This window comes from Pleurodeles waltl, chromosome 4_1 (genome assembly GCF_031143425.1).
Source record: "Pleurodeles waltl isolate 20211129_DDA chromosome 4_1, aPleWal1.hap1.20221129, whole genome shotgun sequence".
Taxonomy (NCBI): Eukaryota; Metazoa; Chordata; class Amphibia; order Caudata; family Salamandridae; genus Pleurodeles; species Pleurodeles waltl.
This window is the reverse complement of record NC_090442.1, coordinates 845,761,859-846,050,216: the sequence shown is the minus strand read 5'-3', so window position 1 is coordinate 846,050,216 and position 288,358 is coordinate 845,761,859.

Here is a 288,358-nt window from a genome sequence, read left to right as displayed (position 1 = left end):
ATGTCACAATAGATTTATGGAGAGAACCAACCCAGCAGCCAACGCGTTTCGCCCTATACACTTGGGCTTCTTCAGGGCGAGTAGTAAGTTCCAATACAGGGTCAAGGGTCGTTTGTGAAATAAGTGTAAAACGCGAACGAAGGTTCAAAGAACGTAAATTGTAAGCTGGGGGTCGCGTAACTATCCCATCCCACCATCTTGACAGTTCCTGTTTTTTCAATTTTTCTAGTTTTTGAAATTTAACTTTTAGACTGTCAGTCTGCCGTGAAGTTGTGTTGGTTGTGCTTGAGCCTGTTGGATGTGTGAAAAGATCCCTTGCCAGTTCCTCACGGTTATCCTTGAATCGTGACATGTTGAAATTGAATAGGGAGTGCGTATGTGCCTTAAGAATATCTCAATCAAAACCAAGTGCAGTAAGCCCAAAAGAGGAACGCATCAATCCCTAGTAGTTTCTGAGTGTTCACAATGTACATAGATGACACATAATACAATAGAGTATAGTGTGCACTACCAACAAAGTTCCTACTGCACAAAGGAACCAAAGGGGTGAGATAAAACACCCCAAATATTAAAGAACAATGAAGTCGGTTGTGCACCACCATCAATAAAAATATAAATAATAATTCAGAAGAGTCCCAGTTTGTTGAAAATATAAGAACGTAGATTTTCGTAGATTTCTTCCAGAAAATTTATTTGGTCAGAGATACTTGATGTCACAATAGATTTATGGAGAGAACCAACCCAGCAGCCAACGCGTTTCGCCCTATACACTTGGGCTTCTTCAGGGCGAGTAGTAAGTTCCAATATAGGGTCAAGGGTCGTTTGTGAAATAAGTGTAAAACGCGAACGAAGGTTCAAAGAACGTAAATTGTAAGCTGGGGGTCACGTAACTATCCCATCCCACCATCTTGAGAGTTCCTGTTTTTTCAATTTTTCTAGTTTTTGAAATTTAACTTTTAGACTGTCAGTCTGCCGTGAAGTTGTGTTGGTTGTGCTTGAGCCTGTTGGATGTGTTAAAAGATCCCTTGCCAGTTCCTCACGGTTATCCTTGAATCGTGACATGTTGAAATTGAATAGGGAGTGCGTATGGGCCTTAAGAATATCTCAATCAAAACCAAGTGCAGTAAGCCCAAAAGAGGAACGCATCAATCCCTAGTAGTTTCTGAGTGTTCACAATGTACATAGATGACACATAATACAATAGAGTATAGTGTGCACTACCAACAAAGTTCCTACTGCACAAAGGAACCAAAGGGGTGAGATAAAACACCCCAAATATTAAAGAACAATGAAGTCGGTTGTGCACCACCATCAATAAAAATATAAATAATAATTCAGAAGAGTCCCAGTTTGTTGAAAATATAATAACGTAGATTTTCGTAGATTTCTTCCAGAAAATGTATTTGGTCAGAGATACTTGATGTCACAATAGATTTATGGAGAGAACCAACCCAGCAGCCAACGCGTTTCGCCCTATACACTTGGGCTTCTTCAGGGCGAGTAGTAAGTTCCAATACAGGGTCAAGGGTCGTTTGTGAAATAAGTGTAAAACGCGAACGAAGGTTCAAAGAACGTAAATTGTAAGCTGGGGGTCGCGTAATTATCCCATCCCATCCCACCATCTTGACAGTTCCTGTTTTTTCAATTTTTCTAGTTTTTGAAATTTAACTTTTAGACTGTCAGTCTGCCGTGAAGTTGTGTTGGTTGTGCTTGAGCCTGTTGGATGTGTGAAAAGATCCCTTGCCAGTTCCTCACGGTTATCCTTGAATCGTGACATGTTGAAATTGAATAGGGAGTGTGTATGGGCCTTAAGAATATCTCAATCAAAACCAAGTGCAGTAAGCCCAAAAGAGGAACGCATCAATCCCTAGTAGTTTCTGAGTGTTCACAATGTACATAGATGACACATAATACAATAGAGTATAGTGTGCACTACCAACAAAGTTCCTACTGCACAAAGGAACCAAAGGGGTGAGATAAAACACCCCAAATATTAAAGAACAATGAAGTCGGTTGTGCACCACCATCAATAAAAATATAAATAATAATTCAGAAGAGTCCCAGTTTGTTGAAAATATAAGAACGTAGATTTTCGTAGATTTCTTCCAGAAAATTTATTTGGTCAGAGATACTTGATGTCACAATAGATTTATGGAGAGAACCAACCCAGCAGCCAACGCGTTTCGCCCTATACACTTGGGCTTCTTCAGGGCGAGTAGTAAGTTCCAATATAGGGTCAAGGGTCGTTTGTGAAATAAGTGTAAAACGCGAACGAAGGTTCAAAGAACGTAAATTGTAAGCTGGGGGTCGCGTAACTATCCCATCCCACCATCTTGACAGTTCCTGTTTTTTCAATTTTTCTAGTTTTTGAAATTTAACTTTTAGACTGTCAGTCTGCCGTGAAGTTGTGTTGGTTGTGCTTGAGCCTGTTGGATGTGTGAAAAGATCCCTTGCCAGTTCCTCACGGTTATCCTTGAATCGTGACATGTTGAAATTGAATAGGGAGTGCGTATGGGCCTTAAGAATATCTCAATCAAAACCAAGTGCAGTAAGCCCAAAAGAGGAACGCATCAATCCCTAGTAGTTTCTGAGTGTTCACAATGTACATAGATGACACATAATACAATAGAGTATAGTGTGCACTACCAACAAAGTTCCTACTGCACAAAGGAACCAAAGGGGTGAGATAAAACACCCCAAATATTAAAGAACAATGAAGTCGGTTGTGCACCACCAGCAATAAAAATATAAATAATAATTCAGAAGAGTCCCAGTTTGTTGAAAATATAATAACGTAGATTTTCGTAGATTTCTTCCAGAAAATGTATTTGGTCAGAGATACTTGATGTCACAATAGATTTATGGAGAGAACCAACCCAGCAGCCAACGCGTTTCGCCCTATACACTTGGGCTTCTTCAGGGCGAGTAGTAAGTTCCAATACAGGGTCAAGGGTCGTTTGTGAAATAAGTGTAAAACGCGAACGAAGGTTCAAAGAACGTAAATTGTAAGCTGGGGGTCGCGTAACTATCCCATCCCACCATCTTGACAGTTCCTGTTTTTTCAATTTTTCTAGTTTTTGAAATTTAACTTTTAGACTGTCAGTCTGCCGTGAAGTTGTGTTGGTTGTGCTTGAGCCTGTTGGATGTGTGAAAAGATCCCTTGCCAGTTCCTCACGGTTATCCTTGAATCGTGACATGTTGAAATTGAATAGGGAGTGCGTATGGGCCTTAAGAATATCTCAATCAAAACCAAGTGCAATAAGCCCAAAAGAGGAACGCATCAATCCCTAGTAGTTTCTGAGTGTTCACAATGTACATAGATGACACATAATACAATAGAGTATAGTGTGCATTACCAACAAAGTTCCTACTGCACAAAGGAACCAAAGGGGTGAGATAAAACACCCCAAATATTAAAGAACAATGAAGTCGGTTGTGCACCACCATCAATAAAAATATAAATAATAATTCAGAAGAGTCCCAGTTTGTTGAAAATATAATAACGTAGATTTTCGTAGATTTCTTCCAGAAAATTTATTTGGTCAGAGATACTTGATGTCACAATAGATTTATGGAGAGAACCAACCCAGCAGCCAACGCGTTTCGCCCTATACACTTGGGCTTCTTCAGGGCGAGTAGTAAGTTCCAATACAGGGTCAAGGGTCGTTTGTGAAATAAGTGTAAAACGCGAACGAAGGTTCAAAGAACGTAAATTGTAAGCTGGGGGTCGCGTAACTATCCCATCCCACCATCTTGACAGTTCCTGTTTTTTCAATTTTTCTAGTTTTTGAAATTTAACTTTTAGACTGTCAGTCTGCCGTGAAGTTGTGTTGGTTGTGCTTGAGCCTGTTGGATGTGTGAAAAGATCCCTTGCCAGTTCCTCACGGTTATCCTTGAATCGTGACATGTTGAAATTGAATAGGGAGTGCGTATGGGCCTTAAGAATATCTCAATCAAAACCAAGTGCAGTAAGCCCAAAAGAGGAACGCATCAATCCCTAGTAGTTTCTGAGTGTTCACAATGTACATAGATGACACATAATACAATAGAGTATAGTGTGCACTACCAACAAAGTTCCTACTGCACAAAGGAACCAAAGGGGTGAGATAAAACACCCCAAATATTAAAGAACAATGAAGTCGGTTGTGCACCACCATCAATAAAAATATAAATAATAATTCAGAAGACTCCCAGTTTGTTGAAAATATAAGAACGTAGATTTTCGTAGATTTCTTCCAGAAAATTTATTTGGTCAGAGATACTTGATGTCACAATAGATTTATGGAGAGAACCAACCCAGCAGCCAACGCGTTTCGCCCTATACACTTGGGCTTCTTCAGGGCGAGTAGTAAGTTCCAATATAGGGTCAAGGGTCGTTTGTGAAATAAGTGTAAAACGCGAACGAAGGTTCAAAGAACGTAAATTGTAAGCTGGGGGTCACGTAACTATCCCATCCCACCATCTTGACAGTTCCTGTTTTTTCAATTTTTCTAGTTTTTGAAATTTAACTTTTAGACTGTCAGTCTGCCGTGAAGTTGTGTTGGTTGTGCTTGAGCCTGTTGGATGTGTTAAAAGATCCCTTGCCAGTTCCTCACGGTTATCCTTGAATCGTGACATGTTGAAATTGAATAGGGAGTGCGTATGGGCCTTAAGAATATCTCAATCAAAACCAAGTGCAGTAAGCCCAAAAGAGGAACGCATCAATCCCTAGTAGTTTCTGAGTGTTCACAATGTACATAGATGACACATAATACAATAGAGTATAGTGTGCACTACCAACAAAGTTCCTACTGCACAAAGGAACCAAAGGGGTGAGATAAAACACCCCAAATATTAAAGAACAATGAAGTCGGTTGTGCACCACCATCAATAAAAATATAAATAATAATTCAGAAGAGTCCCAGTTTGTTGAAAATATAATAACGTAGATTTTCGTAGATTTCTTCCAGAAAATGTATTTGGTCAGAGATACTTGATGTCACAATAGATTTATGGAGAGAACCAACCCAGCAGCCAACGCGTTTCGCCCTATACACTTGGGCTTCTTCAGGGCGAGTAGTAAGTTCCAATACAGGGTCAAGGGTCGTTTGTGAAATAAGTGTAAAACGCGAACGAAGGTTCAAAGAACGTAAATTGTAAGCTGGGGGTCGCGTAATTATCCCATCCCATCCCACCATCTTGACAGTTCCTGTTTTTTCAATTTTTCTAGTTTTTGAAATTTAACTTTTAGACTGTCAGTCTGCCGTGAAGTTGTGTTGGTTGTGCTTGAGCCTGTTGGATGTGTGAAAAGATCCCTTGCCAGTTCCTCACGGTTATCCTTGAATCGTGACATGTTGAAATTGAATAGGGAGTGTGTATGGGCCTTAAGAATATCTCAATCAAAACCAAGTGCAGTAAGCCCAAAAGAGGAACGCATCAATCCCTAGTAGTTTCTGAGTGTTCACAATGTACATAGATGACACATAATACAATAGAGTATAGTGTGCACTACCAACAAAGTTCCTACTGCACAAAGGAACCAAAGGGGTGAGATAAAACACCCCAAATATTAAAGAACAATGAAGTCGGTTGTGCACCACCATCAATAAAAATATAAATAATAATTCAGAAGAGTCCCAGTTTGTTGAAAATATAAGAACGTAGATTTTCGTAGATTTCTTCCAGAAAATTTATTTGGTCAGAGATACTTGATGTCACAATAGATTTATGGAGAGAACCAACCCAGCAGCCAACGCGTTTCGCCCTATACACTTGGGCTTCTTCAGGGCGAGTAGTAAGTTCCAATATAGGGTCAAGGGTCGTTTGTGAAATAAGTGTAAAACGCGAACGAAGGTTCAAAGAACATAAATTGTAAGCTGGGGGTCGCGTAACTATCCCATCCCACCATCTTGACAGTTCCTGTTTTTTCAATTTTTCTAGTTTTTGAAATTTAACTTTTAGACTGTCAGTCTGCCGTGAAGTTGTGTTGGTTGTGCTTGAGCCTGTTGGATGTGTGAAAAGATCCCTTGCCAGTTCCTCACGGTTATCCTTGAATCGTGACATGTTGAAATTGAATAGGGAGTGCGTATGGGCCTTAAGAATATCTCAATCAAAACCAAGTGCAGTAAGCCCAAAAGAGGAACGCATCAATCCCTAGTAGTTTCTGAGTGTTCACAATGTACATAGATGACACATAATACAATAGAGTATAGTGTGCACTACCAACAAAGTTCCTACTGCACAAAGGAACCAAAGGGGTGAGATAAAACACCCCAAATATTAAAGAACAATGAAGTCGGTTGTGCACCACCAGCAATAAAAATATAAATAATAATTCAGAAGAGTCCCAGTTTGTTGAAAATATAATAACGTAGATTTTCGTAGATTTCTTCCAGAAAATGTATTTGGTCAGAGATACTTGATGTCACAATAGATTTATGGAGAGAACCAACCCAGCAGCCAACGCGTTTCGCCCTATACACTTGGGCTTCTTCAGGGCGAGTAGTAAGTTCCAATACAGGGTCAAGGGTCGTTTGTGAAATAAGTGTAAAACGCGAACGAAGGTTCAAAGAACGTAAATTGTAAGCTGGGGGTCGCGTAACTATCCCATCCCACCATCTTGACAGTTCCTGTTTTTTCAATTTTTCTAGTTTTTGAAATTTAACTTTTAGACTGTCAGTCTGCCGTGAAGTTGTGTTGGTTGTGCTTGAGCCTGTTGGATGTGTGAAAAGATCCCTTGCCAGTTCCTCACGGTTATCCTTGAATCGTGACATGTTGAAATTGAATAGGGAGTGCGTATGGGCCTTAAGAATATCTCAATCAAAACCAAGTGCAATAAGCCCAAAAGAGGAACGCATCAATCCCTAGTAGTTTCTGAGTGTTCACAATGTACATAGATGACACATAATACAATAGAGTATAGTGTGCATTACCAACAAAGTTCCTACTGCACAAAGGAACCAAAGGGGTGAGATAAAACACCCCAAATATTAAAGAACAATGAAGTCGGTTGTGCACCACCATCAATAAAAATATAAATAATAATTCAGAAGAGTCCCAGTTTGTTGAAAATATAATAACGTAGATTTTCGTAGATTTCTTCCAGAAAATTTATTTGGTCAGAGATACTTGATGTCACAATAGATTTATGGAGAGAATCAACCCAGCAGCCAACGCGTTTCGCCCTATACACTTGGGCTTCTTCAGGGCGAGTAGTAAGTTCCAATATAGGGTCAAGGGTCGTTTGTGAAATAAGTGTAAAACGCGAACGAAGGTTCAAAGAACGTAAATTGTAAGCTGGGGGTCGCGTAACTATCCCATCCCACCATCTTGACAGTTCCTGTTTTTTCAATTTTTCTAGTTTTTGAAATTTAACTTTTAGACTGTCAGTCTGCCGTGAAGTTGTGTTGGTTGTGCTTGAGCCTGTTGGATGTGTGAAAAGATCCCTTGCCAGTTCCTCACGGTTATCCTTGAATCGTGACATGTTGAAATTGAATAGGGAGTGCGTATGGGCCTTAAGAATATCTCAATCAAAACCAAGTGCAGTAAGCCCAAAAGAGGAACGCATCAATCCCTAGTAGTTTCTGAGTGTTCACAATGTACATAGATGACACATAATACAATAGAGTATAGTGTGCACTACCAACAAAGTTCCTGCTGCACAAAGGAACCAAAGGGGTGAGATAAAACACCTCAAATATTAAAGAACAATGAAGTCGGTTGTGCACCACCATCAATAAAAATATAAATAATAATTCAGAAGAGTCCCAGTTTGTTGAAAATATAATAACGTAGATTTTCGTAGATTTCTTCCAGAAAATGTATTTGGTCAGAGATACTTGATGTCACAATAGATTTATGGAGAGAACCAACCCAGCAGCCAACGCGTTTCGCCCTATACACTTGGGCTTCTTCAGGGCGAGTAGTAAGTTCCAATACAGGGTCAAGGGTCGTTTGTGAAATAAGTGTAAAACGCGAACGAAGGTTCAAAGAACGTAAATTGTAAGCTGGGGGTCGCGTAACTATCCCATCCCACCATCTTGACAGTTCCTGTTTTTTCAATTTTTCTAGTTTTTGAAATTTAACTTTTAGACTGTCAGTCTGCCGTGAAGTTGTGTTGGTTGTGCTTGAGCCTGTTGGATGTGTGAAAAGATCCCTTGCCAGTTCCTCACGGTTATCCTTGAATCGTGACATGTTGAAATTGAATAGGGAGTGTGTATGGGCCTTAAGAATATCTCAATCAAAACCAAGTGCAGTAAGCCCAAAAGAGGAACGCATCAATCCCTAGTAGTTTCTGAGTGTTCACAATGTACATAGATGACACATAATACAATAGAGTATAGTGTGCACTACCAACAAAGTTCCTACTGCACAAAGGAACCAAAGGGGTGAGATAAAACACCCCAAATATTAAAGAACAATGAAGTCGGTTGTGCACCACCATCAATAAAAATATAAATAATAATTCAGAAGAGTCCCAGTTTGTTGAAAATATAATAACGTCGATTTTCGTAGATTTCTTCCAGAAAATTTATTTGGTCAGAGATACTTGATGTCACAATAGATTTATGGAGAGAACCAACCCAGCAGCCAACGCGTTTCGCCCTATACACTTGGGCTTCTTCAGGGCGAGTAGTAAGTTCCAATATAGGGTCAAGGGTCGTTTGTGAAATAAGTGTAAAACGCGAACGAAGGTTCAAAGAACGTAAATTGTAAGCTGGGGGTCACGTAACTATCCCATCCCACCATCTTGACAGTTCCTGTTTTTTCAATTTTTCTAGTTTTTGAAATTTAACTTTTAGACTGTCAGTCTGCCGTGAAGTTGTGTTGGTTGTGCTTGAGCCTGTTGGATGTGTGAAAAGATCCCTTGCCAGTTCCTCACGGTTATCCTTGAATCGTGACATGTTGAAATTGAATAGGGAGTGCGTATGGGCCTTAAGAATATCTCAATCAAAACCAAGTGCAGTAAGCCCAAAAGAGGAACGCATCAATCCCTAGTAGTTTCTGAGTGTTCACAATGTACATAGATGACACATAATACAATAGAGTATAGTGTGCACTACCAACAAAGTTCCTACTGCACAAAGGAACCAAAGGGGTGAGATAAAACACCCCAAATATTAAAGAACAATGAAGTCGGTTGTGCACCACCATCAATAAAAATATAAATAATAATTCAGAAGAGTCCCAGTTTGTTGAAAATATAAGAACGTAGATTTTCGTATATTTCTTCCAGAAAATTTATTTGGTCAGAGATACTTGATGTCACAATAGATTTATGGAGAGAATCAACCCACCAGCCAACGCGTTTCGCCCTATACACTTGGGCTTCTTCAGGGCGAGTAGTAAGTTCCAATATAGGGTCAAGGGTCGTTTGTGAAATAAGTGTAAAACGCGAACGAAGGTTCAAAGAACGTAAATTGTAAGCTGGGGGTCGCGTAACTATCCCATCCCACCATCTTGACAGTTCCTGTTTTTTCAATTTTTCTAGTTTTTGAAATTTAACTTTTAGACTGTCAGTCTGCCGTGAAGTTGTGTTGGTTGTGCTTGAGCCTGTTGGATGTGTGAAAAGATCCCTTGCCAGTTCCTCACGGTTATCCTTGAATCGTGACATGTTGAAATTGAATAGGGAGTGCGTATGGGCCTTAAGAATATCTCAATCAAAACCAAGTGCAGTAAGCCCAAAAGAGGAACGCATCAATCCCTAGTAGTTTCTGAGTGTTCACAATGTACATAGATGACACATAATACAATAGAGTATAGTGTGCACTACCAACAAAGTTCCTACTGCACAAAGGAACCAAAGGGGTGAGATAAAACACCCCAAATATTAAAGAACAATGAAGTCGGTTGTGCACCACCATCAATAAAAATATAAATAATAATTCAGAAGAGTCCCAGTTTGTTGAAAATATAATAACGTAGATTTTCGTAGATTTCTTCCAGAAAATGTATTTGGTCAGAGATACTTGATGTCACAATAGATTTATGGAGAGAACCAACCCAGCAGCCAATGCGTTTCGCCCTATACACTTGGGCTTCTTCAGGGCGAGTAGTAAGTTCCAATACAGGGTCAGGGGTCGTTTGTGAAATAAGTGTAAAACGCGAACGAAGGTTCAAAGAACGTAAATTGTAAGCTGGGGGTCGCGTAACTATCCCATCCCACCATCTTGACAGTTCCTGTTTTTTCAATTTTTCTAGTTTTTGAAATTTAACTTTTAGACTGTCAGTCTGCCGTGAAGTTGTGTTGGTTGTGCTTGAGCCTGTTGGATGTGTGAAAAGATCCCTTGCCAGTTCCTCACGGTTATCCTTGAATCGTGACATGTTGAAATTGAATAGGGAGTGCGTATGGGCCTTAAGAATATCTCAATCAAAACCAAGTGCAGTAAGCCCAAAAGAGGAACGCATCAATCCCTAGTAGTTTCTGAGTGTTCACAATGTACATAGATGACACATAATACAATAGAGTATAGTGTGCACTACCAACAAAGTTCCTACTGCACAAAGGAACCAAAGGGGTGAGATAAAACACCCCAAATATTAAAGAACAATGAAGTCGGTTGTGCACCACCAGCAATAAAAATATAAATAATAATTCAGAAGAGTCCCAGTTTGTTGAAAATATAATAACGTAGATTTTCGTAGATTTCTTCCAGAAAATGTATTTGGTCAGAGATACTTGATGTCACAATAGATTTATGGAGAGAACCAACCCAGCAGCCAACGCGTTTCGCCCTATACACTTGGGCTTCTTCAGGGCGAGTAGTAAGTTCCAATACAGGGTCAAGGGTCGTTTGTGAAATAAGTGTAAAACGCGAACGAAGGTTCAAAGAACGTAAATTGTAAGCTGGGGGTCGCGTAACTATCCCATCCCACCATCTTGACAGTTCCTGTTTTTTCAATTTTTCTAGTTTTTGAAATTTAACTTTTAGACTGTCAGTCTGCCGTGAAGTTGTGTTGGTTGTGCTTGAGCCTGTTGGATGTGTGAAAAGATCCCTTGCCAGTTCCTCACGGTTATCCTTGAATCGTGACATGTTGAAATTGAATAGGGAGTGCGTATGGGCCTTAAGAATATCTCAATCAAAACCAAGTGCAGTAAGCCCAAAAGAGGAACGCATCAATCCCTAGTAGTTTCTGAGTGTTCACAATGTACATAGATGACACATAATACAATAGAGTATAGTGTGCATTACCAACAAAGTTCCTACTGCACAAAGGAACCAAAGGGGTGAGATAAAACACCCCAAATATTAAAGAACAATGAAGTCGGTTGTGCACCACCATCAATAAAAATATAAATAATAATTCAGAAGAGTCCCAGTTTGTTGAAAATATAATAACGTAGATTTTCGTAGATTTCTTCCAGAAAATTTATTTGGTCAGAGATACTTGATGTCACAATAGATTTATGGAGAGAATCAACCCAGCAGCCAACGCGTTTCGCCCTATACACTTGGGCTTCTTCAGGGCGAGTAGTAAGTTCCAATATAGGGTCAAGGGTCGTTTGTGAAATAAGTGTAAAACGCGAACGAAGGTTCAAAGAACGTAAATTGTAAGCTGGGGGTCGCGTAACTATCCCATCCCACCATCTTGACAGTTCCTGTTTTTTCAATTTTTCTAGTTTTTGAAATTTAACTTTTAGACTGTCAGTCTGCCGTGAACTTGTGTTGGTTGTGCTTGAGCCTGTTGGATGTGTGAAAAGATCCCTTGCCAGTTCCTCACGGTTATCCTTGAATCGTGACATGTTGAAATTGAATAGGGAGTGCGTATGGGCCTTAAGAATATCTCAATCAAAACCAAGTGCAGTAAGCCCAAAAGAGGAACGCATCAATCCCTAGTAGTTTCTGAGTGTTCACAATGTACATAGATGACACATAATACAATAGAGTATAGTGTGCACTACCAACAAAGTTCCTACTGCACAAAGGAACCAAAGGGGTGAGATAAAACACCCCAAATATTAAAGAACAATGAAGTCGGTTGTGCACCACCATCAATAAAAATATAAATAATAATTCAGAAGAGTCCCAGTTTGTTGAAAATATAATAACGTAGATTTTCGTAGATTTCTTCCAGAAAATGTATTTGGTCAGAGATACTTGATGTCACAATAGATTTATGGAGAGAACCAACCCAGCAGCCAACGCGTTTCGCCCTATACACTTGGGCTTCTTCAGGGCGAGTAGTAAGTTCCAATACAGGGTCAAGGGTCGTTTGTGAAATAAGTGTAAAACGCGAACGAAGGTTCAAAGAACGTAAATTGTAAGCTGGGGGTCGCGTAACTATCCCATCCCACCATCTTGACAGTTCCTGTTTTTTCAATTTTTCTAGTTTTTGAAATTTAACTTTTAGACTGTCAGTCTGCCGTGAAGTTGTGTTGGTTGTGCTTGAGCCTGTTGGATGTGTGAAAAGATCCCTTGCCAGTTCCTCACGGTTATCCTTGAATCGTGACATGTTGAAATTGAATAGGGAGTGTGTATGGGCCTTAAGAATATCTCAATCAAAACCAAGTGCAGTAAGCCCAAAAGAGGAACGCATCAATCCCTAGTAGTTTCTGAGTGTTCACAATGTACATAGATGACACATAATACAATAGAGTATAGTGTGCACTACCAACAAAGTTCCTACTGCACAAAGGAACCAAAGGGGTGAGATAAAACACCCCAAATATTAAAGAACAATGAAGTCGGTTGTGCACCACCATCAATAAAAATATAAATAATAATTCAGAAGAGTCCCAGTTTGTTGAAAATATAATAACGTAGATTTTCGTAGATTTCTTCCAGAAAATTTATTTGGTCAGAGATACTTGATGTCACAATAGATTTATGGAGAGAACCAACCCAGCAGCCAACGCGTTTCGCCCTATACACTTGGGCTTCTTCAGGGCGAGTAGTAAGTTCCAATATAGGGTCAAGGGTCGTTTGTGAAATAAGTGTAAAACGCGAACGAAGGTTCAAAGAACGTAAATTGTAAGCTGGGGGTCACGTAACTATCCCATCCCACCATCTTGACAGTTCCTGTTTTTTCAATTTTTCTAGTTTTTGAAATTTAACTTTTAGACTGTCAGTCTGCCGTGAAGTTGTGTTGGTTGTGCTTGAGCCTGTTGGATGTGTGAAAAGATCCCTTGCCAGTTCCTCACGGTTATCCTTGAATCGTGACATGTTGAAATTGAATAGGGAGTGCGTATGGGCCTTAAGAATATCTCAATCAAAACCAAGTGCAGTAAGCCCAAAAGAGGAACGCATCAATCCCTAGTAGTTTCTGAGTGTTCATAATGTACATAGATGACACATAATACAATAGAGTATAGTGTGCACTACCAACAAAGTTCCTACTGCACAAAGGAACCAAAGGGGTGAGATAAAACACCCCAAATATTAAAGAACAATGAAGTCGGTTGTGCACCACCATCAATAAAAATATAAATAATAATTCAGAAGAGTCCCAGTTTGTTGAAAATATAAGAACGTAGATTTTCGTATATTTCTTCCAGAAAATTTATTTGGTCAGAGATACTTGATGTCACAATAGATTTATGGAGAGAATCAACCCACCAGCCAACGCGTTTCGCCCTATACACTTGGGCTTCTTCAGGGCGAGTAGTAAGTTCCAATATAGGGTCAAGGGTCGTTTGTGAAATAAGTGTAAAACGCGAACGAAGGTTCAAAGAACGTAAATTGTAAGCTGGGGGTCGCGTAACTATCCCATCCCACCATCTTGATAGTTCCTGTTTTTTCAATTTTTCTAGTTTTTGAAATTTAACTTTTAGACTGTCAGTCTGCCGTGAAGTTGTGTTGGTTGTGCTTGAGCCTGTTGGATGTGTGAAAAGATCCCTTGCCAGTTCCTCACGGTTATCCTTGAATCGTGACATGTTGAAATTGAATAGGGAGTGCGTATGGGCCTTAAGAATATCTCAATCAAAACCAAGTGCAGTAAGCCCAAAAGAGGAACGCATCAATCCCTAGTAGTTTCTGAGTGTTCACAATGTACATAGATGACACATAATACAATAGAGTATAGTGTGCACTACCAACAAAGTTCCTACTGCACAAAGGAACCAAAGGGGTGAGATAAAACACCCCAAATATTAAAGAACAATGAAGTCGGTTGTGCACCATCATCAATAAAAATATAAATAATAATTCAGAAGAGTCCCAGTTTGTTGAAAATATAATAACGTAGATTTTCGTAGATTTCTTCCAGAAAATGTATTTGGTCAGAGATACTTGATGTCACAATAGATTTATGGAGAGAACCAACCCAGCAGCCAACGCGTTTCGCCCTATACACTTGGGCTTCTTCAGGGCGAGTAGTAAGTTCCAATACAGGGTCAAGGGTCGTTTGTGAAATAAGTGTAAAACGCGAACGAAGGTTCAAAGAACGTAAATTGTAAGCTGGGGGTCGCGTAACTATCCCATCCCACCATCTTGACAGTTCCTGTTTTTTCAATTTTTCTAGTTTTTGAAATTTAACTTTTAGACTGTCAGTCTGCCGTGAAGTTGTGTTGGTTGTGCTTGAGCCTGTTGGATGTGTGAAAAGATCCCTTGCCAGTTCCTCACGGTTATCCTTGAATCGTGACATGTTGAAATTGAATAGGGAGTGCGTATGGGCCTTAAGAATATCTCAATCAAAACCAAGTGCAGTAAGCCCAAAAGAGGAACGCATCAATCCCTAGTAGTTTCTGAGTGTTCACAATGTACATAGATGACACATAATACAATAGAGTATAGTGTGCACTACCAACAAAGTTCCTACTGCACAAAGGAACCAAAGGGGTGAGATAAAACACCCCAAATATTAAAGAACAATGAAGTCGGTTGTGCACCACCATCAATAAAAATATAAATAATAATTCAGAAGAGTCCCAGTTTGTTGAAAATATAAGAACGTAGATTTTCGTAGATTTCTTCCAGAAAATTTATTTGGTCAGAGATACTTGATGTCACAATAGATTTATGGAGAGAACCAACCCAGCAGCCAACGCGTTTCGCCCTATACACTTGGGCTTCTTCAGGGCGAGTAGTAAGTTCCAATATAGGGTCAAGGGTCGTTTGTGAAATAAGTGTAAAACGCGAACGAAGGTTCAAAGAACGTAAATTGTAAGCTGGGGGTCACGTAACTATCCCATCCCACCATCTTGACAGTTCCTGTTTTTTCAATTTTTCTAGTTTTTGAAATTTAACTTTTAGACTGTCAGTCTGCCGTGAAGTTGTGTTGGTTGTGCTTGAGCCTGTTGGATGTGTTAAAAGATCCCTTGCCAGTTCCTCACGGTTATCCTTGAATCGTGACATGTTGAAATTGAATAGGGAGTGCGTATGGGCCTTAAGAATATCTCAATCAAAACCAAGTGCAGTAAGCCCAAAAGAGGAACGCATCAATCCCTAGTAGTTTCTGAGTGTTCACAATGTACATAGATGACACATAATACAATAGAGTATAGTGTGCACTACCAACAAAGTTCCTACTGCACAAAGGAACCAAAGGGGTGAGATAAAACACCCCAAATATTAAAGAACAATGAAGTCGGTTGTGCACCACCATCAATAAAAATATAAATAATAATTCAGAAGAGTCCCAGTTTGTTGAAAATATAAGAACGTAGATTTTCGTAGATTTCTTCCAGAAAATTTATTTGGTCAGAGATACTTGATGTCACAATAGATTTATGGAGAGAATCAACCCAGCAGCCAACGCGTTTCGCCCTATACACTTGGGCTTCTTCAGGGCGAGTAGTAAGTTCCAATATAGGGTCAAGGGTCGTTTGTGAAATAAGTGTAAAACGCGAACGAAGGTTCAAAGAACGTAAATTGTAAGCTGGGGGTCGCGTAACTATCCCATCCCACCATCTTGACAGTTCCTGTTTTTTCAATTTTTCTAGTTTTTGAAATTTAACTTTTAGACTGTCAGTCTGCCGTGAAGTTGTGTTGGTTGTGCTTGAGCCTGTTGGATGTGTGAAAAGATCCCTTGCCAGTTCCTCACGGTTATCCTTGAATCGTGACATGTTGAAATTGAATAGGGAGTGCGTATGGGCCTTAAGAATATCTCAATCAAAACCAAGTGCAGTAAGCCCAAAAGAGGAACGCATCAATCCCTAGTAGTTTCTGAGTGTTCACAATGTACATAGATGACACATAATACAATAGAGTATAGTGTGCACTACCAACAAAGTTCCTACTGCACAAAGGAACCAAAGGGGTGAGATAAAACACCCCAAATATTAAAGAACAATGAAGTCGGTTGTGCACCACCATCAATAAAAATATAAATAATAATTCAGAAGAGTCCCAGTTTGTTGAAAATATAAGAACGTAGATTTTCGTAGATTTCTTCCAGAAAATTTATTTGGTCAGAGATACTTGATGTCACAATAGATTTATGGAGAGAACCAACCCAGCAGCCAACGCGTTTCGCCCTATACACTTGGGCTTCTTCAGGGCGAGTAGTAAGTTCCAATATAGGGTCAAGGGTCATTTGTGAAATAAGTGTAAAACGCGAGCGAAGGTTCAAAGAACGTAAATTGTAAGCTGGGGGTCGCGTAACTATCCCATCCCACCATCTTGACAGTTCCTGTTTTTTCAATTTTTCTAGTTTTTGAAATTTAACTTTTAGACTGTCAGTCTGCCGTGAAGTTGTGTTGGTTGTGCTTGAGCCTGTTGGATGTGTGAAAAGATCCCTTGCCAGTTCCTCACGGTTATCCTTGAATCGTGACATGTTGAAATTGAATAGGGAGTGCGTATGGGCCTTAAGAATATCTCAATCAAAACCAAGTGCAGTAAGCCCAAAAGAGGAATGCATCAATCCCTAGTAGTTTCTGAGTGTTCACAATGTACATAGATGACACATAATACAATAGAGTATAGTGTGCACTACCAACAAAGTTCCTACTGCACAAAGGAACCAAAGGGGTGAGATAAAACACCCCAAATATTAAAGAACAATGAAGTCGGTTGTGCACCACCATCAATAAAAATATAAATAATAATTCAGAAGAGTCCCAGTTTGTTGAAAATATAAGAACGTAGATTTTCGTAGATTTCTTCCAGAAAATGTATTTGGTCAGAGATACTTGATGTCACAATAGATTTATGGAGAGAACCAACCCAGCAGCCAACGAGTTTCGCCCTATACACTTGGGCTTCTTCAGGGCGAGTAGTAAGTTCCAATATAGGGTCAAGGGTCGTTTGTGAAATAAGTGTAAAACGCGAACGAAGGTTCAAAGAACGTAAATTGTAAGCTGGGGGTCGCGTAACTATCCCATCCCACCATCTTGACAGTTCCTGTTTTTTCAATTTTTCTAGTTTTTGAAATTTAACTTTTAGACTGTCAGTCTGCCGTGAAGTTGTGTTGGTTGTGCTTGAGCCTGTTGGATGTGTGAAAAGATCCCTTGCCAGTTCCTCACGGTTATCCTTGAATCGTGACATGTTGAAATTGAATAGGGAGTGCGTATGGGCCTTAAGAATATCTCAATCAAAACCAAGTGCAGTAAGCCCAAAAGAGGAATGCATCAATCCCTAGTAGTTTCTGAGTGTTCACAATGTACATAGATGACGCATAATACAATAGAGTATAGTGTGCACTACCAACAAAGTTCCTACTGCACAAAGGAACCAAAGGGGTGAGATAAAACACCCCAAATATTAAAGAACAATGAAGTTGGTTGTACACCACCATCAATAAAAATATAAATAATAATTCAGAAGAGTCCCAGTTTGTTGAAAATATAATAACGTAGATTTTCGTAGATTTCTTCCAGAAAATGTATTTGGTCAGAGATACTTGATGTCACAATAGATTTATGGAGAGAACCAACCCAGCAGCCAACGCGTTTCGCCCTATACACTTGGGCTTCTTCAGGGCGAGTAGTAAGTTCCAATATAGGGTCAAGGGTCGTTTGTGAAATAAGTGTAAAACGCGAACGAATGTTCAAAGAACGTAAATTGTAAGCTGGGGGTTGCGTAACTATCACATCCCACCATCTTGACAGTTCCTGTTTTTTCAATTTTTCTAGTTTTTGAAATTTAACTTTTAGACTGTCAGTCTGCCGTGAAGTTGTGTTGGTTGTGCTTGAGCCTGTTGGATGTGTGAAAAGATCCCTTGCCAGTTCCTCACGGTTATCCTTGAATCGTGACATGTTGAAATTGAATAGGGAGTGCGTATGGGCCTTAAGAATATCTCAATCAAAACCAAGTGCAGTAAGCCCAAAAGAGGAACGCATCAATCCCTAGTAGTTTCTGAGTGTTCACAATGTACATAGATGACACATAATACAATAGAGTATAGTGTGCACTACCAACAAAGTTCCTACTGCACAAAGGAACCAAAGGGGTGAGATAAAACACCCCAAATATTAAAGAACAATGAAGTCGGTTGTGCACCACCATCAATAAAAATATAAATAATAATTCAGAAGAGTCCCAGTTTGTTGAAAATATAATAACGTAGATTTTCGTAGATTTCTTCCAGAAAATGTATTTGGTCAGAGATACTTGATGTCACAATAGATTTATGGAGAGAACCAACCCAGCAGCCAACGCGTTTCGCCCTATACACTTGGGCTTCTTCAGGGCGAGTAGTAAGTTCCAATACAGGGTCAAGGGTCGTTTGTGAAATAAGTGTAAAACGCGAACGAAGGTTCAAAGAACGTAAATTGTAAGCTGGGGGTCGCGTAACTATCCCATCCCACCATCTTGACAGTTCCTGTTTTTTCAATTTTTCTAGTTTTTGAAATTTAACTTTTAGACTGTCAGTCTGCCGTGAAGTTGTGTTGGTTGTGCTTGAGCCTGTTGGATGTGTGAAAAGATCCCTTGCCAGTTCCTCACGGTTATCCTTGAATCGTGACATGTTGAAATTGAATAGGGAGTGTGTATGGGCCTTAAGAATATCTCAATCAAAACCAAGTGCAGTAAGCCCAAAAGAGGAACGCATCAATCCCTAGTAGTTTCTGAGTGTTCACAATGTACATAGATGACACATAATACAATAGAGTATAGTGTGCACTACCAACAAAGTTCCTACTGCACAAAGGAACCAAAGGGGTGAGATAAAACACCCCAAATATTAAAGAACAATGAAGTCGGTTGTGCACCACCATCAATAAAAATATAAATAATAATTCAGAAGAGTCCCAGTTTGTTGAAAATATAATAACGTAGATTTTCGTAGATTTCTTCCAGAAAATTTATTTGGTCAGAGATACTTGATGTCACAATAGATTTATGGAGAGAACCAACCCAGCAGCCAACGCGTTTCGCCCTATACACTTGGGCTTCTTCAGGGCGAGTAGTAAGTTCCAATATAGGGTCAAGGGTCGTTTGTGAAATAAGTGTAAAACGCGAACGAAGGTTCAAAGAACGTAAATTGTAAGCTGGGGGTCACGTAACTATCCCATCCCACCATCTTGACAGTTCCTGTTTTTTCAATTTTTCTAGTTTTTGAAATTTAACTTTTAGACTGTCAGTCTGCCGTGAAGTTGTGTTGGTTGTGCTTGAGCCTGTTGGATGTGTGAAAAGATCCCTTGCCAGTTCCTCACGGTTATCCTTGAATCGTGACATGTTGAAATTGAATAGGGAGTGCGTATGGGCCTTAAGAATATCTCAATCAAAACCAAGTGCAGTAAGCCCAAAAGAGGAACGCATCAATCCCTAGTAGTTTCTGAGTGTTCATAATGTACATAGATGACACATAATACAATAGAGTATAGTGTGCACTACCAACAAAGTTCCTACTGCACAAAGGAACCAAAGGGGTGAGATAAAACACCCCAAATATTAAAGAACAATGAAGTCGGTTGTGCACCACCATCAATAAAAATATAAATAATAATTCAGAAGAGTCCCAGTTTGTTGAAAATATAAGAACGTAGATTTTCGTATATTTCTTCCAGAAAATTTATTTGGTCAGAGATACTTGATGTCACAATAGATTTATGGAGAGAATCAACCCACCAGCCAACGCGTTTCGCCCTATACACTTGGGCTTCTTCAGGGCGAGTAGTAAGTTCCAATATAGGGTCAAGGGTCGTTTGTGAAATAAGTGTAAAACGCGAACGAAGGTTCAAAGAACGTAAATTGTAAGCTGGGGGTCGCGTAACTATCCCATCCCACCATCTTGATAGTTCCTGTTTTTTCAATTTTTCTAGTTTTTGAAATTTAACTTTTAGACTGTCAGTCTGCCGTGAAGTTGTGTTGGTTGTGCTTGAGCCTGTTGGATGTGTGAAAAGATCCCTTGCCAGTTCCTCACGGTTATCCTTGAATCGTGACATGTTGAAATTGAATAGGGAGTGCGTATGGGCCTTAAGAATATCTCAATCAAAACCAAGTGCAGTAAGCCCAAAAGAGGAACGCATCAATCCCTAGTAGCTTCTGAGTGTTCACAATGTACATAGATGACACATAATACAATAGAGTATAGTGTGCACTACCAACAAAGTTCCTACTGCACAAAGGAACCAAAGGGGTGAGATAAAACACCCCAAATATTAAAGAACAATGAAGTCGGTTGTGCACCATCATCAATAAAAATATAAATAATAATTCAGAAGAGTCCCAGTTTGTTGAAAATATAATAACGTAGATTTTCGTAGATTTCTTCCAGAAAATGTATTTGGTCAGAGATACTTGATGTCACAATAGATTTATGGAGAGAACCAACCCAGCAGCCAACGCGTTTCGCCCTATACACTTGGGCTTCTTCAGGGCGAGTAGTAAGTTCCAATACAGGGTCAAGGGTCGTTTGTGAAATAAGTGTAAAACGCGAACGAAGGTTCAAAGAACGTAAATTGTAAGCTGGGGGTCGCGTAACTATCCCATCCCACCATCTTGACAGTTCCTGTTTTTTCAATTTTTCTAGTTTTTGAAATTTAACTTTTAGACTGTCAGTCTGCCGTGAAGTTGTGTTGGTTGTGCTTGAGCCTGTTGGATGTGTGAAAAGATCCCTTGCCAGTTCCTCACGGTTATCCTTGAATCGTGACATGTTGAAATTGAATAGGGAGTGCGTATGGGCCTTAAGAATATCTCAATCAAAACCAAGTGCAGTAAGCCCAAAAGAGGAACGCATCAATCCCTAGTAGTTTCTGAGTGTTCACAATGTACATAGATGACACATAATACAATAGAGTATAGTGTGCACTACCAACAAAGTTCCTACTGCACAAAGGAACCAAAGGGGTGAGATAAAACACCCCAAATATTAAAGAACAATGAAGTCGGTTGTGCACCACCATCAATAAAAATATAAATAATAATTCAGAAGAGTCCCAGTTTGTTGAAAATATAAGAACGTAGATTTTCGTAGATTTCTTCCAGAAAATTTATTTGGTCAGAGATACTTGATGTCACAATAGATTTATGGAGAGAACCAACCCAGCAGCCAACGCGTTTCGCCCTATACACTTGGGCTTCTTCAGGGCGAGTAGTAAGTTCCAATATAGGGTCAAGGGTCGTTTGTGAAATAAGTGTAAAACGCGAACGAAGGTTCAAAGAACGTAAATTGTAAGCTGGGGGTCACGTAACTATCCCATCCCACCATCTTGACAGTTCCTGTTTTTTCAATTTTTCTAGTTTTTGAAATTTAACTTTTAGACTGTCAGTCTGCCGTGAAGTTGTGTTGGTTGTGCTTGAGCCTGTTGGATGTGTTAAAAGATCCCTTGCCAGTTCCTCACGGTTATCCTTGAATCGTGACATGTTGAAATTGAATAGGGAGTGCGTATGGGCCTTAAGAATATCTCAATCAAAACCAAGTGCAGTAAGCCCAAAAGAGGAACGCATCAATCCCTAGTAGTTTCTGAGTGTTCACAATGTACATAGATGACACATAATACAATAGAGTATAGTGTGCACTACCAACAAAGTTCCTACTGCACAAAGGAACCAAAGGGGTGAGATAAAACACCCCAAATATTAAAGAACAATGAAGTCGGTTGTGCACCACCATCAATAAAAATATAAATAATAATTCAGAAGAGTCCCAGTTTGTTGAAAATATAAGAACGTAGATTTTCGTAGATTTCTTCCAGAAAATTTATTTGGTCAGAGATACTTGATGTCACAATAGATTTATGGAGAGAATCAACCCAGCAGCCAACGCGTTTCGCCCTATACACTTGGGCTTCTTCAGGGCGAGTAGTAAGTTCCAATATAGGGTCAAGGGTCGTTTGTGAAATAAGTGTAAAACGCGAACGAAGGTTCAAAGAACGTAAATTGTAAGCTGGGGGTCGCGTAACTATCCCATCCCACCATCTTGACAGTTCCTGTTTTTTCAATTTTTCTAGTTTTTGAAATTTAACTTTTAGACTGTCAGTCTGCCGTGAAGTTGTGTTGGTTGTGCTTGAGCCTGTTGGATGTGTGAAAAGATCCCTTGCCAGTTCCTCACGGTTATCCTTGAATCGTGACATGTTGAAATTGAATAGGGAGTGCGTATGGGCCTTAAGAATATCTCAATCAAAACCAAGTGCAGTAAGCCCAAAAGAGGAACGCATCAATCCCTAGTAGTTTCTGAGTGTTCACAATGTACATAGATGACACATAATACAATAGAGTATAGTGTGCACTACCAACAAAGTTCCTACTGCACAAAGGAACCAAAGGGGTGAGATAAAACACCCCAAATATTAAAGAACAATGAAGTCGGTTGTGCACCACCATCAATAAAAATATAAATAATAATTCAGAAGAGTCCCAGTTTGTTGAAAATATAAGAACGTAGATTTTCGTAGATTTCTTCCAGAACATTTATTTGGTTAGAGATACTTGATGTCACAATAGATTTATGGAGAGAACCAACCCAGCAGCCAACGCGTTTCGCCCTATACACTTGGGCTTCTTCAGGGCGAGTAGTAAGTTCCAATATAGGGTCAAGGGTCATTTGTGAAATAAGTGTAAAACGCGAGCGAAGGTTCAAAGAACGTAAATTGTAAGCTGGGGGTCGCGTAACTATCCCATCCCACCATCTTGACAGTTCCTGTTTTTTCAATTTTTCTAGTTTTTGAAATTTAACTTTTAGACTGTCAGTCTGCCGTGAAGTTGTGTTGGTTGTGCTTGAGCCTGTTGGATGTGTGAAAAGATCCCTTGCCAGTTCCTCACGGTTATCCTTGAATCGTGACATGTTGAAATTGAATAGGGAGTGCGTATGGGCCTTAAGAATATCTCAATCAAAACCAAGTGCAGTAAGCCCAAAAGAGGAATGCATCAATCCCTAGTAGTTTCTGAGTGTTCACAATGTACATAGATGACACATAATACAATAGAGTATAGTGTGCACTACCAACAAAGTTCCTACTGCACAAAGGAACCAAAGGGGTGAGATAAAACACCCCAAATATTAAAGAACAATGAAGTCGGTTGTGCACCACCATCAATAAAAATATAAATAATAATTCAGAAGAGTCCCAGTTTGTTGAAAATATAAGAACGTAGATTTTCGTAGATTTCTTCCAGAAAATGTATTTGGTCAGAGATACTTGATGTCACAATAGATTTATGGAGAGAACCAACCCAGCAGCCAACGAGTTTCGCCCTATACACTTGGGCTTCTTCAGGGCGAGTAGTAAGTTCCAATATAGGGTCAAGGGTCGTTTGTGAAATAAGTGTAAAACGCGAACGAAGGTTCAAAGAACGTAAATTGTAAGCTGGGGGTCGCGTAACTATCCCATCCCACCATCTTGACAGTTCCTGTTTTTTCAATTTTTCTAGTTTTTGAAATTTAACTTTTAGACTGTCAGTCTGCCGTGAAGTTGTGTTGGTTGTGCTTGAGCCTGTTGGATGTGTGAAAAGATCCCTTGCCAGTTCCTCACGGTTATCCTTGAATCGTGACATGTTGAAATTGAATAGGGAGTGCGTATGGGCCTTAAGAATATCTCAATCAAAACCAAGTGCAGTAAGCCCAAAAGAGGAATGCATCAATCCCTAGTAGTTTCTGAGTGTTCACAATGTACATAGATGACGCATAATACAATAGAGTATAGTGTGCACTACCAACAAAGTTCCTACTGCACAAAGGAACCAAAGGGGTGAGATAAAACACCCCAAATATTAAAGAACAATGAAGTTGGTTGTACACCACCATCAATAAAAATATAAATAATAATTCAGAAGAGTCCCAGTTTGTTGAAAATATAATAATGTAGATTTTCGTAGATTTCTTCCAGAAAATGTATTTGGTCAGAGATACTTGATGTCACAATAGATTTATGGAGAGAACCAACCCAGCAGCCAACGCGTTTCGCCCTATACACTTGGGCTTCTTCAGGGCGAGTAGTAAGTTCCAATATAGGGTCAAGGGTCGTTTGTGAAATAAGTGTAAAACGCGAACGAATGTTCAAAGAACGTAAATTGTAAGCTGGGGGTTGCGTAACTATCACATCCCACCATCTTGACAGTTCCTGTTTTTTCAATTTTTCTAGTTTTTGAAATTTAACTTTTAGACTGTCAGTCTGCCGTGAAGTTGTGTTGGTTGTGCTTGAGCCTGTTGGATGTGTGAAAAGATCCCTTGCCAGTTCCTCACGGTTATCCTTGAATCGTGACATGTTGAAATTGAATAGGGAGTGCGTATGGGCCTTAAGAATATCTCAATCAAAACCAAGTGCAGTAAGCCCAAAAGAGGAACGCATCAATCCCTAGTAGTTTCTGAGTGTTCACAATGTACATAGATGACACATAATACAATAGAGTATAGTGGGCACTACCAACAAAGTTCCTACTGCACAAAGGAACCAAAGGGGTGAGATAAAACACCCCAAATATTAAAGAACAATGGAGTCGGTTGTGCACCACCATCAATAAAAATATAAATAATAATTCAGAAGAGTCCCAGTTTGTTGAAAATATAATAACGTAGATTTTCGTAGATTTCTTCCAGAAAGTTTATTTGGTCAGAGATACTTGATGTCACAATAGATTTATGGAGAGAATCAACCCAGCAGCCAACGCGTTTCGCCCTATACACTTGGGCTTCTTCAGGGCGAGTAGTAAGTTCCAATATAGGGTCAAGGGTCGTTTGTGAAATAAGTGTAAAACGCGAACGAAGGTTCAAAGAACGTAAATTGTAAGCTGGGGGTCGCGTAACTATCCCATCCCACCATCTTGACAGTTCCTGTTTTTTCAATTTTTCTAGTTTTTGAAATTTAACTTTTAGACTGTCAGTCTGCCGTGAAGTTGTGTTGGTTGTGCTTGAGCCTGTTGGATGTGTGAAAAGATCCCTTGCCAGTTCCTCACGGTTATCCTTGAATCGTGACATGTTGAAATTGAATAGGGAGTGCGTATGGGCCTTAAGAATATCTCAATCAAAACCAAGTGCAGTAAGCCCAAAAGAGGAACGCATCAATCCCTAGTAGTTTCTGAGTGTTCACAATGTACATAGATGACACATAATACAATAGAGTATAGTGTGCACTACCAACAAAGTTCCTACTGCACAAAGGAACCAAAGGGGTGAGATAAAACAGCCCAAATATTAAAGAACAATGAAGTCGGTTGTGCACCACCATCAATAAAAATATAAATAATAATTCAGAAGAGTCCCAGTTTGTTGAAAATATAATAACGTAGATTTTCGTAGATTTCTTCCAGAAAATTTATTTGGTCAGAGATACTTGATGTCACAATAGATTTAGGGAGAGAACCAACCCAGCAGCCAACGCGTTTCGCCCTATACACTTGGGCTTCTTCAGGGCGAGTAGTAAGTTCCAATATAGGGTAAAGGGTCGTTTGTGAAATAAGTGTAAAACGCGAGCGAAGGTTCAAAGAACGTAAATTGTAAGCTGGGGGTCGCGTAACTATCCCATCCCACCATCTTGACAGTTCCTGTTTTTTCAATTTTTCTAGTTTTTGAAATTTAACTTTTAGACTGTCAGTCTGCCGTGAAGTTGTGTTGGTTGTGCTTGAGCCTGTTGGATGTGTGAAAAGATCCCTTGCCAGTTCCTCACGGTTATCCTTGAATCGTGACATGTTGAAATTGAATAGGGAGTGCGTATGGGCCTTAAGAATATCTCAATCAAAACCAAGTGCAGTAAGCCCAAAAGAGGAATGCATCAATCCCTAGTAGTTTCTGAGTGTTCACAATGTACATAGATGACACATAATACAATAGAGTATAGTGTGCACTACCAACAAAGTTCCTACTGCACAAAGGAACCAAAGGGGTGAGATAAAACACCCCAAATATTAAAGAACAATGAAGTCGGTTGTGCACCACCATCAATAAAAATATAAATAATAATTCAGAAGAGTCCCAGTTTGTTGAAAATATAAGAACGTAGATTTTCGTAGATTTCTTCCAGAAAATGTATTTGGTCAGAGATACTTGATGTCACAATAGATTTATGGAGAGAACCAACCCAGCAGCCAACGAGTTTCGCCCTATACACTTGGGCTTCTTCAGGGCGAGTAGTAAGTTCCAATATAGGGTCAAGGGTCGTTTGTGAAATAAGTGTAAAACGCGAACGAAGGTTCAAAGAACGTAAATTGTAAGCTGGGGGTCGCATAACTATCCCATCCCACCATCTTGACAGTTCCTGTTTTTTCAATTTTTCTAGTTTTTGAAATTTAACTTTTAGACTGTCAGTCTGCCGTGAAGTTGTGTTGGTTGTGCTTGAGCCTGTTGGATGTGTGAAAAGATCCCTTGCCAGTTCCTCACGGTTATCCTTGAATCGTGACATGTTGAAATTGAATAGGGAGTGCGTATGGGCCTTAAGAATATCTCAATCAAAACCAAGTGCAGTAAGCCCAAAAGAGGAACGCATCAATCCCTAGTAGTTTCTGAGTGTTCACAATGTACATAGATGACACATAATACAATAGAGTATAGTGTGCACTACCAACAAAGTTCCTACTGCACAAAGGAACCAAAGGGGTGAGATAAAACACCCCAAATATTAAAGAACAATGGAGTCGGTTGTGCACCACCATCAATAAAAATATAAATAATAATTCAGAAGAGTCCCAGTTTGTTGAAAATATAATAACGTAGATTTTCGTAGATTTCTTCCAGAAAGTTTATTTGGTCAGAGATACTTGATGTCACAATAGATTTATGGAGAGAATCAACCCAGCAGCCAACGCGTTTCGCCCTATACACTTGGGCTTCTTCAGGGCGAGTAGTAAGTTCCAATATAGGGTCAAGGGTCGTTTGTGAAATAAGTGTAAAACGCGAACGAAGGTTCAAAGAACGTAAATTGTAAGCTGGGGGTCGCGTAACTATCCCATCCCACCATCTTGACAGTTCCTGTTTTTTCAATTTTTCTAGTTTTTGAAATTTAACTTTTAGACTGTCAGTCTGCCGTGAAGTTGTGTTGGTTGTGCTTGAGCCTGTTGGATGTGTGAAAAGATCCCTTGCCAGTTCCTCACGGTTATCCTTGAATCGTGACATGTTGAAATTGAATAGGGAGTGCGTATGGGCCTTAAGAATATCTCAATCAAAACCAAGTGCAGTAAGCCCAAAAGAGGAACGCATCAATCCCTAGTAGTTTCTGAGTGTTCACAATGTACATAGATGACACATAATACAATAGAGTATAGTGTGCACTACCAACAAAGTTCCTACTGCACAAAGGAACCAAAGGGGTGAGATAAAACAGCCCAAATATTAAAGAACAATGAAGTCGGTTGTGCACCACCATCAATAAAAATATAAATAATAATTCAGAAGAGTCCCAGTTTGTTGAAAATATAATAACGTAGATTTTCGTAGATTTCTTCCAGAAAATTTATTTGGTCAGAGATACTTGATGTCACAATAGATTTAGGGAGAGAACCAACCCAGCAGCCAACGCGTTTCGCCCTATACACTTGGGCTTCTTCAGGGCGAGTAGTAAGTTCCAATATAGGGTAAAGGGTCGTTTGTGAAATAAGTGTAAAACGCGAGCGAAGGTTCAAAGAACGTAAATTGTAAGCTGGGGGTCGCGTAACTATCCCATCCCACCATCTTGACAGTTCCTGTTTTTTCAATTTTTCTAGTTTTTGAAATTTAACTTTTAGACTGTCAGTCTGCCGTGAAGTTGTGTTGGTTGTGCTTGAGCCTGTTGGATGTGTGAAAAGATCCCTTGCCAGTTCCTCACGGTTATCCTTGAATCGTGACATGTTGAAATTGAATAGGGAGTGCGTATGGGCCTTAAGAATATCTCAATCAAAACCAAGTGCAGTAAGCCCAAAAGAGGAATGCATCAATCCCTAGTAGTTTCTGAGTGTTCACAATGTACATAGATGACACATAATACAATAGAGTATAGTGTGCACTACCAACAAAGTTCCTACTGCACAAAGGAACCAAAGGGGTGAGATAAAACACCCCAAATATTAAAGAACAATGAAGTCGGTTGTGCACCACCATCAATAAAAATATAAATAATAATTCAGAAGAGTCCCAGTTTGTTGAAAATATAAGAACGTAGATTTTCGTAGATTTCTTCCAGAAAATGTATTTGGTCAGAGATACTTGATGTCACAATAGATTTATGGAGAGAACCAACCCAGCAGCCAACGAGTTTCGCCCTATACACTTGGGCTTCTTCAGGGCGAGTAGTAAGTTCCAATATAGGGTCAAGGGTCGTTTGTGAAATAAGTGTAAAACGCGAACGAAGGTTCAAAGAACGTAAATTGTAAGCTGGGGGTCGCATAACTATCCCATCCCACCATCTTGACAGTTCCTGTTTTTTCAATTTTTCTAGTTTTTGAAATTTAACTTTTAGACTGTCAGTCTGCCGTGAAGTTGTGTTGGTTGTGCTTGAGCCTGTTGGATGTGTGAAAAGATCCCTTGCCAGTTCCTCACGGTTATCCTTGAATCGTGACATGTTGAAATTGAATAGGGAGTGCGTATGGGCCTTAAGAATATCTCAATCAAAACCAAGTGCAGTAAGCCCAAAAGAGGAACGCATCAATCCCTAGTAGTTTCTGAGTGTTCACAATGTACATAGATGACGCATAATACAATAGAGTATAGTGTGCACTACCAACAAAGTTCCTACTGCACAAAGGAACCAAAGGGGTGAGATAAAACACCCCAAATATTAAAGAACAATGAAGTCGGTTGTACACCACCATCAATAAAAATATAAATAATAATTCAGAAGAGTCCCAGTTTGTTGAAAATATAATAACGTAGATTTTCGTAGATTTCTTCCAGAAAATTTATTTGGTCAGAGATACTTGATGTCACAATAGATTTATGGAGAGAACGAACCCAGCAGCCAACGCGTTTCGCCCTATACACTTGGGCTTCTTCAGGGCGAGTAGTAAGTTCCAATATAGGGTCAAGGGTCGTTTGTGAAATAAGTGTAAAACGCGAACGAATGTTCAAAGAACGTAAATTGTAAGCTGGGGGTTGCGTAACTATCCCATCCCACCATCTTGACAGTTCCTGTTTTTTCAATTTTTCTAGTTTTTGAAATTTAACTTTTAGACTGTCAGTCTGCCGTGAAGTTGTGTTGGTTGTGCTTGAGCCTGTTGGATGTGTGAAAAGATCCCTTGTCAGTTCCTCACGGTTATCCTTGAATCGTGACATGTTGAAATTGAATAGGGAGTGCGTATGGGCCTTAAGAATATCTCAATCAAAACCAAGTGCAGTAAGCCCAAAAGAGGAACGCATCAATCCCTAGTAGTTTCTGAGTGTTCACAATGTACATAGATGACACATAATACAATAGAGTATAGTGTGCACTACCAACAAAGTTCCTACTGCACAAAGGAACCAAAGGGGTGAGATAAAACACCCCAAATATTAAAGAACAATGAAGTCGGTTGTGCACCACCATCAATAAAAATATAAATAATAATTCAGAAGAGTCCCAGTTTGTTGAAAATATAAGAACGTAGATTTTCGTAGATTTCTTCCAGAAAATGTATTTGGTCAGAGATACTTGATGTCACAATAGATTTATGGAGAGAATCAACCCAGCAGCCAACGCGTTTCGCCCTATACACTTGGGCTTCTTCAGGGCGAGTAGTAAGTTCCAATATAGGGTCAAGGGTCGTTTGTGAAATAAGTGTAAAACGCGAACGAAGGTTCAAAGAACGTAAATTGTAAGCTGGGGGTCGCGTAACTATCCCATCCCACCATCTTGACAGTTCCTGTTTTTTCAATGTTTCTAGTTTTTGAAATTTAACTTTTAGACTGTCAGTCTGCCGTGAAGTTGTGTTGGTTGTGCTTGAGCCTGTTGGATGTGTGAAAAGATCCCTTGCCAGTTCCTCACGGTTATCCTTGAATCGTGACATGTTGAAATTGAATAGGGAGTGCGTATGGGCCTTAAGAATATCTCAATCAAAACCAAGTGCAGTAAGCCCAAAAGAGGAACGCATCAATCCCTAGTAGTTTCTGAGTGTTCACAATGTACATAGATGACACATAATACAATAGAGTATAGTGTGCACTACCAACAAAGTTCCTACTGCACAAAGGAACCAAAGGGGTGAGATAAAACACCCCAAATATTAAAGAACAATGAAGTCGGTTGTGCACCACCATCAATAAAAATATAAATAATAATTCAGAAGAGTCCCAGTTTGTTGAAAATATAATAACGTAGATTTTCGTAGATTTCTTCCAGAAAATGTATTTGGTCAGAGATACTTGATGTCACAATAGATTTATGGAGAGAACCAACCCAGCAGCCAACGCGTTTCGCCCTATACACTTAGGCTTCTTCAGGGCGAGTAGTAAGTTCCAATACAGGGTCAAGGGTCGTTTGTGAAATAAGTGTAAAACGCGAACGAAGGTTCAAAGAACGTAAATTGTAAGCTGGGGGTCGCGTAACTATCCCATCCCACCATCTTGACAGTTCCTGTTTTTTCAATTTTTCTAGTTTTTGAAATTTAACTTTTAGACTGTCAGTCTGCCGTGAAGTTGTGTTGGTTGTGCTTGAGCCTGTTGGATGTGTGAAAAGATCCCTTGCCAGTTCCTCACGGTTATCCTTGAATCGTGACATGTTGAAATTGAATAGGGAGTGTGTATGGGCCTTAAGAATATCTCAATCAAAACCAAGTGCAGTAAGCCCAAAAGAGAAACGCATCAATCCCTAGTAGTTTCTGAGTGTTCACAATGTACATAGATGACGCATAATACAATAGAGTATAGTGTGCACTACCAACAAAGTTCCTACTGCACAAAGGAACCAAAGGGGTGAGATAAAACACCCCAAATATTAAAGAACAATGAAGTCGGTTGTGCACCACCATCAATAAAAATATAAATAATAATTCAGAAGAGTCCCAGTTTGTTGAAAATATAAGAACGTAGATTTTCGTAGATTTCTTCCAGAAAATTTATTTGGTCAGAGATACTTGATGTCACAATAGATTTATGGAGAGAACCAACCCAGCAGCCAACGCGTTTCGCCCTATACACTTGGGCTTCTTCAGGGCGAGTAGTAAGTTCCAATATAGGGTCAAGGGTCGTTTGTGAAATAAGTGTAAAACGCGAGCGAAGGTTCAAAGAACGTAAATTGTAAGCTGGGGGTCGCGTAACTATCCCATCCCACCATCTTGACAGTTCCTGTTTTTTCAATTTTTCTAGTTTTTGAAATTAAACTTTTAGACTGTCAGTCTGCCGTGAAGTTGTGTTGGTTGTGCTTGAGCCTGTTGGATGTGTGAAAAGATCCCTTGCCAGTTCCTCACGGTTATCCTTGAATCGTGACATGTTGAAATTGAATAGGGAGTGCGTATGGGCCTTAAGAATATCTCAATCAAAACCAAGTGCAGTAAGCCCAAAAGAGGAATGCATCAATCCCTAGTAGTTTCTGAGTGTTCACAATGTACATAGATGACACATAATACAATAGAGTATAGTGTGCACTACCAACAAAGTTCCTACTGCACAAAGGAACCAAAGGGGTGAGATAAAACACCCCAAATATTAAAGAACAATGAAGTCGGTTGTGCACCACCATCAATAAAAATATAAATAATAATTCAGAAGAGTCCCAGTTTGTTGAAAATATAATAACGTAGATTTTCGTAGATTTCTTCCAGAAAATTTATTTGGTCAGAGATACTTGATGTCACAATAGATTTATGGAGAGAATCAACCCAGCAGCCAACGCGTTTCGCCCTATACACTTGGGCTTCTTCAGGGCGAGTAGTAAGTTCCAATATAGGGTCAAGGGTCGTTTGTGAAATAAGTGTAAAACGCGAGCGAAGGTTCAAAGAACGTAAATTGTAAGCTGGGGGTCGCGTAACTATCCCATCCCACCATCTTGACAGTTCCTGTTTTTTCAATTTTTCTAGTTTTTGAAATTTAACTTTTAGACTGTCAGTCTGCCGTGAAGTTGTGTTGGTTGTGCTTGAGCCTGTTGGATGTGTGAAAAGATCCCTTGCCAGTTCCTCACGGTTATCCTTGAATCGTGACATGTTGAAATTGAATAGGGAGTGCGTATGGGCCTTAAGAATATCTCAATCAAAACCAAGTGCAGTAAGCCCAAAAGAGGAATGCATCAATCCCTAGTAGTTTCTGAGTGTTCACAATGTACATAGATGACACATAATACAATAGAGTATAGTGTGCACTACCAACAAAGTTCCTACTGCACAAAGGAACCAAAGGGGTGAGATAAAACACCCCAAATATTAAAGAACAATGAAGTCGGTTGTGCACCACCATCAATAAAAATATAAATAATAATTCAGAAGAGTCCCAGTTTGTTGAAAATATAAGAACGTAGATTTTCGTAGATTTCTTCCAGAAAATGTATTTGGTCAGAGATACTTGATGTCACAATAGATTTATGGAGAGAACCAACCCAGCAGCCAACGAGTTTCGCCCTATACACTTGGGCTTCTTCAGGGCGAGTAGTAAGTTCCAATATAGGGTCAAGGGTCGTTTGTGAAATAAGTGTAAAACGCGAACGAAGGTTCAAAGAACGTAAATTGTAAGCTGGGGGTCGCGTAACTATCCCATCCCACCATCTTGACAGTTCCTGTTTTTTCAATTTTTCTAGTTTTTGAAATTTAACTTTTAGACTGTCAGTCTGCCGTGAAGTTGTGTTGGTTGTGCTTGAGCCTGTTGGATGTGTGAAAAGATCCCTTGCCAGTTCCTCACGGTTATCCTTGAATCGTGACATGTTGAAATTGAATAGGGAGTGCGTATGGGCCTTAAGAATATCTCAATCAAAACCAAGTGCAGTAAGCCCAAAAGAGGAACGCATCAATCCCTAGTAGTTTCTGAGTGTTCACAATGTACATAGATGACGCATAATACAATAGAGTATAGTGTGCACTACCAACAAAGTTCCTACTGCACAAAGGAACCAAAGGGGTGAGATAAAACACCCCAAATATTAAAGAACAATGAAGTCGGTTGTACACCACCATCAATAAAAATATAAATAATAATTCAGAAGAGTCCCAGTTTGTTGAAAATATAATAACGTAGATTTTCGTAGATTTCTTCCAGAAAATTTATTTGGTCAGAGATACTTGATGTCACAATAGATTTATGGAGAGAACCAACCCAGCAGCCAACGCGTTTCGCCCTATACACTTGGGCTTCTTCAGGGCGAGTAGTAAGTTCCAATATAGGGTCAAGGGTCGTTTGTGAAATAAGTGTAAAACGCGAACGAATGTTCAAAGAACGTAAATTGTAAGCTGGGGGTTGCGTAACTATCCCATCCCACCATCTTGACAGTTCCTGTTTTTTCAATTTTTCTAGTTTTTGAAATTTAACTTTTAGACTGTCAGTCTGCCGTGAAGTTGTGTTGGTTGTGCTTGAGCCTGTTGGATGTGTGAAAAGATCCCTTGCCAGTTCCTCACGGTTATCCTTGAATCGTGACATGTTGAAATTGAATAGGGAGTGCGTATGGGCCTTAAGAATATCTCAATCAAAACCAAGTGCAGTAAGCCCAAAAGAGGAACGCATCAATCCCTAGTAGTTTCTGAGTGTTCACAATGTACATAGATGACACATAATACAATAGAGTATAGTGTGCACTACCAACAAAGTTCCTACTGCACAAAGGAACCAAAGGGGTGAGATAAAACACCCCAAATATTAAAGAACAATGAAGTCGGTTGTGCACCACCATCAATAAAAATATAAATAATAATTCAGAAGAGTCCCAGTTTGTTGAAAATATAAGAACGTAGATTTTCGTAGATTTCTTCCAGAAAATGTATTTGGTCAGAGATACTTGATGTCACAATAGATTTATGGAGAGAATCAACCCAGCAGCCAACGCGTTTCGCCCTATACACTTGGGCTTCTTCAGGGCGAGTAGTAAGTTCCAATATAGGGTCAAGGGTCGTTTGTGAAATAAGTGTAAAACGCGAACGAAGGTTCAAAGAACGTAAATTGTAAGCTGGGGGTCGCGTAACTATCCCATCCCACCATCTTGACAGTTCCTGTTTTTTCAATTTTTCTAGTTTTTGAAATTTAACTTTTAGACTGTCAGTCTGCCGTGAAGTTGTGTTGGTTGTGCTTGAGCCTGTTGGATGTGTGAAAAGATCCCTTGCCAGTTCCTCACGGTTATCCTTGAATCGTGACATGTTGAAATTGAATAGGGAGTGCGTATGGGCCTTAAGAATATCTCAATCAAAACCAAGTGCAGTAAGCCCAAAAGAGGAACGCATCAATCCCTAGTAGTTTCTGAGTGTTCACAATGTACATAGATGACACATAATACAATAGAGTATAGTGTGCACTACCAACAAAGTTCCTACTGCACAAAGGAACCAAAGGGGTGAGATAAAACACCCCAAATATTAAAGAACAATGAAGTCGGTTGTGCACCACCATCAATAAAAATATAAATAATAATTCAGAAGAGTCCCAGTTTGTTGAAAATATAATAACGTAGATTTTCGTAGATTTCTTCCAGAAAATGTATTTGGTCAGAGATACTTGATGTCACAATAGATTTATGGAGAGAACCAACCCAGCAGCCAACGCGTTTCGCCCTATACACTTAGGCTTCTTCAGGGCGAGTAGTAAGTTCCAATACAGGGTCAAGGGTCGTTTGTGAAATAAGTGTAAAACGCGAACGAAGGTTCAAAGAACGTAAATTGTAAGCTGGGGGTCGCGTAACTATCCCATCCCACCATCTTGACAGTTCCTGTTTTTTCAATTTTTCTAGTTTTTGAAATTTAACTTTTAGACTGTCAGTCTGCCGTGAAGTTGTGTTGGTTGTGCTTGAGCCTGTTGGATGTGTGAAAAGATCCCTTGCCAGTTCCTCACGGTTATCCTTGAATCGTGACATGTTGAAATTGAATAGGGAGTGTGTATGGGCCTTAAGAATATCTCAATCAAAACCAAGTGCAGTAAGCCCAAAAGAGGAACGCATCAATCCCTAGTAGTTTCTGAGTGTTCACAATGTACATAGATGACGCATAATACAATAGAGTATAGTGTGCACTACCAACAAAGTTCCTACTGCACAAAGGAACCAAAGGGGTGAGATAAAACACCCCAAATATTAAAGAACAATGAAGTCGGTTGTGCACCACCATCAATAAAAATATAAATAATAATTCAGAAGAGTCCCAGTTTGTTGAAAATATAAGAACGTAGATTTTCGTAGATTTCTTCCAGAAAATTTATTTGGTCAGAGATACTTGATGTCACAATAGATTTATGGAGAGAACCAACCCAGCAGCCAACGCGTTTCGCCCTATACACTTGGGCTTCTTCAGGGCGAGTAGTAAGTTCCAATATAGGGTCAAGGGTCGTTTGTGAAATAAGTGTAAAACGCGAACGAAGGTTCAAAGAACGTAAATTGTAAGCTGGGGGTCACGTAACTATCCCATCCCACCATCTTGACAGTTCCTGTTTTTTCAATTTTTCTAGTTTTTGAAATTTAACTTTTAGACTGTCAGTCTGCCGTGAAGTTGTGTTGGTTGTGCTTGAGCCTGTTGGATGTGTTAAAAGATCCCTTGCCAGTTCCTCACGGTTATCCTTGAATCGTGACATGTTGAAATTGAATAGGGAGTGCGTATGGGCCTTAAGAATATCTCAATCAAAACCAAGTGCAGTAAGCCCAAAAGAGGAACGCATCAATCCCTAGTAGTTTCTGAGTGTTCACAATGTACATAGATGACACATAATACAATAGAGTATAGTGTGCACTACCAACAAAGTTCCTACTGCACAAAGGAACCAAAGGGGTGAGATAAAACACCCCAAATATTAAAGAACAATGAAGTCGGTTGTGCACCACCATCAATAAAAATATAAATAATAATTCAGAAGAGTCCCAGTTTGTTGAAAATATAAGAACGTAGATTTTCGTAGATTTCTTCCAGAAAATTTATTTGGTCAGAGATACTTGATGTCACAATAGATTTATGGAGAGAATCAACCCAGCAGCCAACGCGTTTCGCCCTATACACTTGGGCTTCTTCAGGGCGAGTAGTAAGTTCCAATATAGGGTCAAGGGTAGTTTGTGAAATAAGTGTAAAACGCGAACGAAGGTTCAAAGAACGTAAATTGTAAGCTGGGGGTCGCGTAACTATCCCATCCCACCATCTTGACAGTTCCTGTTTTTTCAATTTTTCTAGTTTTTGAAATTTAACTTTTAGACTGTCAGTCTGCCGTGAAGTTGTGTTGGTTGTGCTTGAGCCTGTTGGATGTGTGAAAAGATCCCTTGCCAGTTCCTCACGGTTATCCTTGAATCGTGACATGTTGAAATTGAATAGGGAGTGCGTATGGGCCTTAAGAATATCTCAATCAAAACCAAGTGCAGTAAGCCCAATAGAGGAACGCATCAATCCCTAGTAGTTTCTGAGTGTTCACAATGTACATAGATGACACATAATACAATAGAGTATAGTGTGCACTACCAACAAAGTTCCTACTGCACAAAGGAACCAAAGGGGTGAGATAAAACACCCCAAATATTAAAGAACAATGAAGTCGGTTGTGCACCACCATCAATAAAAATATAAATAATAATTCAGAAGAGTCCCAGTTTGTTGAAAATATAAGAACGTAGATTTTCGTAGATTTCTTCCAGAAAATTTATTTGGTCAGAGATACTTGATGTCACAATAGATTTATGGAGAGAACCAACCCAGCAGCCAACGCGTTTCGCCCTATACACTTGGGCTTCTTCAGGGCGAGTAGTAAGTTCCAATATAGGGTCAAGGGTCGTTTGTGAAATAAGTGTAAAACGCGAGCGAAGGTTCAAAGAACGTAAATTGTAAGCTGGGGGTCGTGTAACTATCCCATCCCACCATCTTGACAGTTCCTGTTTTTTCAATTTTTCTAGTTTTTGAAATTTAACTTTTAGACTGTCAGTCTGCCGTGAAGTTGTGTTGGTTGTGCTTGAGCCTGTTGGATGTGTGAAAAGATCCCTTGCCAGTTCCTCACGGTTATCCTTGAATCGTGACATGTTGAAATTGAATAGGGAGTGCGTATGGGCCTTAAGAATATCTCAATCAAAACCAAGTGCAGTAAGCCCAAAAGAGGAATGCATCAATCCCTAGTAGTTTCTGAGTGTTCACAATGTACATAGATGACACATAATACAATAGAGTATAGTGTGCACTACCAACAAAGTTCCTACTGCACAAAGGAACCAAAGGGGTGAGATAAAACACCCCAAATATTAAAGAACAATGAAGTCGGTTGTGCACCACCATCAATAAAAATATAAATAATAATTCAGAAGAGTCCCAGTTTGTTGAAAATATAAGAACGTAGATTTTCGTAGATTTCTTCCAGAAAATGTATTTGGTCAGAGATACTTGATGTCACAATAGATTTATGGAGAGAACCAACCCAGCAGCCAACGAGTTTCGCCCTATACACTTGGGCTTCTTCAGGGCGAGTAGTAAGTTCCAATATAGGGTCAAGGGTCGTTTGTGAAATAAGTGTAAAACGCGAACGAAGGTTCAAAGAACGTAAATTGTAAGCTGGGGGTCGCGTAACTATCCCATCCCACCATCTTGACAGTTCCTGTTTTTTCAATTTTTCTAGTTTTTGAAATTTAACTTTTAGACTGTCAGTCTGCCGTGAAGTTGTGTTGGTTGTGCTTGAGCCTGTTGGATGTGTGAAAAGATCCCTTGCCAGTTCCTCACGGTTATCCTTGAATCGTGACATGTTGAAATTGAATAGGGAGTGCGTATGGGCCTTAAGAATATCTCAATCAAAACCAAGTGCAGTAAGCCCAAAAGAGGAATGCATCAATCCCTAGTAGTTTCTGAGTGTTCACAATGTACATAGATGACGCATAATACAATAGAGTATAGTGTGCACTACCAACAAAGTTCCTACTGCACAAAGGAACCAAAGGGGTGAGATAAAACACCCCAAATATTAAAGAACAATGAAGTTGGTTGTACACCACCATCAATAAAAATATAAATAATAATTCAGAAGAGTCCCAGTTTGTTGAAAATATAATAACGTAGATTTTCGTAGATTTCTTCCAGAAAATGTATTTGGTCAGAGATACTTGATGTCACAATAGATTTATGGAGAGAACCAACCCAGCAGCCAACGCGTTTCGCCCTATACACTTGGGCTTCTTCAGGGCGAGTAGTAAGTTCCAATATAGGGTCAAGGGTCGTTTGTGAAATAAGTGTAAAACGCGAACGAATGTTCAAAGAACGTAAATTGTAAGCTGGGGGTTGCGTAACTATCACATCCCACCATCTTGACAGTTCCTGTTTTTTCAATTTTTCTAGTTTTTGAAATTTAACTTTTAGACTGTCAGTCTGCCGTGAAGTTGTGTTGGTTGTGCTTGAGCCTGTTGGATGTGTGAAAAGATCCCTTGCCAGTTCCTCACGGTTATCCTTGAATCGTGACATGTTGAAATTGAATAGGGAGTGCGTATGGGCCTTAAGAATATCTCAATCAAAACCAAGTGCAGTAAGCCCAAAAGAGGAACGCATCAATCCCTAGTAGTTTCTGAGTGTTCACAATGTACATAGATGACACATAATACAATAGAGTATAGTGTGCACTACCAACAAAGTTCCTACTGCACAAAGGAACCAAAGGGGTGAGATAAAACACCCCAAATATTAAAGAACAATGGAGTCGGTTGTGCACCACCATCAATAAAAATATAAATAATAATTCAGAAGAGTCCCAGTTTGTTGAAAATATAATAACGTAGATTTTCGTAGATTTCTTCCAGAAAGTTTATTTGGTCAGAGATACTTGATGTCACAATAGATTTATGGAGAGAATCAACCCAGCAGCCAACGCGTTTCGCCCTATACACTTGGGCTTCTTCAGGGCGAGTAGTAAGTTCCAATATAGGGTCAAGGGTCGTTTGTGAAATAAGTGTAAAACGCAAACGAAGGTTCAAAGAACGTAAATTGTAAGCTGGGGGTCGCGTAACTATCCCATCCCACCATCTTGACAGTTCCTGTTTTTTCAATTTTTCTAGTTTTTGAAATTTAACTTTTAGACTGTCAGTCTGCCGTGAAGTTGTGTTGGTTGTGCTTGAGCCTGTTGGATGTGTGAAAAGATCCCTTGCCAGTTCCTCACGGTTATCCTTGAATCGTGACATGTTGAAATTGAATAGGGAGTGCGTATGGGCCTTAAGAATATCTCAATCAAAACCAAGTGCAGTAAGCCCAAAAGAGGAACGCATCAATCCCTAGTAGTTTCTGAGTGTTCACAATGTACATAGATGACACATAATACAATAGAGTATAGTGTGCACTACCAACAAAGTTCCTACTGCACAAAGGAACCAAAGGGGTGAGATAAAACAGCCCAAATATTAAAGAACAATGAAGTCGGTTGTGCACCACCATCAATAAAAATATAAATAATAATTCAGAAGAGTCCCAGTTTGTTGAAAATATAATAACGTAGATTTTCGTAGATTTCTTCCAGAAAATGTATTTGGTCAGAGATACTTGATGTCACAATAGATTTAGGGAGAGAACCAACCCAGCAGCCAACGCGTTTCGCCCTATACACTTGGGCTTCTTCAGGGCGAGTAGTAAGTTCCAATATAGGGTAAAGGGTCGTTTGTGAAATAAGTGTAAAACGCGAGCGAAGGTTCAAAGAACGTAAATTGTAAGCTGGGGGTCGCGTAACTATCCCATCCCACCATCTTGACAGTTCCTGTTTTTTCAATTTTTCTAGTTTTTGAAATTTAACTTTTAGACTGTCAGTCTGCCGTGAAGTTGTGTTGGTTGTGCTTGAGCCTGTTGGATGTGTGAAAAGATCCCTTGCCAGTTCCTCACGGTTATCCTTGAATCGTGACATGTTGAAATTGAATAGGGAGTGCGTATGGGCCTTAAGAATATCTCAATCAAAACCAAGTGCAGTAAGCCCAAAAGAGGAACGCATCAATCCCTAGTAGTTTCTGAGTGTTCACAATGTACATAGATGACGCATAATACAATAGAGTATAGTGTGCACTACCAACAAAGTTCCTACTGCACAAAGGAACCAAAGGGGTGAGATAAAACACCCCAAATATTAAAGAACAATGAAGTCGGTTGTACACCACCATCAATAAAAATATAAATAATAATTCAGAAGAGTCCCAGTTTGTTGAAAATATAATAACGTAGATTTTCGTAGATTTCTTCCAGAAAATTTATTTGGTCAGAGATACTTGATGTCACAATAGATTTATGGAGAGAACCAACCCAGCAGCCAACGCGTTTCGCCCTATACACTTGGGCTTCTTCAGGGCGAGTAGTAAGTTCCAATATAGGGTCAAGGGTCGTTTGTGAAATAAGTGTAAAACGCGAACGAATGTTCAAAGAACGTAAATTGTAAGCTGGGGGTTGCGTAACTATCCCATCCCACCATCTTGACAGTTCCTGTTTTTTCAATTTTTCTAGTTTTTGAAATTTAACTTTTAGACTGTCAGTCTGCCGTGAAGTTTTGTTGGTTGTGCTTGAGCCTGTTGGATGTGTGAAAAGATCCCTTGCCAGTTCCTCACGGTTATCCTTGAATCGTGACATGTTGAAATTGAATAGGGAGTGCGTATGGGCCTTAAGAATATCTCAATCAAAACCAAGTGCAGTAAGCCCAAAAGAGGAACGCATCAATCCCTAGTAGTTTCTGAGTGTTCACAATGTACATAGATGACACATAATACAATAGAGTATAGTGTGCACTACCAACAAAGTTCCTACTGCACAAAGGAACCAAAGGGGTGAGATAAAACACCCCAAATATTAAAGAACAATGAAGTCGGTTGTGCACCACCATCAATAAAAATATAAATAATAATTCAGAAGAGTCCCAGTTTGTTGAAAATATAAGAACGTAGATTTTCGTAGATTTCTTCCAGAAAATGTATTTGGTCAGAGATACTTGATGTCACAATAGATTTATGGAGAGAATCAACCCAGCAGCCAACGCGTTTCGCCCTATACACTTGGGCTTCTTCAGGGCGAGTAGTAAGTTCCAATATAGGGTCAAGGGTCGTTTGTGAAATAAGTGTAAAACGCGAACGAAGGTTCAAAGAACGTAAATTGTAAGCTGGGGGTCGCGTAACTATCCCATCCCACCATCTTGACAGTTCCTGTTTTTTCAATTTTTCTAGTTTTTGAAATTTAACTTTTAGACTGTCAGTCTGCCGTGAAGTTGTGTTGGTTGTGCTTGAGCCTGTTGGATGTGTGAAAAGATCCCTTGCCAGTTCCTCACGGTTATCCTTGAATCGTGACATGTTGAAATTGAATAGGGAGTGCGTATGGGCCTTAAGAATATCTCAATCAAAACCAAGTGCAGTAAGCCCAAAAGAGGAACGCATCAATCCCTAGTAGTTTCTGAGTGTTCACAATGTACATAGATGACACATAATACAATAGAGTATAGTGTGCACTACCAACAAAGTTCCTACTGCACAAAGGAACCAAAGGGGTGAGATAAAACACCCCAAATATTAAAGAACAATGAAGTCGGTTGTGCACCACCATCAATAAAAATATAAATAATAATTCAGAAGAGTCCCAGTTTGTTGAAAATATAATAACGTAGATTTTCGTAGATTTCTTCCAGAAAATGTATTTGGTCAGAGATACTTGATGTCACAATAGATTTATGGAGAGAACCAACCCAGCAGCCAACGCGTTTCGCCCTATACACTTAGGCTTCTTCAGGGCGAGTAGTAAGTTCCAATACAGGGTCAAGGGTCGTTTGTGAAATAAGTGTAAAACGCGAACGAAGGTTCAAAGAACGTAAATTGTAAGCTGGGGGTCGCGTAACTATCCCATCCCACCATCTTGACAGTTCCTGTTTTTTCAATTTTTCTAGTTTTTGAAATTTAACTTTTAGACTGTCAGTCTGCCGTGAAGTTGTGTTGGTTGTGCTTGAGCCTGTTGGATGTGTGAAAAGATCCCTTGCCAGTTCCTCACGGTTATCCTTGAATCGTGACATGTTGAAATTGAATAGGGAGTGTGTATGGGCCTTAAGAATATCTCAATCAAAACCAAGTGCAGTAAGCCCAAAAGAGGAACGCATCAATCCCTAGTAGTTTCTGAGTGTTCACAATGTACATAGATGACGCATAATACAATAGAGTATAGTGTGCACTACCAACAAAGTTCCTACTGCACAAAGGAACCAAAGGGGTGAGATAAAACACCCCAAATATTAAAGAACAATGAAGTCGGTTGTGCACCACCATCAATAAAAATATAAATAATAATTCAGAAGAGTCCCAGTTTGTTGAAAATATAAGAACGTAGATTTTCGTAGATTTCTTCCAGAAAATTTATTTGGTCAGAGATACTTGATGTCACAATAGATTTATGGAGAGAACCAACCCAGCAGCCAACGCGTTTCGCCCTATACACTTGGGCTTCTTCAGGGCGAGTAGTAAGTTCCAATATAGGGTCAAGGGTCGTTTGTGAAATAAGTGTAAAACGCGAGCGAAGGTTCAAAGAACGTAAATTGTAAGCTGGGGGTCGCGTAACTATCCCATCCCACCATCTTGACAGTTCCTGTTTTTTCAATTTTTCTAGTTTTTGAAATTAAACTTTTAGACTGTCAGTCTGCCGTGAAGTTGTGTTGGTTGTGCTTGAGCCTGTTGGATGTGTGAAAAGATCCCTTGCCAGTTCCTCACGGTTATCCTTGAATCGTGACATGTTGAAATTGAATAGGGAGTGCGTATGGGCCTTAAGAATATCTCAATCAAAACCAAGTGCAGTAAGCCCAAAAGAGGAATGCATCAATCCCTAGTAGTTTCTGAGTGTTCACAATGTACATAGATGACACATAATACAATAGAGTATAGTGTGCACTACCAACAAAGTTCCTACTGCACAAAGGAACCAAAGGGGTGAGATAAAACACCCCAAATATTAAAGAACAATGAAGTCGGTTGTGCACCACCATCAATAAAAATATAAATAATAATTCAGAAGAGTCCCAGTTTGTTGAAAATATAATAACGTAGATTTTCGTAGATTTCTTCCAGAAAATTTATTTGGTCAGAGATACTTGATGTCACAATAGATTTATGGAGAGAATCAACCCAGCAGCCAACGCGTTTCGCCCTATACACTTGGGCTTCTTCAGGGCGAGTAGTAAGTTCCAATATAGGGTCAAGGGTCGTTTGTGAAATAAGTGTAAAACGCGAGCGAAGGTTCAAAGAACGTAAATTGTAAGCTGGGGGTCGCGTAACTATCCCATCCCACCATCTTGACAGTTCCTGTTTTTTCAATTTTTCTAGTTTTTGAAATTTAACTTTTAGACTTTCAGTCTGCCGTGAAGTTGTGTTGGTTGTGCTTGAGCCTGTTGGATGTGTGAAAAGATCCCTTGCCAGTTCCTCACGGTTATCCTTGAATCGTGACATGTTGAAATTGAATAGGGAGTGCGTATGGGCCTTAAGAATATCTCAATCAAAACCAAGTGCAGTAAGCCCAAAAGAGGAACGCATCAATCCCTAGTAGTTTCTGAGTGTTCACAATGTACATAGATGACGCATAATACAATAGAGTATAGTGTGCACTACCAACAAAGTTCCTACTGCACAAAGGAACCAAAGGGGTGAGATAAAACACCCCAAATATTAAAGAACAATGAAGTCGGTTGTGCACCACCATCAATAAAAATATAAATAATAATTCAGAAGAGTCCCAGTTTGTTGAAAATATAAGAACGTAGATTTTCGTAGATTTCTTCCAGAAAATTTATTTGGTCAGAGATACTTGATGTCACAATAGATTTATGGAGAGAACCAACCCAGCAGCCAACGCGTTTCGCCCTATACACTTGGGTTTCTTCAGGGCGAGTAGTAAGTTCCAATATAGGGTCAAGGGTCGTTTGTGAAATAAGTGTAAAACGCGAACGAATGTTCAAAGAACGTAAATTGTAAGCTGGGGGTTGCGTAACTATCCCATCCCACCATCTTGACAGTTCCTGTTTTTTCAATTTTTCTAGTTTTTGAAATTTAACTTTTAGACTGTCAGTCTGCCGTGAAGTTGTGTTGGTTGTGCTTGAGCCTGTTGGATGTGTGAAAAGATCCCTTGCCAGTTCCTCACGGTTATCCTTGAATCGTGACATGTTGAAATTGAATAGGGAGTGCGTATGGGCCTTAAGAATATCTCAATCAAAACCAAGTGCAGTAAGCCCAAAAGAGGAACGCATCAATCCCTAGTAGTTTCTGAGTGTTCACAATGTACATAGATGACACATAATACAATAGAGTATAGTGTGCACTACCAACAAAGTTCCTACTGCACAAAGGAACCAAAGGGGTGAGATAAAACACCCCAAATATTAAAGAACAATGAAGTCGGTTGTGCACCACCATCAATAAAAATATAAATAATAATTCAGAAGAGTCCCAGTTTGTTGAAAATATAAGAACGTAGATTTTCGTAGATTTCTTCCAGAAAATTTATTTGGTCAGAGATACTTGATGTCACAATAGATTTATGGAGAGAATCAACCCAGCAGCCAACGCGTTTCGCCCTATACACTTGGGCTTCTTCAGGGCGAGTAGTAAGTTCCAATATAGGGTCAAGGGTCGTTTGTGAAATAAGTGTAAAACGCGAACGAAGGTTCAAAGAACGTAAATTGTAAGCTGGGGGTCGCGTAACTATCCCATCCCACCATCTTGACAGTTCCTGTTTTTTCAATTTTTCTAGTTTTTGAAATTTAACTTTTAGACTGTCAGTCTGCCGTGAAGTTGTGTTGGTTGTGCTTGAGCCTGTTGGATGTGTGAAAAGATCCCTTGCCAGTTCCTCACGGTTATCCTTGAATCGTGACATGTTGAAATTGAATAGGGAGTGCGTATGGGCCTTAAGAATATCTCAATCAAAACCAAGTGCAGTAAGCCCAAAAGAGGAACGCATCAATCCCTAGTAGTTTCTGAGTGTTCACAATGTACATAGATGACACATAATACAATAGAGTATAGTGTGCACTACCAACAAAGTTCCTACTGCACAAAGGAACCAAAGGGGTGAGATAAAACACCCCAAATATTAAAGAACAATGAAGTCGGTTGTGCACCACCATCAATAAAAATATAAATAATAATTCAGAAGAGTCCCAGTTTGTTGAAAATATAATAACGTAGATTTTCGTAGATTTCTTCCAGAAAATGTATTTGGTCAGAGATACTTGATGTCACAATAGATTTATGGAGAGAACCAACCCAGCAGCCAACGCGTTTCGCCCTATACACTTAGGCTTCTTCAGGGCGAGTAGTAAGTTCCAATACAGGGTCAAGGGTCGTTTGTGAAATAAGTGTAAAACGCGAACGAAGGTTCAAAGAACGTAAATTGTAAGCTGGGGGTCGCGTAACTATCCCATCCCACCATCTTGACAGTTCCTGTTTTTTCAATTTTTCTAGTTTTTGAAATTTAACTTTTAGACTGTCAGTCTGCCGTGAAGTTGTGTTGGTTGTGCTTGAGCCTGTTGGATGTGTGAAAAGATCCCTTGCCAGTTCCTCACGGTTATCCTTGAATCGTGACATGTTGAAATTGAATAGGGAGTGTGTATGGGCCTTAAGAATATCTCAATCAAAACCAAGTGCAGTAAGCCCAAAAGAGGAACGCATCAATCCCTAGTAGTTTCTGAGTGTTCACAATGTACATAGATGACGCATAATACAATAGAGTATAGTGTGCACTACCAACAAAGTTCCTACTGCACAAAGGAACCAAAGGGGTGAGATAAAACACCCCAAATATTAAAGAACAATGAAGTCGGTTGTGCACCACCATCAATAAAAATATAAATAATAATTCAGAAGAGTCCCAGTTTGTTGAAAATATAAGAACGTAGATTTTCGTAGATTTCTTCCAGAAAATTTATTTGGTCAGAGATACTTGATGTCACAATAGATTTATGGAGAGAACCAACCCAGCAGCCAACGCGTTTCGCCCTATACACTTGGGCTTCTTCAGGGCGAGTAGTAAGTTCCAATATAGGGTCAAGGGTCGTTTGTGAAATAAGTGTAAAACGCGAGCGAAGGTTCAAAGAACGTAAATTGTAAGCTGGGGGTCGCGTAACTATCCCATCCCACCATCTTGACAGTTCCTGTTTTTTCAATTTTTCTAGTTTTTGAAATTAAACTTTTAGACTGTCAGTCTGCCGTGAAGTTGTGTTGGTTGTGCTTGAGCCTGTTGGATGTGTGAAAAGATCCCTTGCCAGTTCCTCACGGTTATCCTTGAATCGTGACATGTTGAAATTGAATAGGGAGTGCGTATGGGCCTTAAGAATATCTCAATCAAAACCAAGTGCAGTAAGCCCAAAAGAGGAATGCATCAATCCCTAGTAGTTTCTGAGTGTTCACAATGTACATAGATGACACATAATACAATAGAGTATAGTGTGCACTACCAACAAAGTTCCTACTGCACAAAGGAACCAAAGGGGTGAGATAAAACACCCCAAATATTAAAGAACAATGAAGTCGGTTGTGCACCACCATCAATAAAAATATAAATAATAATTCAGAAGAGTCCCAGTTTGTTGAAAATATAAGAACGTAGATTTTCGTAGATTTCTTCCAGAAAATGTATTTGGTCAGAGATACTTGATGTCACAATAGATTTATGGAGAGAACCAACCCAGCAGCCAACGAGTTTCGCCCTATACACTTGGGCTTCTTCAGGGCGAGTAGTAAGTTCCAATATAGGGTCAAGGGTCGTTTGTGAAATAAGTGTAAAACGCGAACGAAGGTTCAAAGAACGTAAATTGTAAGCTGGGGGTCGCGTAACTATCCCATCCCACCATCTTGACAGTTCCTGTTTTTTCAATTTTTCTAGTTTTTGAAATTTAACTTTTAGACTGTCAGTCTGCCGTGAAGTTGTGTTGGTTGTGCTTGAGCCTGTTGGATGTGTGAAAAGATCCCTTGCCAGTTCCTCACGGTTATCCTTGAATCGTGACATGTTGAAATTGAATAGGGAGTGCGTATGGGCCTTAAGAATATCTCAATCAAAACCAAGTGCAGTAAGCCCAAAAGAGGAACGCATCAATCCCTAGTAGTTTCTGAGTGTTCACAATGTACATAGATGACGCAGAATACAATAGAGTATAGTGTGCACTACCAACAAAGTTCCTACTGCACAAAGGAACCAAAGGGGTGAGATAAAACACCCCAAATATTAAAGAACAATGAAGTCGGTTGTACACCACCATCAATAAAAATATAAATAATAATTCAGAAGAGTCCCAGTTTGTTGAAAATATAATAACGTAGATTTTCGTAGATTTCTTCCAGAAAATTTATTTGGTCAGAGATACTTGATGTCACAATAGATTTATGGAGAGAACCAACCCAGCAGCCAACGCGTTTCGCCCTATACACTTGGGCTTCTTCAGGGCGAGTAGTAAGTTCCAATATAGGGTCAAGGGTAGTTTGTGAAATAAGTGTAAAATGCGAACGAATGTTCAAAGAACGTGAATTGTAAGCTGGGGGTTGCGTAACTATCCCATCCCACCATCTTGACAGTTCCTGTTTTTTCAATTTTTCTAGTTTTTGAAATTTAACTTTTAGACTGTCAGTCTGCCGTGAAGTTGTGTTGGTTGTGCTTGAGCCTGTTGGATGTGTGAAAAGATCCCTTGCCAGTTCCTCACGGTTATCCTTGAATCGTGACATGTTGAAATTGAATAGGGAGTGCGTATGGGCCTTAAGAATATCTCAATCAAAACCAAGTGCAGTAAGCCCAAAAGAGGAACGCATCAATCCCTAGTAGTTTCTGAGTGTTCACAATGTACATAGATGACACATAATACAATAGAGTATAGTGTGCACTACCAACAAAGTTCCTACTGCACAAAGGAACCAAAGGGGTGAGATAAAACACCCCAAATATTAAAGAACAATGAAGTCGGTTGTGCACCACCATCAATAAAAATATAAATAATAATTCAGAAGAGTCCCAGTTTGTTGAAAATATAATAACGTAGATTTTCGTAGATTTCTTCCAGAAAATTTATTTGGTCAGAGATACTTGATGTCACAATAGATTTATGGAGAGAATCAACCCAGCAGCCAACGCGTTTCTCCCTTTACACTTGGGCTTTTTCAGGGCGAGTAGTAAGTTCCAATATAGGGTCAAGGGTCGTTTGTGAAATAAGTGTAAAACGCGAACGAAGGTTCAAAGAACGTAAATTATAAGCTGGGGGTCGCGTAACTATCCCATCCCACCATCTTGACAGTTCCTGTTTTTTCAATTTTTCTAGTTTTTGAAATTTAACTTTTAGACTGTCAGTCTGCCGTGAAGTTGTGTTGGTTGTGCTTGAGCATGTTGGATGTGTGAAAAGATCCCTTGCCAGTTCCTCACGGTTATCCTTGAATCGTGACATGTTGAAATTGAATAGGGAGTGCGTTTGGGCCTTAAGAATATCTCAATCAAAACCAAGTGCAGTAAGCCCAAAAGAGGAACGCATCAATCCCTAGTAGTTTCTGAGTGTTCACAATGTACATAGATGACACATAATACAATAGAGTATAGTGTGCACTACCAACAAAGTTCCTACTGCACAAAGGAACAAAAGGGGTGAGATAAAACACCCCAAATATTAAAGAACAATGAAGTCGGTTGTGCACCACCATCAATAAAAATATAAATAATAATTCAGAAGAGTCCCAGTTTGTTGAAAATATAATAACGTAGATTTTCGTAGATTTCTTCCAGAAAATGTATTTGGTCAGAGATACTTGATGTCACATAGATTTATGGAGAGAACCAACCCAGCAGCCAACGCGTTTCGCCCTATACACTTGGGCTTCTTCAGGGCGAGTAGTAAGTTCCAATACAGGGTCAAGGGTCGTTTGTGAAATAAGTGTAAAACGCGAACGAAGGTTCAAAGAACGTAAATTGTAAGCTGGGGGTCGCGTAACTATCCCATCCCACCATCTTGACAGTTCCTGTTTTTTCAATTTTTCTAGTTTTTGAAATTTAACTTTTAGACTGTCAGTCTGCTGTGAAGTTGTGTTGGTTGTGCTTGAGCCTGTTGGATGTGTGAAAAGATCCCTTGCCAGTTCCTCACGGTTATCCTTGAATCGTGACATGTTGAAATTGAATAGGGAGTGTGTATGGGCCTTAAGAATATCTCAATCAAAACCAAGTGCAGTAAGCCCAAAAGAGGAACGCATCAATCCCTAGTAGTTTCTGAGTGTTCACAATGTACATAGATGACACATAATACAATAGAGTATAGTGTGCACTACCAACAAAGTTCCTACTGCACAAAGGAACCAAAGGGGTGAGATAAAACACCCCAAATATTAAAGAACAATGAAGTCGGTTGTGCACCACCATCAATAAAAATATAAATAATAATTCAGAAGAGTCCCAGTTTGTTGAAAATATAAGAACGTAGATTTTCGTAGATTTCTTCCAGAAAATTTATTTGGTCAGAGATACTTGATGTCACAATAGATTTATGGAGAGAACCACCCCAGCAGCCAACGCGTTTCGCCCTATACACTTGGGCTTCTTCAGGGCGAGTAGTAAGTTCCAATATAGGGTCAAGGGTCGTTTGTGAAATAAGTGTAAAACGCGAACGAAGGTTCAAAGAACGTAAATTGTAAGCTGGGGGTCACGTAACTATCCCATCCCACCATCTTGACAGTTCCTGTTTTTTCAATTTTTCTAGTTTTTGAAATTTAACTTTTACACTGTCAGTCTGCCGTGAAGTTGTGTTGGTTGTGCTTGAGCCTGTTGGATGTGTGAAAAGATCCCTTGCCAGTTCCTCACGGTTATCCTTGAATCGTGACATGTTGAAATTGAATAGGGAGTGCGTATGGGCCTTAAGAATATCTCAATCAAAACCAAGTGCAGTAAGCCCAAAAGAGGAACGCATCAATCCATAGTAGTTTCTGAGTGTTCACAATGTACATAGATGACACATAATACAATAGAGTATAGTGTGCACTACCAACAAAGTTCCTACTGCACAAAGGAACCAAAGGGGTGAGATAAAACACCCCAAATATTAAAGAACAATGAAGTCGGTTGTGCACCACCATCAATAAAAATATAAATAATAATTCAGAAGAGTCCCAGTTTGTTGAAAATATAAGAACGTAGATTTTCGTAGATTTCTTCCTGAAAATTTATTTGGTCAGAGATACTTGATGTCACAATAGATTTATGGAGAGAACCAACCCAGCAGCCAACGCGTTTCGCCCTATACACTTGGGCTTCTTCAGGGCGAGTAGTAAGTTCCAATATATGGTCAAGGGTCGTTTGTGAAATAAGTGTAAAACGCGAACGAAGGTTCAAAGAACATAAATTGTAAGCTGGGGGTCACGTAACTATCCCATCCCACCATCTTGACAGTTCCTGTTTTTTCAATTTTTCTAGTTTTTGAAATTTAACTTTTAGACTGTCAGTCTGCCGTGAAGTTGTTTTGGTTGTGCTTGAGCCTGTTGGATGTGTGAAAAGATCCCTTGCCAGTTCCTCACGGTTATCCCTGAATCGTGACATGTTGAAATTGAATAGGGAGTGCGTATGGGCCTTAAGAATATCTCAATCAAAACCAAGTGCAGTAAGCCCAAAAGAGGAACTCATCAATCCCTAGTAGTTTCTGAGTGTTCACAATGTACATATATGACACATAATACAATAGAGTATAGTGTGCACTACCAACAAAGTTCCTACTGCACAAAGGAACCAAAGGGGTGAGATAAAACACCCCAAATATTAAAGAACAATGAAGTCGGTTGTGCACCACCATCAATAAAAATATAAATAATAATTCAGAAGAGTCCCAGTTTGTTGAAAATATAAGAACGTAGATTTTCGTAGATTTCTTCCAGAAAATTTATTTGGTCAGAGATACTTGATGTCACAATAGATTTATGGAGAGAATCAACCCAGCAGCCAACGCGTTTCGCCCTATACACTTGGGCTTCTTCAGGGCGAGTAGTAAGTTCCAATATAGGGTCAAGGGTCGTTTGTGAAATAAGTGTAAAACGCGAACGAAGGTTCAAAGAACGTAAATTGTAAGCTGGGGGTCGCGTAACTATCCCATCCCACCATCTTGACAGTTCCTGTTTTTTCAATTCTTCTAGTTTTTGAAATTTAACTTTTAGACTGTCAGTCTGCCGTGAAGTTGTGTTGGTTGTGCTTGAGCCTGTTGGATGTGTGAAAAGATCCCTTGCCAGTTCCTCACGGTTATCCTTGAATCGTGACATGTTGAAATTGAATAGGGAGTGCGTATGGGCCTTAAGAATATCTCAATCAAAACCAAGTGCAGTAAGCCCAAAAGAGGAACGCATCAATCCCTAGTAGTTTCTGAGTGTTCACAATGTACATAGATGATACATAATACAATAGAGTATAGTGTGCACTACCAACAAAGTTCCTACTGCACAAAGGAACCAAAGGGGTGAGATAAAACACCCCAAATATTAAAGAACAATGAAGTCGGTTGTGCACCACCATCAATAAAAATATAAATAATAATTCAGAAGAGTCCCAGTTTGTTGAAAATATAATAACGTAGATTTTCGTAGATTTCTTCCAGAAAATGTATTTGGTCAGAGATACTTGATGTCACAATAGATTTATGGAGAGAACCAACCCAGCAGCCAACGCGTTTCGCCCTATACACTTGGGCTTCTTCAGGGCGAGTAGTAAGTTCCAATACAGGGTCAAGGGTCGTTTGTGAAATAAGTGTAAAACGCGAACGAAGGTTCAAAGAACGTAAATTGTAAGCTGGGGGTCGCGTAACTATCCCATCCCACCATCTTGACAGTTCCTGTTTTTTAAATTTTTCTAGTTTTTGAAATTTAACTTTTAGACTGTCAGTCTGCCGTGAAGTTGTGTTGGTTGTGCTTGAGCCTGTTGGATGTGTGAAAAGATCCCTTGCCAGTTCCTCACGGTTATCCTTGAATCGTGACATGTTGAAATTGAATAGGAAGTGTGTATGGGCCTTAAGAATATCTCAATCAAAACCAAGTGCAGTAAGCCCAAAAGAGGAACGCATCAATCCCTAGTAGTTTCTGAGTGTTCACAATGTACATAGATGACACATAATACAATAGAGTATAGTGTGCACTACCAACAAAGTTCCTACTGCACAAAGGAACCAAAGGGGTGAGATAAAACACCCCAAATATTAAAGAACAATGAAGTCGGTTGTGCACCACCATCAATAAAAATAGAAATAATAATTCAGAAGAGTCCCAGTTTGTTGAAAATATAAGAACGTAGATTTTCGTAGATTTCTTCCAGAAAATTTATTTGGTCAGAGATACTTGATGTCACAATAGATTTATGGAGAGAACCAACCCAGCAGCCAACGCGTTTCGCCCTATACACTTGGGCTTCTTCAGGGCGAGTAGTAAGTTCCAATATAGGGTCAAGGGTCGTTTGTGAAATAAGTGTAAAACGCGAGCGAAGGTTCAAAGAACGTAAATTGTAAGCTGGGGGTCGCGTAACTATCCCATCCCACCATCTTGACAGTTCCTGTTTTTTCAATTTTTCTAGTTTTTGAAATTTAACTTTTAGACTGTCAGTCTGCCGTGAAGTTGTGTTGGTTGTGCTTGAGCCTGTTGGATGTGTGAAAAGATCCCTTGCCAGTTCCTCACGGTTATCCTTGAATCGTGACATGTTGAAATTGAATAGGGAGTGCGTATGGGCCTTAAGAATATCTCAATCAAAACCAAGTGCAGTAAGCCCAAAAGAGGAATGCATCAATCCCTAGTAGTTTCTGAGTGTTCACAATGAACATAGATGACACATAATACAATAGAGTATAGTGTGCACTACCAACACAGTTCCTACTGCACAAAGGAACCAAAGGGGTGAGATAAAACACCCCAAATATTAAAGAACAATGAAGTCGGTTGTGCACCACCATCAATAAAAATATAAATAATAATTCAGAAGAGTCCCAGTTTGTTGAAAATATAAGAACGTAGATTTTCGTAGATTTCTTCCAGAAAATGTATTTGGTCAGAAATACTTGATGTCACAATAGATTTATGGAGAGAACCAACCCAGCAGCCAACGAGTTTCGCCCTATACACTTGGGCTTCTTCAGGCGAGTAGTAAGTTCCAATATAGGGTCAAGGGTCGTTTGTGAAATAAGTGTAAAACGCGAACGAAGGTTCAAAGAACGTAAATTGTAAGCTGGGGGTCGCGTAACTATCCCATCCCACCATCTTGACAGTTCCTGTTTTTTCAATTTTTCTAGTTTTTGAAATTTAACTTTTAGACTGTCAGTCTGCCGTGAAGTTGTGTTGGTTGTGCTTGAGCCTGTTGGATGTGTGAAAAGATCTCTTGCCAGTTCCTCACGGTTATCCTTGAATCGTGACATGTTGAAATTGAATAGGGAGTGCGTATGGACCTTAAGAATATCTCAATCAAAACCAAGTGCAGTAAGCCCAAAAGAGGAATGCATCAATCCCTAGTAGTTTCTGAGTGTTCACAATGTACATAGATGACGCATAATACAATAGAGTATAGTGTGCACTACCAACAAAGTTCCTACTGCACAAAGGAACCAAAGGGGTGAGATAAAACACCCCAAATATTAAAGAACAATGAAGTCGGTTGTACACCACCATCAATAAAAATATAAATAATAATTCAGAAGAGTCCCAGTTTGTTGAAAATATAATAACGTAGATTTTCGTAGATTTCTTCCAGAAAATTTATTTGGTCAGAGATACTTGATGTCACAATAGATTTATGGAGAGAACCAACCCAGCAGCCAACGCGTTTCGCCCTATACACTTGGGCTTCTTCAGGGCGAGTAGTAAGTTCCAATATAGGGTCAAGGGTCGTTTGTGAAATAAGTGTAAAACGCGAACGAATGTTCAAAGAACGTAAATTGTAAGCTGGGGGTTGCGTAACTATCACATCCCACCATCTTGACAGTTCCTGTTTTTTCAATTTTTCTAGTTTTTGAAATTTAACTTTTAGACTGTCAGTCTGCCGTGAAGTTGTGTTGGTTGTGCTTGAGCCTGTTGGATGTGTGAAAAGATCCCTTGCCAGTTCCTCACGGTTATCCTTGAACCATGAAATGTTGAAATTGAATAGGGAGTGCGTATGGGCCTTAAGAATATCTCAATCAAAACCAAGTGCAGTAAGCCCAGAAGAGGAACGCATCAATCCCTAGTAGTTTCTGAGTGTTCACAATGTACATAGATGACACATAATACAATAGAGTATAGTGTGCACTACCAACAAAGTTCCTACTGCACAAAGGAACCAAAGGGGTGAGATAAAACACCCCAAATATTAAAGAACAATGAAGTCGGTTGTGCACCACCATCAATAAAAATATAAATAATAATTCAGAAGAGTCCCAGTTTGTTGAAAATATAATAACGTAGATTTTCGTAGATTTCTTCCAGAAAATTTATTTGGTCAGAGATACTTGATGTCACAATAGATTTATGGAGAGAATCAACCCAGCAGCCAACGCGTTTCGCCCTATACACTTGGGCTTCTTCAGGGCGAGTAGTAAGTTCCAATATAGGGTCAAGGGTCGTTTGTGAAATAAGTGTAAAACGCGAACGAAGGTTCAAAGAACGTAAATTGTAAGCTGGGGGTCGCGTAACTATCCCATCCCACCATCTTGACAGTTCCTGTTTTTTCAATTTTTCTAGTTTTTGAAATTTAACTTTTAGACTGTCAGTCTGCCGTGAAGTTGTGTTGGTTGTGCTTGAGCCTGTTGGATGTGTGAAAAGATCCCTTGCCAGTTCCTCACGGTTATCCTTGAATCGTGACATGTTGAAATTGAATAGGGAGTGCGTATGGGCCTTAAGAATATCTCAATCAAAACCAAGTGCAGTAAGCCCAAAAGAGGAACGCATCAATCCCTAGTAGTTTCTGAGTGTTCACAATGTACATAGATGACACATAATACAATAGAGTATAGTGTGCACTACCAACAAAGTTCCTACTGCACAAAGGAACCAAAGGGGTGAGATAAAACACCCCAAATATTAAAGAACAATGAAGTCGGTTGTGCACCACCATCAATACAAATATAAATAATAATTCAGAAGAGTCCCAGTTTGTTGAAAATATAATAACGTAGATTTTCGTAGATTTCTTCCAGAAAATGTATTTGGTCAGAGATACTTGATGTCACAATAGATTTATGGAGAGAACCAACCCAGCAGCCAACGCGTTTCGCCCTATACACTTGGGCTTCTTCAGGGCGAGTAGTAAGTTCCAATACAGGGTCAAGGGTCGTTTGTGAAATAAGTGTAAAACGCGAACGAAGGTTCAAAGAACGTAAATTGTAAGCTGGGGGTCGCGTAACTATCCCATCCCACCATCTTGACAGTTCCTGTTTTTTCAATTTTTCTAGTTTTTGAAATTTAACTTTTAGACTGTCAGTCTGCCGTGAAGTTGTGTTGGTTGTGCTTGAGCCTGTTGGATGTGTGAAAAGATCCCTTGCCAGTTCCTCACGGTTATCCTTGAATCGTGACATGTTGAAATTGAATAGGGAGTGCGTATGGGCATTAAGAATATCTCAATCAAAACCAAGTGCAGTAAGCCCAAAAGAGGAATGCATCAATCCCTAGTAGTTTCTGAGTGTTCACAATGTACATAGATGACGCATAATACAATAGAGTATAGTGTGCACTACCAACAAAGTTCCTACTGCACAAAGGAACCAAAGGGGTGAGATAAAACACCCCAAATATTAAAGAACAATGAAGTCGGTTGTACACCACCATCAATAAAAATATAAATAATAATTCAGAAGAGTCCCAGTTTGTTGAAAATATAATAACGTAGATTTTCGTAGATTTCTTCCAGAAAATTTATTTGGTCAGAGATACTTGATGTCACAATAGATTTATGGAGAGAACCAACCCAGCAGCCAACGCGTTTCGCCCTATACACTTGGGCTTCTTCAGGGCGAGTAGTAAGTTCCAATATAGGGTCAAGGGTCGTTTGTGAAATAAGTGTAAAACGCGAACGAATGTTCAAAGAACGTAAATTGTAAGCTGGGGGTTGCGTAACTATCACATCCCACCATCTTGACAGTTCCTGTTTTTTCAATTTTTCTAGTTTTTGAAATTTAACTTTTAGACTGTCAGTCTGCCGTGAAGTTGTGTTGGTTGTGCTTGAGCCTGTTGGATGTGTGAAAAGATCCCTTGCCAGTTCCTCACGGTTATCCTTGAACCGTGAAATGTTGAAATTGAATAGGGAGTGCGTATGGGCCTTAAGAATATCTCAATCAAAACCAAGTGCAGTAAGCCCAGAAGAGGAACGCATCAATCCCTAGTAGTTTCTGAGTGTTCACAATGTACATAGATGACACATAATACAATAGAGTATAGTGTGCACTACCAACAAAGTTCCTACTGCACAAAGGAACCAAAGGGGTGAGATAAAACACCCCAAATATTAAAGAACAATGAAGTCGGTTGTGCACCACCATCAATAAAAATATAAATAATAATTCAGAAGAGTCCCAGTTTGTTGAAAATATAATAACGTAGATTTTCGTAGATTTCTTCCAGAAAATTTATTTGGTCAGAGATACTTGATGTCACAATAGATTTATGGAGAGAATCAACCCAGCAGCCAACGCGTTTCGCCCTATACACTTGGGCTTCTTCAGGGCGAGTAGTAAGTTCCAATATAGGGTCAAGGGTCGTTTGTGAAATAAGTGTAAAACGCGAACGAAGGTTCAAAGAACGTAAATTGTAAGCTGGGGGTCGCGTAACTATCCCATCCCACCATCTTGACAGTTCCTGTTTTTTCAATTTTTCTAGTTTTTGAAATTTAACTTTTAGACTGTCAGTCTGCCGTGAAGTTGTGTTGGTTGTGCTTGAGCCTGTTGGATGTGTGAAAAGATCCCTTGCCAGTTCCTCACGGTTATCCTTGAATCGTGACATGTTGAAATTGAATAGGGAGTGCGTATGGGCCTTAAGAATATCTCAATCAAAACCAAGTGCAGTAAGCCCAAAAGAGGAACGCATCAATCCCTAGTAGTTTCTGAGTGTTCACAATGTACATAGATGACACATAATACAATAGAGTATAGTGTGCACTACCAACAAAGTTCCTACTGCACAAAGGAACCAAAGGGGTGAGATAAAACACCCCAAATATTAAAGAACAATGAAGTCGGTTGTGCACCACCATCAATACAAATAAAAATAATAATTCAGAAGAGTCCCAGTTTGTTGAAAATATAATAACGTAGATTTTCGTAGATTTCTTCCAGAAAATTTATTTGGTCAGAGATACTTGATGTCACAATAGATTTATGGAGAGAACCAACCCAGCAGCCAACGCGTTTCGCCCTATACACTTGGGCTTCTTCAGGGCGAGTAGTAAGTTCCAATACAGGGTCAAGGGTCGTTTGTGAAATAAGTGTAAAACGCGAACGAAGGTTCAAAGAACGTAAATTGTAAGCTGGGGGTCGCGTAACTATCCCATCCCACCATCTTGACAGTTCCTGTTTTTTCAATTTTTCTAGTTTTTGAAATTTAACTTTTAGACTGTCAGTCTGCCGTGAAGTTGTGTTGGTTGTGCTTGAGCCTGTTGGATGTGTGAAAAGATCCCTTGCCAGTTCCTCACGGTTATCCTTGAATTGTGACATGTTGAAATTGAATAGGGAGTGTGTATGGGCCTTAAGAATATCTCAATCAAAACCAAGTGCAGTAAGCCCAAAAGAGGAACGCATCAATCCCTAGTAGTTTCTGAGTGTTCACAATGTACATAGATGACACATAATACAATAGAGTATAGTGTGCACTACCAACAAAGTTCCTACTGCACAAAGGAACCAAAGGGGTGAGATAAAACACCCCAAATATTAAAGAACAATGAAGTCGGTTGTGCACCACCATCAATAAAAATATAAATAATAATTCAGAAGAGTCCCAGTTTGTTGAAAATATAAGAACGTAGATTTTCGTAGATTTCTTCCAGAAAATTTATTTGGTCAGAGATACTTGATGTCACAATAGATTTATGGAGAGAACCAACCCAGCAGCCAACGCGTTTCGCCCTATACACTTGGGCTTCTTCAGGGCGAGTAGTAAGTTCCAATATAGGGTCAAGGGTCGTTTGTGAAATAAGTGTAAAACGCGAACGAAGGTTCAAAGAACGTAAATTGTAAGCTGGGGGTCGCGTAACTATCCCATCCCACCATCTTGACAGTTCCTGTTTTTTCAATTTTTCTAGTTTTTGAAATTTAACTTTTAGACTGTCAGTCTGCCGTGAAGTTGTGTTGGTTGTGCTTGAGCCTGTTGGATGTGTGAAAAGATCCCTTGCCAGTTCCTCACGGTTATCCTTGAATCGTGACATGTTGAAATTGAATAGGGAGTGCGTATGGGCCTTAAGAATATCTCAATCAAAACCAAGTGCAGTAAGCCCAAAAGAGGAACGCATCAATCCCTAGTAGTTTCTGAGTGTTCACAATGTACATAGATGACACATAATACAATAGAGTATAGTGTGCACTACCAACAAAGTTCCTACTGCACAAAGGAACCAAAGGGGTGAGATAAAACACCCCAAATATTAATGAACAATGAAGTCGGTTGTGCACCACCATCAATAAAAATATAAATAATAATTCAGAAGAGTCCCAGTTTGTTGAAAATATAAGAACGTAGATTTTCGTAGATTTCTTCCAGAAAATGTATTTGGTCAGAGATACTTGATGTCACAATAGATTTATGGAGAGAACCAACCCAGCAGCCAACGCGTTTCGCCCTATACACTTGGGCTTCTTCAGGGCGAGTAGTAAGTTCCAATATAGGGTCAAGGGTCGTTTGTGAAATAAGTGTAAAACGCGAACGAAGGTTCAAAGAACGTAAATTGTAAGCTGGGGGTCGCGTAACTATCCCATCCCACCATCTTGACAGTTCCTGTTTTTTCAATTTTTCAAGTTTTTGAAATTTAACTTTTAGACTGTCAGTCTGCCGTGAAGTTGTGTTGGTTGTGCTTGAGCCTGTTGGATGTGTGAAAAGATCCCTTGCCAGTTCCTCACGGTTATCCTTGAATCGTGACATGTTGAAATTGAATAGGGAGTGCGTATGGGCCTTAAGAATATCTCAATCAAAACCAAGTGCAGTAAGCCCAAAAGAGGAACGCATCAATCCCTAGTAGTTTCTGAGTGTTCACAATGTACATAGATGACACATAATACAATAGAGTATAGTGTGCACTACCAACAAAGTTCCTACTGCACAAAGGAACCAAAGGGGTGAGATAAAACACCCCACATATTAAAGAACAATGAAGTCGGTTGTGCACCACCATCAATAAAAATATAAATAATAATTCAGAAGAGTCCCAGTTTGTTGAAAATATAATAACGTAGATTTTCGTAGATTTCTTCCAGAAAATTTATTTGGTCAGAGATACTTGATGTCACAATAGATTTATGGAGAAAACCAACCCAGCAGCCAACGCGTTTCGCCCTATACACTTGGGCTTCTTCAGGGCGAGTAGTAAGTTCCAATATAGGGTCAAGGGTCGTTTGTGAAATAAGTGTAAAACGCGAACGAAGGTTCAAAGAACGTAAATTGTAAGCTGGGGGTCGCGTAACTATCCCATCCCACCATCTTGACAGTTCCTGTTTTTTCAATTTTTCTAGTTTTTGAAATTTAACTTTTAGACTGTCAGTCTGCCGTGAAGTTGTGTTGGTTGTGCTTGAGCCTGTTGGATGTGTGAAAAGATCCCTTGCCAGTTCCTCACGGTTATCCTTGAATCGTGACATGTTGAAATTGAATAGGGAGTGCGTATGGGCCTTAAGAATATCTCAATCAAAACCAAGTGCAGTAAGCCCAAAAGAGGAATGCATCAATCCCTAGTAGTTTCTGAGTGTTCACAATGTACATAGATGACACATAATACAATAGAGTATAGTGTGCACTACCAACAAAGTTCCTACTGCACAAAGGAACCAAAGGGGTGAGATAAAACACCCCAAATATTAAAGAACAATGAAGTCGGTTGTGCACCACCATCAATAAAAATATAAATAATAATTCAGAAGAGTCCCAGTTTGTTGAAAATATAATAACGTAAATTTTCGTAGATTTCTTCCAGAAAATTTATTTGGTCAGAGATACTTGATGTCACAATAGATTTATGGAGAAAACCAACCCAGCAGCCAACGCGTTTCGCCCTATACACTTGGGCTTCTTCAGGGCGAGTAGTAAGTTCCAATATAGGGTCAAGGGTCGTTTGTGAAATAAGTGTAAAACGCGAACGAAGGTTCAAAGAACGTAAATTGTAAGCTGGGGGTCGCGTAACTATCCCATCCCACCATCTTGACAGTTCCTGTTTTTTCAATTTTTCTAGTTTTTGAAATTTAACTTTTAGACTGTCAGTCTGCCGTGAAGTTGTGTTGGTTCTGCTTGAGCCTGTTGGATGTGTGAAAAGATCCCTTGCCAGTTCCTCACGGTTATCCTTGAATCGTGACATGTTGAAATTGAATAGGGAGTGCGTATGGGCCTTAAGAATATCTCAATCAAAACCAAGTGCAGTAAGCCCAAAAGAGGAACGCATCAATCCCTAGTAGTTTCTGAGTGTTCACAATGTACATAGATGACACATAATACAATAGAGTATAGTGTGCACTACCAACAAAGTTCCTACTGCACAAAGGAACCAAAGGGGTGAGATAAAACACCCCAAATATTAAAGAACAATGAAGTCGGTTGTGCACCACCATCAATAAAAATATAAATAATAATTCAGAAGAGTCCCAGTTTGTTGAAAATATAATAACGTAGATTTTCGTAGATTTCTTCCAGAAAATTTATGTGGTCAGAGATACTTGATGTCACAATAGATTTATGGAGAGAACCAACCGAGCAGCCAACGCGTTTCGCCCTATACACTTGGGCTTCTTCAGGGCGAGTAGTAAGTTCCAATATAGGGTCAAGGGTCGTTTGTGAAATAAGTGTAAAACGCGAACGAAGGTTCAAAGAACGTAAATTGTAAGCTGGGGGTCGCGTAACTATCCCATCCCACCATCTTGACAGTTCCTGTTTTTTCAATTTTTCTAGTTTTTGAAATTTAACTTTTAGACTGTCAGTCTGCCGTGAAGTTGTGTTGGTTGTGCTTGAGCCTGTTGGATGTGTGAAAAGATCCCTTGCCAGTTCCTCACGGTTATCCTTGAATCGTGACATGTTGAAATTGAATAGGGAGTGCGTATGGGCCTTAAGAATATCTCAATCAAAACCAAGTGCAGTAAGCCCAAAAGAGGAACGCATCAATCCCTAGTAGTTTCTGAGTGTTCACAATGTACATAGATGACACATAATACAATAGAGTATAGTGTGCACTACCAACAAAGTTCCTACTGCACAAAGGAACCAAAGGGGTGAGATAAAACACCCCAAATATTAAAGAACAATGAAGTCGGTTGTGCACCACCATCAATAAAAATATAAATAATAATTCAGAAGAGTCCCAGTTTGTTGAAAATATAATAACGTAGATTTTCGTAGATTTCTTCCAGAAAATGTATTTGGTCAGAGATACTTGATGTCACAATAGATTTATGGAGAAAACCAACCCAGCAGCCAACGCGTTTCGCCCTATACACTTGGGCTTCTTCAGGGCGAGTAGTAAGTTCCAATATAGGGTCAAGGGTCGTTTGTGAAATAAGTGTAAAACGCGAACGAAGGTTCAAAGAACGTAAATTGTAAGCTGGGGGTCGCGTAACTATCCCATCCCACCATCTTGACAGTTCCTGTTTTTTCAATTTTTCTAGTTTTTGAAATTTAACTTTTAGACTGTCAGTCTGCCGTGAAGTTGTGTTGGTTGTGCTTGAGCCTGTTGGATGTGTGAAAAGATCCCTTGCCAGTTCCTCACGGTTATCCTTGAATCGTGACATGTTGAAATTGAATAGGGAGTGCGTATGGGCCTTAAGAATATCTCAATCAAAACCAAGTGCAGTAAGCCCAAAAGAGGAACGCATCAATCCCTAGTAGTTTCTGAGTGTTCACAATGTACATAGATGACACATAATACAATAGAGTATAGTGTGCACTACCAACAAAGTTCCTACTGCACAAAGGAACCAAAGGGGTGAGATAAAACACCCCAAATATTAAAGAACAATGAAGTCGGTTGTGCACCACCATCAATAAAAATATAAATAATAATTCAGAAGAGTCCCAGTTTGTTGAAAATATAATAACGTAGATTTTCGTAGATTTCTTCCAGAAAATTTATGTGGTCAGAGATACTTGATGTCACAATAGATTTATGGAGAGAACCAACCGAGCAGCCAACGCGTTTCGCCCTATACACTTGGGCTTCTTCAGGGCGAGTAGTAAGTTCCAATATAGGGTCAAGGGTCGTTTGTGAAATAAGTGTAAAACGCGAACGAAGGTTCAAAGAACGTAAATTGTAAGCTGGGGGTCGCATAACTATCCCATCCCACCATCTTGACAGTTCCTGTTTTTTCAATTTTTCTAGTTTTTGAAATTTAACTTTTAGACTGTCAGTCTGCCGTGAAGTTGTGTTGGTTGTGCTTGAGCCTGTTGGATGTGTGAAAAGATCCCTTGCCAGTTCCTCACGGTTATCCTTGAATCGTGACATGTTGAAATTGAATAGGGTGTGCGTATGGGCCTTAAGAATATCTCAATCAAAACCAAGTGCAGTAAGCCCAAAAGAGTAACGCATCAATCCCTAGTAGTTTCTGAGTGTTCACAATGTACATAGATGACACATAATACAATAGAGTATAGTGTGCACTACCAACACAGTTCCTACTGCACAAAGGAACCAAAGGGGTGAGATAAAACACCCCAAATATTAAAGAACAATGAAGTCGGTTGTGCACCACCATCAATAAAAATATAAATAATAATTCAGAAGAGTCCCAGTTTGTTGAAAATATAAGAACGTAGATTTTCGTAGATTTCTTCCAGAAAATGTATTTGGTCAGAAATACTTGATGTCACAATAGATTTATGGAGAGAACCAACCCAGCAGCCAACGAGTTTCGCCCTATACACTTGGGCTTCTTCAGGGCGAGTAGTAAGTTCCAATATAGGGTCAAGGGTCGTTTGTGAAATAAGTGTAAAACGCGAACGAAGGTTCAAAGAACGTAAATTGTAAGCTGGGGGTCGCGTAACTATCCCATCCCACCATCTTGACAGTTCCTGTTTTTTCAATTTTTCTAGTTTTTGAAATTTAACTTTTAGACTGTCAGTCTGCCGTGAAGTTGTGTTGGTTGTGCTTGAGCCTGTTGGATGTGTGAAAAGATCCCTTGCCAGTTCCTCACGGTTATCCTTGAATCGTGACATGTTGAAATTGAATAGGGAGTGCGTATGGGCCTTAAGAATATCTCAATCAAAACCAAGTGCAGTAAGCCCAAAAGAGGAATGCATCAATCCCTAGTAGTTTCTGAGTGTTCACAATGTACATAGATGACGCATAATACAATAGAGTATAGTGTGCACTACCAACAAAGTTCCTACTGCACAAAGGAACCAAAGGGGTGAGATAAAACACCCCAAATATTAAAGAACAATGAAGTCGGTTGTACACCACCATCAATAAAAATATAAATAATAATTCAGAAGAGTCCCAGTTTGTTGAAAATATAAGAACGTAGATTTTCGTAGATTTCTTCCAGAAAATTTATTTGGTCAGAGATACTTGATGTCACAATAGATTTATGGATAGAACCAACCCAGCAGCCAACGCGTTTCGCCCTATACACTTGGGCTTCTTCAGGGCGAGTAGTAAGTTCCAATATAGGGTCAAGGGTCGTTTGTGAAATAAGTGTAAAACGCGAACGAAGGTTCAAAGAACGTAAATTGTAAGCTGGGGGTCACGTAACTATCCCATCCCACCATCTTGACAGTTCCTGTTTTTTCAATTTTTCTAGTTTTTGAAATTTAACTTTTAGACTGTCAGTCTGCCGTGAAGTTGTGTTGGTTGTGCTTGAGCCTGTTGGATGTGTGAAAAGATCCCTTGCCAGTTCCTCACGGTTATCCTTGAATCGTGACATGTTGAAATTGAATAGGGAGTGCGTATGGGCCTTAAGAATATCTCAATCAAAACCAAGTGCAGTAAGCCCAATAGAGGAACGCATCAATCCCTAGTAGTTTCTGAGTGTTCACAATGTACATAGATGACACATAATACAATAGAGTATAGTGTGCACTACCAACAAAGTTCCTACTGCACAAAGGAACCAAAGGGGTGAGATAAAACACCCCAAATATTAAAGAACAATGAAGTCGGTTGTGCACCACCATCAATAAAAATATAAATAATAATTCAGAAGAGTCCCAGTTTGTTGAAAATATAAGAACGTAGATTTTCGTAGATTTCTTCCAGAAAATGTATTTGGTCAGAGATACTTGATGTCACAATAGATTTATGGAGAGAACCAACCCAGCAGCCAACGCGTTTCGCCCTATACACTTGGGCTTCTTCAGGGCGAGTAGTAAGTTCCAATATAGGGTCAAGGGTCGTTTGTGAAATAAGTGTAAAACGCGAACGAAGGTTCAAAGAACGTAAATTGTAAGCTGGGGGTCGCGTAACTATCCCATCCCACCATCTTGACAGTTCCTGTTTTTTCAATTTTTCAAGTTTTTGAAATTTAACTTTTAGACTGTCAGTCTGCCGTGAAGTTGTGTTGGTTGTGCTTGAGCCTGTTGGATGTGTGAAAAGATCCCTTGCCAGTTCCTCACGGTTATCCTTGAATCGTGACATGTTGAAATTGAATAGGGAGTGCGTATGGGCCTTAAGAATATCTCAATCAAAACCAAGTGCAGTAAGCCCAAAAGAGGAACGCATCAATCCCTAGTAGTTTCTGAGTGTTCACAATGTACATAGATGACACATAATACAATAGAGTATAGTGTGCACTACCAACAAAGTTCCTACTGCACAAAGGAACCAAAGGGGTGAGATAAAACACCCCACATATTAAAGAACAATGAAGTCGGTTGTGCACCACCATCAATAAAAATATAAATAATAATTCAGAAGAGTCCCAGTTTGTTGAAAATATAATAACGTAGATTTTCGTAGATTTCTTCCAGAAAATTTATTTGGTCAGAGATACTTGATGTCACAATAGATTTATGGAGAAAACCAACCCAGCAGCCAACGCGTTTCGCCCTATACACTTGGGCTTCTTCAGGGCGAGTAGTAAGTTTCAATATAGGGTCAAGGGTCGTTTGTGAAATAAGTGTAAAACGCGAACGAAGGTTCAAAGAACGTAAATTGTAAGCTGGGGGTCGCGTAACTATCCCATCCCACCATCTTGACAGTTCCTGTTTTTTCAATTTTTCTAGTTTTTGAAATTTAACTTTTAGACTGTCAGTCTGCCGTGAAGTTGTGTTGGTTGTGCTTGAGCCTGTTGGATGTGTGAAAAGATCCCTTGCCAGTTCCTCACGGTTATCCTTGAATCGTGACATGTTGAAATTGAATAGGGAGTGCGTATGGGCCTTAAGAATATCTCAATCAAAACCAAGTGCAGTAAGCCCAAAAGAGGAATGCATCAATCCCTAGTAGTTTCTGAGTGTTCACAATGTACATAGATGACACATAATACAATAGAGTATAGTGTGCACTACCAACAAAGTTCCTACTGCACAAAGGAACCAAAGGGGTGAGATAAAACACCCCAAATATTAAAGAACAATGAAGTCGGTTGTGCACCACCATCAATAAAAATATAAATAATAATTCAGAAGAGTCCCAGTTTGTTGAAAATATAATAACGTAAATTTTCGTAGATTTCTTCCAGAAAATTTATTTGGTCAGAGATACTTGATGTCACAATAGATTTATGGAGAAAACCAACCCAGCAGCCAACGCGTTTCGCCCTATACACTTGGGCTTCTTCAGGGCGAGTAGTAAGTTCCAATATAGGGTCAAGGGTCGTTTGTGAAATAAGTGTAAAACGCGAACGAAGGTTCAAAGAACGTAAATTGTAAGCTGGGGGTCGCGTAACTATCCCATCCCACCATCTTGACAGTTCCTGTTTTTTCAATTTTTCTAGTTTTTGAAATTTAACTTTTAGACTGTCAGTCTGCCGTGAAGTTGTGTTGGTTGTGCTTGAGCCTGTTGGATGTGTGAAAAGATCCCTTGCCAGTTCCTCACGGTTATCCTTGAATCGTGACATGTTGAAATTGAATAGGGAGTGCGTATGGGCCTTAAGAATATCTCAATCAAAACCAAGTGCAGTAAGCCCAAAAGAGGAACGCATCAATCCCTAGTAGTTTCTGAGTGTTCACAATGTACATAGATGACACATAATACAATAGAGTATAGTGTGCACTACCAACAAAGTTCCTACTGCACAAAGGAACCAAAGGGGTGAGATAAAACACCCCAAATATTAAAGAACAATGAAGTCGGTTGTGCACCACCATCAATAAAAATATAAATAATAATTCAGAAGAGTCCCAGTTTGTTGAAAATATAATAACGTAGATTTTCGTAGATTTCTTCCAGAAAATTTATGTGGTCAGAGATACTTGATGTCACAATAGATTTATGGAGAGAACCAACCGAGCAGCCAACGCGTTTCGCCCTATACACTTGGGCTTCTTCAGGGCGAGTAGTAAGTTCCAATATAGGGTCAAGGGTCGTTTGTGAAATAAGTGTAAAACGCGAACGAAGGTTCAAAGAACGTAAATTGTAAGCTGGGGGTCGCGTAACTATCCCATCCCACCATCTTGACAGTTCCTGTTTTTTCAATTTTTCTAGTTTTTGAAATTTAACTTTTAGACTGTCAGTCTGCCGTGAAGTTGTGTTGGTTGTGCTTGAGCCTGTTGGATGTGTGAAAAGATCCCTTGCCAGTTCCTCACGGTTATCCTTGAATCGTGACATGTTGAAATTGAATAGGGAGTGCGTATGGGCCTTAAGAATATCTCAATCAAAACCAAGTGCAGTAAGCCCAAAAGAGGAACGCATCAATCCCTAGTAGTTTCTGAGTGTTCACAATGTACATAGATGACACATAATACAATAGAGTATAGTGTGCACTACCAACAAAGTTCCTACTGCACAAAGGAACCAAAGGGGTGAGATAAAACACCCCAAATATTAAAGAACAATGAAGTCGGTTGTGCACCACCATCAATAAAAATATAAATAATAATTCAGAAGAGTCCCAGTTTGTTGAAAATATAATAACGTAGATTTTCGTAGATTTCTTCCAGAAAATGTATTTGGTCAGAGATACTTGATGTCACAATAGATTTATGGAGAAAACCAACCCAGCAGCCAACGCGTTTCGCCCTATACACTTGGGCTTCTTCAGGGCGAGTAGTAAGTTCCAATATAGGGTCAAGGGTCGTTTGTGAAATAAGTGTAAAACGCGAACGAAGGTTCAAAGAACGTAAATTGTAAGCTGGGGGTCGCGTAACTATCCCATCCCACCATCTTGACAGTTCCTGTTTTTTCAATTTTTCTAGTTTTTGAAATTTAACTTTTAGACTGTCAGTCTGCCGTGAAGTTGTGTTGGTTGTGCTTGAGCCTGTTGGATGTGTGAAAAGATCCCTTGCCAGTTCCTCACGGTTATCCTTGAATCGTGACATGTTGAAATTGAATAGGGAGTGCGTATGGGCCTTAAGAATATCTCAATCAAAACCAAGTGCAGTAAGCCCAAAAGAGGAACGCATCAATCCCTAGTAGTTTCTGAGTGTTCACAATGTACATAGATGACACATAATACAATAGAGTATAGTGTGCACTACCAACAAAGTTCCTACTGCACAAAGGAACCAAAGGGGTGAGATAAAACACCCCAAATATTAAAGAACAATGAAGTCGGTTGTGCACCACCATCAATAAAAATATAAATAATAATTCAGAAGAGTCCCAGTTTGTTGAAAATATAATAACGTAGATTTTCGTAGATTTCTTCCAGAAAATTTATGTGGTCAGAGATACTTGATGTCACAATAGATTTATGGAGAGAACCAACCGAGCAGCCAACGCGTTTCGCCCTATACACTTGGGCTTCTTCAGGGCGAGTAGTAAGTTCCAATATAGGGTCAAGGGTCGTTTGTGAAATAAGTGTAAAACGCGAACGAAGGTTCAAAGAACGTAAATTGTAAGCTGGGGGTCGCATAACTATCCCATCCCACCATCTTGACAGTTCCTGTTTTTTCAATTTTTCTAGTTTTTGAAATTTAACTTTTAGACTGTCAGTCTGCCGTGAAGTTGTGTTGGTTGTGCTTGAGCCTGTTGGATGTGTGAAAAGATCCCTTGCCAGTTCCTCACGGTTATCCTTGAATCGTGACATGTTGAAATTGAATAGGGTGTGCGTATGGGCCTTAAGAATATCTCAATCAAAACCAAGTGCAGTAAGCCCAAAAGAGTAACGCATCAATCCCTAGTAGTTTCTGAGTGTTCACAATGTACATAGATGACACATAATACAATAGAGTATAGTGTGCACTACCAACACAGTTCCTACTGCACAAAGGAACCAAAGGGGTGAGATAAAACACCCCAAATATTAAAGAACAATGAAGTCGGTTGTGCACCACCATCAATAAAAATATAAATAATAATTCAGAAGAGTCCCAGTTTGTTGAAAATATAAGAACGTAGATTTTCGTAGATTTCTTCCAGAAAATGTATTTGGTCAGAAATACTTGATGTCACAATAGATTTATGGAGAGAACCAACCCAGCAGCCAACGAGTTTCGCCCTATACACTTGGGCTTCTTCAGGGCGAGTAGTAAGTTCCAATATAGGGTCAAGGGTCGTTTGTGAAATAAGTGTAAAACGCGAACGAAGGTTCAAAGAACGTAAATTGTAAGCTGGGGGTCGCGTAACTATCCCATCCCACCATCTTGACAGTTCCTGTTTTTTCAATTTTTCTAGTTTTTGAAATTTAACTTTTAGACTGTCAGTCTGCCGTGAAGTTGTGTTGGTTGTGCTTGAGCCTGTTGGATGTGTGAAAAGATCCCTTGCCAGTTCCTCACGGTTATCCTTGAATCGTGACATGTTGAAATTGAATAGGGAGTGCGTATGGGCCTTAAGAATATCTCAATCAAAACCAAGTGCAGTAAGCCCAAAAGAGGAATGCATCAATCCCTAGTAGTTTCTGAGTGTTCACAATGTACATAGATGACGCATAATACAATAGAGTATAGTGTGCACTACCAACAAAGTTCCTACTGCACAAAGGAACCAAAGGGGTGAGATAAAACACCCCAAATATTAAAGAACAATGAAGTCGGTTGTACAACACCATCAATAAAAATATAAATAATAATTCAGAAGAGTCCCAGTTTGTTGAAAATATAATAACGTAGATTTTCGTAGATTTCTTCCAGAAAATTTATTTGGTCAGAGATACTTGATGTCACAATAGATTTATGGAGAGAACCAACCCAGCAGCCAACGCGTTTCGCCCTATACACTTGGGCTTCTTCGGGGCGAGTAGTAAGTTCCAATATAGGGTCAAGGGTCGTTTGTGAAATAAGTGTAAAACGCGAACGAATGTTCAAAGAACGTAAATTGTAAGCTGGGGGTTGCGTAACTATCACATCCCACCATCTTGACAGTTCCTGTTTTTTCAATTTTTCTAGTTTTTGAAATTTAACTTTTAGACTGTCAGTCTGCCGTGAAGTTGTGTTGGTTGTGCTTGAGCCTGTTGGATGTGTGAAAAGATCCCTTGCCAGTTCCTCACGGTTATCCTTGAATCGTGAAATGTTGAAATTGAATAGGGAGTGCGTATGGGCCTTAAGAATATCTCAATCAAAACCAAGTGCAGTAAGCCCAGAAGAGGAACGCATCAATCCCTAGTAGTTTCTGAGTGTTCACAATGTACATAGATGACACATAATACAATAGAGTATAGTGTGCACTACCAACAAAGTTCCTACTGCACAAAGGAACCAAAGGGGTGAGATAAAACACCCCAAATATTAAAGAACAATGAAGTCGGTTGTGCACCACCATCAATAAAAATATAAATAATAATTCAGAAGAGTCCCAGTTTGTTGAAAATATAATAACGTAGATTTTCGTAGATTTCTTCCAGAAAATTTATTTGGTCAGAGATACTTGATGTCACAATAGATTTATGGAGAGAATCAACCCAGCAGCCAACGCGTTTCGCCCTATACACTTGGGCTTCTTCAGGGCGAGTAGTAAGTTCCAATATAGGGTCAAGGGTCGTTTGTGAATTAAGTGTAAAACGCGAACGAAGGTTCAAAGAACGTAAATTGTAAGCTGGGGGTCGCGTAACTATCCCATCCCACCATCTTGACAGTTCCTGTTTTTTCAATTTTTCTAGTTTTTGAAATTTAACTTTTAGACTGTCAGTCTGCCGTGAAGTTGTGTTGGTTGTGCTTGAGCCTGTTGGATGTGTGAAAAGATCCCTTGCCAGTTCCTCATGGTTATCCTTGAATCGTGACATGTTGAAATTGAATAGGGAGTGCGTATGGGCCTTAAGAATATCTCAATCAAAACCAAGTGCAGTAAGCCCAAAAGAGGAATGCATCAATCCCTAGTAGTTTCTGAGTGTTCACAATGTACATAGATGACGCATAATACAATAGAGTATAGTGTGCACTACCAACAAAGTTCCTACTGCACAAAGGAACCAAAGGGGTGAGATAAAACACCCCAAATATTAAAGAACAATGAAGTCGGTTGTACAACACCATCAATAAAAATATAAATAATAATTCAGAAGAGTCCCAGTTTGTTGAAAATATAATAACGTAGATTTTCGTAGATTTCTTCCAGAAAATTTATTTGGTCAGAGATACTTGATGTCACAATAGATTTATGGAGAGAACCAACCCAGCAGCCAACGCGTTTCGCCCTATACACTTGGGCTTCTTCGGGGCGAGTAGTAAGTTCCAATATAGGGTCAAGGGTCGTTTGTGAAATAAGTGTAAAACGCGAACGAATGTTCAAAGAACGTAAATTGTAAGCTGGGGGTTGCGTAACTATCACATCCCACCATCTTGACAGTTCCTGTTTTTTCAATTTTTCTAGTTTTTGAAATTTAACTTTTAGACTGTCAGTCTGCCGTGAAGTTGTGTTGGTTGTGCTTGAGCCTGTTGGATGTGTGAAAAGATCCCTTGCCAGTTCCTCACGGTTATCCTTGAATCGTGAAATGTTGAAATTGAATAGGGAGTGCGTATGGGCCTTAAGAATATCTCAATCAAAACCAAGTGCAGTAAGCCCAGAAGAGGAACGCATCAATCCCTAGTAGTTTCTGAGTGTTCACAATGTACATAGATGACACATAATACAATAGAGTATAGTGTGCACTACCAACAAAGTTCCTACTGCACAAAGGAACCAAAGGGGTGAGATAAAACACCCCAAATATTAAAGAACAATGAAGTCGGTTGTGCACCACCATCAATAAAAATATAAATAATAATTCAGAAGAGTCCCAGTTTGTTGAAAATATAATAACGTAGATTTTCGTAGATTTCTTCCAGAAAATTTATTTGGTCAGAGATACTTGATGTCACAATAGATTTATGGAGAGAATCAACCCAGCAGCCAACGCGTTTCGCCCTATACACTTGGGCTTCTTCAGGGCGAGTAGTAAGTTCCAATATAGGGTCAAGGGTCGTTTGTGAAATAAGTGTAAAACGCGAACGAAGGTTCAAAGAACGTAAATTGTAAGCTGGGGGTCGCGTAACTATCCCATCCCACCATCTTGACAGTTCCTGTTTTTTCAATTTTTCTAGTTTTTGAAATTTAACTTTTAGACTGTCAGTCTGCCGTGAAGTTGTGTTGGTTGTGCTTGAGCCTGTTGGATGTGTGAAAAGATCCCTTGCCAGTTCCTCACGGTTATCCTTGAATCGTGACATGTTGAAATTGAATAGGGAGTGCGTATGGGCCTTAAGAATATCTCAATCAAAACCAAGTGCAGTAAGCCCAAAAGAGGAATGCATCAATCCCTAGTAGTTTCTGAGTGTTCACAATGTACATAGATGACGCATAATACAATAGAGTATAGTGTGCACTACCAACAAAGTTCCTACTGCACAAAGGAACCAAAGGGGTGAGATAAAACACCCCAAATATTAAAGAACAATGAAGTCGGTTGTACAACACCATCAATAAAAATATAAATAATAATTCAGAAGAGTCCCAGTTTGTTGAAAATATAATAACGTAGATTTTCGTAGATTTCTTCCAGAAAATTTATTTGGTCAGAGATACTTGATGTCACAATAGATTTATGGAGAGAACCAACCCAGCAGCCAACGCGTTTCGCCCTATACACTTGGGCTTCTTCGGGGCGAGTAGTAAGTTCCAATATAGGGTCAAGGGTCGTTTGTGAAATAAGTGTAAAACGCGAACGAATGTTCAAAGAACGTAAATTGTAAGCTGGGGGTTGCGTAACTATCACATCCCACCATCTTGACAGTTCCTGTTTTTTCAATTTTTCTAGTTTTTGAAATTTAACTTTTAGACTGTCAGTCTGCCGTGAAGTTGTGTTGGTTGTGCTTGAGCCTGTTGGATGTGTGAAAAGATCCCTTGCCAGTTCCTCACGGTTATCCTTGAATCGTGAAATGTTGAAATTGAATAGGGAGTGCGTATGGGCCTTAAGAATATCTCAATCAAAACCAAGTGCAGTAAGCCCAGAAGAGGAACGCATCAATCCCTAGTAGTTTCTGAGTGTTCACAATGTACATAGATGACACATAATACAATAGAGTATAGTGTGCACTACCAACAAAGTTCCTACTGCACAAAGGAACCAAAGGGGTGAGATAAAACACCCCAAATATTAAAGAACAATGAAGTCGGTTGTGCACCACCATCAATAAAAATATAAATAATAATTCAGAAGAGTCCCAGTTTGTTGAAAATATAATAACGTAGATTTTCGTAGATTTCTTCCAGAAAATTTATTTGGTCAGAGATACTTGATGTCACAATAGATTTATGGAGAGAATCAACCCAGCAGCCAACGCGTTTCGCCCTATACACTTGGGCTTCTTCAGGGCGAGTAGTAAGTTCCAATATAGGGTCAAGGGTCGTTTGTGAAATAAGTGTAAAACGCGAACGAAGGTTCAAAGAACGTAAATTGTAAGCTGGGGGTCGCGTAACTATCCCATCCCACCATCTTGACAGTTCCTGTTTTTTCAATTTTTCTAGTTTTTGAAATTTAACTTTTAGACTGTCAGTCTGCCGTGAAGTTGTGTTGGTTGTGCTTGAGCCTGTTGGATGTGTGAAAAGATCCCTTGCCAGTTCCTCACGGTTATCCTTGAATCGTGACATGTTGAAATTGAATAGGGAGTGCGTATGGGCCTTAAGAATATCTCAATCAAAACCAAGTGCAGTAAGCCCAAAAGAGGAACGCATCAATCCCTAGTAGTTTCTGAGTGTTCACAATGTACATAGATGACACATAATACAATAGAGTATAGTGTGCACTACCAACAAAGTTCCTACTGCACAAAGGAACCAAAGGGGTGAGATAAAACACCCCAAATATTAAAGAACAATGAAGTCGGTTGTGCACCACCATCAATACAAATATAAATAATAATTCAGAAGAGTCCCAGTTTGTTGAAAATATAATAACGTAGATTTTCGTAGATTTCTTCCAGAAAATGTATTTGGTCAGAGATACTTGATGTCACAATAGATTTATGGAGAGAACCAACCCAGCAGCCAACGCATTTCGCCCTATACACTTGGGCTTCTTCAGGGCGAGTAGTAAGTTCCAATACAGGGTCAAGAGTCGTTTGTGAAATAAGTGTAAAACGCGAACAAAGGTTCAAAGAACGTAAATTGTAAGCTGGGGGTCGCGTAACTATCCCATCCCACCATCTTGACAGTTCCTGTTTTTTCAATTTTTCTAGTTTTTGAAATTTAACTTTTAGACTGTCAGTCTGCCGTGAAGTTGTGTTGGTTGTGCTTGAGCCTGTTGGATGTGTGAAAAGATCCCTTGCCAGTTCCTCACGGTTATCCTTGAATCGTGACATGTTGAAATTGAATAGGGAGTGTGTATGGGCCTTAAGAATATCTCAATCAAAACCAAGTGCAGTAAGCCCAAAAGAGGAACGCATCAATCCCTAGTAGTTTCTGAGTGTTCACAATGTACATAGATGACACATAATACAATAGAGTATAGTGTGCACTACCAACAAAGTTCCTACTGCACAAAGGAACCAAAGGGGTGAGATAAAACACCCCAAATATTAAAGAACAATGAAGTCGGTTGTGCACCACCATCAATAAAAATATAAATAATAATTCAGAAGAGTCCCAGTTTGTTGAAAATATAAGAACGTAGATTTTCGTAGATTTCTTCCAGAAAATTTATTTGGTCAGAGATACTTGATGTCACAATAGATTTATGGAGAGAACCAACCCAGCAGCCAACGCGTTTCGCCCTATACACTTGGGCTTCTTCAGGGCGAGTAGTAAGTTCCAATATAGAGTCAAGGGTCGTTTGTGAAATAAGTGTAAAACGCGAACGAAGGTTCAAAGAACGTAAATTGTAAGCTGGGGGTCGCGTAACTATCCCATCCCACCATCTTGACAGTTCCTGTTTTTTCAATTTTTCAAGTTTTTGAAATGTAACTTTTAGACTGTCAGTCTGCCGTGAAGTTGTGTTGGTTGTGCTTGAGCCTGTTGGATGTGTGAAAAGATCCCTTGCCAGTTCCTCACGGTTATCCTTGAATCGTGACATGTTGAAATTGAATAGGGAGTGCGTATGGGCCTTAAGAATGTCTCAATCAAAACCAAGTGCAGTAAGCCCAAAAGAGGAACGCATCAATCCCTAGTAGTTTCTGAGTGTTCACAATTTACATAGATGACACATAATACAATAGAGTATAGTGTGCACTACCAACAAAGTTCCTACTGCACAAAGGAACCAAAAGGGTGAGATAAAACACCCCAAATATTAAAGAACAATGAAGTCGGTTGTGCACCACCATCAATAAAAATATAAATAATAATTCAGAAGAGTCCCAGTTTGTTGAAAATATAATAACGTAGATTTTCGTAGATTTCTTCCAGAAAATTTATTTGGTCAGAGATACTTGATGTCACAATAGATTTATGGAGAAAACCAACCCAGCAGCGCACGCGTTTCGCCCTATACACTTGGGCTTCTTCAGTGCGAGTAGTAAGTTCCAATATAGGGTCAAGGGTCGTTTGTGAAATAAGTGTAAAACGCGAACGAAGGTTCAAAGAACGTAAATTGTAAGCTGTGGGTCGCATAACTATCCCATCCCACCATCTTGACAGTTCCTGTTTTTTCAATTTTTCTAGTTTTTGAAATTAAACTTTTAGACTGTCAGTCTGCCGTGAAGTTGTGTTGGTTGTGCTTGAGCCTGTTGGATGTGTGAAAAGATCCCTTGCCAGTTCCTCACGGTTATCCTTGAATCGTGACATGTTGAAATTGAATAGGGAGTGCGTATGGGCCTTAAGAATATCTCAATCAAAACCAAGTGCAGTAAGCCCAAAAGAGGAACGCATCAATCCCTAGTAGTTTCTGAGTGTTCACAATGTACATAGATGACACATAATACAATAGAGTATAGTGTGCACTACCAACAAAGTTCCTACTGCACAAAGGAACCAAAGGGGTGAGATAAAACACCCCAAATATTAAAGAACAATGAAGGCGGTTGTGCACCACCATCAATAAAAATATAAATAATAATTCAGAAGAGTCCCAGTTTGTTGAAAATATAATAACGTAGATTTTCGTAGATTTCTTCCAGAAAATTTATGTGGTCAGAGATACTTGATGTCACAATAGATTTATGGAGAGAACCAACCGAGCAGCCAACGCGTTTCGCCCTATACACTTGGGCTTCTTCAGGACGAGTAGTAAGTTCCAATATAGGGTCAAGGGTCGTTTGTGAAATAAGTGTAAAACGAGAACGAAGGTTCAAAGAACGTAAATTGTAAGCTGGGGGTCGCGTAACTATCCCATCCCACCATCTTGACAGTTCCTGTTTTTTCAATTTTTCTAGTTTTTGAAATTTAACTTTTAGACTGTCAGTCTGCCGTGAAGTTGTGTTGGTTGTGCTTGAGCCTGTTGGATGTGTGAAAAGATCCCTTGCCAGTTCCTCACGGTTATCCTTGAATCGTGACATGTTGAAATTGAATAGGGAGTGCGTATGGGCCTTAAGAATATCTCAATCAAAACCAAGTGCAGTAAGCCCAAAAGAGGAACGCATCAATCCCTAGTAGTTTCTGAGTGTTCACAATGTACATAGATGACACATAATACAATAAAGTATAGTGTGCACTACCAACAAAGTTCCTACTGCACAAAGGAACCAAAGGGGTGAGATAAAACACCCCAAATATTAAAGAACAATGAAGTCGGTTGTGCACCACCATCAATAAAAATATAAATAATAATTCAGAAGAGTCCCAGTTTGTTGAAATTATAATAACGTAGATTTTCGTAGATTTCTTCCAGAAAATGTATTTGGTCAGAGATACTTGATGTCACAATAGATTTATGGAGAAAACAACCCAGCGGCAAACGCGTTTCGCCCTATACACTTGGGCTTCCTCAGGGCGAGTAGTAAGTTCCATATAGGGTCAAGGTCGTTTGTGAAATAAGGTGTAAAACGCGAACGAAGGTTCAAATAACGTAAATTGTAAGCTGGGGGTCGCGTAACTTTCCCATCCCACCATCTTGACAGTTCCTGTTTTTTCAATTTTTCTAGTTTTTGAAATTTAAACTTTTAGACTGTCAGTCTGCCGTGAAGTTGTGTTGGTTGTGCTTGAGCCTGTTGGATGTGTGAAAAGATCCTTTGCCAGTCCTCACGGTTATCCTGAATCGTGACATGTTGAAATTGGAATAGGGGAGTGCGTATGGGCCTTAAGAATATCTCAATCAAACCAAGTGCCAGTAAGCCAAAAAGAGAACGCATCAATCCCTAGTAGTTTCTGTGTGTTCACAATGTACATAGATGACACATAATACAATAGAGTATAGTGTGCACTACCAACAAAGTTCATACTGCACAAAGGAACCAAAGGGGTGAGATAAAACACCCCAAATATTAAAGAACAATGAAGTCGGTTGTGCACCACCATCAATAAAATATTAAATAATAATTCAGAAGAGTCCCAGTTTGTTGAAAATATAATAACGTAGATTTTCGTAGATTTCTTCCTGAAAATTTAATGTGGTCAGAGATACTTGATGTCACATTGATTTATGAGACCAACCGAGCAGCCAACGCGTTTCGCCCTATACACTTGGGCTTCTTCAGGGCGAGTAGTAAGTTCCAATATAGGGTCAAGGGTCGTTTGTGAAATAAGTGTAAAACGCGAACGAAGGTTCAAAGAACGTAAATTGTTAGCTGGGGGTCGCGTAACTATCCCATCCCACCATCTTGACAGTTCCTGTTTTTTCAATTTTTCTAGTTTTTGAAATTTAACTTTTAGACTGTCAGGTCTGCCGTGAAGTTGTGTTGGTTGTGCTTGAGCCTGTTGGATGTGTGAAAAGATCCCTTGCCAGTTCCTCACGGTTATCCTTGAATCGTGACATGTTGAAATTGAATAGGGAGTGCGTATGGGCCTTAAGAATATCTCAATCAAAACCAAGTGCAGTAAGCCCAAAAGAGGAACGCATCAATCCCTAGTAGTTTCTGAGTGTTCACAATGTACATAGATGACACATAATACAATAGAGTATAGTGTGCACTACCAACAAAGTTCCTACTGCACAAAGGAACCAAAGGGGTGAGATAAAACACCCCAAATATTAAAGAACAATGAAGTCGGTTGTGCACCACCATCAATAAAAATATAAATAATAATTCAGAAGAGTCCCAGTTTGTTGAAAATATAATAACGTAGATTTTCGTAGATTTCTTCCAGAAAATTTATGTGGTCAGAGATACTTGATGTCACAATAGATTTATGGAGAGAACCAACCGAGCAGCCAACGCGTTTCGCCCTATACACTTGGGCTTCTTCAGGGCGAGTAGTAAGTTCCAATATAGGGTCAAGGGTCGTTTGTGAAATAAGTGTAAAACGCGAACAAAGGTTCAAAGAACGTAAATTGTAAGCTGGGGGTCGCGTAACTATCCCATCCCACCATCTTGACAGTTCCTGTTTTTTCAATTTTTCTAGTTTTTGAAATTTAACTTTTAGACTGTCAGTCTGCCGTGAAGTTGTGTTGGTTGTGCTTGAGCCTGTTGGATGTGTGAAAAGATCCCTTGCCAGTTCCTCACGGTTATCCTTGAATCGTGACATGTTGAAATTGAATAGGGAGTGCGTATGGGCCTTAAGAATATCTCAATCAAAACCAAGTGCAGTAAGCCCAAAAGAGGAACGCATCAATCCCTAGTAGTTTCTGAGTGTTCACAATTTACATAGATGACACATAATACAATAGAGTATAGTGTGCACTACCAACAAAGTTCCTACTGCACAAAGGAACCAAAAGGGTGAGATAAAACACCCCAAATATTAAAGAACAATGAAGTCGGTTGTGCACCACCATCAATAAAAATATAAATAATAATTCAGAAGAGTCCCAGTTTGTTGAAAATATAATAACGTAGATTTTCGTAGATTTCTTCCAGAAAATTTATTTGGTCAGAGATACTTGATGTCACAATAGATTTATGGAGAAAACCAACCTAGCAGCGCACGCGTTTCGCCCTATACACTTGGGCTTCTTCAGTGCGAGTAGTAAGTTCCAATATAGGGTCAAGGGTCGTTTGTGAAATAAGTGTAAAACGCGAACGAAGGTTCAAAGAACGTAAATTGTAAGCTGTGGGTCGCATAACTATCCCATCCCACCATCTTGACAGTTCCTGTTTTTTCAATTTTTCTAGTTTTTGAAATTAAACTTTTAGACTGTCAGTCTGCCGTGAAGTTGTGTTGGTTGTGCTTGAGCCTGTTGGATGTGTGAAAAGATCCCTTGCCAGTTCCTCACGGTTATCCTTGAATCGTGACATGTTGAAATTGAATAGGGAGTGCGTATGGGCCTTAAGAATATCTCAATCAAAACCAAGTGCATTAAGCCCAAAAGAGGAACGCATCAATCCCTAGTAGTTTCTGAGTGTTCACAATGTACATAGATGACACATAATACAATAGAGTATAGTGTGCACTACCAACAAAGTTCCTACTGCACAAAGGAACCAAAGGGGTGAGATAAAACACCCCAAATATTAAAGAACAATGAAGGCGGTTGTGCACCACCATCAATAAAAATATAAATAATAATTCAGAAGAGTCCCAGTTTGTTGAAAATATAATAACGTAGATTTTCGTAGATTTCTTCCAGAAAATTTATGTGGTCAGAGATACTTGATGTCACAATAGATTTATGGAGAGAACCAACCGAGCAGCCAACGCGTTTCGCCCTATACACTTGGGCTTCTTCAGGACGAGTAGTAAGTTCCAATATAGGGTCAAGGGTCGTTTGTGAAATAAGTGTAAAACGAGAACGAAGGTTCAAAGAACGTAAATTGTAAGCTGGGGGTCGCGTAACTATCCCATCCCACCATCTTGACAGTTCCTGTTTTTTCAATTTTTCTAGTTTTTGAAATTTAACTTTTAGACTGTCAGTCTGCCGTGAAGTTGTGTTGGTTGTGCTTGAGCCTGTTGGATGTGTGAAAAGATCCCTTGCCAGTTCCTCACGGTTATCCTTGAATCGTGACATGTTGAAATTGAATAGGGAGTGCGTATGGGCCTTAAGAATATCTCAATCAAAACCAAGTGCAGTAAGCCCAAAAGAGGAACGCATCAATCCCTAGTAGTTTCTGAGTGTTCACAATGTACATAGATGACACATAATACAATAAAGTATAGTGTGCACTACCAACAAAGTTCCTACTGCACAAAGGAACCAAAGGGGTGAGATAAAACACCCCAAATATTAAAGAACAATGAAGTCGGTTGTGCACCACCATCAATAAAAATATAAATAATAATTCAGAAGAGTCCCAGTTTGTTGAAAATATAATAACGTAGATTTTCGTAGATTTCTTCCAGAAAATGTATTTGGTCAGAGATACTTGATGTCACAATAGATTTATGGAGAAAACCAACCCAGCGGCCAACGCGTTTCGCCCTATACACTTGGGCTTCCTCAGGGCGAGTAGTAAGTTCCAATATAGGGTCAAGGGTCGTTTGTGAAATAAGTGTAAAACGCGAACGAAGGTTCAAATAACGTAAATTGTAAGCTGGGGGTCGCGTAACTATCCCATCCCACCATCTTGACAGTTCCTGTTTTTTCAATTTTTCTAGTTTTTGAAATTTAACTTTTAGACTGTCAGTCTGCCGTGAAGTTGTGTTGGTTGTGCTTGAGCCTGTTGGATGTGTGAAAAGATCCCTTGCCAGTTCCTCACGGTTATCCTTGAATCGTGACATGTTGAAATTGAATAGGGAGTGCGTATGGGCCTTAAGAATATCTCAATCAAAACCAAGTGCAGTAAGCCAAAAAGAGGAACGCATCAATCCCTAGTAGTTTCTGAGTGTTCACAATGTACATAGATGACACATAATACAATAGAGTATAGTGTGCACTACCAACAAAGTTCCTACTGCACAAAGGAACCAAAGGGGTGAGATAAAACACCCCAAATATTAAAGAACAATGAAGTCGGTTGTGCACCACCATCAATAAAAATATAAATAATAATTCAGAAGAGTCCCAGTTTGTTGAAAATATAATAACGTATATTTTCGTAGATTTCTTCCAGAAAATTTATGTGGTCAGAGATACTTGATGTCACAATAGATTTATGGAGAGAACCAACCGAGCAGCCAACGCGTTTCGCCCTATACACTTGGGCTTCTTCAGGGCGAGTAGTAAGTTCCAATATAGGGTCAAGGGTCGTTTGTGAAATAAGTGTAAAACGCGAACGAAGGTTCAAAGAACGTAAATTGTTAGCTGGGGGTCGCGTAACTATCCCATCCCACCATCTTGACAGTTCCTGTTTTTTCAATTTTTCTAGTTTTTGAAATTTAACTTTTAGACTGTCAGTCTGCCGTGAAGTTGTGTTGGTTGTGCTTGAGCCTGTTGGATGTGTGAAAAGATCCCTTGCCAGTTCCTCACGGTTATCCTTGAATCGTGACATGTTGAAATTGAATAGGGAGTGCGTATGGGCCTTAAGAATATCTCAATCAAAACCAAGTGCAGTAAGCCCAAAAGAGGAACGCATCAATCCCTAGTAGTTTCTGAGTGTTCACAATGTACATAGATGACACATAATACAATAGAGTATAGTGTGCACTACCAACAATGTTCCTACTGCACAAAGGAACCAAAGGGGTGAGATAAAACACCCCAAATATTAAAGAACAATGAAGTCGGTTGTGCACCACCATCAATAAAAATATAAATAATAATTCAGAAGAGTCCCAGTTTGTTGAAAATATAATAACGTAGATTTTCGTAGATTTCTTCCAGAAAATTTATTTGGTCAGAGATACTTGATGTCACAATAGATTTATGGAGAAAACCAACCCAGCAGCCAACGCGTTTCGCCCTATACACTTGGGCTTCTTCAGGGCGAGTAGTAAGTTCCAATATAGGGTCAAGGGTCGTTTGTGAAATAAGTGTAAAACGCGAACGAAGGTTCAAAGAACGTAAATTGTAAGCTGGGGGTCGCGTAACTATCCCATCCCACCATCTTGACAGTTCCTGTTTTTTCAATTTTTCTAGTTTTTGAAATTTAACTTTTAGACTGTCAGTCTGCCGTGAAGTTGTGTTGGTTGTGCCTGAGCCTGTTGGATGTGTGAAAAGATCCCTTGCCAGTTCCTCACGGTTATCCTTGAATCGTGACATGTTGAAATTGAATATGGAGTGCGTATGGGCCTTAAGAATATCTCAATCAAAACCAAGTGCAGTAAGCCCAAAAGAGGAACGCATCAATCCCTAGTAGTTTCTGAGTGTTCACAATGTACATAGATGACACATAATACAATAGAGTATAGTGTGCACTACCAACAAAGTTCCTACTGCACAAAGGAACCAAAGGGGTGAGATAAAACACCCCAAATATTAAAGAACAATGAAGTCGGTTGTGCACCACCATCAATAAAAATATAAATAATAATTCAGAAGAGTCCCAGTTTGTTGAAAATATAATAACGTAGATTTTCGTAGATTTCTTCCAGAAAATTTATGTGGTCAGAGATACTTGATGTCACAATAGATTTATGGAGAGAACCAACCGAGCAGCCAACGCGTTTCGCCCTATACACTTGGGCTTCTTCAGGGCGAGTAGTAAGTTCCAATATAGGGTCAAGGGTCGTTTGTGAAATAAGTGTAAAACGCGAACAAAGGTTCAAAGAACGTAAATTGTAAGCTGGGGGTCGCGTAACTATCCCATCCCACCATCTTGACAGTTCCTGTTTTTTCAATTTTTCTAGTTTTTGAAATTTAACTTTTAGACTGTCAGTCTGCCGTGAAGTTGTGTTGGTTGTGCTTGAGCCTGTTGGATGTGTGAAAAGATCCCTTGCCAGTTCCTCACGGTTATCCTTGAATCGTGACATGTTGAAATTGAATAGGGAGTGCGTATGGGCCTTAAGAATATCTCAATCAAAACCAAGTGCAGTAAGCCCAAAAGAGGAACGCATCAATCCCTAGTAGTTTCTGAGTGTTCACAATGTACATAGATGACACATAATACAATAGAGTATAGTGTGCACTACCAACAAAGTTCCTACTGCACAAAGGAACCAAAGGGGTGAGATAAAACACCCCAAATATTAAAGAACAATGAAGTCGGTTGTGCACCACCATCAATAAAAATATAAATAATAATTCAGAAGAGTCCCAGTTTGTTGAAAATATAATAACGTAGATTTTCGTAGATTTCTTCCAGAAAATGTATTTGGTCAGAGATACTTGATGTCACAATAGATTTATGGAGAAAACCAACCCAGCAGCCAACGCGTTTCGCCCTATACACTTGGGCTTCTTCAGGGCGAGTAGTAAGTTCCAATATAGGGTCAAGGGTCGTTTGTGAAATAAGTGTAAAACGCGAACGAAGGTTCAAAGAACGTAAATTGTAAGCTGGGGGTCGCGTAACTATCCCATCCCACCATCTTGACAGTTCCTGTTTTTTCAATTTTTCTAGTTTTTGAAATTTAACTTTTAGACTGTCAGTCTGCCGTGAAGTTGTGTTGGTTGTGCTTGAGCCTGTTGGATGTGTGAAAAGATCCCTTGCCAGTTCCTCACGGTTATCCTTGAATCGTGACATGTTGAAATTGAATAGGGAGTGCGTATGGGCCTTAAGAATATCTCAATCAAAACCAAGTGCAGTAAGCCCAAAATAGGAACGCATCAATCCCTAGTAGTTTCTGAGTGTTCACAATGTACATAGATGACACATAATACAATAGAGTATAGTGTGCACTACCAACAAAGTTCCTACTGCACAAAGGAACCAAAGGGGTGAGATAAAACACCCCAAATATTAAAGAACAATGAAGTTGGTTGTGCACCACCATCAATAAAAATATAAATAATAATTCAGAAGAGTCCCAGTTTGTTGAAAATATAATAACGTAGATTTTCGTAGATTTCTTCCAGAAAATTTATGTGGTCAGAGATACTTGATGTCACAATAGATTTATGGAGAGAACCAACCGAGCAGCCAACGCGTTTCGCCCTATACACTTGGGCTTCTTCAGGGCGAGTAGTAAGTTCCAATATAGGGTCAAGGGTCGTTTGTGAAATAAGTGTAAAACGCGAACGAAGGTTCAAAGAACGTAAATTGTAAGCTGGGGGTCGCGTAACTATCCCATCCCACCATCTTGACAGTTCCTGTTTTTTCAATTTTTCTAGTTTTTGAAATTTAACTTTTAGACTGTCAGTCTGCCGTGAAGTTGTGTTGGTTGTGCTTGAGCCTGTTGGATGTGTGAAAAGATCCCTTGCCAGTTCCTCACGGTTATCCTTGAATCGTGACATGTTGAAATTGAATAGGGAGTGCGTATGGGCCTTAAGAATATCTCAATCAAAACCAAGTGCAGTAAGCCCAAAAGAGGAACGCATCAATCCCTAGTAGTTTCTGAGTGTTCACAATGTACATAGATGACACATAATACAATAGAGTATAGTGTGCACTACCAACAAAGTTCCTACTGCACAAAGGAACCAAAGGGGTGAGATAAAACACCCCAAATATTAAAGAACAATGAAGTCGGTTGTGCACCACCATCAATAAAAATATAAATAATAATTCAGAAGAGTCCCAGTTTGTTGAAAATATAATAACGTAGATTTTCGTAGATTTCTTCCAGAAAATTTATTTGGTCAGAGATACTTGATGTCACAATAGATTTATGGAGAAAACCAACCCAGCGGCCAACGCGTTTCGCCCTATACACTTGGGCTTCCTCAGGGCGAGTAGTAAGTTCCAATATAGGGTCAAGGGTCGTTTGTGAAATAAGTGTAAAACGCGAACGAAGGTTCAAATAACGTAAATTGTAAGCTGGGGGTCGCGTAACTATCCCATCCCACCATCTTGACAGTTCCTGTTTTTTCAATTTTTCTAGTTTTTGAAATTTAACTTTTAGACTGTCAGTCTGCCGTGAAGTTGTGTTGGTTGTGCTTGAGCCTGTTGGATGTGTGAAAAGATCCCTTGCCAGTTCCTCACGGTCATCCTTGAATCGTGACATGTTGAAATTGAATAGGGAGTGCGTATGGGCCTTAAGAATATCTCAATCAAAACCAAGTGCAGTAAGCCAAAAAGAGGAACGCATCAATCCCTAGTAGTTTCTGAGTGTTCGCAATGTACATAGATGACACATAATACAATAGAGTATAGTGTGCACTACCAACAAAGTTCCTACTGCACAAAGGAACCAAAGGGGTGAGATAAAACACCCCAAATATTAAAGAACAATGAAGTCGGTTGTGCACCACCATCAATAAAAATATAAATAATAATTCAGAAGAGTCCCAGTTTGTTGAAAATATAATAACGTAGATTTTCGTAGATTTCTTCCAGAAAATTTATGTGGTCAGAGATACTTGATGTCACAATAGATTTATGGAGAGAACCAACCGAGCAGCCAACGCGTTTCGCCCTATACACTTGGGCTTCTTCAGGGCGAGTAGTAAGTTCCAATATAGGGTCAAGGGTCGTTTGTGAAATAAGTGTAAAACGCGAACGAAGGTTCAAAGAACGTAAATTGTAAGCTGGGGGTCGCGTAACTATCCCATCCCACCATCTTGACAGTTCCTGTTTTTTCAATTTTTCTAGTTTTTGAAATTTAACTTTTAGACTGTCAGTCTGCCGTGAAGTTGTGTTGGTTGTGCTTGAGCCTGTTGGATGTGTGAAAAGATCCCTTGCCAGTTCCTCACGGTTATCCTTGAATCGTGACATGTTGAAATTGAATAGGGAGTGCGTATGGGCCTTAAGAATATCTCAATCAAAACCAAGTGCAGTAAGCCCAAAAGAGGAACGCATCAATCCCTAGTAGTTTCTGAGTGTTCACAATGTACATAGATGACACATAATACAATAGAGTATAGTGTGCACTACCAACAAAGTTCCTACTGCACAAAGGAACCAAAGGGGTGAGATAAAACACCCCAAATATTAAAGAACAATGAAGTCGGTTGTGCACCACCATCAATAAAAATATAAATAATAATTCAGAAGAGTCCCAGTTTGTTGAAAATATAATAACGTAGATTTTCGTAGATTTCTTCCAGAAAATTTATGTGGTCAGAGATACTTGATGTCACAATAGATTTATGGAGAGAACCAACCGAGCAGCCAACGCGTTTCGCCCTATACACTTGGGCTTCTTCAGGGCGAGTAGTAAGTTCCAATATAGGGTCAAGGGTCGTTTGTGAAATAAGTGTAAAACGCGAACAAAGGTTCAAAGAACGTAAATTGTAAGCTGGGGGTCGCGTAACTATCCCATCCCACCATCTTGACAGTTCCTGTTTTTTCAATTTTTCTAGTTTTTGAAATTTAACTTTTAAACTGTCAGTCTGCCGTGAAGTTGTGTTGGTTGTGCTTGAGCCTGTTGGATGTGTGAAAAGATCCCTTGCCAGTTCCTCACGGTTATCCTTGAATCGTGACATGTTGAAATTGAATAGGGAGTGCGTATGGGCCTTAAGAATATCTCAATCAAAACCAAGTGCAGTAAGCCCAAAAGAGGAACGCATCAATCCCTAGTAGTTTCTGAGTGTTCACAATGTACATAGATGACACATAATACAATAGAGTATAGTGTGCACTACCAACAAAGTTCCTACTGCACAAAGGAACCAAAGGGGTGAGATAAAACACCCCAAATATTAAAGAACAATGAAGTCGGTTGTGCACCACCATCAATAAAAATATAAATAATAATTCAGAAGAGTCCCAGTTTGTTGAAAATATAATAACGTAGATTTTCGTAGATTTCTTCCAGAAAATGTATTTGGTCAGAGATACTTGATGTCACAATAGATTTATGGAGAAAACCAACCCAGCAGCCAACGCGTTTCGCCCTATACACTTGGGCTTCTTCAGGGCGAGTAGTAAGTTCCAATATAGGGTCAAGGGTCGTTTGTGAAATAAGTGTAAAACGCGAACGAAGGTTCAAAGAACGTAAATTGTAAGCTGGGGGTCGCGTAACTATCCCATCCCACCATCTTGACAGTTCCTGTTTTTTCAATTTTTCTAGTTTTTTAAATTTAACTTTTAGACTGTCAGTCTGCCGTGAAGTTGTGTTGGTTGTGCTTGAGCCTGTTGGATGTGTGAAAAGATCCCTTGCCAGTTCCTCATGGTTATCCTTGAATCGTGACATGTTGAAATTGAATAGGGAGTGCGTATGGGCCTTAAGAATATCTCAATCAAAACCAAGTGCAGTAAGCCCAAAATAGGAACGCATCAATCCCTAGTAGTTTCTGAGTGTTCACAATGTACATAGATGACACATAATACAATAGAGTATAGTGTGCACTACCAACAAAGTTCCTACTGCACAAAGGAACCAAAGGGGTGAGATAAAACACCCCAAATATTAAAGAACAATGAAGTCGGTTGTGCACCACCATCAATAAAAATATAAATAATAATTCAGAAGAGTCCCAGTTTGTTGAAAATATAATAACGTAGATTTTCGTAGATTTCTTCCAGAAAATTTATGTGGTCAGAGATACTTGATGTCACAATAGATTTATGGAGAGAACCAACCGAGCAGCCAACGCGTTTCGCCCTATACACTTGGGCTTCTTCAGGGCGAGTAGTAAGTTCCAATATAGGGTCAAGGGTCGTTTGTGAAATAAGTGTAAAACGCGAACGAAGGTTCAAAGAACGTAAATTGTAAGCTGGGGGTCGCGTAACTATCCCATCCCACCATCTTGACAGTTCCTGTTTTTTCAATTTTTCTAGTTTTTGAAATTTAACTTTTAGACTGTCAGTCTGCCGTGAAGTTGTGTTGGTTGTGCTTGAGCCTGTTGGATGTGTGAAAAGATCCCTTGCCAGTTCCTCACGGTTATCCTTGAATCGTGACATGTTGAAATTGAATAGGGAGTGCGTATGGGCCTTAAGAATATCTCAATCAAAACCAAGTGCAGTAAGCCCAAAAGAGGAACGCATCAATCCCTAGTAGTTTCTGAGTGTTCACAATGTACATAGATGACACATAATACAATAGAGTATAGTGTGCACTACCAACAAAGTTCCTACTGCACAAAGGAACCAAAGGGGTGAGATAAAACACCCCAAATATTAAAGAACAATGAAGTCGGTTGTGCACCACCATCAATAAAAATATAAATAATAATTCAGAAGAGTCCCAGTTTGTTGAAAATATAATAACGTAGATTTTCGTAGATTTCTTCCAGAAAATTTATTTGGTCAGAGATACTTGATGTCACAATAGATTTATGGAGAAAACCAACCCAGCGGCCAACGCGTTTCGCCCTATACACTTGGGCTTCCTCAGGGCGAGTAGTAAGTTCCAATATAGGGTCAAGGGTCGTTTGTGAAATAAGTGTAAAACGCGAACGAAGGTTCAAATAACGTAAATTGTAAGCTGGGGGTCGCGTAACTATCCCATCCCACCATCTTGACAGTTCCTGTTTTTTCAATTTTTCTAGTTTTTGAAATTTAACTTTTAGACTGTCAGTCTGCCGTGAAGTTGTGTTGGTTGTGCCTGAGCCTGTTGGATGTGTGAAAAGATCCCTTGCCAGTTCCTCACGGTTATCCTTGAATCGTGACATGTTGAAATTGAATAGGGAGTGCGTATGGGCCTTAAGAATATCTCAATCAAAACCAAGTGCAGTAAGCCCAAAAGAGGAACGCATCAATCCCTAGTAGTTTCTGAGTGTTCACAATGTACATAGATGACACATAATACAATAGAGTATAGTGTGCACTACCAACAAAGTTCCTACTGCACAAAGGAACCAAAGGGGTGAGATAAAACACCCCAAATATTAAAGAACAATGAAGTCGGTTGTGCACCACCATCAATAAAAATATAAATAATAATTCAGAAGAGTCCCAGTTTGTTGAAAATATAATAACGTAGATTTTCGTAGATTTCTTCCAGAAAATGTATTTGGTCAGAGATACTTGATGTCACAATAGATTTATGGAGAAAACCAACCCAGCAGCCAACGCGTTTCGCCCTATACACTTGGGCTTCTTCAGGGCGAGTAGTAAGTTCCAATATAGGGTCGCGTAACTATCCCATCCCACCATCTTGACAGTTCCTGTTTTTTCAATTTTTCTAGTTTTTGAAATTTAACTTTTAGACTGTCAGTCTGCCGTGAAGTTGTGTTGGTTGTGCTTGGATGTGTGAAAAGATCCCTTGCCAGTTCCTCACGGTTATCCTTGAATCGTGACATGTTGAAATTGAATAGGGAGTGCGTATGGGCCTTAAGAATATCTCAATCAAAACCAAGTGCAGTAAGCCCAAAAGAGGAACGCATCAATCCCTAGTAGTTTCTGAGTGTTCACAATGTACATAGATGACACATAATACAATAGAGTATAGTGTGCACTACCAACAAAGTTCCTACTGCACAAAGGAACCAAAGGGGTGAGATAAAACACCCCAAATATTAAAGAACAATGAAGTCGGTTGTGCACCACCATCAATAAAAATATAAATAATAATTCAGAAGAGTCCCAGTTTGTTGAAAATATAATAACGTAGATTTTCGTAGATTTCTTCCAGAAAATGTATTTGGTCAGAGATACTTGATGTCACAATAGATTTATGGAGAAAACCAACCCAGCAGCCAACGCGTTTCGCCCTATACACTTGGGCTTCTTCAGGGCGAGTAGTAAGTTCCAATATAGGGTCAAGGGTCGTTTGTGAAATAAGTGTAAAACGCGAACGAAGGTTCAAAGAACGTAAATTGTAAGCTGGGGGTCGCGTAACTATCCCATCCCACCATCTTGACAGTTCCTGTTTTTTCAATTTTTCTAGTTTTTGAAATTTAACTTTTAGACTGTCAGTCTGCCGTGAAGTTGTGTTGGTTGTGCTTGAGCCTGTTGGATGTGTGAAAAGATCCCTTGCCAGTTCCTCACGGTTATCCTTGAATCGTGACATGTTGAAATTGAATAGGGAGTGCGTATGGGCCTTAAGAATATCTCAATCAAAACCAAGTGCAGTAAGCCCAAAAGAGGAACGCATCAATCCCTAGTAGTTTCTGAGTGTTCACAATGTACATAGATGACACATAATACAATAGAGTATAGTGTGCACTACCAACAAAGTTCCTACTGCACAAAGGAACCAAAGGGGTGAGATAAAACACCCCAAATATTAAAGAACAATGAAGTCGGTTGTGCACCACCATCAATAAAAATATAAATATTAATTCAGAAGAGTCCCAGTTTGTTGAAAATATAATAACGTAGATTTTCGTAGATTTCTTCCAGAAAATTTATGTGGTCAGAGATACTTGATGTCACAATAGATTTATGGAGAGAACCAACCGAGCAGCCAACGCGTTTCGCCCTATACACTTGGGCTTCTTCAGGGCGAGTAGTAAGTTCCAATATAGGGTCAAGGGTCGTTTGTGAAATAAGTGTAAAACGCGAACGAAGGTTCAAAGAACGTAAATTGTAAGCTGGGGGTCGCGTAACTATCCCATCCCACCATCTTGACAGTTCCTGTTTTTTCAATTTTTCTAGTTTTTGAAATTTAACTTTTAGACTGTCAGTCTGCCGTGAAGTTGTGTTGGTTGTGCTTGAGCCTGTTGGATGTGTGAAAAGATCCCTTGCCAGTTCCTCACGGTTATCCTTGAATCGTGACATGTTGAAATTGAATAGGGAGTGCGTATGGGCCTTAAGAATATCTCAATCAAAACCAAGTGCAGTAAGCCCAAAAGAGGAACGCATCAATCCCTAGTAGTTTCTGAGTGTTCACAATGTACATAGATGACACATAATACAATAGAGTATAGTGTGCACTACCAACAAAGTTCCTACTGCACAAAGGAACCAAAGGGGTGAGATAAAACACCCCAAATATTAAAGAACAATGAAGTCGGTTGTGCACCACCATCAATAAAAATATAAATAATAATTCAGAAGAGTCCCAGTTTGTTGAAAATATAATAACGTAGATTTTCGTAGATTTCTTCCAGAAAATTTATTTGGTCAGAGATACTTGATGTCACAATAGATTTATGGAGAAAACCAACCCAGCAGCCAACGCGTTTCGCCCTATACACTTGGGCTTCTTCAGGGCGAGTAGTAAGTTCCAATATAGGGTCAAGGGTCGTTTGTGAAATAAGTGTAAAACGCGAACGAAGGTTCAAAGAACGTAAATTGTAAGCTGGGGGTCGCGTAACTATCCCATACCACCATCTTGACAGTTCCTGTTTTTTAAATTTTTCTAGTTTTTGAAATTTAACTTTTAGACTGTCAGTCTGCCGTGAAGTTGTGTTGGTTGTGCTTGAGCCTGTTGGATGTGTGAAAAGATCCCTTGCCAGTTCCTCACGGTTATCCTTGAATCGTGACATGTTGAAATTGAATAGGGAGTGCGTATGGGCCTTAAGAATATCTCAATCAAAACCAAGTGCAGTAAGCCCAAAAGAGGAACGCATCAATCCCTAGTAGTTTCTGAGTGTTCACAATGTACATAGATGACACATAATACAATAGAGTATAGTGTGCACTACCAACAAAGTTCCTACTGCACAAAGGAACCAAAGGGGTGAGATAAAACACCCCAAATATTAAAGAACAATGAAGTCGGTTGTGCACCACCATCAATAAAAATATAAATAATAATTCAGAAGAGTCCCAGTTTGTTGAAAATATAATAACGTAGATTTTCGTAGATTTCTTCCAGAAAATTTATTTGGTCAGAGATACTTGATGTCACAATAGATTTATGGAGAGAACCAACCCAGCAGCCAACGCGTTTCGCCCTATACACTTGGGCTTCTTCAGGGCGAGTAGTAAGTTCCAATATAGGGTCAAGGGTCGTTTGTGAAATAAGTGTAAAACGCGAACGAATGTTCAAAGAACGTAAATTGTAAGCTGGGGGTTGCGTAACTATCACATCCCACCATCTTGACAGTTCCTGTTTTTTCAATTTTTCTAGTTTTTGAAATTTAACTTTTAGACTGTCAGTCTGCCGTGAAGTTGTGTTGGTTGTGCTTGAGCCTGTTGGATGTGTGAAAAGATCCCTTGCCAGTTCCTCACGGTTATCCTTGAATCGTGAAATGTTGAAATTGAATAGGGAGTGCGTATGGGCCTTAAGAATATCTCAATCAAAACCAAGTGCAGTAAGCCCAAAAGAGGAACGCATCAATCCCTAGTAGTTTCTGAGTGTTCACAATGTACATAGATGACACATAATACAATAGAGTATAGTGTGCACTACCAACAAAGTTCCTACTGCACAAAGGAACCAAAGGGGTGAGATAAAACACCCCAAATATTAAAGAACAATGAAGTCGGTTGTGCACCACCATCAATAAAAATATAAATAATAATTCAGAAGAGTCCCAGTTTGTTGAAAATATAATAACGTAGATTTTCGTAGATTTCTTCCAGAAAATTTATTTGGTCAGAGATACTTGATGTCACAATAGATTTATGGAGAGAATCAACCCAGCAGCCAACGCGTTTCGCCCTATACACTTGGGCTTCTTCAGGGCGAGTAGTAAGTTCCAATATAGGGTCAAGGGTCGTTTGTGAAATAAGTGTAAAACGCGAACGAAGGTTCAAAGAACGTAAATTGTAAGCTGGGGGTCGCGTAACTATCCCATCCCACCATCTTGACAGTTCCTGTTTTTTCAATTTTTCTAGTTTTTGAAATTTAACTTTTAGACTGTCAGTCTGCCGTGAAGTTGTGTTGGTTGTGCTTGAGCCTGTTGGATGTGTGAAAAGATCCCTTGCCAGTTCCTCACGGTTATCCTTGAATCGTGACATGTTGAAATTGAATAGGGAGTGCATATGGGCCTTAAGAATATCTCAATCAAAACCAAGTGCAGTAAGCCCAAAAGAGGAACGCATCAATCCCTAGTAGTTTCTGAGTGTTCACAATGTACATAGATGACACATAATACAATAGAGTATAGTGTGCACTACCAACAAAGTTCCTACTGCACAAAGGAACCAAAGGGGTGAGATAAAACACCCCAAATATTAAAGAACAATGAAGTCGGTTGTGCACCACCATCAATACAAATATAAATAATAATTCAGAAGAGTCCCAGTTTGTTGAAAATATAATAACGTAGATTTTCGTAGATTTCTTCCAGAAAATGTATTTGGTCAGAGATACTTGATGTCACAATAGATTTATGGAGAGAACCAACCCAGCAGCCAACGCGTTTCGCCCTATACACTTGGGCTTCTTCAGGGCGAGTAGTAAGTTCCAATACAGGGTCAAGGGTCGTTTGTGAAATAAGTGTAAAACGCGAACGAAGGTTCAAAGAACGTAAATTGTAAGCTGGGGGTCGCGTAACTATCCCATCCCACCATCTTGACAGTTCCTGTTTTTTCAATTTTTCTAGTTTTTGAAATTTAACTTTTAGACTGTCAGTCTGCCGTGAAGTTGTGTTGGTTGTGCTTGAGCCTGTTGGATGTGTGAAAAGATCCCTTGCCAGTTCCTCACGGTTATCCTTGAATCGTGACATGTTGAAATTGAATAGGGAGTGTGTATGGGCCTTAAGAATATCTCAATCAAAACCAAGTGCAGTAAGCCCAAAAGAGGAACGCATCAATCCCTAGTAGTTTCTGAGTGTTCACAATGTACATAGATGACACATAATACAATAGAGTATAGTGTGCACTACCAACAAAGTTCCTACTGCACAAAGGAACCAAAGGGGTGAGATAAAACACCCCAAATATTAAAGAACAATGAAGGCGGTTGTGCACCACCATCAATAAAAATATAAATAATAATTCAGAAGAGTCCCAGTTTGTTGAAAATATAAGAACGTAGATTTTCGTAGATTTCTTCCAGAAAATTTATTTGGTCAGAGATACTTGATGTCACAATAGATTTATGGAGAGAACCAACCCAGCAGCCAACGCGTTTCGCCCTATACACTTGGGCTTCTTCAGGGCGAGTAGTAAGTTCCAATATAGGGTCAAGGGTCGTTTGTGAAATAAGTGTAAAACGCGAACGAAGGTTCAAAGAACGTAAATTGTAAGCTGGGGGTCACGTAACTATCCCATCCCACCATCTTGACAGTTCCTGTTTTTTCAATTTTTCTAGTTTTTGAAATTTAACTTTTAGACTGTCAGTCTGCCGTGAAGTTGTGTTGGTTGTGCTTGAGCCTGTTGGATGTGTGAAAAGATCCCTTGCCAGTTCCTCACGGTTATCCTTGAATCGTGACATGTTGAAATTGAATAGGGAGTGCGTATGGGCCTTAAGAATATCTCAATCAACACCAAGTGCAGTAAGCCCAAAAGAGGAACGCATCAATCCCTAGTAGTTTCTGAGTGTTCACAATGTACATAGATGACACATAATACAATAGAGTATAGTGTGCACTACCAACAAAGTTCCTACTGCACAAAGGAACCAAAGGGGTGAGATAAAACACCCCAAATATTAAAGAACAATGAAGTTGGTTGTGCACCACCATCAATAAAAATATAAATAATAATTCAGAAGAGTCCCAGTTTGTTGAAAATATAAGAATGTAGATTTTCGTAGATTTCTTCCAGAAAATTTATTTGGTCAGAGATACTTGATGTCACAATAGATTTATGGAGAGAACCAACCCAGCAGCCAACGCGTTTCGACCTATACACTTGGGCTTCTTCAGGGCGAGTAGTAAGTTCCAATATAGGGTCAAGGGTCGTTTGTGAAATAAGTGTAAAACGCGAACGAAGGTTCAAAGAACGTAAATTGTAAGCTGGGGGTCGCGTAACTATCCCATACCACCATCTTGACAGTTCCTGTTTTTTAAATTTTTCTAGTTTTTGAAATTTAACTTTTAGACTGTCAGTCTGCCGTGAAGTTGTGTTGGTTGTGCTTGAGCCTGTTGGATGTGTGAAAAGATCCCTTGCCAGTTCCTCACGGTTATCCTTGAATCGTGACATGTTGAAATTGAATAGGGAGTGCGTATGGGCCTTAAGAATATCTCAATCAAAACCAAGTGCAGTAAGCCCAAAAGAGGAACGCATCAATCCCTAGTAGTTTCTGAGTGTTCACAATGTACATAGATGACACATAATACAATAGAGTATAGTGTGCACTACCAACAAAGTTCCTACTGCACAAAGGAACCAAAGGGGTGAGATAAAACACCCCAAATATTAAAGAACAATGAAGTCGGTTGTGCACCACCATCAATACAAATATAAATAATAATTCAGAAGAGTCCCAGTTTGTTGAAAATATAATAACGTAGATTTTCGTATATTTCTTCCAGAAAATGTATTTGGTCAGAGATACTTGATGTCACAATAGATTTATGGAGAGAACCAACCCAGCAGCCAACGCGTTTCGCCCTATACACTTGGGCTTCTTCAGGGCGAGTAGTAAGTTCCAATACAGGGTCAAGGGTCGTTTGTGAAATAAGTGTAAAACGCGAACGAAGGTTCAAAGAACGTAAATTGTAAGCTGGGGGTCGCGTAACTATCCCATCCCACCATCTTGACAGTTCCTGTTTTTTCAATTTTTCTAGTTTTTGAAATTTAACTTTTAGACTGTCAGTCTGCCGTGAAGTTGTGTTGGTTGTGCTTGAGCCTGTTGGATGTGTGAAAAGATCCCTTGCCAGTTCCTCACGGTTATCCTTGAATCGTGACATGTTGAAATTGAATAGGGAGTGTGTATGGGCCTTAAGAATATCTCAATCAAAACCAAGTGCAGTAAGCCCAAAAGAGGAACGCATCAATCCCTAGTAGTTTCTGAGTGTTCACAATGTACATAGATGACACATAATACAATAGAGTATAGTGTGCACTACCAACAAAGTTCCTACTGCACAAAGGAACCAAAGGGGTGAGATAAAACACCCCAAATATTAAAGAACAATGAAGGCGGTTGTGCACCACCATCAATAAAAATATAAATAATAATTCAGAAGAGTCCCAGTTTGTTGAAAATATAAGAACGTAGATTTTCGTAGATTTCTTCCAGAAAATTTATTTGGTCAGAGATACTTGATGTCACAATAGATTTATGGAGAGAACCAACCCAGCAGCCAACGCGTTTCGCCCTATACACTTGGGCTTCTTCAGGGCGAGTAGTAAGTTCCAATATAGGGTCAAGGGTCGTTTGTGAAATAAGTGTAAAACGCGAACGAAGGTTCAAAGAACGTAAATTGTAAGCTGGGGGTCACGTAACTATCCCATCCCACCATCTTGACAGTTCCTGTTTTTTCAATTTTTCTAGTTTTTGAAATTTAACTTTTAGACTGTCAGTCTGCCGTGAAGTTGTGTTGGTTGTGCTTGAGCCTGTTGGATGTGTGAAAAGATCCCTTGCCAGTTCCTCACGGTTATCCTTGAATCGTGACATGTTGAAATTGAATAGGGAGTGCGTATGGGCCTTAAGAATATCTCAATCAAAACCAAGTGCAGTAAGCCCAAAAGAGGAACGCATCAATCCCTAGTAGTTTCTGAGTGTTCACAATGTACATAGATGACACATAATACAATAGAGTATAGTGTGCACTACCAACAAAGTTCCTACTGCACAAAGGAACCAAAGGGGTGAGATAAAACACCCCAAATATTAAAGAACAATGAAGTCGGTTGTGCACCACCATCAATAAAAATATAAATAATAATTCAGAAGAGTCCCAGTTTGTTGAAAATATAATAACGTAGATTTTCGTAGATTTCTTCCAGAAAATTTATTTGGTCAGAGATACTTGATGTCACAATAGATTTATGGAGAGAACCAACCCAGCAGCCAACGCGTTTCGCCCTATACACTTGGGCTTCTTCAGGGCGAGTAGTAAGTTCCAATATAGGGTCAAGGGTCGTTTGTGAAATAAGTGTAAAACGCGAACGAATGTTCAAAGAACGTAAATTGTAAGCTGGGGGTTGCGTAACTATCACATCCCACCATCTTGACAGTTCCTGTTTTTTCAATTTTTCTAGTTTTTGAAATTTAACTTTTAGACTGTCAGTCTGCCGTGAAGTTGTGTTGGTTGTGCTTGAGCCTGTTGGATGTGTGAAAAGATCCCTTGCCAGTTCCTCACGGTTATCCTTGAATCGTGAAATGTTGAAATTGAATAGGGAGTGCGTATGGGCCTTAAGAATATCTCAATCAAAACCAAGTGCAGTAAGCCCAAAAGAGGAACGCATCAATCCCTAGTAGTTTCTGAGTGTTCACAATGTACATAGATGACACATAATACAATAGAGTATAGTGTGCACTACCAACAAAGTTCCTACTGCACAAAGGAACCAAAGGGGTGAGATAAAACACCCCAAATATTAAAGAACAATGAAGTCGGTTGTGCACCACCATCAATAAAAATATAAATAATAATTCAGAAGAGTCCCAGTTTGTTGAAAATATAATAACGTAGATTTTCGTAGATTTCTTCCAGAAAATTTATTTGGTCAGAGATACTTGATGTCACAATAGATTTATGGAGAGAATCAACCCAGCAGCCAACGCGTTTCGCCCTATACACTTGGGCTTCTTCAGGGCGAGTAGTAAGTTCCAATATAGGGTCAAGGGTCGTTTGTGAAATAAGTGTAAAACGCGAACGAAGGTTCAAAGAACGTAAATTGTAAGCTGGGGGTCACGTAACTATCCCATCCCACCATCTTGACAGTTCCTGTTTTTTCAATTTTTCTAGTTTTTGAAATTTAACTTTTAGACTGTCAGTCTGCCGTGAAGTTGTGTTGGTTGTGCTTGAGCCTGTTGGATGTGTGAAAAGATCCCTTGCCAGTTCCTCACGGTTATCCTTGAATCGTGACATGTTGAAATTGAATAGGGAGTGCGTATGGGCCTTAAGAATATCTCAATCAACACCAAGTGCAGTAAGCCCAAAAGAGGAACGCATCAATCCCTAGTAGTTTCTGAGTGTTCACAATGTACATAGATGACACATAATACAATAGAGTATAGTGTGCACTACCAACAAAGTTCCTACTGCACAAAGGAACCAAAGGGGTGAGATAAAACACCCCAAATATTAAAGAACAATGAAGTTGGTTGTGCACCACCATCAATAAAAATATAAATAATAATTCAGAAGAGTCCCAGTTTGTTGAAAATATAAGAACGTAGATTTTCGTAGATTTCTTCCAGAAAATTTATTTGGTCAGAGATACTTGATGTCACAATAGATTTATGGAGAGAACCAACCCAGCAGCCAACGCGTTTCGACCTATACACTTGGGCTTCTTCAGGGCGAGTAGTAAGTTCCAATATAGGGTCAAGGGTCGTTTGTGAAATAAGTGTAAAACGCGAACGAAGGTTCAAAGAACGTAAATTGTAAGCTGGGGGTCGCGTAACTATCCCATACCACCATCTTGACAGTTCCTGTTTTTTAAATTTTTCTAGTTTTTGAAATTTAACTTTTAGACTGTCAGTCTGCCGTAAAGTTGTGTTGGTTGTGCTTGAGCCTGTTGGATGTGTGAAAAGATCCCTTGCCAGTTCCTCACGGTTATCCTTGAATCGTGACATGTTGAAATTGAATAGGGAGTGCGTATGGGCCTTAAGAATATCTCAATCAAAACCAAGTGCAGTAAGCCCAAAAGAGGAACGCATCAATCCCTAGTAGTTTCTGAGTGTTCACAATGTACATAGATGACACATAATACAATAGAGTATAGTGAGCACTACCAACAAAGTTCCTACTGCACAAAGGAACCAAAGGGGTGAGATAAAACACCCCAAATATTAAAGAACAATGAAGTCGGTTGTGCACCACCATCAATACAAATATAAATAATAATTCAGAAGAGTCCCAGTTTGTTGAAAATATAATAACGTAGATTTTCGTATATTTCTTCCAGAAAATGTATTTGGTCAGAGATACTTGATGTCACAATAGATTTATGGAGAGAACCAACCCAGCAGCCAACGCGTTTCGCCCTATACACTTGGGCTTCTTCAGGGCGAGTAGTAAGTTCCAATACAGGGTCAAGGGTCGTTTGTGAAATAAGTGTAAAACGCGAACGAAGGTTCAAAGAACGTAAATTGTAAGCTGGGGGTCGCGTAACTATCCCATCCCACCATCTTGACAGTTCCTGTTTTTTCAATTTTTCTAGTTTTTGAAATTTAACTTTTAGACTGTCAGTCTGCCGTGAAGTTGTGTTGGTTGTGCTTGAGCCTGTTGGATGTGTGAAAAGATCCCTTGCCAGTTCCTCACGGTTATCCTTGAATCGTGACATGTTGAAATTGAATAGGGAGTGTGTATGGGCCTTAAGAATATCTCAATCAAAACCAAGTGCAGTAAGCCCAAAAGAGGAACGCATCAATCCCTAGTAGTTTCTGAGTGTTCACAATGTACATAGATGACACATAATACAATAGAGTATAGTGTGCACTACCAACAAAGTTCCTACTGCACAAAGGAACCAAAGGGGTGAGATAAAACACCCCAAATATTAAAGAACAATGAAGGCGGTTGTGCACCACCATCAATAAAAATATAAATAATAATTCAGAAGAGTCCCAGTTTGTTGAAAATATAAGAACGTAGATTTTCGTAGATTTCTTCCAGAAAATTTATTTGGTCAGAGATACTTGATGTCACAATAGATTTATGGAGAGAACCAACCCAGCAGCCAACGCGTTTCGCCCTATACACTTGGGCTTCTTCAGGGCGAGTAGTAAGTTCCAATATAGGGTCAAGGGTCGTTTGTGAAATAAGTGTAAAACGCGAACGAAGGTTCAAAGAACGTAAATTGTAAGCTGGGGGTCACGTAACTATCCCATCCCACCATCTTGACAGTTCCTGTTTTTTCAATTTTTCTAGTTTTTGAAATTTAACTTTTAGACTGTCAGTCTGCCGTGAAGTTGTGTTGGTTGTGCTTGAGCCTGTTGGATGTGTGAAAAGATCCCTTGCCAGTTCCTCACGGTTATCCTTGAATCGTGACATGTTGAAATTGAATAGGGAGTGCGTATGGGCCTTAAGAATATCTCAATCAAAACCAAGTGCAGTAAGCCCAAAAGAGGAACGCATCAATCCCTAGTAGTTTCTGAGTGTTCACAATGTACATAGATGACACATAATACAATAGAGTATAGTGTGCACTACCAACAAAGTTCCTACTGCACAAAGGAACCAAAGGGGTGAGATAAAACACCCCAAATATTAAAGAACAATGAAGTCGGTTGTGCACCACCATCAATAAAAATATAAATAATAATTCAGAAGAGTCCCAGTTTGTTGAAAATATAATAACGTAGATTTTCGTAGATTTCTTCCAGAAAATTTATTTGGTCAGAGATACTTGATGTCACAATAGATTTATGGAGAAAACCAACCCAGCAGCCAACGCGTTTCGCCCTATACACTTGGGCTTCTTCAGGGCGAGTAGTAAGTTCCAATATAGGGTCAAGGGTCGTTTGTGAAATAAGTGTAAAACGCGAACGAAGGTTCAAAGAACATAAATTGTAAGCTGGGGGTCGCGTAACTATCCCATACCACCATCTTGACAGTTCCTGTTTTTTAAATTTTTCTAGTTTTTGAAATTTAACTTTTAGACTGTCAGTCTGCCGTGAAGTTGTGTTGGTTGTGCTTGAGCCTGTTGGATGTGTGAAAAGATCCCTTGCCAGTTCCTCACGGTTATCCTTGAATCGTGACATGTTGAAATTGAATAGGGAGTGCGTATGGGCCTTAAGAATATCTCAATCAAAACCAAGTGCAGTAAGCCCAAAAGAGGAACGCATCAATCCCTAGTAGTTTCTGAGTGTTCACAATGTACATAGATGACACATAATACAATAGAGTATAGTGTGCACTACCAACAAAGTTCCTACTGCACAAAGGAACCAAAGGGGTGAGATAAAACACCCCAAATATTAAAGAACAATGAAGTCGGTTGTGCACCACCATCAATAAAAATATAAATAATAATTCAGAAGAGTCCCAGTTTGTTGAAAATATAATAACGTAGATTTTCGTAGATTTCTTCCAGAAAATTTATTTGGTCAGAGATACTTGATGTCACAATAGATTTATGGAGAGAACCAACCCAGCAGCCAACGCGTTTCGCCCTATACACTTGGGCTTCTTCAGGGCGAGTAGTAAGTTCCAATATAGGGTCAAGGGTCGTTTGTGAAATAAGTGTAAAACGCGAACGAATGTTCAAAGAACGTAAATTGTAAGCTGGGGGTTGCGTAACTATCACATCCCACCATCTTGACAGTTCCTGTTTTTTCAATTTTTCTAGTTTTTGAAATTTAACTTTTAGACTGTCAGTCTGCCGTGAAGTTGTGTTGGTTGTGCTTGAGCCTGTTGGATGTGTGAAAAGATCCCTTGCCAGTTCCTCACGGTTATCCTTGAATCGTGAAATGTTGAAATTGAATATGGAGTGCGTATGGGCCTTAAGAATATCTCAATCAAAACCAAGTGCAGTAAGCCCAAAAGAGGAACGCATCAATCCCTAGTAGTTTCTGAGTGTTCACAATGTACATAGATGACACATAATACAATAGAGTATAGTGTGCACTACCAACAAAGTTCCTACTGCACAAAGGAACCAAAGGGGTGAGATAAAACACCCCAAATATTAAAGAACAATGAAGCCGGTTGTGCACCACCATCAATAAAAATATAAATAATAATTCAGAAGAGTCCCAGTTTGTTGAAAATATAATAACGTAGATTTTCGTAGATTTCTTCCAGAAAATTTATTTGGTCAGAGATACTTGATGTCACAATAGATTTATGGAGAGAATCAACCCAGCAGCCAACGCGTTTCGCCCTATACACTTGGGCTTCTTCAGGGCGAGTAGTAAGTTCCAATATAGGGTCAAGGGTCGTTTGTGAAATAAGTGTAAAACGCGAACGAAGGTTCAAAGAACGTAAATTGTAAGCTGGGGGTCGCGTAACTATCCCATCCCACCATCTTGACAGTTCCTGTTTTTTCAATTTTTCTAGTTTTTGAAATTTAACTTTTAGACTGTCAGTCTGCCGTGAAGTTGTGTTGGTTGTGCTTGAGCCTGTTGGATGTGTGAAAAGATCCCTTGCCAGTTCCTCACGGTTATCCTTGAATCGTGACATGTTGAAATTGAATAGGGAGTGCGTATGGGCCTTAAGAATATCTCAATCAAAACCAAGTGCAGTAAGCCCAAAAGAGGAACGCATCAATCCCTAGTAGTTTCTGAGTGTTCACAATGTACATAGATGACACATAATACAATAGAGTATAGTGTGCACTACCAACAAAGTTCCTACTGCACAAAGGAACCAAAGGGGTGAGATAAAACACCCCAAATATTAAAGAACAATGAAGTCGGTTGTGCACCACCATCAATACAAATATAAATAATAATTCAGAAGAGTCCCAGTTTGTTGAAAATATAATAACGTAGATTTTCGTAGATTTCTTCCAGAAAATGTATTTGGTCAGAGATACTTGATGTCACAATAGATTTATGGAGAGAACCAACCCAGCAGCCAACGCGTTTCGCCCTATACACTTGGGCTTCTTCAGGGCGAGTAGTAAGTTCCAATACAGGGTCAAGGGTCGTTTGTGAAATAAGTGTAAAACGCGAACGAAGGTTCAAAGAACGTAAATTGTAAGCTGGGGGTCGCGTAACTATCCCATCCCACCATCTTGACAGTTCCTGTTTTTTCAATTTTTCTAGTTTTTGAAATTTAACTTTTAGACTGTCAGTCTGCCGTGAAGTTGTGTTGGTTGTGCTTGAGCCTGTTGGATGTGTGAAAAGATCCCTTGCCAGTTCCTCACGGTTATCCTTGAATCGTGACATGTTGAAATTGAATAGGGAGTGTGTATGGGCCTTAAGAATATCTCAATCAAAACCAAGTGCAGTAAGCCCAAAAGAGGAACGCATCAATCCCTAGTAGTTTCTGAGTGTTCACAATGTACATAGATGACACATAATACAATAGAGTATAGTGTGCACTACCAACAAAGTTCCTACTGCACAAAGGAACCAAAGGGGTGAGATAAAACACCCCAAATATTAAAGAACAATGAAGGCGGTTGTGCACCACCATCAATAAAAATATAAATAATAATTCAGAAGAGTCCCAGTTTGTTGAAAATATAATAACGTAGATTTTCGTAGATTTCTTCCAGAAAATGTATTTGGTCAGAGATACTTGATGTCACAATAGATTTATGGAGAGAACCAACCCAGCAGCCAACGCGTTTCGCCCTATACACTTGGGCTTCTTCAGGGCGAGTAGTAAGTTCCAATACAGGGTCAAGGGTCGTTTGTGAAATAAGTGTAAAACGCGAACGAAGGTTCAAAGAACGTAAATTGTAAGCTGGGGGTCGCGTAACTATCCCATCCCACCATCTTGACAGTTCCTGTTTTTTCAATTTTTCTAGTTTTTGAAATTTAACTTTTAGACTGTCAGTCTGCCGTGAAGTTGTGTTGGTTGTGCTTGAGCCTGTTGGATGTGTGAAAAGATCCCTTGCCAGTTCCTCACGGTTATCCTTGAATCGTGACATGTTGAAATTGAATAGGGAGTGTGTATGGGCCTTAAGAATATCTCAATCAAAACCAAGTGCAGTAAGCCCAAAAGAGGAACGCATCAATCCCTAGTAGTTTCTGAGTGTTCACAATGTACATAGATGACACATAATACAATAGAGTATAGTGTGCACTACCAACAAAGTTCCTACTGCACAAAGGAACCAAAGGGGTGAGATAAAACACCCCAAATATTAAAGAACAATGAAGGCGGTTGTGCACCACCATCAATAAAAATATAAATAATAATTCAGAAGAGTCCCAGTTTGTTGAAAATATAAGAACGTAGATTTTCGTAGATTTCTTCCAGAAAATTTATTTGGTCAGAGATACTTGATGTCACAATAGATTTATGGAGAGAACCAACCCAGCAGCCAACGCGTTTCGCCCTATACACTTGGGCTTCTTCAGGGCGAGTAGTAAGTTCCAATATAGGGTCAAGGGTCGTTTGTGAAATAAGTGTAAAACGCGAACGAAGGTTCAAAGAACGTAAATTGTAAGCTGGGGGTCACGTAACTATCCCATCCCACCATCTTGACAGTTCCTGTTTTTTCAATTTTTCTAGTTTTTGAAATTTAACTTTTAGACTGTCAGTCTGCCGTGAAGTTGTGTTGGTTGTGCTTGAGCCTGTTGGATGTGTGAAAAGATCCCTTGCCAGTTCCTCACGGTTATCCTTGAATCGTGACATGTTGAAATTGAATAGGGAGTGCGTATGGGCCTTAAGAATATCTCAATCAAAACCAAGTGCAGTAAGCCCAAAAGAGGAACGCATCAATCCCTAGTAGTTTCTGAGTGTTCACAATGTACATAGATGACACATAATACAATAGAGTATAGTGTGCACTACCAACAAAGTTCCTACTGCACAAAGGAACCAAAGGGGTGAGATAAAACACCCCAAATATTAAAGAACAATGAAGTTGGTTGTGCACCACCATCAATAAAAATATAAATAATAATTCAGAAGAGTCCCAGTTTGTTGAAAATATAAGAACGTAGATTTTCGTAGATTTCTTCCAGAAAATTTATTTGGTCAGAGATACTTGATGTCACAATAGATTTATGGAGAGAACCAACCCAGCAGCCAACGCGTTTCGCCCTATACACTTGGGCTTCTTCAGGGCGAGTAGTAAGTTCCAATATAGGGTCAAGGGTCGTTTGTGAAATAAGTGTAAAACGCGAACGAAGGTTCAAAGAACGTAAATTGTAAGCTGGGGGTCGCGTAACTATCCCATACCACCATCTTGACAGTTCCTGTTTTTTAAATTTTTCTAGTTTTTGAAATTTAACTTTTAGACTGTCAGTCTGCCGTGAAGTTGTGTTGGTTGTGCTTGAGCCTGTTGGATGTGTGAAAAGATCCCTTGCCAGTTCCTCACGGTTATCCTTGAATCGTGACATGTTGAAATTGAATAGGGAGTGCGTATGGGCCTTAAGAATATCTCAATCAAAACCAAGTGCAGTAAGCCCAAAAGAGGAACGCATCAATCCCTAGTAGTTTCTGAGTGTTCACAATGTACATAGATGACACATAATACAATAGAGTATAGTGTGCACTACCAACAAAGTTCCTACTGCACAAAGGAACCAAAGGGGTGAGATAAAACACCCCAAATATTAAAGAACAATGAAGTCGGTTGTGCACCACCATCAATAAAAATATAAATAATAATTCAGAAGAGTCCCAGTTTGTTGAAAATATAATAACGTAGATTTTCGTAGATTTCTTCCAGAAAATTTATTTGGTCAGAGATACTTGATGTCACAATAGATTTATGGAGAAAACCAACCCAGCAGCCAACGCGTTTCGACCTATACACTTGGGCTTCTTCAGTGCGAGTAGTAAGTTCCAATATAGGGTCAAGGGTCGTTTGTGAAATAAGTGTAAAACGCGAACGAAGGTTCAAAGAACGTAAATTGTAAGCTGGGGGTCGCATAACTATCCCATCCCACCATCTTGACAGTTCCTGTTTTTTCAATTTTTCTAGTTTTTGAAATTTAACTTTTAGACTGTCAGTCTGCCGTGAAGTTGTGTTGGTTGTGCTTGAGCCTGTTGGATGTGTGAAAAGATCCCTTGCCAGTTCCTCACGGTTATCCTTGAATCGTGACATGTTGAAATTGAATAGGGAGTGCGTATGGGCCTTAAGAATATCTCAATCAAAACCAAGTGCAGTAAGCCCAAAAGAGGAACGCATCAATCCCTAGTAGTTTCTGAGTGTTCACAATGTACATAGATGACACATAGTACAATAGAGTATAGTGTGCACTACCAACAAAGTTCCTACTGCACAAAGGAACCAAAGGGGTGAGATAAAACACCCCAAATATTAAAGAACAATGAAGTCGGTTGTGCACCACCATCAATAAAAATATAAATAATAATTCAGAAGAGTCCCAGTTTGTTGAAAATATAAGAACGTAGATTTTCGTAGATTTCTTCCAGAAAATTTATTTGGTCAGAGATACTTGATGTCACAATAGATTTATGGAGAAAACCAACCCAGCAGCCAACGCGTTTCGCCCTATACACTTGGGCTTCTTCAGGGCGAGTAGTAAGTTCCAATATAGGGTCAAGGGTCGTTTGTGAAATAAGTGTAAAACGCGAACGAAGGTTCAAAGAACGTAAATTGTAAGCTGGGGGTCGCGTAACTATCCCATCCCACCATCTTGACAGTTCCTGTTTTTTCAATTTTTCTAGTTTTTGAAATTTAACTTTTAGACTGTCAGTCTGCCGTGAAGTTGTGTTGGTTGTGCTTGAGCCTGTTGGATGTGTGAAAAGATCCCTTGCCAGTTCCTCACGGTTATCCTTGAATCGTGACATGTTGAAATTGAATAGGGAGTGCGTATGGGCCTTAAGAATATCTCAATCAAAACCAAGTGCAGTAAGCCCAAAAGAGGAACGCATCAATCCCTAGTAGTTTCTGAGTGTTCACAATGTACATAGATGACACATAATACAATAGAGTATAGTGTGCACTACCAACAAAGTTCCTACTGCACAAAGGAACCAAAGGGGTGAGATAAAACACCCCAAATATTAAAGAACAATGAAGTCGGTTGTGCACCACCATCAATAAAAATATAAATAATAATTCAGAAGAGTCCCAGTTTGTTGAAAATATAATAACGTAGATTTTCGTAGATTTCTTCCAGAAAATTTATTTGGTCAGAGATACTTGATGTCACAATAGATTTATGGAGAAAACCAACCCAGCAGCCAACGCGTTTCGCCCTATACACTTGGGCTTCTTCAGGGCGAGTAGTAAGTTCCAATATAGGGTCAAGGGTCGTTTGTGAAATAAGTGTAAAACGCGAACGAAGGTTCAAAGAACGTAAATTGTAAGCTGGGGGTCGCGTAACTATCCCATCCCACCATCTTGACAGTTCCTGTTTTTTCAATTTTTCTAGTTTTTGAAATTTAACTTTTAGACTGTCAGTCTGCCGTGAAGTTGTGTTGGTTGTGCTTGAGCCTGTTGGATGTGTGAAAAGATCCCTTGCCAGTTCCTCACGGTTATCCTTGAATCGTGACATGTTGAAATTGAATAGGGAGTGCGTATGGGCCTTAAGAATATCTCAATCAAAACCAAGTGCAGTATGCCCAAAAGAGGAACGCATCAATCCCTAGTAGTTTCTGAGTGTTCACAATGTACATAGATGACACATAATACAATAGAGTATAGTGTGCACTACCAACAAAGTTCCTACTGCACAAAGGAACCAAAGGGGTGAGATAAAACACCCCAAATATTAAAGAACAATGAAGTCGGTTGTGCACCACCATCAATAAAAATATAAATAATAATTCAGAAGAGTCCCAGTTTGTTGAAAATATAATAACGTAGATTTTCGTAGATTTCTTCCAGAAAATTTATGTGGTCAGAGATACTTGATGTCACAATAGATTTATGGAGAGAACCAACCGAGCAGCCAACGCGTTTCGCCCTATACACTTGGGCTTCTTCAGGGCGAGTAGTAAGTTCCAATATAGGGTCAAGGGTCGTTTGTGAAATAAGTGTAAAACGCGAACGAAGGTTCAAAGAACGTAAATTGTAAGCTGGGGGTCGCGTAACTATCCCATCCCACCATCTTGACAGTTCCTGTTTTTTCAATTTTTCTAGTTTTTGAAATTTATCTTTTAGACTGTCAGTCTGCCGTGAAGTTGTGTTGGTTGTGCTTGAGCCTGTTGGATGTGTGAAAAGATCCCTTGCCAGTTCCTCACGGTTATCCTTGAATCGTGACATGTTGAAATTGAATAGGGAGTGCGTATGGGCCTTAAGAATATCTCATTCAAAACCAAGTGCAGTAAGCCCAAAAGAGGAACGCATCAATCCCTAGTAGTTTCTGAGTGCTCACAATGTACATAGATGACACATAATACAATAGAGTATAGTGTGCACTACCAACAAAGTTCCTACTGCACAAAGGAACCAAAGGGGTGAGATAAAACACCCCAAATATTAAAGAACAATGAAGTCGGTTGTGCACCACCATCAATAAAAATATAAATAATAATTCAGAAGAGTCCCAGTTTGTTGAAAATATAATAACGTAGATTTTCGTAGATTTCTTCCAGAAAATGTACTTGGTCAGAGATACTTGATGTCACAATAGATTTATGGAGAAAACCAACCCAGCAGCCAACGCGTTTCGCCCTATACACTTGGGCTTCTTCAGGGCGAGTAGTAAGTTCCAATATAGGGTCAAGGGTCGTTTGTGAAATAAGTGTAAAACGCGAACGAAGGTTCAAAGAACGTAAATTGTAAGCTGGGGGTCGCGTAACTATCCCATCCCACCATCTTGACAGTTCCTGTTTTTTCAATTTTTCTAGTTTTTGAAATTTAACTTTTAGACTGTCAGTCTGCCGTGAAGTTGTGTTGGTTGTGCTTGAGCCTGTTGGATGTGTGAAAAGATCCCTTGCCAGTTCCTCACGGTTATCCTTGAATCGTGACATATTGAAATTGAATAGGGAGTGCGTATGGGCCTTAAGAATATCTCAATCAAAACCAAGTGCAGTAAGCCCAAAAGAGGAACGCATCAATCCCTAGTAGTTTCTGAGTGTTCACAATGTACATAGATGACACATAATACAATAGAGTATAGTGTGCACTACCAACAAAGTTCCTACTGCACAAAGGAACCAAAGGGGTGAGATAAAACACCCCAAATATTAAAGAACAATGAAGTCGGTTGTGCACCACCATCAATAAAAATATAAATAATAATTCAGAAGAGTCCCAGTTTGTTGAAAATATAATAACGTAGATTTTCGTAGATTTCTTCCAGAAAATTTATGTGGTCAGAGATACTTGATGTCACAATAGATTTATGGAGAGAACCAACCGAGCAGCCAACGCGTTTCGCCCTATACACTTGGGCTTCTTCAGGGCGAGTAGTAAGTTCCAATATAGGGTCAAGGGTCGTTTGTGAAATAAGTGTAAAACGCGAACGAAGGTTCAAAGAACGTAAATTGTAAGCTGGGGGTCGCGTAACTATCCCATCCCACCATCTTGACAGTTCCTGTTTTTTAAATTTTTCTAGTTTTTGAAATTTAACTTTTAGACTGTCAGTCTGCCGTGAAGTTGTGTTGGTTGTGCTTGAGCCTGTTGGATGTGTGAAAAGATCCCTTGCCAGTTTCTCACGGTTATCCTTGAATCGTGACATGTTGAAATTGAATAGGGAGTGCGTATGGGCCTTAAGAATATCTCAATCAAAACCAAGTGCAGTAAGCCCAAAAGAGTAACGCATCAATCCCTAGTAGTTTCTGAGTGTTCACAATGTACATAGATGACACATAATACAATAGAGTATAGTGTGCACTACCAACAAAGTTCCTACTGCACAAAGGAACCAAAGGGGTGAGATAAAACACCCCAAATATTAAAGAACAATGAAGTTGGTTGTGCACCACCATCAATAAAAATATAAATAATAATTCAGAAGAGTCCCAGTTTGTTGAAAATATAATAACGTAGATTTTCGTAGATTTCTTCCAGAAAATTTATTTGGTCAGAGATACTTGATGTCACAATAGATTTATGGAGAGAACCAACCCAGCAGCCAACGCGTTTCGCCCTATACACTTGGGCTTCTTCAGGGGGAGTAGTAATTTCCAATATAGGGTCAAGGGTCGTTTGTGAAATAAGTGTAAAACGCGAACGAAGGTTCAAAGAACGTAAATTGTAAGCTGGGGGTTGCGTAACTATCCCATCCCACCATCTTGACAGTTCCTGTTTTTTCAATTTTTCTAGTTTTTGAAATTTAACTTTTAGACTGTCAGTCTCCCGTGAAGTTGTGTTGGTTGTGCTTGAGCCTGTTGGATGTGTGAAAAGATCCCTTGCCAGTTCCTCACGGTTATCCTTGAATCGTGACATGTTGAAATTGAATAGGGAGTGCGTATGGGCCTTAAGAATATCTCAATCAAAACCAAGTGCAGTAAGCCCAAAATAGGAACGCATCAATCCCTAGTAGTTTCTGAGTGTTCACAATGTACATAGATGACACATAATACAATAGAGTATAGTGTGCACTACCAACAAAGTTCCTACTGCACAAAGGAACCAAAGGGGTGAGATAAAACACCCCAAATATTAAAGAACAATGAAGTCGGTTGTGCACCACCATCAATAAAAATATAAATAATAATTCAGAAGAGTCCCAGTTTGTTGAAAATATAATAACGTAGATTTTCGTAGATTTCTTCCAGAAAATTTATTTGGTCAGAGATACTTGATGTCACAATAGATTTATGGAGAGAATCAACCCAGCAGCCAACGCGTTTCGCCCTATACACTTGGGCTTCTTCAGGGCGAGTAGTAAGTTCCAATATAGGGTCAAGGGTCGTTTGTGAAATAAGTGTAAAACGCGAACGAAGGTTCAAAGAACGTAAATTGTAAGCTGGGGGTCGCGTAACTATCCCATCCCACCATCTTGACAGTTCCTGTTTTTTCAATTTTTCTAGTTTTTGAAATTTAACTTTTAGACTGTCAGTCTGCCGTGAAGTTGTGTTGGTTGTGCTTGAGCCTGTTGGATGTGTGAAAAGATCCCTTGCCAGTTCCTCACGGTTATCCTTGAATCGTGACATGTTGAAATTGAATAGGGAGTGCGTATGGGCCTTAAGAATATCTCAATCAAAACCAAGTGCAGTAAGCCCAAAAGAGGAACGCATCAATCCCTAGTAGTTTCTGAGTGTTCACAATGTACATAGATGACACATAATACAATAGAGTATAGTGTGCACTACCAACAAAGTTCCTACTGCACAAAGGAACCAAAGGGGTGAGATAAAACACCCCAAATATTAAAGAACAATGAAGTCGGTTGTGCACCACCATCAATACAAATATAAATAATAATTCAGAAGAGTCCCAGTTTGTTGAAAATATAATAACGTAGATTTTCGTAGATTTCTTCCAGAAAATGTATTTGGTCAGAGATACTTGATGTCACAATAGATTTATGGAGAGAACCAACCCAGCAGCCAACGCGTTTCGCCCTATACACTTGGGCTTCTTCAGGGCGAGTAGTAAGTTCCAATACAGGGTCAAGGGTCGTTTGTGAAATAAGTGTAAAACGCGAACGAAGGTTCAAAGAACGTAAATTGTAAGCTGGGGGTCGCGTAACTATCCCATCCCACCATCTTGACAGTTCCTGTTTTTTCAATTTTTCTAGTTTTTGAAATTTAACTTTTAGACTGTCAGTCTGCCGTGAAGTTGTGTTGGTTGTGCTTGAGCCTGTTGGATGTGTGAAAAGATCCCTTGCCAGTTCCTCACGGTTATCCTTGAATCGTGACATGTTGAAATTGAATAGGGAGTGCGTATGGGCCTTAAGAATATCTCAATCAAAACCAAGTGCAGTAAGCCCAAAAGAGGAACGCATCAATCCCTAGTAGTTTCTGAGTGTTCACAATGTACATAGATGACACATAATACAATAGAGTATAGTGTGCACTACCAACAAAGTTCCTACTGCACAAAGGAACCAAAGGGGTGAGATAAAACACCCCAAATATTAAAGAACAATGAAGTCGGTTGTGCACCACCATCAATAAAAATATAAATAATAATTCAGAAGAGTCCCAGTTTGTTGAAAATATAATAACGTAGATTTTCGTAGATTTCTTCCAGAAAATGTATTTGGTCAGAGATACTTGATGTCACAATAGATTTATGGAGAAAACCAACCCAGCAGCCAACGCGTTTCGCCCTATACACTTGGGCTTCTTCAGGGCGAGTAGTAAGTTCCAATATAGGGTCAAGGGTCGTTTGTGAAATAAGTGTAAAACGCGAACGAAGGTTCAAAGAACGTAAATTGTAAGCTGGGGGTCGCGTAACTATCCCATCCCACCATCTTGACAGTTCCTGTTTTTTCAATTTTTCTAGTTTTTGAAATTTAACTTTTAGACTGTCAGTCTGCCGTGAAGTTGTGTTGGTTGTGCTTGAGCCTGTTGGATGTGTGAAAAGATCCCTTGCCAGTTCCTCACGGTTATCCTTGAATCGTGACATGTTGAAATTGAATAGGGAGTGCGTATGGGCCTTAAGAATATCTCAATCAAAACCAAGTGCAGTAAGCCCAAAAGAGGAACGCATCAATCCCTAGTAGTTTCTGAGTGTTCACAATGTACATAGATGACACATAATACAATAGAGTATAGTGTGCACTACCAACAAAGTTCCTACTGCACAAAGGAACCAAAGGGGTGAGATAAAACACCCCAAATATTAAAGAACAATGAAGTCGGTTGTGCACCACCATCAATAAAAATATAAATAATAATTCAGAAGAGTCCCAGTTTGTTGAAAATATAATAACGTAGATTTTCGTAGATTTCTTCCAGAAAATTTATTTGGTCAGAGATACTTGATGTCACAATAGATTTATGGAGAGAACCAACCCAGCAGCCAACGCGTTTCGCCCTATACACTTGGGCTTCTTCAGGGCGAGTAGTAAGTTCCAATATAGGGTCAAGGGTCGTTTGTGAAATAAGTGTAAAACGCGAACGAATGTTCAAAGAACGTAAATTGTAAGCTGGGGGTTGCGTAACTATCACATCCCACCATCTTGACAGTTCCTGTTTTTTCAATTTTTCTAGTTTTTGAAATTTAACTTTTAGACTGTCAGTCTGCCGTGAAGTTGTGTTGGTTGTGCTTGAGCCTGTTGGATGTGTGAAAAGATCCCTTGCCAGTTCCTCACGGTTATCCTTGAATCGTGAAATGTTGAAATTGAATAGGGAGTGCGTATGGGCCTTAAGAATATCTCAATCAAAACCAAGTGCAGTAAGCCCAAAAGAGGAACGCATCAATCCCTAGTAGTTTCTGAGTGTTCACAATGTACATAGATGACACATAATACAATAGAGTATAGTGTGCACTACCAACAAAGTTCCTACTGCACAAAGGAACCAAAGGGGTGAGATAAAACACCCCAAATATTAAAGAACAATGAAGTCGGTTGTGCACCACCATCAATAAAAATATAAATAATAATTCAGAAGAGTCCCAGTTTGTTGAAAATATAATAACGTAGATTTTCGTAGATTTCTTCCAGAAAATTTATTTGGTCAGAGATACTTGATGTCACAATAGATTTATGGAGAGAATCAACCCAGCAGCAAACGCGTTTCGCCCTATACACTTGGGCTTCTTCAGGGCGAGTAGTAAGTTCCAATATAGGGTCAAGGGTCGTTTGTGAAATAAGTGTAAAACGCGAACGAAGGTTCAAAGAACGTAAATTGTAAGCTGGGGGTCGCGTAACTATCCCATCCCACCATCTTGACAGTTCCTGTTTTTTCAATTTTTCTAGTTTTTGAAATTTAACTTTTAGACTGTCAGTCTGCCGTGAAGTTGTGTTGGTTGTGCTTGAGCCTGTTGGATGTGTGAAAAGATCCCTTGCCAGTTCCTCACGGTTATCCTTGAATCGTGACATGTTGAAATTGAATAGGGAGTGCGTATGGGCCTTAAGAATATCTCAATCAAAACCAAGTGCAGTAAGCCCAAAAGAGGAACGCATCAATCCCTAGTAGTTTCTGAGTGTTCACAATGTACATAGATGACACATAATACAATAGAGTATAGTGTGCACTACCAACAAAGTTCCTACTGCACAAAGGAACCAAAGGGGTGAGATAAAACACCCCAAATATTAAAGAACAATGAAGTCGGTTGTGCACCACCATCAATACAAATATAAATAATAATTCAGAAGAGTCCCAGTTTGTTGAAAATATAATAACGTAGATTTTCGTAGATTTCTTCCAGAAAATGTATTTGGTCAGAGATACTTGATGTCACAATAGATTTATGGAGAGAACCAACCCAGCAGCCAACGCGTTTCGCCCTATACACTTGGGCTTCTTCAGGGCGAGTAGTAAGTTCCAATACAGGGTCAAGGGTCGTTTGTGAAATAAGTGTAAAACGCGAACGAAGGTTCAAAGAACGTAAATTGTAAGCTGGGGGTCGCGTAACTATCCCATCCCACCATCTTGACAGTTCCTGTTTTTTCAATTTTTCTAGTTTTTGAAATTTAACTTTTAGACTGTCAGTCTGCCGTGAAGTTGTGTTGGTTGTGCTTGAGCCTGTTGGATGTGTGAAAAGATCCCTTGCCAGTTCCTCACGGTTATCCTTGAATCGTGACATGTTGAAATTGAATAGGGAGTGTGTATGGGCCTTAAGAATATCTCAATCAAAACCAAGTGCAGTAAGCCCAAAAGAGGAACGCATCAATCCCTAGTAGTTTCTGAGTGTTCACAATGTACATAGATGACACATAATACAATAGAGTATAGTGTGCACTACCAACAAAGTTCCTACTGCACAAAGGAACCAAAGGGGTGAGATAAAACACCCCAAATATTAAAGAACAATGAAGGCGGTTGTGCACCACCATCAATAAAAATATAAATAATAATTCAGAAGAGTCCCAGTTTGTTGAAAATATAAGAACGTAGATTTTCGTAGATTTCTTCCAGAAAATTTATTTGGTCAGAGATACTTGATGTCACAATAGATTTATGGAGAGAACCAACCCAGCAGCCAACGCGTTTCGCCCTATACACTTGGGCTTCTTCAGGGCGAGTAGTAAGTTCCAATATAGGGTCAAGGGTCGTTTGTGAAATAAGTGTAAAACGCGAACGAAGGTTCAAAGAACGTAAATTGTAAGCTGGGGGTCGCGTAACTATCCCATCCCACCATCTTGACAGTTCCTGTTTTTTCAATTTTTCTAGTTTTTGAAATTTAACTTTTAGACTGTCAGTCTGCCGTGAAGTTGTGTTGGTTGTGCTTGAGCCTGTTGGATGTGTGAAAAGATCCCTTGCCAGTTCCTCACGGTTATCCTTGAATCGTGACATGTTGAAATTGAATAGGGAGTGCGTATGGGCCTTAAGAATATCTCAATCAAAACCAAGTGCAGTAAGCCCAAAAGAGGAACGCATCAATCCCTAGTAGTTTCTGAGTGTTCACAATGTACATAGATGACACATAATACAATAGAGTATAGTGTGCACTACCAACAAAGTTCCTACTGCACAAAGGAACCAAAGGGGTGAGATAAAACACCCCAAATATTAAAGAACAATGAAGTCGGTTGTGCACCACCATCAATACAAATATAAATAATAATTCAGAAGAGTCCCAGTTTGTTGAAAATATAATAACGTAGATTTTCGTAGATTTCTTCCAGAAAATGTATTTGGTCAGAGATACTTGATGTCACAATAGATTTATGGAGAGAACCAACCCAGCAGCCAACGCGTTTCGCCCTATACACTTGGGCTTCTTCAGGGCGAGTAGTAAGTTCCAATACAGGGTCAAGGGTCGTTTGTGAAATAAGTGTAAAACGCGAACGAAGGTTCAAAGAACGTAAATTGTAAGCTGGGGGTCGCGTAACTATCCCATCCCACCATCTTGACAGTTCCTGTTTTTTCAATTTTTCTAGTTTTTGAAATTTAACTTTTAGACTGTCAGTCTGCCGTGAAGTTGTGTTGGTTGTGCTTGAGCCTGTTGGATGTGTGAAAAGATCCCTTGCCAGTTCCTCACGGTTATCCTTGAATCGTGACATGTTGAAATTGAATAGGGAGTGTGTATGGGCCTTAAGAATATCTCAATCAAAACCAAGTGCAGTAAGCCCAAAAGAGGAACGCATCAATCCCTAGTAGTTTCTGAGTGTTCACAATGTACATAGATGACACATAATACAATAGAGTATAGTGTGCACTACCAACAAAGTTCCTACTGCACAAAGGAACCAAAGGGGTGAGATAAAACACCCCAAATATTAAAGAACAATGAAGGCGGTTGTGCACCACCATCAATAAAAATATAAATAATAATTCAGAAGAGTCCCAGTTTGTTGAAAATATAAGAACGTAGATTTTCGTAGATTTCTTCCAGAAAATTTATTTGGTCAGAGATACTTGATGTCACAATAGATTTATGGAGAGAACCAACCCAGCAGCCAACGCGTTTCGCCCTATACACTTGGGCTTCTTCAGGGCGAGTAGTAAGTTCCAATATAGGGTCAAGGGTCGTTTGTGAAATAAGTGTAAAACGCGAACGAAGGTTCAAAGAACGTAAATTGTAAGCTGGGGGTCACGTAACTATCCCATCCCACCATCTTGACAGTTCCTGTTTTTTCAATTTTTCTAGTTTTTGAAATTTAACTTTTAGACTGTCAGTCTGCCGTGAAGTTGTGTTGGTTGTGCTTGAGCCTGTTGGATGTGTGAAAAGATCCCTTGCCAGTTCCTCACGGTTATCCTTGAATCGTGACATGTTGAAATTGAATAGGGAGTGCGTATGGGCCTTAAGAATATCTCAATCAAAACCAAGTGCAGTAAGCCCAAAAGAGGAACGCATCAATCCCTAGTAGTTTCTGAGTGTTCACAATGTACATAGATGACACATAATACAATAGAGTATAGTGTGCACTACCAACAAAGTTCCTACTGCACAAAGGAACCAAAGGGGTGAGATAAAACACCCCAAATATTAAAGAACAATGAAGTTGGTTGTGCACCACCATCAATAAAAATATAAATAATAATTCAGAAGAGTCCCAGTTTGTTGAAAATATAAGAACATAGATTTTCGTAGATTTCTTCCAGAAAATTTATTTGGTCAGAGATACTTGATGTCACAATAGATTTATGGAGAGAACCAACCCAGCAGCCAACGCGTTTCGCCCTATACACTTGGGCTTCTTCAGGGCGAGTAGTAAGTTCCAATATAGGGTCAAGGGTCGTTTGTGAAATAAGTGTAAAACGCGAACGAAGGTTCAAAGAACGTAAATTGTAAGCTGGGGGTCGCGTAACTATCCCATACCACCATCTTGACAGTTCCTGTTTTTTCAATTTTTCTAGTTTTTGAAATTTAACTTTTAGACTGTCAGTCTGCCGTGAAGTTGTGTTGGTTGTGCTTGAGCCTGTTGGATGTGTGAAAAGATCCCTTGCCAGTTCCTCACGGTTATCCTTGAATCGTGACATGTTGAAATTGAATAGGGAGTGCGTATGGGCCTTAAGAATATCTCAATCAAAACCAAGTGCAGTAAGCCCAAAAGAGGAACGCATCAATCCCTAGTAGTTTCTGAGTGTTCACAATGTACATAGATGACACATAATACAATAGAGTATAGTGTGCACTACCAACAAAGTTCCTACTGCACAAAGGAACCAAAGGGGTGAGATAAAACACCCCAAATATTAAAGAACAATGAAGTCGGTTGTGCACCACCATCAATAAAAATATAAATAATAATTCAGAAGAGTCCCAGTTTGTTGAAAATATAATAACGTAGATTTTCGTAGATTTCTTCCAGAAAATTTATTTGGTCAGAGATACTTGATGTCACAATAGATTTATGGAGAAAACCAACCCAGCAGCCAACGCGTTTCGCCCTATACACTTGGGCTTCTTCAGTGCGAGTAGTAAGTTCCAATATAGGGTCAAGGGTCGTTTGTGAAATAAGTGTAAAACGCGAACGAAGGTTCAAAGAACGTAAATTGTAAGCTGGGGGTCGCGTAACTATCCCATCCCACCATCTTGACAGTTCCTGTTTTTTCAATTTTTCTAGTTTTTGAAATTTAACTTTTAGACTGTCAGTCTGCCGTGAAGTTGTGTTGGTTGTGCTTGAGCCTGTTGGATGTGTGAAAAGATCCCTTGCCAGTTCCTCACGGTTATCCTTGAATCGTGACATGTTGAAATTGAATAGGGAGTGCGTATGGGCCTTAAGAATATCTCAATCAAAACCAAGTGCAGTAAGCCCAAAATAGGAACGCATCAATCCCTAGTAGTTTCTGAGTGTTCACAATGTACATAGATGACACATAATACAATAGAGTATAGTGTGCACTACCAACAAAGTTCCTACTGCACAAAGGAACCAAAGGGGTGAGATAAAACACCCCAAATATTAAAGAACAATGAAGTCGGTTGTGCACCACCATCAATAAAAATATAAATAATAATTCAGAAGAGTCCCAGTTTGTTGAAAATATAATAACGTAGATTTTCGTAGATTTCTTCCAGAAAATTTATTTGGTCAGAGATACTTGATGTCACAATAGATTTATGGAGAGAATCAACCCAGCAGCCAACGCGTTTCGCCCTATACACTTGGGCTTCTTCAGGGCGAGTAGTAAGTTCCAATATAGGGTCAAGGGTCGTTTGTGAAATAAGTGTAAAACGCGAACGAAGGTTCAAAGAACGTAAATTGTAAGCTGGGGGTCGCGTAACTATCCCATCCCACCATCTTGACAGTTCCTGTTTTTTCAATTTTTCTAGTTTTTGAAATTTAACTTTTAGACTGTCAGTCTGCCGTGAAGTTGTGTTGGTTGTGCTTGAGCCTGTTGGATGTGTGAAAAGATCCCTTGCCAGTTCCTCACGGTTATCCTTGAATCGTGACATGTTGAAATTGAATAGGGAGTGCGTATGGGCCTTAAGAATATCTCAATCAAAACCAAGTGCAGTAAGCCCAAAAGAGGAACGCATCAATCCCTAGTAGTTTCTGAGTGTTCACAATGTACATAGATGACACATAATACAATAGAGTATAGTGTGCACTACCAACAAAGTTCCTACTGCACAAAGGAACCAAAGGGGTGAGATAAAACACCCCAAATATTAAAGAACAATGAAGTCGGTTGTGCACCACCATCAATACAAATATAAATAATAATTCAGAAGAGTCCCAGTTTGTTGAAAATATAATAACGTAGATTTTCGTAGATTTCTTCCAGAAAATGTATTTGGTCAGAGATACTTGATGTCACAATAGATTTATGGAGAGAACCAACCCAGCAGCCAACGCGTTTCGCCCTATACACTTGGGCTTCTTCAGGGCGAGTAGTAAGTTCCAATACAGGGTCAAGGGTCGTTTGTGAAATAAGTGTAAAACGCGAACGAAGGTTCAAAGAACGTAAATTGTAAGCTGGGGGTCGCGTAACTATCCCATCCCACCATCTTGACAGTTCCTGTTTTTTCAATTTTTCTAGTTTTTGAAATTTAACTTTTAGACTGTCAGTCTGCCGTGAAGTTGTGTTGGTTGTGCTTGAGCCTGTTGGATGTGTGAAAAGATCCCTTGCCAGTTCCTCACGGTTATCCTTGAATCGTGACATGTTGAAATTGAATAGGGAGTGTGTATGGGCCTTAAGAATATCTCAATCAAAACCAAGTGCAGTAAGCCCAAAAGAGGAACGCATCAATCCCTAGTAGTTTCTGAGTGTTCACAATGTACATAGATGACACATAATACAATAGAGTATAGTGTGCACTACCAACAAAGTTCCTACTGCACAAAGGAACCAAAGGGGTGAGATAAAACACCCCAAATATTAAAGAACAATGAAGTCGGTTGTGCACCACCATCAATAAAAATATAAATAATAATTCAGAAGAGTCCCAGTTTGTTGAAAATATAAGAACGTAGATTTTCGTAGATTTCTTCCAGAAAATTTATTTGGTCAGAGATACTTGATGTCACAATAGATTTATGGAGAGAACCAACCCAGCAGCCAACGCGTTTCGCCCTATACACTTGGGCTTCTTCAGGGCGAGTAGTAAGTTCCAATATAGGGTCAAGGGTCGTTTGTGAAATAAGTGTAAAACGCGAACGAAGGTTCAAAGAACGTAAATTGTAAGCTGGGGGTCACGTAACTATCCCATCCCACCATCTTGACAGTTCCTGTTTTTTCAATTTTTCTAGTTTTTGAAATTTAACTTTTAGACTGTCAGTCTGCCGTGAAGTTGTGTTGGTTGTGCTTGAGCCTGTTGGATGCGTGAAAAGATCCCTTGCCAGTTCCTCACGGTTATCCTTGAATCGTGACATGTTGAAATTGAATAGGGAGTGCGTATGGGCCTTAAGAATATCTCAATCAAAACCAAGTGCAGTAAGCCCAAAAGAGGAACGCATCAATCCCTAGTAGTTTCTGAGTGTTCACAATGTACATAGATGACACATAATACAATAGAGTATAGTGTGCACTACCAACAAAGTTCCTACTGCACAAAGGAACCAAAGGGGTGAGATAAAACACCCCAAATATTAAAGAACAATGAAGTCGGTTGTGCACCACCATCAATAAAAATATAAATAATAATTCAGAAGAGTCCCAGTTTGTTGAAAATATAAGAACGTAGATTTTCGTAGATTTCTTCAAGAAAATTTATTTGGTCAGAGATACTTGATGTCACAATAGATTTATGGAGAGAACCAACCCAGCAGCCAACGCGTTTCGCCCTATACACTTGGGCTTCTTCAGGGCGAGTAGTAAGTTCCAATATAGGGTCAAGGGTCGTTTGTGAAATAAGTGTAAAACGCGAACGAAGGTTCAAAGAACGTAAATTGTAAGCTGGGGGTCGCGTAACTATCCCATCCCACCATCTTGACAGTTCCTGTTTTTTCAATTTTTCTAGTTTTTGAAATTTAACTTTTAGACTGTCAGTCTGCCGTGAAGTTGTGTTGGTTGTGCTTGAGCCTGTTGGATGTGTGAAAAGATCCCTTGCCAGTTCCTCACGGTTATCCTTGAATCGTGACATGTTGAAATTGAATAGGGAGTGCGTATGGGCCTTAAGAATATCTCATTCAAAACCAAGTGCAGTAAGCCCAAAAGAGGAACGCATCAATCCCTAGTAGTTTCTGAGTGCTCACAATGTACATAGATGACACATAATACAATAGAGTATAGTGTGCACTACCAACAAAGTTCCTACTGCACAAAGGAACCAAAGGGGTGAGATAAAACACCCCAAATATTAAAGAACAATGAAGTCGGTTGTGCACCACCATCAATAAAAATATAAATAATAATTCAGAAGAGTCCCAGTTTGTTGAAAATATAATAACGTAGATTTTCGTAGATTTCTTCCAGAAAATGTACTTGGTCAGAGATACTTGATGTCACAATAGATTTATGGAGAAAACCAACCCAGCAGCCAACGCGTTTCGCCCTATACACTTGGGCTTCTTCAGGGCGAGTAGTAAGTTCCAATATAGGGTCAAGGGTCGTTTGTGAAATAAGTGTAAAACGCGAACGAAGGTTCAAAGAACGTAAATTGTAAGCTGGGGGTCGCGTAACTATCCCATCCCACCATCTTGACAGTTCCTGTTTTTTCAATTTTTCTAGTTTTTGAAATTTAACTTTTAGACTGTCAGTCTGCCGTGAAGTTGTGTTGGTTGTGCTTGAGCCTGTTGGATGTGTGAAAAGATCCCTTGCCAGTTCCTCACGGTTATCCTTGAATCGTGACATATTGAAATTGAATAGGGAGTGCGTATGGGCCTTAAGAATATCTCAATCAAAACCAAGTGCAGTAAGCCCAAAAGAGGAACGCATCAATCCCTAGTAGTTTCTGAGTGTTCACAATGTACATAGATGACACATAATACAATAGAGTATAGTGTGCACTACCAACAAAGTTCCTACTGCACAAAGGAACCAAAGGGGTGAGATAAAACACCCCAAATATTAAAGAACAATGAAGTCGGTTGTGCACCACCATCAATAAAAATATAAATAATAATTCAGAAGAGTCCCAGTTTGTTGAAAATATAATAACGTAGATTTTCGTAGATTTCTTCCAGAAAATTTATGTGGTCAGAGATACTTGATGTCACAATAGATTTATGGAGAGAACCAACCGAGCAGCCAACGCGTTTCGCCCTATACACTTGGGCTTCTTCAGGGCGAGTAGTAAGTTCCAATATAGGGTCAAGGGTCGTTTGTGAAATAAGTGTAAAACGCGAACGAAGGTTCAAAGAACGTAAATTGTAAGCTGGGGGTCGCGTAACTATCCCATCCCACCATCTTGACAGTTCCTGTTTTTTAAATTTTTCTAGTTTTTGAAATTTAACTTTTAGACTGTCAGTCTGCCGTGAAGTTGTGTTGGTTGTGCTTGAGCCTGTTGGATGTGTGAAAAGATCCCTTGCCAGTTTCTCACGGTTATCCTTGAATCGTGACATGTTGAAATTGAATAGGGAGTGCGTATGGGCCTTAAGAATATCTCAATCAAAACCAAGTGCAGTAAGCCCAAAAGAGTAACGCATCAATCCCTAGTAGTTTCTGAGTGTTCACAATGTACATAGATGACACATAATACAATAGAGTATAGTGTGCACTACCAACAAAGTTCCTACTGCACAAAGGAACCAAAGGGGTGAGATAAAACACCCCAAATATTAAAGAACAATGAAGTTGGTTGTGCACCACCATCAATAAAAATATAAATAATAATTCAGAAGAGTCCCAGTTTGTTGAAAATATAATAACGTAGATTTTCGTAGATTTCTTCCAGAAAATTTATTTGGTCAGAGATACTTGATGTCACAATAGATTTATGGAGAGAACCAACCCAGCAGCCAACGCGTTTCGCCCTATACACTTGGGCTTCTTCAGGGGGAGTAGTAATTTCCAATATAGGGTCAAGGGTCGTTTGTGAAATAAGTGTAAAACGCGAACGAAGGTTCAAAGAACGTAAATTGTAAGCTGGGGGTTGCGTAACTATCCCATCCCACCATCTTGACAGTTCCTGTTTTTTCAATTTTTCTAGTTTTTGAAATTTAACTTTTAGACTGTCAGTCTCCCGTGAAGTTGTGTTGGTTGTGCTTGAGCCTGTTGGATGTGTGAAAAGATCCCTTGCCAGTTCCTCACGGTTATCCTTGAATCGTGACATGTTGAAATTGAATAGGGAGTGCGTATGGGCCTTAAGAATATCTCAATCAAAACCAAGTGCAGTAAGCCCAAAATAGGAACGCATCAATCCCTAGTAGTTTCTGAGTGTTCACAATGTACATAGATGACACATAATACAATAGAGTATAGTGTGCACTACCAACAAAGTTCCTACTGCACAAAGGAACCAAAGGGGTGAGATAAAACACCCCAAATATTAAAGAACAATGAAGTTGGTTGTGCACCACCATCAATAAAAATATAAATAATAATTCAGAAGAGTCCCAGTTTGTTGAAAATATAATAACGTAGATTTTCGTAGATTTCTTCCAGAAAATTTATTTGGTCAGAGATACTTGATGTCACAATAGATTTATGGAGAGAATCAACCCAGCAGCCAACGCGTTTCGCCCTATACACTTGGGCTTCTTCAGGGCGAGTAGTAAGTTCCAATATAGGGTCAAGGGTCGTTTGTGAAATAAGTGTAAAACGCGAACGAAGGTTCAAAGAACGTAAATTGTAAGCTGGGGGTCGCGTAACTATCCCATCCCACCATCTTGACAGTTCCTGTTTTTTCAATTTTTCTAGTTTTTGAAATTTAACTTTTAGACTGTCAGTCTGCCGTGAAGTTGTGTTGGTTGTGCTTGAGCCTGTTGGATGTGTGAAAAGATCCCTTGCCAGTTCCTCACGGTTATCCTTGAATCGTGACATGTTGAAATTGAATAGGGAGTGCGTATGGGCCTTAAGAATATCTCAATCAAAACCAAGTGCAGTAAGCCCAAAAGAGGAACGCATCAATCCCTAGTAGTTTCTGAGTGTTCACAATGTACATAGATGACACATAATACAATAGAGTATAGTGTGCACTACCAACAAAGTTCCTACTGCACAAAGGAACCAAAGGGGTGAGATAAAACACCCCAAATATTAAAGAACAATGAAGTCGGTTGTGCACCACCATCAATACAAATATAAATAATAATTCAGAAGAGTCCCAGTTTGTTGAAAATATAATAACGTAGATTTTCGTAGATTTCTTCCAGAAAATGTATTTGGTCAGAGATACTTGATGTCACAATAGATTTATGGAGAGAACCAACCCAGCAGCCAACGCGTTTCGCCCTATACACTTGGGCTTCTTCAGGGCGAGTAGTAAGTTCCAATACAGGGTCAAGGGTCGTTTGTGAAATAAGTGTAAAACGCGAACGAAGGTTCAAAGAACGTAAATTGTAAGCTGGGGGTCGCGTAACTATCCCATCCCACCATCTTGACAGTTCCTGTTTTTTCAATTTTTCTAGTTTTTGAAATTTAACTTTTAGACTGTCAGTCTGCCGTGAAGTTGTGTTGGTTGTGCTTGAGCCTGTTGGATGTGTGAAAAGATCCCTTGCCAGTTCCTCACGGTTATCCTTGAATCGTGACATGTTGAAATTGAATAGGGAGTGCGTATGGGCCTTAAGAATATCTCAATCAAAACCAAGTGCAGTAAGCCCAAAAGAGGAACGCATCAATCCCTAGTAGTTTCTGAGTGTTCACAATGTACATAGATGACACATAATACAATAGAGTATAGTGTGCACTACCAACAAAGTTCCTACTGCATAAAGGAACCAAAGGGGTGAGATAAAACACCCCAAATATTAAAGAACAATGAAGTCGGTTGTGCACCACCATCAATAAAAATATAAATAATAATTCAGAAGAGTCCCAGTTTGTTGAAAATATAATAACGTAGATTTTCGTAGATTTCTTCCAGAAAATGTATTTGGTCAGAGATACTTGATGTCACAATAGATTTATGGAGAAAACCAACCCAGCAGCCAACGCGTTTCGCCCTATACACTTGGGCTTCTTCAGGGCGAGTAGTAAGTTCCAATATAGGGTCAAGGGTCGTTTGTGAAATAAGTGTAAAACGCGAACGAAGGTTCAAAGAACGTAAATTGTAAGCTGGGGGTCGCGTAACTATCCCATCCCACCATCTTGACAGTTCCTGTTTTTTCAATTTTTCTAGTTTTTGAAATTTAACTTTTAGACTGTCAGTCTGCCGTGAAGTTGTGTTGGTTGTGCTTGAGCCTGTTGGATGTGTGAAAAGATCCCTTGCCAGTTCCTCACGGTTATCCTTGAATCGTGACATGTTGAAATTGAATAGGGAGTGCGTATGGGCCTTAAGAATATCTCAATCAAAACCAAGTGCAGTAAGCCCAAAAGAGGAACGCATCAATCCCTAGTAGTTTCTGAGTGTTCACAATGTACATAGATGACACATAATACAATAGAGTATAGTGTGCACTACCAACAAAGTTCCTACTGCACAAAGGAACCAAAGGGGTGAGATAAAACACCCCAAATATTAAAGAACAATGAAGTCGGTTGTGCACCACCATCAATAAAAATATAAATAATAATTCAGAAGAGTCCCAGTTTGTTGAAAATATAATAACGTAGATTTTCGTAGATTTCTTCCAGAAAATTTATTTGGTCAGAGATACTTGATGTCACAATAGATTTATGGAGAGAACCAACCCAGCAGCCAACGCGTTTCGCCCTATACACTTGGGCTTCTTCAGGGCGAGTAGTAAGTTCCAATATAGGGTCAAGGGTCGTTTGTGAAATAAGTGTAAAACGCGAACGAATGTTCAAAGAACGTAAATTGTAAGCTGGGGGTTGCGTAACTATCACATCCCACCATCTTGACAGTTCCTGTTTTTTCAATTTTTCTAGTTTTTGAAATTTAACTTTTAGACTGTCAGTCTGCCGTGAAGTTGTGTTGGTTGTGCTTGAGCCTGTTGGATGTGTGAAAAGATCCCTTGCCAGTTCCTCACGGTTATCCTTGAATCGTGAAATGTTGAAATTGAATAGGGAGTGCGTATGGGCCTTAAGAATATCTCAATCAAAACCAAGTGCAGTAAGCCCAAAAGAGGAACGCATCAATCCCTAGTAGTTTCTGAGTGTTCACAATGTACATAGATGACACATAATACAATAGAGTATAGTGTGCACTACCAACAAAGTTCCTACTGCACAAAGGAACCAAAGGGGTGAGATAAAACACCCCAAATATTAAAGAACAATGAAGTCGGTTGTGCACCACCATCAATAAAAATATAAATAATAATTCAGAAGAGTCCCAGTTTGTTGAAAATATAATAACGTAGATTTTCGTAGATTTCTTCCAGAAAATTTATTTGGTCAGAGATACTTGATGTCACAATAGATTTATGGAGAGAATCAACCCAGCAGCAAACGCGTTTCGCCCTATACACTTGGGCTTCTTCAGGGCGAGTAGTAAGTTCCAATATAGGGTCAAGGGTCGTTTGTGAAATAAGTGTAAAACGCGAACGAAGGTTCAAAGAACGTAAATTGTAAGCTGGGGGTCGCGTAACTATCCCATCCCACCATCTTGACAGTTCCTGTTTTTTCAATTTTTCTAGTTTTTGAAATTTAACTTTTAGACTGTCAGTCTGCCGTGAAGTTGTGTTGGTTGTGCTTGAGCCTGTTGGATGTGTGAAAAGATCCCTTGCCAGTTCCTCATGGTTATCCTTGAATCGTGACATGTTGAAATTGAATAGGGAGTGCGTATGGGCCTTAAGAATATCTCAATCAAAACCAAGTGCAGTAAGCCCAAAAGAGGAACGCATCAATCCCTAGTAGTTTCTGAGTGTTCACAATGTACATAGATGACACATAATACAATAGAGTATAGTGTGCACTACCAACAAAGTTCCTACTGCACAAAGGAACCAAAGGGGTGAGATAAAACACCCCAAATATTAAAGAACAATGAAGTCGGTTGTGCACCACCATCAATACAAATATAAATAATAATTCAGAAGAGTCCCAGTTTGTTGAAAATATAATAACGTAGATTTTCGTAGATTTCTTCCAGAAAATGTATTTGGTCAGAGATACTTGATGTCACAATAGATTTATGGAGAGAACCAACCCAGCAGCCAACGCGTTTCGCCCTATACACTTGGGCTTCTTCAGGGCGAGTAGTAAGTTCCAATACAGGGTCAAGGGTCGTTTGTGAAATAAGTGTAAAACGCGAACGAAGGTTCAAAGAACGTAAATTGTAAGCTGGGGGTCGCGTAACTATCCCATCCCACCATCTTGACAGTTCCTGTTTTTTCAATTTTTCTAGTTTTTGAAATTTAACTTTTAGACTGTCAGTCTGCCGTGAAGTTGTGTTGGTTGTGCTTGAGCCTGTTGGATGTGTGAAAAGATCCCTTGCCAGTTCCTCACGGTTATCCTTGAATCGTGACATGTTGAAATTGAATAGGGAGTGTGTATGGGCCTTAAGAATATCTCAATCAAAACCAAGTGCAGTAAGCCCAAAAGAGGAACGCATCAATCCCTAGTAGTTTCTGAGTGTTCACAATGTACATAGATGACACATAATACAATAGAGTATAGTGTGCACTACCAACAAAGTTCCTACTGCACAAAGGAACCAAAGGGGTGAGATAAAACACCCCAAATATTAAAGAACAATGAAGGCGGTTGTGCACCACCATCAATAAAAATATAAATAATAATTCAGAAGAGTCCCAGTTTGTTGAAAATATAAGAACGTAGATTTTCGTAGATTTCTTCCAGAAAATTTATTTGGTCAGAGATACTTGATGTCACAATAGATTTATGGAGAGAACCAACCCAGCAGCCAACGCGTTTCGCCCTATACACTTGGGCTTCTTCAGGGCGAGTAGTAAGTTCCAATATAGGGTCAAGGGTCGTTTGTGAAATAAGTGTAAAACGCGAACGAAGGTTCAAAGAACGTAAATTGTAAGCTGGGGGTCACGTAACTATCCCATCCCACCATCTTGACAGTTCCTGTTTTTTCAATTTTTCTAGTTTTTGAAATTTAACTTTTAGACTGTCAGTCTGCCGTGAAGTTGTGTTGGTTGTGCTTGAGCCTGTTGGATGTGTGAAAAGATCCCTTGCCAGTTCCTCACGGTTATCCTTGAATCGTGACATGTTGAAATTGAATAGGGAGTGCGTATGGGCCTTAAGAATATCTCAATCAAAACCAAGTGCAGTAAGCCCAAAAGAGGAACGCATCAATCCCTAGTAGTTTCTGAGTGTTCACAATGTACATAGATGACACATAATACAATAGAGTATAGTGTGCACTACCAACAAAGTTCCTACTGCACAAAGGAACCAAAGGGGTGAGATAAAACACCCCAAATATTAAAGAACAATGAAGTTGGTTGTGCACCACCATCAATAAAAATATAAATAATAATTCAGAAGAGTCCCAGTTTGTTGAAAATATAAGAACGTAGATTTTCGTAGATTTCTTCCAGAAAATTTATTTGGTCAGAGATACTTGATGTCACAATAGATTTATGGAGAGAACCAACCCAGCAGCCAACGCGTTTCGCCCTATACACTTGGGCTTCTTCAGGGCGAGTAGTAAGTTCCAATATAGGGTCAAGGGTCGTTTGTGAAATAAGTGTAAAACGCGAACGAAGGTTCAAAGAACGTAAATTGTAAGCTGGGGGTCGCGTAACTATCCCATCCCACCATCTTGACAGTTCCTGTTTTTTCAATTTTTCTAGTTTTTGAAATTTAACTTTTAGACTGTCAGTCTGCCGTGAAGTTGTGTTGGTTGTGCTTGAGCCTGTTGGATGTGTGAAAAGATCCCTTGCCAGTTCCTCACGGTTATCCTTGAATCGTGACATGTTGAAATTGAATAGGGAGTGCGTATGGGCCTTAAGAATATCTCAATCAAAACCAAGTGCAGTAAGCCCAAAAGAGGAACGCATCAATCCCTAGTAGTTTCTGAGTGTTCACAATGTACATAGATGACACATAATACAATAGAGTATAGTGTGCACTACCAACAAAGTTCCTACTGCACAAAGGAACCAAAGGGGTGAGATAAAACACCCCAAATATTAAAGAACAATGAAGTCGGTTGTGCACCACCATCAATACAAATATAAATAATAATTCAGAAGAGTCCCAGTTTGTTGAAAATATAATAACGTAGATTTTCGTAGATTTCTTCCAGAAAATGTATTTGGTCAGAGATACTTGATGTCACAATAGATTTATGGAGAGAACCAACCCAGCAGCCAACGCGTTTCGCCCTATACACTTGGGCTTCTTCAGGGCGAGTAGTAAGTTCCAATACAGGGTCAAGGGTCGTTTGTGAAATAAGTGTAAAACGCGAACGAAGGTTCAAAGAACGTAAATTGTAAGCTGGGGGTCGCGTAACTATCCCATCCCACCATCTTGACAGTTCCTGTTTTTTCAATTTTTCTAGTTTTTGAAATTTAACTTTTAGACTGTCAGTCTGCCGTGAAGTTGTGTTGGTTGTGCTTGAGCCTGTTGGATGTGTGAAAAGATCCCTTGCCAGTTCCTCACGGTTATCCTTGAATCGTGACATGTTGAAATTGAATAGGGAGTGTGTATGGGCCTTAAGAATATCTCAATCAAAACCAAGTGCAGTAAGCCCAAAAGAGGAACGCATCAATCCCTAGTAGTTTCTGAGTGTTCACAATGTACATAGATGACACATAATACAATAGAGTATAGTGTGCACTACCAACAAAGTTCCTACTGCACAAAGGAACCAAAGGGGTGAGATAAAACACCCCAAATATTAAAGAACAATGAAGGCGGTTGTGCACCACCATCAATAAAAATATAAATAATAATTCAGAAGAGTCCCAGTTTGTTGAAAATATAAGAACGTAGATTTTCGTAGATTTCTTCCAGAAAATTTATTTGGTCAGAGATACTTGATGTCACAATAGATTTATGGAGAGAACCAACCCAGCAGCCAACGCGTTTCGCCCTATACACTTGGGCTTCTTCAGGGCGAGTAGTAAGTTCCAATATAGGGTCAAGGGTCGTTTGTGAAATAAGTGTAAAACGCGAACGAAGGTTCAAAGAACGTAAATTGTAAGCTGGGGGTCACGTAACTATCCCATCCCACCATCTTGACAGTTCCTGTTTTTTCAATTTTTCTAGTTTTTGAAATTTAACTTTTAGACTGTCAGTCTGCCGTGAAGTTGTGTTGGTTGTGCTTGAGCCTGTTGGATGTGTGAAAAGATCCCTTGCCAGTTCCTCACGGTTATCCTTGAATCGTGACATGTTGAAATTGAATAGGGAGTGCGTATGGGCCTTAAGAATATCTCAATCAAAACCAAGTGCAGTAAGCCCAAAAGAGGAACGCATCAATCCCTAGTAGTTTCTGAGTGTTCACAATGTACATAGATGACACATAATACAATAGAGTATAGTGTGCACTACCAACAAAGTTCCTACTGCACAAAGGAACCAAAGGGGTGAGATAAAACACCCCAAATATTAAAGAACAATGAAGTTGGTTGTGCACCACCATCAATAAAAATATAAATAATAATTCAGAAGAGTCCCAGTTTGTTGAAAATATAAGAACATAGATTTTCGTAGATTTCTTCCAGAAAATTTATTTGGTCAGAGATACTTGATGTCACAATAGATTTATGGAGAGAACCAACCCAGCAGCCAACGCGTTTCGCCCTATACACTTGGGCTTCTTCAGGGCGAGTAGTAAGTTCCAATATAGGGTCAAGGGTCGTTTGTGAAATAAGTGTAAAACGCGAACGAAGGTTCAAAGAACGTAAATTGTAAGCTGGGGGTCGCGTAACTATCCCATACCACCATCTTGACAGTTCCTGTTTTTTCAATTTTTCTAGTTTTTGAAATTTAACTTTTAGACTGTCAGTCTGCCGTGAAGTTGTGTTGGTTGTGCTTGAGCCTGTTGGATGTGTGAAAAGATCCCTTGCCAGTTCCTCACGGTTATCCTTGAATCGTGACATGTTGAAATTGAATAGGGAGTGCGTATGGGCCTTAAGAATATCTCAATCAAAACCAAGTGCAGTAAGCCCAAAAGAGGAACGCATCAATCCCTAGTAGTTTCTGAGTGTTCACAATGTACATAGATGACACATAATACAATAGAGTATAGTGTGCACTACCAACAAAGTTCCTACTGCACAAAGGAACCAAAGGGGTGAGATAAAACACCCCAAATATTAAAGAACAATGAAGTCGGTTGTGCACCACCATCAATAAAAATATAAATAATAATTCAGAAGAGTCCCAGTTTGTTGAAAATATAATAACGTAGATTTTCGTAGATTTCTTCCAGAAAATTTATTTGGTCAGAGATACTTGATGTCACAATAGATTTATGGAGAAAACCAACCCAGCAGCCAACGCGTTTCGCCCTATACACTTGGGCTTCTTCAGTGCGAGTAGTAAGTTCCAATATAGGGTCAAGGGTCGTTTGTGAAATAAGTGTAAAACGCGAACGAAGGTTCAAAGAACGTAAATTGTAAGCTGGGGGTCGCGTAACTATCCCATCCCACCATCTTGACAGTTCCTGTTTTTTCAATTTTTCTAGTTTTTGAAATTTAACTTTTAGACTGTCAGTCTGCCGTGAAGTTGTGTTGGTTGTGCTTGAGCCTGTTGGATGTGTGAAAAGATCCCTTGCCAGTTCCTCACGGTTATCCTTGAATCGTGACATGTTGAAATTGAATAGGGAGTGCGTATGGGCCTTAAGAATATCTCAATCAAAACCAAGTGCAGTAAGCCCAAAATAGGAACGCATCAATCCCTAGTAGTTTCTGAGTGTTCACAATGTACATAGATGACACATAATACAATAGAGTATAGTGTGCACTACCAACAAAGTTCCTACTGCACAAAGGAACCAAAGGGGTGAGATAAAACACCCCAAATATTAAAGAACAATGAAGTCGGTTGTGCACCACCATCAATAAAAATATAAATAATAATTCAGAAGAGTCCCAGTTTGTTGAAAATATAATAACGTAGATTTTCGTAGATTTCTTCCAGAAAATTTATTTGGTCAGAGATACTTGATGTCACAATAGATTTATGGAGAGAATCAACCCAGCAGCCAACGCGTTTCGCCCTATACACTTGGGCTTCTTCAGGGCGAGTAGTAAGTTCCAATATAGGGTCAAGGGTCGTTTGTGAAATAAGTGTAAAACGCGAACGAAGGTTCAAAGAACGTAAATTGTAAGCTGGGGGTCGCGTAACTATCCCATCCCACCATCTTGACAGTTCCTGTTTTTTCAATTTTTCTAGTTTTTGAAATTTAACTTTTAGACTGTCAGTCTGCCGTGAAGTTGTGTTGGTTGTGCTTGAGCCTGTTGGATGTGTGAAAAGATCCCTTGCCAGTTCCTCACGGTTATCCTTGAATCGTGACATGTTGAAATTGAATAGGGAGTGCGTATGGGCCTTAAGAATATCTCAATCAAAACCAAGTGCAGTAAGCCCAAAAGAGGAACGCATCAATCCCTAGTAGTTTCTGAGTGTTCACAATGTACATAGATGACACATAATACAATAGAGTATAGTGTGCACTACCAACAAAGTTCCTACTGCACAAAGGAACCAAAGGGGTGAGATAAAACACCCCAAATATTAAAGAACAATGAAGTCGGTTGTGCACCACCATCAATACAAATATAAATAATAATTCAGAAGAGTCCCAGTTTGTTGAAAATATAATAACGTAGATTTTCGTAGATTTCTTCCAGAAAATGTATTTGGTCAGAGATACTTGATGTCACAATAGATTTATGGAGAGAACCAACCCAGCAGCCAACGCGTTTCGCCCTATACACTTGGGCTTCTTCAGGGCGAGTAGTAAGTTCCAATACAGGGTCAAGGGTCGTTTGTGAAATAAGTGTAAAACGCGAACGAAGGTTCAAAGAACGTAAATTGTAAGCTGGGGGTCGCGTAACTATCCCATCCCACCATCTTGACAGTTCCTGTTTTTTCAATTTTTCTAGTTTTTGAAATTTAACTTTTAGACTGTCAGTCTGCCGTGAAGTTGTGTTGGTTGTGCTTGAGCCTGTTGGATGTGTGAAAAGATCCCTTGCCAGTTCCTCACGGTTATCCTTGAATCGTGACATGTTGAAATTGAATAGGGAGTGTGTATGGGCCTTAAGAATATCTCAATCAAAACCAAGTGCAGTAAGCCCAAAAGAGGAACGCATCAATCCCTAGTAGTTTCTGAGTGTTCACAATGTACATAGATGACACATAATACAATAGAGTATAGTGTGCACTACCAACAAAGTTCCTACTGCACAAAGGAACCAAAGGGGTGAGATAAAACACCCCAAATATTAAAGAACAATGAAGTCGGTTGTGCACCACCATCAATAAAAATATAAATAATAATTCAGAAGAGTCCCAGTTTGTTGAAAATATAAGAACGTAGATTTTCGTAGATTTCTTCCAGAAAATTTATTTGGTCAGAGATACTTGATGTCACAATAGATTTATGGAGAGAACCAACCCAGCAGCCAACGCGTTTCGCCCTATACACTTGGGCTTCTTCAGGGCGAGTAGTAAGTTCCAATATAGGGTCAAGGGTCGTTTGTGAAATAAGTGTAAAACGCGAACGAAGGTTCAAAGAACGTAAATTGTAAGCTGGGGGTCACGTAACTATCCCATCCCACCATCTTGACAGTTCCTGTTTTTTCAATTTTTCTAGTTTTTGAAATTTAACTTTTAGACTGTCAGTCTGCCGTGAAGTTGTGTTGGTTGTGCTTGAGCCTGTTGGATGCGTGAAAAGATCCCTTGCCAGTTCCTCACGGTTATCCTTGAATCGTGACATGTTGAAATTGAATAGGGAGTGCGTATGGGCCTTAAGAATATCTCAATCAAAACCAAGTGCAGTAAGCCCAAAAGAGGAACGCATCAATCCCTAGTAGTTTCTGAGTGTTCACAATGTACATAGATGACACATAATACAATAGAGTATAGTGTGCACTACCAACAAAGTTCCTACTGCACAAAGGAACCAAAGGGGTGAGATAAAACACCCCAAATATTAAAGAACAATGAAGTCGGTTGTGCACCACCATCAATAAAAATATAAATAATAATTCAGAAGAGTCCCAGTTTGTTGAAAATATAAGAACGTAGATTTTCGTAGATTTCTTCAAGAAAATTTATTTGGTCAGAGATACTTGATGTCACAATAGATTTATGGAGAGAACCAACCCAGCAGCCAACGCGTTTCGCCCTATACACTTGGGCTTCTTCAGGGCGAGTAGTAAGTTCCAATATAGGGTCAAGGGTCGTTTGTGAAATAAGTGTAAAACGCGAACGAAGGTTCAAAGAACGTAAATTGTAAGCTGGGGGTCGCGTAACTATCCCATACCACCATCTTGACAGTTCCTGTTTTTTAAATTTTTCTAGTTTTTGAAATTTAACTTTTAGACTGTCAGTCTGCCGTGAAGTTGTGTTGGTTGTGCTTGAGCCTGTTGGATGTGTGAAAAGATCCCTTGCCAGTTCCTCACGGTTATCCTTGAATCGTGACATGTTGAAATTGAATAGGGAGTGCGTATGGGCCTTAAGAATATCTCAATCAAAACCAAGTGCAGTAAGCCCAAAAGAGGAACGCATCAATCCCTAGTAGTTTCTGAGTGTTCACAATGTACATAGATGACACATAATACAATAGAGTATAGTGTGCACTACCAACAAAGTTCCTACTGCACAAAGGAACCAAAGGGGTGAGATAAAACACCCCAAATATTAAAGAATAATGAAGTCGGTTGTGCACCACCATCAATAAAAATATAAATAATAATTCAGAAGAGTCCCAGTTTGTTGAAAATATAATAACGTAGATTTTTGTAGATTTCTTCCAGAAAATTTATTTGGTCAGAGATACTTGATGTCACAATAGATTTATGGAGAAAACCAACCCAGCAGCCAACGCGTTTCGCCCTATACACTTGGGCTTCTTCAGTGCGAGTAGTAAGTTCCAATATAGGGTCAAGGGTCGTTTGTGAAATAAGTGTAAAACGCGAACGAAGGTTCAAAGAACGTAAATTGTAAGCTGGGGGTCGCATAACTATCCCATCCCACCATCTTGACAGTTCCTGTTTTTTCAATTTTTCTAGTTTTTGAAATTTAACTTTTAGACTGTCAGTCTGCCGTGAAGTTGTGTTGGTTGTGCTTGAGCCTGTTGGATGTGTGAAAAGATCCCTTGCCAGTTCCTCACGGTTATCCTTGAATCGTGACATGTTGAAATTGAATAGGGAGTGCGTATGGGCCTTAAGAATATCTCAATCAAAACCAAGTGCAGTAAGCCCAAAAGAGGAACGCATCAATCCCTAGTAGTTTCTGAGTGTTCACAATGTACATAGATGACACATAGTACAATAGAGTATAGTGTGCACTACCAACAAAGTTCCTACTGCACAAAGGAACCAAAGGGGTGAGATAAAACACCCCAAATATTAAAGAACAATGAAGTCGGTTGTGCACCACCATCAATAAAAATATCAATAATAATTCAGAAGAGTCCCAGTTTGTTGAAAATATAATAACGTAGATTTTCGTAGATTTCTTCCAGAAAATGTATTTGGTCAGAGATACTTGATGTCACAATAGATTTATGGAGAAAACCAACCCAGCAGCCAACGCGTTTCGCCCTATACACTTGGGCTTCTTCAGGGCGAGTAGTAAGTTCCAATATAGGGTCAAGGGTCGTTTGTGAAATAAGTGTAAAACGCGAACGAAGGTTCAAAGAACGTAAATTGTAAGCTGGGGGTCGCGTAACTATCCCATCCCACCATCTTGACAGTTCCTGTTTTTTCAATTTTTCTAGTTTTTGAAATTTAACTTTTAGACTGTCAGTCTGCCGTGAAGTTGTGTTGGTTGTGCTTGAGCCTGTTGGATGTGTGAAAAGATCCCTTGCCAGTTCCTCACGGTTATCCTTGAATCGTGACATGTTGAAATTGAATAGGGAGTGCGTATGGGCCTTAAGAATATCTCAATCAAAACCAAGTGCAGTAAGCCCAAAAGAGGAACGCATCAATCCCTAGTAGTTTCTGAGTGTTCACAATGTACATAGATGACACATAATACAATAGAGTATTGTGTGCACTACCAACAAAGTTCCTACTGCACAAAGGAACCAAAGGGGTGAGATAAAACACCCCAAATATTAAAGAACAATGAAGTCGGTTGTGCACCACCATCAATAAAAATATAAATAATAATTCAGAAGAGTCCCAGTTTGTTGAAAATATAATAACGTAGATTTTCGTAGATTTCTTCCAGAAAATTTATGTGGTCAGAGATACTTGATGTCACAATAGATTTATGGAGAGAACCAACCGAGCAGCCAACGCGTTTCGCCCTATACACTTGGGCTTCTTCAGGGCGAGTAGTAAGTTCCAATATAGGGTCAAGGGTCGTTTGTGAAATAAGTGTAAAACGTGAACGAAGGTTCAAAGAACGTAAATTGTAAGCTGGGGGTCGCGTAACTATCCCATCCCACCATCTTGACAGTTCCTGTTTTTTAAATTTTTCTAGTTTTTGAAATTTAACTTTTAGACTGTCAGTCTGCCGTGAAGTTGTGTTGGTTGTGCTTGAGCCTGTTGGATGTGTGAAAAGATCCCTTGCCAGTTCCTCACGGTTATCCTTGAATCGTGACATGTTGAAATTGAATAGGGAGTGCGTATGGGCCTTAAGAATATCTCAATCAAAACCAAGTGCAGTAAGCCCAAAAGAGGAACGCATCAATCCCTAGTAGTTTCTGAGTGTTCACAATGTACATAGATGACACATAATACAATAGAGTATAGTGTGCACTACCAACAAAGTTCCTACTGCACAAAGGAACCAAAGGGGTGAGATAAAACACCCCAAATATTAAAGAACAATGAAGTCGGTTGTGCACCACCATCAATAAAAATATAAATAATAATTCAGAAGAGTCCCAGTTTGTTGAAAATATAATAACGTAGATTTTCGTAGATTTCTTCCAGAAAATTTATTTGGTCAGAGATACTTGATGTCACAATAGATTTATGGAGAAAACCAACCCAGCAGCCAACGCGTTTCGCCCTATACACTTGGGCTTCTTCAGGGCGAGTAGTAAGTTCCAATATAGGGTCAAGGGTCGTTTGTGAAATAAGTGTAAAACGCGAACGAAGGTTCAAAGAACGTAAATTGTAAGCTGGGGGTCGCGTAACTATCCCATCCCACCATCTTGACAGTTCCTGTTTTTTCAATTTTTCTAGTTTTTGAAATTTAACTTTTAGACTGTCAGTCTGCCGTGAAGTTGTGTTGGTTGTGCTTGAGCCTGTTGGATGTGTGAAAAGATCCCTTGCCAGTTCCTCACGGTTATCCTTGAATCGTGACATGTTGAAATTGAATAGGGAGTGCGTATGGGCCTTAAGAATATCACAATCAAAACCAAGTGCAGTAAGCCCAAAAGAGGAACGCATCAATCCCTAGTAGTTTCTGAGTGTTCACAATGTACATAGATGACACATAATGCAATAGAGTATAGTGTGCACTACCAACAAAGTTCCTACTGCACAAAGGAACCAAAGGGGTGAGATAAAACACCCCAAATATTAAAGAACAATGAAGTCGGTTGTGCACCACCATCAATAAAAATATAAATAATAATTCAGAAGAGTCCCAGTTTGTTGAAAATATAATAACGTAGATTTTCGTAGATTTCTTCCAGAAAATTTATGTGGTCAGAGATACTTGATGTCACAATAGATTTATGGAGAGAACCAACCGAGCAGCCAACGCGTTTCGCCCTATACACTTGGGCTTCTTCAGGGCGAGTAGTAAGTTCCAATATAGGGTCAAGGGTCGTTTGTGAAATAAGTGTAAAACGCGAACGAAGGTTCAAAGAACGTAAATTGTAAGCTGGGGGTCGCGTAACTATCCCATCCCACCATCTTGACAGTTCCTGTTTTTTCAATTTTTCTAGTTTTTGAAATTTAACTTTTAGACTGTCAGTCTGCCGTGAAGTTGTGTTGGTTGTGCTTGAGACTGTTGGATGTGTGAAAAGATCCCTTGCCAGTTCCTCACGGTTATCCTTGAATCGTGACATGTTGAAATTGAATAGGGAGTGCGTATGGGCCTTAAGAATATCTCAATCAAAACCAAGTGCAGTAAGCCCAAAAGAGGAACGCATCAATCCCTAGTAGTTTCTGAGTGCTCACAATGTACATAGATGACACATAATACAATAGAGTATAGTGTGCACTACCAACAAAGTTCCTACTGCACAAAGGAACCAAAGGGGTGAGATAAAACACCCCAAATATTAAAGAACAATGAAGTCGGTTGTGCACCACCATCAATAAAAATATAAATAATAATTCAGAAGAGTCCCAGTTTGTTGAAAATATAATAACGTAGATTTTCGTAGATTTCTTCCAGAAAATGTATTTGGTCAGAGATACTTGATGTCACAATAGATTTATGGAGAAAACCAACCCAGCAGCCAACGCGTTTCGCCCTATACACTTGGGCTTCTTCAGGGCGAGTAGTAAGTTCCAATATAGGGTCAAGGGTTGTTTGTGAAATAAGTGTAAAACGCGAACGAAGGTTCAAAGAACGTAAATTGTAAGCTGGGGGTCGCGTAACTATCCCATCCCACCATCTTGACAGTTCCTGTTTTTTCAATTTTTCTAGTTTTTGAAATTTAACTTTTAGACTGTCAGTCTGCCGTGAAGTTGTGTTGGTTGTGCTTGAGCCTGTTGGATGTGTGAAAAGATCCCTTGCCAGTTCCTCACGGTTATCCTTGAATCGTGACATATTGAAATTGAATAGGGAGTGCGTATGGGCCTTAAGAATATCTCAATCAAAACCAAGTGCAGTAAGCCCAAAAGAGGAACGCATCAATCCCTAGTAGTTTCTGAGTGTTCACAATGTACATAGATGACACATAATACAATAGAGTATAGTGTGCACTACCAACAAAGTTCCTACTGCACAAAGGAACCAAAGGGGTGAGATAAAACACCCCAAATATTAAAGAACAATGAAGTCGGTTGTGCACCACCATCAATAAAAATATAAATAATAATTCAGAAGAGTCCCAGTTTGTTGAAAATATAATAACGTAGATTTTTGTAGATTTCTTCCTGAAAATGTATGTGGTCAGAGATACTTGATGTCACAATAGATTTATGGAGAGAACCAACCGAGCAGCCAACGCGTTTCGCCCTATACACTTGGGCTTCTTCAGGGCGAGTAGTAAGTTCCAATATAGGGTCAAGGGTCGTTTGTGAAATAAGTGTAAAACGCGAACGAAGGTTCAAAGAACGTAAATTGTAAGCTGGGGGTCGCGTAACTATCCCATCCCACCATCTTGACAGTTCCTGTTTTTTAAATTTTTCTAGTTTTTGAAATTTAACTTTTAGACTGTCAGTCTGCCGTGAAGTTGTGTTGGTTGTGCTTGAGCCTGTTGGATGTGTGAAAAGATCCCTTGCCAGTTTCTCACGGTTATCCTTGAATCGTGACATGTTGAAATTGAATAGGGAGTGCGTAAGGGCCTTAAGAATATCTCAATCAAAGCCAAGTGCAGTAAGCCCAAAAGAGTAACGCATCAATCCCTAGTAGTTTCTGAGTGTTCACAATGTACATAGATGACACATAATACAATAGAGTATAGTGTGCACTACCAACAAAGTTCCTACTGCACAAAGGAACCAAAGGGGTGAGATAAAACACCCCAAATATTAAAGAACAATGAAGTTGGTTGTGCACCACCATCAATAAAAATATAAATAATAATTCAGAAGAGTCCCAGTTTGTTGAAAATATAATAACGTAGATTTTCGTAGATTTCTTCCAGAAAATTTATTTGGTCAGAGATACTTGATGTCACAATAGATTTATGGAGAGAACCAACCCAGCAGCCAACGCGTTTCGCCCTATACACTTGGGCTTCTTCAGGGCGAGTAGTAAGTTCCAATATAGGGTCAAGGGTCGTTTGTGAAATAAGTGTAAAACGCGAACGAAGGTTCAAAGAACGTAAATTGTAAGCTGGGGGTCGCGTAACTATCCCATCCCACCATCTTGACAGTTCCTGTTTTTTCAATTTTTCTAGTTTTAGAAATTTAACTTTTAGACTGTCAGTCTGCCGTGAAGTTGTGTTGGTTGTGCTTGAGCCTGTTGGATGTGTGAAAAGATCCCTTGCCAGTTCCTCACGGTTATCCTTGAATCGTGACATGTTGAAATTGAATAGGGAGTGCGTATGGGCCTTAAGAATATCTCAATCAAAACCAAGTGCAGTAAGCCCAAAATAGGAACGCATCAATCCCTAGTAGTTTCTGAGTGTTCACAATGTACATAGATGACACATAATACAATAGAGTATAGTGTGCACTACCAACAAAGTTCCTACTGCACAAAGGAACCAAAGGGGTGAGATAAAACACCCCAAATATTAAAGAACAATGAAGTCGGTTGTGCACCACCATCAATAAAAATATAAATAATAATTCAGAAGAGTCCCAGTTTGTTGAAAATATAATAACGTAGATTTTCGTAGATTTCTTCCAGAAAATTTATGTGGTCAGAGATACTTGATGTCACAATAGATTTATGGAGAGAACCAACCGAGCAGCCAACGCGTTTCGCCCTATACACTTGGGCTTCTTCAGGGCGAGTAGTAAGTTCCAATATAGGGTCAAGGGTCGTTTGTGAAATAAGTGTAAAACGCGAACGAAGGTTCAAAGAACGTAAATTGTAAGCTGGGGGTCGCGTAACTATCCCATCCCACCATCTTGACAGTTCCTGTTTTTTCAATTTTTCTAGTTTTTGAAATTTAACTTTTAGACTGTCAGTCTGCCGTGAAGTTGTGTTGGTTGTGCTTGAGCCTGTTGGATGTGTGAAAAGATCCCTTGCCAGTTCCTCACGGTTATCCTTGAATCGTGACATGTTGAAATTGAATAGGGAGTGCGTATGGGCCTTAAGAATATCTCAATCAAAACCAAGTGCAGTAAGCCCAAAAGAGGAACGCATCAATCCCTAGTAGTTTCTGAGTGTTCACAATGTACATAGATGACACATAATACTATAGAGTATAGTGTGCACTACCAACAAAGTTCCTACTGCACAAAGGAACCAAAGGGGTGAGATAAAACACCCCAAATATTAAAGAACAATGAAGTCGGTTGTGCACCACCATCAATAAAAATATAAATAATAATTCAGAAGAGTCCCAGTTTGTTGAAAATATAATAACGTAGATTTTCGTAGATTTCTTCCAGAAAATGTATTTGGTCAGAGATACTTGATGTCACAATAGATTTATGGAGAAAACCAACCCAGCAGCCAACGCGTTTCGCCCTATACACTTGGGCTTCTTCAGGGCGAGTAGTAAGTTCCAATATAGGGTCAAGGGTCGTTTGTGAAATAAGTGTAAAACGCGAACGAAGGTTCAAAGAACGTAAATTGTAAGCTGGGGGTCGCGTAACTATCCCATCCCACCATCTTGACAGTTCCTGTTTTTTCAATTTTTCTAGTTTTTGAAATTTAACTTTTAGACTGTCAGTCTGCCGTGAAGTTGTGTTGGTTGTGCTTGAGCCTGTTGGATGTGTGAAAAGATCCCTTGCCAGTTCCTCACGGTTATCCTTGAATCGTGACATGTTGAAATTGAATAGGGAGTGCGTATGGGCCTTAAGAATATCTCAATCAAAACCAAGTGCAGTAAGCCCAAAAGAGGAACGCATCAATCCCTAGTAGTTTCTGAGTGTTCACAATGTACATAGATGACACATAATACAATAGAGTATAGTGTGCACTACCAACAAAGTTCCTACTGCACAAAGGAACCAAAGGGGTGAGATAAAACACCCCAAATATTAAAGAACAATGAAGTCGGTTGTGCACCACCATCAATAAAAATATAAATAATAATTCAGAAGAGTCCCAGTTTGTTGAAAATATAATAACGTAGATTTTCGTAGATTTCTTCCAGAAAATTTATGTGGTCAGAGATACTTGATGTCACAATAGATTTATGGAGAGAACCAACCGAGCAGCCAACGCGTTTCGCCCTATACACTTGGGCTTCTTCAGGGCGAGTAGTAAGTTCCAATATAGGGTCAAGGGTCGTTTGTGAAATAAGTGTAAAACGCGAACGAAGGTTCAAAGAACGTAAATTGTAAGCTGGGGGTCGCGTAACTATCCCATCCCACCATCTTGACAGTTCCTGTTTTTTCAATTTTTCTAGTTTTTGAAATTTAACTTTTAGACTGTCAGTCTGCCGTGAAGTTGTGTTGGTTGTGCTTGAGCCTGTTGGATGTGTGAAAAGATCCCTTGCCAGTTCCTCACGGTTATCCTTGAATCGTGACATGTTGAAATTGAATAGGGAGTGCGTATGGGCCTTAAGAATATCTCAATCAAAACCAAGTGCAGTAAGCCCAAAAGAGGAACGCATCAATCCCTAGTAGTTTCTGAGTGCTCACAATGTACATATATGACACATAATACAATAGAGTATAGTGTGCACTACCAACAAAGTTCCTACTGCACAAAGGAACCAAAGGGGTGAGATAAAACACCCCAAATATTAAAGAACAATGAAGTCGGTTGTGCACCACCATCAATAAAAATATAAATAATAATTCAGAAGAGTCCCAGTTTGTTGAAAATATAATAACGTAGATTTTCGTAGATTTCTTCCAGAAAATGTATTTGGTCAGAGATACTTGATGTCACAATAGATTTATGGAGAAAACCAACCCAGCAGCCAACGCGTTTCGCCCTATACACTTGGGCTTCTTCAGGGCGAGTAGTAAGTTCCAATATAGGGTCAAGGGTCGTTTGTGAAATAAGTGTAAAACGCGAACGAAGGTTCAAAGAACGTAAATTGTAAGCTGGGGGTCGCGTAACTATCCCATCCCACCATCTTGACAGTTCCTGTTTTTTCAATTTTTCTAGTTTTTGAAATTTAACTTTTAGACTGTCAGTCTGCCGTGAAGTTGTGTTGGTTGTGCTTGAGCCTGTTGGATGTGTGAAAAGATCCCTTGCCAGTTCCTCACGGTTATCCTTGAATCGTGACATATTGAAATTGAATAGGGAGTGCGTATGGGCCTTAAGAATATCTCAATCAAAACCAAGTGCAGTAAGCCCAAAAGAGGAACGCATCAATCCCTAGTAGTTTCTGAGTGTTCACAATGTACATAGATGACACATAATACAATAGAGTATAGTGTGCACTACCAACAAAGTTCCTACTGCACAAAGGAACCAAAGGGGTGAGATAAAACACCCCAAATATTAAAGAACAATGAAGTCGGTTGTGCACCACCATCAATAAAAATATAAATAATAATTCAGAAGAGTCCCAGTTTGTTGAAAATATAATAACGTAGATTTTCGTAGATTTCTTCCAGAAAATTTATGTGGTCAGAGATACTTGATGTCACAATAGATTTATGGAGAGAACCAACCGAGCAGCCAACGCGTTTCGCCCTATACACTTGGGCTTCTTCAGGGCGAGTAGTAAGTTCCAATATAGGGTCAAGGGTCGTTTGTGAAATAAGTGTAAAACGTGAACGAAGGTTCAAAGAACGTAAATTGTAAGCTGGGGGTCGCGTAACTATCCCATCCCACCATCTTGACAGTTCCTGTTTTTTAAATTTTTCTAGTTTTTGAAATTTAACTTTTAGACTGTCAGTCTGCCGTGAAGTTGTGTTGGTTGTGCTTGAGCCTGTTGGATGTGTGAAAAGATCCCTTGCCAGTTTCTCACGGTTATCCTTGAATCGTGACATGTTGAAATTGAATAGGGAGTGCGTATGGGCCTTAAGAATATCTCAATCAAAACCAAGTGCAGTAAGCCCAAAAGAGTAACGCATCAATCCCTAGTAGTTTCTGAGTGTTCACAATGTACATAGATGACACATAATACAATAGAGTATAGTGTGCACTACCAACAAAGTTCCTACTGCACAAAGGAACCAAAGGGGTGAGATAAAACACCCCAAATATTAAAGAACAATGAAGTTGGTTGTGCACCACCATCAATAAAAATATAAATAATAATTCAGAAGAGTCCCAGTTTGTTGAAAATATAATAACGTAGATTTTCGTAGATTTCTTCCAGAAAATTTATTTGGTCAGAGATACTTGATGTCACAATAGATTTATGGAGAGAACCAACCCAGCAGCCAACGCGTTTCGCCCTATACACTTGGGCTTCTTCAGGGCGAGTAGTAAGTTCCAATATAGGGTCAAGGGTCGTTTGTGAAATAAGTGTAAAACGCGAACGAAGGTTCAAAGAACGTAAATTGTAAGCTGGGGGTCGCGTAACTATCCCATCCCACCATCTTGACAGTTCCTGTTTTTTCAATTTTTCTAGTTTTTGAAATTTAACTTTTAGACTGTCAGTCTGCCGTGAAGTTGTGTTGGTTGTGCTTGAGCCTGTTGGATGTGTGAAAAGATCCCTTGCCAGTTCCTCACGGTTATCCTTGAATCGTGACATATTGAAATTGAATAGGGAGTGCGTATGGGCCTTAAGAATATCTCAATCAAAACCAAGTGCAGTAAGCCCAAAAGAGGAACGCATCAATCCCTAGTAGTTTCTGAGTGTTCACAATGTACATAGATGACACATAATACAATAGAGTATAGTGTGCACTACCAACAAAGTTCCTACTGCACAAAGGAACCAAAGGGGTGAGATAAAACACCCCAAATATTAAAGAACAATGAAGTCGGTTGTGCACCACCATCAATAAAAATATAAATAATAATTCAGAAGAGTCCCAGTTTGTTGAAAATATAATAACGTAGATTTTCGTAGATTTCTTCCAGAAAATTTATGTGGTCAGAGATACTTGATGTCACAATAGATTTATGGAGAGAACCAACCGAGCAGCCAACGCGTTTCGCCCTATACACTTGGGCTTCTTCAGGGCGAGTAGTAAGTTCCAATATAGGGTCAAGGGTCGTTTGTGAAATAAGTGTAAAACGCGAACGAAGGTTCAAAGAACGTAAATTGTAAGCTGGGGGTCGCGTAACTATCCCATCCCACCATCTTGACAGTTCCTGTTTTTTCAATTTTTCTAGTTTTTGAAATTTAACTTTTAGACTGTCAGTCTGCCGTGAAGTTGTGTTGGTTGTGCTTGAGCCTGTTGGATGTGTGAAAAGATCCCTTGCCAGTTCCTCACGGTTATCCTTGAATCGTGACATGTTGAAATTGAATAGGGAGTGCGTATGGGCCTTAAGAATATCTCAATCAAAACCAAGTGCAGTAAGCCCAAAAGAGGAACGCATCAATCACTAGTAGTTTCTGAGTGTTCACAATGTACATAGATGACACATAATACAATAGAGTATAGTGTGCACTACCAACAAAGTTCCTACTGCACAAAGGAACCAAAGGGGTGAGATAAAACACCCCAAATATTAAAGAACAATGAAGTCGGTTGTGCACCACCATCAATAAAAATATAAATAATAATTCAGAAGAGTCCCAGTTTGTTGAAAATATAATAACGTAGATTTTCGTAGATTTCTTCCAGAAAATATATTTGGTCAGAGATACTTGATGTCACAATAGATTTATGGAGAAAACCAACCCAGCAGCCAACGCGTTTCGCCCTATACACTTGGGCTTCTTCAGGGCGAGTAGTAAGTTCCAATATAGGGTCAAGGGTCGTTTGTGAAATAAGTGTAAAACGCGAACGAAGGTTCAAAGAACGTAAATTGTAAGCTGGGGGTCGCGTAACTATCCCATCCCACCATCTTGACAGTTCCTGTTTTTTCAATTTTTCTAGTTTTTGAAATTTAACTTTTAGACTGTCAGTCTGCCGTGAAGTTGTGTTGGTTGTGCTTGAGCCTGTTGGATGTGTGAAAAGATCCCTTGCCAGTTCCTCACGGTTATCCTTGAATCGTGACATGTTGAAATTGAATAGGGAGTGCGTATGGGCCTTAAGAATATCTCAATCAAAACCAAGTGCAGTAAGCCCAAAAGAGGAACGCATCAATCCCTAGTAGTTTCTGAGTGTTCACAATGTACATAGATGACACATAATACAATAGAGTATAGTGTGCACTACCAACAAAGTTCCTACTGCACAAAGGAACCAAAGGGGTGAGATAAAACACCCCAAATATTAAAGAACAATGAAGTCGGTTGTGCACCACCATCAATAAAAATATAAATAATAATTCAGAAGAGTCCCAGTTTGTTGAAAATATAATAACGTAGATTTTCGTAGATTTCTTCCAGAAAATTTATGTGGTCAGTGATACTTGATGTCACAATAGATTTATGGAGAGAACCAACCGAGCAGCCAACGCGTTTCGCCCTATACACTTGGGCTTCTTCAGGGCGAGTAGTAAGTTCCAATATAGGGTCAAGGGTCGTTTGTGAAATAAGTGTAAAACGCGAACGAAGGTTCAAAGAACGTAAATTGTAAGCTGGGGGTCGCGTAACTATCCCATCCCACCATCTTGACAGTTCCTGTTTTTTCAATTTTTCTAGTTTTTGAAATTTAACTTTTAGACTGTCAGTCTGCCGTGAAGTTGTGTTGGTTGTGCTTGAGCCTGTTGGATGTGTGAAAAGATCCCTTGCCAGTTCCTCACGGTTATCCTTGAATCGTGACATGTTGAAATTGAATAGGGAGTGCGTATGGGCCTTAAGAATATCTCAATCAAAACCAAGTGCAGTAAGCCCAAAAGAGTAACGCATCAATCCCTAGTAGTTTCTGAGTGTTCACAATGTACATAGATGACACATAATACAATAGAGTATAGTGTGCACTACCAACAAAGTTCCTACTGCACAAAGGAACCAAAGGGGTGAGATAAAACACCCCAAATATTAAAGAACAATGAAGTTGGTTGTGCACCACCATCAATAAAAATATAAATAATAATTCAGAAGAGTCCCAGTTTGTTGAAAATATAATAACGTAGATTTTCGTAGATTTCTTCCAGAAAATTTATTTGGTCAGAGATACTTGATGTCACAATAGATTTATGGAGAGAACCAACCCAGCAGCCAACGCGTTTCGCCCTATACACTTGGGCTTCTTCAGGGCGAGTAGTAAGTTCCAATATAGGGTCAAGGGTCGTTTGTGAAATAAGTGTAAAACGCGAACGAAGGTTCAAAGAACGTAAATTGTAAGCTGGGGGTCGCGTAACTATCCCATCCCACCATCTTGACAGTTCCTGTTTTTTCAATTTTTCTAGTTTTTGAAATTTAACTTTTAGACTGTCAGTCTGCCGTGAAGTTGTGTTGGTTGTGCTTGAGCCTGTTGGATGTGTGAAAAGATCCCTTGCCAGTTCCTCACGGTTATCCTTGAATCGTGACATGTTGAAATTGAATAGGGAGTGCGTATGGGCCTTAAGAATATCTCAATCAAAACCAAGTGCAGTAAGCCCAAAAGAGGAACGCATCAATCCCTAGTAGTTTCTGAGTGTTCACAATGTACATAGATGACACATAATACAATAGAGTATAGTGTGCACTACCAACAAAGTTCCTACTGCACAAAGGAACCAAAGGGGTGAGATAAAACATCCCAAATATTAAAGAACAATGAAGTCGGTTGTGCACCACCATCAATAAAAAAATAAATAATAATTCAGAAGAGTCCCAGTTTGTTGAAAATATAATAACGTAGATTTTCGTAGATTTCTTCCAGAAAATTTATTTGGTCAGAGATACTTGATGTCACAATAGATTTATGGAGAAAACCAACCCAGCAGCCAACGCGTTTCGCCCTATACACTTGGGCTTCTTCAGGGCGAGTAGTAAGTTCCAATATAGGGTCAAGGGTCGTTTGTGAAATAAGTGTAAAACGCGAACGAAGGTTCAAAGAACGTAAATTGTAAGCTGCGGGTCGCGTAACTATCCCATACCACCATCTTGACAGTTCCTGTTTTTTAAATTTTTCTAGTTTTTGAAATTTAACTTTTAGACTGTCAGTCTGCCGTGAAGTTGTGTTGGTTGTGCTTGAGCCTGTTGGATGTGTGAAAAGATCCCTTGCCAGTTCCTCACGGTTATCCTTGAATCGTGACATGTTGAAATTGAATAGGGAGTGCGTATGGGCCTTAAGAATATCTCAATCAAAACCAAGTGCAGTAAGCCCAAAAGAGGAACGCATCAATCCCTAGTAGTTTCTGAGTGTTCACAATGTACATAGATGACACATAATACAATAGAGTATAGTGTGCACTACCAACAAAGTTCCTACTGCACAAAGGAACCAAAGGGGTGAGATAAAACACCCCAAATATTAAAGAACAATGAAGTCGGTTGTGCACCACCATCAATAAAAATATAAATAATAATTCAGAAGAGTCCCAGTTTGTTGAAAATATAATAACGTAGATTTTCGTAGATTTCTTCCAGAAAATTTATTTGGTCAGAGATACTTGATGTCACAATAGATTTATGGAGAGAACCAACCCAGCAGCCAACGCGTTTCGCCCTATACACTTGGGCTTCTTCAGGGCGAGTAGTAAGTTCCAATATAGGGTCAAGGGTCATTTGTGAAATAAGTGTAAAACGCGAACGAATGTTCAAAGAACGTAAATTGTAAGCTGGGGGTCGCGTAACTATCACATCCCACCATCTTGACAGTTCCTGTTTTTTCAATTTTTCTAGTTTTTGAAATTTAACTTTTAGACTGTCAGTCTGCCGTGAAGTTGTGTTGGTTGTGCTTGAGCCTGTTGGATGTGTGAAAAGATCCCCTGCCAGTTCCTCACGGTTATCCTTGAATCGTGAAATGTTGAAATTGAATAGGGAGTGCGTATGGGCCTTAAGAATATCTCAATCAAAACCAAGTGCAGTAAGCCCAAAAGAGGAACGCATCAATCCCTAGTAGTTTCTGAGTGTTCACAATGTACATAGATGACACATAATACAATAGAGTATAGTGTGCACTACCAACAAAGTTCCTACTGCACAAAGGAACCAAAGGGGTGAGATAAAACACCCCAAATATTAAAGAACAATGAAGTCGGTTGTGCACCACCATCAATAAAAATATGAATAATAATTCAGAAGAGTCCCAGTTTGTTGAAAATATAATAACGTAGATTTTCGTAGATTTCTTCCAGAAAATTTATTTGGTCAGAGATACTTGATGTCACAATAGATTTATGGAGAGAATCAACCCAGCAGCCAACGCGTTTCGCCCTATACACTTGGGCTTCTTCAGGGCGAGTAGTAAGTTCCAATATAGGGTCAAGGGTCGTTTGTGAAATAAGTGTAAAACGCGAACGAAGGTTCAAAGAACGTAAATTGTAAGCTGGGGGTCGCGTAACTATCCCATCCCACCATCTTGACAGTTCCTGTTTTTTCAATTTTTCTAGTTTTTGAAATTTAACTTTTAGACTGTCAGTCTGCCGTGAAGTTGTGTTGGTTGTGCTTGAGCCTGTTGGATGTGTGAAAAGATCCCTTGCCAGTTCCTCACGGTTATCCTTGAATCGTGACATGTTGAAATTGAATAGGGAGTGCGTATGGGCCTTAAGAATATCTCAATCAAAACCAAGTGCAGTAAGCCCAAAAGAGGAACGCATCAATCCCTAGTAGTTTCTGAGTGTTCACAATGTACATAGATGACACATAATACAATAGAGTATAGTGTGCACTACCAACAAAGTTCCTACTGCACAAAGGAACCAAAGGGGTGAGATAAAACACCCCAAATATTAAAGAACAATGAAGTCGGTTGTGCACCACCATCAATAAAAATATAAATAATAATTCAGAAGAGTCCCAGTTTGTTGAAAATATAATAACGTAGATTTTCGTAGATTTCTTCCAGAAAATTTATGTGGTCAGTGATACTTGATGTCACAATAGATTTATGGAGAGAACCAACCGAGCAGCCAACGCGTTTCGCCCTATACACTTGGGCTTCTTCAGGGCGAGTAGTAAGTTCCAATATAGGGTCAAGGGTCGTTTGTGAAATAAGTGTAAAACGCGAACGAAGGTTCAAAGAACGTAAATTGTAAGCTGGGGGTCGCGTAACTATCCCATCCCACCATCTTGACAGTTCCTGTTTTTTCAATTTTTCTAGTTTTTGAAATTTAACTTTTAGACTGTCAGTCTGCCGTGAAGTTGTGTTGGTTGTGCTTGAGCCTGTTGGATGTGTGAAAAGATCCCTTGCCAGTTCCTCACGGTTATCCTTGAATCGTGACATGTTGAAATTGAATAGGGAGTGCGTATGGGCCTTAAGAATATCTCAATCAAAACCAAGTGCAGTAAGCCCAAAAGAGTAACGCATCAATCCCTAGTAGTTTCTGAGTGTTCACAATGTACATAGATGACACATAATACAATAGAGTATAGTGTGCACTACCAACAAAGTTCCTACTGCACAAAGGAACCAAAGGGGTGAGATAAAACACCCCAAATATTAAAGAACAATGAAGTTGGTTGTGCACCACCATCAATAAAAATATAAATAATAATTCAGAAGAGTCCCAGTTTGTTGAAAATATAATAACGTAGATTTTCGTAGATTTCTTCCAGAAAATTTATTTGGTCAGAGATACTTGATGTCACAATAGATTTATGGAGAGAACCAACCCAGCAGCCAACGCGTTTCGCCCTATACACTTGGGCTTCTTCAGGGCGAGTAGTAAGTTCCAATATAGGGTCAAGGGTCGTTTGTGAAATAAGTGTAAAACGCGAACGAAGGTTCAAAGAACGTAAATTGTAAGCTGGGGGTCGCGTAACTATCCCATCCCACCATCTTGACAGTTCCTGTTTTTTCAATTTTTCTAGTTTTTGAAATTTAACTTTTAGACTGTCAGTCTGCCGTGAAGTTGTGTTGGTTGTGCTTGAGCCTGTTGGATGTGTGAAAAGATCCCTTGCCAGTTCCTCACGGTTATCCTTGAATCGTGACATGTTGAAATTGAATAGGGAGTGCGTATGGGCCTTAAGAATATCTCAATCAAAACCAAGTGCAGTAAGCCCAAAAGAGGAACGCATCAATCCCTAGTAGTTTCTGAGTGTTCACAATGTACATAGATGACACATAATACAATAGAGTATAGTGTGCACTACCAACAAAGTTCCTACTGCACAAAGGAACCAAAGGGGTGAGATAAAACATCCCAAATATTAAAGAACAATGAAGTCGGTTGTGCACCACCATCAATAAAAATATAAATAATAATTCAGAAGAGTCCCAGTTTGTTGAAAATATAATAACGTAGATTTTCGTAGATTTCTTCCAGAAAATTTATTTGGTCAGAGATACTTGATGTCACAATAGATTTATGGAGAAAACCAACCCAGCAGCCAACGCGTTTCGCCCTATACACTTGGGCTTCTTCAGGGCGAGTAGTAAGTTCCAATATAGGGTCAAGGGTCGTTTGTGAAATAAGTGTAAAACGCGAACGAAGGTTCAAAGAACGTAAATTGTAAGCTGGGGGTCGCGTAACTATCCCATACCACAATCTTGACAGTTCCTGTTTTTTAAATTTTTCTAGTTTTTGAAATTTAACTTTTAGACTGTCAGTCTGCCGTGAAGTTGTGTTGGTTGTGCTTGAGCCTGTTGGATGTGTGAAAAGATCCCTTGCCAGTTCCTCACGGTTATCCTTGAATCGTGACATGTTGAAATTGAATAGGGAGTGCGTATGGGCCTTAAGAATATCTCAATCAAAACCAAGTGCAGTAAGCCCAAAAGAGGAACGCATCAATCCCTAGTAGTTTCTGAGTGTTCACAATGTACATAGATGACACATAATACAATAGAGTATAGTGTGCACTACCAACAAAGTTCCTACTGCACAAAGGAACCAAAGGGGTGAGATAAAACACCCCAAATATTAAAGAACAATGAAGTCGGTTGTGCACCACCATCAATAAAAATATAAATAATAATTCAGAAGAGTCCCAGTTTGTTGAAAATATAATAACGTAGATTTTCGTAGATTTCTTCCAGAAAATTTATTTGGTCAGAGATACTTGATGTCACAATAGATTTATGGAGAGAACCAACCCAGCAGCCAACGCGTTTCGCCCTATACACTTGGGCTTCTTCAGGGCGAGTAGTAAGTTCCAATATAGGGTCAAGGGTCATTTGTGAAATAAGTGTAAAACGCGAACGAATGTTCAAAGAACGTAAATTGTAAGCTGGGGGTCGCGTAACTATCACATCCCACCATCTTGACAGTTCCTGTTTTTTCAATTTTTCTAGTTTTTGAAATTTAACTTTTAGACTGTCAGTCTGCCGTGAAGTTGTGTTGGTTGTGCTTGAGCCTGTTGGATGTGTGAAAAGATCCCTTGCCAGTTCCTCACGGTTATCCTTGAATCGTGAAATGTTGAAATTGAATAGGGAGTGCGTATGGGCCTTAAGAATATCTCAATCAAAACCAAGTGCAGTAAGCCCAAAAGAGGAACGCATCAATCCCTAGTAGTTTCTGAGTGTTCACAATGTACATAGATGACACATAATACAATAGAGTATAGTGTGCACTACCAACAAAGTTCCTACTGCACAAAGGAACCAAAGGGGTGAGATAAAACACCCCAAATATTAAAGAACAATGAAGTCGGTTGTGCACCACCATCAATAAAAATATGAATAATAATTCAGAAGAGTCCCAGTTTGTTGAAAATATAATAACGTAGATTTTCGTAGATTTCTTCCAGAAAATTTATTTGGTCAGAGATACTTGATGTCACAATAGATTTATGGAGAGAATCAACCCAGCAGCCAACGCGTTTCGCCCTATACACTTGGGCTTCTTCAGGGCGAGTAGTAAGTTCCAATATAGGGTCAAGGGTCGTTTGTGAAATAAGTGTAAAACGCGAACGAAGGTTCAAAGAACCTAAATTGTAAGCTGGGGGTCGCGTAACTATCCCATCCCACCATCTTGACAGTTCCTGTTTTTTCAATTTTTCTAGTTTTTGAAATTTAACTTTTAGACTGTCAGTCTGCCGTGAAGTTGTGTCGGTTGTGCTTGAGCCTGTTGGATGTGTGAAAAGATCCCTTGCCAGTTCCTCACGGTTATCCTTGAATCGTGACATGTTGAAATTGAATAGGGAGTGCGTATGGGCCTTAAGAATATCTCAATCAAAACCAAGTGCAGTAAGCCCAAAAGAGGAACGCATCAATCCCTAGTAGTTTCTGAGTGTTCACAATGTACATAGATGACACATAATACAATAGAGTATAGTGTGCACTACCAACAAAGTTCCTACTGCACAAAGGAACCAAAGGGGTGAGATAAAACACCTCAAATATTAAAGAACAATGAAGTCGGTTGTGCACCACCATCAATACAAATATAAATAATAATTCAGAAGAGTCCCAGTTTGTTGAAAATATAATAACGTAGATTTTCGTAGATTTCTTCCAGAAAATGTATTTGGTCAGAGATACTTGATGTCACAATAGATTTATGGAGAGAACCAACCCAGCAGCCAACGCGTTTCGCCCTATACACTTGGGCTTCTTCAGGGCGAGTAGTAAGTTCCAATATAGGGTCAAGGGTCGTTTGTGAAATAAGTGTAAAACGCGAACGAAGGTTCAAAGAACGTAAATTGTAAGCTGGGGGTCGCGTAACTATCCCATCCCACCATCTTGACAGTTCCTGTTTTTTCAATTTTTCTAGTTTTTGAAATTTAACTTTTAGACTGTCAGTCTGCCGTGAAGTTGTGTTGGTTGTGCTTGAGCCTGTTGGATGTGTGAAAAGATCCCTTGCCAGTTCCTCACGGTTATCCTTGAATCGTGACATGTTGAAATTGAATAGGGAGTGCGTATGGGCCTTAAGAATATCTCAATCAAAACCAAGTGCAGTAAGCCCAAAAGAGGAACGCATCAATCCCTAGTAGTTTCTGAGTGTTCACAATGTACATAGATGACACATAATACAATAGAGTATAGTGTGCACTACCAACAAAGTTCCTACTGCACAAAGGAACCAAAGGGGTGAGATAAAACACCCCAAATATTAAAGAACAATGAAGTCGGTTGTGCACCACCATCAATAAAAATATAAATAATAATTCAGAAGAGTCCCAGTTTGTTGAAAATATAATAACGTAGATTTTCGTAGATTTCTTCCAGAAAATGTATGTGGTCAGTGATACTTGATGTCACAATAGATTTATGGAGAGAACCAACCGAGCAGCCAACGCGTTTCGCCCTATACACTTGGGCTTCTTCAGGGCGAGTAGTAAGTTCCAATATAGGGTCAAGGGTCGTTTGTGAAATAAGTGTAAAACGCGAACGAAGGTTCAAAGAACGTAAATTGTAAGCTGGGGGTCGCGTAACTATCCCATCCCACCATCTTGACAGTTCCTGTTTTTTCAATTTTTCTAGTTTTTGAAATTTAACTTTTAGACTGTCAGTCTGCCGTGAAGTTGTGTTGGTTGTGCTTGAGCCTGTTGGATGTGTGAAAAGATCCCTTGCCAGTTCCTCACGGTTATCCTTGAATCGTGACATGTTGAAATTGAATAGGGAGTGCGTATGGGCCTTAAGAATATCTCAATCAAAACCAAGTGCAGTAAGCCCAAAAGAGTAACGCATCAATCCCTAGTAGTTTCTGAGTGTTCACAATGTACATAGATGACACATAATACAATAGAGTATAGTGTGCACTACCAACAAAGTTCCTACTGCACAAAGGAACCAAAGGGGTGAGATAAAACACCCCAAATATTAAAGAACAATGAAGTTGGTTGTGCACCACCATCAATAAAAATATAAATAATAATTCAGAAGAGTCCCAGTTTGTTGAAAATATAATAACGTAGATTTTCGTAGATTTCTTCCAGAAAATTTATTTGGTCAGAGATACTTGATGTCACAATAGATTTATGGAGAGAACCAACCCAGCAGCCAACGCGTTTCGCCCTATACACTTGGGCTTCTTCAGGGCGAGTAGTAAGTTCCAATATAGGGTCAAGGGTCGTTTGTGAAATAAGTGTAAAACGCGAACGAAGGTTCAAAGAACGTAAATTGTAAGCTGGGGGTCGCGTAACTATCCCATCCCACCATCTTGACAGTTCCTGTTTTTTCAATTTTTCTAGTTTTTGAAATTTAACTTTTAGACTGTCAGTCTGCCGTGAAGTTGTGTTGGTTGTGCTTGAGCCTGTTGGATGTGTGAAAAGATCCCTTGCCAGTTCCTCACGGTTATCCTTGAATCGTGACATGTTGAAATTGAATAGGGAGTGCGTATGGGCCTTAAGAATATCTCAATCAAAACCAAGTGCAGTAAGCCCAAAAGAGGAACGCATCAATCCCTAGTAGTTTCTGAGTGTTCACAATGTACATAGATGACACATAATACAATAGAGTATAGTGTGCACTACCAACAAAGTTCCTACTGCACAAAGGAACCAAAGGGGTGAGATAAAACATCCCAAATATTAAAGAACAATGAAGTCGGTTGTGCACCACCATCAATAAAAATATAAATAATAATTCAGAAGAGTCCCAGTTTGTTGAAAATATAATAACGTAGATTTTCGTAGATTTCTTCCAGAAAATTTATTTGGTCAGAGATACTTGATGTCACAATAGATTTATGGAGAAAACCAACCCAGCAGCCAACGCGTTTCGCCCTATACACTTGGGCTTCTTCAGGGCGAGTAGTAAGTTCCAATATAGGGTCAAGGGTCGTTTGTGAAATAAGTGTAAAACGCGAACGAAGGTTCAAAGAACGTAAATTGTAAGCTGGGGGTCGCGTAACTATCCCATACCACAATCTTGACAGTTCCTGTTTTTTAAATTTTTCTAGTTTTTGAAATTTAACTTTTAGACTGTCAGTCTGCCGTGAAGTTGTGTTGGTTGTGCTTGAGCCTGTTGGATGTGTGAAAAGATCCCTTGCCAGTTCCTCACGGTTATCCTTGAATCGTGACATGTTGAAATTGAATAGGGAGTGCGTATGGGCCTTAAGAATATCTCAATCAAAACCAAGTGCAGTAAGCCCAAAAGAGGAACGCATCAATCCCTAGTAGTTTCTGAGTGTTCACAATGTACATAGATGACACATAATACAATAGAGTATAGTGTGCACTACCAACAAAGTTCCTACTGCACAAAGGAACCAAAGGGGTGAGATAAAACACCCCAAATATTAAAGAACAATGAAGTCGGTTGTGCACCACCATCAATAAAAATATAAATAATAATTCAGAAGAGTCCCAGTTTGTTGAAAATATAATAACGTAGATTTTCGTAGATTTCTTCCAGAAAATTTATTTGGTCAGAGATACTTGATGTCACAATAGATTTATGGAGAGAACCAACCCAGCAGCCAACGCGTTTCGCCCTATACACTTGGGCTTCTTCAGGGCGAGTAGTAAGTTCCAATATAGGGTCAAGGGTCATTTGTGAAATAAGTGTAAAACGCGAACGAATGTTCAAAGAACGTAAATTGTAAGCTGGGGGTCGCGTAACTATCACATCCCACCATCTTGACAGTTCCTGTTTTTTCAATTTTTCTAGTTTTTGAAATTTAACTTTTAGACTGTCAGTCTGCCGTGAAGTTGTGTTGGTTGTGCTTGAGCCTGTTGGATGTGTGAAAAGATCCCTTGCCAGTTCCTCACGGTTATCCTTGAATCGTGAAATGTTGAAATTGAATAGGGAGTGCGTATGGGCCTTAAGAATATCTCAATCAAAACCAAGTGCAGTAAGCCCAAAAGAGGAACGCATCAATCCCTAGTAGTTTCTGAGTGTTCACAATGTACATAGATGACACATAATACAATAGAGTATAGTGTGCACTACCAACAAAGTTCCTACTGCACAAAGGAACCAAAGGGGTGAGATAAAACACCCCAAATATTAAAGAACAATGAAGTCGGTTGTGCACCACCATCAATAAAAATATGAATAATAATTCAGAAGAGTCCCAGTTTGTTGAAAATATAATAACGTAGATTTTCGTAGATTTCTTCCAGAAAATTTATTTGGTCAGAGATACTTGATGTCACAATAGATTTATGGAGAGAATCAACCCAGCAGCCAACGCGTTTCGCCCTATACACTTGGGCTTCTTCAGGGCGAGTAGTAAGTTCCAATATAGGGTCAAGGGTCGTTTGTGAAATAAGTGTAAAACGCGAACGAAGGTTCAAAGAACCTAAATTGTAAGCTGGGGGTCGCGTAACTATCCCATCCCACCATCTTGACAGTTCCTGTTTTTTCAATTTTTCTAGTTTTTGAAATTTAACTTTTAGACTGTCAGTCTGCCGTGAAGTTGTGTCGGTTGTGCTTGAGCCTGTTGGATGTGTGAAAAGATCCCTTGCCAGTTCCTCACGGTTATCCTTGAATCGTGACATGTTGAAATTGAATAGGGAGTGCGTATGGGCCTTAAGAATATCTCAATCAAAACCAAGTGCAGTAAGCCCAAAAGAGGAACGCATCAATCCCTAGTAGTTTCTGAGTGTTCACAATGTACATAGATGACACATAATACAATAGAGTATAGTGTGCACTACCAACAAAGTTCCTACTGCACAAAGGAACCAAAGGGGTGAGATAAAACACCTCAAATATTAAAGAACAATGAAGTCGGTTGTGCACCACCATCAATACAAATATAAATAATAATTCAGAAGAGTCCCAGTTTGTTGAAAATATAATAACGTAGATTTTCGTAGATTTCTTCCAGAAAATGTATTTGGTCAGAGATACTTGATGTCACAATAGATTTATGGAGAGAACCAACCCAGCAGCCAACGCGTTTCGCCCTATACACTTGGGCTTCTTCAGGGCGAGTAGTAAGTTCCAATACAGGGTCAAGGGTCGTTTGTGAAATAAGTGTAAAACGCGAACGAAGGTTCAAAGAACGTAAATTGTAAGCTGGGGGTCGCGTAACTATCCCATCCCACCATCTTGACAGTTCCTGTTTTTTCAATTTTTCTAGTTTTTGAAATTTAACTTTTAGACTGTCAGTCTGCCGTGAAGTTGTGTTGGTTGTGCTTGAGCCTGTTGGATGTGTGAAAAGATCCCTTGCCAGTTCCTCACGGTTATCCTTGAATCGTGACATGTTGAAATTGAATAGGGAGTGTGTATGGGCCTTAAGAATATCTCAATCAAAACCAAGTGCAGTAAGCCCAAAAGAGGAACGCATCAATCCCTAGTAGTTTCTGAGTGTTCACAATGTACATGGATGACACATAATACAATAGAGTATAGTGTGCACTACCAACAAAGTTCCTACTGCACAAAGGAACCAAAGGGGTGAGATAAAACACCCCAAATATTAAAGAACAATGAAGTCGGTTGTGCACCACCATCAATAAAAATATAAATAATAATTCAGAAGAGTCCCAGTTTGTTGAAAATATAAGAACGTAGATTTTCGTAGATTTCTTCCAGAAAATTTATTTGGTCAGAGATACTTGATGTCACAATAGATTTATGGAGAGAACCAACCCAGCAGCCAACGCGTTTCGCCCTATACACTTGGGCTTCTTCAGGGCGAGTAGTAAGTTCCAATATAGGGTCAAGGGTCGTTTGTGAAATAAGTGTAAAACGCGAACGAAGGTTCAAAGAACGTAAATTGTAAGCTGGGGGTCGCGTAACTATCCCATCCCACCACCTTGACAGTTCCTGTTTTTTCAATTTTTCTAGTTTTTGAAATGTAACTTTTAGACTGTCAGTCTGCCGTGAAGTTGTGTTGGTTGTGCTTGAGCCTGTTGGATGTGTGAAAAGATCCCTTGCCAGTTCCTCACGGTTATCCTTGAATCGTGACATGTTGAAATTGAATAGGGAGTGCGTATGGGCCTTAAGAATATCTCAATCAAAACCAAGTGCAGTAAGCCCAAAAGAGGAACGCTTCAATCCCTAGTAGTTTCTGAGTGTTCACAATGTACATAGATGACACATAATACAATAGAGTATAGTGTGCACTACCAACAAAGTTCCTACTGCACAAAGGAACCAAAGGGGTGAGATAAAACACCCCAAATATTAAAGAACAATGAAGTCGGTTGTGCACCACCATCAATAAAAATATAAATAATAATTCAGAAGAGTCCCAGTTTGTTGAAAATATAATAACGTAGATTTTCGTAGATTTCTTCCAGAAAATGTATTTGGTCAGAGATACTTGATGTCACAATAGATTTATGGAGAGAACCAACCCAGCAGCCAACGCGTTTCGCCCTATACACTTGGGCTTCTTCAGTGCGAGTAGTAAGTTCCAATATAGGGTCAAGGGTCGTTTGTGAAATAAGTGTAAAACGCGAACGAAGGTTCAAAGAACGTAAATTGTAAGCTGGGGGTCGCATAACTATCCCATCCCACCATCTTGACAGTTCCTGTTTTTTCAATTTTTCTAGTTTTTGAAATTTAACTTTTAGACTGTCAGTCTGCCGTGAAGTTGTGTTGGTTGTGCTTGAGCCTGTTGGATGTGTGAAAAGATCCCTTGCCAGTTCCTCACGGTTGTCCTTGAATCGTGACATGTTGAAATTGAATAGGGAGTGCGTATGGGCCTTAAGAATATCTCAATCAAAACCAAGTGCAGTAAGCCCAAAAGAGGAACGCATCAATCCCTAGTAGTTTCTGAGTGTTCACAATGTACATAGATGACACATAATACAATAGAGTATAGTGTGCACTACCAACAAAGTTCCTACTGCACAAAGGAACCAAAGGGGTGAGATAAAACACCCCAAATATTAAAGAACAATGAAGTCGGTTGTGCACCACCATCAATAAAAATATAAATAATAATTCAGAAGAGTCCCAGTTTGTTGAAAATATAATAACGTAGATTTTCGTAGATTTCTTCCAGAAAATTTATTTGGTCAGAGATACTTGATGTCACAATAGATTTATGGAGAAAACCAACCCAGCAGCCAACGCGTTTCGCCCTATACACTTGGGCTTCTTCAGTGCGAGTAGTAAGTTCCAATATAGGGTCAAGGGTCGTTTGTGAAATAAGTGTAAAACGCGAACGAAGGTTCAAAGAACGTAAATTGTAAGCTGGGGGTCGCGTAACTATACCATCCCACCATCTTGACAGTTCCTGTTTTTTCAATTTTTCTAGTTTTTGAAATTTAACTTTTAGACTGTCAGTCTGCCATGAAGTTGTGTTGGTTGTGCTTGAGCCTGTTGGATGTGTGAAAAGATCCCTTGCCAGTTCCTCACGGTTATCCTTGAATCGTGACATGTTGAAATTGAATAGGGAGTGCGTATGGGCCTTAAGAATATCTCAATCAAAACCAAGTGCAGTAAGCCCAAAAGAGGAACGCATCAATCCCTAGTAGTTTCTGAGTGTTCACAATGTACATAGATGACACATAGTACAATAGAGTATAGTGTGCACTACCAACAAAGTTCCTACTGCACAAAGGAACCAAAGGGGTGAGATAAAACACCCCAAATATTAAAGAACAATGAAGTCGGTTGTGCACCACCATCAATAAAAATATAAATAATAATTCAGAAGAGTCCCTGTTTGTTGAAAATATAATAACGTAGATTTTCGTAGATTTCTTCCAGAAAATGTATTTGGTCAGAGATACTTGATGTCACAATAGATTTATGGAGAAAACCAACCCAGCAGCCAACGCGTTTCGCCCTATACACTTGGGCTTCTTCAGGGCGAGTAGTAAGTTCCAATATAGGGTCAAGGGTCGTTTGTGAAATAAGTGTAAAACGCGAACGAAGGTTCAAAGAACGTAAATTGTAAGCTGGGGGTCGCGTAACTATCCCATCCCACCATCTTGACAGTTCCTGTTTTTTCAATTTTTCTAGTTTTTGAAATTTAACTTTTAGACTGTCAGTCTGCCGTGAAGTTGTGTTGGTTGTGCTTGAGCCTGTTGGATGTGTGAAAAGATCCCTTGCCAGTTCCTCACGGTTATCCTTGAATCGTGACATGTTGAAATTGAATAGGGAGTGCGTATGGGCCTTAAGAATATCTCAATCAAAACCAAGTGCAGTAAGCCCAAAAGAGGAACGCATCAATCCCTAGTAGTTTCTGAGTGTTCACAATGTACATAGATGACACATAATACAATAGAGTATAGTGTGCACTACCAACAAAGTTCCTACTGCACAAAGGAACCAAAGGGGTGAGATAAAACACCCCAAATATTAAAGAACAATGAAGTCGGTTGTGCACCACCATCAATAAAAATATAAATAATAATTCAGAAGAGTCCCAGTTTGTTGAAAATATAATAACGTAGATTTTCGTAGATTTCTTCCAGAAAATTTATTTGGTCAGAGATACTTGATGTCACAATAGATTTATGGAGAAAACCAACCCAGCAGCCAACGCGTTTCGCCCTATACACTTGGGCTTCTTCAGTGCGAGTAGTAAGTTCCAATATAGGGTCAAGGGTCGTTTGTGAAATAAGTGTAAAACGCGAACGAAGGTTCAAAGAACGTAAATTGTAAGCTGGGGGTCGCGTAACTATACCATCCCACCATCTTGACAGTTCCTGTTTTTTCAATTTTTCTAGTTTTTGAAATTTAACTTTTAGACTGTCAGTCTGCCGTGAAGTTGTGTTGGTTGTGCTTGAGCCTGTTGGATGTGTGAAAAGATCCCTTGCCAGTTCCTCACGGTTATCCTTGAATCGTGACATGTAGAAATTGAATAGGGAGTGCGTATGGGCCTTAAGAATATCTCAATCAAAACCAAGTGCAGTAAGCCCAAAAGAGGAACGCATCAATCCCTAGTAGTTTCTGAGTGTTCACAATGTACATAGATGACACATAGTACAATAGAGTATAGTGTGCACTACCAACAAAGTTCCTACTGCACAAAGGAACCAAAGGGGTGAGATAAAACACCCCAAATATTAAAGAACAATGAAGTCGGTTGTGCACCACCATCAATAAAAATATAAATAATAATTCAGAAGAGTCCCAGTTTGTTGAAAATATAATAACGTAGATTTTCGTAGATTTCTTCCAGAAAATGTATTTGGTCAGAGATACTTGATGTCACAATAGATTTATGGAGAAAACCAACCCAGCAGCCAACGCGTTTCACCCTATACACTTGGGCTTCTTCAGGGCGAGTAGTAAGTTCCAATATAGGGTCAAGGGTCGTTTGTGAAATAAGTGTAAAACGCGAACGAAGGTTCAAAGAACGTAAATTGTAAGCTGGGGGTCGCGTAACTATCCCATCCCACCATCTTGACAGTTCCTGTTTTTTCAATTTTTCTAGTTTTTGAAATTTAACTTTTAGACTGTCAGTCTGCCGTGAAGTTGTGTTGGTTGTGCTTGAGCCTGTTGGATGTGTGAAAAGATCCCTTGCCAGTTCCTCACGGTTATCCTTGAATCGTGACATGTTGAAATTGAATAGGGAGTGCGTATGGGCCTTAAGAATATCTCAATCAAAACCAAGTGCAGTAAGCCCAAAAGAGGAACGCATCAATCCCTAGTAGTTTCTGAGTGTTCACAATGTACATAGATGACACATAATACAATAGAGTATAGTGTGCACTACCAACAAAGTTCCTACTGCACAAAGGAACCAAAGGGGTGAGATAAAACACCCCAAATATTAAAGAACAATGAAGTCGGTTGTGCACCACCATCAATAAAAATATAAATAATAATTCAGAAGAGTCCCAGTTTGTTGAAAATATAATAACGTAGATTTTCGTAGATTTCTTCCAGAAAATTTATGTGGTCAGAGATACTTGATGTCACAATAGATTTATGGAGAGAACCAACCGAGCAGCCAACGCGTTTCGCCCTATACACTTGGGCTTCTTCAGGGCGAGTAGTAAGTTCCAATATAGGGTCAAGGGTCGTTTGTGAAATAAGTGTAAAACGCGAACGAAGGTTCAAAGAACGTAAATTGTAAGCTGGGGGTCGCGTAACTATCCCATCCCACCATCTTGACAGTTCCTGTTTTTTCAATTTTTCTAGTTTTTGAAATTTAACTTTTAGACTGTCAGTCTGCCGTGAAGTTGTGTTGGTTGTGCTTGAGCCTGTTGGATGTGTGAAAAGATCCCTTGCCAGTTCCTCACGGTTATCCTTGAATCGTGACATGTTGAAATTGAATAGGGAGTGCGTATGGGCCTTAAGAATATCTCAATCAAAACCAAGTGCAGTAAGCCCAAAAGAGGAACGCATCAATCCCTAGTAGTTTCTGAGTGTTCACAATGTACATAGATGACACATAATACAATAGAGTATAGTGTGCACTACCAACAAAGTTCCTACTGCACAAAGGAACCAAAGGGGTGAGATAAAACACCCCAAATATTAAAGAACAATGAAGTCGGTTGTGCACCACCATCAATAAAAATATAAATAATAATTCAGAAGAGTCCCAGTTTGTTGAAAATATAATAACGTAGATTTTCGTAGATTTCTTCCAGAAAATGTATTTGGTCAGAGATACTTGATGTCACAATAGATTTATGGAGAAAACCAACCCAGCAGCCAACGCGTTTCGCCCTATACACTTGGGCTTCTTCAGGGCGAGTAGTAAGTTCCAATATAGGGTCAAGGGTCGTTTGTGAAATAAGTGTAAAACGCGAACGAAGGTTCAAAGAACGTAAATTGTAAGCTGGGGGTCGCGTAACTATCCCATCCCACCATCTTGACAGTTCCTGTTTTTTCAATTTTTGTAGTTTTTGAAATTTAACTTTTAGACTGTCAGTCTGCCGTGAAGTTGTGTTGGTTGTGCTTGAGCCTGTTGGATGTGTGAAAAGATCCCTTGCCAGTTCCTCATGGTTATCCTTGAATCGTGACATGTTGAAATTGAATAGGGAGTGCGTATGGGCCTTAAGAATATCTCAATCAAAACCAAGTGCAGTAAGCCCAAAAGAGGAACGCATCAATCCCTAGTAGTTTCTGAGTGTTCACAATGTACATAGATGACACATAATACAATAGAGTATAGTGTGCACTACCAACAAAGTTCCTACTGCACAAAGGAACCAAAGGGGTGAGATAAAACACCCCAAATATTAAAGAACAATGAAGTTGGTTGTGCACCACCATCAATAAAAATATAAATAATAATTCAGAAGAGTCCCAGTTTGTTGAAAATATAATAACGTAGATTTTCGTAGATTTCTTCCAGAAAATTTATTTGGTCAGAGATACTTGATGTCACAATAGATTTATGGAGAGAACCAACCCAGCAGCCAACGCGTTTCGCCCTATACACTTGGGCTTCTTCAGGGCGAGTAGTAAGTTCCAATATAGGGTCAAGGGTCGTTTGTGAAATAAGTGTAAAACGCGAACGAAGGTTCAAAGAACGTAAATTGTAAGCTGGGGGTCGCGTAACTATCCCATCCCACCATCTTGACAGTTCCTGTTTTTTCAATTTTTCTAGTTTTTTCAATTTAACTTTTAGACTGTCAGTCTGCCGTGAAGTTGTGTTGGTTGTGCTTGAGCCTGTTGGATGTGTGAAAAGATCCCTTGCCAGTTCCTCACGGTTATCCTTGAATCGTGACATGTTGAAATTGAATAGGGAGTGCGTATGGGCCTTAAGAATATCTCAATCAAAACCAAGTGCAGTAAGCCCAAAAGAGGAACGCATCAATCCCTAGTAGTTTCTGAGTGTTCACAATGTACATAGATGACACATAATACAATAGAGTATAGTGTGCACTACCAACAAAGTTCCTACTGCACAAAGGAACCAAAGGGGTGAGATAAAACACCCCAAATATTAAAGAACAATGAAGTCGGTTGTGCACCACCATCAATAAAAATATAAATAATAATTCAGAAGAGTCCCAGTTTGTTGAAAATATAATAACGTAGATTTTCGTAGATTTCTTCCAGAAAATTTATTTGGTCAGAGATACTTGATGTCACAATAGATTTATGGAGAAAACCAACCCAGCAGCCAACGCGTTTCGCCCTATACACTTGGGCTTCTTCAGGGCGAGTAGTAAGTTCCAATATAGGGTCAAGGGTCGTTTGTGAAATAAGTGTAAAACGCGAACGAAGGTTCAAAGAACGTAAATTGTAAGCTGGGGGTCGCGTAACTATCCCATACCACCATCTTGACAGTTCCTGTTTTTTAAATTTTTCTAGTTTTTGAAATTTAACTTTTAGACTGTCAGTCTGCCGTGAAGTTGTGTTGGTTGTGCTTGAGCCTGTTGGATGTGTGAAAAGATCCCTTGCCAGTTCCTCACGGTTATCCTTGAATCGTGACATGTTGAAATTGAATAGGGAGTGCGTATGGGCCTTAAGAATATCTCGATCAAAACCAAGTGCAGTAAGCCCAAAAGAGGAACGCATCAATCCCTAGTAGTTTCTGAGTGTTCACAATGTACATAGATGACACATAATACAATAGAGTATAGTGTGCACTACCAACAAAGTTCCTACTGCACAAAGGAACCAAAGGGGTGAGATAAAACACCCCAAATATTAAAGAACAATGAAGTCGGTTGTGCACCACCATCAATAAAAATATAAATAATAATTCAGAAGAGTCCCAGTTTGTTGAAAATATAATAACGTAGATTTTCGTAGATTTCTTCCAGAAAATTTATTTGGTCAGAGATACTTGATGTCACAATAGATTTATGGAGAGAACCAACCCAGCAGCCAACGCGTTTCGCCCTATACACTTGGGCTTCTTCAGGGCGAGTAGTAAGTTCCAATATAGGGTCAAGGGTCGTTTGTGAAATAAGTGTAAAACGCGAACGAATGTTCAAAGAACGTAAATTGTAAGCTGGGGGTCGCGTAACTATCACATCCCACCATCTTGACAGTTCCTGTTTTTTCAATTTTTCTAGTTTTTGAAATTTAACTTTTAGACTGTCAGTCTGCCGTGAAGTTGTGTTGGTTGTGCTTGAGCCTGTTGGATGTGTGAAAAGATCCCTTGCCAGTTCCTCACGGTTATCCTTGAATCGTGAAATGTTGAAATTGAATAGGGAGTGCGTATGGGCCTTAAGAATATCTCAATCAAAACCAAGTGCAGTAAGCCCAAAAGAGGAACGCATCAATCCCTAGTAGTTTCTGAGTGTTCACAATGTACATAGATGACACATAATACAATAGAGTATAGTGTGCACTACCAACAAAGTTCCTACTGCACAAAGGAACCAAAGGGGTGAGATAAAACACCCCAAATATTAAAGAACAATGAAGTCGGTTGTGCACCACCATCAATAAAAATATAAATAATAATTCAGAAGAGTCCCAGTTTGTTGAAAATATAATAACGTAGATTTTCGTAGATTTCTTCCAGAAAATTTATTTGGTCAGAGATACTTGATGTCACAATAGATTTATGGAGAGAATCAACCCAGCAGCCAACGCGTTTCGCCCTATACACTTGGGCTTCTTCAGGGCGAGTAGTAAGTTCCAATATAGGGTCAAGGGTCGTTTGTGAAATAAGTGTAAAACGCGAACGAAGGTTCAAAGAACGTAAATTGTAAGCTGGGGGTCGCGTAACTATCCCATCCCACCATCTTGACAGTTCCTGTTTTTTCAATTTTTCTAGTTTTTGAAATTTAACTTTTAGACTGTCAGTCTGCCGTGAAGTTGTGTTGGTTGTGCTTGAGCCTGTTGGATGTGTGAAAAGATCCCTTGCCAGTTCCTCACGGTTATCCTTGAATCGTGACATGTTGAAATTGAATAGGGAGTGCGTATGGGCCTTAAGAATATCTCAATCAAAACCAAGTGCAGTAAGCCCAAAAGAGGAACGCATCAATCCCTAGTAGTTTCTGAGTGTTCACAATGTACATAGATGACACATAATACAATAGAGTATAGTGTGCACTACCAACAAAGTTCCTACTGCACAAAGGAACCAAAGGGGTGAGATAAAACACCCCAAATATTAAAGAACAATGAAGTCGGTTGTGCACCACCATCAATACAAATATAAATAATAATTCAGAAGAGTCCCAGTTTGTTGAAAATATAATAACGTAGATTTTCGTAGATTTCTTCCAGAAAATGTATTTGGTCAGAGATACTTGATGTCACAATAGATTTATGGAGAGAACCAACCCAGCAGCCAACGCGTTTCGCCCTATACACTTGGGCTTCTTCAGGGCGAGTAGTAAGTTCCAATACAGGGTCAAGGGTCGTTTGTGAAATAAGTGTAAAACGCGAACGAAGGTTCAAAGAACGTAAATTGTAAGCTGGGGGTCGCGTAACTATCCCATCCCACCATCTTGACAGTTCCTGTTTTTTCAATTTTTCTAGTTTTTGAAATTTAACTTTTAGACTGTCAGTCTGCCGTGAAGTTGTGTTGGTTGTGCTTGAGCCTGTTGGATGTGTGAAAAGATCCCTTGCCAGTTCCTCACGGTTATCCTTGAATCGTGACATGTTGAAATTGAATAGGGAGTGTGTATGGGCCTTAAGAATATCTCAATCAAAACCAAGTGCAGTAAGCCCAAAAGAGGAACGCATCAATCCCTAGTAGTTTCTGAGTGTTCACAATGTACATGGATGACACATAATACAATAGAGTATAGTGTGCACTACCAACAAAGTTCCTACTGCACAAAGGAACCAAAGGGGTGAGATAAAACACCCCAAATATTAAAGAACAATGAAGTCGGTTGTGCACCACCATCAATAAAAATATAAATAATAATTCAGAAGAGTCCCAGTTTGTTGAAAATATAAGAACGTAGATTTTCGTAGATTTCTTCCAGAAAATTTATTTGGTCAGAGATACTTGATGTCACAATAGATTTATGGAGAGAACCAACCCAGCAGCCAACGCGTTTCGCACTATACACTTGGGCTTCTTCAGGGCGAGTAGTAAGTTCCAATATAGGGTCAAGGGTCGTTTGTGAAATAAGTGTAAAACGCGAACGAAGGTTCAAAGAACGTAAATTGTAAGCTGGGGGTCGCGTAACTATCCCATACCACCATCTTGACAGTTCCTGTTTTTTAAATTTTTCTAGTTTTTGAAATTTAACTTTTAGACTGTCAGTCTGCCGTGAAGTTGTGTTGGTTGTGCTTGAGCCTGTTGGATGTGTGAAAAGATCCCTTGCCAGTTCCTCACGGTTATCCTTGAATCGTGACATGTTGAAATTGAATAGGGAGTGCGTATGGGCCTTAAGAATATCTCAATCAAAACCAAGTGCAGTAAGCCCAAAAGAGGAACGCTTCAATCCCTAGTAGTTTCTGAGTGTTCACAATGTACATAGATGACACATAATACAATAGAGTATAGTGTGCACTACCAACAAAGTTCCTACTGCACAAAGGAACCAAAGGGGTGAGATAAAACACCCCAAATATTAAAGAACAATGAAGTCGGTTGTGCACCACCATCAATAAAAATATAAATAATAATTCAGAAGAGTCCCAGTTTGTTGAAAATATAATAACGTAGATTTTCGTAGATTTCTTCCAGAAAATTTATTTGGTCAGAGATACTTGATGTCACAATAGATTTATGGAGAAAACCAACCCAGCAGCCAACGCGTTTCGCCCTATACACTTGGGCTTCTTCAGTGCGAGTAGTAAGTTCCAATATAGGGTCAAGGGTCGTTTGTGAAATAAGTGTAAAACGCGAACGAAGGTTCAAAGAACGTAAATTGTAAGCTGGGGGTCGCATAACTATCCCATCCCACCATCTTGACAGTTCCTGTTTTTTCAATTTTTCTAGTTTTTGAAATTTAACTTTTAGACTGTCAGTCTGCCGTGAAGTTGTGTTGGTTGTGCTTGAGCCTGTTGGATGTGTGAAAAGATCCCTTGCCAGTTCCTCACGGTTATCCTTGAATCGTGACATGTTGAAATTGAATAGGGAGTGCGTATGGGCCTTAAGAATATCTCAATCAAAACCAAGTGCAGTAAGCCCAAAAGAGGAACGCATCAATCCCTAGTAGTTTCTGAGTGTTCACAATGTACATAGATGACACATAATACAATAGAGTATAGTGTGCACTACCAACAAAGTTCCTACTGCACAAAGGAACCAAAGGGGTGAGATAAAACACCCCAAATATTAAAGAACAATGAAGTCGGTTGTGCACCACCATCAATAAAAATATAAATAATAATTCAGAAGAGTCCCAGTTTGTTGAAAATATAATAACGTAGATTTTCGTAGATTTCTTCCAGAAAATTTATTTGGTCAGAGATACTTGATGTCACAATAGATTTATGGAGAAAACCAACCCAGCAGCCAACGCGTTTCGCCCTATACACTTGGGCTTCTTCAGTGCGAGTAGTAAGTTCCAATATAGGGTCAAGGGTCGTTTGTGAAATAAGTGTAAAACGTGAACGAAGGTTCAAAGAACGTAAATTGTAAGCTGGGGGTCGCGTAACTATACCATCCCACCATCTTGACAGTTCCTGTTTTTTCAATTTTTCTAGTTTTTTAAATTTAACTTTTAGACTGTCAGTCTGCCGTGAAGTTGTGTTGGTTGTGCTTGAGCCTGTTGGATGTGTGAAAAGATCCCTTGCCAGTTCCTCACGGTTATCCTTGAATCGTGACATGTTGAAATTGAATAGGGAGTGCGTATGGGCCTTAAGAATATCTCAATCAAAACCAAGTGCAGTAAGCCCAAAAGAGGAACGCATCAATCCCTAGTAGTTTCTGAGTGTTCACAATGTACATAGATGACACATAGTACAATAGAGTATAGTGTGCACTACCAACAAAGTTCCTACTGCACAAAGGAACCAAAGGGGTGAGATAAAACACCCCAAATATTAAAGAACAATGAAGTCGGTTGTGCACCACCATCAATAAAAATATAAATAATAATTCAGAAGAGTCCCAGTTTGTTGAAAATATAATAACGTAGATTTTCGTAGATTTCTTCCAGAAAATGTATTTGGTCAGAGATACTTGATGTCACAATAGATTTATGGAGAAAACCAACCCAGCAGCCAACGCGTTTCGCCCTATACACTTGGGCTTCTTCAGGGCGAGTAGTAAGTTCCAATATAGGGTCAAGGGTCGTTTGTGAAATAAGTGTAAAACGCGAACGAAGGTTCAAAGAACGTAAATTGTAAGCTGGGGGTCGCGTAACTATCCCATCCCACCATCTTGACAGTTCCTGTTTTTTCAATTTTTCTAGTTTTTGAAATTTAACTTTTAGACTGTCAGTCTGCCGTGAAGTTGTGTTGGTTGTGCTTGAGCCTGTTGGATGTGTGAAAAGATCCCTTGCCAGTTCCTCACGGTTATCCTTGAATCGTGATATGTTGAAATTGAATAGGGAGTGCGTATGGGCCTTAAGAATATCTCAATCAAAACCAAGTGCAGTAAGCCCAAAAGAGGAACGCATCAATCCCTAGTAGTTTCTGAGTGTTCACAATGTACATAGATGACACATAATACAATAGAGTATAGTGTGCACTACCAACAAAGTTCCTACTGCACAAAGGAACCAAAGGGGTGAGATAAAACACCCCAAATATTAAAGAACAATGAAGTCGGTTGTGCACCACCATCAATAAAAATATAAATAATAATTCAGAAGAGTCCCAGTTTGTTGAAAATATAATAACGTAGATTTTCGTAGATTTCTTCCAGAAAATTTATGTGGTCAGTGATACTTGATGTCACAATAGATTTATGGAGAGAACCAACCGAGCAGCCAATGCGTTTCGCCCTATACACTTGGGCTTCTTCAGGGCGAGTAGTAAGTTCCAATATAGGGTCAAGGGTCGTTTGTGAAATAAGTGTAAAACGCGAACGAAGGTTCAAAGAACGTAAATTGTAAGCTGGGGGTCGCGTAACTATCCCATCCCACCATCTTGACAGTTCCTGTTTTTTCAATTTTTCTAGTTTTTGAAATTTAACTTTTAGACTGTCAGTCTGCCGTGAAGTTGTGTTGGTTGTGCTTGAGCCTGTTGGATGTGTGAAAAGATCCCTTGCCAGTTCCTCACGGTTATCCTTGAATCGTGACATGTTGAAATTGAATAGGGAGTGCGTATGGGCCTTAAGAATATCTCAATCAAAACCAAGTGCAGTAAGCCCAAAAGAGTAACGCATCAATCCCTAGTAGTTTCTGAGTGTTCACAATGTACATAGATGACACATAATACAATAGAGTATAGTGTGCACTACCAACAAAGTTCCTACTGCACAAAGGAACCAAAGGGGTGAGATAAAACACCCCAAATATTAAAGAACAATGAAGTTGGTTGTGCACCACCATCAATAAAAATATAAATAATAATTCAGAAGAGTCCCAGTTTGTTGAAAATATAATAACGTAGATTTTCGTAGATTTCTTCCAGAAAATTTATTTGGTCAGAGATACTTGATGTCACAATAGATTTATGGAGAGAACCAACCCAGCAGCCAACGCGTTTCGCCCTATACACTTGGGCTTCTTCAGGGCGAGTAGTAAGTTCCAATATAGGGTCAAGGGTCGTTTGTGAAATAAGTGTAAAACGCGAACGAAGGTTCAAAGAACGTAAATTGTAAGCTGGGGGTCGCGTAACTATCCCATCCCACCATCTTGACAGTTCCTGTTTTTTCAATTTTTCTAGTTTTTGAAATTTAACTTTTAGACTGTCAGTCTGCCGTGAAGTTGTGTTGGTTGTGCTTGAGCCTGTTGGATGTGTGAAAAGATCCCTTGCCAGTTCCTCACGGTTATCCTTGAATCGTGACATGTTGAAATTGAATAGGGAGTGCGTATGGGCCTTAAGAATATCTCAATCAAAACCAAGTGCAGTAAGCCCAAAAGAGGAACGCATCAATCCCTAGTAGTTTCTGAGTGTTCACAATGTACATAGATGACACATAATACAATAGAGTATAGTGTGCACTACCAACAAAGTTCCTACTGCACAAAGGAACCAAAGGGGTGAGATAAAACATCCCAAATATTAAAGAACAATGAAGTCGGTTGTGCACCACCATCAATAAAAATATAAATAATAATTCAGAAGAGTCCCAGTTTGTTGAAAATATAATAACGTAGATTTTCGTAGATTTCTTCCAGAAAATTTATTTGGTCAGAGATACTTGATGTCACAATAGATTTATGGAGAAAACCAACCCAGCAGCCAACGCGTTTCGCCCTATACACTTGGGCTTCTTCAGGGCGAGTAGTAAGTTCCAATATAGGGTCAAGGGTCGTTTGTGAAATAAGTGTAAAACGCGAGCGAAGGTTCAAAGAACGTAAATTGTAAGCTGGGGGTCGCGTAACTATCCCATACCACAATCTTGACAGTTCCTGTTTTTTAAATTTTTCTAGTTTTTGAAATTTAACTTTTAGACTGTCAGTCTGCCGTGAAGTTGTGTTGGTTGTGCTTGAGCCTGTTGGATGTGTGAAAAGATCCCTGGCCAGTTCCTCACGGTTATCCTTGAATCGTGACATGTTGAAATTGAATAGGGAGTGCGTATGGGCCTTAAGAATATCTCAATCAAAACCAAGTGCAGTAAGCCCAAAAGAGGAACGCATCAATCCCTAGTAGTTTCTGAGTGTTCACAATGTACATAGATGACACATAATACAATAGAGTATAGTGTGCACTACCAACAAAGTTCCTACTGCACAAAGGAACCAAAGGGGTGAGATAAAACACCCCAAATATTAAAGAACAATGAAGTCGGTTGTGCACCACCATCAATAAAAATATAAATAATAATTCAGAAGAGTCCCAGTTTGTTGAAAATATAATAACGTAGATTTTCGTAGATTTCTTCCAGAAAATTTATTTGGTCAGAGATACTTGATGTCACAATAGATTTATGGAGAGAACCAACCCAGCAGCCAACGCGTTTCGCCCTATACACTTGGGCTTCTTCAGGGCGAGTAGTAAGTTCCAATATAGGGTCAAGGGTCATTTGTGAAATAAGTGTAAAACGCGAACGAATGTTCAAAGAACGTAAATTGTAAGCTGGGGGTCGCGTAACTATCACATCCCACCATCTTGACAGTTCCTGTTTTTTCAATTTTTCTAGTTTTTGAAATTTAACTTTTAGACTGTCAGTCTGCCGTGAAGTTGTGTTGGTTGTGCTTGAGCCTGTTGGATGTGTGAAAAGATCCCTTGCCAGTTCCTCACGGTTATCCTTGAATCGTGAAATGTTGAAATTGAATAGGGAGTGCGTATGGGCCTTAAGAATATCTCAATCAAAACCAAGTGCAGTAAGCCCAAAAGAGGAACGCATCAATCCCTAGTAGTTTCTGAGTGTTCACAATGTACATAGATGACACATAATACAATAGAGTATAGTGTGCACTACCAACAAAGTTCCTACTGCACAAAGGAACCAAAGGGGTGAGATAAAACACCCCAAATATTAAAGAACAATGAAGTCGGTTGTGCACCACCATCAATAAAAATATGAATAATAATTCAGAAGAGTCCCAGTTTGTTGAAAATATAATAACGTAGATTTTCGTAGATTTCTTCCAGAAAATTTATTTGGTCAGAGATACTTGATGTCACAATAGATTTATGGAGAGAATCAACCCAGCAGCCAACGCGTTTCGCCCTATACACTTGGGCTTCTTCAGGGCGAGTAGTAAGTTCCAATATAGGGTCAAGGGTCGTTTGTGAAATAAGTGTAAAACGCGAACGAAGGTTCAAAGAACCTAAATTGTAAGCTGGGGGTCGCGTAACTATCCCATCCCACCATCTTGACAGTTCCTGTTTTTTTAATTTTTCTAGTTTTTGAAATTTAACTTTTAGACTGTCAGTCTGCCGTGAAGTTGTGTTGGTTGTGCTTGAGCCTGTTGGATGTGTGAAAAGATCCCTTGCCAGTTCCTCACGGTTATCCTTGAATCGTGACATGTTGAAATTGAATAGGGAGTGCGTATGGGCCTTAAGAATATCTCAATCAAAACCAAGTGCAGTAAGCCCAAAAGAGGAACGCATCAATCCCTAGTAGTTTCTGAGTGTTCACAATGTACATAGATGACACATAATACAATAGAGTATAGTGTGCACTACCAACAAAGTTCCTACTGCACAAAGGAACCAAAGGGGTGAGATAAAACACCCCAAATATTAAAGAACAATGAAGTCGGTTGTGCACCACCATCAATAAAAATATGAATAATAATTCAGAAGAGTCCCAGTTTGTTGAAAATATAATAACGTAGATTTTCGTAGATTTCTTCCAGAAAATGTATTTGGTCAGAGATACTTGATGTCACAATAGATTTATGGAGAAAACCAACCCAGCAGCCAACGCGTTTCGCCCTATACACTTGGGCTTCTTCAGGGCGAGTAGTAAGTTCCAATATAGGGTCAAGGGTCGTTTGTGAAATAAGTGTAAAACGCGAACGAAGGTTCAAAGAACGTAAATTGTAAGCTGGGGGTCGCGTAACTATCCCATCCCACCATCTTGACAGTTCCTGTTTTTTCAATTTTTCTAGTTTTTGAAATTTAACTTTTAGACTGTCAGTCTGCCGTGAAGTTGTGTTGGTTGTGCTTGAGCCTGTTGGATGTGTGAAAAGATCCCTTGCCAGTTCCTCACGGTTATCCTTGAATCGTGATATGTTGAAATTGAATAGGGAGTGCGTATGGGCCTTAAGAATATCTCAATCAAAACCAAGTGCAGTAAGCCCAAAAGAGGAACGCATCAATCCCTAGTAGTTTCTGAGTGTTCACAATGTACATAGATGACACATAATACAATAGAGTATAGTGTGCACTACCAACAAAGTTCCTACTGCACAAAGGAACCAAAGGGGTGAGATAAAACACCCCAAATATTAAAGAACAATGAAGTCGGTTGTGCACCACCATCAATAAAAATATAAATAATAATTCAGAAGAGTCCCAGTTTGTTGAAAATATAATAACGTAGATTTTCGTAGATTTCTTCCAGAAAATTTATGTGGTCAGTGATACTTGATGTCACAATAGATTTATGGAGAGAACCAACCGAGCAGCCAACGCGTTTCGCCCTATACACTTGGGCTTCTTCAGGGCGAGTAGTAAGTTCCAATATAGGGTCAAGGGTCGTTTGTGAAATAAGTGTAAAACGCGAACGAAGGTTCAAAGAACGTAAATTGTAAGCTGGGGGTCGCGTAACTATCCCATCCCACCATCTTGACAGTTCCTGTTTTTTCAATTTTTCTAGTTTTTGAAATTTAACTTTTAGACTGTCAGTCTGCCGTGAAGTTGTGTTGGTTGTGCTTGAGCCTGTTGGATGTGTGAAAAGATCCCTTGCCAGTTCCTCACGGTTATCCTTGAATCGTGACATGTTGAAATTGAATAGGGAGTGCGTATGGGCCTTAAGAATATCTCAATCAAAACCAAGTGCAGTAAGCCCAAAAGAGTAACGCATCAATCCCTAGTAGTTTCTGAGTGTTCACAATGTACATAGATGACACATAATACAATAGAGTATAGTGTGCACTACCAACAAAGTTCCTACTGCACAAAGGAACCAAAGGGGTGAGATAAAACACCCCAAATATTAAAGAACAATGAAGTTGGTTGTGCACCACCATCAATAAAAATATAAATAATAATTCAGAAGAGTCCCAGTTTGTTGAAAATATAATAACGTAGATTTTCGTAGATTTCTTCCAGAAAATTTATTTGGTCAGAGATACTTGATGTCACAATAGATTTATGGAGAGAACCAACCCAGCAGCCAACGCGTTTCGCCCTATACACTTGGGCTTCTTCAGGGCGAGTAGTAAGTTCCAATATAGGGTCAAGGGTCGTTTGTGAAATAAGTGTAAAACGCGAACGAAGGTTCAAAGAACGTAAATTGTAAGCTGGGGGTCGCGTAACTATCCCATCCCACCATCTTGACAGTTCCTGTTTTTTCAATTTTTCTAGTTTTTGAAATTTAACTTTTAGACTGTCAGTCTGCCGTGAAGTTGTGTTGGTTGTGCTTGAGCCTGTTGGATGTGTGAAAAGATCCCTTGCCAGTTCCTCACGGTTATCCTTGAATCGTGACATGTTGAAATTGAATAGGGAGTGCGTATGGGCCTTAAGAATATCTCAATCAAAACCAAGTGCAGTAAGCCCAAAAGAGGAACGCATCAATCCCTAGTAGTTTCTGAGTGTTCACAATGTACATAGATGACACATAATACAATAGAGTATAGTGTGCACTACCAACAAAGTTCCTACTGCACAAAGGAACCAAAGGGGTGAGATAAAACATCCCAAATATTAAAGAACAATGAAGTCGGTTGTGCACCACCATCAATAAAAATATAAATAATAATTCAGAAGAGTCCCAGTTTGTTGAAAATATAATAACGTAGATTTTCGTAGATTTCTTCCAGAAAATTTATTTGGTCAGAGATACTTGATGTCACAATAGATTTATGGAGAAAACCAACCCAGCAGCCAACGCGTTTCGCCCTATACACTTGGGCTTCTTCAGGGCGAGTAGTAAGTTCCAATATAGGGTCAAGGGTCGTTTGTGAAATAAGTGTAAAACGCGAGCGAAGGTTCAAAGAACGTAAATTGTAAGCTGGGGGTCGCGTAACTATCCCATACCACAATCTTGACAGTTCCTGTTTTTTAAATTTTTCTAGTTTTTGAAATTTAACTTTTAGACTGTCAGTCTGCCGTGAAGTTGTGTTGGTTGTGCTTGAGCCTGTTGGATGTGTGAAAAGATCCCTTGCCAGTTCCTCACGGTTATCCTTGAATCGTGACATGTTGAAATTGAATAGGGAGTGCGTATGGGCCTTAAGAATATCTCAATCAAAACCAAGTGCAGTAAGCCCAAAAGAGGAACGCATCAATCCCTAGTAGTTTCTGAGTGTTCACAATGTACATAGATGACACATAATACAATAGAGTATAGTGTGCACTACCAACAAAGTTCCTACTGCACAAAGGAACCAAAGGGGTGAGATAAAACACCCCAAATATTAAAGAACAATGAAGTCGGTTGTGCACCACCATCAATAAAAATATAAATAATAATTCAGAAGAGTCCCAGTTTGTTGAAAATATAATAACGTAGATTTTCGTAGATTTCTTCCAGAAAATTTATTTGGTCAGAGATACTTGATGTCACAATAGATTTATGGAGAGAACCAACCCAGCAGCCAACGCGTTTCGCCCTATACACTTGGGCTTCTTCAGGGCGAGTAGTAAGTTCCAATATAGGGTCAAGGGTCATTTGTGAAATAAGTGTAAAACGCGAACGAATGTTCAAAGAACGTAAATTGTAAGCTGGGGGTCGCGTAACTATCACATCCCACCATCTTGACAGTTCCTGTTTTTTCAATTTTTCTAGTTTTTGAAATTTAACTTTTAGACTGTCAGTCTGCCGTGAAGTTGTGTTGGTTGTGCTTGAGCCTGTTGGATGTGTGAAAAGATCCCTTGCCAGTTCCTCACGGTTATCCTTGAATCGTGAAATGTTGAAATTGAATAGGGAGTGCGTATGGGCCTTAAGAATATCTCAATCAAAACCAAGTGCAGTAAGCCCAAAAGAGGAACGCATCAATCCCTAGTAGTTTCTGAGTGTTCACAATGTACATAGATGACACATAATACAATAGAGTATAGTGTGCACTACCAACAAAGTTCCTACTGCACAAAGGAACCAAAGGGGTGAGATAAAACACCCCAAATATTAAAGAACAATGAAGTCGGTTGTGCACCACCATCAATAAAAATATGAATAATAATTCAGAAGAGTCCCAGTTTGTTGAAAATATAATAACGTAGATTTTCGTAGATTTCTTCCAGAAAATTTATTTGGTCAGAGATACTTGATGTCACAATAGATTTATGGAGAGAATCAACCCAGCAGCCAACGCGTTTCGCCCTATACACTTGGGCTTCTTCAGGGCGAGTAGTAAGTTCCAATATAGGGTCAAGGGTCGTTTGTGAAATAAGTGTAAAACGCGAACGAAGGTTCAAAGAACCTAAATTGTAAGCTGGGGGTCGCGTAACTATCCCATCCCACCATCTTGACAGTTCCTGTTTTTTCAATTTTTCTAGTTTTTGAAATTTAACTTTTAGACTGTCAGTCTGCCGTGAAGTTGTGTTGGTTGTGCTTGAGCCTGTTGGATGTGTGAAAAGATCCCTTGCCAGTTCCTCACGGTTATCCTTGAATCGTGACATGTTGAAATTGAATAGGGAGTGCGTATGGGCCTTAAGAATATCTCAATCAAAACCAAGTGCAGTAAGCCCAAAAGAGGAACGCATCAATCCCTAGTAGTTTCTGAGTGTTCACAATGTACATAGATGACACATAATACAATAGAGTATAGTGTGCACTACCAACAAAGTTCCTACTGCACAAAGGAACCAAAGGGGTGAGATAAAACACCCCAAATATTAAAGAACAATGAAGTCGGTTGTGCACCACCATCAATAAAAATATAAATAATAATTCAGAAGAGTCCCAGTTTGTTGAAAATATAATAACGTAGATTTTCGTAGATTTCTTCCAGAAAATTTATTTGGTCAGAGATACTTGATGTCACAATAGATTTATGGAGAAAACCAACCCAGCAGCCAACGCGTTTCGCCCTATACACTTGGGCTTCTTCAGTGCGAGTAGTAAGTTCCAATATAGGGTCAAGGGTCGTTTGTGAAATAAGTGTAAAACGTGAACGAAGGTTCAAAGAACGTAAATTGTAAGCTGGGGGTCGCGTAACTATACCATCCCACCATCTTGACAGTTCCTGTTTTTTCAATTTTTCTAGTTTTTTAAATTTAACTTTTAGACTGTCAGTCTGCCGTGAAGTTGTGTTGGTTGTGCTTGAGCCTGTTGGATGTGTGAAAAGATCCCTTGCCAGTTCCTCACGGTTATCCTTGAATCGTGACATGTTGAAATTGAATAGGGAGTGCGTATGGGCCTTAAGAATATCTCAATCAAAACCAAGTGCAGTAAGCCCAAAAGAGGAACGCATCAATCCCTAGTAGTTTCTGAGTGTTCACAATGTACATAGATGACACATAGTACAATAGAGTATAGTGTGCACTACCAACAAAGTTCCTACTGCACAAAGGAACCAAAGGGGTGAGATAAAACACCCCAAATATTAAAGAACAATGAAGTCGGTTGTGCACCACCATCAATAAAAATATAAATAATAATTCAGAAGAGTCCCAGTTTGTTGAAAATATAATAACGTAGATTTTCGTAGATTTCTTCCAGAAAATGTATTTGGTCAGAGATACTTGATGTCACAATAGATTTATGGAGAAAACCAACCCAGCAGCCAACGCGTTTCGCCCTATACACTTGGGCTTCTTCAGGGCGAGTAGTAAGTTCCAATATAGGGTCAAGGGTCGTTTGTGAAATAAGTGTAAAACGCGAACGAAGGTTCAAAGAACGTAAATTGTAAGCTGGGGGTCGCGTAACTATCCCATCCCACCATCTTGACAGTTCCTGTTTTTTCAATTTTTCTAGTTTTTGAAATTTAACTTTTAGACTGTCAGTCTGCCGTGAAGTTGTGTTGGTTGTGCTTGAGCCTGTTGGATGTGTGAAAAGATCCCTTGCCAGTTCCTCACGGTTATCCTTGAATCGTGATATGTTGAAATTGAATAGGGAGTGCGTATGGGCCTTAAGAATATCTCAATCAAAACCAAGTGCAGTAAGCCCAAAAGAGGAACGCATCAATCCCTAGTAGTTTCTGAGTGTTCACAATGTACATAGATGACACATAATACAATAGAGTATAGTGTGCACTACCAACAAAGTTCCTACTGCACAAAGGAACCAAAGGGGTGAGATAAAACACCCCAAATATTAAAGAACAATGAAGTCGGTTGTGCACCACCATCAATAAAAATATAAATAATAATTCAGAAGAGTCCCAGTTTGTTGAAAATATAATAACGTAGATTTTCGTAGATTTCTTCCAGAAAATTTATGTGGTCAGTGATACTTGATGTCACAATAGATTTATGGAGAGAACCAACCGAGCAGCCAACGCGTTTCGCCCTATACACTTGGGCTTCTTCAGGGCGAGTAGTAAGTTCCAATATAGGGTCAAGGGTCGTTTGTGAAATAAGTGTAAAACGCGAACGAAGGTTCAAAGAACGTAAATTGTAAGCTGGGGGTCGCGTAACTATCCCATCCCACCATCTTGACAGTTCCTGTTTTTTCAATTTTTCTAGTTTTTGAAATTTAACTTTTAGACTGTCAGTCTGCCGTGAAGTTGTGTTGGTTGTGCTTGAGCCTGTTGGATGTGTGAAAAGATCCCTTGCCAGTTCCTCACGGTTATCCTTGAATCGTGACATGTTGAAATTGAATAGGGAGTGCGTATGGGCCTTAAGAATATCTCAATCAAAACCAAGTGCAGTAAGCCCAAAAGAGTAACGCATCAATCCCTAGTAGTTTCTGAGTGTTCACAATGTACATAGATGACACATAATACAATAGAGTATAGTGTGCACTACCAACAAAGTTCCTACTGCACAAAGGAACCAAAGGGGTGAGATAAAACACCCCAAATATTAAAGAACAATGAAGTTGGTTGTGCACCACCATCAATAAAAATATAAATAATAATTCAGAAGAGTCCCAGTTTGTTGAAAATATAATAACGTAGATTTTCGTAGATTTCTTCCAGAAAATTTATTTGGTCAGAGATACTTGATGTCACAATAGATTTATGGAGAGAACCAACCCAGCAGCCAACGCGTTTCGCCCTATACACTTGGGCTTCTTCAGGGCGAGTAGTAAGTTCCAATATAGGGTCAAGGGTCGTTTGTGAAATAAGTGTAAAACGCGAACGAAGGTTCAAAGAACGTAAATTGTAAGCTGGGGGTCGCGTAACTATCCCATCCCACCATCTTGACAGTTCCTGTTTTTTCAATTTTTCTAGTTTTTGAAATTTAACTTTTAGACTGTCAGTCTGCCGTGAAGTTGTGTTGGTTGTGCTTGAGCCTGTTGGATGTGTGAAAAGATCCCTTGCCAGTTCTCACGGTTATCCTTGAATCGTGACATGTTGAAATTGAATAGGGAGTGCGTATGGGCCTTAAGAATATCTCAATCAAAACCAAGTGCAGTAAGCCCAAAAGAGGAACGCATCAATCCCTAGTAGTTTCTGAGTGTTCACAATGTACATAGATGACACATAATACAATAGAGTATAGTGTGCACTACCAACAAAGTTCCTACTGCACAAAGGAACCAAAGGGGTGAGATAAAACATCCCAAATATTAAAGAACAATGAAGTCGGTTGTGCACCACCATCAATAAAAATATAAATAATAATTCAGAAGAGTCCCAGTTTGTTGAAAATATAATAACGTAGATTTTCGTAGATTTCTTCCAGAAAATTTATTTGGTCAGAGATACTTGATGTCACAATAGATTTATGGAGGAAAACCAACCCAGCAAGCCAACGCGTTTCGCCCTATACACTTGGGCTTCTTCAGGGCGAGTAGTAAGTTCCAATATAGGGTCAAGGGTCGTTTGTGAAATAAGTGTAAAACGCGCAGCGAAGGTTCAAAAGAACGTAAATTGTAAGCTGGGGGTCGTCGTAACTATCCCATACCACAATCTTGACAGTTCCTGTTTTTTAAATTTTTCTAGTTTTTGAAATTTAACTTTTAGACTGTCAGTCTGCCGTGAAGTTGTGTTGGTTGTGCTTGAGCCTGTTGGATGTGTGAATAGATCCCTTGCCAGTTCCTCACGGTTATCCTTGAATCGTGACATGTTGAAATTGAATAGGGAGTGCGTATGGGCCTTAAGAATATCTCAATCAAAACCAAGTGCAGTAAGCCCAAAAAGAGGAACGCATCAATCCCTAGTAGTTTTCTGAGTGTTCACAATGTACATAGATGACACATAATACAATAGAGTATAGTGTGCACTACCAACAAAGTTCCTACTGCACAAAGGAACCAAAGGGGTGAGATAAAACACCCCAAATATTAAAGAACAATGAAGTCGGTTGTGCACCACCATCAATAAAATATAAATAATAATTCAGAAGAGTCCCAGTTTGTTGAAAATATAATAACGTAGATTTTCGTAGATTTCTTCCAGAAAATTTATTTGGTCAGAGATACTTGATGTCACAATAGATTTATGGAGAGAACCAACCAGCAGCCAACGCGTTTCGCCCTATACCACTTGGGCTTCTTCAGGGCGAGTAGTAAGTTCCAATATAGGGTCAAGGGTCATTTGTGAAATAAGTGTAAAACGCGAACGAATGTTCAAAGAACGTAAATTGTAAGCTGGGGGTCGCGTAACTATCACATCCCACATCTTGACAGTTCCTGTTTTTTTCAATTTTTCTAGTTTTTGAAATTTAACTTTTAGACTGTCAGTCTGCCGTGAAGTTGTGTTGGTTGTGCTTGAGCCTGTTGGATGTGTGAAAAGATCCCTTGCAGTTCCTCACGGTTATCCTTGAATCGTGAAATGTTGAAATTGAATAGGGAGTGCGTATAGGGCCTTAAGAATATCTCAATCAAAACCAAGTGCAGTAAGCCCAAAAGAGGAACGCATCAATCCCTAGTAGTTTCTGAGTGTTCACAATGTACATAGATGACACATAATACAATAGAGTATAGTGTGCACTACCAACAAAGTTCCTACTGCACAAAGGAACCAAAGGGGTGAGATAAAACACCCCAAATATTAAAGAACAATGAAGTCGGTTGTGCACCACCATCAATAAAAATATGAATAATAATTCAGAAGAGTCCCAGTTTGTTGAAAATATAATAACGTAGATTTTCGTAGATTTCTTCCAGAAAATTTATTTGGTCAGAGATACTTGATGTCACAATAGATTTATGGAGAGAATCAACCCAGCAGCCAACGCGTTTCGCCCTATACACTTGGGCTTCTTCAGGGCGAGTAGTAAGTTCCAATATAGGGTCAAGGGTCGTTTGTGAAATAAGTGTAAAACGCGAACGAAGGTTCAAAGAACCTAAATTGTAAGCTGGGGGTCGCGTAACTATCCCATCCCACCATCTTGACAGTTCCTGTTTTTTCAATTTTTCTAGTTTTTGAAATTTAACTTTTAGACTGTCAGTCTGCCGTGAAGTTGTGTCGGTTGTGCTTGAGCCTGTTGGATGTGTGAAAAGATCCCTTGCCAGTTCCTCACGGTTATCCTTGAATCGTGACATGTTGAAATTGAATAGGGAGTGCGTATGGGCCTTAAGAATATCTCAATCAAAACCAAGTGCAGTAAGCCCAAAAGAGGAACGCATCAATCCCTAGTAGTTTTTCTGAGTGTTCACAATGTACATAGATGACACATAATACAATAGAGTATAGTGTGCACTACCAACAAAGTTCCTACTGCACAAAGGAACCAAAGGGGTGAGATAAAACACCTCAAATATTAAAGAACAATGAAGTCGGTTGTGCACCACCATCAATACAAATATAAATAATAATTCAGAAGAGTCCCAGTTTGTTGAAAATATAATAACGTAGATTTTCGTAGATTTCTTCCAGAAAATGTATTTGGTCAGAGATACTTGATGTCACAATAGATTTATGGAGAGAACCAACCCAGCAGCCAACGCGTTTCGCCCTATACACTTGGGGCTTCTTCAGGGCGAGTAGTAAGTTCCAATACAGGGTCAAGGGTCGTTTGTGAAATAAGTGTAAAACGCGAACGAAGGTTCAAAGAACGTAAATTGTAAGCTGGGGGTCGCGTAACTATCCCATCCCACCATCTTGACAGTTCCTGTTTTTTCAATTTTTCTAGTTTTTGAAATTTAACTTTTAGACTGTCAGTCTGCCGTGAAGTTGTGTTGGTTGTGCTTCAGCCTGTTGGATGTGTGAAAAGATCCCTTGCCAGTTCCTCACGGTTATCCTTGAATCGTGACATGTTGAAATTGAATAGGGTGTGTGTATGGGCCTTAAGAATATCTCAATCAAAACCAAGTGCAGTAAAGCCCAAAAGAGGAACGCATCAATCCCTAGTAGTTTCTGAGTGTTCACAATGTACATGGATGACACATAATACAATAGAGTATAGTGTGCACTACCAACAAAGTTCCTACTGCACAAAGGAACCAAAGGGTGAGATAAAACACCCCAAATATTAAGAACAATGAAGTCGGGTTGTGCACCACCATCAATAAATATATAAATAATAATTCAGAAGAGTCCCAGTTTGTTGAAAATATAAGAACGTAGATTTTCGTAGATTTCTTCCAGAAAATTTATTTGGTCAGAGATACTTGATGTCACAATAGATTTATGGAGAGAACCAACCCAGCAGCCAACGCGTTTCGCCCTATACACTTGGGCTTCTTCAGGGCGAGTAGTAAGTTCCAATATAGGGTCAAGGGTCGTTTGTGAAATAAGTGTAAAACGCGAACGAAGGTTCAAAGAACGTAAATTGTAAGCTGGGGGTCGCGTAACTATCCCATCCCACCATCTTGACAGTTCCTGTTTTTTCAATTTTTCTAGTTTTTGAAATGTAACTTTTAGACTGTCAGTCTGCCGTGAAGTTGTGTTGGTTGTGCTTGAGCCTGTTGGATGTGTGAAAAGATCCCTTGCCAGTTCCTCACGGTTATCCTTGAATCGTGACATGTTGAAATTGAATAGGGAGTGCGTATGGGCCTTAAGAAATATCTCAATCAAAACCAAGTGCAGTAAGCCCAAAAGAGGAAACGCTTCAATCCCTAGTAGTTTCTGAGTGTTCACAATGTACATAGATGACACATAATACAATAGAGTATAGTGTGCACTACCATCAAAGTTCCTACTGCACAAAGGAACCAAAGGGGTGAGATAAAACACCCCAAATATTAAAGAACAATGAAGTCGGTTGTGCACCACCATCAATAAAAATATAATAATAATTCAGAAGAGTCCCAGTTTGTTGAAAATATAATAACGTAGATTTTCGTTAGATTTCTTCCAGAAAATGTATTTGGTCAGAGATACTTGATGTCACAATAGATTTATGGAGAGAACCAACCCACAGCAGCCAACGCGTTTCGCCCTATACACTTGGGCTTCTTCAGTGCGTGTAGTAAGTTCCAATATAGGGTCAAGGGTCGTTTGTGAAATAAGTGTAAAACGCGAACGAAGGTTCAAAGAACGTAAATTGTAAGCTGGGGGTCGCATAACTATCCCATCCCACCATCTTGACAGTTCCTGTTTTTTCAATTTTTCTAGTTTTTGAAATTTAACTTTTAGACTGTCAGTCTGCCGTGAAGTTGTGTTGGTTGTGCTTGAGCCTGTTGGATGTGTGAAAAGATCCCTTGCCAGTTCCTCACGGTTGTCCTTGAATCGTGACATGTTGAAATTGAATAGGGAGTGCGTATGGGCCTTAAGAATATCTCAATCAAAACCAAGTGCAGTAAGCCAAAAGAGGAACGCATCAATCCCTAGTAGTTTCTGAGTGTTCACAATGTACATAGATGACACATAATACAATAGAGTATAGTGTGCACTACCAACAAAGTTCCTACTGCACAAAGGAAACCAAAGGGGTGAGATAAAACACCCCAAATATTAAAGAACAATGAAGTCGGTTGTGCACCACCATCAATAAAAATATAAATAATAATTCAGAAGAGTCCCAGTTTGTTGAAAATATAATAACGTAGATTTTCGTAGATTTCTTCCAGAAAATTTATTTGGTCAGAGATACTTGATGTCACAATAGATTTATGGAGAAAACCAACCCAGCAGCCAACGCGTTTCGCCCTATACACTTGGGCTTCTTCAGTGCGAGTAGTAAGTTCCAATATAGGGTCAAGGGTCGTTTGTGAAATAAGTGTAAACACGCGAACGAAGGTTCAAAGAACGTAAATTGTAAGCTGGGGGGTCGCGTAACTATACCATCCCACCATCTTGACAGTTCCTGTTTTTTCAATTTTTCTAGTTTTTGAAATTTAACTTTTAGACTGTCAGTCTGCCATGAAGTTGTGTTGGTTGTGCTTGAGCCTGTTGGATGTGTGGAAAAGATCCCTTGCCAGTTCCTCACGGTTATCCTTGAATCGTGACATGTTGAAATTGAATAGGGAGTGCGTATGGGCCTTAAGAATATCTCAATCAAAACCAAGTGCAGTAAGCCCAAAAGAGGAACGCATCAATCCCTAGTAGTTTCTGAGTGTTCACAATGTACATAGATGACACATAGTACAATAGAGTATAGTGTGCACTACCAACAAAGTTCCTACTGCACAAAGGAACCAAAGGGGTGAGATAAAACACCCCAAAATATTAAAGAACAATGAAGTCGGTTGTGCACCACCATCATAAAAATATAAATAATAATTCAGAAGAGTCCCAGTTTGTTGAAAATATAATAACGTAGATTTTCGTAGATTTCTTCCAGAAAATGTATTTGGTCAGAGATACTTGATGTCACAATAGATTTATGGAGAAAACCAACCCAGCAGCCAACGCGTTTCGCCCTATACACTTGGGCTTCTTCAGGGCGAGTAGTAAGTTCCAATATAGGGTCAAGGGTCGTTTGTGAAATAAGTGTAAAACGCGAACGAAGGTTCAAAGAACGTAAATTGTAAGCTGGGGGTCGCGTAACTATCCCATCCCACCATCTTGACAGTTCCTGTTTTTTCAATTTTTCTAGTTTTTGAAATTTAACTTTTAGACTGTCAGTCTGCCGTGAAGTTGTGTTGGTTGTGCTTGAGCCTGTTGGATGTGTGAAAAGATCCCTTGCCAGTTCCTCACGGTTATCCTTGAATCGTGACATGTTGAAATTGAATAGGGAGTGCGTATGGGCCTTAAGAATATCTCAATCAAAACCAAGTGCAGTAAGCCCAAAAGAGGAACGCATCAATCCCTAGTAGTTTCTGAGTGTTCACAATGTACATAGATGACACATAATACAATAGAGTATAGTGTGCACTACCAACAAAGTTCCTACTGCACAAAGGAACCAAAGGGGTGAGATAAAACACCCCAAATATTAAAGAACAATGAAGTCGGTTGTGCACCACCATCAATAAAAATATAAATAATAATTCAGAAGAGTCCCAGTTTGTTGAAAATATAATAACGTAGATTTTCGTAGATTTCTTCCAGAAAATTTATTTGGTCAGAGATACTTGATGTCACAATAGATTTATGGAGAAAACCAACCCAGCAGCCAACGCGTTTCGCCCTATACACTTGGGCTTCTTCAGTGCGAGTAGTAAGTTCCAATATAGGGTCAAGGGTCGTTTGTGAAATAAGTGTAAAACGCGAACGAAGGTTCAAAGAACGTAAATTGTAAGCTGGGGGTCGCGTAACTATACCATCCCACCATCTTGACAGTTCCTGTTTTTTCAATTTTTCTAGTTTTTGAAATTTAACTTTTAGACTGTCAGTCTGCCGTGAAGTTGTGTTGGTTGTGCTTGAGCCTGTTGGATGTGTGAAAAGATCCCTTGCCAGTTCCTCACGGTTATCCTTGAATCGTGACATGTAGAAATTGAATAGGGAGTGCGTATGGGCCTTAAGAATATCTCAATCAAAACCAAGTGCAGTAAGCCCAAAAGAGGAACGCATCAATCCCTAGTAGTTTCTGAGTGTTCACAATGTACATAGATGACACATAGTACAATAGAGTATAGTGTGCACTACCAACAAAGTTCCTACTGCACAAAGGAACCAAAGGGGTGAGATAAAACACCCCAAATATTAAAGAACAATGAAGTCGGTTGTGCACCACCATCAATAAAAATATAAATAATAATTCAGAAGAGTCCCAGTTTGTTGAAAATATAATAACGTAGATTTTCGTAGATTTCTTCCAGAAAATGTATTTGGTCAGAGATACTTGATGTCACAATAGATTTATGGAGAAAACCAACCCAGCAGCCAACGCGTTTCACCCTATACACTTGGGCTTCTTCAGGGCGAGTAGTAAGTTCCAATATAGGGTCAAGGGTCGTTTGTGAAATAAGTGTAAAACGCGAACGAAGGTTCAAAGAACGTAAATTGTAAGCTGGGGGTCGCGTAACTATCCCATCCCACCATCTTGACAGTTCCTGTTTTTTCAATTTTTCTAGTTTTTGAAATTTAACTTTTAGACTGTCAGTCTGCCGTGAAGTTGTGTTGGTTGTGCTTGAGCCTGTTGGATGTGTGAAAAGATCCCTTGCCAGTTCCTCACGGTTATCCTTGAATCGTGACATGTTGAAATTGAATAGGGAGTGCGTATGGGCCTTAAGAATATCTCAATCAAAACCAAGTGCAGTAAGCCCAAAAGAGGAACGCATCAATCCCTAGTAGTTTCTGAGTGTTCACAATGTACATAGATGACACATAATACAATAGAGTATAGTGTGCACTACCAACAAAGTTCCTACTGCACAAAGGAACCAAAGGGGTGAGATAAAACACCCCAAATATTAAAGAACAATGAAGTCGGTTGTGCACCACCATCAATAAAAATATAAATAATAATTCAGAAGAGTCCCAGTTTGTTGAAAATATAATAACGTAGATTTTCGTAGATTTCTTCCAGAAAATTTATGTGGTCAGAGATACTTGATGTCACAATAGATTTATGGAGAGAACCAACCGAGCAGCCAACGCGTTTCGCCCTATACACTTGGGCTTCTTCAGGGCGAGTAGTAAGTTCCAATATAGGGTCAAGGGTCGTTTGTGAAATAAGTGTAAAACGCGAACGAAGGTTCAAAGAACGTAAATTGTAAGCTGGGGGTCGCGTAACTATCCCATCCCACCATCTTGACAGTTCCTGTTTTTTCAATTTTTCTAGTTTTTGAAATTTAACTTTTAGACTGTCAGTCTGCCGTGAAGTTGTGTTGGTTGTGCTTGAGCCTGTTGGATGTGTGAAAAGATCCCTTGCCAGTTCCTCACGGTTATCCTTGAATCGTGACATGTTGAAATTGAATAGGGAGTGCGTATGGGCCTTAAGAATATCTCAATCAAAACCAAGTGCAGTAAGCCCAAAAGAGGAACGCATCAATCCCTAGTAGTTTCTGAGTGTTCACAATGTACATAGATGACACATAATACAGTAGAGTATAGTGTGCACTACCAACAAAGTTCCTACTGCACAAAGGAACCAAAGGGGTGAGATAAAACACCCCAAATATTAAAGAACAATGAAGTTGGTTGTGCACCACCATCAATAAAAATATAAATAATAATTCAGAAGAGTCCCAGTTTGTTGAAAATATAATAACGTAGATTTTCGTAGATTTCTTCCAGAAAATTTATTTGGTCAGAGATACTTGATGTCACAATAGATTTATGGAGAGAACCAACCCAGCAGCCAACGCGTTTCGCCCTATACACTTGGGCTTCTTCAGGGCGAGTAGTAAGTTCCAATATAGGGTCAAGGGTCGTTTGTGAAATAAGTGTAAAACGCGAACGAAGGTTCAAAGAACGTAAATTGTAAGCTGGGGGTCGCGTAACTATCCCATCCCACCATCTTGACAGTTCCTGTTTTTTCAATTTTTCTAGTTTTTGAAATTTAACTTTTAGACTGTCAGTCTGCCGTGAAGTTGTGTTGGTTGTGCTTGAGCCTGTTGGATGTGTGAAAAGATCCCTTGCCAGTTCCTCACGGTTATCCTTGAATCGTGACATGTTGAAATTGAATAGGGAGTGCGTATGGGCCTTAAGAATATCTCAATCAAAACCAAGTGCAGTAAGCCCAAAATAGGAACGCATCAATCCCTAGTAGTTTCTGAGTGTTCACAATGTACATAGATGACACATAATACAATAGAGTATAGTGTGCACTACCAACAAAGTTCCTACTGCACAAAGGAACCAAAGGGGTGAGATAAAACACCCCAAATATTAAAGAACAATGAAGTCGGTTGTGCACCACCATCAATAAAAATATAAATAATAATTCAGAAGAGTCCCAGTTTGTTGAAAATATAATAACGTAGATTTTCGTAGATTTCTTCCAGAAAATTTATGTGGTCAGAGATACTTGATGTCACAATAGATTTATGGAGAGAACCAACCGAGCAGCCAACGCGTTTCGCCCTATACACTTGGGCTTCTTCAGGGCGAGTAGTAAGTTCCAATATAGGGTCAAGGGTCGTTTGTGAAATAAGTGTAAAACGCGAACGAAGGTTCAAAGAACGTAAATTGTAAGCTGGGGGTCGCGTAACTATCCCATCCCACCATCTTGACAGTTCCTGTTTTTTCAATTTTTCTAGTTTTTGAAATTTAACTTTTAGACTGTCAGTCTGCCGTGAAGTTGTGTTGGTTGTGCTTGAGCCTGTTGGATGTGTGAAAAGATCCCTTGCCAGTTCCTCACGGTTATCCTTGAATCGTGACATGTTGAAATTGAATAGGGAGTGCGTATGGGCCTTAAGAATATCTCAATCAAAACCAAGTGCAGTAAGCCCAAAAGAGGAACGCATCAATCCCTAGTAGTTTCTGAGTGCTCACAATGTACATATATGACACATAATACAATAGAGTATAGTGTGCACTACCAACAAAGTTCCTACTGCACAAAGGAACCAAAGGGGTGAGATAAAACACCCCAAATATTAAAGAACAATGAAGTCGGTTGTGCACCACCATCAATAAAAATATAAATAATAATTCAGAAGAGTCCCAGTTTGTTGAAAATATAATAACGTAGATTTTCGTAGATTTCTTCCAGAAAATGTATTTGGTCAGAGATACTTGATGTCACAATAGATTTATGGAGAAAACCAACCCAGCAGCCAACGCGTTTCGCCCTATACACTTGGGCTTCTTCAGGGCGAGTAGTAAGTTCCAATATAGGGTCAAGGGTCGTTTGTGAAATAAGTGTAAAACGCGAACGAAGGTTCAAAGAACGTAAATTGTAAGCTGGGGGTCGCGTAACTATCCCATCCCACCATCTTGACAGTTCCTGTTTTTTCAATTTTTCTAGTTTTTGAAATTTAACTTTTAGACTGTCAGTCTGCCGTGAAGTTGTGTTGGTTGTGCTTGAGCCTGTTGGATGTGTGAAAAGATCCCTTGCCAGTTCCTCACGGTTATCCTTGAATCGTGACATGTTGAAATTGAATAGGGAGTGCGTATGGGCCTTAAGAATATCTCAATCAAAACCAAGTGCAGTAAGCCCAAAAGAGGAACGCATCAATCCCTAGTAGTTTCTGAGTGTTCACAATGTACATAGATGACACATAATACAATAGAGTATAGTATGCACTACCAACAAAGTTCCTACTGCACAAAGGAACCAAAGGGGTGAGATAAAACACCCCAAATATTAAAGAACAATGAAGTCGGTTGTGCACCACCATCAATAAAAATATAAATAATAATTCAGAAGAGTCCCAGTTTGTTGAAAATATAATAACGTAGATTTTCGTAGATTTCTTCCAGAAAATTTATGTGGTCAGAGATACTTGATGTCACAATAGATTTATGGAGAGAACCAACCGAGCAGCCAACGCGTTTCGCCCTATACACTTGGGCTTCTTCAGGGCGAGTAGTAAGTTCCAATATAGGGTCAAGGGTCGTTTGTGAAATAAGTGTAAAACGCGAACGAAGGTTCAAAGAACGTAAATTGTAAGCTGGGGGTCGCGTAACTATCCCATCCCACCATCTTGACAGTTCCTGTTTTTTCAATTTTTCTAGTTTTTAAAATTTAACTTTTAGACTGTCAGTCTGCCGTGAAGTTGTGTTGGTTGTGCTTGAGCCTGTTGGATGTGTGAAAAGATCCCTTGCCAGTTCCTCACGGTTATCCTTGAATCGTGACATGTTGAAATTGAATAGGGAGTGCGTATGGGCCTTAAGAATATCTCAATCAAAACCAAGTGCAGTAAGCCCAAAAGAGGAACGCATCAATCCCTAGTAGTTTCTGAGTGTTCACAATGTACATAGATGACACATAATACAATAGAGTATAGTGTGCACTACCAACAAAGTTCCTACTGCACAAAGGAACCAAAGGGGTGAGATAAAACACCCCAAATATTAAAGAACAATGAAGTCGGTTGTGCACCACCATCAATAAAAATATAAATAATAATTCAGAAGAGTCCCAGTTTGTTGAAAATATAATAACGTAGATTTTCGTAGATTTCTTCCAGAAAATGTATTTGGTCAGAGATACTTGATGTCACAATAGATTTATGGAGAAAACCAACCCAGCAGCCAACGCGTTTCGCCCTATACACTTGGGCTTCTTCAGGGCGAGTAGTAAGTTCCAATATAGGGTCAAGGGTCGTTTGTGAAATAAGTGTAAAACGCGAACGAAGGTTCAAAGAACGTAAATTGTAAGCTGGGGGTCGCGTAACTATCCCATCCCACCATCTTGACAGTTCCTGTTTTTTCAATTTTTGTAGTTTTTGAAATTTAACTTTTAGACTGTCAGTCTGCCGTGAAGTTGTGTTGGTTGTGCTTGAGCCTGTTGGATGTGTGAAAAGATCCCTTGCCAGTTCCTCATGGTTATCCTTGAATCGTGACATGTTGAAATTGAATAGGGAGTGCGTATGGGCCTTAAGAATATCTCAATCAAAACCAAGTGCAGTAAGCCCAAAAGAGGAACGCATCAATCCCTAGTAGTTTCTGAGTGTTCACAATGTACATAGATGACACATAATACAATAGAGTATAGTGTGCACTACCAACAAAGTTCCTACTGCACAAAGGAACCAAAGGGGTGAGATAAAACACCCCAAATATTAAAGAACAATGAAGTTGGTTGTGCACCACCATCAATAAAAATATAAATAATAATTCAGAAGAGTCCCAGTTTGTTGAAAATATAATAACGTAGATTTTCGTAGATTTCTTCCAGAAAATTTATTTGGTCAGAGATACTTGATGTCACAATAGATTTATGGAGAGAACCAACCCAGCAGCCAACGCGTTTCGCCCTATACACTTGGGCTTCTTCAGGGCGAGTAGTAAGTTCCAATATAGGGTCAAGGGTCGTTTGTGAAATAAGTGTAAAACGCGAACGAAGGTTCAAAGAACGTAAATTGTAAGCTGGGGGTCGCGTAACTATCCCATCCCACCATCTTGACAGTTCCTGTTTTTTCAATTTTTCTAGTTTTTTCAATTTAACTTTTAGACTGTCAGTCTGCCGTGAAGTTGTGTTGGTTGTGCTTGAGCCTGTTGGATGTGTGAAAAGATCCCTTGCCAGTTCCTCACGGTTATCCTTGAATCGTGACATGTTGAAATTGAATAGGGAGTGCGTATGGGCCTTAAGAATATCTCAATCAAAACCAAGTGCAGTAAGCCCAAAAGAGGAACGCATCAATCCCTAGTAGTTTCTGAGTGTTCACAATGTACATAGATGACACATAATACAATAGAGTATAGTGTGCACTACCAACAAAGTTCCTACTGCACAAAGGAACCAAAGGGGTGAGATAAAACACCCCAAATATTAAAGAACAATGAAGTCGGTTGTGCACCACCATCAATAAAAATATAAATAATAATTCAGAAGAGTCCCAGTTTGTTGAAAATATAATAACGTAGATTTTCGTAGATTTCTTCCAGAAAATTTATTTGGTCAGAGATACTTGATGTCACAATAGATTTATGGAGAAAACCAACCCAGCAGCCAACGCGTTTCGCCCTATACACTTGGGCTTCTTCAGGGCGAGTAGTAAGTTCCAATATAGGGTCAAGGGTCGTTTGTGAAATAAGTGTAAAACGCGAACGAAGGTTCAAAGAACGTAAATTGTAAGCTGGGGGTCGCGTAACTATCCCATACCACCATCTTGACAGTTCCTGTTTTTTAAATTTTTCTAGTTTTTGAAATTTAACTTTTAGACTGTCAGTCTGCCGTGAAGTTGTGTTGGTTGTGCTTGAGCCTGTTGGATGTGTGAAAAGATCCCTTGCCAGTTCCTCACGGTTATCCTTGAATCGTGACATGTTGAAATTGAATAGGGAGTGCGTATGGGCCTTAAGAATATCTCGATCAAAACCAAGTGCAGTAAGCCCAAAAGAGGAACGCATCAATCCCTAGTAGTTTCTGAGTGTTCACAATGTACATAGATGACACATAATACAATAGAGTATAGTGTGCACTACCAACAAAGTTCCTACTGCACAAAGGAACCAAAGGGGTGAGATAAAACACCCCAAATATTAAAGAACAATGAAGTCGGTTGTGCACCACCATCAATAAAAATATAAATAATAATTCAGAAGAGTCCCAGTTTGTTGAAAATATAATAACGTAGATTTTCGTAGATTTCTTCCAGAAAATTTATTTGGTCAGAGATACTTGATGTCACAATAGATTTATGGAGAGAACCAACCCAGCAGCCAACGCGTTTCGCCCTATACACTTGGGCTTCTTCAGGGCGAGTAGTAAGTTCCAATATAGGGTCAAGGGTCGTTTGTGAAATAAGTGTAAAACGCGAACGAATGTTCAAAGAACGTAAATTGTAAGCTGGGGGTCGCGTAACTATCACATCCCACCATCTTGATAGTTCCTGTTTTTTCAATTTTTCTAGTTTTTGAAATTTAACTTTTAGACTGTCAGTCTGCCGTGAAGTTGTGTTGGTTGTGCTTGAGCCTGTTGGATGTGTGAAAAGATCCCTTGCCAGTTCCTCACGGTTATCCTTGAATCGTGAAATGTTGAAATTGAATAGGGAGTGCGTATGGGCCTTAAGAATATCTCAATCAAAACCAAGTGCAGTAAGCCCAAAAGAGGAACGCATCAATCCCTAGTAGTTTCTGAGTGTTCACAATGTACATAGATGACACATAATACAATAGAGTATAGTGTGCACTACCAACAAAGTTCCTACTGCACAAAGGAACCAAAGGGGTGAGATAAAACACCCCAAATATTAAAGAACAATGAAGTCGGTTGTGCACCACCATCAATAAAAATATAAATAATAATTCAGAAGAGTCCCAGTTTGTTGAAAATATAATAACGTAGATTTTCGTAGATTTCTTCCAGAAAATTTATTTGGTCAGAGATACTTGATGTCACAATAGATTTATGGAGAGAATCAACCCAGCAGCCAACGCGTTTCGCCCTATACACTTGGGCTTCTTCAGGGCGAGTAGTAAGTTCCAATATAGGGTCAAGGGTCGTTTGTGAAATAAGTGTAAAACGCGAACGAAGGTTCAAAGAACGTAAATTGTAAGCTGGGGGTCGCGTAACTATCCCATCCCACCATCTTGACAGTTCCTGTTTTTTCAATTTTTCTAGTTTTTGAAATTTAACTTTTAGACTGTCAGTCTGCCGTGAAGTTGTGTTGGTTGTGCTTGAGCCTGTTGGATGTGTGAAAAGATCCCTTGCCAGTTCCTCACGGTTATCCTTGAATCGTGACATGTTGAAATTGAATAGGGAGTGCGTATGGGCCTTAAGAATATCTCAATCAAAACCAAGTGCAGTAAGCCCAAAAGAGGAACGCATCAATCCCTAGTAGTTTCTGAGTGTTCACAATGTACATAGATGACACATAATACAATAGAGTATAGTGTGCACTACCAACAAAGTTCCTACTGCACAAAGGAACCAAAGGGGTGAGATAAAACACCCCAAATATTAAAGAACAATGAAGTCGGTTGTGCACCACCATCAATACAAATATAAATAATAATTCAGAAGAGTCCCAGTTTGTTGAAAATATAATAACGTAGATTTTCGTAGATTTCTTCCAGAAAATGTATTTGGTCAGAGATACTTGATGTCACAATAGATTTATGGAGAGAACCAACCCAGCAGCCAACGCGTTTCGCCCTATACACTTGGGCTTCTTCAGGGCGAGTAGTAAGTTCCAATACAGGGTCAAGGGTCGTTTGTGAAATAAGTGTAAAACGCGAACGAAGGTTCAAAGAACGTAAATTGTAAGCTGGGGGTCGCGTAACTATCCCATCCCACCATCTTGACAGTTCCTGTTTTTTCAATTTTTCTAGTTTTTGAAATTTAACTTTTAGACTGTCAGTCTGCCGTGAAGTTGTGTTGGTTGTGCTTGAGCCTGTTGGATGTGTGAAAAGATCCCTTGCCAGTTCCTCACGGTTATCCTTGAATCGTGACATGTTGAAATTGAATAGGGAGTGTGTATGGGCCTTAAGAATATCTCAATCAAAACCAAGTGCAGTAAGCCCAAAAGAGGAACGCATCAATCCCTAGTAGTTTCTGAGTGTTCACAATGTACATGGATGACACATAATACAATAGAGTATAGTGTGCACTACCAACAAAGTTCCTACTGCACAAAGGAACCAAAGGGGTGAGATAAAACACCCCAAATATTAAAGAACAATGAAGTCGGTTGTGCACCACCATCAATAAAAATATAAATAATAATTCAGAAGAGTCCCAGTTTGTTGAAAATATAAGAACGTAGATTTTCGTAGATTTCTTCCAGAAAATTTATTTGGTCAGAGATACTTGATGTCACAATAGATTTATGGAGAGAACCAACCCAGCAGCCAACGCGTTTCGCACTATACACTTGGGCTTCTTCAGGGCGAGTAGTAAGTTCCAATATAGGGTCAAGGGTCGTTTGTGAAATAAGTGTAAAACGCGAACGAAGGTTCAAAGAACGTAAATTGTAAGCTGGGGGTCGCGTAACTATCCCATACCACCATCTTGACAGTTCCTGTTTTTTAAATTTTTCTAGTTTTTGAAATTTAACTTTTAGACTGTCAGTCTGCCGTGAAGTTGTGTTGGTTGTGCTTGAGCCTGTTGGATGTGTGAAAAGATCCCTTGCCAGTTCCTCACGGTTATCCTTGAATCGTGACATGTTGAAATTGAATAGGGAGTGCGTATGGGCCTTAAGAATATCTCAATCAAAACCAAGTGCAGTAAGCCCAAAAGAGGAACGCTTCAATCCCTAGTAGTTTCTGAGTGTTCACAATGTACATAGATGACACATAATACAATAGAGTATAGTGTGCACTACCAACAAAGTTCCTACTGCACAAAGGAACCAAAGGGGTGAGATAAAACACCCCAAATATTAAAGAACAATGAAGTCGGTTGTGCACCACCATCAATAAAAATATAAATAATAATTCAGAAGAGTCCCAGTTTGTTGAAAATATAATAACGTAGATTTTCGTAGATTTCTTCCAGAAAATTTATTTGGTCAGAGATACTTGATGTCACAATAGATTTATGGAGAAAACCAACCCAGCAGCCAACGCGTTTCGCCCTATACACTTGGGCTTCTTCAGTGCGAGTAGTAAGTTCCAATATAGGGTCAAGGGTCGTTTGTGAAATAAGTGTAAAACGCGAACGAAGGTTCAAAGAACGTAAATTGTAAGCTGGGGGTCGCGTAACTATCCCATCCCACCATCTTGACAGTTCCTGTTTTTTCAATTTTTCTAGTTTTTGAAATTTAACTTTTAGACTGTCAGTCTGCCGTGAAGTTGTGTTGGTTGTGCTTGAGCCTGTTGGATGTGTGAAAAGATCCCTTGCCAGTTCCTCACGGTTATCCTTGAATCGTGACATGTTGAAATTGAATAGGGAGTGCGTATGGGCCTTAAGAATATCTCAATCAAAACCAAGTGCAGTAAGCCCAAAAGAGGAACGCATCAATCCCTAGTAGTTTCTGAGTGTTCACAATGTACATAGATGACACATAATACAATAGAGTATAGTGTGCACTACCAACAAAGTTCCTACTGCACAAAGGAACCAAAGGGGTGAGATAAAACACCCCAAATATTAAAGAACAATGAAGTCGGTTGTGCACCACCATCAATACAAATATAAATAATAATTCAGAAGAGTCCCAGTTTGTTGAAAATATAATAACGTAGATTTTCGTAGATTTCTTCCAGAAAATGTATTTGGTCAGAGATACTTGATGTCACAATAGATTTATGGAGAGAACCAACCCAGCAGCCAACGCGTTTCGCCCTATACACTTGGGCTTCTTCAGGGCGAGTAGTAAGTTCCAATACAGGGTCAAGGGTCGTTTGTGAAATAAGTGTAAAACGCGAACGAAGGTTCAAAGAACGTAAATTGTAAGCTGGGGGTCGCGTAACTATCCCATCCCACCATCTTGACAGTTCCTGTTTTTTCAATTTTTCTAGTTTTTGAAATTTAACTTTTAGACTGTCAGTCTGCCGTGAAGTTGTGTTGGTTGTGCTTGAGCCTGTTGGATGTGTGAAAAGATCCCTTGCCAGTTCCTCACGGTTATCCTTGAATCGTGACATGTTGAAATTGAATAGGGAGTGTGTATGGGCCTTAAGAATATCTCAATCAAAACCAAGTGCAGTAAGCCCAAAAGAGGAACGCATCAATCCCTAGTAGTTTCTGAGTGTTCACAATGTACATGGATGACACATAATACAATAGAGTATAGTGTGCACTACCAACAAAGTTCCTACTGCACAAAGGAACCAAAGGGGTGAGATAAAACACCCCAAATATTAAAGAACAATGAAGTCGGTTGTGCACCACCATCAATAAAAATATAAATAATAATTCAGAAGAGTCCCAGTTTGTTGAAAATATAAGAACGTAGATTTTCGTAGATTTCTTCCAGAAAATTTATTTGGTCAGAGATACTTGATGTCACAATAGATTTATGGAGAGAACCAACCCAGCAGCCAACGCGTTTCGCACTATACACTTGGGCTTCTTCAGGGCGAGTAGTAAGTTCCAATATAGGGTCAAGGGTCGTTTGTGAAATAAGTGTAAAACGCGAACGAAGGTTCAAAGAACGTAAATTGTAAGCTGGGGGTCGCGTAACTATCCCATACCACCATCTTGACAGTTCCTGTTTTTTAAATTTTTCTAGTTTTTGAAATTTAACTTTTAGACTGTCAGTCTGCCGTGAAGTTGTGTTGGTTGTGCTTGAGCCTGTTGGATGTGTGAAAAGATCCCTTGCCAGTTCCTCACGGTTATCCTTGAATCGTGACATGTTGAAATTGAATAGGGAGTGCGTATGGGCCTTAAGAATATCTCAATCAAAACCAAGTGCAGTAAGCCCAAAAGAGGAACGCTTCAATCCCTAGTAGTTTCTGAGTGTTCACAATGTACATAGATGACACATAATACAATAGAGTATAGTGTGCACTACCAACAAAGTTCCTACTGCACAAAGGAACCAAAGGGGTGAGATAAAACACCCCAAATATTAAAGAACAATGAAGTCGGTTGTGCACCACCATCAATAAAAATATAAATAATAATTCAGAAGAGTCCCAGTTTGTTGAAAATATAATAACGTAGATTTTCGTAGATTTCTTCCAGAAAATTTATTTGGTCAGAGATACTTGATGTCACAATAGATTTATGGAGAAAACCAACCCAGCAGCCAACGCGTTTCGCCCTATACACTTGGGCTTCTTCAGTGCGAGTAGTAAGTTCCAATATAGGGTCAAGGGTCGTTTGTGAAATAAGTGTAAAACGCGAACGAAGGTTCAAAGAACGTAAATTGTAAGCTGGGGGTCGCATAACTATCCCATCCCACCATCTTGACAGTTCCTGTTTTTTCAATTTTTCTAGTTTTTGAAATTTAACTTTTAGACTGTCAGTCTGCCGTGAAGTTGTGTTGGTTGTGCTTGAGCCTGTTGGATGTGTGAAAAGATCCCTTGCCAGTTCCTCACGGTTATCCTTGAATCGTGACATGTTGAAATTGAATAGGGAGTGCGTATGGGCCTTAAGAATATCTCAATCAAAACCAAGTGCAGTAAGCCCAAAAGAGGAACGCATCAATCCCTAGTAGTTTCTGAGTGTTCACAATGTACATAGATGACACATAATACAATAGAGTATAGTGTGCACTACCAACAAAGTTCCTACTGCACAAAGGAACCAAAGGGGTGAGATAAAACACCCCAAATATTAAAGAACAATGAAGTCGGTTGTGCACCACCATCAATAAAAATATAAATAATAATTCAGAAGAGTCCCAGTTTGTTGAAAATATAATAACGTAGATTTTCGTAGATTTCTTCCAGAAAATTTATTTGGTCAGAGATACTTGATGTCACAATAGATTTATGGAGAAAACCAACCCAGCAGCCAACGCGTTTCGCCCTATACACTTGGGCTTCTTCAGTGCGAGTAGTAAGTTCCAATATAGGGTCAAGGGTCGTTTGTGAAATAAGTGTAAAACGTGAACGAAGGTTCAAAGAACGTAAATTGTAAGCTGGGGGTCGCGTAACTATACCATCCCACCATCTTGACAGTTCCTGTTTTTTCAATTTTTCTAGTTTTTTAAATTTAACTTTTAGACTGTCAGTCTGCCGTGAAGTTGTGTTGGTTGTGCTTGAGCCTGTTGGATGTGTGAAAAGATCCCTTGCCAGTTCCTCACGGTTATCCTTGAATCGTGACATGTTGAAATTGAATAGGGAGTGCGTATGGGCCTTAAGAATATCTCAATCAAAACCAAGTGCAGTAAGCCCAAAAGAGGAACGCATCAATCCCTAGTAGTTTCTGAGTGTTCACAATGTACATAGATGACACATAGTACAATAGAGTATAGTGTGCACTACCAACAAAGTTCCTACTGCACAAAGTAACCAAAGGGGTGAGATAAAACACCCCAAATATTAAAGAACAATGAAGTCGGTTGTGCACCACCATCAATAAAAATATAAATAATAATTCAGAAGAGTCCCAGTTTGTTGAAAATATAATAACGTAGATTTTCGTAGATTTCTTCCAGAAAATGTATTTGGTCAGAGATACTTGATGTCACAATAGATTTATGGAGAAAACCAACCCAGCAGCCAACGCATTTCGCCCTATACACTTGGGCTTCTTCAGGGCGAGTAGTAAGTTCCAATATAGGGTCAAGGGTCGTTTGTGAAATAAGTGTAAAACGCGAACGAAGGTTCAAAGAACGTAAATTGTAAGCTGGGGGTCGCGTAACTATCCCATCCCACCATCTTGACAGTTCCTGTTTTTTCAATTTTTCTAGTTTTTGAAATTTAACTTTTAGACTGTCAGTCTGCCGTGAAGTTGTGTTGGTTGTGCTTGAGCCTGTTGGATGTGTGAAAAGATCCCTTGCCAGTTCCTCACGGTTATCCTTGAATCGTGATATGTTGAAATTGAATAGGGAGTGCGTATGGGCCTTAAGAATATCTCAATCAAAACCAAGTGCAGTAAGCCCAAAAGAGGAACGCATCAATCCCTAGTAGTTTCTGAGTGTTCACAATGTACATAGATGACACATAATACAATAGAGTATAGTGTGCACTACCAACAAAGTTCCTACTGCACAAAGGAACCAAAGGGGTGAGATAAAACACCCCAAATATTAAAGAACAATGAAGTCGGTTGTGCACCACCATCAATAAAAATATAAATAATAATTCAGAAGAGTCCCAGTTTGTTGAAAATATAATAACGTAGATTTTCGTAGATTTCTTCCAGAAAATTTATTTGGTCAGAGATACTTGATGTCACAATAGATTTATGGAGAGAATCAACCCAGCAGCCAACGCGTTTCGCCCTATACACTTGGGCTTCTTCAGGGCGAGTAGTAAGTTCCAATATAGGGTCAAGGGTCGTTTGTGAAATAAGTGTAAAACGCGAACGAAGGTTCAAAGAACGTAAATTGTAAGCTGGGGGTCGCGTAACTATCCCATCCCACCATCTTGACAGTTCCTGTTTTTTCAATTTTTCTAGTTTTTGAAATTTAACTTTTAGACTGTCAGTCTGCCGTGAAGTTGTGTTGGTTGTGCTTGAGCCTGTTGGATGTGTGAAAAGATCCCTTGCCAGTTCCTCACGGTTATCCTTGAATCGTGACATGTTGAAATTGAATAGGGAGTGCGTATGGGCCTTAAGAATATCTCAATCAAAACCAAGTGCAGTAAGCCCAAAAGAGGAACGCATCAATCCCTAGTAGTTTCTGAGTGTTCACAATGTACATAGATGACACATAATACAATAGAGTATAGTGTGCACTACCAACAAAGTTCCTACTGCACAAAGGAACCAAAGGGGTGAGATAAAACACCTCAAATATTAAAGAACAATGAAGTCGGTTGTGCACCACCATCAATACAAATATAAATAATAATTCAGAAGAGTCCCAGTTTGTTGAAAATATAATAACGTAGATTTTCGTAGATTTCTTCCAGAAAATGTATTTGGTCAGAGATACTTGATGTCACAATAGATTTATGGAGAGAACCAACCCAGCAGCCAACGCGTTTCGCCCTATACACTTGGGCTTCTTCAGGGCGAGTAGTAAGTTCCAATACAGGGTCAAGGGTCGTTTGTGAAATAAGTGTAAAACGCGAACGAAGGTTCAAAGAACGTAAATTGTAAGCTGGGGGTCGCGTAACTATCCCATACCACCATCTTGACAGTTCCTGTTTTTTCAATTTTTCTAGTTTTTGAAATTTAACTTTTAGACTGTCAGTCTGCCGTGAAGTTGTGTTGGTTGTGCTTGAGCCTGTTGGATGTGTGAAAAGATCCCTTGCCAGTTCCTCACGGTTATCCTTGAATCGTGACATGTTGAAATTGAATAGGGAGTGTGTATGGGCCTTAAGAATATCTCAATCAAAACCAAGTGCAGTAAGCCCAAAAGAGGAACGCATCAATCCCTAGTAGTTTCTGAGTGTTCACAATGTACATGGATGACACATAATACAATAGAGTATAGTGTGCACTACCAACAAAGTTCCTACTGCACAAAGGAACCAAAGGGGTGAGATAAAACACCCCAAATATTAAAGAACAATGAAGTCGGTTGTGCACCACCATCAATAAAAATATAAATAATAATTCAGAAGAGTCCCAGTTTGTTGAAAATATAAGAACGTAGATTTTCGTAGATTTCTTCCAGAAAATTTATTTGGTCAGAGATACTTGATGTCACAATAGATTTATGGAGAGAACCAACCCAGCAGCCAACGCGTTTCGCCCTATACACTTGGGCTTCTTCAGGGCGAGTAGTAAGTTCCAATATAGGGTCAAGGGTCGTTTGTGAAATAAGTGTAAAACGCGAACGAAGGTTCAAAGAACGTAAATTGTAAGCTGGGGGTCGCGTAACTATCCCATACCACCATCTTGACAGTTCCTGTTTTTTAAATTTTTCTAGTTTTTGAAATGTAACTTTTAGACTGTCAGTCTGCCGTGAAGTTGTGTTGGTTGTGCTTGAGCCTGTTGGATGTGTGAAAAGATCCCTTGCCAGTTCCTCACGGTTATCCTTGAATCGTGACATGTTGAAATTGAATAGGGAGTGCGTATGGGCCTTAAGAATATCTCAATCAAAACCAAGTGCAGTAAGCCCAAAAGAGGAACGCTTCAATCCCTAGTAGTTTCTGAGTGTTCACAATGTACATAGATGACACATAATACAATAGAGTATAGTGTGCACTACCAACAAAGTTCCTACTGCACAAAGGAACCAAAGGGGTGAGATAAAACACCCCAAATATTAAAGAACAATGAAGTCGGTTGTGCACCACCATCAATAAAAATATAAATAATAATTCAGAAGAGTCCCAGTTTGTTGAAAATATAATAACGTAGATTTTCGTAGATTTCTTCCAGAAAATTTATTTGGTCAGAGATACTTGATGTCACAATAGATTTATGGAGAAAACCAACCCAGCAGCCAACGCGTTTCGCCCTATACACTTGGGCTTCTTCAGTGCGAGTAGTAAGTTCCAATATAGGGTCAAGGGTCGTTTGTGAAATAAGTGTAAAACGCGAACGAAGGTTCAAAGAACGTAAATTGTAAGCTGGGGGTCGCATAACTATCCCATCCCACCATCTTGACAGTTCCTGTTTTTTCAATTTTTCTAGTTTTTGAAATTTAACTTTTAGACTGTCAGTCTGCCGTGAAGTTGTGTTGGTTGTGCTTGAGCCTGTTGGATGTGTGAAAAGATCCCTTGCCAGTTCCTCACGGTTATCCTTGAATCGTGACATGTTGAAATTGAATAGGGAGTGCGTATGGGCCTTAAGAATATCTCAATCAAAACCAAGTGCAGTAAGCCCAAAAGAGGAACGCATCAATCCCTAGTAGTTTCTGAGTGTTCACAATGTACATAGATGACACATAATACAATAGAGTATAGTGTGCACTACCAACAAAGTTCCTACTGCACAAAGGAACCAAAGGGGTGAGATAAAACACCCCAAATATTAAAGAACAATGAAGTCGGTTGTGCACCACCATCAATAAAAATATAAATAATAATTCAGAAGAGTCCCAGTTTGTTGAAAATATAATAACGTAGATTTTCGTAGATTTCTTCCAGAAAATTTATTTGGTCAGAGATACTTGATGTCACAATAGATTTATGGAGAAAACCAACCCAGCAGCCAACGCGTTTCGCCCTATACACTTGGGCTTCTTCAGTGCGAGTAGTAAGTTCCAATATAGGGTCAAGGGTCGTTTGTGAAATAAGTGTAAAACGCGAACGAAGGTTCACAGAACGTAAATTGTAAGCTGGGGGTCGCGTAACTATACCATCCCACCATCTTGACAGTTCCTGTTTTTTCAATTTTTCTAGTTTTTTAAATTTAACTTTTAGACTGTCAGTCTGCCGTGAAGTTGTGTTGGTTGTGCTTGAGCCTGTTGGATGTGTGAAAAGATCCCTTGCCAGTTCCTCACGGTTATCCTTGAATCGTGACATGTTGAAATTGAATAGGGAGTGCGTATGGGCCTTAAGAATATCTCAATCAAAACCAAGTGCAGTAAGCCCAAAAGAGGAACGCATCAATCCCTAGTAGTTTCTGAGTGTTCACAATGTACATAGATGACACATAGTACAATAGAGTATAGTGTGCACTACCAACAAAGTTCCTACTGCACAAAGGAACCAAAGGGGTGAGATAAAACACCCCAAATATTAAAGAACAATGAAGTCGGTTGTGCACCACCATCAATAAAAATATAAATAATAATTCAGAAGAGTCCCAGTTTGTTGAAAATATAATAACGTAGATTTTCGTAGATTTCTTCCAGAAAATGTATTTGGTCAGAGATACTTGATGTCACAATAGATTTATGGAGAAAACCAACCCAGCAGCCAACGCGTTTCGCCCTATACACTTGGGCTTCTTCAGGGCGAGTAGTAAGTTCCAATATAGGGTCAAGGGTCGTTTGTGAAATAAGTGTAAAACGCGAACGAAGGTTCAAAGAACGTAAATTGTAAGCTGGGGGTCGCGTAACTATCCCATCCCACCATCTTGACAGTTCCTGTTTTTTCAATTTTTCTAGTTTTTGAAATTTAACTTTTAGACTGTCAGTCTGCCGTGAAGTTGTGTTGGTTGTGCTTGAGCCTGTTGGATGTGTGAAAAGATCCCTTGCCAGTTCCTCACGGTTATCCTTGAATCGTGACATGTTGAAATTGAATAGGGAGTGCGTATGGGCCTTAAGAATATCTCAATCAAAACCAAGTGCAGTAAGCCCAAAAGAGGAACGCATCAATCCCTAGTAGTTTCTGAGTGTTCACAATGTACATAGATGACACATAATACAATAGAGTATAGTGTGCACTACCAACAAAGTTCCTACTGCACAAAGGAACCAAAGGGGTGAGATAAAACACCCCAAATATTAAAGAACAATGAAGTCGGTTGTGCACCACCATCAATAAAAATATAAATAATAATTCAGAAGAGTCCCAGTTTGTTGAAAATATAATAACGTAGATTTTCGTAGATTTCTTCCAGAAAATTTATGTGGTCAGAGATACTTGATGTCACAATAGATTTATGGAGAGAACCAACCGAGCAGCCAACGCGTTTCGCCCTATACACTTGGGCTTCTTCAGGGCGAGTAGTAAGTTCCAATATAGGGTCAAGGGTCGTTTGTGAAATAAGTGTAAAACGCGAACGAAGGTTCAAAGAACGTAAATTGTAAGCTGGGGGTCGCGTAACTATCCCATCCCACCATCTTGACAGTTCCTGTTTTTTCAATTTTTCTAGTTTTTGAAATTTAACTTTTAGACTGTCAGTCTGCCGTGAAGTTGTGTTGGTTGTGCTTGAGCCTGTTGGATGTGTGAAAAGATCCCTTGCCAGTTCCTCACGGTTATCCTTGAATCGTGACATGTTGAAATTGAATAGGGAGTGCGTATGGGCCTTAAGAATATCTCAATCAAAACCAAGTGCAGTAAGCCCAAAAGAGGAACGCATCAATCCCTAGTAGTTTCTGAGTGCTCACAATGTACATAGATGACACATAATACAATAGAGTATAGTGTGCACTACCAACAAAGTTCCTACTGCACAAAGGAACCAAAGGGGTGAGATAAAACACCCCAAATATTAAAGAACAATGAAGTCGGTTGTGCACCACCATCAATAAAAATATAAATAATAATTCAGAAGAGTCCCAGTTTGTTGAAAATATAATAACGTAGATTTTCGTAGATTTCTTCCAGAAAATGTATTTGGTCAGAGATACTTGATGTCACAATAGATTTATGGAGAAAACCAACCCAGCAGCCAACGCGTTTCGCCCTATACACTTGGGCTTCTTCAAGGCGAGTAGTAAGTTCCAATATAGGGTCAAGGGTCGTTTGTGAAATAAGTGTAAAACGCGAACGAAGGTTCAAAGAACGTAAATTGTAAGCTGGCTGTCGCGTAACTATCCCATCCCACCATCTTGACAGTTCCTGTTTTTTCAATTTTTCTAGTTTTTGAAATTTAACTTTTAGACTGTCAGTCTGCCGTGAAGTTGTGTTGGTTGTGCTTGAGCCTGTTGGATGTGTGAAAAGATCCCTTGCCAGTTCCTCACGGTTATCCTTGAATCGTGACATATTGAAATTGAATAGGGAGTGCGTATGGGCCTTAAGAATATCTCAATCAAAACCAAGTGCAGTAAGCCCAAAAGAGGAACGCATCAATCCCTAGTAGTTTCTGAGTGTTCACAATGTACATAGATGACACATAATACAATAGAGTATAGTGTGCACTACCAACAAAGTTCCTACTGCACAAAGGAACCAAAGGGGTGAGATAAAACACCCCAAATATTAAAGAACAATGAAGTCGGTTGTGCACCACCATCAATAAAAATATAAATATTAATTCAGAAGAGTCCCAGTTTGTTGAAAATATAATAACGTAGATTTTTGTAGATTTCTTCCAGAAAATTTATGTGGTCAGAGATACTTGATGTCACAATAGATTTATGGAGAGAACCAACCGAGCAGCCAACGCGTTTCGCCCTATACACTTGGGCTTCTTCAGGGCGAGTAGTAAGTTCCAATATAGGGTCAAGGGTCGTTTGTGAAATAAGTGTAAAACGCGAACGAAGGTTCAAAGAACGTAAATTGTAAGCTGGGGGTCGCGTAACTATCCCATCCCACCATCTTGACAGTTCCTGTTTTTTCAATTTTTCTAGTTTTTGAAATTTAACTTTTAGACTGTCAGTCTGCCGTGAAGTTGTGTTGGTTGTGCTTGAGCCTGTTGGATGTGTGAAAAGATCCCTTGCCAGTTCCTCACGGTTATCCTTGAATCGTGACATGTTGAAATTGAATAGGGAGTGCGTATGGGCCTTAAGAATATCTCAATCAAAACCAAGTGCAGTAAGCCCAAAATAGGAACGCATCAATCCCTAGTAGTTTCTGAGTGTTCACAATGTACATAGATGACACATAATACAATAGAGTATAGTGTGCACTACCAACAAAGTTCCTACTGCACAAAGGAACCAAAGGGGTGAGATAAAACACCCCAAATATTAAAGAACAATGAAGTCGGTTGTGCACCACCATCAATAAAAATATAAATAATAATTCAGAAGAGTCCCAGTTTGTTGAAAATATAATAACGTAGATTTTCGTAGATTTCTTCCAGAAAATTTATGTGGTCAGAGATACTTGATGTCACAATAGATTTATGGAGAGAACCAACCGAGCAGCCAACGCGTTTCGCCCTATACACTTGGGCTTCTTCAGGGCGAGTAGTAAGTTCCAATATAGGGTCAAGGGTCGTTTGTGAAATAAGTGTAAAACGCGAACGAAGGTTCAAAGAACGTAAATTGTAAGCTGGGGGTCGCGTAACTATCCCATCCCACCATCTTGACAGTTCCTGTTTTTTCAATTTTTCTAGTTTTTGAAATTTAACTTTTAGACTGTCAGTCTGCCGTGAAGTTGTGTTGGTTGTGCTTGAGCCTGTTGGATGTGTGAAAAGATCCCTTGCCAGTTCCTCACGGTTATCCTTGAATCGTGACATGTTGAAATTGAATAGGGAGTGCGTATGGGCCTTAAGAATATCTCAATCAAAACCAAGTGCAGTAAGCCCAAAAGAGGAACGCATCAATCCCTAGTAGTTTCTGAGTGTTCACAATGTACATAGATGACACATAATACAATAGAGTATAGTGTGCACTACCAACAAAGTTCCTACTGCACAAAGGAACCAAAGGGGTGAGATAAAACACCCCAAATATTAAAGAACAATGAAGTCGGTTGTGCACCACCATCAATAAAAATATGAATAATAATTCAGAAGAGTCCCAGTTTGTTGAAAATATAATAACGTAGATTTTCGTAGATTTCTTCCAGAAAATTTATTTGGTCAGAGATACTTGATGTCACAATAGATTTATGGAGAGAACCAACCCAGCAGCCAACGCGTTTCGCCCTATACACTTGGGCTTCTTCAGGGCGAGTAGTAAGTTCCAATATAGGGTCAAGGGTCGTTTGTGAAATAAGTGTAAAACGCGAACGAATGTTCAAAGAACGTAAATTGTAAGCTGGGTGTCGCGTAACTATCACATCCCACCATCTTGACAGTTCCTGTTTTTTCAATTTTTCTAGTTTTTGAAATTTAACTTTTAGACTGTCAGTCTGCCGTGAAGTTGTGTTGGTTGTGCTTGAGCCTGTTGGATGTGTGAAAAGATCCCTTGCCAGTTCCTCACGGTTATCCTTGAATCGTGACATGTTGAAATTGAATAGGGAGTGCGTATGGGCCTTAAGAATATCTCAATCAAAACCAAGTGCAGTAAGCCCAAAAGAGGAACGCTTCAATCCCTAGTAGTTTCTGAGTGTTCACAATGTACATAGATGACACATAATACAATAGAGTATAGTGTGCACTACCAACAAAGTTCCTACTGCACAAAGGAACCAAAGGGGTGAGATAAAACACCCCAAATATTAAAGAACAATGAAGTCGGTTGTGCACCACCATCAATAAAAATATAAATAATAATTCAGAAGAGTCCCAGTTTGTTGAAAATATAATAACGTAGATTTTCGTAGATTTCTTCCAGAAAATTTATTTGGTCAGAGATACTTGATGTCACAATAGATTTATGGAGAAAACCAACCCAGCAGCCAACGCGTTTCGCCCTATACACTTGGGCTTCTTCAGTGCGAGTAGTAAGTTCCAATATAGGGTCAAGGGTCGTTTGTGAAATAAGTGTAAAACGCGAACGAAGGTTCAAAGAACGTAAATTGTAAGCTGGGGGTCGCATAACTATCCCATCCCACCATCTTGACAGTTCCTGTTTTTTCAATTTTTCTAGTTTTTGAAATTTAACTTTTAGACTGTCAGTCTGCCGTGAAGTTGTGTTGGTTGTGCTTGAGCCTGTTGGATGTGTGAAAAGATCCCTTGCCAGTTCCTCACGGTTATCCTTGAATCGTGACATGTTGAAATTGAATAGGGAGTGCGTATGGGCCTTAAGAATATCTCAATCAAAACCAAGTGCAGTAAGCCCAAAAGAGGAACGCATCAATCCCTAGTAGTTTCTGAGTGTTCACAATGTACATAGATGACACATAATACAATAGAGTATAGTGTGCACTACCAACAAAGTTCCTACTGCACAAAGGAACCAAAGGGGTGAGATAAAACACCCCAAATATTAAAGAACAATGAAGTCGGTTGTGCACCACCATCAATAAAAATATAAATAATAATTCAGAAGAGTCCCAGTTTGTTGAAAATATAATAACGTAGATTTTCGTAGATTTCTTCCAGAAAATTTATTTGGTCAGAGATACTTGATGTCACAATAGATTTATGGAGAAAACCAACCCAGCAGCCAACGCGTTTCGCCCTATACACTTGGGCTTCTTCAGTGCGAGTAGTAAGTTCCAATATAGGGTCAAGGGTCGTTTGTGAAATAAGTGTAAAACGTGAACGAAGGTTCAAAGAACGTAAATTGTAAGCTGGGGGTCGCGTAACTATACCATCCCACCATCTTGACAGTTCCTGTTTTTTCAATTTTTCTAGTTTTTTAAATTTAACTTTTAGACTGTCAGTCTGCCGTGAAGTTGTGTTGGTTGTGCTTGAGCCTGTTGGATGTGTGAAAAGATCCCTTGCCAGTTCCTCACGGTTATCCTTGAATCGTGACATGTTGAAATTGAATAGGGAGTGCGTATGGGCCTTAAGAATATCTCAATCAAAACCAAGTGCAGTAAGCCCAAAAGAGGAACGCATCAATCCCTAGTAGTTTCTGAGTGTTCACAATGTACATAGATGACACATAGTACAATAGAGTATAGTGTGCACTACCAACAAAGTTCCTACTGCACAAAGGAACCAAAGGGGTGAGATAAAACACCCCAAATATTAAAGAACAATGAAGTCGGTTGTGCACCACCATCAATAAAAATATAAATAATAATTCAGAAGAGTCCCAGTTTGTTGAAAATATAATAACGTAGATTTTCGTAGATTTCTTCCAGAAAATGTATTTGGTCAGAGATACTTGATGTCACAATAGATTTATGGAGAAAACCAACCCAGCAGCCAACGCATTTCGCCCTATACACTTGGGCTTCTTCAGGGCGAGTAGTAAGTTCCAATATAGGGTCAAGGGTCGTTTGTGAAATAAGTGTAAAACGCGAACGAAGGTTCAAAGAACGTAAATTGTAAGCTGGGGGTCGCGTAACTATCCCATCCCACCATCTTGACAGTTCCTGTTTTTTCAATTTTTCTAGTTTTTGAAATTTAACTTTTAGACTGTCAGTCTGCCGTGAAGTTGTGTTGGTTGTGCTTGAGCCTGTTGGATGTGTGAAAAGATCCCTTGCCAGTTCCTCACGGTTATCCTTGAATCGTGATATGTTGAAATTGAATAGGGAGTGCGTATGGGCCTTAAGAATATCTCAATCAAAACCAAGTGCAGTAAGCCCAAAAGAGGAACGCATCAATCCCTAGTAGTTTCTGAGTGTTCACAATGTACATAGATGACACATAATACAATAGAGTATAGTGTGCACTACCAACAAAGTTCCTACTGCACAAAGGAACCAAAGGGGTGAGATAAAACACCCCAAATATTAAAGAACAATGAAGTCGGTTGTGCACCACCATCAATAAAAATATAAATAATAATTCAGAAGAGTCCCAGTTTGTTGAAAATATAATAACGTAGATTTTCGTAGATTTCTTCCAGAAAATTTATTTGGTCAGAGATACTTGATGTCACAATAGATTTATGGAGAGAATCAACCCAGCAGCCAACGCGTTTCGCCCTATACACTTGGGCTTCTTCAGGGCGAGTAGTAAGTTCCAATATAGGGTCAAGGGTCGTTTGTGAAATAAGTGTAAAACGCGAACGAAGGTTCAAAGAACGTAAATTGTAAGCTGGGGGTCGCGTAACTATCCCATCCCACCATCTTGACAGTTCCTGTTTTTTCAATTTTTCTAGTTTTTGAAATTTAACTTTTAGACTGTCAGTCTGCCGTGAAGTTGTGTTGGTTGTGCTTGAGCCTGTTGGATGTGTGAAAAGATCCCTTGCCAGTTCCTCACGGTTATCCTTGAATCGTGACATGTTGAAATTGAATAGGGAGTGCGTATGGGCCTTAAGAATATCTCAATCAAAACCAAGTGCAGTAAGCCCAAAAGAGGAACGCATCAATCCCTAGTAGTTTCTGAGTGTTCACAATGTACATAGATGACACATAATACAATAGAGTATAGTGTGCACTACCAACAAAGTTCCTACTGCACAAAGGAACCAAAGGGGTGAGATAAAACACCTCAAATATTAAAGAACAATGAAGTCGGTTGTGCACCACCATCAATACAAATATAAATAATAATTCAGAAGAGTCCCAGTTTGTTGAAAATATAATAACGTAGATTTTCGTAGATTTCTTCCAGAAAATGTATTTGGTCAGAGATACTTGATGTCACAATAGATTTATGGAGAGAACCAACCCAGCAGCCAACGCGTTTCGCCCTATACACTTGGGCTTCTTCAGGGCGAGTAGTAAGTTCCAATACAGGGTCAAGGGTCGTTTGTGAAATAAGTGTAAAACGCGAACGAAGGTTCAAAGAACGTAAATTGTAAGCTGGGGGTCGCGTAACTATCCCATACCACCATCTTGACAGTTCCTGTTTTTTCAATTTTTCTAGTTTTTGAAATTTAACTTTTAGACTGTCAGTCTGCCGTGAAGTTGTGTTGGTTGTGCTTGAGCCTGTTGGATGTGTGAAAAGATCCCTTGCCAGTTCCTCACGGTTATCCTTGAATCGTGACATGTTGAAATTGAATAGGGAGTGTGTATGGGCCTTAAGAATATCTCAATCAAAACCAAGTGCAGTAAGCCCAAAAGAGGAACGCATCAATCCCTAGTAGTTTCTGAGTGTTCACAATGTACATGGATGACACATAATACAATAGAGTATAGTGTGCACTACCAACAAAGTTCCTACTGCACAAAGGAACCAAAGGGGTGAGATAAAACACCCCAAATATTAAAGAACAATGAAGTCGGTTGTGCACCACCATCAATAAAAATATAAATAATAATTCAGAAGAGTCCCAGTTTGTTGAAAATATAAGAACGTAGATTTTCGTAGATTTCTTCCAGAAAATTTATTTGGTCAGAGATACTTGATGTCACAATAGATTTATGGAGAGAACCAACCCAGCAGCCAACGCGTTTCGCCCTATACACTTGGGCTTCTTCAGGGCGAGTAGTAAGTTCCAATATAGGGTCAAGGGTCGTTTGTGAAATAAGTGTAAAACGCGAACGAAGGTTCAAAGAACGTAAATTGTAAGCTGGGGGTCGCGTAACTATCCCATACCACCATCTTGACAGTTCCTGTTTTTTAAATTTTTCTAGTTTTTGAAATGTAACTTTTAGACTGTCAGTCTGCCGTGAAGTTGTGTTGGTTGTGCTTGAGCCTGTTGGATGTGTGAAAAGATCCCTTGCCAGTTCCTCACGGTTATCCTTGAATCGTGACATGTTGAAATTGAATAGGGAGTGCGTATGGGCCTTAAGAATATCTCAATCAAAACCAAGTGCAGTAAGCCCAAAAGAGGAACGCTTCAATCCCTAGTAGTTTCTGAGTGTTCACAATGTACATAGATGACACATAATACAATAGAGTATAGTGTGCACTACCAACAAAGTTCCTACTGCACAAAGGAACCAAAGGGGTGAGATAAAACACCCCAAATATTAAAGAACAATGAAGTCGGTTGTGCACCACCATCAATAAAAATATAAATAATAATTCAGAAGAGTCCCAGTTTGTTGAAAATATAATAACGTAGATTTTCGTAGATTTCTTCCAGAAAATTTATTTGGTCAGAGATACTTGATGTCACAATAGATTTATGGAGAAAACCAACCCAGCAGCCAACGCGTTTCGCCCTATACACTTGGGCTTCTTCAGTGCGAGTAGTAAGTTCCAATATAGGGTCAAGGGTCGTTTGTGAAATAAGTGTAAAACGCGAACGAAGGTTCAAAGAACGTAAATTGTAAGCTGGGGGTCGCATAACTATCCCATCCCACCATCTTGACAGTTCCTGTTTTTTCAATGTTTCTAGTTTTTGAAATTTAACTTTTAGACTGTCAGTCTGCCGTGAAGTTGTGTTGGTTGTGCTTGAGCCTGTTGGATGTGTGAAAAGATCCCTTGCCAGTTCCTCACGGTTATCCTTGAATCGTGACATGTTGAAATTGAATAGGGAGTGCGTATGGGCCTTAAGAATATCTCAATCAAAACCAAGTGCAGTAAGCCCAAAAGAGGAACGCATCAATCCCTAGTAGTTTCTGAGTGTTCACAATGTACATAGATGACACATAATACAATAGAGTATAGTGTGCACTACCAACAAAGTTCCTACTGCACAAAGGAACCAAAGGGGTGAGATAAAACACCCCAAATATTAAAGAACAATGAAGTCGGTTGTGCACCACCATCAATAAAAATATAAATAATAATTCAGAAGAGTCCCAGTTTGTTGAAAATATAATAACGTAGATTTTCGTAGATTTCTTCCAGAAAATTTATTTGGTCAGAGATACTTGATGTCACAATAGATTTATGGAGAAAACCAACCCAGCAGCCAACGCGTTTCGCCCTATACACTTGGGCTTCTTCAGTGCGAGTAGTAAGTTCCAATATAGGGTCAAGGGTCGTTTGTGAAATAAGTGTAAAACGCGAACGAAGGTTCAAAGAACGTAAATTGTAAGCTGGGGGTCGCGTAACTATACCATCCCACCATCTTGACAGTTCCTGTTTTTTCAATTTTTCTAGTTTTTTAAATTTAACTTTTAGACTGTCAGTCTGCCGTGAAGTTGTGTTGGTTGTGCTTGAGCCTGTTGGATGTGTGAAAAGATCCCTTGCCAGTTCCTCACGGTTATCCTTGAATCGTGACATGTTGAAATTGAATAGGGAGTGCGTATGGGCCTTAAGAATATCTCAATCAAAACCAAGTGCAGTAAGCCCAAAAGAGGAACGCATCAATCCCTAGTAGTTTCTGAGTGTTCACAATGTACATAGATGACACATAGTACAATAGAGTATAGTGTGCACTACCAACAAAGTTCCTACTGCACAAAGGAACCAAAGGGGTGAGATAAAACACCCCAAATATTAAAGAACAATGAAGTCGGTTGTGCACCACCATCAATAAAAATATAAATAATAATTCAGAAGAGTCCCAGTTTGTTGAAAATATAATAACGTAGATTTTCGTAGATTTCTTCCAGAAAATGTATTTGGTCAGAGATACTTGATGTCACAATAGATTTATGGAGAAAACCAACCCAGCAGCCAACGCGTTTCGCCCTATACACTTGGGCTTCTTCAGGGCGAGTAGTAAGTTCCAATATAGGGTCAAGGGTCGTTTGTGAAATAAGTGTAAAACGCGAACGAAGGTTCAAAGAACGTAAATTGTAAGCTGGGGGTCGCGTAACTATCCCATCCCACCATCTTGACAGTTCCTGTTTTTTCAATTTTTCTAGTTTTTGAAATTTAACTTTTAGACTGTCAGTCTGCCGTGAAGTTGTGTTGGTTGTGCTTGAGCCTGTTGGATGTGTGAAAAGATCCCTTGCCAGTTCCTCACGGTTATCCTTGAATCGTGACATGTTGAAATTGAATAGGGAGTGCGTATGGGCCTTAAGAATATCTCAATCAAAACCAAGTGCAGTAAGCCCAAAAGAGGAACGCATCAATCCCTAGTAGTTTCTGAGTGTTCACAATGTACATAGATGACACATAATACAATAGAGTATAGTGTGCACTACCAACAAAGTTCCTACTGCACAAAGGAACCAAAGGGGTGAGATAAAACACCCCAAATATTAAAGAACAATGAAGTCGGTTGTGCACCACCATCAATAAAAATATAAATAATAATTCAGAAGAGTCCCAGTTTGTTGAAAATATAATAACGTAGATTTTCGTAGATTTCTTCCAGAAAATGTATGTGGTCAGAGATACTTGATGTCACAATAGATTTATGGAGAGAACCAACCGAGCAGCCAACGCGTTTCGCCCTATACACTTGGGCTTCTTCAGGGCGAGTAGTAAGTTCCAATATAGGGTCAAGGGTCGTTTGTGAAATAAGTGTAAAACGCGAACGAAGGTTCAAAGAACGTAAATTGTAAGCTGGGGGTCGCGTAACTATCCCATCCCACCATCTTGACAGTTCCTGTTTTTTCAATTTTTCTAGTTTTTGAAATTTAACTTTTAGACTGTCAGTCTGCCGTGAAGTTGTGTTGGTTGTGCTTGAGCCTGTTGGATGTGTGAAAAGATCCCTTGCCAGTTCCTCACGGTTATCCTTGAATCGTGACATGTTGAAATTGAATAGGGAGTGCGTATGGGCCTTAAGAATATCTCAATCAAAACCAAGTGCAGTAAGCCCAAAAGAGGAACGCATCAATCCCTAGTAGTTTCTGAGTGCTCACAATGTACATAGATGACACATAATACAATAGAGTATAGTGTGCACTACCAACAAAGTTCCTACTGCACAAAGGAACCAAAGGGGTGAGATAAAACACCCCAAATATTAAAGAACAATGAAGTCGGTTGTGCACCACCATCAATAAAAATATAAATAATAATTCAGAAGAGTCCCAGTTTGTTGAAAATATAATAACGTAGATTTTCGTAGATTTCTTCCAGAAAATGTATTTGGTCAGAGATACTTGATGTCACAATAGATTTATGGAGAAAACCAACCCAGCAGCCAACGCGTTTCGCCCTATACACTTGGGCTTCTTCAAGGCGAGTAGTAAGTTCCAATATAGGGTCAAGGGTCGTTTGTGAAATAAGTGTAAAACGCGAACGAAGGTTCAAAGAACGTAAATTGTAAGCTGGCTGTCGCGTAACTATCCCATCCCACCATCTTGACAGTTCCTGTTTTTTCAATTTTTCTAGTTTTTGAAATTTAACTTTTAGACTGTCAGTCTGCCGTGAAGTTGTGTTGGTTGTGCTTGAGCCTGTTGGATGTGTGAAAAGATCCCTTGCCAGTTCCTCACGGTTATCCTTGAATCGTGACATATTGAAATTGAATAGGGAGTGCGTATGGGCCTTAAGAATATCTCAATCAAAACCAAGTGCAGTAAGCCCAAAAGAGGAACGCATCAATCCCTAGTAGTTTCTGAGTGTTCACAATGTACATAGATGACACATAATACAATAGAGTATAGTGTGCACTACCAACAAAGTTCCTACTGCACAAAGGAACCAAAGGGGTGAGATAAAACACCCCAAATATTAAAGAACAATGAAGTCGGTTGTGCACCACCATCAATAAAAATATAAATATTAATTCAGAAGAGTCCCAGTTTGTTGAAAATATAATAACGTAGATTTTTGTAGATTTCTTCCAGAAAATTTATGTGGTCAGAGATACTTGATGTCACAATAGATTTATGGAGAGAACCAACCGAGCAGCCAACGCGTTTCGCCCTATACACTTGGGCTTCTTCAGGGCGAGTAGTAAGTTCCAATATAGGGTCAAGGGTCGTTTGTGAAATAAGTGTAAAACGCGAACGAAGGTTCAAAGAACGTAAATTGTAAGCTGGGGGTCGCGTAACTATCCCATCCCACCATCTTGACAGTTCCTGTTTTTTCAATTTTTCTAGTTTTTGAAATTTAACTTTTAGACTGTCAGTCTGCCGTGAAGTTGTGTTGGTTGTGCTTGAGCCTGTTGGATGTGTGAAAAGATCCCTTGCCAGTTCCTCACGGTTATCCTTGAATCGTGACATGTTGAAATTGAATAGGGAGTGCGTATGGGCCTTAAGAATATCTCAATCAAAACCAAGTGCAGTAAGCCCAAAATAGGAACGCATCAATCCCTAGTAGTTTCTGAGTGTTCACAATGTACATAGATGACACATAATACAATAGAGTATAGTGTGCACTACCAACAAAGTTCCTACTGCACAAAGGAACCAAAGGGGTGAGATAAAACACCCCAAATATTAAAGAACAATGAAGTCGGTTGTGCACCACCATCAATAAAAATATAAATAATAATTCAGAAGAGTCCCAGTTTGTTGAAAATATAATAACGTAGATTTTCGTAGATTTCTTCCAGAAAATTTATGTGGTCAGAGATACTTGATGTCACAATAGATTTATGGAGAGAACCAACCGAGCAGCCAACGCGTTTCGCCCTATACACTTGGGCTTCTTCAGGGCGAGTAGTAAGTTCCAATATAGGGTCAAGGGTCGTTTGTGAAATAAGTGTAAAACGCGAACGAAGGTTCAAAGAACGTAAATTGTAAGCTGGGGGTCGCGTAACTATCCCATCCCACCATCTTGACAGTTCCTGTTTTTTCAATTTTTCTAGTTTTTGAAATTTAACTTTTAGACTGTCAGTCTGCCGTGAAGTTGTGTTGGTTGTGCTTGAGCCTGTTGGATGTGTGAAAAGATCCCTTGCCAGTTCCTCACGGTTATCCTTGAATCGTGACATGTTGAAATTGAATAGGGAGTGCGTATGGGCCTTAAGAATATCTCAATCAAAACCAAGTGCAGTAAGCCCAAAAGAGGAACGCATCAATCCCTAGTAGTTTCTGAGTGTTCACAATGTACATAGATGACACATAATACAATAGAGTATAGTGTGCACTACCAACAAAGTTCCTACTGCACAAAGGAACCAAAGGGGTGAGATAAAACACCCCAAATATTAAAGAACAATGAAGTCGGTTGTGCACCACCATCAATAAAAATATGAATAATAATTCAGAAGAGTCCCAGTTTGTTGAAAATATAATAACGTAGATTTTCGTAGATTTCTTCCAGAAAATTTATTTGGTCAGAGATACTTGATGTCACAATAGATTTATGGAGAGAACCAACCCAGCAGCCAACGCGTTTCGCCCTATACACTTGGGCTTCTTCAGGGCGAGTAGTAAGTTCCAATATAGGGTCAAGGGTCGTTTGTGAAATAAGTGTAAAACGCGAACGAATGTTCAAAGAACGTAAATTGTAAGCTGGGTGTCGCGTAACTATCACATCCCACCATCTTGACAGTTCCTGTTTTTTCAATTTTTCTAGTTTTTGAAATTTAACTTTTAGACTGTCAGTCTGCCGTGAAGTTGTGTTGGTTGTGCTTGAGCCTGTTGGATGTGTGAAAAGATCCCTTGCCAGTTCCTCACGGTTATCCTTGAATCGTGAAATGTTGAAATTGAATAGGGAGTGCGTATGGGCCTTAAGAATATCTCAATCAAAACCAAGTGCAGTAAGCCCAAAAGAGGAACGCATCAATCCCTAGTAGTTTCTGAGTGTTCACAATGTACATAGATGACACATAATACAATAGAGTATAGTGTGCACTACCAACAAAGTTCCTACTGCACAAAGGAACCAAAGGGGTGAGATAAAACACCCCAAATATTAAAGAACAATGAAGTCGGTTGTGCACCACCATCAATAAAAATATAAATAATAATTCAGAAGAGTCCCAGTTTGTTGAAAATATAATAACGTAGATTTTCGTAGATTTCTTCCAGAAAATTTATTTGGTCAGAGATACTTGATGTCACAATAGATTTATGGAGAGAATCAACCCAGCAGCCAACGCGTTTCGCCCTATACACTTGGGCTTCTTCAGGGCGAGTAGTAAGTTCCAATATAGGGTCAAGGGTCGTTTGTGAAATAAGTGTAAAACGCGAACGAAGGTTCAAAGAACGTAAATTGTAAGCTGGGGGTCGCGTAACTATCCCATCCCACCATCTTGACAGTTCCTGTTTTTTCAATTTTTCTAGTTTTTGAAATTTAACTTTTAGACTGTCAGTCTGCCGTGAAGTTGTGTTGGTTGTGCTTGAGCCTGTTGGATGTGTGAAAAGATCCCTTGCCAGTTCCTCACGGTTATCCTTGAATCGTGACATGTTGAAATTGAATAGGGAGTGCGTATGGGCCTTAAGAATATCTCAATCAAAACCAAGTGCAGTAAGCCCAAAAGAGGAACGCATCAATCCCTAGTAGTTTCTGAGTGTTCACAATGTACATAGATGACACATAATACAATAGAGTATAGTGTGCACTACCAACAAAGTTCCTACTGCACAAAGGAACCAAAGGGGTGAGATAAAACACCCCAAATATTAAAGAACAATGAAGTCGGTTGTGCACCACCATCAATACAAATATAAATAATAATTCAGAAGAGTCCCAGTTTGTTGAAAATATAATAACGTAGATTTTCGTAGATTTCTTCCAGAAAATGTATTTGGTCAGAGATACTTGATGTCACAATAGATTTATGGAGAGAACCAACCCAGCAGCCAACGCGTTTCGCCCTATACACTTGGGCTTCTTCAGGGCGAGTAGTAAGTTCCAATACAGGGTCAAGGGTCGTTTGTGAAATAAGTGTAAAACGCGAACGAAGGTTCAAAGAACGTAAATTGTAAGCTGGGGGTCGCGTAACTATCCCATCCCACCATCTTGACAGTTCCTGTTTTTTCAATTTTTCTAGTTTTTGAAATTTAACTTTTAGACTGTCAGTCTGCCGTGAAGTTGTGTTGGTTGTGCTTGAGCCTGTTGGATGTGTGAAAAGATCCCTTGCCAGTTCCTCACGGTTATCCTTGAATCGTGACATGTTGAAATTGAATAGGGAGTGTGTATGGGCCTTAAGAATATCTCAATCAAAACCAAGTGCAGTAAGCCCAAAAGAGGAACGCATCAATCCCTAGTAGTTTCTGAGTGTTCACAATGTACATGGATGACACATAATACAATAGAGTATAGTGTACACTACCAACAAAGTTCCTACTGCACAAAGGAACCAAAGGGGTGAGATAAAACACCCCAAATATTAAAGAACAATGAAGTCGGTTGTGCACCACCATCAATAAAAATATAAATAATAATTCAGAAGAGTCCCAGTTTGTTGAAAATATAAGAACGTAGATTTTCGTAGATTTCTTCCAGAAAATTTATTTGGTCAGAGATACTTGATGTCACAATAGATTTATGGAGAGAACCAACCCAGCAGCCAACGCGTTTCGCACTATACACTTGGGCTTCTTCAGGGCGAGTAGTAAGTTCCAATATAGGGTCAAGGGTCGTTTGTGAAATAAGTGTAAAACGCGAACGAAGGTTCAAAGAACGTAAATTGTAAGCTGGGGGTCGCGTAACTATCCCATACCACCATCTTGACAGTTCCTGTTTTTTAAATTTTTCTAGTTTTTGAAATTTAACTTTTAGACTGTCAGTCTGCCGTGAAGTTGTGTTGGTTGTGCTTGAGCCTGTTGGATGTGTGAAAAGATCCCTTGCCAGTTCCTCACGGTTATCCTTGAATCGTGACATGTTGAAATTGAATAGGGAGTGCGTATGGGCCTTAAGAATATCTCAATCAAAACCAAGTGCAGTAAGCCCAAAAGAGGAACGCTTCAATCCCTAGTAGTTTCTGAGTGTTCACAATGTACATAGATGACACATAATACAATAGAGTATAGTGTGCACTACCAACAAAGTTCCTACTGCACAAAGGAACCAAAGGGGTGAGATAAAACACCCCAAATATTAAAGAACAATGAAGTCGGTTGTGCACCACCATCAATAAAAATATAAATAATAATTCAGAAGAGTCCCAGTTTGTTGAAAATATAATAACGTAGATTTTCGTAGATTTCTTCCAGAAAATTTATTTGGTCAGAGATACTTGATGTCACAATAGATTTATGGAGAAAACCAACCCAGCAGCCAACGCGTTTCGCCCTATACACTTGGGCTTCTTCAGTGCGAGTAGTAAGTTCCAATATAGGGTCAAGGGTCGTTTGTGAAATAAGTGTAAAACGCGAACGAAGGTTCAAAGAACGTAAATTGTAAGCTGGGGGTCGCATAACTATCCCATCCCACCATCTTGACAGTTCCTGTTTTTTCAATTTTTCTAGTTTTTGAAATTTAACTTTTAGACTGTCAGTCTGCCGTGAAGTTGTGTTGGTTGTGCTTGAGCCTGTTGGATGTGTGAAAAGATCCCTTGCCAGTTCCTCACGGTTATCCTTGAATCGTGACATGTTGAAATTGAATAGGGAGTGCGTATGGGCCTTAAGAATATCTCAATCAAAACCAAGTGCAGTAAGCCCAAAAGAGGAACGCATCAATCCCTAGTAGTTTCTGAGTGTTCACAATGTACATAGATGACACATAATACAATAGAGTATAGTGTGCACTACCAACAAAGTTCCTACTGCACAAAGGAACCAAAGGGGTGAGATAAAACACCCCAAATATTAAAGAACAATGAAGTCGGTTGTGCACCACCATCAATAAAAATATAAATAATAATTCAGAAGAGTCCCAGTTTGTTGAAAATATAATAACGTAGATTTTCGTAGATTTCTTCCAGAAAATTTATTTGGTCAGAGATACTTGATGTCACAATAGATTTATGGAGAAAACCAACCCAGCAGCCAACGCGTTTCGCCCTATACACTTGGGCTTCTTCAGTGCGAGTAGTAAGTTCCAATATAGGGTCAAGGGTCGTTTGTGAAATAAGTGTAAAACGCGAACGAAGGTTCAAAGAACGTAAATTGTAAGCTGGGGGTCGCGTAACTATACCATCCCACCATCTTGACAGTTCCTGTTTTTTCAATTTTTCTAGTTTTTTAAATTTAACTTTTAGACTGTCAGTCTGCCGTGAAGTTGTGTTGGTTGTGCTTGAGCCTGTTGGATGTGTGAAAAGATCCCTTGCCAGTTCCTCACGGTTATCCTTGAATCGTGACATGTTGAAATTGAATAGGGAGTGCGTATGGGCCTTAAGAATATCTCAATCAAAACCAAGTGCAGTAAGCCCAAAAGAGGAACGCATCAATCCCTAGTAGTTTCTGAGTGTTCACAATGTACATAGATGACACATAGTACAATAGAGTATAGTGTGCACTACCAACAAAGTTCCTACTGCACAAAGGAACCAAAGGGGTGAGATAAAACACCCCAAATATTAAAGAACAATGAAGTCGGTTGTGCACCACCATCAATAAAAATATAAATAATAATTCAGAAGAGTCCCAGTTTGTTGAAAATATAATAACGTAGATTTTCGTAGATTTCTTCCAGAAAATGTATTTGGTCAGAGATACTTGATGTCACAATAGATTTATGGAGAAAACCAACCCAGCAGCCAACGCGTTTCGCCCTATACACTTGGGCTTCTTCAGGGCGAGTAGTAAGTTCCAATATAGGGTCAAGGGTCGTTTGTGAAATAAGTGTAAAACGCGAACGAAGGTTCAAAGAACGTAAATTGTAAGCTGGGGGTCGCGTAACTATCCCATCCCACCATCTTGACAGTTCCTGTTTTTTCAATTTTTCTAGTTTTTGAAATTTAACTTTTAGACTGTCAGTCTGCCGTGAAGTTGTGTTGGTTGTGCTTGAGCCTGTTGGATGTGTGAAAAGATCCCTTGCCAGTTCCTCACGGTTATCCTTGAATCGTGACATGTTGAAATTGAATAGGGAGTGCGTATGGGCCTTAAGAATATCTCAATCAAAACCAAGTGCAGTAAGCCCAAAAGAGGAACGCTTCAATCCCTAGTAGTTTCTGAGTGTTCACAATGTACATAGATGACACATAATACAATAGAGTATAGTGTGCACTACCAACAAAGTTCCTACTGCACAAAGGAACCAAAGGGGTGAGATAAAACACCCCAAATATTAAAGAACAATGAAGTCGGATGTGCACCACCATCAATAAAAATATAAATAATAATTCAGAAGAGTCCCAGTTTGTTGAAAATATAATAACGTAGATTTTCGTAGATTTCTTCCAGAAAATTTATGTGGTCAGAGATACTTGATGTCACAATAGATTTATGGAGAGAACCAACCGAGCAGCCAACGCGTTTCGCCCTATACACTTGGGCTTCTTCAGGGCGAGTAGTAAGTTCCAATATAGGGTCAAGGGTCGTTTGTGAAATAAGTGTAAAACGCGAACGAAGGTTCAAAGAACGTAAATTGTAAGCTGGGGGTCGCGTAACTATCCCATCCCACCATCTTGACAGTTCCTGTTTTTTCAATTTTTCTAGTTTTTGAAATTTAACTTTTAGACTGTCAGTCTGCCGTGAAGTTGTGTTGGTTGTGCTTGAGCCTGTTGGATGTGTGAAAAGATCCCTTGCCAGTTCCTCACGGTTATCCTTGAATCGTGACATGTTGAAATTGAATAGGGAGTGCGTATGGGCCTTAAGAATATCTCAATCAAAACCAAGTGCAGTAAGCCCAAAAGAGGAACGCATCAATCCCTAGTAGTTTCTGAGTGCTCACAATGTACATATATGACACATAATACAATAGAGTATAGTGTGCACTACCAACAAAGTTCCTACTGCACAAAGGAACCAAAGGGGTGAGATAAAACACCCCAAATATTAAAGAACAATGAAGTCGGTTGTGCACCACCATCAATAAAAATATAAATAATAATTCAGAAGAGTCCCAGTTTGTTGAAAATATAATAACGTAGATTTTCGTAGATTTCTTCCAGAAAATGTATTTGGTCAGAGATACTTGATGTCACAATAGATTTATGGAGAAAACCAACCCAGCAGCCAACGCGTTTCGCCCTATACACTTGGGCTTCTTCAGGGCGAGTAGTAAGTTCCAATATAGGGTCAAGGGTCGTTTGTGAAATAAGTGTAAAACGCGAACGAAGGTTCAAAGAACGTAAATTGTAAGCTGGAGGTCGCGTAACTATCCCATCCCACCATCTTGACAGTTCCTGTTTTTTCAATTTTTCTAGTTTTTGAAATTTAACTTTTAGACTGTCAGTCTGCCGTGAAGTTGTGTTGGTTGTGCTTGAGCCTGTTGGATGTGTGAAAAGATCCCTTGCCAGTTCCTCACGGTTATCCTTGAATTGTGACATATTGAAATTGAATAGGGAGTGCGTATGGGCCTTAAGAATATCTCAATCAAAACCAAGTGCAGTAAGCCCAAAAGAGGAACGCATCAATCCCTAGTAGTTTCTGAGTGTTCACAATGTACATAGATGACACATAATACAATAGAGTATAGTGTGCACTACCAACAAAGTTCCTACTGCACAAAGGAACCAAAGGGGTGAGATAAAACACCCCAAATATTAAAGAACAATGAAGTCGGTTGTGCACCACCATCAATAAAAATATAAATAATAATTCAGAAGAGTCCCAGTTTGTTGAAAATATAATAACGTAGATTTTCGTAGATTTCTTCCAGAAAATTTATGTGGTCAGAGATACTTGATGTCACAATAGATTTATGGAGAGAACCAACCGAGCAGCCAACGCGTTTCGCCCTATACACTTGGGCTTCTTCAGGGCGAGTAGTAAGTTCCAATATAGGGTCAAGGGTCGTTTGTGAAATAAGTGTAAAACGCGAACGAAGGTTCAAAGAACGTAAATTGTAAGCTGGGGGTCGGGTAACTATCCCATCCCACCATCTTGACAGTTCCTGTTTTTTCAATTTTTCTAGTTTTTGAAATTTAACTTTTAGACTGTCAGTCTGCCGTGAAGTTGTGTTGGTTGTGCTTGAGCCTGTTGGATGTGTGAAAAGATCCCTTGCCAGTTCCTCACGGTTATCCTTGAATCGTGACATGTTGAAATTGAATAGGGAGTGCGTATGGGCCTTAAGAATATCTCAATCAAAACCAAGTGCAGTAAGCCCAAAAGAGGAACGCATCAATCCCTAGTAGTTTCTGAGTGTTCACAATGTACATAGATGACACATAATACAATAGAGTATAGTGTGCACTACCAACAAAGTTCCTACTGCACAAAGGAACCAAAGGGGTGAGATAAAACACCCCAAATATTAAAGAACAATGAAGTTGGTTGTGCACCACCATCAATAAAAATATAAATAATAATTCAGAAGAGTCCCAGTTTGTTGAAAATATAATAACGTAGATTTTCGTAGATTTCTTCCAGAAAATTTATTTGGTCAGAGATACTTGATGTCACAATAGATTTATGGAGAGAACCAACCCAGCAGCCAACGCGTTTCGCCCTATACACTTGGGCTTCTTCAGGGCGAGTAGTAAGTTCCAATATAGGGTCAAGGGTCGTTTGTGAAATAAGTGTAAAACGCGAACGAAGGTTCAAAGAACGTAAATTGTAAGCTGGGGGTCGCGTAACTATCCCATCCCACCATCTTGACAGTTCCTGTTTTTTCAATTTTTCTAGTTTTTGAAATTTAACTTTTAGACTGTCAGTCTGCCGTGAAGTTGTGTTGGTTGTGCTTGAGCCTGTTGGATGTGTGAAAAGATCCCTTGCCAGTTCCTCACGGTTATCCTTGAATCGTGACATGTTGAAATTGAATAGGGAGTGCGTATGGGCCTTAAGAATATCTCAATCAAAACCAAGTGCAGTAAGCCCAAAATAGGAACGCATCAATCCCTAGTAGTTTCTGAGTGTTCACAATGTACATAGATGACACATAATACAATAGAGTATAGTGTGCACTACCAACAAAGTTCCTACTGCACAAAGGAACCAAAGGGGTGAGATAAAACACCCCAAATATTAAAGAACAATGAAGTCGGTTGTGCACCACCATCAATAAAAATATAAATAATAATTCAGAAGAGTCCCAGTTTGTTGAAAATATAATAACGTAGATTTTCGTAGATTTCTTCCAGAAAATTTATGTGGTCAGAGATACTTGATGTCACAATAGATTTATGGAGAGAACCAACCCAGCAGCCAACGCGTTTCGCCCTATACACTTGGGCTTCTTCAGGGCGAGTAGTAAGTTCCAATATAGGGTCAAGGGTCGTTTGTGAAATAAGTGTAAAACGCGAACGAAGGTTCAAAGAACGTAAATTGTAATCTGGGGGTCGCGTAACTATCCCATCCCACCATCTTGACAGTTCCTGTTTTTTCAATTTTTTTAGTTTTTGAAATTTAACTTTTAGACTGTCAGTCTGCCGTGAAGTTGTGTTGGTTGTGCTTGAGCCTGTTGGATGTGTGAAAAGATCCCTTGCCAGTTCCTCACGGTTATCCTTGAATCGTGACATGTTGAAATTGAATAGGGAGTGCGTATGGGCCTTAAGAATATCTCAATCAAAACCAAGTGCAGTAAGCCCAAAAGAGGAACGCATCAATCCCTAGTAGTTTCTGAGTGTTCACAATGTACATAGATGACACATAATACAATAGAGTATAGTGTGCACTACCAACAAAGTTCCTACTGCACAAAGGAACCAAAGGGGTGAGATAAAACACCCCAAATATTAAAGAACAATGAAGTCGGTTGTGCACCACCATCAATAAAAATATAAATAATAATTCAGAAGAGTCCCAGTTTGTTGAAAATATAATAACGTAGATTTTCGTAGATTTCTTCCAGAAAATGTATTTGGTCAGAGATACTTGATGTCACAATAGATTTATGGAGAAAACCAACCCAGCAGCCAACGCGTTTCGCCCTATACACTTGGGCTTCTTCAGGGCGAGTAGTAAGTTCCAATATAGGGTCAAGGGTCGTTTGTGAAATAAGTGTAAAACGCGAACGAAGGTTCAAAGAACGTAAATTGTAAGCTGGGGGTCGCGTAACTATCCCATCCCACCATCTTGACAGTTCCTGTTTTTTCAATTTTTCTAGTTTTTGAAATTTAACTTTTAGACTGTCAGTCTGCCGTGAAGTTGTGTTGGTTGTGCTTGAGCCTGTTGGATGTGTGAAAAGATCCCTTGCCAGTTCCTCACGGTTATCCTTGAATCGTGACATGTTGAAATTGAATAGGGAGTGCGTATGGGCCTTAAGAATATCTCAATCAAAACCAAGTGCAGTAAGCCCAAAAGAGGAACGCATCAATCCCTAGTAGTTTCTGAGTGTTCACAATGTACATAGATGACACATAATACAATAGAGTATAGTGTGCACTACCAACAAAGTTCCTACTGCACAAAGGAACCAAAGGGGTGAGATAAAACACCCCAAATATTAAAGAACAATGAAGTCGGTTGTGCACCACCATCAATAAAAATATAAATAATAATTCAGAAGAGTCCCAGTTTGTTGAAAATATAATAAAGTAGATTTTCGTAGATTTCTTCCAGAAAATTTATGTGGTCAGTGATACTTGATGTCACAATAGATTTATGGAGAGAACCAACCGAGCAGCCAACGCGTTTCGCCCTATACACTTGGGCTTCTTCAGGGCGAGTAGTAAGTTCCAATATAGGGTCAAGGGTCGTTTGTGAAATAAGTGTAAAACGCGAACGAAGGTTCAAAGAACGTAAATTGTAAGCTGGGGGTCGCGTAACTATCCCATCCCACCATCTTGACAGTTCCTGTTTTTTCAATTTTTCTAGTTTTTGAAATTTAACTTTTAGACTGTCAGTCTGCCGTGAAGTTGTGTTGGTTGTGCTTGAGCCTGTTGGATGTGTGAAAAGATCCCTTGCCAGTTCCTCACGGTTATCCTTGAATCGTGACATGTTGAAATTGAATAGGGAGTGCGTATGGGCCTTAAGAATATCTCAATCAAAACCAAGTGCAGTAAGCCCAAAAGAGGAACGCATCAATCCCTAGTAGTTTCTGAGTGTTCACAATGTACATAGATGACACATAATACAATAGAGTATAGTGTGCACTACCAACAAAGTTCCTACTGCACAAAGGAACCAAAGGGGTGAGATAAAACACCCCAAATATTAAAGAACAATGAAGTCGGTTGTGCACCACCATCAATAAAAATATGAATAATAATTCAGAAGAGTCCCAGTTTGTTGAAAATATAATAACGTAGATTTTCGTAGATTTCTTCCAGAAAATTTATTTGGTCAGAGATACTTGATGTCACAATAGATTTATGGAGAGAACCAACCCAGCAGCCAACGCGTTTCGCCCTATACACTTGGGCTTCTTCAGGGCGAGTAGTAAGTTCCAATATAGGGTCAAGGGTCGTTTGTGAAATAAGTGTAAAACGCGAACGAATGTTCAAAGAACGTAAATTGTAAGCTGGGTGTCGCGTAACTATCACATCCCACCATCTTGACAGTTCCTGTTTTTTCAATTTTTCTAGTTTTTGAAATTTAACTTTTAGACTGTCAGTCTGCCGTGAAGTTGTGTTGGTTGTGCTTGAGCCTGTTGGATGTGTGAAAAGATCCCTTGCCAGTTCCTCACGGTTATCCTTGAATCGTGAAATGTTGAAATTGAATAGGGAGTGCGTATGGGCCTTAAGAATATCTCAATCAAAACCAAGTGCAGTAAGCCCAAAAGAGGAACGCATCAATCCCTAGTAGTTTCTGAGTGTTCACAATGTACATAGATGACACATAATACAATAGAGTATAGTGTGCACTACCAACAAAGTTCCTACTGCACAAAGGAACCAAAGGGGTGAGATAAAACACCCCAAATATTAAAGAACAATGAAGTCGGTTGTGCACCACCATCAATAAAAATATAAATAATAATTCAGAAGAGTCCCAGTTTGTTGAAAATATAATAACGTAGATTTTCGTAGATTTCTTCCAGAAAATTTATTTGGTCAGAGATACTTGATGTCACAATAGATTTATGGAGAGAATCAACCCAGCAGCCAACGCGTTTCGCCCTATACACTTGGGCTTCTTCAGGGCGAGTAGTAAGTTCCAATATAGGGTCAAGGGTCGTTTGTGAAATAAGTGTAAAACGCGAACGAAGGTTCAAAGAACGTAAATTGTAAGCTGGGGGTCGCGTAACTATCCCATCCCACCATCTTGACAGTTCCTGTTTTTTCAATTTTTCTAGTTTTTGAAATTTAACTTTTAGACTGTCAGTCTGCCGTGAAGTTGTGTTGGTTGTGCTTGAGCCTGTTGGATGTGTGAAAAGATCCCTTGCCAGTTCCTCACGGTTATCCTTGAATCGTGACATGTTGAAATTGAATAGGGAGTGCGTATGGGCCTTAAGAATATCTCAATCAAAACCAAGTGCAGTAAGCCCAAAAGAGGAACGCATCAATCCCTAGTAGTTTCTGAGTGTTCACAATGTACATAGATGACACATAATACAATAGAGTATAGTGTGCACTACCAACAAAGTTCCTACTGCACAAAGGAACCAAAGGGGTGAGATAAAACACCCCAAATATTAAAGAACAATGAAGTCGGTTGTGCACCACCATCAATACAAATATAAATAATAATTCAGAAGAGTCCCAGTTTGTTGAAAATATAATAACGTAGATTTTCGTAGATTTCTTCCAGAAAATGTATTTGGTCAGAGATACTTGATGTCACAATAGATTTATGGAGAGAACCAACCCAGCAGCCAACGCGTTTCGCCCTATACACTTGGGCTTCTTCAGGGCGAGTAGTAAGTTCCAATACAGGGTCAAGGGTCGTTTGTGAAATAAGTGTAAAACGCGAACGAAGGTTCAAAGAACGTAAATTGTAAGCTGGGGGTCGCGTAACTATCCCATCCCACCATCTTGACAGTTCCTGTTTTTTCAATTTTTCTAGTTTTTGAAATTTAACTTTTAGACTGTCAGTCTGCCGTGAAGTTGTGTTGGTTGTGCTTGAGCCTGTTGGATGTGTGAAAAGATCCCTTGCCAGTTCCTCACGGTTATCCTTGAATCGTGACATGTTGAAATTGAATAGGGAGTGTGTATGGGCCTTAAGAATATCTCAATCAAAACCAAGTGCAGTAAGCCCAAAAGAGGAACGCATCAATCCCTAGTAGTTTCTGAGTGTTCACAATGTACATGGATGACACATAATACAATAGAGTATAGTGTACACTACCAACAAAGTTCCTACTGCACAAAGGAACCAAAGGGGTGAGATAAAACACCCCAAATATTAAAGAACAATGAAGTCGGTTGTGCACCACCATCAATAAAAATATAAATAATAATTCAGAAGAGTCCCAGTTTGTTGAAAATATAAGAACGTAGATTTTCGTAGATTTCTTCCAGAAAATTTATTTGGTCAGAGATACTTGATGTCACAATAGATTTATGGAGAGAACCAACCCAGCAGCCAACGCGTTTCGCACTATACACTTGGGCTTCTTCAGGGCGAGTAGTAAGTTCCAATATAGGGTCAAGGGTCGTTTGTGAAATAAGTGTAAAACGCGAACGAAGGTTCAAAGAACGTAAATTGTAAGCTGGGGGTCGCGTAACTATCCCATACCACCATCTTGACAGTTCCTGTTTTTTAAATTTTTCTAGTTTTTGAAATTTAACTTTTAGACTGTCAGTCTGCCGTGAAGTTGTGTTGGTTGTGCTTGAGCCTGTTGGATGTGTGAAAAGATCCCTTGCCAGTTCCTCACGGTTATCCTTGAATCGTGACATGTTGAAATTGAATAGGGAGTGCGTATGGGCCTTAAGAATATCTCAATCAAAACCAAGTGCAGTAAGCCCAAAAGAGGAACGCTTCAATCCCTAGTAGTTTCTGAGTGTTCACAATGTACATAGATGACACATAATACAATAGAGTATAGTGTGCACTACCAACAAAGTTCCTACTGCACAAAGGAACCAAAGGGGTGAGATAAAACACCCCAAATATTAAAGAACAATGAAGTCGGTTGTGCACCACCATCAATAAAAATATAAATAATAATTCAGAAGAGTCCCAGTTTGTTGAAAATATAATAACGTAGATTTTCGTAGATTTCTTCCAGAAAATTTATTTGGTCAGAGATACTTGATGTCACAATAGATTTATGGAGAAAACCAACCCAGCAGCCAACGCGTTTCGCCCTATACACTTGGGCTTCTTCAGTGCGAGTAGTAAGTTCCAATATAGGGTCAAGGGTCGTTTGTGAAATAAGTGTAAAACGCGAACGAAGGTTCAAAGAACGTAAATTGTAAGCTGGGGGTCGCATAACTATCCCATCCCACCATCTTGACAGTTCCTGTTTTTTCAATTTTTCTAGTTTTTGAAATTTAACTTTTAGACTGTCAGTCTGCCGTGAAGTTGTGTTGGTTGTGCTTGAGCCTGTTGGATGTGTGAAAAGATCCCTTGCCAGTTCCTCACGGTTATCCTTGAATCGTGACATGTTGAAATTGAATAGGGAGTGCGTATGGGCCTTAAGAATATCTCAATCAAAACCAAGTGCAGTAAGCCCAAAAGAGGAACGCATCAATCCCTAGTAGTTTCTGAGTGTTCACAATGTACATAGATGACACATAATACAATAGAGTATAGTGTGCACTACCAACAAAGTTCCTACTGCACAAAGGAACCAAAGGGGTGAGATAAAACACCCCAAATATTAAAGAACAATGAAGTCGGTTGTGCACCACCATCAATAAAAATATAAATAATAATTCAGAAGAGTCCCAGTTTGTTGAAAATATAATAACGTAGATTTTCGTAGATTTCTTCCAGAAAATTTATTTGGTCAGAGATACTTGATGTCACAATAGATTTATGGAGAAAACCAACCCAGCAGCCAACGCGTTTCGCCCTATACACTTGGGCTTCTTCAGTGCGAGTAGTAAGTTCCAATATAGGGTCAAGGGTCGTTTGTGAAATAAGTGTAAAACGCGAACGAAGGTTCAAAGAACGTAAATTGTAAGCTGGGGGTCGCGTAACTATACCATCCCACCATCTTGACAGTTCCTGTTTTTTCAATTTTTCTAGTTTTTTAAATTTAACTTTTAGACTGTCAGTCTGCCGTGAAGTTGTGTTGGTTGTGCTTGAGCCTGTTGGATGTGTGAAAAGATCCCTTGCCAGTTCCTCACGGTTATCCTTGAATCGTGACATGTTGAAATTGAATAGGGAGTGCGTATGGGCCTTAAGAATATCTCAATCAAAACCAAGTGCAGTAAGCCCAAAAGAGGAACGCATCAATCCCTAGTAGTTTCTGAGTGTTCACAATGTACATAGATGACACATAGTACAATAGAGTATAGTGTGCACTACCAACAAAGTTCCTACTGCACAAAGGAACCAAAGGGGTGAGATAAAACACCCCAAATATTAAAGAACAATGAAGTCGGTTGTGCACCACCATCAATAAAAATATAAATAATAATTCAGAAGAGTCCCAGTTTGTTGAAAATATAATAACGTAGATTTTCGTAGATTTCTTCCAGAAAATGTATTTGGTCAGAGATACTTGATGTCACAATAGATTTATGGAGAAAACCAACCCAGCAGCCAACGCGTTTCGCCCTATACACTTGGGCTTCTTCAGGGCGAGTAGTAAGTTCCAATATAGGGTCAAGGGTCGTTTGTGAAATAAGTGTAAAACGCGAACGAAAGGTTCAAAGAACGTAAATTGTAAGCTGGGGGTCGCGTAACTATCCCATCCCACCATCTTGACAGTTCCTGTTTTTTCAATTTTTCTAGTTTTTGAAATTTAACTTTTAGACTGTCAGTCTGCCGTGAAGTTGTGTTGGTTGTGCTTGAGCCTGTTGGATGTGTGAAAAGATCCCTTGCCAGTTCCTCACGGTTATCCTTGAATCGTGACATGTTGAAATTGAATAGGGAGTGCGTATGGGCCTTAAGAATATCTCAATCAAAACCAAGTGCAGTAAGCCCAAAAGAGGAACGCTTCAATCCCTAGTAGTTTCTGAGTGTTCACAATGTACATAGATGACACATAATACAATAGAGTATAGTGTGCACTACCAACAAAGTTCCTACTGCACAAAGGAACCAAAGGGGTGAGATAAAACACCCCAAATATTAAAGAACAATGAAGTCGGATGTGCACCACCATCAATAAAAATATAAATAATAATTCAGAAGAGTCCCAGTTTGTTGAAAATATAATAACGTAGATTTTCGTAGATTTCTTCCAGAAAATTTATGTGGTCAGAGATACTTGATGTCACAATAGATTTATGGAGAGAACCAACCGAGCAGCCAACGCGTTTCGCCCTATACACTTGGGCTTCTTCAGGGCGAGTAGTAAGTTCCAATATAGGGTCAAGGGTCGTTTGTGAAATAAGTGTAAAACGCGAACGAAGGTTCAAAGAACGTAAATTGTAAGCTGGGGGTCGCGTAACTATCCCATCCCACCATCTTGACAGTTCCTGTTTTTTCAATTTTTCTAGTTTTTGAAATTTAACTTTTAGACTGTCAGTCTGCCGTGAAGTTGTGTTGGTTGTGCTTGAGCCTGTTGGATGTGTGAAAAGATCCCTTGCCAGTTCCTCACGGTTATCCTTGAATCGTGACATGTTGAAATTGAATAGGGAGTGCGTATGGGCCTTAAGAATATCTCAATCAAAACCAAGTGCAGTAAGCCCAAAAGAGGAACGCATCAATCCCTAGTAGTTTCTGAGTGCTCACAATGTACATATATGACACATAATACAATAGAGTATAGTGTGCACTACCAACAAAGTTCCTACTGCACAAAGGAACCAAAGGGGTGAGATAAAACACCCCAAATATTAAAGAACAATGAAGTCGGTTGTGCACCACCATCAATAAAAATATAAATAATAATTCAGAAGAGTCCCAGTTTGTTGAAAATATAATAACGTAGATTTTCGTAGATTTCTTCCAGAAAATGTATTTGGTCAGAGATACTTGATGTCACAATAGATTTATGGAGAAAACCAACCCAGCAGCCAACGCGTTTCGCCCTATACACTTGGGCTTCTTCAGGGCGAGTAGTAAGTTCCAATATAGGGTCAAGGGTCGTTTGTGAAATAAGTGTAAAACGCGAACGAAGGTTCAAAGAACGTAAATTGTAAGCTGGAGGTCGCGTAACTATCCCATCCCACCATCTTGACAGTTCCTGTTTTTTCAATTTTTCTAGTTTTTGAAATTTAACTTTTAGACTGTCAGTCTGCCGTGAAGTTGTGTTGGTTGTGCTTGAGCCTGTTGGATGTGTGAAAAGATCCCTTGCCAGTTCCTCACGGTTATCCTTGAATTGTGACATATTGAAATTGAATAGGGAGTGCGTATGGGCCTTAAGAATATCTCAATCAAAACCAAGTGCAGTAAGCCCAAAAGAGGAACGCATCAATCCCTAGTAGTTTCTGAGTGTTCACAATGTACATAGATGACACATAATACAATAGAGTATAGTGTGCACTACCAACAAAGTTCCTACTGCACAAAGGAACCAAAGGGGTGAGATAAAACACCCCAAATATTAAAGAACAATGAAGTCGGTTGTGCACCACCATCAATAAAAATATAAATAATAATTCAGAAGAGTCCCAGTTTGTTGAAAATATAATAACGTAGATTTTCGTAGATTTCTTCCAGAAAATTTATGTGGTCAGAGATACTTGATGTCACAATAGATTTATGGAGAGAACCAACCGAGCAGCCAACGCGTTTCGCCCTATACACTTGGGCTTCTTCAGGGCGAGTAGTAAGTTCCAATATAGGGTCAAGGGTCGTTTGTGAAATAAGTGTAAAACGCGAACGAAGGTTCAAAGAACGTAAATTGTAAGCTGGGGGTCGGGTAACTATCCCATCCCACCATCTTGACAGTTCCTGTTTTTTAAATTTTTCTAGTTTTTTAAATTTAACTTTTAGACTGTCAGTCTGCCGTGAAGTTGTGTTGGTTGTGCTTGAGCCTGTTGGATGTGTGAAAAGATCCCTTGCCAGTTTCTCACGGTTATCCTTGAATCGTGACATGTTGAAATTGAATAGGGAGTGCGTATGGGCCTTAAGAATATCTCAATCAAAACCAAGTGCAGTAAGCCCAAAAGAGTAACGCATCAATCCCTAGTAGTTTCTGAGTGTTCACAATGTACATAGATGACACATAATACAATAGAGTATAGTGTGCACTACCAACAAAGTTCCTACTGCACAAAGGAACCAAAGGGGTGAGATAAAACACCCCAAATATTAAAGAACAATGAAGTTGGTTGTGCACCACCATCAATAAAAATATAAATAATAATTCAGAAGAGTCCCAGTTTGTTGAAAATATAATAACGTAGATTTTCGTAGATTTCTTCCAGAAAATTTATTTGGTCAGAGATACTTGATGTCACAATAGATTTATGGAGAGAACCAACCCAGCAGCCAACGCGTTTCGCCCTATACACTTGGGCTTCTTCAGGGCGAGTAGTAAGTTCCAATATAGGGTCAAGGGTCGTTTGTGAAATAAGTGTAAAACGCGAACGAAGGTTCAAAGAACGTAAATTGTAAGCTGGGGGTCGCGTAACTATCCCATCCCACCATCTTGACAGTTCCTGTTTTTTCAATTTTTCTAGTTTTTGAAATTTAACTTTTAGACTGTCAGTCTGCCGTGAAGTTGTGTTGGTTGTGCTTGAGCCTGTTGGATGTGTGAAAAGATCCCTTGCCAGTTCCTCACGGTTATCCTTGAATCGTGACATGTTGAAATTGAATAGGGAGTGCGTATGGGCCTTAAGAATATCTCAATCAAAACCAAGTGCAGTAAGCCCAAAATAGGAACGCATCAATCCCTAGTAGTTTCTGAGTGTTCACAATGTACATAGATGACACATAATACAATAGAGTATAGTGTGCACTACCAACAAAGTTCCTACTGCACAAAGGAACCAAAGGGGTGAGATAAAACACCCCAAATATTAAAGAACAATGAAGTCGGTTGTGCACCACCATCAATAAAAATATAAATAATAATTCAGAAGAGTCCCAGTTTGTTGAAAATATAATAACGTAGATTTTCGTAGATTTCTTCCAGAAAATTTATGTGGTCAGAGATACTTGATGTCACAATAGATTTATGGAGAGAACCAACCCAGCAGCCAACGCGTTTCGCCCTATACACTTGGGCTTCTTCAGGGCGAGTAGTAAGTTCCAATATAGGGTCAAGGGTCGTTTGTGAAATAAGTGTAAAACGCGAACGAAGGTTCAAAGAACGTAAATTGTAATCTGGGGGTCGCCTAACTATCCCATCCCACCATCTTGACAGTTCCTGTTTTTTCAATTTTTTTAGTTTTTGAAATTTAACTTTTAGACTGTCAGTCTGCCGTGAAGTTGTGTTGGTTGTGCTTGAGCCTGTTGGATGTGTGAAAAGATCCCTTGCCAGTTCCTCACGGTTATCCTTGAATCGTGACATGTTGAAATTGAATAGGGAGTGCGTATGGGCCTTAAGAATATCTCAATCAAAACCAAGTGCAGTAAGCCCAAAAGAGGAACGCATCAATCCCTAGTAGTTTCTGAGTGTTCACAATGTACATAGATGACACATAATACAATAGAGTATAGTGTGCACTACCAACAAAGTTCCTACTGCACAAAGGAACCAAAGGGGTGAGATAAAACACCCCAAATATTAAAGAACAATGAAGTCGGTTGTGCACCACCATCAATAAAAATATAAATAATAATTCAGAAGAGTCCCAGTTTGTTGAAAATATAATAACGTAGATTTTCGTAGATTTCTTCCAGAAAATGTATTTGGTCAGAGATACTTGATGTCACAATAGATTTATGGAGAAAACCAACCCAGCAGCCAACGCGTTTCGCCCTATACACTTGGGCTTCTTCAGGGCGAGTAGTAAGTTCCAATATAGGGTCAAGGGTCGTTTGTGAAATAAGTGTAAAACGCGAACGAAGGTTCAAAGAACGTAAATTGTAAGCTGGGGGTCGCGTAACTATCCCATCCCACCATCTTGACAGTTCCTGTTTTTTCAATTTTTCTAGTTTTTGAAATTTAACTTTTAGACTGTCAGTCTGCCGTGAAGTTGTGTTGGTTGTGCTTGAGCCTGTTGGATGTGTGAAAAGATCCCTTGCCAGTTCCTCACGGTTATCCTTGAATCGTGACATGTTGAAATTGAATAGGGAGTGCGTATGGGCCTTAAGAATATCTCAATCAAAACCAAGTGCAGTAAGCCCAAAAGAGGAACGCATCAATCCCTAGTAGTTTCTGAGTGTTCACAATGTACATAGATGACACATAATACAATAGAGTATAGTGTGCACTACCAACAAAGTTCATACTGCACAAAGGAACCAAAGGGGTGAGATAAAACACCCCAAATATTAAAGAACAATGAAGTCGGTTGTGCACCACCATCAATAAAAATATAAATAATAATTCAGAAGAGTCCCAGTTTGTTGAAAATATAATAAAGTAGATTTTCGTAGATTTCTTCCAGAAAATTTATGTGGTCAGTGATACTTGATGTCACAATAGATTTATGGAGAGAACCAACCGAGCAGCCAACGCGTTTCGCCCTATACACTTGGGCTTCTTCAGGGCGAGTAGTAAGTTCCAATATAGGGTCAAGGGTCGTTTGTGAAATAAGTGTAAAACGCGAACGAAGGTTCAAAGAACGTAAATTGTAAGCTGGGGGTCGCGTAACTATCCCATCCCACCATCTTGACAGTTCCTGTTTTTTCAATTTTTCTAGTTTTTGAAATTTAACTTTTAGACTGTCAGTCTGCCGTGAAGTTGTGTTGGTTGTGCTTGAGCCTGTTGGATGTGTGAAAAGATCCCTTGCCAGTTCCTCACGGTTATCCTTGAATCGTGACATGTTGAAATTGAATAGGGAGTGCGTATGGGCCTTAAGAATATCTCAATCAAAACCAAGTGCAGTAAGCCCAAAAGAGTAACGCATCAATCCCTAGTAGTTTCTGAGTGTTCACAATGTACATAGATGACACATAATACAATAGAGTATAGTGTGCACTACCAACAAAGTTCCTACTGCACAAAGGAACCAAAGGGGTGAGATAAAACACCCCAAATATTAAAGAACAATGAAGTTGGTTGTGCACCACCATCAATAAAAATATAAATAATAATTCAGAAGAGTCCCAGTTTGTTGAAAATATAATAACGTAGATTTTCGTAGATTTCTTCCAGAAAATTTATTTGGTCAGAGATACTTGATGTCACAATAGATTTATGGAGAGAACCAACCCAGCAGCCAACGCGTTTCGCCCTATACACTTGGGCTTCTTCAGGGCGAGTAGTAAGTTCCAATATAGGGTCAAGGGTCGTTTGTGAAATAAGTGTAAAACGCGAACGAAGGTTCAAAGAACGTAAATTGTAAGCTGGGGGTCGCGTAACTATCCCATCCCACCATCTTGACAGTTCCTGTTTTTTCAATTTTTCTAGTTTTTGAAATTTAACTTTTAGACTGTCAGTCTGCCGTGAAGTTGTGTTGGTTGTGCTTGAGCCTGTTGGATGTGTGAAAAGATCCCTTGCCAGTTCCTCACGGTTATCCTTGAATCGTGACATGTTGAAATTGAATAGGGAGTGCGTATGGGCCTTAAGAATATCTCAATCAAAACCAAGTGCAGTAAGCCCAAAAGAGGAACGCATCAATCCCTAGTAGTTTCTGAGTGTTCACAATGTACATAGATGACACATAATACAATAGAGTATAGTGTGCACTACCAACAAAGTTCCTACTGCACAAAGGAACCAAAGGGGTGAGATAAAACACCCCAAATATTAAAGAACAATGAAGTCGGTTGTGCACCACCATCAATAAAAATATAAATAATAATTCAGAAGAGTCCCAGTTTGTTGAAAATATAATAACGTAGATTTTCGTAGATTTCTTCCAGAAAATTTATTTGGTCAGAGATACTTGATGTCACAATAGATTTATGGAGAAAACCAACCCAGCAGCCAACGCGTTTCGCCCTATACACTTGGGCTTCTTCAGGGCGAGTAGTAAGTTCCAATATAGGGTCAAGGGTCGTTTGTGAAATAAGTGTAAAACGCGAACGAAGGTTCAAAGAACGTAAATTGTAAGCTGGGGGTCGCGTAACTATCCCATACCACCATCTTGACAGTTCCTGTTTTTTAAATTTTTCTAGTTTTTGAAATTTAACTTTTAGACTGTCAGTCTGCCGTGAAGTTGTGTTGGTTGTGCTTGAGCCTGTTGGATGTGTGAAAAGATCCCTTGCCAGTTCCTCACGGTTATCCTTGAATCGTGACATGTTGAAATTGAATAGGGAGTGCGTATGGGCCTTAAGAATATCTCAATCAAAACCAAGTGCAGTAAGCCCAAAAGAGGAACGCATCAATCCCTAGTAGTTTCTGAGTGTTCACAATGTACATAGATGACACATAATACAATAGAGTATAGTGTGCACTACCAACAAAGTTCCTACTGCACAAAGGAACCAAAGGGGTGAGATAAAACACCCCAAATATTAAAGAACAATGAAGTCGGTTGTGCACCACCATCAATAAAAATATAAATAATAATTCAGAAGAGTCCCAGTTTGTTGAAAATATAATAACGTAGATTTTCGTAGATTTCTTCCAGAAAATTTATTTGGTCAGAGATACTTGATGTCACAATAGATTTATGGAGCGAACCAACCCAGCAGCCAACGCGTTTCGCCCTATACACTTGGGCTTCTTCAGGGCGAGTAGTAAGTTCCAATAGAGGGTCAAGGGTCGTTTGTGAAATAAGTGTAAAACGCGAACGAATGTTCAAAGAACGTAAATTGTAAGCTGGGGGTCGCGTAACTATCACATCCCACCATCTTGACAGTTCCTGTTTTTTCAATTTTTCTAGTTTTTGAAATTTAACTTTTAGACTGTCAGTCTGCCGTGAAGTTGTGTTGGTTGTGCTTGAGCCTGTTGGATGTGTGAAAAGATCCCTTGCCAGTTCCTCACGGTTATCCTTGAATCGTGAAATGTTGAAATTGAATAGGGAGTGCGTATGGGCCTTAAGAATATCTCAATCAAAACCAAGTGCAGTAAGCCCAAAAGAGGAACGCATCAATCCCTAGTAGTTTCTGAGTGTTCACAATGTACATAGATGACACATAATACAATAGAGTATAGTGTGCACTACCAACAAAGTTCCTACTGCACAAAGGAACCAAAGGGGTGAGATAAAACACCCCAAATATTAAAGAACAATGAAGTCGGTTGTGCACCACCATCAATAAAAATATAAATAATAATTCAGAAGAGTCCCAGTTTGTTGAAAATATAATAACGTAGATTTTCGTAGATTTCTTCCTGAAAATTTATTTGGTCAGAGATACTTGATGTCACAATAGATTTATGGAGAGAATCAACCCAGCAGCCAACGCGTTTCGCCCTATACACTTGGGCTTCTTCAGGGCGAGTAGTAAGTTCCAATATAGGGTCAAGGGTCGTTTGTGAAATAAGTGTAAAACGCGAACGAAGGTTCAAAGAACGTAAATTGTAAGCTGGGGGTCGCGTAACTATCCCATCCCACCATCTTGACAGTTCCTGTTTTTTCAATTTTTCTAGTTTTTGAAATTTAACTTTTAGACTGTCAGTCTGCCGTGAAGTTGTGTTGGTTGTGCTTGAGCCTGTTGGATGTGTGAAAAGATCCCTTGCCAGTTCCTCACGGTTATCCTTGAATCGTGACATGTTGAAATTGAATAGGGAGTGCGTATGGGCCTTAAGAATATCTCAATCAAAACCAAGTGCAGTAAGCCCAAAAGAGGAACGCATCAATCCCTAGTAGTTTCTGAGTGTTCACAATGTACATAGATGACACATAATACAATAGAGTATAGTGTGCACTACCAACAAAGTTCCTACTGCACAAAGGAACCAAAGGGGTGAGATAAAACACCCCAAATATTAAAGAACAATGAAGTCGGTTGTGCACCACCATCAATACAAATATAAATAATAATTCAGAAGAGTCCCAGTTTGTTGAAAATATAATAACGTAGATTTTCGTAGATTTCTTCCAGAAAATGTATTTGGTCAGAGATACTTGATGTCACAATAGATTTATGGAGAGAACCAACCCAGCAGCCAACGCGTTTCGCCCTATACACTTGGGCTTCTTCAGGGCGAGTAGTAAGTTCCAATACAGGGTCAAGGGTCGTTTGTGAAATAAGTGTAAAACGCGAACGAAGGTTCAAAGAACGTAAATTGTAAGCTGGGGGTCGCGTAACTATCCCATCCCACCATCTTGACAGTTCCTGTTTTTTCAATTTTTCTAGTTTTTGAAATTTAACTTTTAGACTGTCAGTCTGCCGTGAAGTTGTGTTGGTTGTGCTTGAGCCTGTTGGATGTGTGAAAAGATCCCTTGCCAGTTCCTCACGGTTATCCTTGAATCGTGACATGTTGAAATTGAATAGGGAGTGTGTATGGGCCTTAAGAATATCTCAATCAAAACCAAGTGCAGTAAGCCCAAAAGAGGAACGCATCAATCCCTAGTAGTTTCTGAGTGTTCACAATGTACATGGATGACACATAATACAATAGAGTATAGTGTGCACTACCAACAAAGTTCCTACTGCACAAAGGAACCAAAGGGGTGAGATAAAACACCCCAAATATTAAAGAACAATGAAGTCGGTTGTGCACCACCATCAATAAAAATATAAATAATAATTCAGAAGAGTCCCAGTTTGTTGAAAATATAAGAACGTAGATTTTCGTAGATTTCTTCCAGAAAATGTATTTGGTCAGAGATACTTGATGTCACAATAGATTTATGGAGAGAACCAACCCAGCAGCCAACGCGTTTCGCCCTATACACTTGGGCTTCTTCAGGGCGAGTAGTAAGTTCCAATATAGGGTCAAGGGTCGTTTGTGAAATAAGTGTAAAACGCGAACGAAGGTTCAAAGAACGTAAATTGTAAGCTGGGGGTCACGTAACTATCCCATCCCACCATCTTGACAGTTCCTGTTTTTTCAATTTTTCTAGTTTTTGAAATTTAACTTTTAGACTGTCAGTCTGCCGTGAAGTTGTGTTGGTTGTGCTTGAGCCTGTTGGATGTGTGAAAAGATCCCTTGCCAGTTCCTCACGGTTATCCTTGAATCGTGACATGTTGAAATTGAATAGGGAGTGCGTATGGGCCTTAAGAATATCTCAATCAAAACCAAGTGCAGTAAGCCCAAAAGAGGAACGCATCAATCCCTAGTAGTTTCTGAGTGTTCACAATGTACATAGATGACACATAATACAATAGAGTATAGTGTGCACTACCAACAAAGTTCCTACTGCACAAAGGAACCAAAGGGGTGAGATAAAACACCCCAAATATTAAAGAACAATGAAGTCGGTTGTGCACCACCATCAATAAAAGTATAAATAATAATTCAGAAGAGTCCCAGTTTGTTGAAAATATAAGAACGTAGATTTTCGTAGATTTCTTCCAGAAAATGTATTTGGTCAGAGATACTTGATGTCACAATAGATTTATGGAGAGAACCAACCCAGCAGCCAACGCGTTTCGCCCTATACACTTGGGCTTCTTCAGGGCGAGTAGTAAGTTCCAATATAGGGTCAAGGGTCGTTTGTGAAATAAGTGTAAAACGCGAACGAAGGTTCAAAGAACGTAAATTGTAAGCTGGGGGTCGCGTAACTATCCCATACCACCATCTTGACAGTTCCTGTTTTTTAAATTTTTCTAGTTTTTGAAATTTAACTTTTAGACTGTCAGTCTGCCGTGAAGTTGTGTTGGTTGTGCTTGAGCCTGTTGGATGTGTGAAAAGATCCCTTGCCAGTTCCTCACGGTTATCCTTGAATCGTGACATGTTGAAATTGAATAGGGAGTGCGTATGGGCCTTAAGAATATCTCAATCAAAACCAAGTGCAGTAAGCCCAAAAGAGGAACGCTTCAATCCCTAGTAGTTTCTGAGTGTTCACAATGTACATAGATGACACATAATACAATAGAGTATAGTGTGCACTACCAACAAAGTTCCTACTGCACAAAGGAACCAAAGGGGTGAGATAAAACACCCCAAATATTAAAGAACAATGAAGTCGGTTGTGCACCACCATCAATAAAAATATAAATAATAATTCAGAAGAGTCCCAGTTTGTTGAAAATATAATAACGTAGATTTTCGTAGATTTCTTCCAGAAAATTTATTTGGTCAGAGATACTTGATGTCACAATAGATTTATGGAGAAAACCAACCCAGCAGCCAACGCGTTTCGCCCTATACACTTGGGCTTCTTCAGTGCGAGTAGTAAGTTCCAATATAGGGTCAAGGGTCGTTTGTGAAATAAGTGTAAAACGCGAACGAAGGTTCAAAGAACGTAAATTGTAAGCTGGGGGTCGCATAACTATCCCATCCCACCATCTTGACAGTTCCTGTTTTTTCAATTTTTCTAGTTTTTGAAATTTAACTTTTAGACTGTCAGTCTGCCGTGAAGTTGTGTTGGTTGTGCTTGAGCCTGTTGGATGTGTGAAAAGATCCCTTGCCAGTTCCTCACGGTTATCCTTGAATCGTGACATGTTGAAATTGAATAGGGAGTGCGTATGGGCCTTAAGAATATCTCAATCAAAACCAAGTGCAGTAAGCCCAAAAGAGGAACGCATCAATCCCTAGTAGTTTCTGAGTGTTCACAATGTACATAGATGACACATAGTACAATAGAGTATAGTGTGCACTACCAACAAAGTTCCTACTGCACAAAGGAACCAAAGGGGTGAGATAAAACACCCCAAATATTAAAGAACAATGAAGTCGGTTGTGCACCACCATCAATAAAAATATAAATAATAATTCAGAAGAGTCCCAGTTTGTTGAAAATATAATAACGTAGATTTTCGTAGATTTCTTCCAGAAAATTTATTTGGTCAGAGATACTTGATGTCACAATAGATTTATGGAGAAAACCAACCCAGCAGCCAACGCGTTTCGCCCTATACACTTGGGCTTCTTCAGGGCGAGTAGTAAGTTCCAATATAGGGTCAAGGGTCGTTTGTGAAATAAGTGTAAAACGCGAACGAAGGTTCAAAGAACGTAAATTGTAAGCTGGGGGTCGCGTAACTATCCCATCCCACCATCTTGACAGTTCCTGTTTTTTCAATTTTTCTAGTTTTTGAAATTTAACTTTTAGACTGTCAGTCTGCCGTGAAGTTGTGTTGGTTGTGCTTGAGCCTGTTGGATGTGTGAAAAGATCCCTTGCCAGTTCCTCACGGTTATCCTTGAATCGTGACATGTTGAAATTGAATAGGGAGTGCGTATGGGCCTTAAGAATATCTCAATCAAAACCAAGTGCAGTAAGCCCAAAAGAGGAACGCATCAATCCCTAGTAGTTTCTGAGTGTTCACAATGTACATAGATGACCCATAATACAATAGAGTATAGTGTGCACTACCAACAAAGTTCCTACTGCACAAAGGAACCAAAGGGGTGAGATAAAACACCCCAAATATTAAAGAACAATGAAGTTGGTTGTGCACCACCATCAATAAAAATATAAATAATAATTCAGAAGAGTCCCAGTTTGTTGAAAATATAATAACGTAGATTTTCGTAGATTTCTTCCAGAAAATTTATTTGGTCAGAGATACTTGATGTCACAATAGATTTATGGAGAAAACCAACCCAGCAGCCAACGCGTTTCGCCCTATACACTTGGGCTTCTTCAGGGCGAGTAGTAAGTTCCAATATAGGGTCAAGGGTCGTTTGTGAAATAAGTGTAAAACGCGAACGAAGTTTCAAAGAACGTAAATTGTAAGCTGGGGTTCGCGTAACTATCCCATCCCACCATCTTGACAGTTCCTGTTTTTTCAATTTTTCTAGTTTTTGAAATTTAACTTTTAGACTGTCAGTCTGCGGTGAAGTTGTGTTGGTTGTGCTTGAGCCTGTTGGATGTGTGAAAAGATCCCTTGCCAGTTCCTCACGGTTATCCTTGAATCGTGACATGTTGAAATTGAATAGGGAGTGCGTATGGGCCTTAAGAATATCTCAATCAAAACCAAGTGCAGTAAGCCCAAAAGAGGAACGCATCAATCCCTAGTAGTTTCTGAGTGTTCACAATGTACATAGATGACACATAATACAATAGAGTATAGTGTGCACTACCAACAAAGTTCCTACTGCACAAAGGAACCAAAGGGGTGAGATAAAACACCCCAAATATTAAAGAACAATGAAGTCGGTTGTGCACCACCATCAATAAAAATATAAATAATAATTCAGAAGAGTCCCAGTTTGTTGAAAATATAATAACGTAGATTTTCGTAGATTTCTTCCAGAAAATTTATGTGGTCAGAGATACTTGATGTCACAATAGATTTATGGAGAGAACCAACCCAGCAGCCAACGCGTTTCGCCCTATACACTTGGGCTTCTTCAGGGCGAGTAGTAAGTTCCAATATAGGGTCAAGGGTCGTTTGTGAAATAAGTGTAAAACGCGAACGAAGGTTCAAAGAACGTAAATTGTAAGCTGGGGGTCGCGTAACTATCCCATCCCACCATCTTGACAGTTCCTGTTTTTTCAATTTTTCTAGTTTTTGAAATTTAACTTTTAGACTGTCAGTCTGCCGTGAAGTTGTGTTGGTTGTGCTTGAGCCTGTTGGATGTGTGAAAAGATCCCTTGCCAGTTCCTCACGGTTATCCTTGAATCGTGACATGTTGAAATTGAATAGGGAGTGCGTATGGGCCTTAAGAATATCTCAATCAAAACCAAGTGCAGTAAGCCCAAAAGAGGAACGCATCAATCCCTAGTAGTTTCTGAGTGCTCACAATGTACATAGATGACACATAATACAATAGAGTATAGTGTGCACTACCAACAAAGTTCCTACTGCACAAAGGAACCAAAGGGGTGAGATAAAACACCCCAAATATTAAAGAACAATGAAGTCGGTTGTGCACCACCATCAATAAAAATATAAATAATAATTCAGAAGAGTCCCAGTTTGTTGAAAATATAATAACGTAGATTTTCGTAGATTTCTTCCAGAAAATGTATTTGGTCAGAGATACTTGATGTCACAATAGATTTATGGAGAAAACCAACCCAGCAGCCAACGCGTTTCGCCCTATACACTTGGGCTTCTTCAGGGCGAGTAGTAAGTTCCAATATAGGGTCAAGGGTCGTTTGTGAAATAAGTGTAAAACGCGAACGAAGGTTCAAAGAACGTAAATTGTAAGCTGGGGGTCGCGTAACTATCCCATCCCACCATCTTGACAGTTCCTGTTTTTTCAATTTTTCTAGTTTTTGAAATTTAACTTTTAGACTGTCAGTCTGCCGTGAAGTTGTGTTGGTTGTGCTTGAGCCTGTTGGATGTGTGAAAAGATCCCTTGCCAGTTCCTCACGGTTATCCTTGAATCGTGACATATTGAAATTGAATAGGGAGTGCGTATGGGCCTTAAGAATATCTCAATCAAAACCAAGTGCAGTAAGCCCAAAAGAGGAACGCATCAATCCGTAGTAGTTTCTGAGTGTTCACAATGTACATAGATGACACATAATACAATAGAGTATAGTGTGCACTACCAACAAAGTTCCTACTGCACAAAGGAACCAAAGGGGTGAGATAAAACACCCCAAATATTAAAGAACAATGAAGTCGGTTGTGCACCACCATCAATACAAATATAAATAATAATTCAGAAGAGTCCCAGTTTGTTGAAAATATAATAACGTAGATTTTCGTAGATTTCTTCCAGAAAATGTATTTGGTCAGAGATACTTGATGTCACAATAGATTTATGGAGAGAACCAACCCAGCAGCCAACGCGTTTCGCCCTATACACTTGGGCTTCTTCAGGGCGAGTAGTAAGTTCCAATACAGGGTCAAGGGTCGTTTGTGAAATAAGTGTAAAACGCGAACGAAGGTTCAAAGAACGTAAATTGTAAGCTGGGGGTCGCGTAACTATCCCATCCCACCATCTTGACAGTTCCTGTTTTTTCAATTTTTCTAGTTTTTGAAATTTAACTTTTAGACTGTCAGTCTGCCGTGAAGTTGTGTTGGTTGTGCTTGAGCCTGTTGGATGTGTGAAAAGATCCCTTGCCAGTTCCTCACGGTTATCCTTGAATCGTGACATGTTGAAATTGAATAGGGAGTGCGTATGGGCCTTAAGAATATCTCAATCAAAACCAAGTGCAGTAAGCCCAAAAGAGGAACGCATCAATCCCTAGTAGTTTCTGAGTGTTCACAATGTACATGGATGACACATAATACAATAGAGTATAGTGTGCACTACCAACAAAGTTCCTACTGCACAAAGGAACCAAAGGGGTGAGATAAAACACCCCAAATATTAAAGAACAATGAAGTCGGTTGTGCACCACCATCAATAAAAATATAAATAATAATTCAGAAGAGTCCCAGTTTGTTGAAAATATAAGAACGTAGATTTTCGTAGATTTCTTCCAGAAAATTTATGTGGTCAGAGATACTTGATGTCACAATAGATTTATGGAGAGAACCAACCCAGCAGCCAACGCGTTTCGCCCTATACACTTGGGCTTCTTCAGGGCGAGTAGTAAGTTCCAATATAGGGTCAAGGGTCGTTTGTGAAATAAGTGTAAAACGCGAACGAATGTTCAAAGAACGTAAATTGTAAGCTGGGGGTTGCATAACTATCCCATCCCACCATCTTGACAGTTCCTGTTTTTTCAATTTTTCTAGTTTTTGAAATTTAACTTTTAGACTGTCAGTCTGCGGTGAAGTTGTGTTGGTTGTGCTTGAGCCTGTTGGATGTGTGAAAAGATCCCTTGCCAGTTCCTCACGGTTATCCTTGAATCGTGACATGTTGAAATTGAATAGGGAGTGCGTATGGGCCTTAAGAATATCTCAATCAAAACCAAGTGCAGTAAGCCCAAAAGAGGAACGCATCAATCCCTAGTAGTTTCTGAGTGTTCACAATGTACATAGATGACACATAATACAATAGAGTATAGTGTGCACTACCAACAAAGTTCCTACTGCACAAAGGAACCAAAGGGGTGAGATAAAACACCCCAAATATTAAAGAACAATGAAGTCGGTTGTGCACCACCATCAATAAAAATATAAATAATAATTCAGAAGAGTCCCAGTTTGTTGAAAATATAATAACGTAGATTTTCGTAGATTTCTTCCAGAAAATTTATGTGGTCAGAGATACTTGATGTCACAATAGATTTATGGAGAGAACCAACCGAGCAGCCAACGCGTTTCGCCCTATACACTTGGGCTTCTTCAGGGCGAGTAGTAAGTTCCAATATAGGGTCAAGGGTCGTTTGTGAAATAAGTGTAAAACGCGAACGAAGGTTCAAAGAACGTAAATTGTAAGCTGGGGGTCGCGTAACTATCCCATCCCACCATCTTGACAGTTCCTGTTTTTTCAATTTTTCTAGTTTTTGAAATTTAACTTTTAGACTGTCAGTCTGCCGTGAAGTTGTGTTGGTTGTGCTTGAGCCTGTTGGATGTGTGAAAAGATCCCTTGCCAGTTCCTCACGGTTATCCTTGAATCGTGACATGTTGAAATTGAATAGGGAGTGCGTATGGGCCTTAAGAATATCTCAATCAAAACCAAGTGCAGTAAGCCCAAAAGAGGAACGCATCAATCCCTAGTAGTTTCTGAGTGCTCACAATGTACATAGATGACACATAATACAATAGAGTATAGTGTGCACTACCAACAAAGTTCCTACTGCACAAAGGAACCAAAGGGGTGAGATAAAACACCCCAAATATTAAAGAACAATGAAGTCGGTTGTGCACCACCTTCAATAAAAATATAAATAATAATTCAGAAGAGTCCCAGTTTGTTGAAAATATAATAACGTAGATTTTCGTAGATTTCTTCCAGAAAATGTATTTGGTCAGAGATACTTGATGTCACAATAGATTGATGGAGAAAACCAACCCAGCAGCCAACGCGTTTCGCCCTATACACTTGGGCTTCTTCAGGGCGAGTAGTAAGTTCCAATATAGGGTCAAGGGTCGTTTGTGAAATAAGTGTAAAACGCGAACGAAGGTTCAAAGAACGTAAATTGTAAGCTGGGGGTCGCGTAACTATCCCATCCCACCATCTTGACAGTTCCTGTTTTTTCAATTTTTCTAGTTTTTGAAATTTAACTTTTAGACTGTCAGTCTGCCGTGAAGTTGTGTTGGTTGTGCTTGAGCCTGTTGGATGTGTGAAAAGATCCCTTGCCAGTTCCTCACGGTTATCCTTGAATCGTGACATATTGAAATTGAATAGGGAGTGCGTATGGGCCTTAAGAATATCTCAATCAAAACCAAGTGCAGTAAGCCCAAAAGAGGAACGCATCAATCCGTAGTAGTTTCTGAGTGTTCACAATGTACATAGATGACACATAATACAATAGAGTATAGTGTGCACTACCAACAAAGTTCCTACTGCACAAAGGAACCAAAGGGGTGAGATAAAACACCCCAAATATTAAAGAACAATGAAGTCGGTTGTGCACCACCATCAATACAAATATAAATAATAATTCAGAAGAGTCCCAGTTTGTTGAAAATATAATAACGTAGATTTTCGTAGATTTCTTCCAGAAAATGTATTTGGTCAGAGATACTTGATGTCACAATAGATTTATGGAGAGAACCAACCCAGCAGCCAACGCGTTTCGCCCTATACACTTGGGCTTCTTCAGGGCGAGTAGTAAGTTCCAATACAGGGTCAAGGGTCGTTTGTGAAATAAGTGTAAAACGCGAACGAAGGTTCAAAGAACGTAAATTGTAAGCTGGGGGTCGCGTAACTATCCCATCCCACCATCTTGACAGTTCCTGTTTTTTCAATTTTTCTAGTTTTTGAAATTTAACTTTTAGACTGTCAGTCTGCCGTGAAGTTGTGTTGGTTGTGCTTGAGCCTGTTGGATGTGTGAAAAGATCCCTTGCCAGTTCCTCACGGTTATCCTTGAATCGTGACATGTTGAAATTGAATAGGGAGTGCGTATGGGCCTTAAGAATATCTCAATCAAAACCAAGTGCAGTAAGCCCAAAAGAGGAACGCATCAATCCCTAGTAGTTTCTGAGTGTTCACAATGTACATGGATGACACATAATACAATAGAGTATAGTGTGCACTACCAACAAATTTCCTACTGCACAAAGGAACCAAAGGGGTGAGATAAAACACCCCAAATATTAAAGAACAATGAAGTCGGTTGTGCACCACCATCAATAAAAATATAAATAATAATTCAGAAGAGTCCCAGTTTGTTGAAAATATAAGAACGTAGATTTTCGTAGATTTCTTCCAGAAAATTTATGTGGTCAGAGATACTTGATGTCACAATAGATTTATGGAGAGAACCAACCCAGCAGCCAACGCGTTTCGCCCTATACACTTGGGCTTCTTCAGGGCGAGTAGTAAGTTCCAATATAGGGTCAAGGGTCGTTTGTGAAATAAGTGTAAAACGCGAACGAATGTTCAAAGAACGTAAATTGTAAGCTGGGGGTTGCATAACTATCCCATCCCACCATCTTGACAGTTCCTGTTTTTTCAATTTTTCTAGTTTTTGAAATTTAACTTTTAGACTGTCAGTCTGCGGTGAAGTTGTGTTGGTTGTGCTTGAGCCTGTTGGATGTGTGAAAAGATCCCTTGCCAGTTCCTCACGGTTATCCTTGAATCGTGACATGTTGAAATTGAATAGGGAGTGCGTATGGGCCTTAAGAATATCTCAATCAAAACCAAGTGCAGTAAGCCCAAAAGAGGAACGCATCAATCCCTAGTAGTTTCTGAGTGTTCACAATGTACATAGATGACACATAATACAATAGAGTATAGTGTGCACTACCAACAAAGTTCCTACTGCACAAAGGAACCAAAGGGGTGAGATAAAACACCCCAAATATTAAAGAACAATGAAGTCGGTTGTGCACCACCATCAATAAAAATATAAATAATAATTCAGAAGAGTCCCAGTTTGTTGAAAATATAATAACGTAGATTTTCGTAGATTTCTTCCAGAAAATTTATGTGGTCAGAGATACTTGATGTCACAATAGATTTATGGAGAGAACCAACCGAGCAGCCAACGCGTTTCGCCCTATACACTTGGGCTTCTTCAGGGCGAGTAGTAAGTTCCAATATAGGGTCAAGGGTCGTTTGTGAAATAAGTGTAAAACGCGAACGAAGGTTCAAAGAACGTAAATTGTAAGCTGGGGGTCGCGTAACTATCCCATCCCACCATCTTGACAGTTCCTGTTTTTTCAATTTTTCTAGTTTTTGAAATTTAACTTTTAGACTGTCAGTCTGCCGTGAAGTTGTGTTGGTTGTGCTTGAGCCTGTTGGATGTGTGAAAAGATCCCTTGCCAGTTCCTCACGGTTATCCTTGAATCGTGACATGTTGAAATTGAATAGGGAGTGCGTATGGGCCTTAAGAATATCTCAATCAAAACCAAGTGCAGTAAGCCCAAAAGAGGAAAGCATCAATCCCTAGTAGTTTCTGAGTGCTCACAATGTACATAGATGACACATAATACAATAGAGTATAGTGTGCACTACCAACAAAGTTCCTACTGCACAAAGGAACCAAAGGGGTGAGATAAAACACCCCAAATATTAAAGAACAATGAAGTCGGTTGTGCACCACCATCAATAAAAATATAAATAATAATTCAGAAGAGTCCCAGTTTGTTGAAAATATAATAACGTAGATTTTCGTAGATTTCTTCCAGAAAATGTATTTGGTCAGAGATACTTGATGTCACAATAGATTGATGGAGAAAACCAACCCAGCAGCCAACGCGTTTCGCCCTATACACTTGGGCTTCTTCAGGGCGAGTAGTAAGTTCCAATATAGGGTCAAGGGTCGTTTGTGAAATAAGTGTAAAACGCGAACGAAGGTTCAAAGAACGTAAATTGTAAGCTGGGGGTCGCGTAACTATCCCATCCCACCATCTTGACAGTTCCTGTTTTTTCAATTTTTCTAGTTTTTGAAATTTAACTTTTAGACTGTCAGTCTGCCGTGAAGTTGTGTTGGTTGTGCTTGAGCCTGTTGGATGTGTGAAAAGATCCCTTGCCAGTTCCTCACGGTTATCCTTGAATCGTGACATATTGAAATTGAATAGGGAGTGCGTATGGGCCTTAAGAATATCTCAATCAAAACCAAGTGCAGTAAGCCCAAAAGAGGAACGCATCAATCCGTAGTAGTTTCTGAGTGTTCACAATGTACATAGATGACACATAATACAATAGAGTATAGTGTGCACTACCAACAAAGTTCCTACTGCACAAAGGAACCAAAGGGGTGAGATAAAACACCCCAAATATTAAAGAACAATGAAGTCGGTTGTGCACCACCATCAATACAAATATAAATAATAATTCAGAAGAGTCCCAGTTTGTTGAAAATATAATAACGTAGATTTTCGTAGATTTCTTCCAGAAAATGTATTTGGTCAGAGATACTTGATGTCACAATAGATTTATGGAGAGAACCAACCCAGCAGCCAACGCGTTTCGCCCTATACACTTGGGCTTCTTCAGGGCGAGTAGTAAGTTCCAATACAGGGTCAAGGGTCGTTTGTGAAATAAGTGTAAAACGCGAACGAAGGTTCAAAGAACGTAAATTGTAAGCTGGGGGTCGCGTAACTATCCCATCCCACCATCTTGACAGTTCCTGTTTTTTCAATTTTTCTAGTTTTTGAAATTTAACTTTTAGACTGTCAGTCTGCCGTGAAGTTGTGTTGGTTGTGCTTGAGCCTGTTGGATGTGTGAAAAGATCCCTTGCCAGTTCCTCACGGTTATCCTTGAATCGTGACATGTTGAAATTGAATAGGGAGTGCGTATGGGCCTTAAGAATATCTCAATCAAAACCAAGTGCAGTAAGCCCAAAAGAGGAACGCATCAATCCCTAGTAGTTTCTGAGTGTTCACAATGTACATGGATGACACATAATACAATAGAGTATAGTGTGCACTACCAACAAAGTTCCTACTGCACAAAGGAACCAAAGGGGTGAGATAAAACACCCCAAATATTAAAGAACAATGAAGTCGGTTGTGCACCACCATCAATAAAAATATAAATAATAATTCAGAAGAGTCCCAGTTTGTTGAAAATATAAGAACGTAGATTTTCGTAGATTTCTTCCAGAAAATGTATGTGGTCAGAGATACTTGATGTCACAATAGATTTATGGAGAGAACCAACCCAGCAGCCAACGCGTTTCGCCCTATACACTTGGGCTTCTTCAGGGCGAGTAGTAAGTTCCAATATAGGGTCAAGGGTCGTTTGTGAAATAAGTGTAAAACGCGAACGAATGTTCAAAGAACGTAAATTGTAAGCTGGGGGTTGCGTAACTATCACATCCCACCATCTTGACAGTTCCTGTTTTTTCAATTTTTCTAGTTTTTGAAATTTAACTTTTAGACTGTCAGTCTGCCGTGAAGTTGTGTTGGTTGTGCTTGAGCCTGTTGGATGTGTGAAAAGATCCCTTGCCAGTTCCTCACGGTTATCCTTGAATCGTGAAATGTTGAAATTGAATAGGGAGTGCGTATGGGCCTTAAGAATATCTCAATCAAAACCAAGTGCAGTAAGCCCAAAAGAGGAACGCATCAATCCCTAGTAGTTTCTGAGTGTTCACAATGTACATAGATGACACATAATACAATAGAGTATAGTGTGCACTACCAACAAAGTTCCTACTGCACAAAGGAACCAAAGGGGTGAGATAAAACACCCCAAATATTAAAGAACAATGAAGTCGGTTGTGCACCACCATCAATAAAAATATAAATAATAATTCAGAAGAGTCCCAGTTTGTTGAAAATATAATAACGTAGATTTTCGTAGATTTCTTCCAGAAAATTTATTTGGTCAGAGATACTTGATGTCACAATAGATTTATGGAGAGAACCAACCCAGCAGCCAACGCGTTTCGCCCTATACACTTGGGCTTCTTCAGGGCGAGTAGTAAGTTCCAATATAGGGTCATGGGTCGTTTGTGAAATAAGTGTAAAACGCGAACGATGGTTCAAAGAACGTAAATTGTAAGCTGGGGGTCGCGTAACTATCCCATACCACCATCTTGACAGTTCCTGTTTTTTAAATTTTTCTAGTTTTTGAAATTTAACTTTTAGACTGTCAGTCTGCCGTGAAGTTGTGTTGGTTGTGCTTGAGCCTGTTGGATGTGTGAAAAGATCCCTTGCCAGTTCCTCACGGTTATCCTTGAATCGTGACATGTTGAAATTGAATAGGGAGTGCGTATGGGCCTTAAGAATATCTCAATCAAAACCAAGTGCAGTAAGCCCAAAAGAGGAACGCATCAATCCCTAGTAGTTTCTGAGTGTTCACAATGTACATAGATGACACATAATACAATAGAGTATAGTGTGCACTACCAACAAAGTTCCTACTGCACAAAGGAACCAAAGGGGTGAGATAAAACACCCCAAATATTAAAGAACAATGAAGTCGGTTGTGCACCACCATCAATACAAATATAAATAATAATTCAGAAGAGTCCCAGTTTGTTGAAAATATAATAACGTAGATTTTCGTAGATTTCTTCCAGAAAATGTATTTGGTCAGAGATACTTGATGTCACAATAGATTTATGGAGAGAACCAACCCAGCAGCCAACGCGTTTCGCCCTATACACTTGGGCTTCTTCAGGGCGAGTAGTAAGTTCCAATACAGGGTCAAGGGTCGTTTGTGAAATAAGTGTAAAACGCGAACGAAGGTTCAAAGAACGTAAATTGTAAGCTGGGGGTCGCGTAACTATCCCATCCCACCATCTTGACAGTTCCTGTTTTTTCAATTTTTCTAGTTTTTGAAATTTAACTTTTAGACTGTCAGTCTGCCGTGAAGTTGTGTTGGTTGTGCTTGAGCCTGTTGGATGTGTGAAAAGATCCCTTGCCAGTTCCTCACGGTTATCCTTGAATCGTGACATGTTGAAATTGAATAGGGAGTGTGAATGGGCCTTAAGAATATCTCAATCAAAACCAAGTGCAGTAAGCCCAAAAGAGGAACGCATCAATCCCTAGTAGTTTCTGAGTGTTCACAATGTACATAGATGACACATAATACAATAGAGTATAGTGTGCACTACCAACAAAGTTCCTACTGCACAAAGGAACCAAAGGGGTGAGATAAAACACCCCAAATATTAAAGAACAATGAAGTCGGTTGTGCACCACCATCAATAAAAATATAAATAATAATTCAGAAGAGTCCCAGTTTGTTGAAAATATAAGAACGTAGATTTTCGTAGATTTCTTCCAGAAAATTTATTTGGTCAGAGATACTTGATGTCACAATAGATTTATGGAGAGAACCAACCCAGCAGGCAACGCGTTTCGCCCTATACACTTGGGCTTCTTCAGGGCGAGTAGTAAGTTCCAATATAGGGTCAAGGGTCGTTTGTGAAATAAGTGTAAAACGCGAACGAAGGTTCAAAGAACGTAAATTGTAAGCTGGGGGTCACGTAACTATCCCATCCCACCATCTTGACAGTTCCTGTTTTTTCAATTTTTCTAGTTTTTGAAATTTAACTTTTAGACTGTCAGTCTGCCGTGAAGTTGTGTTGGTTGTGCTTGAGCCTGTTGGATGTGTGAAAAGATCCCTTGCCAGTTCCTCACGGTTATCCTTGAATCGTGACATGTTGAAATTGAATAGGGAGTGCGTATGGGCCTTAAGAATATCTCAATCAAAACCAAGTGCAGTAAGCCCAAAAGAGGAACGCATCAATCCCTAGTAGTTTCTGAGTGTTCACAATGTACATAGATGACACATAATACAATAGAGTATAGTGTGCACTACCAACAAAGTTCCTACTGCACAAAAGAACCAAAGGGGTGAGATAAAACACCCCAAATATTAAAGAACAATGAAGTCGGTTGTGCACCACCATCAATAAAAATATAAATAATAATTCAGAAGAGTCCCAGTTTGTTGAAAATATAAGAACGTAGATTTTCGTAGATTTCTTCCAGAAAATTTATTTGGTCAGAGATACTTGATGTCACAATAGATTTATGGAGAGAACCAACCCAGCAGCCAACGCGTTTCGCCCTATACACTTGGGCTTCTTCAGGGCGAGTAGTAAGTTCCAATATAGGGTCATGGGTCGTTTGTGAAATAAGTGTAAAACGCGAACGATGGTTCAAAGAACGTAAATTGTAAGCTGGGGGTCGCGTAACTATCCCATACCACCATCTTGACAGTTCCTGTTTTTTAAATTTTTCTAGTTTTTGAAATTTAACTTTTAGACTGTCAGTCTGCCGTGAAGTTGTGTTGGTTGTGCTTGAGCCTGTTGGATGTGTGAAAAGATCCCTTGCCAGTTCCTCACGGTTATCCTTGAATCGTGACATGTTGAAATTGAATAGGGAGTGTATATGGGCCTTAAGAATATCTCAATCAAAACCAAGTGCAGTAAGCCCAAAAGAGGAACGCATCAATCCCTAGTAGTTTCTGAGTGTTCACAATGTACATAGATGACACATAATACAATAGAGTATAGTGTGCACTACCAACAAAGTTCCTACTGCACAAAGGAACCAAAGGGGTGAGATAAAACACCCCAAATATTAAAGAACAATGAAGTCGGTTGTGCACCACCATCAATAAAAATATAAATAATAATTCAGAAGAGTCCCAGTTTGTTGAAAATATAATAACGTAGATTTTCGTAGATTTCTTCCAGAAAATGTATTTGGTCAGAGATACTTGATGTCACAATAGATTTATGGAGAAAACCAACCCAGCAGCCAACGCGTTTCGCCCTATACACTTGGGCTTCTTCAGTGCGAGTAGTAAGTTCCAATATAGGGTCAAGGGTCGTTTGTGAAATAAGTGTAAAACGCGAACGAAGGTTCAAAGAACGTAAATTGTAAGCTGGGGGTCGCATAACTATACCATCCCACCATCTTGACAGTTCCTGTTTTTTCAATTTTTCTAGTTTTTGAAATTTAACTTTTAGACTGTCAGTCTGCCGTGAAGTTGTGTTGGTTGTGCTTGAGCCTGTTGGATGTGTGAAAAGATCCCTTGCCAGTTCCTCACGGTTATCCTTGAATCGTGACATGTTGAAATTGAATAGGGAGTGCGTATGGGCCTTAAGAATATCTCAATCAAAACCAAGTGCAGTAAGCCCAAAAGAGGAACGCATCAATCCCTAGTAGTTTCTGAGTGTTCACAATGTACATAGATGACACATAGTACAATAGAGTATAGTGTGCACTACCAACAAAGTTCCTACTGCACAAAGGAACCAAAGGGGTGAGATAAAACACCCCAAATATTAAAGAACAATGAAGTCGGTTGTGCACCACCATCAATAAAAATATAAATAATAATTCAGAAGAGTCCCAGTTTGTTGAAAATATAATAACGTAGATTTTCGTAGATTTCTTCCAGAAAATTTATTTGGTCAGAGATACTTGATGTCACAATAGATTTATGGAGAAAACCAACCCAGCAGCCAACGCGTTTCGCCCTATACACTTGGGCTTCTTCAGGGCGAGTAGTAAGTTCCAATATAGGGTCAAGGGTCGTTTGTGAAATAAGTGTAAAACGCGAACGAAGGTTCAAAGAACGTAAATTGTAAGCTGGGGGTCGCGTAACTATCCCATCCCACCATCTTGACAGTTCCTGTTTTTTCAATTTTTCTAGTTTTTGAAATTTAACTTTTAGACTGTCAGTCTGCCGTGAAGTTGTGTTGGTTGTGCTTGAGCCTGTTGGATGTGTGAAAAGATCCCTTGCCAGTTCCTCACGGTTATCCTTGAATCGTGACATGTTGAAATTGAATAGGGAGTGCGTATGGGCCTTAAGAATATCTCAATCAAAACCAAGTGCAGTAAGCCCAAAAGAGGAACGCATCAATCCCTAGTAGTTTCTGAGTGTTCACAATGTACATAGATGACACATAATACAATAGAGTATAGTGTGCACTACCAACAAAGTTCCTACTGCACAAAGGAACCAAAGGGGTGAGATAAAACACCCCAAATATTAAAGAACAATGAAGTCGGTTGTGCACCACCATCAATAAAAATATAAATAATAATTCAGAAGAGTCCCAGTTTGTTGAAAATATAATAACGTAGATTTTCGTAGATTTCTTCCAGAAAATTTATTTGGTCAGAGATACTTGATGTCACAATAGATTTATGGAGAAAACCAACCCAGCAGCCAACGCGTTTCGCCCTATACACTTGGGCTTCTTCAGGGCGAGTAGTAAGTTCCAATATAGGGTCAAGGGTCGTTTGTGAAATAAGTGTAAAACGCGAACGAAGGTTCAAAGAATGTAAATTGTAAGCTGGGGGTCGCGTAACTATCCCATCCCACCATCTTGACAGTTCCTGTTTTTTCAATTTTTCTAGTTTTTGAAATTTAACTTTTAGACTGTCAGTCTGCGGTGAAGTTGTGTTGGTTGTGCTTGAGCCTGTTGGATGTGTGAAAAGATCCCTTGCCAGTTCCTCACGGTTATCCTTGAATCGTGACATGTTGAAATTGAATAGGGAGTGCGTATGGGCCTTAAGAATATCTCAATCAAAACCAAGTGCAGTAAGCCCAAAAGAGGAACGCATCAATCCCTAGTAGTTTCTGAGTGTTCACAATGTACATAGATGACACATAATACAATAGAGTATAGTGTGCACTACCAACAAAGTTCCTACTGCACAAAGGAACCAAAGGGGTGAGATAAAACACCCCAAATATTAAAGAACAATGAAGTTGGTTGTGCACCACCATCAATAAAAATATAAATAATAATTCAGAAGAGTCCCAGTTTGTTGAAAATATAATAACGTTGATTTTCGTAGATTTCTTCCAGAAAATTTATGTGGTCAGAGATACTTGATGTCACAATAGATTTATGGAGAGAACCAACCGAGCAGCCAACGCGTTTCGCCCTATACACTTGGGCTTCTTCAGGGCGAGTAGTAAGTTCCAATATAGGGTCAAGGGTCGTTTGTGAAATAAGTGTAAAACGCGAACGAAGGTTCAAAGAACGTAAATTGTAAGCTGGGGGTCGCGTAACTATCCCATCCCACCATCTTGACAGTTCCTGTTTTTTCAATTTTTCTAGTTTTTGAAATTTAACTTTTAGACTGTCAGTCTGCCGTGAAGTTGTGTTGGTTGTGCTTGAGCCTGTTGGATGTGTGAAAAGATCCCTTGCCAGTTCCTCACGGTTATCCTTGAATCGTGACATGTTGAAATTGAATAGGGAGTGCGTATGGGCCTTAAGAATATCTCAATCAAAACCAAGTGCAGTAAGCCCAAAAGAGGAACGCATCAATCCCTAGTAGTTTCTGAGTGCTCACAATGTACATAGATGACACATAATACAATAGAGTATAGTGTGCACTACCAACAAAGTTCCTACTGCACAAAGGAACCAAAGGGGTGAGATAAAACACCCCAAATATTAAAGAACAATGAAGTCGGTTGTGCACCACCATCAATAAAAATATAAATAATAATTCAGAAGAGTCCCAGTTTGTTGAAAATATAATAACGTAGATTTTCGTAGATTTCTTCCAGAAAATTTATTTGGTCAGAGATACTTGATGTCACAATAGATTTATGGAGAGAACCAACCCAGCAGCCAACGCGTTTCGCCCTATACACTTGGGCTTCTTCAGGGCGAGTAGTAAGTTCCAATATAGGGTCATGGGTCGTTTGTGAAATAAGTGTAAAACGCGAACGATGGTTCAAAGAACGTAAATTGTAAGCTGGGGGTCGCGTAACTATCCCATACCACCATCTTGACAGTTCCTGTTTTTTAAATTTTTCTAGTTTTTGAAATTTAACTTTTAGACTGTCAGTCTGCCGTGAAGTTGTGTTGGTTGTGCTTGAGCCTGTTGGATGTGTGAAAAGATCCCTTGCCAGTTCCTCACGGTTATCCTTGAATCGTGACATGTTGAAATTGAATAGGGAGTGCGTATGGGCCTTAAGAATATCTCAATCAAAACCAAGTGCAGTAAGCCCAAAAGAGGAACGCATCAATCCCTAGTAGTTTCTGAGTGTTCACAATGTACATAGATGACACATAATACAATAGAGTATAGTGTGCACTACCAACAAAGTTCCTACTGCACAAAGGAACCAAAGGGGTGAGATAAAACACCCCAAATATTAAAGAACAATGAAGTCGGTTGTGCACCACCATCAATACAAATATAAATAATAATTCAGAAGAGTCCCAGTTTGTTGAAAATATAATAACGTAGATTTTCGTAGATTTCTTCCAGAAAATGTATTTGGTCAGAGATACTTGATGTCACAATAGATTTATGGAGAGAACCAACCCAGCAGCCAACGCGTTTCGCCCTATACACTTGGGCTTCTTCAGGGCGAGTAGTAAGTTCCAATACAGGGTCAAGGGTCGTTTGTGAAATAAGTGTAAAACGCGAACGAAGGTTCAAAGAACGTAAATTGTAAGCTGGGGGTCGCGTAACTATCCCATCCCACCATCTTGACAGTTCCTGTTTTTTCAATTTTTCTAGTTTTTGAAATTTAACTTTTAGACTGTCAGTCTGCCGTGAAGTTGTGTTGGTTGTGCTTGAGCCTGTTGGATGTGTGAAAAGATCCCTTGCCAGTTCCTCACGGTTATCCTTGAATCGTGACATGTTGAAATTGAATAGGGAGTGTGAATGGGCCTTAAGAATATCTCAATCAAAACCAAGTGCAGTAAGCCCAAAAGAGGAACGCATCAATCCCTAGTAGTTTCTGAGTGTTCACAATGTACATAGATGACACATAATACAATAGAGTATAGTGTGCACTACCAACAAAGTTCCTACTGCACAAAGGAACCAAAGGGGTGAGATAAAACACCCCAAATATTAAAGAACAATGAAGTCGGTTGTGCACCACCATCAATAAAAATATAAATAATAATTCAGAAGAGTCCCAGTTTGTTGAAAATATAAGAACGTAGATTTTCGTAGATTTCTTCCAGAAAATTTATTTGGTCAGAGATACTTGATGTCACAATAGATTTATGGAGAGAACCAACCCAGCAGGCAACGCGTTTCGCCCTATACACTTGGGCTTCTTCAGGGCGAGTAGTAAGTTCCAATATAGGGTCAAGGGTCGTTTGTGAAATAAGTGTAAAACGCGAACGAAGGTTCAAAGAACGTAAATTGTAAGCTGGGGGTCACGTAACTATCCCATCCCACCATCTTGACAGTTCCTGTTTTTTCAATTTTTCTAGTTTTTGAAATTTAACTTTTAGACTGTCAGTCTGCCGTGAAGTTGTGTTGGTTGTGCTTGAGCCTGTTGGATGTGTGAAAAGATCCCTTGCCAGTTCCTCACGGTTATCCTTGAATCGTGACATGTTGAAATTGAATAGGGAGTGCGTATGGGCCTTAAGAATATCTCAATCAAAACCAAGTGCAGTAAGCCCAAAAGAGGAACGCATCAATCCCTAGTAGTTTCTGAGTGTTCACAATGTACATAGATGACACATAATACAATAGAGTATAGTGTGCACTACCAACAAAGTTCCTACTGCACAAAGGAACCAAAGGGGTGAGATAAAACACCCCAAATATTAAAGAACAATGAAGTCGGTTGTGCACCACCATCAATAAAAATATAAATAATAATTCAGAAGAGTCCCAGTTTGTTGAAAATATAATAACGTAGATTTTCGTAGATTTCTTCCAGAAAATTTATTTGGTCAGAGATACTTGATGTCACAATAGATTTATGGAGAAAACCAACCCAGCAGCCAACGCGTTTCGCCCTATACACTTGGGCTTCTTCAGTGCGAGTAGTAAGTTCCAATATAGGGTCAAGGGTCGTTTGTGAAATAAGTGTAAAACGCGAACGAAGGTTCAAAGAACGTAAATTGTAAGCTGGGGGTCGCATAACTATACCATCCCACCATCTTGACAGTTCCTGTTTTTTCAATTTTTCTAGTTTTTGAAATTTAACTTTTAGACTGTCAGTCTGCCGTGAAGTTGTGTTGGTTGTGCTTGAGCCTGTTGGATGTGTGAAAAGATCCCTTGCCAGTTCCTCACGGTTATCCTTGAATCGTGACATGTTGAAATTGAATAGGGAGTGCGTATGGGCCCTAAGAATATCTCAATCAAAACCAAGTGCAGTAAGCCCAAAAGAGGAACGCATCAATCCCTAGTAGTTTCTGAGTGTTCACAATGTACATAGATGACACATAGTACAATAGAGTATAGTGTGCACTACCAACAAAGTTCCTACTGCACAAAGGAACCAAAGGGGTGAGATAAAACACCCCAAATATTAAAGAACAATGAAGTCGGTTGTGCACCACCATCAATAAAAATATAAATAATAATTCAGAAGAGTCCCAGTTTGTTGAAAATATAATAACGTAGATTTTCGTAGATTTCTTCCAGAAAATTTATTTGGTCAGAGATACTTGATGTCACAATAGATTTATGGAGAAAACCAACCCAGCAGCCAACGCGTTTCGCCCTATACACTTGGGCTTCTTCAGGGCGAGTAGTAAGTTCCAATATAGGGTCAAGGGTCGTTTGTGAAATAAGTGTAAAACGCGAACGAAGGTTCAAAGAACGTAAATTGTAAGCTGGGGGTCGCGTAACTATCCCATCCCACCATCTTGACAGTTCCTGTTTTTTCAATTTTTCTAGTTTTTGAAATTTAACTTTTAGACTGTCAGTCTGCCGTGAAGTTGTGTTGGTTGTGCTTGAGCCTGTTGGATGTGTGAAAAGATCCCTTGCCAGTTCCTCACGGTTATCCTTGAATCGTGACATGTTGAAATTGAATAGGGAGTGCGTATGGGCCTTAAGAATATCTCAATCAAAACCAAGTGCAGTAAGCCCAAAAGAGGAACGCATCAATCCCTAGTAGTTTCTGAGTGTTCACAATGTACATAGATGACACATAATACAATAGAGTATAGTGTGCACTACCAACAAAGTTCCTACTGCACAAAGGAACCAAAGGGGTGAGATAAAACACCCCAAATATTAAAGAACAATGAAGTCGGTTGTGCACCACCATCAATAAAAATATAAATAATAATTCAGAAGAGTCCCAGTTTGTTGAAAATATAATAACGTAGATTTTCGTAGATTTCTTCCAGAAAATTTATTTGGTCAGAGATACTTGATGTCACAATAGATTTATGGAGAAAACCAACCCAGCAGCCAACGCGTTTCGCCCTATACACTTGGGCTTCTTCAGGGCGAGTAGTAAGTTCCAATATAGGGTCAAGGGTCGTTTGTGAAATAAGTGTAAAACGCGAACGAAGGTTCAAAGAATGTAAATTGTAAGCTGGGGGTCGCGTAACTATCCCATCCCACCATCTTGACAGTTCCTGTTTTTTCAATTTTTCTAGTTTTTGAAATTTAACTTTTAGACTGTCAGTCTGCGGTGAAGTTGTGTTGGTTGTGCTTGAGCCTGTTGGATGTGTGAAAAGATCCCTTACCAGTTCCTCACGGTTATCCTTGAATCGTGACATGTTGAAATTGAATAGGGAGTGCGTATGGGCCTTAAGAATATCTCAATCAAAACCAAGTGCAGTAAGCCCAAAAGAGGAACGCATCAATCCCTAGTAGTTTCTGAGTGTTCACAATGTACATAGATGACACATAATACAATAGAGTATAGTGTGCACTACCAACAAAGTTCCTACTGCACAAAGGAACCAAAGGGGTGAGATAAAACACCCCAAATATTAAAGAACAATGAAGTCGGTTGTGCACCACCATCAATAAAAATATAAATAATAATTCAGAAGAGTCCCAGTTTGTTGAAAATATAATAACGTAGATTTTCGTAGATTTCTTCCAGAAAATTTATGTGGTCAGAGATACTTGATGTCACAATAGATTTATGGAGAGAACCAACCGAGCAGCCAACGCGTTTCGCCCTATACACTTGGGCTTCTTCAGGGCGAGTAGTAAGTTCCAATATAGGGTCAAGGGTCGTTTGTGAAATAAGTGTAAAACGCGAACGAAGGTTCAAAGAACGTAAATTGTAAGCTGGGGGTCGCGTAACTATCCCATCCCACCATCTTGACAGTTCCTGTTTTTTCAATTTTTCTAGTTTTTGAAATTTAACTTTTAGACTGTCAGTCTGCCGTGAAGTTGTGTTGGTTGTGCTTGAGCCTGTTGGATGTGTGAAAAGATCCCTTGCCAGTTCCTCACGGTTATCCTTGAATCGTGACATGTTGAAATTGAATAGGGAGTGCGTATGGGCCTTAAGAATATCTCAATCAAAACCAAGTGCAGTAAGCCCAAAAGAGGAACGCATCAATCCCTAGTAGTTTCTGAGTGCTCACAATGTACATAGATGACACATAATACAATAGAGTATAGTGTGCACTACCAACAAAGTTCCTACTGCACAAAGGAACCAAAGGGGTGAGATAAAACACCCCAAATATTAAAGAACAATGAAGTCGGTTGTGCACCACCATCAATAAAAATATAAATAATAATTCAGAAGAGTCCCAGTTTGTTGAAAATATAATAACGTAGATTTTCGTAGATTTCTTCCAGAAAATGTATTTGGTCAGAGATACTTGATGTCACAATAGATTTATGGAGAAAACCAACCCAGCAGCCAACGCGTTTCGCCCTATACACTTGGGCTTCTTCAGGGCGAGTAGTAAGTTCCAATATAGGGTCAAGGGTCGTTTGTGAAATAAGTGTAAAACGCGAACGAAGGTTCAAAGAACGTAAATTGTAAGCTGGGGGTCGCGTAACTATCCCATACCACCATCTTGACAGTTCCTGTTTTTTCAATTTTTCTAGTTTTTGAAATTTAACTTTTAGACTGTCAGTCTGCCGTGAAGTTGTGTTGGTTGTGCTTGAGCCTGTTGGATGTGTGAAAAGATCCCTTGCCAGTTCCTCACGGTTATCCTTGAATCGTGACATATTGAAATTGAATAGGGAGTGCGTATGGGCCTTAAGAATATCTCAATCAAAACCAAGTGCAGTAAGCCCAAAAGAGGAACGCATCAATCCCTAGTAGTTTCTGAGTGTTCACAATGTACATAGATGACACATAATACAATAGAGTATAGTGTGCACTACCAACAAAGTTCCTACTGCACAAAGGAACCAAAGGGGTGAGATAAAACACCCCAAATATTAAAGAACAATGAAGTCGGTTGTGCACCACCATCAATAAAAATATAAATAATAATTCAGAAGAGTCCCAGTTTGTTGAAAATATAAGAACGTAGATTTTCGTAGATTTCTTCCAGAAAATTTATTTGGTCAGAGATACTTGATGTCACAATAGATTTATGGAGAGAACCAACCCAGCAGCCAACGCGTTTCGCCCTATACACTTGGGCTTCTTCAGGGCGAGTAGTAAGTTCCAATATAGGGTCAAGGGTCGTTTGTGAAATAAGTGTAAAACGCGAACGAAGGTTCAAAGAACGTAAATTGTAAGCTGGGGGTCGCGTAACTATCCCATACCACCATCTTGACAGTTCCTGTTTTTTAAATTTTTCTAGTTTTTGAAATTTAACTTTTAGACTGTCAGTCTGCCGTGAAGTTGTGTTGGTTGTGCTTGAGCCTGTTGGATGTGTGAAAAGATCCCTTGCCAGTTCCTCACGGTTATCCTTGAATCGTGACATGTTGAAATTGAATAGGGAGTGCGTATGGGCCTTAAGAATATCTCAATCAAAACCAAGTGCAGTAAGCCCAAAAGAGGAACGCTTCAATCCCTAGTAGTTTCTGAGTGTTCACAATGTACATAGATGACACATAATACAATAGAGTATAGTGTGCACTACCAACAAAGTTCCTACTGCACAAAGGAACCAAAGGGGTGAGATAAAACACCCCAAATATTAAAGAACAATGAAGTCGGTTGTGCACCACCATCAATAAAAATATAAATAATAATTCAGAAGAGTCCCAGTTTGTTGAAAATATAATAACGTAGATTTTCGTAGATTTCTTCCAGAAAATTTATTTGGTCAGAGATACTTGATGTCACAATAGATTTATGGAGAAAACCAACCCAGCAGCCAACGCGTTTCGCCCTATACACTTGGGCTTCTTCAGTGCGAGTAGTAAGTTCCAATATAGGGTCAAGGGTCGTTTGTGAAATAAGTGTAAAACGCGAACGAAGGTTCAAAGAACGTAAATTGTAAGCTGGGGGTCGCATAACTATCCCATCCCACCATCTTGACAGTTCCTGTTTTTTCAATTTTTCTAGTTTTTGAAATTTAACTTTTAGACTGTCAGTCTGCCGTGAAGTTGTGTTGGTTGTGCTTGAGCCTGTTGGATGTGTGAAAAGATCCCTTGCCAGTTCCTCACGGTTATCCTTGAATCGTGACATGTTGAAATTGAATAGGGAGTGCGTATGGGCCTTAAGAATATCTCAATCAAAACCAAGTGCAGTAAACCCAAAAGAGGAACGCATCAATCCCTAGTAGTTTCTGAGTGTTCACAATGTACATAGATGACACATAGTACAATAGAGTATAGTGTGCACTACCAACAAAGTTCCTACTGCACAATGGAACCAAAGGGGTGAGATAAAACACCCCAAATATTAAAGAACAATGAAGTCGGTTGTGCACCACCATCAATAAAAATATAAATAATAATTCAGAAGAGTCCCAGTTTGTTGAAAATATAATAACGTAGATTTTCGTAGATTTCTTCCAGAAAATTTATTTGGTCAGAGATACTTGATGTCACAATAGATTTATGGAGAAAACCAACCCAGCAGCCAACGCGTTTCGCCCTATACACTTGGGCTTCTTCAGGGCGAGTAGTAAGTTCCAATATAGGGTCAAGGGTCGTTTGTGAAATAAGTGTAAAACGCGAACGAAGGTTCAAAGAACGTAAATTGTAAGCTGGGGGTCGCGTAACTATCCCATCCCACCATCTTGACAGTTCCTGTTTTTTCAATTTTTCTAGTTTTTGAAATTTAACTTTTAGACTGTCAGTCTGCCGTGAAGTTGTGTTGGTTGTGCTTGAGCCTGTTGGATGTGTGAAAAGATCCCTTGCCAGTTCCTCACGGTTATCCTTGAATCGTGACATGTTGAAATTGAATAGGGAGTGCGTATGGGCCTTAAGAATATCTCAATCAAAACCAAGTGCAGTAAGCCCAAAAGAGGAACGCATCAATCCCTAGTAGTTTCTGAGTGTTCACAATGTACATAGATGACACATAATACAATAGAGTATAGTGTGCACTACCAACAAAGTTCCTACTGCACAAAGGAACCAAAGGGGTGAGATAAAACACCCCAAATATTAAAGAACAATGAAGTCGGTTGTGCACCACCATCAATAAAAATATAAATAATAATTCAGAAGAGTCCCAGTTTGTTGAAAATATAATAACGTAGATTTTCGTAGATTTCTTCCAGAAAATTTATTTGGTCAGAGATACTTGATGTCACAATAGATTTATGGAGAAAACCAACCCAGCAGCCAACGCGTTTCGCCCTATACACTTGGGCTTCTTCAGGGCGAGTAGTAAGTTCCAATATAGGGTCAAGGGTCGTTTGTGAAATAAGTGTAAAACGCAAACGAAGGTTCAAAGAACGTAAATTGTAAGCTGGGGGTCGCGTAACTATCCCATCCCACCATCTTGACAGTTCCTGTTTTTTCAATTTTTCTAGTTTTTGAAATTTAACTTTTAGACTGTCAGTCTGCCGTGAAGTTGTGTTGGTTGTGCTTGAGCCTGTTGGATGTGTGAAAAGATCCCTTGCCAGTTCCTCACGGTTATCCTTGAATCGTGACATGTTGAAATTGAATAGGGAGTGCGTATGGGCCTTAAGAATATCTCAATCAAAACCAAGTGCAGTAAGCCCAAAAGAGGAACGCATCAATCCCTAGTAGTTTCTGAGTGTTCACAATGTACATAGATGACACATAATACAATAGAGTATAGTGTGCACTACCAACAAAGTTCCTACTGCACAAAGGAACCAAAGGGGTGAGATAAAACACCCCAAATATTAAAGAACAATGAAGTCGGTTGTGCACCACCATCAATAAAAATATAAATAATAATTCAGAAGAGTCCCAGTTTGTTGAAAATATAATAACGTAGATTTTCGTAGATTTGTTCCAGAAAATTTATGTGGTCAGAGATACTTGATGTCACAATAGATTTATGGAGAGAACCAACCGAGCAGCCAACGCGTTTCGCCCTATACACTTGGGCTTCTTCAGGGCGAGTAGTAAGTTCCAATATAGGGTCAAGGGTCGTTTGTGAAATAAGTGTAAAACGCGAACGAAGGTTCAAAGAACGTAAATTGTAAGCTGGGGGTCGCGTAACTATCCCATCCCACCATCTTGACAGTTCCTGTTTTTTCAATTTTTCTAGTTTTTGAAATTTAACTTTTAGACTGTCAGTCTGCCGTGAAGTTGTGTTGGTTGTGCTTGAGCCTGTTGGATGTGTGAAAAGATCCCTTGCCAGTTCCTCACGGTTATCCTTGAATCGTGACATGTTGAAATTGAATAGGGAGTGCGTATGGGCCTTAAGAATATCTCAATCAAAACCAAGTGCAGTAAGCCCAAAAGAGGAACGCATCAATCCCTAGTAGTTTCTGAGTGCTCACAATGTACATAGATGACACATAATACAATAGAGTATAGTGTGCACTACCAACAAAGTTCCTACTGCACAAAGGAACCAAAGGGGTGAGATAAAACACCCCAAATATTAAAGAACAATGAAGTCGGTTGTGCACCACCATCAATAAAAATATAAATAATAATTCAGAAGAGTCCCAGTTTGTTGAAAATATAATAACGTAGATTTTCGTAGATTTCTTCCAGAAAATGTATTTGGTCAGAGATACTTGATGTCACAATAGATTTATGGAGAAAACCAACCCAGCAGCCAACGCGTTTCGCCCTATACACTTGGGCTTCTTCAGGGCGAGTAGTAAGTTCCAATATAGGGTCAAGGGTCGTTTGTGAAATAAGTGTAAAACGCGAACGAAGGTTCAAAGAACGTAAATTGTAAGCTGGGGGTCGCGTAACTATCCCATCCCACCATCTTGACAGTTCCTGTTTTTTCAATTTTTCTAGTTTTTGAAATTTAACTTTTAGACTGTCAGTCTGCCGTGAAGTTGTGTTGGTTGTGCTTGAGCCTGTTGGATGTGTGAAAAGATCCCTTGCCAGTTCCTCACGGTTATCCTTGAATCGTGACATATTGAAATTGAATAGGGAGTGCGTATGGGCCTTAAGAATATCTCAATCAAAACCAAGTGCAGTAAGCCCAAAAGAGGAACGCATCAATCCCTAGTAGTTTCTGAGTGTTCACAATGTACATAGATGACACATAATACAATAGAGTATAGTGTGCACTACCAACAAAGTTCCTACTGCACAAAGGAACCAAAGGGGTGAGATAAAACACCCCAAATATTAAAGAACAATGAAGTCGGTTGTGCACCACCATCAATACAAATATAAATATTAATTCAGAAGAGTCCCAGTTTGTTGAAAATATAATAACGTAGATTTTCGTAGATTTCTTCCAGAAAATGTATTTGGTCAGAGATACTTGATGTCACAATAGATTTATGGAGAGAACCAACCCAGCAGCCAACGCGGTTCGCCCTATACACTTGGGCTTCTTCAGGGCGAGTAGTAAGTTCCAATACAGGGTCAAGGGTCGTTTGTGAAATAAGTGTAAAACGCGAACGAAGGTTCAAAGAACGTAAATTGTAAGCTGGGGGTCGCGTAACTATCCCATCCCACCATCTTGACAGTTCCTGTTTTTTCAATTTTTCTAGTTTTTGAAATTTAACTTTTAGACTGTCAGTCTGCCGTGAAGTTGTGTTGGTTGTGCTTGAGCCTGTTGGATGTGTGAAAAGATCCCTTGCCAGTTCCTGACGGTTATCCTTGAATCGTGACATGTTGAAATTGAATAGGGAGTGTGTATGGGCCTTAAGAATATCTCAATCAAAACCAAGTGCAGTAAGCCCAAAAGAGGAACGCATCAATCCCTAGTAGTTTCTGAGTGTTCACAATGTACATGGATGACACATAATACAATAGAGTATAGTGTGCACTACCAACAAAGTTCCTACTGCACAAAGGAACCAAAGGGGTGAGATAAAACACCCCAAATATTAAAGAACAATGAAGTCGGTTGTGCACCACCATCAATAAAAATATAAATAATAATTCAGAAGAGTCCCAGTTTGTTGAAAATATAAGAACGTAGATTTTCGTAGATTTCTTCCAGAAAATTTATTTGGTCAGAGATACTTGATATCACAATAGATTTATGGAGAGAACCAACCCAGCAGCCAACGCGTTTCGCCCTATACACTTGGGCTTCTTCAGGGCGAGTAGTAAGTTCCAATATAGGGTCAAGGGTCGTTTGTGAAATAAGTGTAAAACGCGAACGAAGGTTCAAAGAACGTAAATTGTAAGCTGGGGGTCACGTAACTATCCCATCCCACCATCTTGACAGTTCCTGTTTTTTCAATTTTTCTAGTTTTTGAAATTTAACTTTTAGACTGTCAGTCTGCCGTGAAGTTGTGTTGGTTGTGCTTGAGCCTGTTGGATGTGTGAAAAGATCCCTTGCCAGTTCCTCACGGTTATCCTTGAATCGTGACATGTTGAAATTGAATAGGGAGTGCGTATGGGCCTTAAGAATATCTCAATCAAAACCAAGTGCAGTAAGCCCAAAAGAGGAACGCATCAATCCCTAGTAGTTTCTGAGTGTTCACAATGTACATAGATGACACATAATACAATAGAGTATAGTGTGCACTACCAACAAAGTTCCTACTGCACAAAGGAACCAAAGGGGCGAGATAAAACACCCCAAATATTAAAGAACAATGAAGTCGGTTGTGCACCACCATCAATAAAAATATAAATAATAATTCAGAAGAGTCCCAGTTTGTTGAAAATATAAGAACGTAGATTTTCGTAGATTTCTTCCAGAAAATTTATTTGGTCAGAGATACTTGATGTCACAATAGATTTATGGAGAGAACCAACCCAGCAGCCAACGCGTTTCGCCCTATACACTTGGGCTTCTTCAGGGCGAGTAGTAAGTTCCAATATAGGGTCAAGGGTCGTTTGTGAAATAAGTGTAAAACGCGAACGAAGGTTCAAAGAACGTAAATTGTAAGCTGGGGGTCGCGTAACTATCCCATACCACCATCTTGACAGTTCCTGTTTTTTAAATTTTTCTTGTTTTTGAAATTTAACTTTTAGACTGTCAGTCTGCCGTGAAGTTGTGTTGGTTGTGCTTGAGCCTGTTGGATGTGTGAAAAGATCCCTTGCCAGTTCCTCACGGTTATCCTTGAATCGTGACATGTTGAAATTGAATAGGGAGTGCGTATGGGCCTTAAGAATATCTCAATCAAAACCAAGTGCAGTAAGCCCAAAAGAGGAACGCTTCAATCCCTAGTAGTTTCTGAGTGTTCACAATGTACATAGATGACACATAATACAATAGAGTATAGTGTGCACTACCAACAAAGTTCCTACTGCACAAAGGAACCAAAGGGGTGAGATAAAACACCCCAAATATTAAAGAACAATGAAGTCGGTTGTGCACCACCATCAATAAAAATATAAATAATAATTCAGAAGAGTCCCAGTTTGTTGAAAATATAATAACGTAGATTTTCGTAGATTTCTTCCAGAAAATTTATTTGGTCAGAGATACTTGATGTCACAATAGATTTATGGAGAAAACCAACCCAGCAGCCAACGCGTTTCGCCCTATACACTTGGGCTTCTTCAGTGCGAGTAGTAAGTTCCAATATAGGGTCAAGGGTCGTTTGTGAAATAAGTGTAAAACGCGAACGAAGGTTCAAAGAACGTAAATTGTAAGCTGGGGGTCGCATAACTATCCCATCCCACCATCTTGACAGTTCCTGTTTTTTCAATTTTTCTAGTTTTTGAAATTTAACTTTTAGACTGTCAGTCTGCCGTGAAGTTGTGTTGGTTGTGCTTGAGCCTGTTGGATGTGTGAAAAGATCCCTTGCCAGTTCCTCACGGTTATCCTTGAATCGTGACATGTTGAAATTGAATAGGGAGTGCGTATGGGCCTTAAGAATATCTCAATCAAAACCAAGTGCAGTAAGCCCAAAAGAGGAACGCATCAATCCCTAGTAGTTTCTGAGTGTTCACAATGTACATAGATGACACATAGTACAATAGAGTATAGTGTGCACTACCAACAAAGTTCCTACTGCACAAAGGAACCAAAGGGGTGAGATAAAACACCCCAAATATTAAAGAACAATGAAGTCGGTTGTGCACCACCATCAATAAAAATATAAATAATAATTCAGAAGAGTCCCAGTTTGTTGAAAATATAATAACGTAGATTTTCGTAGATTTCTTCCAGAAAATGTATTTGGTCAGAGATACTTGATGTCACAATAGATTTATGGAGAAAACCAACCCAGCAGCCAACGCGTTTCGCCCTATACACTTGGGCTTCTTCAGGGCGAGTAGCAAGTTCCAATATAGGGTCAAGGGTCGTTTGTGAAATAAGTGTAAAACGCGAACGAAGGTTCAAAGAACGTAAATTGTAAGCTGGGGGTCGCGTAACTATCCCATCCCACCATCTTGACAGTTCCTGTTTTTTCAATTTTTCTAGTTTTTGAAATTTAACTTTTAGACTGTCAGTCTGCCGTGAAGTTGTGTTGGTTGTGCTTGAGCCTGTTGGATGTGTGAAAAGATCCCTTGCCAGTTCCTCACGGTTATCCTTGAATCGTGACATATTGAAATTGAATAGGGAGTGCGTATGGGCCTTAAGAATATCTCAATCAAAACCAAGTGCAGTAAGCCCAAAAGAGGAACACATCAATCCCTAGTAGTTTCTGAGTGTTCACAATGTACATAGATGACACATAATACAATAGAGTATAGTGTGCACTACCAACAAAGTTCCTACTGCACAAAGGAACCAAAGGGGTGAGATAAAACACCCCAAATATTAAAGAACAATGAAGTCGGTTGTGCACCACCATCAATAAAAATATAAATAATAATTCAGAAGAGTCCCAGTTTGTTGAAAATATAATAACGTAGATTTTCGTAGATTTCTTCCAGAAAATTTATGTGGTCAGAGATACTTGATGTCACAATAGATTTATGGAGAGAACCAACCGAGCAGCCAACGCGTTTCGCCCTATACACTTGGGCTTCTTCAGGGCGAGTAGTAAGTTCCAATATAGGGTCAAGGGTCGTTTGTGAAATAAGTGTAAAACGCGAACGAAGGTTCAAAGAACGTAAATTGTAAGCTGGGGGTCGCGTAACTATCCCATCCCACCATCTTGACAGTTCCTGTTTTTTAAATTTTTCTAGTTTTTGAAATTTAACTTTTAGACTGTCAGTCTGCCGTGAAGTTGTGTTGGTTGTGCTTGAGCCTGTTGGATGTGTGAAAAGATCCCTTGCCAGTTTCTCACGGTTATCCTTGAATCGTGACATGTTGAAATTGAATAGGGAGTGCGTATGGGCCTTAAGAATATCTCAATCAAAACCAAGTGCAGTAAGCCCAAAAGAGTAACGCATCAATCCCTAGTAGTTTCTGAGTGTTCACAATGTACATAGATGACACATAATACAATAGAGTATAGTGTGCACTACCAACAAAGTTCCTACTGCACAAAGGAACCAAAGGGGTGAGATAAAACACCCCAAATATTAAAGAACAATGAAGTTGGTTGTGCACCACCATCAATAAAAATATAAATAATAATTCAGAAGAGTCACAGTTTGTTGAAAATATAATAACGTAGATTTTCGTAGATTTCTTCCAGAAAATTGATTTGGTCAGAGATACTTGATGTCACAATAGATTTATGGAGAGAACCAACCCAGCAGCCAACGCGTTTCGCCCTATACACTTGGGCTTCTTCAGGGCGAGTAGTAAGTTCCAATATAGGGTCAAGGGTCGTTTGTGAAATAAGTGTAAAACGCGAACGAAGGTTCAAAGAACGTAAATTGTAAGCTGGGGGTCGCGTAACTATCCCATCCCACCATCTTGACAGTTCCTGTTTTTTCAATTTTTCTAGTTTTTGAAATTTAACTTTTAGACTGTCAGTCTCCCGTGAAGTTGTGTTGGTTGTGCTTGAGCCTGTTGGATGTGTGAAAAGATCCCTTGCCAGTTCCTCACGGTTATCCTTGAATCGTGACATGTTGAAATTGAATAGGGAGTGCGTATGGGCCTTAAGAATATCTCAATCAAAACCAAGTGCAGTAAGCCCAAAATAGGAACGCATCAATCCCTAGTAGTTTCTGAGTGTTCACAATGTACATAGATGACACATAATACAATAGAGTATAGTGTGCACTACCAACAAAGTTCCTACTGCACAAAGGAACCAAAGGGGTGAGATAAAACACCCCAAATATTAAAGAACAATGAAGTCGGTTGTGCACCACCATCAATAAAAATATAAATAATAATTCAGAAGAGTCCCAGTTTGTTGAAAATATAATAACGTAGATTTTCGTAGATTTCTTCCAGAAAATGTATTTGGTCAGAGATACTTGATGTCACAATAGATTTATGGAGAGAATCAACCCAGCAGCCAACGCGTTTCGCCCTATACACTTGGGCTTCTTCAGGGCGAGTAGTAAGTTCCAATATAGGGTCAAGGGTCGTTTGTGAAATAAGTGTAAAACGCGAACGAAGGTTCAAAGAACGTAAATTGTAAGCTGGGGGTCGCGTAACTATCCCATCCCACCATCTTGACAGTTCCTGTTTTTTCAATTTTTCTAGTTTTTGAAATTTAACTTTTAGACTGTCAGTCTGCCGTGAAGTTGTGTTGGTTGTGCTTGAGCCTGTTGGATGTGTGAAAAGATCCCTTGCCAGTTCCTCACGGTTATCCTTGAATCGTGACATGTTGAAATTGAATAGGGAGTGCGTATGGGCCTTAAGAATATCTCAATCAAAACCAAGTGCAGTAAGCCCAAAAGAGGAACGCATCAATCCCTAGTAGTTTCTGAGTGTTCACAATGTACATAGATGACACATAATACAATAGAGTATAGTGTGCACTACCAACAAAGTTCCTACTGCACAAAGGAACCAAAGGGGTGAGATAAAACACCCCAAATATTAAAGAACAATGAAGTCGGTTGTGCACCACCATCAATAAAAATATAAATAATAATTCAGAAGAGTCCCAGTTTGTTGAAAATATAATAACGTAGATTTTCGTAGATTTCTTCCAGAAAATGTATTTGGTCAGAGATACTTGATGTCACAATAGATTTATGGAGAGAACCAACCCAGCAGCCAACGCGTTTCGCCCTATACACTTGGGCTTCTTCAGGGCGAGTAGTAAGTTCCAATACAGGGTCAAGGGTCGTTTGTGAAATAAGTGTAAAACGCGAACGAAGGTTCAAAGAACGTAAATTGTAAGCTGGGGGTCGCGTAACTATCCCATCCCACCATCTTGACAGTTCCTGTTTTTTCAATTTTTCTAGTTTTTGAAATTTAACTTTTAGACTGTCAGTCTGCCGTGAAGTTGTGTTGGTTGTGCTTGAGCCTGTTGGATGTGTGAAAAGATCCCTTGCCAGTTCCTCACGGTTATCCTTGAATCGTGACATGTTGAAATTGAATAGGGAGTGTGTATGGGCCTTAAGAATATCTCAATCAAAACCAAGTGCAGTAAGCCCAAAAGAGGAACGCATCAATCCCTAGTAGTTTCTGAGTGTTCACAATGTACATAGATGACACATAATACAATAGAGTATAGTGTGCACTACCAACAAAGTTCCTACTGCACAAAGGAACCAAAGGGGTGAGATAAAACACCCCAAATATTAAAGAACAATGAAGTCGGTTGTGCACCACCATCAATAAAAATATAAATAATAATTCAGAAGAGTCCCAGTTTGTTGAAAATATAAGAACGTAGATTTTCGTAGATTTCTTCCAGAAAATTTATTTGGTCAGAGATACTTGATGTCACAATAGATTTATGGAGAGAACCAACCCAGCAGCCAACGCGTTTCGCCCTATACACTTGGGCTTCTTCAGGGCGAGTAGTAAGTTCCAATATAGGGTCAAGGGTCGTTTGTGAAATAAGTGTAAAACGCGAACGAAGGTTCAAAGAACGTAAATTGTAAGCTGGGGGTCACGTAACTATCCCATCCCACCATCTTGACAGTTCCTGTTTTTTCAATTTTTCTAGTTTTTGAAATTTAACTTTTAGACTGTCAGTCTGCCGTGAAGTTGTGTTGGTTGTGCTTGAGCCTGTTGGATGTGTGAAAAGATCCCTTGCCAGTTCCTCACGGTTATCCTTGAATCGTGACATGTTGAAATTGAATAGGGAGTGCGTATGGGCCTTAAGAATATCTCAATCAAAACCAAGTGCAGTAAGCCCAAAAGAGGAACGCATCAATCCCTAGTAGTTTCTGAGTGTTCACAATGTACATAGATGACACATAATACAATAGAGTATAGTGTGCACTACCAACAAAGTTCCTACTGCACAAAGGAACCAAAGGGGTGAGATAAAACACCCCAAATATTAAAGAACAATGAAGTCGGTTGTGCACCACCATCAATAAAAATATAAATAATAATTCAGAAGAGTCCCAGTTTGTTGAAAATATAAGAACGTAGATTTTCGTAGATTTCTTCCAGAAAATTTATTTGGTCAGAGATACTTGATGTCACAATAGATTTATGGAGAGAACCAACCCAGCAGCCAACGCGTTTCGCCCTATACACTTGGGCTTCTTCAGGGCGAGTAGTAAGTTCCAATATAGGGTCAAGGGTCGTTTGTGAAATAAGTGTAAAACGCGAACGAAGGTTCAAAGAACGTAAATTGTAAGCTGGGGGTCGCGTAACTATCCCATACCACCATCTTGACAGTTCCTGTTTTTTAAATTTTTCTAGTTTTTGAAATTTAACTTTTAGACTGTCAGTCTGCCGTGAAGTTGTGTTGGTTGTGCTTGAGCCTGTTGGATGTGTGAAAAGATCCCTTGCCAGTTCCTCACGGTTATCCTTGAATCGTGACATGTTGAAATTGAATAGGGAGTGCGTATGGGCCGTAAGAATATCTCAATCAAAACCAAGTGCAGTAAGCCCAAAAGAGGAACGCATCAATCCCTAGTAGTTTCTGAGTGTTCACAATGTACATAGATGACACATAATACAATAGAGTATAGTGTGCACTACCAACAAAGTTCCTACTGCACAAAGGAACCAAAGGGGTGAGATAAAACACCCCAAATATTAAAGAACAATGAAGTCGGTTGTGCACCACCATCAATAAAAATATAAATAATAATTCAGAAGAGTCCCAGTTTGTTGAAAATATAATAACGTAGATTTTCGTAGATTTCTTCCAGAAAATTTATTTGGTCAGAGATACTTGATGTCACAATAGATTTATGGAGAAAACCAACCCAGCAGCCAACGCGTTTCGCCCTATACACTTGGGCTTCTTCAGTGCAAGTAGTAAGTTCCAATATAGGGTCAAGGGTCGTTTGTGAAATAAGTGTAAAACGCGAACGAAGGTTCAAAGAACGTAAATTGTAAGCTGGGGGTCGCATAACTATCCCATCCCACCATCTTGACAGTTCCTGTTTTTTCAATTTTTCTAGTTTTTGAAATTTAACTTTTAGACTGTCAGTCTGCCGTGAAGTTGTGTTGGTTGTGCTTGAGCCTGTTGGATGTGTGAAAAGATCCCTTGCCAGTTCCTCACGGTTATCCTTGAATCGTGACATGTTGAAATTGAATAGGGAGTGCGTATGGGCCTTAAGAATATCTCAATCAAAACCAAGTGCAGTAAGCCCAAAAGAGGAATGCATCAATCCCTAGTAGTTTCTGAGTGTTCACAATGTACACAGATGACACATAGTACAATAGAGTATAGTGTGCACTACCAACAAAGTTCCTACTGCACAAAGGAACCAAAGGGGTGAGATAAAACACCCCAAATATTAAAGAACAATGAAGTCGGTTGTGCACCACCATCAATAAAAATATAAATAATAATTCAGAAGAGTCCCAGTTTGTTGAAAATATAATAACGTAGATTTTCGTAGATTTCTTCCAGAAAATTTATTTGGTCAGAGATACTTGATGTCACAATAGATTTATGGAGAAAACCAACCCAGCAGCCAACGCGTTTCGCCCTATACACTTGGGCTTCTTCAGGGCGAGTAGTAAGTTCCAATATAGGGTCAAGGGTCGTTTGTGAAATAAGTGTAAAACGCGAACGAAGGTTCAAAGAACGTAAATTGTAAGCTGGGGGTCGCGTAACTATCCCATCCCACCATCTTGACAGTTCCTGTTTTTTCAATTTTTCTAGTTTTTGAAATTTAACTTTTAGACTGTCAGTCTGCCGTGAAGTTGTGTTGGTTGTGCTTGAGCCTGTTGGATGTGTGAAAAGATCCCTTGCCAGTTCCTCACGGTTATCCTTGAATCGTGACATGTTGAAATTGAATAGGGAGTGCGTATGGGCCTTAAGAATATCTCAATCAAAACCAAGTGCAGTAAGCCCAAAAGAGGAACGCATCAATCCCTAGTAGTTTCTGAGTGTTCACAATGTACATAGATGACACATAATACAATAGAGTATAGTGTGCACTACCAACAAAGTTCCTACTGCACAAAGGAACCAAAGGGGTGAGATAAAACACCCCAAATATTAAAGAACAATGAAGTCGGTTGTGCACCACCATCAATAAAAATATAAATAATAATTCAGAAGAGTCCCAGTTTGTTGAAAATATAATAACGTAGATTTTCGTAGATTTCTTCCAGAAAATTTATTTGGTCAGAGATACTTGATGTCACAATAGATTTATGGAGAAAACCAACCCAGCAGCCAACGCGTTTCGCCCTATACACTTGGGCTTCTTCAGGGCGAGTAGTAAGTTCCAATATAGGGTCAAGGGTCGTTTGTGAAATAAGTGTAAAACGCGAACGAAGGTTCAAAGAACGTAAATTGTAAGCTGGGGGTCGCGTAACTATCCCATCCCACCATCTTGACAGTTCCTGTTTTTTCAATTTTTCTAGTTTTTGAAATTTAACTTTTAGACTGTCAGTCTGCCGTGAAGTTGTGTTGGTTGTGCTTGAGCCTGTTGGATGTGTGAAAAGATCCCTTGCCAGTTCCTCACGGTTATCCTTGAATCGTGACATGTTGAAATTGAATAGGGAGTGCGTATGGGCCTTAAGAATATCTCAATCAAAACCAAGTGCAGTAAGCCCAAAAGAGGAACGCATCAATCCCTAGTAGTTTCTGAGTGTTCACAATGTACATAGATGACACATAATACAATAGAGTATAGTGTGCACTACCAACAAAGTTCCTACTGCACAAAGGAACCAAAGGGGTGAGATAAAACACCCCAAATATTAAAGAACAATGAAGTCGGTTGTGCACCACCATCAATAAAAATATAAATAATAATTCAGAAGAGTCCCAGTTTGTTGAAAATATAATAACGTAGATTTCCGTAGATTTCTTCCAGAAAATGTATTTGGTCAGAGATACTTGATGTCACAATAGATTTATGGAGAGAACCAACCCAGCAGCCAACGCGTTTCGCCCTATACACTTGGGCTTCTTCAGGGCGAGTAGTAAGTTCCAATACAGGGTCAAGGCTCGTTTGTGAAATAAGTGTAAAACGCGAACGAATGTTCAAAGAACGTAAATTGTAAGCTGGGGGTCGCGTAACTATCCCATCCCACCATCTTGACAGTTCCTGTTTTTTCAATTTTTCTAGTTTTTGAAATTTAACTTTTAGACAGTCAGTCTGCCGTGAAGTTGTGTTGGTTGTGCTTGAGCCTGTTGGATGTGTGAAAAGATCCCTTGCCAGTTCCTCACGGTTATCCTTGAATCGTGACATGTTGAAATTGAATAGGGAGTGTGTATGGGCCTTAAGAATATCTCAATCAAAACCAAGTGCAGTAAGCCCAAAAGAGGAACGCATCAATCCCTAGTAGTTTCTGAGTGTTCACAATGTACATAGATGACACATAATACAATAGAGTATAGTGTGCACTACCAACAAAGTTCCTACTGCACAAAGGAACCAAAGGGGTGAGATAAAACACCCCAAATATTAAAGAACAATGAAGTCGGTTGTGCACCACCATCAATAAAAATATAAATAATAATTCAGAAGAGTCCCAGTTTGTTGAAAATATAAGAACGTAGATTTTCGTAGATTTCTTCCAGAAAATTTATTTGGTCAGAGATACTTGATGTCACAATAGATTTATGGAGAGAACCAACCCAGCAGCCAACGCGTTTCGCCCTATACACTTGGGCTTCTTCAGGGCGAGTAGTAAGTTCCAATATAGGGTCAAGGGTCGTTTGTGAAATAAGTGTAAAACGCGAACGAAGGTTCAAAGAACGTAAATTGTAAGCTGGGGGTCACGTAACTATCCCATCCCACCATCTTGACAGTTCCTGTTTTTTCAATTTTTCTAGTTTTTGAAATTTAACTTTTAGACTGTCAGTCTGCCGTGAAGTTGTGTTGGTTGTGCTTGAGCCTGTTGGATGTGTGAAAAGATCCCTTGCCAGTTCCTCACGGTTATCCTTGAATCGTGACATGTTGAAATTGAATAGGGAGTGCGTATGGGCATTAAGAATATCTCAATCAAAACCAAGTGCAGTAAGCCCAAAAGAGGAACGCATCAATCCCTAGTAGTTTCTGAGTGTTCACAATGTACATAGATGACACATAATACAATAGAGTATAGTGTGCACTACCAACAAAGTTCCTACTGCACAAAGGAACCAAAGGGGTGAGATAAAACACCCCAAATATTAAAGAACAATGAAGTCGGTTGTGCACCACCATCAATAAAAATATAAATAATAATTCAGAAGAGTCCCAGTTTGTTGAAAATATAAGAACGTAGATTTTCGTAGATTTCTTCCAGAAAATTTATTTGGTCAGAGATACTTGATGTCACAATAGATTTATGGAGAGAACCAACCCAGCAGCCAACGCGTTTCGCCCTATACACTTGGGCTTCTTCAGGGCGAGTAGTAAGTTCCAATATAGGGTCAAGGGTCGTTTGTGAAATAAGTGTAAAACGCGAACGAAGGTTCAAAGAACGTAAATTGTAAGCTGGGGGTCGCGTAACTATCCCATACCACCATCTTGACAGTTCCTGTTTTTTAAATTTTTCTAGTTTTTGAAATTTAACTTTTAGACTGTCAGTCTGCCGTGAAGTTGTGTTGGTTGTGCTTGAGCCTGTTGGATGTGTGAAAAGATCCCTTGCCAGTTCCTCACGGTTATCCTTGAATCGTGACATGTTGAAATTGAATAGGGAGTGCGTATGGGCCTTAAGAATATCTCAATCAAAACCAAGTGCAGTAAGCCCAAAAGAGGAACGCATCAATCCCTAGTAGTTTCTGAGTGTTCACAATGTACATAGATGACACATAATACAATAGAGTATAGTGTGCACTACCAACAAAGTTCCTACTGCACAAAGGAACCAAAGGGGTGAGATAAAACACCCCAAATATTAAAGAACAATGAAGTCGGTTGTGCACCACCATCAATAAAAATATAAATAATAATTCAGAAGAGTCCCAGTTTGTTGAAAATATAATAACGTAGATTTTCGTAGATTTCTTCCAGAAAATTTATTTGGTCAGAGATACTTGATGTCACAATAGATTTATGGAGAAAACCAACCCAGCAGCCAACGCGTTTCGCCCTATACACTTGGGCTTCTTCAGTGCGAGTAGTAAGTTCCAATATAGGGTCAAGGGTCGTTTGTGAAATAAGTGTAAAACGCGAACGAAGGTTCAAAGAACGTAAATTGTAAGCTGGGGGTCGCATAACTATCCCATCCCACCATCTTGACAGTTCCTGTTTTTTCAATTTTTCTAGTTTTTGAAATTTAACTTTTAGACTGTCAGTCTGCCGTGAAGTTGTGTTGGTTGTGCTTGAGCCTGTTGGATGTGTGAAAAGATCCCTTGCCAGTTCCTCACGGTTATCCTTGAATCGTGACATGTTGAAATTGAATAGGGAGTGCGTATGGGCCTTAAGAATATCTCAATCAAAACCAAGTGCAGTAAGCCCAAAAGAGGAACGCATCAATCCCTAGTAGTTTCTGAGTGTTCACAATGTACATAGATGACACATAGTACAATAGAGTATAGTGTGCACTACCAACAAAGTTCCTACTGCACAAAGGAACCAAAGGGGTGAGATAAAACACCCCAAATATTAAAGTACAATGAAGTCGGTTGTGCACCACCATCAATAAAAATATAAATAATAATTCAGAAGAGTCCCAGTTTGTTGAAAATATAATAACGTAGATTTTCGTAGATTTCTTCCAGAAAATTTATTTGGTCAGAGATACTTGATGTCACAATATATTTATGGAGAAAACCAACCCAGCAGCCAACGCGTTTCGCCCTATACACTTGGGCTTCTTCAGGGCGAGTAGTAAGTTCCAATATAGGGTCAAGGGTCGTTTGTGAAATAAGTGTAAAACGCGAACGAAGGTTCAAAGAACGTAAATTGTAAGCTGGGGGTCGCGTAACTATCCCATCCCACCATCTTGACAGTTCCTGTTTTTTCAATTTTTCTAGTTTTTGAAATTTAACTTTTAGACTGTCAGTCTGCCGTGAAGTTGTGTTGGTTGTGCTTGAGCCTGTTGGATGTGTGAAAAGATCCCTTGCCAGTTCCTCACGGTTATCCTTGAATCGTGACATGTTGAAATTGAATAGGGAGTGCGTATGGGCCTTAAGAATATCTCAATCAAAACCAAGTGCAGTAAGCCCAAAAGAGGAACGCATCAATCCATAGTAGTTTCTGAGTGTTCACAATGTACATAGATGACACATAATACAATAGAGTATAGTGTGCACTACCAACAAAGTTCCTACTGCACAAAGGAACCAAAGGGGTGAGATAAAACACCCCAAATATTAAAGAACAATGAAGTCGGTTGTGTACCACCATCAATAAAAATATAAATAATAATTCAGAAGAGTCCCAGTTTGTTGAAAATATAATAACGTAGATTTTCGTAGATTTCTTCCAGAAAATTTATTTGGTCAGAGATACTTGATGTCACAATAGATTTATGGAGAAAACCAACCCAGCAGCCAACGCGTTTCGCCCTATACACTTGGGCTTCTTCAGGGCGAGTAGTAAGTTCCAATATAGGGTCAAGGGTCGTTTGTGAAATAAGTGTAAAACGCGAACGAAGGTTCAAAGAACGTAAATTGTAAGCTGGGGGTCGCGTAACTATCCCATCCCACCATCTTGACAGTTCCTGTTTTTTCAATTTTTCTAGTTTTTGAAATTTAACTTTTAGACTGTCAGTCTGCCGTGAAGTTGTGTTGGTTGTGCTTGAGCCTGTTGGATGTGTGAAAAGATCCCTTGCCAGTTCCTCACGGTTATCCTTGAATCGTGACATGTTGAAATTGAATAGGGAGTGCGTATGGGCCTTAAGAATATCTCAATCAAAACCAAGTGCAGTAAGCCCAAAAGAGGAACGCATCAATCCCTAGTAGTTTCTGAGTGTTCACAATGTACATAGATGACACATAATACAATAGAGTATAGTGTGCACTACCAACAAAGTTCCTACTGCACAAAGGAACCAAAGGGGTGAGATAAAACACCCCAAATATTAAAGAACAATGAAGTCGGTTGTGCACCACCATCAATAAAAATATAAATAATAATTCAGAAGAGTCCCAGTTTGTTGAAAATATAATAACGTAGATTTTCGTAGATTTCTTCCAGAAAATTTATGTGGTCAGAGATACTTGATGTCACAATAGATTTATGGAGAGAACCAACCGAGCAGCCAACGCGTTTCGCCCTATACACTTGGGCTTCTTCAGGGCGAGTAGTAAGTTCCAATATAGGGTCAAGGGTCGTTTGTGAAATAAGTGTAAACGCGAACGAAGGTTCAAAGAACGTAAATTGTAAGCTGGGGGTCGCGTAACTATCCCATCCCACCATCTTGACAGTTCCTGTTTTTTCAATTTTTCTAGTTTTTGAAATTTAACTTTTAGACTGTCAGTCTGCCGTGAAGTTGTGTTGGTTGTGCTTGAGCCTGTTGGATGTGTGAAAAGATCCCTTGCCAGTTCCTCACGGTTATCCTTGAATCGTGACATGTTGAAATTGAATAGGGAGTGCGTATGGGCCTTAAGAATATCTCAATCAAAACCAAGTGCAGTAAGCCCAAAAGAGGAACGCATCAATCCCTAGTAGTTTCTGAGTGCTCACAATGTACATAGATGACACATAATACAATAGAGTATAGTGTGCACTACCAACAAAGTTCCTACTGCACAAAGGAACCAAAGGGGTGAGATAAAACACCCCAAATATTAAAGAACAATGAAGTCGGTTGTGCACCACCATCAATAAAAATATAAATAATAATTCAGAAGAGTCCCAGTTTGTTGAAAATATAATAACGTAGATTTTCGTAGATTTCTTCCAGAAAATGTATTTGGTCAGAGATACTTGATGTCACAATAGATTTATGGAGAGAATCAACCCAGCAGCCAACGCGTTTCGCCCTATACACTTGGGCTTCTTCAGGGCGAGTAGTAAGTTCCAATATAGGGTCAAGGGTCGTTTGTGAAATAAGTGTAAAACGCGAACGAAGGTTCAAAGAACGTAAATTGTAAGCTGGGGGTCGCGTAACTATCCCATCCCACCATCTTGACAGTTCCTGTTTTTTCAATTTTTCTAGTTTTTGAAATTTAACTTTTAGACTGTCAGTCTGCCGTGAAGTTGTGTTGGTTGTGCTTGAGCCTGTTGGATGTGTGAAAAGATCCCTTGCCAGTTCCTCACGGTTATCCTTGAATCGTGACATGTTGAAATTGAATAGGGAGTGCGTATGGGCCTTAAGAATATCTCAATCAAAACCAAGTGCAGTAAGCCCAAAAGAGGAACGCATCAATCCCTAGTAGTTTCTGAGTGTTCACAATGTACATAGATGACACATAATACAATAGAGTATAGTGTGCACTACCATCAAAGTTCCTACTGCACAAAGGAACCAAAGGGGTGAGATAAAACACCCCAAATATTAAAGAACAATGAAGTCGGTTGTGCACCACCATCAATAAAAATATAAATAATAATTCAGAAGAGTCCCAGTTTGTTGAAAATATAATAACGTAGATTTTCGTAGATTTCTTCCAGAAAATGTATTTGGTCAGAGATACTTGATGTCACAATAGATTTATGGAGAGAACCAACCCAGCAGCCAACGCGTTTTGCCCTATACACTTGGGCTTCTTCAGGGCGAGTAGTAAGTTCCAATACAGGGTCAAGGGTCGTTTGTGAAATAAGTGTAAAACGCGAACGAAGGTTCAAAGAACGTAAATTGTAAGCTGGGGGTCGCGTAACTATCCCATCCCACCATCTTGACAGTTCCTGTTTTTTCAATTTTTCTAGTTTTTGAAATTTAACTTTTAGACTGTCAGTCTGCCGTGAAGTTGTGTTGGTTGTGCTTGAGCCTGTTGGATGTGTGAAAAGATCCCTTGCCAGTTCCTCACGGTTATCCTTGAATCGTGACATGTTGAAATTGAATAGGGAGTGTGTATGGGCCTTAAGAATATCTCAATCAAAACCAAGTGCAGTAAGCCCAAAAGAGGAACGCATCAATCCCTAGTAGTTTCTGAGTGTTCACAATGTACATAGATGACACATAATACAATAGAGTATAGTGTGCACTACCAACAAAGTTCCTACTGCACAAAGGAACCAAAGGGGTGAGATAAAACACCCCAAATATTAAAGAACAATGAAGTCGGTTGTGCACCACCATCAATAAAAATATAAATAATAATTCAGAAGAGTCCCAGTTTGTTGAAAATATAAGAACGTAGATTTTCGTAGATTTCTTCCAGAAAATTTATTTGGTCAGAGATACTTGATGTCACAATAGATTTATGGAGAGAACCAACCCAGCAGCCAACGCGTTTCGCCCTATACACTTGGGCTTCTTCAGGGCGAGTAGTAAGTTCCAATATAGGGTCAAGGGTCGTTTGTGAAATAAGTGTAAAACGCGAACGAAGGTTCAAAGAACGTAAATTGTAAGCTGGGGGTCGCGTAACTATCCCATACCACCATCTTGACAGTTCCTGTTTTTTCAATTTTTCTAGTTTTTGAAATTTAACTTTTAGACTGTCAGTCTGCCGTGAAGTTGTGTTGGTTGTGCTTGAGCCTGTTGGATGTGTGAAAAGATCCCTTGCCAGTTCCTCACGGTTATCCTTGAATCGTGACATGTTGAAATTGAATAGGGAGTGCGTATGGGCCTTAAGAATATCTCAATCAAAACCAAGTGCAGTAAGCCCAAAAGAGGAACGCATCAATCCCTAGTAGTTTCTGAGTGTTCACAATGTACATAGATGACACATAATACAATAGAGTATAGTGTGCACTACCAACAAAGTTCCTACTGCACAAAGGAACCAAAGGGGTGAGATAAAACACCCCAAATATTAAAGAACAATGAAGTCGGTTGTGCACCACCATCAATAAAAATATAAATAATAATTCAGAAGAGTCCCAGTTTGTTGAAAATATAATAACGTAGATTTTCGTAGATTTCTTCCAGAAAATTTATTTGGTCAGAGATACTTGATGTCACAATAGATTTATGGAGAAAACCAACCCAGCAGCCAACGCGTTTCGCCCTATACACTTGGGCTTCTTCAGTGCGAGTAGTAAGTTCCAATATAGGGTCAAGGGTCGTTTGTGAAATAAGTGTAAAACGCGAACGAAGGTTCAAAGAACGTAAATTGTAAGCTGGGGGTCGCATAACTATCCCATCCCACCATCTTGACAGTTCCTGTTTTTTCAATTTTTCTAGTTTTTGAAATTTAACTTTTAGACTGTCAGTCTGCCGTGAAGTTGTGTTGGTTGTGCTTGAGCCTGTTGGATGTGTGAAAAGATCCCTTGCCAGTTCCTCACGGTTATCCTTGAATCGTGACATGTTGAAATTGAATAGGGAGTGCGTATGGGCCTTAAGAATATCTCAATCAAAACCAAGTGCAGTAAGCCCAAAAGAGGAACGCATCAATCCCTAGTAGTTTCTGAGTGTTCACAATGTACATAGATGACACATAGTACAATAGAGTATAGTGTGCACTACCAACAAAGTTCCTACTGCACAAAGGAACCAAAGGGGTGAGATAAAACACCCCAAATATTAAAGAACAATGAAGTCGGTTGTGCACCACCATCAATAAAAATATAAATAATAATTCAGAAGAGTCCCAGTTTGTTGAAAATATAATAACGTAGATTTTCGTAGATTTCTTCCAGAAAATGTATTTGGTCAGAGATACTTGATGTCACAATAGATTTATGGAGAAAACCAACCCAGCAGCCAACGCGTTTCGCCCTATACACTTGGGCTTCTTCAGGGCGAGTAGTAAGTTCCAATATAGGGTCAAGGGTCGTTTGTGAAATAAGTGTAAAACGCGAACGAAGGTTCAAAGAACGTAAATTGTAAGCTGGGGGTCGCGTAACTATCCCATCCCACCATCTTGACAGTTCCTGTTTTTTCAATTTTTCTAGTTTTTGAAATTTAACTTTTAGACTGTCAGTCTGCCGTGAAGTTGTGTTGGTTGTGCTTGAGCCTGTTGGATGTGTGAAAAGATCCCTTGCCAGTTCCTCACAGTTATCCTTGAATCGTGACATATTGAAATTGAATAGGGAGTGCGTATGGGCCTTAAGAATATCTCAATCAAAACCAAGTGCAGTAAGCCCAAAAGAGGAACGCATCAATCCCTAGTAGTTTCTGAGTGTTCACAATGTACATAGATGACACATAATACAATAGAGTATAGTGTGCACTACCAACAAAGTTCCTACTGCACAAAGGAACCAAAGGGGTGAGATAAAACACCCCAAATATTAAAGAACAATGAAGTCGGTTGTGCACCACCATCAATAAAAATATAAATAATAATTCAGAAGAGTCCCAGTTTGTTGAAAATATAAGAACGTAGATTTTCGTAGATTTCTTCCAGAAAATTTATTTGGTCAGAGATACTTGATGTCACAATAGATTTATGGAGAGAACCAACCCAGCAGCCAACGCGTTTCGCCCTATACACTTGGGCTTCTTCAGGGCGAGTAGTAAGTTCCAATATAGGGTCAAGGGTCGTTTGTGAAATAAGTGTAAAACGCGAACGAAGGTTCAAAGAATGTAAATTGTAAGCTGGGGGTCGCGTAACTATCCCATACCACCATCTTGACAGTTCCTGTTTTTTAAATTTTTCTAGTTTTTGAAATTTAACTTTTAGACTGTCAGTCTGCCGTGAAGTTGTGTTGGTTGTGCTTGAGCCTGTTGGATGTGTGAAAAGATCCCTTGCCAGTTCCTCACGGTTATCCTTGAATCGTGACATGTTGAAATTGAATAGGGAGTGCGTATGGGCCTTAAGAATATCTCAATCAAAACCAAGTGCAGTAAGCCCAAAAGAGGAACGCATCAATCCCTAGTAGTTTCTGAGTGTTCACAATGTACATAGATGACACATAATACAATAGAGTATAGTGTGCACTACCAACAAAGTTCCTACTGCACAAAGGAACCAAAGGGGTGAGATAAAACACCCCAAATATTAAAGAACAATGAAGTCGGTTGTGCACCACCATCAATAAAAATATAAATAATAATTCAGAAGAGTCCCAGTTTGTTGAAAATATAATAACGTAGATTTTCGTAGATTTCTTCCAGAAAATTTATTTGGTCAGAGATACTTGATGTCACAATAGATTTATGGAGAAAACCAACCCAGCAGCCAACGCGTTTCGCCCTATACACTTGGGCTTCTTCAGTGCGAGTAGTAAGTTCCAATATAGGGTCAAGGGTCGTTTGTGAAATAAGTGTAAAACGCGAACGAAGGTTCAAAGAACGTAAATTGTAAGCTGGGGGTCGCATAACTATCCCATCCCACCATCTTGACAGTTCCTGTTTTTTCAATTTTTCTAGTTTTTGAAATTTAACTTTTAGACTGTCAGTCTGCCGTGAAGTTGTGTTGGTTGTGCTTGAGCCTGTTGGATGTGTGAAAAGATCCCTTGCCAGTTCCTCACGGTTATCCTTGAATCGTGACATGTTGAAATTGAATAGGGAGTGCGTATGGGCCTTAAGAATATCTCAATCAAAACCAAGTGCAGTAAGCCCAAAAGAGGAACGCATCAATCCCTAGTAGTTTCTGAGTGTTCACAATGTACATAGATGACACATAGTACAATAGAGTATAGTGTGCACTACCAACAAAGTTCCTACTGCACAAAGGAACCAAAGGGGTGAGATAAAACACCCCAAATATTAAAGAACAATGAAGTCGGTTGTGCACCACCATCAATAAAAATATAAATAATAATTCAGAAGAGTCCCAGTTTGTTGAAAATATAATAACGTAGATTTTCGTAGATTTCTTCCAGAAAATGTATTTGGTCAGAGATACTTGATGTCACAATAGATTTATGGAGAAAACCAACCCAGCAGCCAACGCGTTTCGCCCTATACACTTGGGCTTCTTCAGGGCGAGTAGTAAGTTCCAATATAGGGTCAAGGGTCGTTTGTGAAATAAGTGTAAAACGCGAACGAAGGTTCAAAGAACGTAAATT